The 277,351-nt window shown below is 61.6% G+C and overlaps 5 protein-coding genes and 1 long non-coding RNA gene across 13 annotated transcripts in view; 2 read left to right on the top strand and 4 right to left on the bottom strand.

The window, feature by feature from the left end:
• Positions 1–1,605: 1,605 nt before the first annotated feature.
• PRR5 (proline rich 5) lies at positions 1,606–49,961 on the bottom strand. Of its 6 annotated transcripts, none has more exons than XR_011470876.1 (9): positions 25,805–26,193; positions 17,624–17,704; positions 15,420–15,468; positions 14,174–14,231; positions 9,743–9,834; positions 9,246–9,386; positions 5,678–5,813; positions 2,917–4,228; positions 1,606–1,721 (listed from the first exon to the last, which is right to left on the bottom strand). XR_011470876.1 is itself a non-coding variant. In XM_070411278.1 (9 exons), exons 2-9 carry the CDS (start codon positions 25,912–25,914, stop codon positions 3,777–3,779), a joined length of 1,119 nt encoding a protein of 372 aa, XP_070267379.1. In that variant the 5' UTR covers positions 25,915–25,924; positions 49,916–49,961; the 3' UTR covers positions 1,606–3,776. The 6 variants fall into 6 exon arrangements, 5 of the variants coding, with proteins under 5 accessions (XP_070267379.1, XP_070267378.1, XP_070267377.1 ...); XM_070411278.1 differs by adding an exon at positions 49,916–49,961 and having other exon boundaries at positions 1,606–4,228; positions 25,805–25,924; XM_070411277.1 differs by adding an exon at positions 41,952–42,032 and having other exon boundaries at positions 1,606–4,228; positions 25,805–25,924.
• A 17,818-nt stretch (positions 49,962–67,779) lies between these two features.
• Positions 67,780–68,882, bottom strand: LOC139005813 (uncharacterized). The gene is made up of 3 exons (XR_011470707.1): positions 68,774–68,882; positions 68,407–68,547; positions 67,780–68,040 (listed from the first exon to the last, which is right to left on the bottom strand). It is a non-coding gene; the product is annotated as an uncharacterized lncRNA (long non-coding RNA).
• Positions 68,883–107,846: 38,964 nt separating this feature from the next.
• RTL6 (retrotransposon Gag like 6) lies at positions 107,847–113,050 on the top strand. The gene is made up of 3 exons (XM_070411270.1): positions 107,847–108,160; positions 108,308–108,497; positions 108,587–113,050. Exon 3 carries the CDS (start codon positions 108,604–108,606, stop codon positions 109,321–109,323), a length of 720 nt encoding a protein of 239 aa, XP_070267371.1. The 5' UTR covers positions 107,847–108,160; positions 108,308–108,497; positions 108,587–108,603; the 3' UTR covers positions 109,324–113,050.
• Positions 113,051–145,026: 31,976 nt separating this feature from the next.
• Positions 145,027–234,292, top strand: SHISAL1 (shisa like 1). Of its 2 annotated transcripts, none has more exons than XM_070408024.1 (5): positions 145,027–145,232; positions 205,484–205,579; positions 207,843–208,056; positions 214,223–214,537; positions 232,449–234,292. In XM_070408024.1, coding segments are annotated over exons 2-5 (594 nt in total). In that variant the 5' UTR covers positions 145,027–145,232; positions 205,484–205,515; the 3' UTR covers positions 232,450–234,292. The 2 variants fall into 2 exon arrangements, with proteins under 2 accessions (XP_070264125.1, XP_070264126.1); XM_070408025.1 differs by lacking the exon at positions 145,027–145,232 and adding an exon at positions 184,384–184,655.
• Positions 234,293–245,437: 11,145 nt separating this feature from the next.
• Positions 245,438–266,414, bottom strand: PARVG (parvin gamma). 2 transcript variants are annotated; one of them, XM_070408022.1, is made up of 13 exons: positions 266,084–266,414; positions 263,567–263,658; positions 260,374–260,438; positions 259,177–259,279; positions 258,352–258,486; positions 257,291–257,406; positions 256,195–256,250; positions 254,212–254,234; positions 252,004–252,062; positions 251,728–251,796; positions 250,662–250,763; positions 246,094–246,166; positions 245,438–245,658 (listed from the first exon to the last, which is right to left on the bottom strand). In XM_070408022.1, exons 2-13 carry the CDS (start codon positions 263,643–263,645, stop codon positions 245,549–245,551), a joined length of 990 nt encoding a protein of 329 aa, XP_070264123.1. In that variant the 5' UTR covers positions 263,646–263,658; positions 266,084–266,414; the 3' UTR covers positions 245,438–245,548. The 2 variants fall into 2 exon arrangements, with proteins under 2 accessions (XP_070264123.1, XP_070264124.1); XM_070408023.1 differs by lacking the exon at positions 263,567–263,658.
• Positions 266,415–269,309: 2,895 nt separating this feature from the next.
• The window catches only part of PARVB (parvin beta), a 66,021-nt gene continuing 57,979 nt past the window's right edge, over positions 269,310–277,351 (bottom strand). The window contains exons 10-13 of the mRNA XM_070411269.1: positions 277,058–277,126; positions 275,067–275,168; positions 273,161–273,233; positions 269,310–271,879 (exon numbers count right to left, since the gene is read on the bottom strand). Of these exons, the coding sequence (XP_070267370.1) occupies positions 271,803–271,879; positions 273,161–273,233; positions 275,067–275,168; positions 277,058–277,126 (321 nt within the window). The 3' untranslated portion in view covers positions 269,310–271,802. The remainder of the gene's footprint in view (positions 271,880–273,160; positions 273,234–275,066; positions 275,169–277,057; positions 277,127–277,351) is intronic.

Below are 277,351 nucleotides of genomic sequence, written 5' to 3'. Positions count from 1 at the left end.
AGGCCAGGAGGGGGGAGGGGATGCTCCCAGGGCTCCCTCAGCACCCAACTCCTCATGGTCCCAGGGAGGAGGAGAGGGTGGCCAGTGCGTGTCAGGGGCCTTTCCAGGGCCGGGCCCCGAGCACAGGGCTTCCCAGCCGCCCTCCCAGTCCGGTGAAGCCGGGCCTTATGCCCATGTCCCAGCTGAAGGGACTGGAGCCCAGATCTGCCAAGTGTCTTGACCCGATGCTCCCCATCCTGCCGGCAGGATTGGAATAGACACTCCTTTGCAATTGAGCCCCGTCTCTGCTTCAGTGGCTCCAGGAGTGACAGGCGGCCTGGACCCATTGTGTCCGGTTTCAGGGGAGGGCAGCCGAGGGCCAGGAGGCTGGGTCTGGACGGCTGGGCTCAGTGGCCAGCATCCATGGCCATTCTGGGAGCCCAGTCCCTGCCTCCAATGAGGAGCACTGCGCATGTGTGCGTGTGAGAGGGATGGGGTTACCCTCACGGCGCCCCTCTCCCTGGGCAGGGGTGCACCGTGCTGTGAGGAGCCCGGCTCGGAGGGTGTGGGTGCAGGGGGAGGCAGGGCCAGGACAGAGCACTGTGCACTCACCAGCTGGTACGGACTCCGTGTGGCTGAGCAGGGCCACCTCTGTGAGCTGGGGTGGGAGCAGCAGGGGGCCAGGGAGGGCAGAGCCGGTGGTGGGTAGCATGGACCCAGGGAAAGCCCAGGTGACCGAGGCCCTGTCTCTGTCCCTCCTGCACTGACTCACCTGCAGGCAGGTCACTGGGGCCGCGTGCAGGGGGCCCAGCCGGGCGCGGTCAGAGGCTGTGATGGCTCTGAACCCTGGGAGGGACCCGACCGCATCGGAGGAAGCCCAGGACCCGCTCACCCGGCTGGGCCCGCCTCGGAGGGGCTCCGCCTGAGACCCCGCGGGGCCCGGGGGACCGCTAAGGACCCAGTTCATCCTCAAGTCCCCTTCCCATCACCCCGCCCTCGGCCAGCCTTGCTGGTGAGGAGCCCTCCTTCCCACGAGGCAGGGCTGACTGCTAGAATGTTCCTCCCCGTCCCCTCGACTGCTGGTTCCAGCCCAGCCTTCTGAGAGCCGGAGCTGACTCGCCCCCTCTGCCTGGGGCAGCCCTGCAGAGACGGGTACCCAGGACCCCAAACAGGACCTCCTGCCACGGTGTCTCAGCCCGGGTCCCAGGTCCTCTGACCCTGGTCCCGGGGGTCGGTGGCACTCTAGATGCAAGACCCAGCACAGAAAACGCCCTCCCGGGTGGCGGCAGCTGATCGTCACCTCCTGCACTGTGGACCCTGCTCCTGGTCATGTGGCCTCGGGCGTGGGCCTTGCGGACGCCTTGTCAGGCTGAGAGCTGGCAGGCTGCTTCCAGCCCCTGAAATGCCCCGCCCCGTTCACCAAGGCTGCCTAGCGCCCGCCTGCTCCACGTCTACCAGGCACCTCCCCTCCGCCCTTCAAATGGAGAACCTCACGGTCCAATAGAAATATAAAGCAAGCCTCTACGTTACTTTTTAAATTTCCAGCCAGAAAATGAGACTATCTTCAATAATGGATTTTATCTAACTCAGTAAATCCAAAATATTACCATTATGACTTGTCATAAATATAGAAAAGTATTATAAGAGAATTTATTCTTTTCTTCCCTCCGTCTTCGAAACCTTTTGCTCTGAAAACGCATCTCAATCCAGATAATACTCGTCGGCTGAAGTGAAATGTAATCCTACCAAAACAATACACCGTGTTTACTGGGAAAGCATGGCACGTGGTTTCGGTTCGTAAATTTAGGTTTTAAAAGCGGAAAATAAAACAAATTCAGTCGCTTGGGTGCATCAGCCACAGGTGAAGTGCTCCCTGGCGATCCTGCTGGACCGGGTGTGGCTAGAACGCGAGGAGAAGCTGACGCCTCCGGCACCTCCTGCCTCCCAGGCCCCGGTGTCTCTGAGACGAGAGAGCAGGAGGCTGCCTCCAGGGAGCCCGCCGTCCAGCCCAGTGAGGGAGGCACACAGGCTGGAGCAGGCCGTGATGCAGTGAGAGTTCCTGGGGGGAGGGGGAGGCAGGCAGGTGTTCAGTGGGGACAAGACCGAGGGCCGGAGACAGCCCCACATGGTAGCTGGGCCTTGGAGGTTCAGTGAGAATTTGCCAGGAGGGAAGAGGAGAGGGGAGCAGAGGGAAGCGTCTGAGCAAAGGCACCGAGGCAGAAAGGGGTCGAAGGGTGAGAGTCCCCTGGGGCAGGCTTGGGGGAGGGGTGAAGGCCTGGGGCTGTCGGGGTTCCTGTGTATTTTGTGCATCAGGAATTGGGATTTGCAAGTTTGGGGATGGCTGTCTGAGATCTCCGGAGAAGGTTACCCCGAGGCCAGTCTGGCAGAGAAATGCATCCTGTGGAACCTGGGTTCACCCCCACAGGGCACTGGGGGCCCTGAGCTGTGAGGGGGCGGAGAGAAGGCCACTGCACAACAGGTGACAGCCAAGCTTGTTCAAGGCCCCGAGGACACTCCGCCCCACCCCGGGTCCCTCCTGCCGGCCCCATTCAGTCTCTGTCCATCTAGGAGGCGGTGACTGGGAGATGAACGGGGCTTCCTGGGGCTGGACATCGCCAGTTTGACATGATTACATCAGTAAGTTCACTTCTAAAACACTCGCCCGGGTGTTCATTCAAAACCAGCGCACTTGGCCTTGTGTATGTGCAGTTTAGCCCTGGAAGGGGTGGCTCAGTGGGTTGGGCATCACCCAGTGCCCTAAAGGTTGCCCGTTCCATGCCAGTGCAGGACACATGCTCCACTAGGGGGCGTGCATGAGGCACATGCTCCATGTTTCCCTCTCACATCCATGTTTCTCCTCTCCCTTCCTCTCTCTAGAAATCAATAAGCTCCAGAGGGCACCCCGGTCCAAGGGCATTTTGGGGTGCACATACGTACCCCCAAACAAATGTAAACTCAGCAGGTGGTCAGGATGCTCGGAAGGCTCCTGTGTTTTCCTAGATGCCACCTCTTCATGGGGGGAGGGGGAGGGGGAGCATGGGTAGGAGGCTCCAGTGACCCGGCTGGGCTCCTGCTCCACGGTGACCCTCGGCTTCCAGAACGGGCCTGGGGGTGTCGCTGTTTGAGGAATGGGCCCATCACCCACCAGAGCACCATGGAGTGAACTGTGTCCCCTGAATTCCTCCTGAAGCCCTCACCCCCGTGGAGTTGTGTTTGGAGGTGGGGTCTCTAAGGTTAAATGAGGTCACGAGGGTGGGGCCTGATGCCCAGGATTAGTGTCCGTGAGAGGGAGCTCACTCCACCACGAGCAGGGCTGACAAGTTTTATTCCTCCCTCGTCCTGCCCACGGCAAGTGAGGGTAGGCGGCGCCCAGGGTCTGGGACAGTCACCCACAGGGTGTGCTGTGGGGAGTGGGGAGGTGGCAGGTGGGTCTGAGGGTCCTTCTGGGGCCTGGCCAATGGCCAGTCACAGTCTCCGCGGGTGTGGGCACGGCGTGCTGGGTGGAGTGTGGTGATGCCCATCCTCCGCACGTGAGGGTGGCCCGTGCACCCGGTGACCTGCAGGAGGCAGGAGAAGCCCCGGGCGCAGACGCCCCAGAACAGAGTGGCACTGGGGCCGGGGGAGGGGAGCAGCGATGGTTTTTCCAACCAAGAGGGAGATGCTGCAGTGGCCGAGGCTGACCGGGGACCGGCTGGGCCGGAGTAAAAACCACACACACACACGCACACGCACACGCACACGCACACACACACACACAGGCAGGCACTCACTGGGGCTCCGTAAAAAACGCGCGGCCTTCACACGATGCTCTGCCGCCCCCGGACCCCCTCAAACTCCGAGGCGCCGGACCCGCTGCGCCGGCCAAAGTCAATGAAGATGCCTTCGGAGTCTGAGTCCACGGACTCCAGGATCCGGTCCACCAGGTGCTCGGGGCTGGAGGAGGGCGGCGAGCCGCAGGCGGGCCCGGGCTCCGGGGGCTGCGACGGGGGGTACAGTCTGCTGGGGCAGGGCCCCGACTGGGCGCCCGGGGAGGGTGGGCAGTCCCCCGCGGGGCCCTGGCCGGGCGCGTCGGGGCAGGACGTCATCTCGGAGACGGAGTGTCGGCGGATGCCCGCGCCCCCGGCCGCCGTGCCCTCGGCCTCGTGCTCGGCCACGGGGTTCAGCAGCGGCGTGTTGTAGCTCTTGGAGCGCACCACCGGGTTCTTGGCCAGGGCGTCCCCCGAGCGGGAGCGGCGCAGCAGGTGCTTCTCTGCGGACGGACAGACGGACGGACAGGGTCAGGCTGGAGGCCAGGGGAGGCGGACGGGGTGGCCACGGGGCAAACCGCGGCACCCGGGTGTCCCAGGCCCTTCCTCCTCCAGATCCCGCAGCTCCTCCTGAGCGCACAGGCCGGGCACGGGAGAGGCCGCCCGGCGAGAGGCCGGGGGCGGGAAGAGCAATGGGGCCCCCACCTCCCATCTCCTCCGAGGGGCTCCGTGGAGCTGCAGGTCCTGCGTGGGCGTGGAGACCTGCTCAGGCAGGTGGGGGCTGGGAGTTAAGACAACTGTCACGTGTCCCCCTGTGCTAGTCAACACAGCTCCGCACCAGCGCTCTCCTGGGCAGATCAGAGCCCGTCCTCAGGGCTGGAGTCTCGATGTGCGCACGGGGGAGGGCGCGGGAGAACGACAAGCCCACGGGGGGGTCCACAGGTCCGGGGGGCGTGCCACACCGGGGCAAGTAGCCAGGGCCCTTCGGCATGAGGTCAGGGCTGGGGTTTATTCCGTGTCCCAGGAGCCCTGGGGGGCCCGGGAGGTCTCCGCTCCCACTCAGGACCCGCAGTTCCACAGAGTGCCACCAGGTGGCAGGGCTGAGTGTGCGGAGCTGCTCAGAGGCCTTCCTGGACCAGAGGCAGGCTCCGCCCTCACCCTGCCCTCACCCTGCGGGTCATCCAGGGCCTCATCTCAGGGTTCCCCCCCAGCCGCTAGGGTTCCCGGAGCTGAGACGTGCCCGGCAGGTGGGGGGGGGGGGGGCGCAGGATGAGGGCGTTCCTTACACTGCTGTCCCCTCGCTGGGGCCGGGATGTCCCCCCTCCACCTCCAGGGTCAGGCTCCTCCTCCCCTGAGCTCCCAGCCCACAGCCTTCAGGTCACCGGGCACACGTCCCCTTGGGGACTTATCTGGGGACTGTGCACTCATTGGTCTGCCTTTCCTGGCGGACGAGAGCCTGAGGGTGGGGCTTGGTCTCGACTGAACCCCCAGGACCAGGACAGGCACAGGCGCACAGTAGGTGCTCAGTTCCCATTGAGGAGTAAACCCGTGGGCTGTCCGTTAAAGGAGCAATGAGCTGGTTTCTGTGGCCATGCCAGGCAGCCCAGGACGCCAGCACCCCCACCCCCACCCCCACTCCTCCCTGGGACTCCCCAGGTGAGCGCGGATTTCTGGGGCTCGGGTACGTGCTGTACACTCTGCCCGGCCAACTCCTGACTCCCAGGACTGAGCACGGATCTGACTCCTCGGGGACAGAGGACGCCGCTGGGCTCTCAGGGGAGCTGTCACACACCACTACCGTGTCTGCCCACTGCCCCCCCTCAGCCCTTGAAGGAGGGGCCCCAGGTGACCCATCTCAGAGTGACCAGGGCCAGGCACACGGCCCGGGCCTGGGCAGAGGTGGGTGGGACCAGCAGTCGCCTGCGCCCGCCCAAGGCCCCGGCGACCCCTACCCAGGATGCAGGAGTGTGTGAAGGAGCCCTCGCTGGAGTAGAGGCCGTAGGTGCCCAGGTAGGGCGACACCACCTTCTGGACCAGCGTCTCCAGGCGCAGGTAGTCCTTGGTCACGCCGCGGGACTCGTGCACGCCCTGCGAGGGGGAGAGGCAGAGGGTCACCCACAGCAGGCCCGGCCGCTCACCCAGGGCTCGGCTCACAGCCACCGCCAACACCCTGCCCTCCTCCCAGCCCCTCTGCTCTGTCCCCGGCAGCTGTGGGTCTGGGCGGCCGTGGTGCCCGGGGGAAAAGGACCCTGTGGCCGCGTGCAGTTGGGCATCCTGCAGTCCGCCCCTCGGAGGGTCCCCATCGCGGCTCCCTGGAGGCTCTGGACATCCTGCAGGAGCAAGCTCATTCCCCCGGCCGTCCTCACTCCCCGCCCGTGGGGCGCTGCAGGCGGGAAAGGCTGCCCCGTGGGCCAGGCCTGGTCCACATCCAAGGCCCGTCCACCGGACAGCTGCCCGCCCCCTCGGTGCTCCCCCTGCTCCCCCTGAGGGGTCTCAGCCAGCGCCTTCCTGGCCCCTCCTGGGTTCTCCTCCTCCTCCGGTTTCATCCGAGCCAAAGCCTGAGGAATGAGGCTGCGCACAGGACGGCCTGGGGCCTGCTGATCAGGGGCAAGCTGTGTCCCCAGGACCCCCGCAGGGGGCGGCACTCAGCTGGCATGTAGTGAGTGCTTTCTGAATGAATGATATATGAATGAATGAATGGATGGATGGATGGATGGGTGAATGGCTGAATGAATGAATGACATCACTCCTCAGGGCTGTCAGTCAGTAAGGAACAAGATACACTCAGGGTGACGATCAATGACAGTCCATGACAGCAAGAGAACCCCACTCCGCTGCCCTCAGGAAACCCACTCACACTACAAAGACACGCGTGGATGAACAGGAAGGGAGGACGCTGAGCCAGCGACCACTGACGGGAAGAAAGCAGGAGCGGTGTCAGTTTCAGACAGGGAGACTGCAGACCAAGGCACGTGACAGGGAGAAGAGGTCCGTACCTAACGGCAAAGGGGCCAGTGCTCTCAGACGCCATACAGCCCTTCACGCACATGCGCCTGACAGCAGAGCAGCAAGCGACGGAGGGAAAAGCTAACGGAAGTGCAGGGAGAAACGCGAAGCTGCCCTCCCAGCGGAGACGCTGCACCCCTCTCAGACCCATGGTCCTGCCGCAGGAATCACGGGACGCAGCTGACCCGACACCGCCAGCAACCCGCCGGGCGTAACTGACGCCCATACCCCAGCTCCTCCAGGAACGGAAGACACATCCTTCTCCAGCCCCTGGAGCATTCACCAAACAGACCCCACTCGGGACCAGAAAACACATCTTAGCACATTTTAAAAAGTATAAAGCACACAACGTCTGCTCTCAGGTCCCTGTGAAATGTCACCAGGAATCAGTAACAGAAAGAGAACTGGGAAAATCCCCAAATACATGGAGATCAAACAACTCACTTGTAAATCGTACCCGAGTCAAAGAAGAAATCGCAGGAACTATTTTAAGAGATTTTGAAATAAGCGTAGATATAACATCCAAATTGGTGAAATGCATCAAAAACAGTGTTTAGAGGGGAATTTATAGCACTGAGTGGGTATATTAGAAAAGCGAAAAATCCAAAATCAATAACCAGCTTCCACAAAGAAGAGCAGATGAAGTCTGAAGTGAGCAGAAGAAAAAAAACGTAACAATCAGAGCAGAAATCAATGAAACTGAAAACGGGAATCAACAGAGAAAAATCAACAAAATCAAAAGCTAGTCCTTTGAAAAGGTCAATAAATTTAATAATCCTCTAGCCAGGCTAACAAAGAAAGACACAAACCACTAGGTCAGAAATGAAAAAGGACATCACTACAGACCCCGCAGACCCAGCTGTGCTTGGACAAGGAGGGGGTGGGATTCATTGGATGGCCCGTCTGTCCGTCATCCGGATGAACGTAAAGGACCCCAGACTTCCCTGGTCCTTCTCCATCCCCAGCAGCAGTGCCGGGAACGAGTATGACACCACCGAGCTGTGCTGGGCTTCTCATGAACTTTATGTCATTTCATTTCCAGAACTTGTTTCTGGAGTCTGCTCTCTGTTCCCATTGCAAAGAGGAAATGGGGGCCCAGGGGCTGCATGCTTTGTGTGCACTCAGAGGCAGGGCTGCTCCCTGGCTCCTGGGATCCCCTGAGAAGGAACCGTGACTCTGCAGGTGAAGCACAGGGCGCACAGTAGGTCCTCAACACATGCTGACTAGCAGCTGTGACTTCAGATCCATCTGGAACTTGAAAGCAGTGGGGACAAGTTCACTGGGACAAGGTCATTCAAAGTGTGGGCCAAGTGGGGGTGGGGCAGCGGCAGAACCTTGTGGTTTGGGGAGGCACCCACAAGGAGCAGGAAGGACAGCCTGGGTGCCCAGGGGGCCAAGCCCAGAAAGCTGCATGAGGCACGGTGGCCACCAGGGGGCAGCACCACCCAGCTGGCCACCCACAGGAAGGGGCTCCTGGGATCAAGGTGGGACCTTATTCCTTGGCTCTAAAGCCCAGCCGTGTGGCACCTGCTCCCAGGGGCATATTGGGGGCTTTGCATCCGATTTCTCCCCGTTATCCCTGAACCTGCCTGCCAATAGGCGGCCTCACTCCACACGAGAAAAGCGGCTCGAGAGACAAAGTCCTGCCGAGGCCCCCAGCTTCCACCCGGCCAGGTCTGACCTGACACCTCGAAATCCCGCTTGGCCGGCCTGCTGCCCCCGGAGCTGCCGGGCCGCCTCAGCTGCCAGCAGTGCCGCCCGGGACGGCAGCCCCCCGTCACCAGCCCCCTTGCTCTGGGATCTTCCCGGCTGCCTGGCCGCAGGCCCACCCCACTGACCCTGCGTGAGCCGGATTCCCACGCGCAGGGGATCCAGACAGTGAGCGGGGCTTCAGAGCCGCCGGACGCGGGTGGCCGGGCTGCTGGCCTTGCTAGCTGCACGCCAGCGGCTCCCGGCGGGGACGCGGTTTCCCTGCCGGTGCCGCCCCGGTCGTGTGACACTGAGCTGAGCCAGCACAGTGCCGGCTGCCGGGCCTGCACGGGGCCCGGGGTGAGGCAGAAAGGCCGAGTGGCAGTGGAGGCTGCTGGTGGCCCGTCAGACCCCGTCTTGGGCAGGCCACTCACCCCCCAGCTGCCAGGAGTGTGGCTGCCAGCCGCTCGCAGCTGCCCCTCGGATGAAAGCCTCCCCACCAGAGATGTCGGGACTGCCGTGGGGCGTGGGGGAGGCGGCCCACAGCCCCAGGGGCTGACTGAGGAGGTGGAAGGCCCCGCCCTGCCCAGGAGGGATAACGCTGGTCCTGGTCACACTCCCCGGACCTCCCCCGAACCCCGGGCTCTGCCCAGTGCCCCGCCCCCTGGTGTGCCAGCTGCGTTCCTGCTCCCGCTCACTCCCCGCCCCAGGTTCCTCCTGACAGCATCCGGTCCGTGACTCATGTGGACCCAGGTCCTCGCCTAGGCGCTGCCGCTGGGGGTCTGGCCCGAGACACCATCTGCCCGAGCCCGGCCGGGTGCCCACCTGTAGCACCAGCAGCATCTGCACGATGGCGGGGGGCACGCGGGCGTGGGCGCGGGCCAGCGCGTCCTCCAGCTTCACGCTGAGGGTGATGGTGTTGCGGAAGTGCAGCAGGGCCAGCTGGCGCACCGATGGCTCCTTGCCCTGTGGACACAGAATGTACAACGCCCACCAGTCACGGGTGACCCCAGACACAGGGGCAGGGACCCACCGACCTGTCACACACAGAGCCCCTACTGTGCGCTGAGCACGGCCTACTATATGCTGCTCAGGCTTTGTAGGGCTCTTAGGAAGGAGCTGCCTTATTTCCATCTTGTGGGTGGGAAGCAGGTTCTGAGAGGGCCAGAGGCAGCACGCCTGGCTGTGCTACGGGTGTAGACAGCCCGCAAAGGCAGCGAGGGGCAGAAGGGTGTTCCTCCCCAGGCCAGGCCGGGCAGTCTGAGTGAGGCCAGGCTGGGCAGTCACCGTGGCCTGGGGGCCCGGGGCGTCGGGCTGCTCACCTGCACTGGGTAGAAGATGGCCTGCAGGGTGGGCAGCACGTCGCTGAAGAAGAAGTCCCACGTCTCCGCCAGCGAGTCCAGCAGCTTCTGTCCTGTGGGCACAGGAGCCGTCACTGCCCGTCCGAAAGGCGAAAGGCGCGGCACAAACTCACACCCCGGGTCGGACCGGACGGGACATCGTCTCCTGTGCTCAGGCTGGGTCCCGGGCCTGGAGGCGCCTCTGAGGCAGGGCTCAGAGCCCTTGGCAGCTCGGCGGCCCAGGGTCCACTCTAACCGTTCTGTGCCTCAGTTTCCCCATTAAGATGAATGAAACGAGCTAAACAGGGCCTGGTGCAGGGCAAGTGCTGGTGTGCGCCCGCTGCTGGTCCCCGGTCCTGCCCACACCAGGCCCACACAGGGGCCAGACCTGTACAAGTGCCCCCCCCCAACAGGAGCTTCTGCTCATGTCCTTGTCTCATTCCGGTAACCACCCGCCAAGCAGTTGAGGAACCCCCCCACCCGTGCGCCTCTCCTTCCCTCCCTCCACTCTCCCACCAGCCTGTCCATCTACAGAACATCTACACGGTGCCAGGCCCTCCCCTGGGGACCCAGAGTCCCAGCCCCATTGCATGCAGGGAAGCAGGGCACTGAACAGCAGTTATGAGGACGATGGCACGGGGTCGCCTCACTGGACAAGTGAAGAGAAAGCCTCCAAGGGGTTCAAGGTCCTTCTCAAGGGCCTGGGTCCCTGACACCCAGGCTGCCTGAGGGGGGCGCGGTCTGGGGAGCAGGGAGACCATTTCCGACCACAGCAACACGCCCCAGGCAGGAGAGGAGAGGAGGTGTGATCCAAGCTGATGCAGGGTGTTTGCTGCACTGACCGACATCCTGGGTGTGACCACAGAAGGAGACGTGCGGGAAGGAGGCGGTTGGACCAGCTTTGCAGGCACTTGTGCCTGAGGAGGAGCGGTGCCATGCTCAGGGGACCCACCCCGGGGGATGGGGCAGCTGAGGGCCCCCGGGCTGGCCCGGGACCCCCAGGAAATGCAAAGTGCGGACCCTTCGCCTTCCCACTGGGAAGAGCAGAGTTCGGATGAGGGGCTTCCGGGGTGGGAGGAGCCGACCCCCGTCTGGAAGCCAACGAGGCACCAGCAGGGGCGCGGTGGGCATCTCTGGGTGAGGAGAGGCAAGTGCCCCCAGCGGATAGGTCTCCCAGACTGCACTGCTCCTGTCTGACCGCTGGAGGTTTCCATGGGAACGAGAGTCAGACAAGAGCCTTGGTCTTTCTTCTCACTTCCTTGCGCTCTGGGCCCCACTCCCTCCGCCTGTAAAGCCCCAGGTCTGTGTCGGTGCTGGGCTCCGGGAGGGGGCCTGGCTGGGGCCGCCCAGGGAGGCCCAGTCCAGCCTGGTGGTGACGGGGGTCCGGCCTCTGTGCTCGGCCGTCTGCCGGCACTGGGGCTCCTTGCCAAGCAGCCAGTCCCCGTCCTCCCCGGGGCCCACCTGGGTCTGCGGCGGGACAGGCGGGTGCTGGCGGCCCCAGAGGCTCTGCCCGAACACAAAGGTCCCTTCAGGTCCCCGCCATCGCCAGCAAGAAGGCAGCTGTCCCTAGGCCGGAGTGGGGTGCCCGGGGCGTGGGCCAGGCCAGCGTCTGCCGGGCTCAGGACACCCTCCAGGCCCCGGAGCGGAAAGGCCATGGAAAGCAGACGTAACACACGGAGCCCAGGCTCGGCCGGAGCCATACGCTGGCCGAGGCTGGGCAGCAAGGCCTTGCCCACTGGCCAGGATCCCTGCTGGGGACCGAGGTCTGGGGGTGACAGTCAGGCAGCACGGAGCTGAAGCTTTGCTGTGGGGCCCCAGGGGAGCCCCGCACCCTGAGCCTCAGTGTGGCTCTCTGTAAAATGGGTGCAAGAGCTGTCCCACTTGCACGGGGCTACGAACAGGAGCTCAGGGGGCGTGGCTGTGGCCACAATGACCGGGTGGGCCATGTCCCTGCTGACATTCAGCAGGGCCCAGGCAGCGGCAGTGGCCCAAGCCGTTCTGTCCCGGGGGCAGGTCAGCCTTCCTTTGCCACGTGCTGAGGGCCGACCCTCAGGCCTGGATGTGGGCTCAGGTCTCAGCCCGGCTCGGGGAGTCCCCAGGGACGGTGATGACCACGGGGCTGGCTGCTGAGGGGGTCATCCTGGCTGCGGCTGGAGTCCACTCCTATCAGCCATCGCGCTGAGACCACCAAATGACAGCCTGGGACGTATCCCGGGGAGGAGCCTCCACCTCCTGGCTGGCCTCCAGGCTTTTCATTTGCAGGGATCACTCTGCTTGGGAGCCCACATTCAAGGCCTCCATGGGGGCGGCGACAGGAGCAGTGGTGAGGGTCCGGGGCCATCCCAGGGGCCACCACCCTGTCCATCAGAGCCACAGGCGAGGACATACATGGCTGGGCGCAGGCAGCCGTCTCCAGGAAGAACTCGCCCTGGGACCCAAACTGGGGTAGGAGGCTCTCGAGGCTGTTCTCAGGGTGACAGGTCAGTTGCTGTTCCCACTGCAGGGCTGAAGGGGGCCAGACGTCGTCCGGAACAGATTATATTCCGAGGCGCTCCTCAAGGGCCGCCATCTCCATGCAGCCCTCCCGGATTGCCAATGAAACCAACCCTTCACCCTGACACGCAGCACACTGGACTTCACCATCTGGCGTCCCCACATGGCTGTGAGGCCTGGGTCTCCTCCGTTTCAGGTCCCCAGGGCCACCTGGGTGCTGGCACGTGCTGAGCAGGTGGATAGAGCCCGGCCAACCCCTCAGTCTCAGACGGGAACACTGAGCCAGAAGGAAAGGCTGCGTCTCTGGCTGGATGAGAACGGGCTCTGGGCCTGTCCCTGAGGCCAGGGGGTTTGGACGGGGCTGGCACTCCTCGCTGGGCGGCCTGGTGGACACGGCCGCTGTGGGCAGGACTCCACCCAGCCACACAAAGCTCCCCTTCTCCGAGGATCCCCACTCCCCTGGGCTGGCGCTGGTGGGAGGCGCGGACTCCACGGGAATGTGCCGGAATGTGCCGAGTCAGGAGAGGGGCGTGGGCGGGCGTCTCCGCCAGGTGCCAAACCCTCACTGCCCGGCCTGCAGGCTTCGTGCTGCCTCCTCCAGGAAGCTGGCCCGGAACCTCCCGGCCCCACAGCTGAGGATCTTGTGGCCCCTCTCAGGCTCCTGCCTCAGCAGCTTCCACCCGCTGTGCCCCGGAGAGGGGGGAGGGGGATTGTGGAAGGAACGGGGCACGCAGCTCGGAGTTCACCCAGAGCTGCCAGCCCGCCAGGCCTCAGTCTCCTCCTCTGCAAAATGGAACAACACCCCTTCTCTCCAGGTCAGAGCGAGGACTCGAGGAGGCATCTGGAGCAGCGGAGAGAGGAGTGTGGGCTCAAGAGCCGTGTAGCAGCCGCGTGGCCTGGGCGTTCCTGAACCCCACTGTGACTCAGTTTCCCCCTATGATCAGGGGCTACAACAATGGTACCTCCTGCACAGGTTGCTGGGGGAAAGAGTCAGGAAAGTGTCTACAGAACAAGCATGTGCTCTGTGCCCTGCGCACAGTAGGTGCTCAATAAATGTGCATGGAACCTGAACCCAGCCCCGGCCTGGCCACAGAAGGCGCTACCCTGCAAAGGCGCATCGGGTGAGCTGGGCTCTCCCATCGCCTGACCTCTCCCTAAGGGGGCGCACCCTTCGGCTGTGGCTCCGCGGACACTGGGAGTCCGAGGGTGTGGAGTGGGCACGGCCCGCTGAGACTCGGGGCCTGGAGGAGGGTGGTCGGGCAGGACCCTCCCTACTTGCTGAGGCCTGAGCCGGGCAGAGGCCAGCTGGGACTCACGGGCTCCAGAGGGCAAAGGTGTGTGCTCTGGAGCAGGCTGGCCGGGGTTCGAATCCCGCCTCCCCTCCTTCTTGTGTGGCCAGGGACAAGCCACCCGTCATCAGTGCACTGCTCCCCAGCTGGTGATGGGAACAATGACCCAGACACAGCATGGGGAGGGTGTGGCATTAAAGAGAACACTCCCAGCATGCCCGGCAGGGAGCCCCCTCCAGCTCCCCGCAGGCGTCAGCGACCTGCTCCAGCCTCTTCCCCTCAGGCCTGTGGTTCCCAGGCTGCTGTGGGCTGGGGGTGAGGCAGGGCCGTCTCCCCGACACCTCTCACGCCTCCTTGGCCCCCACAAGTTGGGGGGCAGAGCCTCTCCCCAGTGAGGTCCCCTCCGGGGGTCAGGCCTCAGCCCTGATGCATCATTTCTGTCCCTCTGAGCCCTCCCGACCAGGAGGGCGCCGTGGCCCACCCAGAGCCCTGGAGGCCCAGGCGAGGCTGGCAGTCCATGGTTCCCACGGGCCCACCTGCTGTGCCACCTCCCTGGTGGCAGCCATGGTGCCCAGCAGCCACCCAGCCAGCAGCCTGGCCCAGCGCACGGTCCGGCCGGGCTGCCACTCACCCTCGTAGAAGCGGATCTTGTCCCGCAGGATCACCATGCCCTTCGTCAGCAGCTGGTTCTGAAAGGGACACAGAGACGCCATCACCACCTGAGGGAGCCTGGGGCTTCCTGGGGGGCAGCCGAGGCCCAGCGGGAAGGGGCTCACCGACATGCCACCTCCCACCGCCACAGCCTGATCCTCAGCTCGCCTGGGAGGACACGGACAACGGACCCACCAGGGGTTGTCACGAGACAGGAGGTGGCCGCAGGGACAACCCCAAAGACAGGTGGCGCCTGGAGCCTCCGCTGAGCGGGCAGGCAGGCTGCCTTCACCCCCACGGCCAGGGAGGGCGCTGGAGCACGCAGGGCGGCCACGAGGGTCATGGGAGGCTCACCCACAGGGGTCCTGGCCGCGCCCTGGGCACTGGCTGAGGGGTCTCAGCCCCATTCACGACAGCCAAGAGATGCACATGCCTCCGTGTCCCCCAGGGCAAGTGGACAAACGGGGGCACACAATGGGATGTTATTCGGCTGTAAAAGGGAACGAGGTGCCCACACCTGCCACAGGACACGCTGTGCTCAGCGAAGGAAGCGGACACAGAGGCACGTGTGAGATTCCATCCCCGTGACATGGGGCTACGGGGGGCGGGGCCTGGGGCTGATGATAAATTCGAGGTTTCTTTAGGGGGAGGGGTGAGGGAATGACCTGGAACTAGACAGTGCTGAAGGTCACAGGGCTGTGACTGCACTAAAACCCCGGAGCTGGGCAGCTGAATGCGTGCACGCCTGGCGTGTGAATCACGCCTTGACAGCCGTGCAACCCGGCAGGTCCCGTGTGTCAGCGGCTCTGCAGGCCCACTGCCCGGATCGGGGGCCAGGAGTGCCCAGTCCGGCAGCGCCTGGGCCAGAGGGGCCTTGGCAACACTGACATTCCGTGGCTCAGGGCACTGGGGCTGTGAGATGACGCAGACACGGACGTCAGGGGCCCGCAGTGACGGCCCAGGAGGAGGTGGGCCAGTAATAACAAAGCCCCCGAGTCCTGCCACGTGCCAGGCACCATGCTAAGACCTGACCCGAATTTATTATTTAACCTTCACACCCGTCAGCGGTGGCTACATGGGGAAACTGAGTCATGATGAGGCAGAGGCCCTGGAACCTAATGCTTCATGTGCCCACTGAGGGTGTGTGAGCCCTCTCTGGCCAGCTCAGGAAGCAATTCCATCCGGGCGGAGAGCAGGACCACCCACCAGGGAGCGAGGCCACCCACCTGCAGGTACTCTGTGAAGAAGGACCCCAGCTCTGTCTTCAGCAGCTGCCTGTGGGCAAGAGGGGAGAGGAGAGTGAGAAGAGTGGGGGTCAGAGGGCGCCCTGGGACCCCTCCTTCCTGGCCCAGGAGCAGGAATGTTCCAGGCAGGGCACAGCCTCACCGCACAAACGAGCTTCGAGAACCTCGGGGAAACCTCGGGTAATGGGGTCATGGATGGCCTGTCACAGGCTCTCATGGGATCAACGCGAATGGCCAGTCATGGATTTAACACACAATTCAACTCACTTAATTTAATGTGGCCACACGATGGGAAAGAGCTGGGGTGGGGACAGCCCTGAAGGACCCACAGGCGCTGGAGTCAGGGGCCTAAGTCCCAGCTCCAGTGATCAGTCCTCTGACCTCGAGCAACCTACGACCTCTCTGTGCCTCAGTTTCCCCATCTGTAAAATGGGATGATAAGGTGGCCATTCCTCAGGCGCTGTGGAGTGTGAGGCATGGAAAGCGAAGGGCAGGCGGCTGGCACAGAGCAAACTCTCAAAAGAAAAGCCCTGCTATCACCTGACAGTTCCCGGCACTTCGTTTTGAATCGGCTACACCAGCCGTGGGCAAACTACGGCCCGCGGGCATCCAGCCCGTTTGAAATGAATAAAACTAAAAAAAAAAAAAAAAAAAAAAAAAAAAAGACCGTACCCTTGTATGTAATGATGTTTACTTTGAATTTATATTAGTTCACACAAACACTCCATCCATGCTTTTGTTCCGGCCTCTGGTCCAGTTTAAGAACCCATTGTGGCCCTCGAGTCAAAAAGTTTGCCCACCCCTGGGCTAAACAGAAGCTGCCCAGCCCAGCGGGCGTGGCTCAGAGGTTGAGCCTCGACCTGTGAGCCAGGAGGTCACGGTTCCATGACAGTCAAGGGCACATGCCCAGGTTGTGGGCTCAATACCCAGTGTGGGGCATGCAGGAGGCAGCCGATCGATGATTCTCTCTCATCATTGATGTTTCTCTCTCTCTCTCCCCATCTCCCTTCTTCTCTTGAATCAATAAAAATATATATTTTTTAAAAGACGTACTATACTAAGTCTGGCGGTACTGTGGTAAATAAAAAGATTGTCTGAAAAAGAGAAGGAGTTGCCCCAAACAGCCTAACTGGCCCACTCACCTGACCTCTACCTGCTTCTTGGGTAAGGATCTCGGGGCTGTCCAGGGGGTCCTGGGGCCCAGGGTCCATCTCTGCCTCCCCCACCCCAGACACACACTCCGGAGGGAGCCCCTGTTCTCCTCAGTCCCGGAGGGCTGGTGTTACAGTTGCCCCCACCCCCTCCCGCCTCCCCCCTCCCCCCCTCCCCCCTCCCTGTGCTGTTTATGCCTCCGAGGGGAAGGGGTAGATGCTGCTGGAGGCCGGTGCTCTGCTCAGGAATTTGGAAATATTTCCTCTGTTCTGTTGCCTAAACACAGCAGGTTCGTCAGGCTGGCGACAAATCCTCTCCCTAAGCAGAGGCCTTAGGAACACAGGGCTGCGTGGGCCCCACCGACACCCCTGGTGGCTTCTGCCCCCCCCTCCCCCCGCCCTCCCGCCTGGGTGGCCACACGTGGGCCTGGGAGGCCACAAGCGCCTGCTCTCACGCTTCCCCGGCCCTCCCTCCCTCCCTCCCTCCCTGGGCCTGTCTGTCTATAGGGCCCTCTGAGCTCTGTCCTGCTTGGGGGGGAGGGGGGACCCCTGTCCCAATTACCCCTCTATTCCCGCCTGGAGCTCAACGGGGCGGAAGGGGACAGCACAGAGGCGGCACATGCCTCCTGGTAGCAGCTGTGTGACCCCGGGCAAGTCTCTTGACCTCTCTGAGCCTTGGCTGCCTCCACTACAACCCAGCACTATGGCAACCGCCTGGAGATTCCGGGAAGCGGCCCCTGGGGCCCCTTCCTTGGCGCTCACAGGAAATGAGGGCGACTAGGAATGCCACGCCCTCACTGGGCAGGTGGGTCCTTCCTGGGTCACAGAACCAATGCCGTTCCTGACGCTCAGCAGCGGAGGGAATGTGGGCGTTATCTTGAGCCCGAGCAGATGTCCTCGGGAGGGGCGGCGCCAGGGGCCCTCAGGGTGGAATCTGGGGTGAGGCTGGTGGACCGGGCTGGGGCCTCCCACCCTGGCACAGCCCTCCCTGCCCCTCACAGACCAGGGCCTGGGCCTGCTGGGCCAGCCACTCACCTGACGCCTTCGTTGAGGGTAAACAGCTCCTGGTCGGGCAACCCCTTGCGCTGGAAGACGGCGATCACCCCGTTGTGGATGCTGCGGTGGGAGAGAGGAACGCTGTGCCCAGCCCCCGGCCCCTCCCAGCCCCCTGGGACCCTCCCAGCCCCGCCCCCCCAGGCCCTCCCAGCCCCCCCCCCCACCTCCTTCCACCCGTCTCCATGGCAGCCTTCCTGCTGGCTCGGGGGACAGACGGGCCGGCCAGAAGCAGTGATGGACTGTCCCGGTGGGACCCCGTCCACACCCCAACCTCAATCCCAAGATCCTGTGTTTCAGCCTCCCCTGTGCGCTAGGCCCCGCCCATCACCCCTCCAGGACTCCTGTGTACCCCCACACTCCCCTTCCCTGCCCCTGCTCCTGAGCCCTCCAAGCCCGGGTCGCACTCCCCAACGTATTCAAGCTGCAACCCGCCCCCCCTGCCCCCTGCTTCTCACCCTGGGCATCAAGGTGCCTGAGCCCAAGCTACTGCCCCCGCCCTGAGCGGCAGGCCCGGGATCTGCACCAGCCCTGCCGGGCGCTGCCCACAGGGCCTGTCTGCTGCCTGGGCCGCCCGTTCCATCCCCCTGGTTCCTGCCCTCAGATCACAGGTGGCCGTCGGCTTCTGTGCACTTTCTGTGTGGAATGTGTGATTTGTTAGGGTAACTCGTTTCCCCCAGCGTTACAAAGTGTTGCTCACGTCTGTGCCCAGTGCCTGGCTCAGAGAGGCAGCCTAGTAAGTATCTGGTGAAATTCACCCCGACTCCCTCACCCTCCGAATCCAACCGATCCTCCCGCTAGGTCTCTGCTGCCCCCCTAGGTCTCTGCTGCCCCCCCACTTCCGCCCCGGGGCCCTCCTCGCTCGCCTGGACCTGCACCCCCGGCCTCCCCCTTCCTCCGCTGCGCCAGTCATTTCCCTGCCAGGCACCCACGCGCAGCAGACACAGGCCTGGAGGCGGCATTCGAGGCTCCTCGGGAGTGACCGCTCCCGAACTCCCGGGCACCCTACACGCTAATCCCGAGTGCGGGGCCTGTGGGGGTGCCACCCTCGGGGTCTTTGCATCCACTGCCTCTCCTGCCCGCAGGCAGCCTTCTCCTCCCATCCACTAGGCAAGCAGCTATTCAGATTGGAGCCTCGGCTCAGGGCCACGGCCTCCATGAAGCCCGCCCGGCTCCCTCCCCGCTCTGTGCAGACTCCCGTCCGATTCCCTTCCTGTTAGTCCCTCCCACTGGCCACCCGCTGAGCTTCACCACCCTACTGGCTGCGTGACTTGGTGAGCAGGGGTCGGCGGGACACGCTGCTGGTCACGGCATAGGGCGGGCAGGGCCCGCCAAGCTCCTGCTGCCCTCGACTGCCTTCGCCAGCCCCACCCTGCCCAGCAACACAGACTGGCTGCCCACTTTTCAGATGAGGAGACTGAGGCTCAGAGGCCAAGGCCCCTGTGGGCAGCCACAGAGCTCGCCCACCAGCTGCCGCTCTCCCCTTGCAGCCGCCGCAGGCAGCAGGTCCGGGCGGGTTCCCTGAGGCCCTGCAGGGCGGGCAGGACAGGGCCCGCATCCTGGTGGGTGGAGGGTCTGAGCGCTGTGCGCACGGTGTGGGGATGTGCCCGGTTCTACAGCTGAGCCCGGCGCCCGGATGCTCGTCACGCGATCCTCCGGGGTCTGGCGCGGGAAGGCTGCTATTCCCATGTCCAGGGACGTGCGACCTCTGCCCTGTGTCCTGTCTGTGAGATGCGGGTCTCGCGTGTGCCCGCCCCGCTGCTGCGAGGATGAAACGCCGGCCTGGCCAGGAGTCCGCCTCAGGTTCGGCCGCGGCCAGGATCTACGCACCCAGCTCCCCATCCACAGACTAAAAAAAAGGGAAAGCCCGGGGGGAGTCTAATGGCCACAAGGAAGCCAGCTGTCCTAGCGCAGCCGCCCCGAAATCCGACAGCTGGGACCTCATTCTCAGCCTGCTGGGGGCTGCTGGGGAGCTTGGGGGGGGGGGCATGGTGCAGGCGGCCCCACCCAGCCCTGTCGCCACCCGAGGAACTTGCCCTGGCCTTGCACAGTCACCTCCAGTCTGAGCAGCCCCGCCCACCGGGTCACCTGAGCTCTCACCCCACCGCCCACCTCCAGCCCCCACCCAGGCTGGCTCAGAGCGGGTGTGGTTTAAATCCCAGCTCTGGGCTTCCTGGCTGCACGCCTGGGCCACATGTCCGCCCACATGTCCGCCCACCGTGCCTCAGTGTCCCCATCCATACAATGGGACTCAGCACAGCCCCTGAGGGAGGCGATGGGGGGCCGGCGCCCTGCAGCTGTGACAGGTGAGGTGAGGGCCACAGAGGCTCTGGGGCCATCTGCTCTGTGGTTTCTCAGTCTCTCCCTCTGACCAGCACGTGAGGTGAGGACTGTCACACCCGGGGGAAACACAGTGCAGGCGGCCCCACCCAGCGTCACACCCAGCCTGGAGCCCGGCCCACAGCCCTCCACCTCCTGCCCCGCCCACACGTGGAGGTGGGGGTCAGGGTGGGGGGACAGGCAGGACCCGCTCCTTCCCTTTCTCTCCTGCTGAGGTTCCAGCTTCTCCCAAGTCCAAGTTGGGTAAACAAACCCTGCTGAGCCCCCGGAGAGGAAGGGTGGAGAGGGCGAGAGGGCCCATGTGACTTGTCCTGCCCCCAAAACAGAAGTGAAACCCCAGAGGCCCCAGCTGTGGCGGCCTTGACCAGAGGAGGGCAGGCCCAGCAGGGCAGGGGCCCCACCAGCGGCTGCCCTCACTGGGCCATCCCTCAGAGGGCCTGGCCCTCCCCACGTAGGACACGAGACAGGGCCCGTTCCCAGCCTCTTCCCGGGCACTGGATGGGCACAGGGCACAGGGCTGCTGGGACAGGCCTGCCCAGGGCTGGGGGAGGAGGTGCTAGTGGCGGGGCTCTGGGGGCACCGGCGGCACCCTGGCCTGGGTTGAGGCGAGCGTGGGACTGCGAGCGGCTGGGACCCAGCTGGGCATCGCCTCTCTGTGTTGCCCACCTGCCCGGCAGAGAGTGAGCGGGTGGGGGCCACCCAAAGCATGGCCTCTTGTGGGTCAGGGCAACGTACATCCGGGACCCCTGTCCGTCCATGGGCCCCTCCCCTGCTCTGGACCCGCCTACAAGGCCTCTGAGGATGCGTTGGGGGTGGGGGTGGGGGGAGCCCTGCCGGTGTCCTCACTCTGCTGCCCCAGAGGGCCTCCCCACCTCTCCATCCAAGGGTGACTGGAGCCCAGTGTCCTCATCGGTACCCCAGGGGGTCACACCCAGCCCTGAGGAGTGAAGTGGGGGGCTGCCCCCTCTCCACACCCAGGTGAAAGGCTCAGGGAGGCAGGTGTCGGAACCCAATCCTGCCCCCCATCCTGCCTCCATCTGACCACCTGGGAAGGGGGGTGTGAATGACCTGTGGGCAGGCTGACCTGCTCCTCAGCACACAGGTGTCACTCATACCCTGGTTTCAGTCCCCCTGGCTTAACCCTGCCCCCAGGGCTCCTGGCTGAGGGGGAGGAGGGGCGTGCCCCACGCAGGCAAAGGCTTGGAGCTCTTCTCCAGAGGCACCTGACCCGGTCCGAACCCAGTCCCACCTGGGCTCTGCCCCGTCCCGGCAGGGTCAGAGGGGAGGTGCGAGCCCATTCCTCCCAGCTGCCTGGGCCGCACCTCCCCATCTACTGGGCTGTGAGCCCTGCAGCCAGGTTCTGATGCCACAGATGGGGGAGGGGGAGGCCCAGGCACGGGGCGGGGAGGGGGGCCCAGTGTGTGGCTGTCCGGCCTGTGGTGGCAGAGGACAAGGCGGAGTTGTTTCCCTGCAGACGGAAGGCAGGGAAGTCTCCACCAGGGTCTTCGGTTTCGACCTTTCCCAGCTGGAGAGGCGCCTCAAGTCCTCAGGCCACACTCCTCCATCAGCCTCCTGCTCACCTCCTCCCGCCATCCGCAGCCTCCCGCTCACCTCCTCCCGCCATCCACAGCCTCCCCTTCCATCCTCCCTCCATCCACAGCCTCTCCTTCCATCCTCCCTCCATGCAGTGGTTCTCAACCTTCTGGCCCTTTAAATACAGTTCTTCATGTTGTGACCCAACCATAAAATTATTTTCGTTGCTACAGTTACATTCATAACTGTAATGTTGCTACTGTTATGAATCATAATGTAAATATCTGATATGCAGGATGGTCTTAGGCGACCCGTGAAAGGGTCGTTCGACCCCAAATGGGTCGCGACCCACAGGTTGAGAACCACTGATCTACAGCCTCCTGCTCACATCCTCACGGCTGCTCTCGGACCCCGGGTCTCAGAGGCCTTCACGATGACACTGGGCCCACCTGGATAACCTCCCTGCCCGAAGCGCCTTAACTGAATCACACCTGAAAAGTCCCCTCTGCCTCGCAATATAACGTGTTACCAGGTTCCGGGGAATCTCTGGGGTCACCACTCTGCTGACCCCATGCGGGCCACCTTGGAGGGGCAGGGGGCTCGGGACCTAGGGCCTGGCCCAGAGCGAGGAGGTGGGGTGGACAGGCATCTCCAGGCCTCCACCCCCCACTCAACCGACTGCTCACCTGGAGGCTTCCAACCACCTCCCCTGGCCGCCCGGAGACCCCCCTGGGGGCAGAAGCGCAGGCGTCCCGGGGCTCCCTGAGCCTCAGCTGCAAGATGGGGGTCCTGCGTCCCACCTGGAGTTATTTTGGGGGTGCAAGGAGCTCCTCCCACCCGAGTCTGGATGTTGTGGCTGCTCAGCATTGCTGAGATCGGGGTGGGAGCACTGTGGGGGTTGGGCCAGGGCCCCTCCAGGACCAGGGGGGTGCAGACCAGGGGGGCAGCTCCAGCCTCCGGGCCCTCACTGCCAAAACCCACGTCGCCAGCCCCAGTGGGACACGATCCCACACATGTCCTTGGGCAGTGGCTTCAAGTCACACCTGGGTTCAGACCCCAGGTCTTGGAGGCGGGTCTGTGGGGAGAGTGACAAGTGTCACCCACACCCCGTGGCCCACACTATCCCCTGCTCCTGTCTTGCTCGGCGCCTCCACTCTAACATCTCGGTGGGGCAGGTGCTGGGCTCTCCAAACCTTAGCACTGGGGCGAATCCAGGCCTGGCAAGGAGCAGGGTATCACAATGGTTAGCACCCTCTGCCCCAAACGCAGGTGTGGGGGACCAGTGTTGGGGTCTGGGGTGCTCCCTCCACCCTCATCTCAGAACACGACCTTCTCGGAGCTGGAGGCTCCCCCCGCCCCCCGCCCCTCAAATGGATGCTGCGGCCGCCAGTCACGGATCCCCCGGAGCTGACGGGGCAGGGAGGACCCGCCCTCCTGGGTTTTGGACCTCTGGCCCCAGAATCCCGAGAAGAAACCTGTTGTTTTCGGTCACCCAGTTTGTGGCAATGTGTGACGGTGGCCCCGGGACACCAATGCGGTCACACAGTCAAAAGGGGGTGCATCTTGGACTTGAATGAGGAGTCAACTCAGCAAGGCAGGACCCAGTGCAGGCGTCCGGCCCGCGGCTGCTGTCCTGTGGGCCCGGCAGGGAGCCATGCGAAGACCAGAGGGCCCTGCCCCCACCGGCGTCACTCAGGGACCTGGGGGGGGGGGGCACTTTGCTCCCTTCTTGGCTCGGCCCCTCCTCTGCCTGGGGAGGAGAGAGGACTCCCTCTGCCATGTCCTATGTGAGCCCGTCTCCCAGGGCACTGTGTCCCCCTCTGTGCCTCTAAACGGGGGAAGGGGGTTATCCCCCTCCCTGGGCTGTGATGGTGGCAAAGTGAGCCCAGGGCCATGAAGGGGCGGGCACACGCTAGCAGTGCAGATGGCGGGGAGCCGCCTGGGCCTGTGGGCGCTGCTATGGGGAGGGACGTTCCTCAGCAGCCCGCCAGGCCCAGCAACAGGACGGAGCTGAGGTTCCCAAGTCCCTCAAGTAACAAGCAGCGGAGGGACCAGGTGACCTCTCAGGGGAGACGCAGAGCTGACCGCAGGGTGCCCCCGCCTCTGTCCGGGGGACACCAGGCAGGACCGACCGCAACGGGTGCAGCTCACAAAGCTCGGGAACCAGCAGATTCCTGAGGAACCTCCCCAAACCCCAACCCTGCAGGCCCACCCCAACCCAGCAGTCCCACCCCAACCCTGCAGTCCCACCCCAACCCCGCAGTCCCACCCCAACCCCGCAGGCCCACCCCAACCCAGCAGTCCCACCCCAACCCCGCAGGCCCACCCCAACCCAGCAGTCCCACCCCAACCCCGCAGGCCCACCCCAACCCAGCAGTCCCACCCCAACCCCGCAGGCCCACCCCAACCCAGCAGTCCCACCCCAACCCTGCAGGCCCACCCCAACCCAGCAGTCCCACCCCAACCCTGCAGGCCCACCCCAACCCAGCAGTCCCACCCCAACCCAGCAGTCCCACCCCAACCCTGCAGGCCCACCCCAACCCAGCAGTCCCACCCCAACCCTGCAGGCCCACCCCAACCCAGCAGTCCCACCCCAACCCTGCAGGCCCACCCCAACCCCGCAGGCCCACCCCAACCCAGCAGTCCCACCCCAACCCAGCAGTCCCACCCCAACCCCGCAGGCCCACCCCAACCCAGCAGTCCCACCCCAACCCCGCAGGCCCACCCCAACCCCGCAGGCCCACCCCAACCCAGCAGTCCCACCCCAACCCCGCAGGCCCACCCCAACCCCGCAGGCCCACCCCAACCCAGCAGTCCCACCCCAACCCTGCAGGCCCACCCCAACCCTGCAGGCCCACCCCAACCCAGCAGTCCCACCCCAACCCTGCAGGCCCACCCCGACCCTGCAGGCCCACCCCAACCCAGCAGTCCCACCCCAACCCTGCAGGCCCACCCCAACCCGGCAGGCCCACCCCAACCCTGCAGGCCCACCCCGGCAGGAGTTGGGGCTTGAGGTGAGTTACAGAGGACCGGCTACATGCCGGGCACTGTGCTGAGGGCGTTAATACCCACCTTCACGTTTAATCCCTACAGCAGCCCATTTCATGGGTAAGGAAACTGAGGACCAGGGAGGTGAAGTGACTTTCTCCAGGCCACACAGCAGGGAAGAGGCAGAGCTGGGGTTTTAATTAAGGGTTGGCTCCTCCCGTTACACCACAGCAGAGATACGGAGGGGGGGGGGGGCTGTGTCTGTGACCCCGATTCTGGGAGAGGGGGACAACGCCTGTGAGGACGGTGCCCAGCCATTGGGTCAATGAGATTCCCCAGCGAGACTCCTTCTTTCACTGTCTCCACGTGGGTCCTGTAGGGACGGATGTGCATGCGGGGACAGATGGGGAAACTGAGGCAGAAACTTCCCAGCGCTCAAGCAGTTTGCCGCTTGGTAGGGGGCAGAAGACAAGGCCGTCTGGGTGGAGCGCCCTGCCTGGCGGGGGAGGAAGGTCCCACCGGGATGCTCAGGCCGCAGCCGGAGGAGCATCTGGCAAGACTTCGCCGCCAGGCGTGAGTGGCGGGTCAGCACCCACAGCCCCCTCCCCGGCCTCACGCTCCCCCCACTTTCCTTTCGGTGGGAACGTCTGTGTGAAACGCCCGCGAGCAGACACGCGGCTGAGGAATCGCCCTGACCATCCCCTTCCCGGACCCCAGCCCGGCTCTCCCAACGACGCTGGGGCGGAGGGGCTCCCACGGCCCTGCCTTCGGGGACGGGCCCTGGGGGAGGGTCGCAGGAATGCCGGCAGCTGCCGCACCCCGGCCGCCCCGCCGACAGCTGGGAGGACGGGGCCGCGCGAGGGAAAACCGCCCGCCCACCGCGATCCGCGCGCAGACAGGAAGCGGCAGCACCTCCCGCCGCGCCGCCCGCTCCTGCTCATCCGCGAGATGGGAAAAGGCTTCCTGCCCTCGCCGCCCAGGTGGCCAGGAGCTCGGCGCGGGGACCGGGAAGACCCCGGGGGAGGCGGCACGCGGCCCCGCCCACCCCGCCACCCGCGAGCCGGGCGCTCGGGGCCCGCCGGGTGCGCGGTCCGCTCCCTCCGCTCTAGGAACACGTTGCACCGAACTTCCCGGTCCGCCCCAAACTCCGGCGCCGCGAGTTCTTGCAGACTGAACTGCGCGGTGCCCGCAGCACCCGTCCTCGCGGGGGGCTCGCCCGCTCGCGCCCACGGCGGCCAGGGCTCCCCGCCTCCGGCTCTGGGGCCCCGGGCCCACGGGCGGGCCGGGAGGGCGCGGCCTTACCTGTTCCAGGTGGCGTTGGCACAGGCCCGGCGCTGCTGGGTGCCCCGCTCGTCCGCGGAGGCGGCGGCCGGCTCTCTCTTGCCCAGGTCACTGAGGCTGGGCGAACTCATGAACTTCAACCTGCGGAGAGTCCTCATCGTGACCCCGGCGGCCCGCTCCGCGCCCACGCGCGTCCGGCGCCGCGCCCTGCGCCACCCCGCGCCGCGGGCCCCGGCCGGCGCTCCGCTCTCTACGAGGAAACTTGGGAGAGAGCAGGAAGCCGAGCGGCCCTCCGGGGTCCCGCCCCGGCCCCACGCCTCCGCCCCGGGCCCGGCGCCGGCCGGCCCTCCGGGTTAATCATTGCTCCGAGCAGCGGCAGCGTGGAGCGCCCGGAGCACCGCGGACCCGGCGCAAACACAGGCCGGGGGCGGGGCCAGGCCGGGGGCGGGGCCAGGCCTGAGGGGCGGGGCTAGAGGCCGGGGCGGAGCGGGGGAGGAGGGCGGGGCTGTGCGGGGCGAGACGGGGCGGGGCCACGAGCTGCGGGCCAAGCCCGCGCCTCCGCCTCTAAGCCCCAGGTCTGTCCTATCCGGGTCGTGCCGGACCCGCTCCGCTCCTCCGAAGGCCACCCACGCCCACAGGAAACCCGCACGCGCGGTAGGAACAAACCAGCCCCAAGCGCCAGCCCCGCCCCGCCCCGCCACTGCGGACACGGCCACACGATGCTCCCAGAACTCCCCCCCACTCGGCAGGGCCTCAACCAGAGGCACCCCCCCCCCGCCCCTCCCACAAAGGCTGTGTTCACGCAGACGCCTCTGTGGTTCTCATGAAAGCAGACAAAGCCTTCAGCCCCTCGGGTGCCTCCGCGGGACCCCACCCACCCTGCTACTCCAATGGGCCTCCCCTGGCCTGGAGGAGCTGCTAATTGGGGGGCTGGGGGAATCAGGAGTGGCTTTCCCAGGGGACAGACAAGTAAAGCTGTTGCTACAGCCCCTGCCCCCCTCCCAGGTCCCTTGAGACCCCATCAAAGGGAGCTGCCGGCCAGGCGTGCACAGCGCTTTTAGATGCTTGATCAGGGCCTGTCTCCCTCTAGGAGTAGGGATTTCCCATTTCCCAGTCGAGGAAACTGAGGCTCCGACGTGAAATAACTTGCCCCATGTCATACAGTCAACAAATGACCAAACTGGGCCCAACCAGGCCTCCTGCGCACATGGCACAGGCCCCGCCCCCCAGCTTCTGGGATTCCCACAGGTTCACCCACCGCTGCCCTTGCCCCCGTCTTCAGGTGGCAGGATGGCAGTGCGGCCTGGTCGCCCTCCTGGCCCTCCTGAAGCTGTGCCTAAGCGGAGCAGGTCCTGGTGCCAGCAGAGCCCCGGCCCCACATCTTCCCCCGAACCCTTCCCGTGTGAAGCAGTGGGGAGAGGCGGGCTGATCCCAGACGCTCAGCGTGAGAAGGATGCGAAAAGCGCTCCCCCTCCCCCCCCCCTTGTATAGAAGAGGGAAACTGAGGCCCCGAGGCCACTGGGTCCCCATGAGGGTGGCACTCCACCCTCGATGGTGGAACCAAAGCACCCGGTCCCTGGGAGAGAGGTTCCGTACGACGGGGTGGAGTGAGCCACCTCAGTGTGGCACTGCACAGAGTAGGGCGACATCAGTGTGCCGGCTCAGACAGGAGCCTGCACCTCAGCGGGAAGCAGGCAGTGGGTGGAGTTCGGCAAGGCCCAGCCGAGAAGCTAAGGGCTCCTCTTGTGGCTCCGGAGCCAGGGGAGACCCATCGAGGTGAAGAAGAGCCTGGTGAGAAGACACTGTCCAGTTCAAACCCAACAGCATTTCCTGAGCACCTACTACGTGCCAGCCATTACCCTAGGGAGGCAGAGTCCCAGCTGACAAACTCCGGGGCTCTGAGCCACAATCGCGGGTGTGGACGCTGTTCCCAGAGCTGCCACCCCAGGCTGAGACCATGTGACCTCCTCACCTGCACCCACTCGCCTCCCTGGTGGTTTCTCACCCCTTTAGAAACATCTGTGGGTGCTGCTCCCTCCGCCTCCACTGTCACCGCTCCAGGCGGAGCTGATGGCATCTCTGGCCAGGATGACAGTCACCTCTGTCCCCCGCCCTCGGGGCCACACGGGGCAGTAGACCAGCCTTTCCTCCTCGGGTGATCGGAGAGAGCCTTGCTGGGCACCCCTGTGGGTCCCCATTGCCTGGCCATCAAGTCCGAAGCCTGGGATCCTAGAAAGGGCCTTCCCGCCTGCGCCCTCGCTCCCCCGCTCCAGGGTGTCTTTCAGCGAAGGCTGCCTCCCCTCCCCTGGCTGCCTTTACCCTGGAGGAGGCTCAAGGTTGCCCCCTAGTCATCCGGTGGCTTTTTGTCCTATGCCATAAGCCACACTGTGGTGACTTCTACACTCCCGCGCCCCCACGCAGTGGGCACGCAGTGGGCACACAGTAGGCACGCAGTGGGCACGCAGTGGGCACACAGTAGGCATGCAGGATTGGTTGAATGGCTGGATAAACACCTGTCTCTCAGGAGGGAGGGATTAGACCAGATTGGCGCAAACGGCTGAAGGAAGGTGGCACCCTGGCCAGACGGAGACAGAACAGGGCACTGCCCGTGGCGAGGCGCAGGGAGCCAGCCGGCTGGGACGGGGTGAGAGGCTTTCGTGAGCTGGAGGCGGGCTCAGGAGAGGCAGGCAGGCTCTGGCTTCCATCAGCCACCGGGTGGGAGGGCCGCCCGGCTGGCCTGCTGGCTGGACTGCTCAGATAAGAACTCAGGGAATGTGGGAGCAAGAGGAGGGGCGGCGGGGGTGCTGGGAGGGGGTCTTGGTGGAAAGGGGGTGGGGTGGCAGCAGGGGTCTGGGGGAGGTGGCCGCAAGGAATTCCAGAGGCAGGCATGGCCCAGGGTTTAAAAGCAGCTACAGTCAGAGTTAGGGAATTAGCTGTGACCGCCAGGCCCAGCAGTCGACACCCCGCAGCCCAGGGCTGGAGCAGCAGGGACTCAGTGTGAGGGCTGTGGCAGGCAGAGGGACACTGCGGAGGTGGGGAGCAGCCGGCCCCCAGGGCCACAGAGTCTGAGGCAGAGCCCAGGAGGGGACAACGCCATCACAAACCCCGGAGCGGGCCCTGGGAGCCGAGGGCCGAGTCCAGCCCCTGCATGGTTCTGCAGCGCCTGCAGCGTGGGGGAGGGGGCCAAACCCAGAGCTGCAGCCGCGGGCTTCACAGCGCAGAGGCTGAAAGGAAGCCCTGACTCCTGGCTTCCCGAGAAGCGTCAGATGACCGGGCCTCGGGCCCAGGCCCCACGTGATGCCCTCACTGCGCTGCTGCCCCCGCAGGCAGGCACGCGGCTCCCGGTGCCCACCGGCCCGCCACTCACCTATGGGGCCTTCCAGGCCTGGTAAGGGGTGGGGGGCTGAACAACTATATGAGGGGGGTGGCCCAGGGCAGGCCCTTCTGTGCCCGAGGCTCCGGGAGGGGACACTCTCTTAAAGGAAATGAAGGCCAGGGGGACCCATTCACGTGCCCCCAAAGCTGCCTGAGTGAGGACCTACGTCCCCGCCACCCGGTGTCAGGAGCAGGCACGGGGCCCGGTCCCCAAGGAGCACCCACTGTCCCCACAGCTTGTCCTTCTGCAGGGAGAGGGAGCCCTCAGTTAGGCGGCCAGACTTGGGGTCCACCCGGCCCTGCCGTTAGGTCAGGTGACTGCTAGGGCCTCAGTCTGCCCACCTGTAAGATGGGTGAGGCCCAGGGCTAGACTCCTGCCTTCTTCCCCATCGCTGCCACGGGGGGAGTTTGGGGGGCAGGGGGAACCCGAAAGCCCTTTAAAGGCCACGTGCGCCCCATGGACGGGCGTGGCTGAGACGGCGACCCTGCCGTCTGATGGCTGTGACGGCACCGAGGCCTGGCCCGGAGACATCACCCTCACAGGCACAGCGCCGGGGCCTGCAGAGCGGCCTGGCTCCCGTGGGAACCGGGGGGCGGGGGGGCAGGGACCTCGGGGCCCTGTGCCCTGGGCTCTGCAGACCCTGAGCCCGGTACCACCTTCCGCTGTTTTCTACAGGTGGGCAGCCTGGAGCCCGGGGCCAGGTACCCCCACCGCCTTCCCCAGCTCCGTGCCTCCAACCTGTGTGTGAGGGGCGGGGGTGGCGGTGGGGGTGGGGGTAGGAAGGCAGGGCGGAGGGAGGCCCCTCGAGTCATATGGCCTCTAGTCCTCGAGACGCTGCCAGGCAGGGGTTACAGAGAAACAGCCTGGTAGGCCATAGTCAGAGCCAGCGCAGAAGCTCGAGCCAGCAAGACTGTCCCCAGCTCCCTCACTCCTGCCAACAGCGACTTCAGCCCTGCCCACCCCTGGGCACTGCCCGCTCTGAGGGGCACTTCTGCCCCCTGGTGGTGAGGCCTGGGGCTCCCCAAGCTGATGGGAAGGCCTCCCGCTGGCTGGGGAGCCCTGGTCAGGCGACACCCAGGGAGGGGCTCAGCAGTGTGCCAGGCACGCGGGAGCCCTCTCATCCCTCCTCTGGGAAGGACAGGGATGGTACCACACCTGCCCCCGAGGGGGTGAGGTGGGGCGAGACAAGTCATGTGCTCCTGGGTGCACGCCAGCTCCCACACTGAGGACAGCTCGAGTCTGCCAGGGGCCCCGCCCACAGCGGGCCCTGAACAAACAGCAGCCGCAGTTTCTTTACTTTAATCAACATCTTGAACAGAGGCAGCGCTGGCAGGATGCAGGGTGGGGGTGGGGGGGGCAGGCCTCCACCACCAAGGGCCCCTCCAGCCTCCTGTCCAGAGAATGGCCACCCGCCTGCCTGGGCTGCCCCAACACTTGAGCTGGATGCAGAAAAGGCAACCTTGCTCTGGCCGAGTAGCTCAGTTGGTTAGAGCGCCCTCCCTCCCAATACACCAAGGTTGTGGGTTCGATCCCCGGTCAGAGCACATATAAGAATCAATCAATATACTAGTATGCATAAAAAAAAGTGGAGCAACAACCCCCCGCCCCCTCTCGCTTATCAATAAAGGGGTAAGGCAATCTGCCTGCTGGGCTGAGTCCCGGGGCTTCTACCCCTGTTGTGGGTAGAGTTGTGTTCCCCCAAAAAGACACGCTGAAGTCCTGCCCCCCATACCTGGAATGTGACCCTGTTTGTTTTTTGTTTTTTTAAAAATATATTTTTATTGATTTCAGAGAGGAAGGGAGAGGGAGAGAGAGAGAGAAACATCAATGATAGAGAATCATCGATCGGCTGCCTCCTGCATGCCCCACACTGGGGATGGAGCCCGCAACCCAGGCCTGTGCCCCACTGGAAATCGAACCGTGACCTCCTGGTTCATAGGTCGACGCTCAGCCACTGACCCTACTTGGACTTAGGTGGGACCCAGCTGAGATGAGATCACCCCGGGGTGGGGTGGGCCCTACATCCGATGACCGGAGTCCCTAGGAGAAGGCCCGTGGGGACACAGACACAGACACGGAGGGAGGACGCCACTCGCAGAGGGAGGCGGAGGCTGGAGCGATGCAGACGGAAGCCCGGGGTTGCCAGCTGCCTCCAGGGGTTGGGAGAGACAGAGAGGCGCGGCCCTGCCACCCTGGGCCTCCGGCCTCAGCCCAGGACCGTGAGGAAGGAGGCTCCAACGTGAGCCACTGCGACACCGCGACATGCTTTCCCCCGACAGGCTGCCCTCCCGGCCCTGGCTCGGACCTCGTGTCCGGGAAACCTCAGTGTGGAAAGGCCCAGCCCCGAGCTCAGGCGGCAGACACCCTCCTCCCAGCTGCTCTCTGTCCAGCGGGACATGCAGGCTACGGGAATCGGGGAGTCGGAGGGGAGCAGCCGCCCCTGCGCTGTGCCCGCTGCGCCCACACTGCCGTGCCGTGCCAGGCCGCAGCCCTGCGAGGTGGCCGTGACCATCCCACTGCGCAGACGTGCCGACAGAGGTCACCCAGGGCAGATGGTCGAACTGGGCTCGGCCTGCAGCTTTCTAGCCTCCCCGGGGCACCTTCTTGGCCAGCAGCCCTTTCTTAGAAGGATCCTTGGAAAGAGGGAGCTGCTGCGGGTCCCAGAACTCCCCCGGCACCAGGGGAGGGAGCCCCAAGTCGCGGGAGGACTCGGTGGGGCAGGGGCGGGGGAGGGCTTGTTCAGCCACTCGCCCCCTCCCTCACCCCTCCCTCACCCTCCCTCACACTCTCCCGGAGGAATTCCCGGTCCCAGCAGGACCCAGCCCCAGCCCTATAAGTAGAGCGAGGTGGGACCTCAGCTTGGTCTGCCTGTTGACTGTAAACACAGCCCAGGTGGCTGCCTGGCCTCTGCCGAGTCCAGGGCTTGGCTCATGGAGCAGGTGTCCACTCCCCATCCCTGCTTCTGCGGGAACGCGGTCCAGCCCGTGAAGGGACGGACTCACTGAGGGAGAAACCGCTCCTGAGAGTCTCCACATGTGGGTGGGGTCCCGTCTCCCCTCGGGGCGAGAGGTACGCCTTCCTGCCCAGCTGGCCCGGCCCACGTGCCCCCACTGTAACCCTGCCAGCTGGACCCTCATCCGCCTTCCAGATGAGGCGTGGAGGTTCCAGACCCTGCTGTCGCCTGCAGGGTCCCAGGCTGGTGAGGGCAGGGCCAGGGCGGATGCTGGGGTCCTATTCTAGTCCCTGGCTGCCCCCCAGGTGGGCTGTGGACCTAATCCAGGCCTCTACCTGGAGGGGCTGGGACTGTCCCACCTGAGCCTGGGCAGGGCCTGCTCAGCTGCTGTCCTCCCAGCCCCGGGGCCAGCACGCCCAGGCCTGGCCCTGCCCAGCAGCTGGCCCTCCTTTCTGGGCCCCAAGCCCCCCGAGGGCTCAGGATTCCCCCAGCAGCGCCCCTCCCAGACGGCCTCACGGAGGCCTGGCGGCTCTGGAATGCGCCCTGCTGCCAGCATCCTGGCCCCACGTGACCTGCACCATGGCCGGAGGCTTCAGTCAGGGCTTCTGCAGGCAGGAGGGACTCCAACTCTCCTAGCCTGGCGTCCAAGGCCCCCCGCAGCCTGGGCACAGCCTCCCACTCAGCCCCTCCAGCCCCTCTCTCAGGCGGGGCAGAGCCTGGGGAAGGCCCACCTCCACCCCGAGACCAAGCGACAGCTTGTGCTCTGGACTCGCCGCCTGCTTCCCCCTCGGGCCTTCCCCAGGCTCTGCCCCGCCGGCCGCCTTCCTCCCGTCCCTCCGGCGGCCGCTGCTTCAGTGACTGTAACAACAGCAAGAGGCCGCACAGTGCAGGGCCGGAGGTGGGCCGTGGGGCACACTGCCTGGGTGGGTCTGCGGCTTCGACCGGTCAGAGCGGACCACTTGGCTGTTTAACGGCTCACTGTGCCTCAGTTTCCTCTTTTGTAAAATGAGAATGTGGGGGAGGAAGAGACTTTGCCCTCAAGTTTGTTTAGCTGGTCTGATTGTCAAAGAGCCATGTTAGCAAGAGACAGTAACCAAATTTAATACATATGTACATACGTACGTGTTAGGTCGGAGAGAGCCCAGGATCGGATACATGCAGCCGTGTGATGAGATAATGGACTCCCCCTGGCATTTCTAACAGATCAGCGTGCCAGACACAGATACCGGCTTCTCCCTGAATCAACACGACCCCCACACAGATACTGACTCCTTCCTGAATACCCCTGCTGACCCCCTGCAGTGGGAACTTCCTCAGCTCATGTCCCCGCCCCTCACCCAACCGCAGTATAAAAAAAGCGCTCTCCTCCCTGTTGGCGTGAATCCACATGCCCTGTCTTTGGGGTACGGTGGGTCTCCCGGGGACGCAATAAAACTTTCCTTTTCTAATTCACTCAACTCTTTATTTCTTATGCCGCCTCCTGAGCCACCTAACCTAACAGTATGTACGATGTATGTACGTGGGAACCCCGCACGCACCGGAGGCAGAGGCCTCGCACGCAGGAGAGGCTCTGAGGCAGGAGGGACCTGGCGTACAGGGCGTCCTGCGTGCGGGATGCAGTGTGGCGCCTGGGGCTGCGGAAGGCCCTGCGGACCAGGGAAGAGCCGGCGCTCGGAGCCAGCGGTTGGCCTTGCCACGCAGGTGGGTCAGAGAAGGTGCCGCTGGTGATCTCTTAGCCTGAGCAAGACCCCCCTCCAGTTCCTCTTGGTAGTTAAGGGGCAGCTCGCACGTTTCTCTTGAACCTGCAGCTAAAGTTGCCTTTAGCTCGAAACTATTCGCATACCACAGAGGTGCCTCTTGGGGTGACTCGTGGGGAACCCCCATTGCATTGTGACGCCTTCCTCCCCGGTGATCCCAAGGCTGTAAATGTATTCACAGCTGCGGCCGCTGAGACGACGCCTGGCCCACGCTGCCTCGCTCGGCCCCACGCTGCCCCCATCCAGTGAGCAGTGCTTTCTCATGACACAACTATCAATGCCCAGGCCGCCCCTCTGCCCTGTGTCAGGGCCTCCGGACAGGGCCTGCCCGCCCTCAGCCTGGGCTGCCCTGAGGCTGGGCTCCTGCAGGCAGAGGCCCCCGGACACTGACCAAGACGGTCTTCTGGCCCCACCTCTTGTCCGGCTCCTCTGCTGGGCCAGGCCCCACTGGGGCTTCCTGCTCCCTCTTCGTCGAATCACTTTGAGCAAGAGGCCTGATGGGTGCGCTTAGCAAACCCCCACCCTGGTGTCTTATCACCAGGCCTGCCTTCAGCTCCGGGTTCTGTGGGGCTGACCTCACCCGAGCCCCTGACCCCACACGGTCCCTCTTAGTCCTCTCCTTTCCTGGGCCCCGCCCAGCCCCTGGGCAGTGAACCTCCATGTGTCCTGTTGGAGCTGAGACCAGCCCTCCCACCCCCACACTGCCCCCCACAAGACCTCCTCCACCGCTGGGAGCTGCAAGGGCTGAAAAACCTGCCCTGCCCCGAAGTGAGGCTGTTTAGGGCCTTGCCCCCACTCCCCCACACACACACTCTGTAGATGGTGCAGAAACTGTCCCCACCTGTAGCCACAACAGACTCGATTATTACAAAAATCCGACAGGAATTCCCAGGTCCCACCGGGCCCTGGGGTGTCAGATCCGGGAGAGAGGGTCTGCAGGGATGGGAGGGTGAGTCACAGAGCTGGCGGGGGCGGGGGCGGGGCCGGGTTCCCTGGACTCCTGAGACGGCCTGAATTTAGCAGGAGCGTCAGGGACAGGAGCGAGCGCGCTCTGTGCGTGCTGGGTGAGAGGTCGGCATCCGACGGGCGTGTTGGGATTCCTCTGCATCGACCACTTGAAGGCCCAGAGGCTGGGCGATCTGAGAACTACGCAACCGAGAGCTCCTTCCGACATCTCCCGGAAAGGCCGGGAACAAACATACAAACATCTTCTAAATGCACACCCAAGGCCCTGGCCGGTGTTGCTCAGTGGATAGAGCGCCGGCCTGTGGACTGAAGGGTCCCAGGTTCGATTCCGGCCCAGGGCACATGCCCAGGTAGCAGGCCTGATCCTCAGTAGGGGGCATGTAGGAGGCAGCCCATCAATGATTCTCTCTCATCATTGATGTGTCTATCTCTCTCTCCCTCTCCCATCCTCTCTGAAATCAATAAAGAAATATGTATTTTTAAAAAATGTACAACTGAGCTTACGAGAAAGTAAGGGAAGTCACGGGCCAGACTGATGGCATTAATGCCGCCACTAAGACGCTGTGCCCACGACGGCATGTGTAATATCGATCGCACTAAAGGCCAGCACAGTGCCTGAGCTATGCAGTACCACAGAGAGATGCTCGCAGTGCCTTAACGGTCCACGCCCGCCAGCCCGCGCAGCTGTGGTGAACGGGCGCTGTCGGAACTCTACGCCACAGAACCTCACGTGAGCACGGATTCCTGCGTGGGCAGGTGCTGGTGGGTCACACCTCAGGCCCGTGACTTCCCTCGTCCAGGGTTATCCTTGCCTTAGGCCAGCCCTGTCCGTGGCTTCTGTGCCTCTTTCAAACGCCGCTTTTCCGCAGAAAAACCCTCCGGCGAGCACGTAATCCTGTGAACTCTCCTGAACTATTCCTCCGTCCCTCCGCCCTTCCAGGTGCAGGGAGGAGGCTGTGGCCTGCCGTTCTTGGGAGCATTTTTCTCCATCGATTGAGATCTTGCTTCCGGACGAACCCTCTGTTTGGCTCATAAACTTTTATAAACATTCTCTAAAGGTTGGGACATTCTTACACGGGCAGAAGGCATGAGGCCAGGGGCCGGGTAGGGAGCCGGTGTGCGGGGCGTGAGTGCGGTGGCACCGGGTGCCGGGCACCCAGCCGGGTGTGCGGGGACAGGACCGGGAGAAGGGAGCGCCTGCGGTCTCCGTAGGCGCGGCCCTGCCTTCCTCGGTGTCCGCGGTCTGTGGAGAAGTCCGGAGGCCCCAAGGGCCTGGGCACGTCTGGGGGTGCCGGCACCTGTGTGGTTAAGTGGGAACACGGGTCCCTTCCCCGGCTCCAGCTCCCCTCCCGCCTGGGGGGGTAGCGCGAAGGCCACCTGTCAGCGACAGTGAGACCTTAGCAACCTGGCCAGCGGCTCCGGCTAAGAAAGGCTGCAGAGAAGCGGCGTCTAGATGGGCCGGATTGTTAGCAGCTCGTGTTTTGATCTCACAGCTTGCGCACGGCGCCCCCTCCCGGCACGCCCTGCTTCCTGCTGTTTCCTGTGCCCCATAAAACCTGCTGTGGGGAAAGTCTAGGGCAGTGATGGCGAACCTATGACACGCGAACTCATTTTTTTGGTTGATTTTTCTTTGTTAAATGGCATTTAAATATATAAAATAAATATCAAAAATAGAAGTCTTTGTTTTACTATGGTTGCAAATATCAAAAAATTTCTCCATGTGACACGGCACCAGAGTTAAGTTAGGGTTTTTCAAAATGCTGACATGCCGAGCTCAAAAGGTTCGCCATCACTGGTCTAGGCTCTAGCAGCCGTGGGCAAACTACGGCCCGCGGGCAGGATCCGGCCCGTTTGAAATGAATAAAACTAAAAAAAAAAAAAAAAAAAGACCGTACCCTTTTATGTAATGATGTTTACTTTGAATTTATATTAGTTCACACAAACACTCCATCCATGCTTTTGTTCCGGCCCTCCGGTCCAGTTTAAGAACCCATTGTGGCCCTCGAGTCAAAAAGTTTGCCCACCCCTGCCCTAGAGTCTAGGCCAGCGGTTCTCAACCTTCCTAATGCCGCGACCCTTTAATACAGTTCCTCATGTTGTGGGGACCCCCAACCATAAAATTATTTTCGTTGCTACTTCATAACTGTAATTTTGCTACTGTTATGAATCGTCATGTAAATATCTGATATGCAAGATGTATTTTCATTGTGACAAATTGAACATAATTAAAGCATAGTGATTAATCACAAAAACAATATGGAATTATATATGTGTTTTCCGATGGTCTTAGGCGACCCCTGTGAAAGGGTCGTTCGACCCCCAAAGGAGTCGCGACCCACAGGTTGAGAACCGCTGCTCCAGGTGGTGGCGAAACAAGAGCACCAGCCGGTCGGCCCTGGTGTGGCCTGTCCGCAGGCTGGATGGGACTTAGCAGGACAACTTCCCGGTGGCAGCCGGGGCGGCGGTAACGGTACACGGCACTGGTCGGCCGCCACCGCTGCGCACGTGAGTCCTAATAGATCTTTGTCTTTCACAGCCACTCCGCCGGGATGGGTCTTTGGCATCCACACACCACAGGCTGGGGTGCTCTGGGCCCTCAGCACTTTGCAAAGCAACACGCCTGCCTGGGTCCCCTCCATCACGCCTGCCTGGGTCCCCTCCATCACGCCTGCCTGGGTCCCCTCCATCACGCCTGCCTGGGTCCCCTCCATCACGCCTGCCTGGGTCCCCTCCATCACGCCTGCCTGGGTCCCCTCCATCACGCCTGCCTGGGTCCCTTCCATCACGCCTGCCTGGGTCCCCTCCATCACGCCTGCCTGGGTCCCTTCCATCACGCCTGCCTGGGTCCCTTCCATCACGCCTGCCTGGGTCACCTCCATCACGCCTGCCTGGGTCACCTCCATCACGCCTGCCTGGGTCCCCTCCATCACGCCTGCCTGAGTCCCTTCCATCACGCCTGCACAGACGCACGGCAAGGTCAACTGGGGCTCCCGCTACTCCGTGCCCAGCAGACGCCCAGCCAGAGGAATCTCGTTCGTGAACATGGCCCAGAAGATGCCCGTTCCCTGTCACCCCAGATCAGAGCCTGCCAAGCGGGGTGCCTGGAGTCCCTGCAGTTTTCAGGATCTGGGGACCCCGGATTTGTCTGCATGACCCCTGGATGTGAGGGTGCCTCCTGTTGGGAGAGGGGCGTGGCTTTCACGCCTTCCCCGAAGGGCTGAGGAATGAGCATGGCCCATCTGCACGGAGCATCCGTGGTTCCCAAAGATTTGCAGCGGCCGAGGAAAGAAAGACTGTTTTATAATAGAGCACATTCAGCTCGTTATAGATTGAGGAGAACTCTTCATGGATTTTGAAGGTAACACGAAATTTCAAGGTTATGGGGCCTCACTGGGTCCCGCAGAGACCCCCCGAGGATGCCCCACTCCCTCTCCCTGGTGGTTAGGAGAGCCTGTGGACCCTGCTCCAGGCTCCAGGTCCTTGGATCAGCCAGACCACGGAGGCACGGAGGATGCTGCTCAGCACATCACACAGGGAACCCGTGATGGGGGCTCCTGGGAGGAGCGTCCCTTGGGTCTCATCACCAGGAAAAGCTGTGTGCTCATCTGAAGGGCATTCTGAATCTAGTGACCCTCTTTCCCTTTTTGCTCTTGCTGCTAGGAAGCTCAGGCAAAAAGTCAGTCCCTATCTTGTGTGCACTGGACCTCCTGGCATATATATATATATAAATCCAGGTACATGATAGTGACTATAGCAATAACACGGCACAGGTATCACATTAAGAGCATTTTCCAATGGCCGAGCACAGGCCTGAAGGACGTACAATCAGACTACTGCTACGCCCTTGGCGGCAGGTGTTGCATTCCTGCTCTGGACCGGGCAGATGAGGCGCGGGCGGTGAGCAGGGGACGGCAGAGCAGCAGGTGGGGCACTGCGCTGGCACCCCCCACGCAGGGGAGCAGCCGCCATCACACTGCTTTCTGGGGCGGGAGGGGTGGGCGAGCAAGGAGACTGGGGGCTCTTCTCCCAGGTGCTGGGGCCCCGGAGACCCCAGCTTCCTCCGCTCTCCCCGCCTCGCACACCCGCTTCAGGGCCCCTACACGTCCCTGTCCAGAAACGCGGTCTCAGTTTGGGAACTGAAAGCATTTCAGAGGCCCCACTGCCCCCCCTTTCCGTGTCGACCCCATCAAAGCAGGACGCCAGTCTGGCCTCCCGAGGAGGGAAGTCGGGTGACCTCGTTTCCAGGCCTCCCCGCCCCGCTGGCACCCACAGGAAGCCAGGCCCCCAGCCCCTGGAGTCCATTTCACAGGTGGGAAGACGGAGGCCTCACGCCGAGCGGGACAAGCTGGGCCGCCCACCAGCACGGCTGTCGCAATGAGTGGGGGACACAGCAAGGGGGTCCCGCTGGGGAGGCCCTACCAGTCAGTATCCACTGACGGGGAAACTGAGGCCCAGGTTAGCAGAAGGGCTGAGTTCGGAACCCAGCTCGGACCGGAGCCCACAGCTCACAGCCACTCCCGCCTCTGCCCTCGAGTCCCGCGAGCGCCTGCAGGCCAGAGCCTGTCACCAGAGGCGGCCCCTCCCCTTCCCTGCGGAGCGTCCCAGTGCAGGGACGCAGGCAGTGGGGCCTCCAGGACTCCAGGGAAGGACGCCGGCTGCCCTGGGTTGTCCAGCTGCAGCCGCGACATTTCAAACCGGCCTGGAGGTGACTCTGCCCAGCAGGCCAGGGTGGGGCCCAGCCAGGTGGACAGGACGGGCCTGACCCCCGTGTGGACGAGGGCCGCCCGTGGGGAGGGTATCGAGGGGACAGTGCAGGCCACACAGGCTGCCAGGGCAGAGGCAAGAGGGTCACCCCTTGCCTCTCCATCTCCCCTGCCCGCAGTGCTCTCAGCCCCAATGCAGCTGCTGTGCCCAACCTGCACCCCGGGTGGGGGTGGGGGTACACGGCCGGGGCACGGACAGCCAGGTCTCCCTCGGGGCCAGGCCAGGAGCTGGACTTGGAATGAAGCCAAGTGAGGCTGATCCACTTGGCTTCCTGCCCAGGCCTCCCAGGGCAGGAAGGGTAGGGGGCCCACAGGCCGGGGCCATGCAGCCGACCTCAGGGAGCGAGGGGGTTTGGAAGGGAGGGCTTCAGGGAGACCACCACCTGGGTTCTGACCTCCTGACTCGCAACTCTGCTCACATGGCCATCCTCCAGCCCAGGCCTCGCCAGCCCCAGGCTCTGCCCAGCTCCAGTCTCCCACTCGCCCCCATCACAGGAGGCTGTGGCGACGGGGAAAGGACGGGGTGGGAGATCAGCGGTGGGGCCTTGGGGAGCCCCCGTCCAGCTGGATGCCGAGGTGAGGCCCGGCTCCTGGCTCAGGTGCCATGAGCGCTGGGGTGGGGGGTCCCACAAGGCCTGTTCAGCTGAGGATCCCCGGGCCCCGCTCCCAGCCTGCCCTGCACCTGCGTAAACGGGGGACCTTTGTCTGGGGGCCAGTCCGCCTCGGGTGCTTTTCATCCGTGGGGTCTGGGGGTGTGTCGGGCGGGGTGGGGGTCCTGGGGTGCAGCTGGGTGATTTGCCAGCCACACGCGGGCACGGCCCACAGAGCTAAGGCTCAGAGAGAGGAATCCTACGGCTCCACCAGCCGCCCGAGGGCAGGGGCCAGGGCTGGGCCGGTCCACAGCCGGGGTCCTGGTGCCTGCTGTCCCCCAGCCCTCCCCGGAGCTGGGCGTGGGGGGGGGGGGGTGGCCTTGCCCAGACGCTGCCCAACCCCGAGGGGCTCCTCCTCACAGCTCCTCACCAGTTTGTGGTTGTGAGTGACTGAGGGCTGGGCCTTTCTCTGTGGTTCCCAGCGTGGGTGGCGGAGAAGGGGGGGATAGAGGGGGGACGTCTGCCTGCCAGGAGGCCTCACGGCGGCTGTGACCTACATGGCTCCTCCCGCCCCGACTCGGCCCACAGGGACTCCCCCAGACTCCAGGGGCAGGTGGCACAAGAGGGTCCCCAGGGCTTTGCTGCAGGGATGAGACAAAAGGGTGAGCACGGGGTCACCGCTCCTGGGGTGTCTGGGGGAGCAGCAGGGGAGCCAGGAGCCTCCGTGAGTCTCCTGAGCAGGTTGAAGTGGAGGCCAGTATCCTCGTGAGCAGTGCTGTCCCTGGAGGCCAGACCCATCCCTGTCCACCAGCTTGCCCTCTGCTCTGCCTGGGACAACCTTCCCCTGAGCCAGGTCTGGTTGGCCAACTCCTATTCATCTTGCAAAACCCTGCTGAGGATGCCCTCACCCACCAAAGTCTTTTCCATGTGCTCTGGAGGACAGCACTGCCCAGCCACAGCTGCCGTGGGCACACTCCCACTGCGAGCCTGTCCCCATGGCGCCCCCGGTGGCCCAGGCCGCCTGCAGCCCCGTCCCCTGAGGACACGAGGTGAGGGCAGTGCGCTTGGACAAAGGCCTGGCCCTCGCCCTCCTTCCATTTAACAAGTGGTCCTTGAGAGCCTGCCACGTGCCAGATGCTGCGCTGAACACCGGGTTTGGGTCTGACCTCGGCAAACCTTCCCGGTGCCGCCCCCACGCCCCTCGGCCTCCACAGGCGCCTGTGCGGGTGGGGCGGGGTGTCTGCTTTCTACCGGCGGCGGACAGAGGCCCACACCGGGCACACCGTGGGCTCTAGAGCCCAGCATCTGACTGCATCCAGGGTGCCCAGCCCAGCCCAGCCCACCTTCTCTGCCCACCCAGCTGAAAGCCCAGAGGGGGCAGGGGACCCTCACCGCGCCTGGTGGGGCCAGGGAAGGAGGCTGCCGGGCCTGGCTGGGCCTGGGCAGGCCTCCTCCTCCTCCTCCTCCTCCTTCCCTCTCGCCCATCCACTGCCCACAGCGCCCACAGCGCTCAGACCAAGGTGACGTCCGACCTTGACCGTTAGCCCAGAGGCCTTTTCCCTCCTTTGGGCTGGTTCTTCCCACTTCAGGATAAAGCAGAGGTCGGCTCACCTGCACTGGCCCTGCCTCCTCCGGGCCTCGGCGTCCAGGCCCGGGCATCCCGAGTGGCCTCCTCTCGGACCCGCCCACTCTGCCCACTTCCCCCCTCCCCCCTCCCCCCTCCCCCCTCCCCCCAGGCTGCCCACGCTCCCTTGGGGCTGCACCTGGGGTTGCGTCTGCGATGACCTCCTTTTGGCTGCTGCTCGGGGCTCTTGTGAAATCAACGCATTTCCTGTGTCTGTGGTTGTCCTTCTCCCAGCCCTGTCCCCAGGGTGCCTCCTGCCGGTGCCCCTGACCGGCCGCCTGGGCCGGGCTCCGACCACAGGCAGCAGAGCCCAGGGCGGACTCCAGGGCGCTCATGGGTCTGTAGCGTCACATTCCAATGGCCACTCCGCCAATGACAAGGAGGCCCGGAGGCTCCGTGACGCGCAGGCTGTGGCGGAGGCCAGCTGCTCCGAGCTGGGCCCTGGGGACACACAGACCTGGATCTGAAGTGCAGCCGGCACTTGTGTTGGCGTGGCCTCAATCCCCCTCTCTGTAAAATGGGGACACGGCCAGGCCTGCCCACAGGGCTGCGTCAGGACCTCAAGGGCTGCAAATCCCCCTCACCCAGCGGCAGGCTGTGGGGGTCCCTCAGCAGATGAAGCTACTTTGGTTCTAAAAGGAGCCTCCCCCGCCCGCCCGCCCATCGCTCAGGATCCCGTCCAGCCCCTCTCCTTGCAGGTCTCTCGCCTCACCCTCCTGCAGGTCCCCAGCCACACCGCACTCACTGGCCCAGCACACCTGCCTCCCCGCACACCTGCCTCCCTAACACACCTGCCTCCCCGCACACCTGCCTCCCTAACACACCTGCCTCCCCGCACACACACCTCCCTAACACACCTGCCTCCCTAACACACCTGCCTCCCCGCACACCTGCCTCCCTAACACACCTGCCTCCCCGCACACCTGCCTCCCTAACACACCTGCCTCCCTGCACACCTGCCTCCCTAACACACCTGCCTCCCTAACACACCTGCCTCCCCGCACACCTGCCTCCCCGCACACCTGCCTCCCTAACACGCCTGCCTCCCTAACACACCTGCCTCCCCGCACACCTGCCTCCCTAACACACCTGCCTCCCTAACACACCTGCCTCCCCACACACCTGCCTCCCTAACACACCTGCCTCCCTAACACACCTGCCTCCCTGCACACCTGCCTCCCTAACACACCTGCCTCCCCACACACCTGCCTCCCTAACACACCTGCCTCCCTAACATACCTGCCTCCCTAACACACCTGCCTCCCCACACACCTGCCTCCCTAACACACCTGCCTCCCTAACACACCTGCCTCCCCGCACACCTGCCTCCCTGCACACCTGCCTCCCTAACACACCTGCCTCCCCACACACCTGCCTCCCTAACACACCTGCCTCCCTAACATACCTGCCTCCCTAACACACCTGCCTCCCTAACACACCTGCCTCCCTAACACACCTGCCTCCCCACACACCTGCCTCCCTAACACACCTGCCTCCCTAACATACCTGCCTCCCTAACACACCTGCCTCCCTAACACACCTGCCTCCCTAACACACCTGCCTCCCTAACACACCTGCCTCCCTGCACACCTGCCTCCCTAACACACCTGCCTCCCTGCACACCTGCCTCCCTAACACACCTGCCTCCCTAACACACCTGCCTCCCTAACACACCTGCCTCCCTGCACACCTGCCTCCCTAACACACCTGCCTCCCTAGCAAAGCTGCCATGTTTGCAAGCCCGCAGGCTGAGCCGGGGCCCCCTCTGGCTTCTGTCCCTGACAGCTCCATCAGCCCTGGGTCTGTGACCTTCAGTCCCTCGTCAGACTGAGTGCCCAGCGGGCAGGGCTGTCACTGGGAGGTCGCCCCAGGGTTAGCACAAGGCGCTCAGACACACTGCAGGGCCACTGAATGAACCCTGGAGCGTCTGAAGAAGACAAGGAAGGGGGGGAGGAACCGCCCACAGAAGGCATGGCCACCACTGGTCCATCTCCTGCCGGCCTTTCCCGTGCTGGGCTAGGCCGGGACCCAGCCAGCTGCCGCCCGCCCTTCCCTCCAACAAACAGATGCTGGGCGTGCGGAGCTGACCTGAGGCCTGATGGGGTGTCGCTCCTGGTCATACTGCTCCGGGAGGAGGCGCTCAGGCTGGGGCCAGCCCTCCTGACCCCCGGCTCTGCACCACGCCTCCCCCACAGCCGCCTCAGCCCCAGAAACCCTGCTTCCCCACTGAGCAGCCTAGAACCCACCGTCTGTGAGGGCCTGGAAAATGGGGGCCCTGTCCACCGACAGGTCACGTGGCCGAGGCCCTGTCTTCACCACAGGTCCCCAGACCCCGCCGCAGCCTGGATGCCATCACTCACTCCCTCCCTCACTCCTCCTTCATTTATCAGACGCCCGGTGGAGCCCTAAGCTTGACCTGGGGAGCCCCGGGCTGCAGGGAAGGAGATTGGAGAGAGATGACTCCCGCAGGAGGCTCTAGTGCCAGACCGAAGACATGAGCAAAGATCCACGTGGAGGGCATGGGACGGGCTCTGCCTGGGGTAGAAATGGGGCAGCCAGGAAGGCTTCCTGGAAGAGGAGGGCATCTGCCAGCAGGGGCTTGAAGAAACAACAAAAGCCCCCAAGTGGAAAAGGGAGGAAAAGAAGTCCAGGCAGAGCCATGGCAGGGGAGGCTCGGAGGAGGGAGGGAAAGGCGGAGGGTGAGCAGGAACATGACCTGCGTGCGTGGGCAGGCAGTGAGGGGAGCGGCAGGGACCCCCGCCCGGCCACCCACCGGGTTCCCATCCATAGCCTGTGTGTGGCCAACCAACCGGCTCCTTCTCACAGCGGCTGGCAGCCAGCGTGGCTCCAGGGACCAGTTCCCTGCAGAACTCAACCGAGAAAAAACTTCCACCTTCAACCACCAGATCCAAAGGCCCCCGGGCGCCGGCTCGAGGTCACTTCCTGGGAGAGCCGTTCGCAAAGCCTGCTGGGGCCTCGGGAAACCAGACCCGATCCAAAGGCCAATCGATGCTCATCAGACGCATGTGAGGACGCGGCAGAGCGAGGACACAGGTGCGACCCTTGCTCTCAAAGGCAGTTCACCCCCAATTCGCAAATCAGAGACAAGGCTCAGAGAGGCGGAGCAGCCGCCAGAGGCCACACAGCATGTAACTAAGCAGCGAGCAGGCCAGGCCTGCACCCAGCCCTCTCTGTTCTGTGGGCTCCCCCGCACGGGCAGGCGTCTCCCGCGGCCCTGGCCGGGCACCCAGAGTGTGTTTTATGAATGAGCGGACAAAGCGTCTGAAAGCCCGCGCCTCCCACGCCGCCTGGCGCCAGGAAGACGCCATCTGCTACTGTTTTTCTTGTTGCTGTTACTCTGGAAATCAAAACCACAAACCTGAAGTCACAGCTCGGCTTCAGGAGACACACGCAGGCCCTGATTCAGGGCAAGAATGGAGTCAGGCAGGGCCAGGGCAGGAGTCAGACAGACGGGGGGACAGATCTCCGCTCGGCCTCGAGCGGCAGAGAGACCCAGCGCACTGACCCTGCTCTGAGCCACGGTGTCCCCGCCGCTAGGGAGGTGCAAGGGGACCTACCTTGGTGGGTGCCGCGAGGACTGAGGAGGTGCGACCCTGCGGGGGTGGGTGCAGGGGGGTCCCGGCCCTCTGGCCTCCTCTGCCTGCGCCCTTGGCCGAGCCTGCGTCCTCCCGCTGGGCGAGCTCTGAAACCCTCAGCACGAACGGCACTGGATGCCCTGGCCTGTGTGCAGCCGAATGGCTTACACATTAGGAGGCATCCGCTCGGCCAAAGGGCAGAGGGGCGAGGGGGGCAGGCAGGTGGCTCCCTGGGCTCCCGGGACTCAGCGGACACGGCCGGGCTGCAGGCCTGGGGCGGGGGCTGCCCCCCAGCTGCACCCCCTGCAGGGACGCCCGAGCTTCTGATAAATATTTTATCGCTGCTCACAGAGCAGTCCCCAGGAAGGTGCCTGGGCCCGGGAGCCCACAGAGCACCCCTTCCTGCCCGGACAGAAGGAAGTGGCTGGTGCGGTGTGGGGAAGTCAGCACCCAGACAGCCAGCTCGTTTCTGTGCCGCTGTGACTTCAGGTCCGCTCAGCGCAGCAAATGCCCGTCAGCCTCACTGTACTGGGTGCTGGGTGCTGGGAGCTGGGTGCTGGGTGCTGCGCTCGGCCTGCCCCACGGACAGTTCCCATCTTCCTCTTCACCTGTCTAGAACACCAGCTCTCTGCTCCTCGGCCCAGTCAAGGCCCTCCTCTGGCCCAGTGCCACTGCCACCTCCTCCAGGAAGTATTCCTGTCTCTCCCCTTCCCACTGTGTGACCTCGGGCAAGACCATCACCCTCTCTGAGCCTGTTTCTCATATGGAACTGAGCCCCCCACTCATGGGGGACAAGGTGAGGTTGTGCAAATGTCCCAGCGCCTGGCCCACACGAGACTCCTTCTGTCTGGGGGCCTGGGACGGCAGGAATCAATCAGTAACTGGTGCTGAGCGTGTCTGGCGGGATGCAGGGTGCACGGAGCCGGCTCCTGCTTGCAGGGATCCACAATGTAAGCGGGGAGATGAGACCTAAATAACAGCAGTAACACCAGTGATCACAGCTACCGAGTTTCGAGCCCCCGTCAGATGCTAGATGTGTAATGTCACATCCCCTCACTGCTCCCCCAGCAGCCCTGTGACGTGGGGTTCTCATCCCCAATTCATAGCTGAGCAGGGACCTGAGACTCAGAGCTGGGAGGGCCCTGCTGGAGGCCACCCCCCTGGCGGGCTGACCAGCTGTCCCGCTGGGCCTCTGGGGCACGACCTTGGGGTTTTCCCATCACCGTCCATGTGGCCCAACTCGAAGGAGACACCACAGAGCAGGACGCGCAGCCACTGACCAGGTCAGCGTCGGGGGACTGCTTGGGGGCAGGGCGCATGCTCACAGTACTACATTGAGTGGAAAAAAACCAGGATCCAAAACTTCATGCGGTGTGATGGCACCCTGTAAGCATAGTTCTACGCGAAGATAGAGCCATTGAAAAGAAGACTGGAAATGACACAAAAATGATATGTTTAGGGGATGAGGTGACAGGTAGAATTGGGGTCTACTTCCCAGACTTTATACAACATGGCTTTGTCGGTTTTTAAAATGAAAAATTTTCGTATTAACAGGATGGGCCTGACTCAGGGATTCCTGGGGCACCTGCTGTCTGCCCTCCTGGGCTGAGCGCTCTCCTCTCTCGCCTCAGGCTGGGTCTCTGGGAGGGACTAGACGGACACAGCTGCCAGGGACGCAGCAGCACCGGGGCCTCCCTTCCCCCCTCCCACGGCGGGCCTCCCAGCACCTCACACCCGGCACCGCCGCCTAAACGCTTTATTCCCAATGAGAGACCTGGTGCACAGAGAGGGTGGGCAGCTTGCCCCGGGCCACACAGCGGCTCCGTGGTGCCGCCGAGATTTAAAACAGGGGACCTGACTCTGGGGTCCCCAGCACTTGCAGCCCCATCCTGGCCCTGCCGGCTCCTCCTCCGGGCCCCCCAGAGCTGAGGGTCTGAGGCCAGAGCAAGTCTACAGGAGCTCCAGCCCGGGGATCAGGGATCCCCGAGTCACTGGAACTGCGCTCACAGACTTCACAGCCCCTCCCACCAAGGGCTCCCTTGGATTCGATGTTGAGACATAAAAGAGGGATGTGGTTTGAAGAAAAGAGAGTTATATTGTCACCGGGAAGCCACCGCAGTGTTCCACTCACCAAGTCTTTACAACACGGAGCTCCCCACTCTAACCCAGGAGACGCCGTCCTCCTCAGCCCCGAGCCCCTGGGGGCCCCCCCGCTTCCTGCCCCCAAAGCAGAGTCCTGACCTGCTGGCCGACCCGAGGACGGCGGGTGGCACCGCCTCCCTGGCAGCTCCCTGTCCGGAGTGCGGCTGTGCCCCCTTTCTGCGTGGCTCTCTTGGCCTCACTGGGGATGCCCCTGCCACGGGCCAGGCGTGAGGGCCTGTGACTGAGTGAGTGACCGAGTGACGTCCCCTGTCCCCTGTCAGGTCTCTGGAGAGCTCTGGGATGTCCTGGGAGGACTTTGGTCACGTTCGAGAACACCCAGGACCAGGGGCACCTGGGCAGGGCCAGCTTTCTCCCCCGGCTCCTGGCCCGGCCCCTCCTGTGTTTCTGCTCCCCAACTGTCGGGGGTCACCTGGGACACGTGGGTGCTGTCGCCCTGCGCCTGCCTTGAGCGAGACAGCTGGCCCAGCAGCCCCCGCCGGGTCCCGCACGGCGCCACCCGACTCTGACCAGGCAGTTTGGCTCGACCAGCACCAGGCCTTTTAAGCCATCCATTAGAAACGACAAAACCCATCAGCTAACAAATACTGCTCGCCCTGCTGGTGGGAAATTCCGTCTACGAGACTGTCCCCATCCCAGGCAGTTCAAACGCCAGAGGCACAGCAGCGCCTGCCACTCCCGCCGCCGGTGCACCCACGTTCATGGCGGGCTGGTGAGGCGGCGGGCACCGTGCCTCCACTACCCAGAAGGGGTGGGTCGTGTGACTCCCAGGTTTGGGATGAGAAATGGAGGCCCAGAGAAGCAGAGTGACCTGCCCAGGGTCACACAGCCAGCCAGGGGCGGCCTGGGATGCTGGCCCAGGTCTGCCTGACTACAGGGCAACCCCCGTCCAGCCCCCAACACGCACACACTTCAAACAAAGGGCCGGAACCCCAGGCTACTTGGCAGGGCAACCCCTGGGGGATCCTAGCGCCCTCTGCCCGAGGGGACCTGTTTGCCAGGCGCCCAGCCGGCCGGGGCCCCTAGGATCAGGCCCTCCTGGGCCCCTGCTGCCTGCCAGCCAGAAGGAGCTACATGACCTTGTCCCACCGTCCAAGGCCACCCCCGGGCTCACCCCTGACTGCGCACGGCAATGGGGTGGGCGGTAAAGTGCAGGCTCCTGGCCCCCCCTCGGAGGCCAGAGGAGCCAGGAAGAGGGTAGTCAAGCCCTGACACGAGGGGCCAGCCCCGTGGTCCCGACCCCACTCCCGGGGCCCCTCGCTCACCCCTGCAGGAAGGGCTCTCGGGTGGGCCCCACGCGGGTCTGAGGGAGCCCCCCTTCAAACACCCCCCCCCACCCCCCCCCCCCCCCCCCCCCCCCGCACACAGTCCAGGGAATGGCCTCTGGGACCCCGGGGGCTTTGGGTACGGTCAGGCTCTCACCAGAGCGTCACTAACCACCTGGGCAGCCATGGCCGCCCCACGCCGTCCAGGGGCCGCCCCACGCAGCTCTCCTTGCTGCCCAGGCCACGGGGGGACGTGGAGGCCGCGGCAGGAAGTGGCCTGGCGCAGAGCTGACCACACCCTCGGGCCTGGGCCGGCGAGCGACCCCCCAGCCCAGCAGGTTCTCCCCACCTGGCTCCACTTGAGCGAATCGGAGCGAGCGGCAGGCCTGCTGCAAACAGGGCCCGGTCCAGGACTCACCTCCCAGGGGCCCACACCCCACCCACCCCCACCCACCCATCTGCCCCACGTGCATGTGGGGTGTCCCCGGCTCTGAGCGCACGGACGCCCAGGCTCCAGCCCTGGGCCTCTGCTCTCAGATGGGCCTGCTGCCCCCCAGCCCACGCCGCGCTCTGCAGGGCCAGCTCCCTGCGGGAAGGTGGCGGAGGCCCGGCCGGGCGGGAGGGGTGGGGCCCGCGCTGGGCAGGGCGACTCCGGGAGGTGTCTCCCTCCCCCCATCTCTGTTTGCTCTCGGAGGCCATGGAGAGGGAGGGCGGGCTGCGATGGGGCGCGCAGGGCCGGGCAGGAAGGTCAGGAAATGAGGCGCTGGACCAGGGCTGGATGGACAGGCGGAGACCCGCCCACGGGGACCCCGAGAAACTCAGACGCAGGTCAGAAAGGGGGCGGGGCGGGGAGACAGGGGAGAGGACGGGCTCGGGAGGTCCCGGGAGGGACCAGGTGGGAGAGGGTAGACCCCCACCCGGGGGACCCCCCACCCCACCCCAGGTCCCCGCATCCGGCGCGACACACGCGCGCGCGCGCACACGCGCCACGCCGAGCCCCCGCCTTCCACGGCCGCGCGTGTCGCCCGCGGCCCACCCTGTCCCTCCCCCGGCGGGGCCTCGGACCCGTCCCCGCCGCTCACCTGGGTCCCCGCGCCACCGCCGAGCCGCTGCCGCCGCGCAGAGCCCTGCCCCGGGCGGAGGGAGGGACCGCGGAGGCTCCGCCCGCCCCGCCCGCCCCGCCCCGGCCGCGCAGGACGCCCGCGCCGCGGCCACTACCCGGGCTGCGGGGAACCCGCGTGGCGGCCGCGGGGCTCGGACACGCCCACCGACCCAGGCCGCGGGGCAGGACCCGCCGAGCTGGGAGCGGGGCCCAGTGCCCCCCTGCACCCCTACCCGGTGCACTGCGCAGGCTGCGGTGGTGTCCGCCCAGGGAGGGGGCATCCCGGTTCCCGCGGTGCCCACTTCGGCTCTCAGGTCAGCAACGCACCCCTGGGGTGTCCTCTAAGGTCCTCTGAGCGCCCCCTCCCCAAGCCTGGCCTGTGGGGCGCTGGGAGCCAGGAGGGGACATGAGTCCCGGCGAGGGCTGGGGGACCCAGGCAGCCAGCAAGGCTTCCAGCATCGGACGGCTCACTGCTCCGCTGGCGCCGCCTGGACTGGTCAGGAATTCCAGTTCTTGGGCTCCCCCTGCCCAGACTCACAGAATCGGGGGTGGGGCCCAGGAATCTGGGTGTAACAAGCCCTCCAGGCCAGGGGATTCCCAAGCCCCTGAAGTTTGAGAAATCCCCCCACTCCCGTAAAATGCCCAGCCCCACCCCGGCGTCTAACAGGGTGTTTTCACCCTCTGTAAAAGGCTCGCCCTGTCTCCCTTGTGACCCCATATTGGGTGGGGGTGGCTCCTGGACCAGGGATTTCCTGAGGAACAGCCGGTGCCAGTGGCAGCCAGGAAGCTGGTGCTGCTGGGGCCAGGCCTGTGGCTTCGGTGATGGTGACGGGTCCTCATGTGCTCACAGGTAATGACCGAAAGGTTTGAAATGCGATTGTGCAAGTATTTTTGCCCACATTCAACACTAACCGCCCCCTCCTCCCCCACACACATCATTGTGCGTATTTGCAGGTCAGCCCTCTGACCCCGAAACTGTGAGGGTGGGGCGGGCAGGCGGCAGCCTCCTGTGACCAGAGTCCAGGAGAGGAGGTGGCCAATGGTCGTTCAGGGCCCTGGGTAGGGTAAGTCCACCTGAGCCACAGGCCACAGCGTCCCAGATATGGGAGGGCATCTGGGCAGAGGGACCAGCTGGGGCAAACACACCTGGTGTGTCCCCTGGACCACTGCCATCCCCTCCCCCACTCACGCTCTTCCTTTGCCCTGTTCTCTTTTCCTCTTTATACTTGGACTTGGCCTTCGGTATATTCCACAGTTGCTTATTTCTTCATTGTTTAGTTTGTCTGTAGGATATAAATTCCTGAAAGAGGGGACTTGTGTGATATATATATATATATATATATATACACACACACACACATATACTAGTGGCCTGGTGCACAAAATTCATGCACATTTAAAGGGAATTAATTAGAGGAAATTTATATATATATATATATATATATATATATATATATAATTGATTTTTTTACAGAGAGGAAGGGAGAGGGATAGAGAGTTAGAAACATCGATGAGAGAGAAACATTGATCAGCTGCCTCCTGCACACTCCCCACTGGGAGTGCCCTTGACCAGAATCGAACCTGGGACCCTTCAGTCCACAGGCTGACGCTCTATCCACTGAGCCAAACCGGTTAGGGCTAGAGGAAATATTTTAATAGTTCTATTTGCCCTTTCTCTATAATAGAAGTGTCAGAGATGAAAGGAAATTAGTAAAATGTATATGAAAATCTCCCTCCTGTCAGAGTCTTGTGCGCACCACAGGACCCAGAGTCGAGTCCCTGCCCACCACCTGGATGCGCTTCGAAAACGCAGGAGACCCAGACCTGGTCGGCCCCACCCGCATTGGGTGAGACCCAGACCTGGCTGGCCCCACCCCCATCAAGCCCCGCCGGGCTGGGGGCGCATCCTCAGGTCTCCTGGCCCGGTGCGGGCGGTGGAGGGGGCGGCCTGAGGTCCCTTGCCTCGACCAGGCGCCATGCAGCCTCAGGTCCCTGCTGTTTGGTTGTGACATTATGGTGTCCCAGCTAATTTGCATATTTCTTTATTATATCGATAGATATTATTGACTTCAGAGAGGAAGGGAGAGGGAGAGAGAGAAACATCAAAATGAGAGAGTATTGATTGGCTGCCTCTTGCATGCCCCCCTCCCCTTACTGGGGATCGAGCCCACAACCAGGGCATGTGCCCTTGGTCAGAATCGAACCGGGATCCTTCAGTCCACAGGCGGACGCTCTATCCTCTGAGCAAGCCGGCCAGGGCGACTTGTGTCTTTCCTTTACCCCAAGTGTGCCTGGTGGGTAGACAGTGTTTGGCACCAGCAGGTGCCCCCTAGATGTTTGTTGAAAGAAGGAGCGAGTGAGTGACCCATAGTGAGTGGTGCTGGTCACTTCCTCCGCAGCACCCCCTGCCCCCCAGGCCCCTGCGCCGCCGGGCTCTGTGCCCACCTGGTGCCTGGTTGGGGCTGGCCGATGGAAGGCAGCCGCTGGCGATCCTGTGCCACTTGGGGCAGGTTCTGCCTTCTGCTGGGACCCAGACGGAAACAGGTCGATCTTTGCCACTTTATGGAATTGGGAGCTGAGGCTCACAAAGGTTAGAACACGTGCCGAGCCGAAGACCGTCATGGACACCTCAGAGCAGACATACGCGTGGCCAGTGGTCCCGTGAGAAGACGCTCCGCCTCCGACGGCATCGGGGAAACGCACATGAAGACAGTGAGGGGCCCCGATGCTCCCATTGGGATGCGACGGCCCTGGCGACACCGAAGGCTGGCGAGGACGGGGAGCGGCAGGAACCCTCATTGGCTGCTGGTGGGAGGGCCAAAGGCCCAGCCAGCCTGGCGGCTTCTTACAAAACGAAACGTCCTGTTGCCGTCCGAGCCCGCGATCGCACTCCTTGGCGTTTACCCAGAGGAGCGGAGACTTGTTTCCGCACAAAACCCTGCCCGTGGGTATTTCTGGCACCTTCATTCATAAGCGCCGGGTGTCCGTCAGGAGGTGAGCGGATGAGCTGTGTGTTCAGACAACGGGAAGCTGTTCAGCACGTTTTTAGTCACTTTTTTAGTCATCAAACCGCGAAAAGACACAGAGGAAACTTCGCTGCATGTGACTCCGTGAGCGAAGCCCATCTGAAGGGGCTACATAGTGTATGTTTCCAACTGCACCACATCCTGGAAAAGGCCAAACGGTGGGAGACGGTGAAAAGATGAGCTGTTGCCAGGGGTTAGGGGAGGGAGGGAGGAGGAGGTGGGACGTAGAGGACTTCAGGGCAGTGACACTGTTCTTCATCGCACTGTAGTGGTGGGTACATGTCATCACACATTTGTCCCCACCCCCAGAGCGAACCGAGTGTGAACCACGGAGTCCGGGTGACAGGACGCCTCGGTGGAGGCTCATCAATGGTAACAGACTCTGCCGGGCGCTGGCCACGGGGGAGGCTGTGGGTCTGTGGGCAATCTCTGTACCTTCGCTCAGTGTACCTGTAACCGAACACCGCCCTGAAAATTAAACTCATTAAAAAAAGCCCAAGACCACGTGGCCAGCGAGGCAGGGCCGGTGCTTGAACTCAGGCCCTTCTGATCGGAAGCCCGAACGTCTGCTCTACGGGGGGCCGTGAGCTCTTCTCCGAGGGCCCAGGGCGGGGGCAGCATGAACACGGCCTGGGTGATCCAGAAGGCAGCGACCCTGGAGCCCCGGAGACTACTCCTGCTGTGCTCCCAGCATGCCCTCTGCCTCCTCCGGCCCCCGAGGGAGAGCTGGGTGTCCCCTGGCCTGGCGGGACCTGTGTGTGTGTGTGTGTGTGTGTGTGTGTGTGTGTGTGTGTGTGAGGCCCCTCCCCCGGGCACCGCTGCCTGCATTCCCATTTCCTCCCCTCGCCCTCCGAGTGAGCCCAGTGCCCCCCGTGGGGCAGGGCCCTGCAGCTGGCAGCCCCTGGTCCCGAGATGCACCCTCTGAGCCTCAGCTCCTCGCCTACGTGGGGATGTCACACCTGCTGTTTCACAGGTCTGCCTTCGTTTCTTTACTATCCATTGGCTAATGGAGTCATTACAGGTATTGAATGAGATTTCGCCCTTAAGAAAAGGCCCTGCAGAGCTAAAGCCCTGCATGAAATTTCATCCTCTGAGGGGGCGGTTCCACCTCCCCACATGGCCCCCACGGAGACGGGCCCTTCTGGGGTCTCCAGACACCCCAGTTGGCCCCGAGGGCCTCTGGGGCCGTGCAGCCCTGGGTGGAGGCCTGCACACTCGGAGGGCTCTCTGCACGGGGAGGGCTCTTGGAGACACCTACCTGGCCACGCAGACAGGGACACCGGCCAGCAATGAGCAGCGACCCGCCCTGGGTCACACCGTGGGCCAGGCTTGCAATGCACCCTCCCAGGTGCCCACGTCCTCCTCCCGGAGCCATGAATAGATGACCTTCATGGCGAGAGGAGCCTGGCAGGTGCGATGCAGGCCCTGCAGATGGAGCCATCCCGGCTCCCCAGGTGGCCCGATTGCCACGCGGATCCTTGCAAGAAGGAGGTGCAGAGAGAAAGGGCGGCGTGACAGCCGGAACAGAGAGCCTGAGGCGCTGCCCATGGCGGGGTGCGGGGTGGTGGTGGCGGGGGGCAGGTGCCTCTGGGAGCTGGAAAGGCGTGAGCTGGGTTCTCCCGGAGCCCTGGAAAGAACACAGCTGCTGACTGCGGCCTCCAGACGGGAGAGGAAAGATCTGAGTTGTTTGAAGCCCGAAGCGCTGTGGCCAGGGGTGAGGACAGACACAGGCCACCAGCATGCACAGCAGGCCAGGACTGGACGCTGCTCTCCTGCTGCTCAGCCGGCTCCTGGCCCGGACCCGTGCCTTCCACGGGAGTCTATTCATGACGCTCCTGCAAGCTCGGGGCGCATGAGGAAGAGGAGGCCCCGCCGGAGCCCAGAGCTGCCGCTGAAGGAGGCAAACATTGCCCTGGAGGCCGGCGTGGGTGACACCCTCCGGCGACTCTGTCCCCCTGGAGGCCAGCGCGGGCCTCCCCCGCCGCCACCTGGACCGCCTGCCCGCCAGCTGCCGCAGGGGCTGGACTCGCAGCGCTGGCCTGTGACCGCGGACGAAGGCAGCTGCTGTGCAGCGTTTGTGACTTGAAGGGAACACAGCACAACATGAGTAACAATAACATGGCATCTGCACTGGGGACCGGCTTCTCTTTTGTGCTGTAGCGTCTCAGACTTGACCTTGTCTCAGATGCTCTGTCAGGCGGCCCCGAGCGGGCAGGCGGCCCCTCCGCACCCGGGCAAGCAGCTGTAGTCACAGCAGGGCCTGGCCGGCCTGGAAGCCGTGACCAACAGCAGGAGCTGCTTAGGCACCCCCGTCGCCTCCTCCTTCTCGTCCCTGGACTGGGACGTGCTCGAAAGCAGGAGCCTGGCCTTCAGCTCCGGGTCCCCGGGTGCAGCCCAGGGCTTGGCCCACAGGAGGTGCTGGGTGAGTGTCCAGCAAACGGCGGACGTACCTTGTGGAGCGCCGTGTAAAGTCAGCACCCGAGAGGCGTTTTGACAAATGCATGTCTCACCTGGGCACACACCTGGGCACACACCTGGGCACACACCTGGGCACACACCTGGGCTCCAGGCTGGGCTGGAGAGGGGGGGCTCTGGCTTCCGGACTCCCCACCCGTTGGTCTGGCTCCTGCACTAGTTTTATCTGCTCAGGTCCTGTCCCAGCTGAAAACCAGGCCCTCTGTCCTCAGCACTGGCCTGGCCCCGGGCCCGCTGGCCACAGCAGGGTTGAGTCTGGGACAATTCAGGGAGCGTTCTCCACGTGCCTCATCGCACTGGGCTCTGAGGTGGGGGCTGGGGTGCAGGTAGGGGCCCCCGGGATCTCTGGGGGTGTGGGGTTGGAGTACAGAAACCATTGCCGCCACTTGGTGTGACAACGCCCCTGACACTGAAGGCCCAGAAAGGGCCCCGGGGAGCTGGACATGGAGACCGCCCAGGAGCAGCAGCTCCCCAGGGAGGGGGGCCTCTCGGGACTCCCAGACCAGTGCTCGTCCCACAGGCCCGCGCCCTCGAACACAGAGCCTCCAGGTAAGGACTCTGGGCCTGGTGCCTGCCTGTGAGGGGGGGTCGCGGCTCAGCCCCAGCTGCTGGGCCAGAGCCGGGTGCCTGACAGGGTGACCTCGCAGGACCCAGCCTGCAACCAGGCGTGAGATCCCTCTCCCAGGCCCCTCCCTCCCCTGGGATTTGACTTGGGGATGAAGGGGTCTGAGTGAGGGAGGTCTTTCCCAGGCAGGCAGCTCCCCCAGCACCCCCCCCCCCCCCCCCGCACCTAGGGCCCACGCTGCGAAGCTGGCAGCCTCTCCCTGCCCTGGGCCCAGGCATCGGAGGCCAGCGGGCCAGGCAGTCCCGCCAAGAATCTGTCTTCAATCACTGCTTCCCGATTTCCCGAACAGAACCAGCCTGGCCTCCGCAGGAAACCCAGGCCCAAGTTGCCTTAAAATAACTCGAATCCTGGGCGGCCTCCTGGGCAGGAGCAGCCCCAAGCCCTCTCCCACTCTGCATTCCGGGGGGCCTCGCTCAACGCAAGGGCCTCCCCGCTCCCGGGGCGAGTGGGGGGAGGCGGTTTATGGATGCCACAGGGCGTTCTGCGTGGGAAGGCTTGTTGCTGGCACCTAGACTCGGGTCCAGGACTCCAGGACAAGTGGGGATGGGGCAGTGGACATCCTGTCTCCTTCCTGCCCCCCTGGGAGCCCTTCAGTCTCTAGCCATTTCCTGTGATGTCAGCTGCGGGGTTTCTAGCAGTTTCCTGACCCAGTTGGTGAAGTTCCCTCCCACACCTACATTGCTGACAATGAAAATATTTTTTTTTGTCATGAATGAATTTGGTCGCATACTTTTTTGCATTTATTGAAATCATATGATTTTTAACATCTTTTTTTGTTCTGTTTATGAAAGTGAGTGCCATCGTCTGATTTTTGGATATTAAGCCAACCTTGCATTTCTGGGAAAAAGCCCACCTGGCCACAGTTCATTGTGGTCTGTCTGTGTTGACGGTTTGCTAAAAGTGTGCCCGGGAATTTACACGTGTGTTCGTGAGTGATATTGGTCTGCAATGTCCTCTCTCTCTCTCTCTCTCTCTCTCTCTCAAATATGTCCTTGCCAAGGCTCGGTGTCAGGTGATGATAACTTGTTAACATTTGGGACTCGCTCTTTCCCCTCTGGTTCCCGAAGGGGGTTTATAAGGTTGGTGTTATTATTCTTCCTTAAATGTGTGATGCTCTCTTGGTACCAGGAGGCGGTGTCTTAACAGCCGTGTTCGCCCAAGAAGGCGCCTACCTGGGTCTGCAGGGCCAACCTGCCCAACACTTCTCGTTCACCACACTCCTGAGCACCTGCCCATCGCCTGGGCGGTCACTTCTCTCGGAGACCTTGTTTATTTTGATAAAACGAAGGGAAGACTGTCTTGCTGTGAAATTCAAAAGAGAGAATATGTGAAATTGATCAGGATTATGCCAAATGCTTCAAAAAGTGCTTGTTTTATTCCTCTACACTTATGGCTTAAACCGCCACACACACACACACACACACACACACACACACACACGTATTAGCCCTGTAACTGATACATGAGAGGAAGCTTCAGGAACCGCTGGATCCAGGGGCTCCGAAGATGTCATTGGACTGTGATGGCCTCCTCTTCAGGCAGAGCTGCCCCTGTGCCGGCGAGGGGGCTGCCAGCACCTCCTGCCTCCCAGCCGAGCAACCTTACCAGAAAGAGTGGGTTCAGCAAGGACCCTGGGGCTCGCCTGTGTCGGCCTGCGGGGTCCCATAGCCATGCCCGAACGCTCACTGTGGCCCTGGGGTGTCCCATGATGCCTGACCAGGCCAGGGTGCCTGGCCCATCCCGGGAGCTGAGAGCACATGGCTATACTGGGGGAGGGTTCGCAGAAGGAGGTTGGTGCCTGCAGGAGGCCAGGGTGTCGGGCAGGACAGGCACAGGGATGTCGGCACGTCCTGGCCTCATGGCTCTACCGGGAGAACAAAGCCAGCGGAGCTCTGGGGCCCAGCCTGACCTGTGGGGCAGGGAGGGCCGACCCTCCCAGCCAGTCCTGGGACAGGCAGGTGTGCAGGCTCCGGCCTCAGGGGTGGGAAGGCCTCATCGCCTACTTCCCCAGGCCTGTCACCCCTGCTTCCCCCGTCGTCCTTGTCCTGCCCTGTGTAAGCAGCCGGCTGATGGGGGGTGCAGAGCAGATGTTTGTGGGTGACCAGCTGCTCCCCCTGCTGCCGGCAGGATGGGAATAAACGCTCATATGATTCCCCCCTGTCTCTGCTGAATTGGCTCAAGTCGTGACAGGCAGCGAGGACCCCTTGGTTGTCTGGTCACAGAACGAGTGGGTGGGTCGCTGGGCGTGGCACCAGCGCAAAAAGTCTGTGCTGCACCTGCTGGGTGTGGAGCCAGACCGGCGAGGAGGCGACCCCCTTTTAACAGGGTTTTCTAGGCCTCACGTGGGCCCCACGGCTCTAAGACTCCGAGGAAGTGGTGTGGGGGGAGAGGTGGGTGTGGCAAGTGTGGCCGGTTCTCTGTGGTCAGACAGGAGGCAGGGGAGGAGATGGTGGGAGGGTGCTGCTTGTTACAAATCCTCTTAGCCCAGCCGGCATGGCTCAGTGGTTGAGCGTTGACCTATGAACCAGGAGGTCACGGTTGGATTCCCAGCCAGGGCACCTGCCCGTGTTGCAGGCTCCATCCCCTGTGTGGGGCGTGCAGGAGGCAGCCGATCCATGATTCTCTCTCATCACTGATGTTTCTATCTCTCCCTTCCCCTCTGAAATTAATAAAAACAAAACAAAACAAACCCCAAATCTGCTTCGCCCCCCCCCCCATGTAGGCGGAGGCCTTCACCTGTCTGGTCCCCAGCAGCGCCCTGTGTCCTGCTCTGCCCACAGCTGAGCCCTCCCCCTCCGCGCCCCCCCGCCCCCCCCCCCCCCCCTGCCTCCTGGCCTTTGCTCCGACCTGACCCGGCAGGCGGGAACCAGGACTGATTCCGCCCTGAAACCGACCACCTGCTTCCGACTTTCTCTGGACTTTGGGCAAGTACTTGCCCCTCTTGAGCTGCCAGCCACAAAGGGGAGGCGCAGACGCCGGCTGTTTAAGCTTGGAAAGCCACGGGGCCCTTGTTCAGGGGGAAATCCAGCCCGCAGCCGTGATGTGATGGAAGCGTTTAAAACCATCTATCAGCCGCCACCACCATCTCCTTTACCAGGAGGGGAACTGCCACAGCGAGCGGGCGGGGCAGTGAGACCCCAGGGCGAGGACAGGCACAGAAGGTGGGTGGGTCCCAGCAGCCTTGCTGGCCTGGTCCTGATGAGTAACATCGCGGGCCGGGGTGTGTGTGTGTGTGGGGGGGCGGGGGCAGGCAGGAGGTGGGACCCCCCCCAACACACACACGTGTGTCCTGAAAGGCACTGTGGTCCTGCGTTCCTGGCCATCTTTTGGGGATTCTGCGGTGAGGCAGTCGCTGCCATGGCCGCTATAACCCATGATCACAGACTGGTGGCTACTGCCTCACAGTCTGGAAGCCACAAGTTCAAAATCAGGGTGTCCCCAGGGCCACACGCCTTCTTCTTTTTTTTATTATCGATTTCAGAGAGGAAGGGAGAGGGAGAGAGAGAGAGAAACATCAGTGATGAGAGAGAATCATTGTCTGGCTGCCTCCTGCACGCCCCACACTGGGGATGGAGCCCACAACCAGGGCATGTGCCCTGACGGGGAATCGAACTGTGACCTCCTGGTTCACAGGTGGACGCTCCACCACTGAGCCGCCTGGCCAGGCCCTCACCCCTTCTGAAGGCTCCAGGCAAGAACCCTCCCTGCCTCTTCCAGCCTCCGGGGACGGGGACGGGATGCTGGCAGTCCCTGGTGACGCTGGGCTCAGCGTAGCCCCGAGGAGGGCTGTGTGCAAAGCGAGGGGCAAGACTCAAAGAACAAAGAGAAAGAGGCAACCAGATGGGACCCTGAGGAGGAGGTGGCTGCCAGGCTGTGGGGGAGGGGCTTGGAGAGGCCCCGCCCCGTCCCCGTGGCTTGCGTGGGGCAATGCAGAGCCCTCCCTTCTCTCCCCTGGTTCTCTCTAGGGCTGTGCCCAGCTAGAGGGGGCGGGTTGGGGGAAGGGACAGGGGTGAGCAGGGAGCCTGAGAAGGGGCTGGGCTCTGCCTCCCGGTGGGCGTGGGGTGAGGCCCCATAGGCTGGCGGGAGGGGCACATCAGATGGCTCAGAGGAGCTGTTCAGGTACGAGTGAGATGGCCCTAAGCTCTGCCGGCTCCGCCCCTTTGGGACCCCAAGACGCAGCGGCCTCTGACCCTGATGTTCTGCGTTTCAGGGGAACTGTCCTGGGGCGGGAGGAGGCTGCTGTGGCGCCGGCCTTGCCCAGGCCTCCCCTCGCTCCCTCGCTGCCTCCATGTAGTTGCTGAGCTTGTCCCAGATGGGCTACTGGATGTGACCAGCAGAAGACAGAAAGCTGATGCCAGGAGGGGCCACGGCTCAGGGCAAAGAGCCAGGGCTTCGCGGTGGAAGGCCCGGGTTCTGATCCTGCGCTGTGAGCCTCAGTTACCTCGGATGAAGTGTGCCCAGCCAGGGGTGGACTGTGGGCATGTGCACGCCTCACACTCAGGGGTGGTTGTGAGGAGTCAGCAAACCAATCTAGGGAGCACCTTGCAGCAAGCCTCCCCTTCCCCTCCCCCCAGGACCGGAGGATCCGCCCCCAGGCAGCAGGGGACAGGGCGGGGCAGAGTGTCCAGACACCTGGAGGAGACAGGGGCCCTTTTGGGACCCCGCCCTCTGGCTCCCCGGACAGGTGCTGGCTATTCCCTGCTGACCCTGCGAGGCCACTGTCCGGGTCCTGAGTCCCTGCTGGGGCCTGGGTGGGAGGGAGGGGTCCGGCCCGCCATCGATGGGAGGGTCTGGGCACAGGGCCTCTGCCAATCCATGCTCCCTGCAGGTCCAGGAGCACAGCCCTGAGTCCTGGGAGGGGGTAGGGACCAGCGATGGAACCAGGGGAGCCGGCAGATGGGGTCCCCTGAGCGCGGGCTTCTCAGAGGTGGGGCGACAGTGCCTGAACTAGGAGGGCTGAACGGTGTTCTCTGGGACAGCGGTGTTCCCTGAGCCGCACTGTTCCGGGCTGTAGAATGGGATATAATCCTTCCCACGTGGGCATGGTTTGTGTGGTGCTGAGGTTTTATGAAGCTGCTGTGTGCCCAGCCTGGCACCGGCCCCAGCGGCCCCTCCAGGCTTGATTGCTTCTAGAGACGGTGGGCTCACTACCCCAGGCTGTCACCTGAGCGCTCACTGTGGGGCGCAGTTTGGAGAAAGATCTTTCTCCTCTAACTCCCCTGCTCCCCTCTCCCCTGCCTCAGCCGGACTGTCCTCCGTGGGCTGGGTTCCTGGGGCCTCAGCTTGGGACAGAGTGAAGGCAGGGAGATGGATCCAGACCACACTGCAGTGACCGAGGTAAGAAACCCGCCGTCTCTACTCCTTTTCCTTTAAAAGCTGGGCCTGTCTTTTTTTTTTTTTTTTAATATATTTTATTGATTTTTTACAGAGAGGAAGGGAGAGAGATAGAGAATCAGAAACATCGATGAGAGAGAAACATCGATCAGCTGCCTCCTGCACATCTCCCACTGGGGATGTGCCCGCAACCCAGGTACATGCCCTTGACCGGAATCGAACTCGGGACCCTCCAGTCCGCAGGCCGACGCTCTATCCACTGAGCCAAACCGGTTTCGGCGGGCCTGTCTTTTCATACCCTCCGCCCGCTCTGCCTCGAGCCCCCCCCCCCCCCTCCTCCTCCAGCACCTGCCACGGAGACACAGCGCCCCAGAGGGGACCGCCTGGGCCTCCTGCGATCACCAGCCGCCCCTCCCCGAGGCTGTGGGCTGAGAAAGAGGCAGTGGCCCAGCGAGGGGACTGTCAGGCCCTGGAGCCAGGCGTGGCCGCAGCTCCGGTTCCACATGTAGCCTGGCCCGGCTCCGTGGAAGGGGCCGTGGAGTGACTGCCTCCTCCCCACCCCCACTCCCCCAGCTGCTTCCTGGCCCAGCTGCCTGCAGGCACCCCGCCCCCCGGCTCCCCGACAGGTGCTGGCTATTCCCTGCTGACCTTGCGAGGCCACTGTCCCGGCCCTGAGTCCCTGCTGGGGCCCGGGTGGGAGGGAGGGGCCCGGCCGCCATGGACTCCTGTCTGCCTGGGCAGCAGGGCCTGGGACCCCCGGGGACCCAGCTCACGTAACCCCCCCCCCCCCCCCCCCCCCGGGGTCTCCAGGCCACAGGAACCAGGTTCCCGCAGCGCAGCCCGGGATGTGCGGGCATCTTTCCCGGCTCCTGGCAGCCGGAGAGCTGTGGTCTGGTCAGTTTCTCTGTGTCCAGCCCCCGCCCAGCCCCAGCCCAGCCCCCACGCGCAGGCACCTGGGCAAACCCCTCCCCCAGCATCGCTCCACTCCGCGTGGCTGCCGGAGGGACTTGCGGTGTAAAAAGGTTTCTCTAGTGAAACGGAAACATCTGCAGGCGCGGGGCGGGGGGAGATGAGTGGCTGAGGCCGCCGAGTGCGATCCGGGCTGTTCTGGGAAGAGGCGGGAGGGCTGGGGGCCAGGTCCCCTCCCTCCCCTCCCTCTCTCCCCTCCCCGTGCTGTCCACGCGTCTCCTCCTTCTCTCATGACCCCCCCCCCCCTTGTCCCACTTACAGGTCAGGATGCGCCTGGCCAAGGCCATGGACCTGGGTCTGTGGTTCCTCCAACCGGGCACCGTCCTCCCAGCCCCGCGCCCCCGTACCACCCCCCCTCCCCCCCCCGTCAGACGGAGGGCACGATTCCTGGGGCTCAGGACCCTCAGCAAACGCCTGTGGCAGGCGGGGGGTGAGCCCCCTCAGGGTTCAGGTCAGCAAGGGCAGAGGGGAGGGCGTAGGCGATGGGGACGCAGGCGTGGCCACGGCCGGACACCGGGGCGGAGGGGCCCGCTGGCGGGGCCCGTGTGGCTGTGCCTCTCGGGAAGGAGCCAACCCCGCGATGTCCCCCCCGGAGCCCAGGCTGAGGGACGTCCCGGACTCGGGAGCCCTCCCGGTTGTGGGCGCGCGGCTGGGGCTGGACACGGGCACCGAGTCCGTGCGCAGCGGGCGAGCCACGCGGGACCCCGCGTCCCTCCCCGGCCCGCGAGGCAGCCGCTGGCACCGGGTCCGGAGAGCTGTCAGGGCGCGGGAGAGGCTGTGCACCGCGTGGAATTACAGAATCCACGGGGCCCACGAACCACATAGGAGGGTGTCAGGGCGAGGAGCGCGCAGGCATTAGGACCGAGGGAACCGCAGCTCCCAGCGACGGCGCGGACCCGGCGGGAGGATGTTCTCGGGCCTCCTCCCCCCGCCGGCCCTGGGCTCTGAGGGCGGAGGGAGAGCAGGCAGCGCCTCTGCCGCCACCAGCACCGGCCCTCGGCTTCCGTCCGTCCGTCCGTCCGTCCGGTAGCCCATTGCACAGGTCCCGCCGTGGAGGGAAGCGCGGCATCTGGGCGGGGGGAGCAGGCGGCCAGGAAATAGCGGAGCAGCTGGTTCCTTTCCATCTGCACCCGCGTCCTCACCGCCTTCCCGCCGGCCCGCCTGAACCCCCAGCCCCGACTGGGCTCCGCTCGCTCCCTCGGCCTCCCGCCTGCAAGTGTCCAGCGGGCGCAGCGGGACAGCCCTCCCTCCGCGCCCCGCCCCGCCCTCCCCGCCCCTCCCTCCGCGCCCCGCCCTCCCCGCCCCTCCCTCCGCGCCCCGCCCCGCCCTCCCCGCCCCTCCCTCCGCCTCCCCGCCCCGCCCTCCGCCTCCCCGCCCCGCCCTCCGCCTCCCCGCCCCTCCCTCCGCCTCCCCGCCCCGCCCTCCGCGCCCCGCCCCTCCCTCCCCTCCGCGCCCCGCCCCTCCCCCTCAGCAGGTGCCTCCTCTCACCTCCAGGCTTCAGCTGAGACAACTCCGTGGGGAGCCCTCCCGCCCCGCGGAGGCGCAGCTGCGTGTCCGTGGGCTCCTCCCGTGGAGGAAGCGCCTCCTGCCGTTAAGCTCCCGCGGGCCTGTCCCCGCCCGCAGCTCCCAAGCCCTGCGGGTCCCCCTTCAAACTGAAACGGGCTTTGCACCTCTGAGGGGGGCAAGATGCCCGCGGGGTGGCCTTTGACGGGGGTCCTTGGCTTCTGTAGGTGAGCGAGTAGGAGTCCTGGCCAAGGCACCCCGTGAAAAGGAAAAGGGGGGGGGGCTTGCACCCCAGTTCGGTGTCCGGTTAAAACTGGTCTTCCTTCCCCCCTCGGACTGACCTGGGCGGAGCGGCGGGGCCCTCGGGGGCCGCCACTGGAGGAGCGAGAGGCCAGAGCCTCCCCACGAGCGCAGTTCAGGCTGTGGGTCCGAACCCCCTGACTAGCAGGTCTGCGAAATAAAGGCCCAAGCCTCCTCCCTCACTCCCTCAGCGCTGGCTGACCGTGCTCCGTGCTCTGCGACACCGCTCCAGGCCGAGCCACTCAGCGCGTGGGCCTCAGTTTGCCTCTCTGTGAAATGGGCACCACGGGCCCTGCCTCGCCTCCGCTCCTCCTCCTGCTTCTCCTTTGTCCTCACGAGCCGGCCACACTCACAGCGCTGACACCGGGCGGGCGTGCGGGGGTCCCCTCCACCCCGCAATTCGGGACGCGGGCTGGTGTCCCACAGTTGAACTCGGCGCTGACACTCTCTGCCCTGAGGTCAGGGCCTCAGTCCCACGGGATGCCAGACGCCTGTCGCCAGCACCGGTCCCCAGGCTGCCCGGAGCTTCTGTCCCACTCGGCTGCCTCGAGGCCCCCCGACCGTCCCCCTGGGATGGAATGACCGGCTGGCGGCTCGGCTCGAAGGGAAACGGCCACCAGCTTGTTAAAGGGTGTCCTTCAGAGCAAGGGCTGCAGCGGGTGAGGCCCGAGGGTCCTGCCCGGGGCTTCTGGGCCTGAGGAGTTGGGGTGCCTCACCTTCCGGGGGTGGATGTGTTCACCCCCCTCCCCCGGGAGCTCTTCGCCCCCCCCCCCCATTGGGTTTATGGAGGCTTCCTCACGGGGCACAATCCATCAACTCTCCGTCCGCGCTCCCCGCTCTGGAGGAGGGGGTGCGGCTGACCAGTCCCAGCGTCTGACCAGGGCTTGGTCGTTCTGGTGACCACGCCCCACCGGGGCCCACCCAGGGGCGGCCGCATTGGAACAGACGCTGCTCCGATCACTCAGGAATGTACAGGTCCAGCAGCTCTGTGCCAGGGACGGGGGAGGCCGCGGGTGGGGGGGAGGGGGAGGCAGGGACCCCCGGAGATTTCTACCACCTCACACCAACCTCAGGTGCGAGGGGCCCACGCACGGAGCAGGGGTGGGTGGGTGGCTGTGGTCTGAGCCAGCCAGCGTACCCGTGACTGGCTGGTGTGTGTGTATGTGTGTGTGTGTGTGTGTGTGTGAGTGTGTGCACGCGCGTGCACAGAGGGGATGCGTATCCCTGAGGATCCAGCCAGTTTAGGCCCAGTTTGGGGTGTGTCTGTCTTCTCTCTGAGTCCTCGCTTCCCCTGCTCAGTAGGGACCAGGCCCCTCCCTCCCTCCCTGTCCCCAGTCCAGGCCCCTCCCTCCATTCCTGTCCCCAACCCAGGCCCCACCCTCCATCCCTGTCCCCAGGCCAGGCCCCGCCCTCCCTCCCTGTCCCCAGACCAGGCCCCTCCCTCCATCCCTGTCCCCAGACCAGGCCCCTCCCTCCCTCCCTGTCCCCAGACCAGGCCCCTCCCTCCCTCCCTGTCCCCAGGCCAGGCCCCGCCCTCCCTCCCTGTCCCCAGACCAGGCCCCTCCCTCCATCCCTGTCCCCAGACCAGGCCCCTCCCTCCCTCCCTGTCCCCAGACCAGGCCCCTCCCTCCATCCCTGTCCCCAGACCGGGCCCCTCCCTCCCTCCCTGTCCCCAGACCAGGCCCCTCCCTCCATCCCTGTCCCCAGACCAGGCCCCTCCATCCCTCCCTCCCTCCCTGTGCCCAGGCCAGAGCCTTGGCACCACTTGGCTCAGCGCGGGGATGGCCTGTTGGCTCCCATGGGGCCTGCGCTCACTCTCGGGGAGGCTGGGCTGTGAAATCAGGGCAAAGAGCAGTGCTGACTCTTCCCCTCATAACTTCGTGAATTTGGCTGGATCATCCCCTCCCACACCCTTGTTCAGCCTGGAGCCACTGGGGCCAGCAGGGAGAGGCACACAGGCCTGAATGGTGGGCATCCCTCATCCTCATCCCAAACAGCATCACTGGATGGCCTTTCTAGGCTCCCGAAAACCACCCATCCACCCATCCATCCAAACACCCATCCATCCACCCACTCACCCACCCACCACCCATCCATCCATCCACCCACCCCTCTATCACCCATCCATCCATCCATCCATCCACCCATCCACCCACTCACCCACCCATCCATCACCCATCCATCTATCCATCCACTCACCCATCCACCCACCATCCATCCACCCATCCACCTACCCATCCATCCATCCACCCATCACCCATCCACCCATCCATCCATCCATCCATCCACCCACCCATCACCCATCCACCCATCCACCCACCCCTCTATCACCCATCCATCCATCCATCCATCCACCCATCCATCCATCTACCCACCCATCACCCATCCACCCATTCACCCACCCCTCTATCACCCATCCATCCATCCACCCATCTACCTATCCACCCATCCATTCATCCACCTACCCATCCATCCATCCACCCATCACCCATCCACCCATCACCCATCCACCCATCCATCCATCTACCCAATCCACCCACCCATCCACCCACCCATCTATCACCCATCCATCCATCCACCCATCCACCCATCCACCCATCCATCCATCCACCCATCCACCCATCCACCCATCCACCCATCCATCCATCCATCAATCCACCCATCTACCCATCCACCCATCCACCCATCCACCCACTCACCCACCCATCCACCCATCCACCCACCCACCTACCTATCCACCCATTCATCCACCCACCCATCATCCATCCATCTACCCAGTCACCCACCCATCCATTTACCCTTCCATCTATCCACCCATCCATCTATCCACCCATCACCCATCCATCCATCCATCTACCCAATCCACCCACCCACCCATCCGTCCACTCACCCACCCACCCATCCATTCACCCTTCCATCTATCCACCCACCCATCTACCCATCCACCCATTCACCCACCACCCATCCCCCCATCCACCCATCCATCCATCCATCCACCCACCCATCACCCATCTACCCACCACCCATCCACCCATCGCCCATCCATCCATCCACCCACCCATCACCCATCCACCCACCACCCACCCACCCATCCACTCATCCACCCATCTATCCATCCATCCACCCATCCACCCACCCATCCATCCATGCAATCACCCACCCACTCATCCATCCATTTATCTCTCCATCACTGCTCCTCGTCTCAGGGCTGCTCTGTGGGGCTCCTGCTGGTGCTGTAGAGACAAGCCTAACCAGTCTGGGTTTTGATCGTGGGAACTCATGGTAGGAGACAGAGGCAGGCAGGAGGCGATGGTGCTGGATGAGGGCTGCCCAGAGAGGCTGGGATGAGGCCTCCTGGGCTTTCTGGGGCGGGGGGGGGTGGTGGTGGAGGATGTGGGGGGATTTGAGTGGGAGATAACGCTGTGGGGCCTGCCTCGCAGGGTCCCAAATCCTGGCTAAGAAGTCTCAGGTGGGGCGGGGGCTTTACAAAGATCAGTTCACATGCCACACAGTTCACCCCCTTAGAGCGCACAATGTGGCTCTTAGTGTATTAGGAGGTTTGTGCAGCCACCAGCACCCCATAGTTCTAGAACGACTTTATACCCCCCCCCCCCCAAACGCTGTGCCATTGCGTAACACCCCAGCCCCTGGCAACCACCGTCTGGCTTCCTCACTGAGCATCATGGCTTCAGGGTCCTCTCGGCGGAGCAGGCGCCAGGGCTTCGCTCCTTTTTATGGCTGAACCACATCCCACCAGAGGGACGACTCCCATTGGCTCGTCCGTTCGCAGCTGAACATTTGGATGGTTTCTCCTTCTGTTGAAGGTTGGGAATAGCGCTGCTGCTAAGTGCGGTGCTTTGTATTCTTCTGAGTCTGTATTCGGGGTGGAAATGCTGGTCACACTGTGACTGCTCCAGTGTACGCCCCAGCAACGTATTAGATAGAGTTCCAACAGCCAACACTTGTTATTGTCTGTTTCCTCCCCTTTCCCTCCCTCCCTCCATCCCTCCCTCCCTCCCTCCCTCCCTCCCTCCCCCCTTCCCTCTCTCCCTCCCTCCCTCCCTCCCTCCCTTTCCCTCCCTCCCTCCCTCTTGCCTCCCTCCCTCCTTTCCTCCCTCCCTCCCTCCCCCCCTCCCTCCCTCCCCCCCTCCCTCCCTCCCCCCTTCCGTTTTGGCATAGCCATCCTAGTAGGTGTAAAGGGGCATCTCATGGCTTGGATTTCGTTCCCCAGTGACTAACAATGTCAAGCCTCTTTTCATGTGCTTATCAGCCGCCTGGATATGTCCTTCGAAGACATGTCTCCCAATTATTTGATCATTTTTAACCGGGTTATTTGTTTTCTTTAATTGAGTTGTAGCAGTTTTTTATATTCTTTGAAGCCTAAAAGGTTTTAATTAAAAAAAAAATAGTTCGTTGGTTTTGAGAGAGAGAGGGGAAGGGAGAAGAGAGAAACATCCATGTGAGAACTCAACCTAGATCGCTGCCTCCCGGACGCCCCCTCCCCCAGGGGGTCTGGGATTGAACCGCACCCCTCCCGTGTGCGGGATGACCCCATCCACCTGGGCCAACCCACTCGGGGGCCCCGGGGAGGGGGCCTGCCACTCACCAGCCGCCGGATCGAGTTCCCTTCCCTGCGGTCCCGTCCCGTCCACAGGGCGGGCAGACAGTTCCTGGAGGGGGGTGATGGGGAGGGACGGTAGTTTCCCTGTTTAAGCCTCAGGGAACTCAGGCCTGGCACCCCGGCCCTGCCCCCCCCCCCCCCCCCCCCCGCGCCGTGTCCCGGCCCCACCCCCATGACGAGGTGCCACCCTCCGCCTACTCGGTGGATGTGCCGCCTTCTCCCTACCGGCCAGCAGGTGGCGGCAGAGCCCACAGATCCCATCGCGGGCAACCCCGGGGCGGCGCAGGTTTAGGGGTAAAAGCGCACGTGCGCCCGCTCCGCACCCCCGGGCTCAGCACTCAGCGCCCCGCCGCGCGTGGGGAGCAGACGCCTGTGCACCGGGCCTGGCCCGGGGCCCGGGGCCCAGCGTGGAGGGCGGCGCGGGCGGTGCGAGGAAGGCGGGGGTGACCTAGGGGGCCGGGGCCTCCCCGGAGCGGACACAGGACCCCGGAGGCGGAGGCGGGACAGTCCCGGCTCAGCCGCCGTCACGGGTGGAGGCCCCCCCGCCACTCAGGGCTCCAAGCGGGGTTCCCACAGGCAGGGCCCGGGCGGGATTGCGGGGCGCAATGCAAAGTGAAGGCGGGGCCCTTGTTCAAACACAGCTCAAGTCAGAGATGGTGACAGCCGAGCAGAGCCAAGCGCTGGCCCTTCTGAGCTGAGCCCGTGGGCCCCCCAGGAACCCGCGGGCCTTGCGGAGCCCACGCCCTCAGCCCCTGTCCTCTGGGTGCGCACAGCGTCCCGGGTGGGAGGCGGGAAAGAGGGAGCTGCGGTCCATTTTACAGATGCAGAAACTGAGGCTCAGGAGGGACGGGACCTCCCCAGAGCCACCATCTCTGCCATCTCCCGGGCTTCCTCCCCCGGGTCCCGGGCTGGGCGGCCTCGCCCGGCAGATACCCGTTTCCTCGCGGGGGGCGGGGAGGACCCGTGAGAGAAGGCGGTCCGGTGCCCGCCCTCGGTGCTCAGCAGCCAGTGATGATGGGAAACAGCCGAGGCTGCTGGGCACATGGCAACGCGCGAGTTCGCATCCTGGCGAACAGACTTCCCCGCGGTCAGGCTCCTGGGCCTGGGAGGGCGCTGCGGCCGGCAGGGGGCGCCGTCGCCCCATCAGAGCGCGGGGAGCACCCAACCAGGCTCCAGGCCACAGTCCCTGGCGGGATGCGGAGGGGCCATGGGGGTCCCGAGCTCCAGGTGCCCTTAGAGCCCCCACATCTTACCAGGACCCCCCTTTCCCTGGGGCCAGGCCCGAAAGCGCCCTGGGAGGGGTCAGGTCTAGCTTATGTCTGCGTGTCAAGGGCCAGGCCTTCAGGGCGACACCTGGGGATGAGGGAGGGGTGAGGGAGGGGTGTGGGGGGGGGGTGAGGGAGGGGTGAGGGGGGATGAGGGAGGGGTGAGGGGGGATGAGGGAGGGTGCTGTGGGAGGAAGGCCCGGTGGTGAGGGCAGGCAATGGAGCGCATGGGAGAGCAGTGTGGGGCCCTCCTGTCCCACCCCCAGACTCGGCTGGGCCACACCCACCCCATCACCTGGCCACCATTTGCAGGGGTGGAGCTGGGGCAGTGCTGGCAAGGGGCTGCTGCCCCCCAGAGCCCGGGTCAGTGTCCTGGGGCTGGTGTAACCAACTGCCTTCCCCTTAGAAGGATAGGAATCCGTTCTCTCCCAGTCCAGAGCCGGACTCTGAAATCCCGGAGTGGGCAGGGGGCGCCCTCTGAGGCTCCGGGGAGGGTCCTTCCTGCCCCCTCCAGCCCTGGGGGCCCAGGTGCTCCTGGCTGGGGCCCCATCACCCAGGCTCTGCCTCCGTCCTCACGTGACCCCCCCCTCCCAAGGACACCTAGGCCCATCAGAGAACCCAGGATGGAACCCCTCTCCCCAGGAAGGTCACGTTCACAGCCTCCGGCGTTAGGACTTGGACACTGAAGCCACTGCAGTCCCCAAAACAGCCAGGCTGAACCACCCAAACCCAGGAACCCGGCCAGCCCTGGGCCATGCTACTCCCTCACGGCCCCACCTGCCCCCGGCGTGGTGGCCTCTGCCTGGGCCTCTTCCTTCTCCATCGGGGTTTCCCACTCCCATCAGCATTGTCAGCTGCCCATCCCAGCCTGTTCTCCAGAGGCCTCCCCCCCGCCCCTCGCCCCCAGGCCTGGAGCAGAGCTGGCGGCAGAATGCCCTGCTTAGGGAGTCCCTCCTCCCCTGCCTGTCCCCTGGGTGTCGCCAAGGCCCAGTGCACACACTGCCTCCTCCCGGAAGCCCTTTCAGGCCCCCAGGCAGGTGGGTACCCTCTGCTCCCTCTCTTCATCCCGGACTTTTCCAGGCTGTGACCTTCAGACTAGGTGCTCCCACAGGCGGGAGTCCTGAGGCCTCTGGCCCTTACAGGCAGTCGTGGCAATAGCGCCCTCTGGTGGATATACTGGTGCCATTTTGTGGGCATTCTGTTGGCAGCACCCCAGGCAGGGAATAGTTGCAATAGCGCCCTCTTGTGTGCATTTCTGGAACAGCACCCTGGAGGCCTCTAGGTCTGGCCCCCTGTGTCCTGGCCCTGGAGCGAAGTTCAGAAAATGCCAAAAGAGTTAGGGGCAAACCAAGGCCTGAGGAGGCGTGCCCACCACCTGTCCCCGCCTCCTCTCCTGGGCAGCCTGCTCCCTGCCAGGCTGACGTTCATTTTGCTGGGAGTGGAGAGGGGAGGTGGGCCCCAGTCTTCCTATTCCCCGGGGCTGCCTGTAGGGAGGTTGGCAGTCCCGCTGCCAGGAGGGAAGGGAAGGTCTCTCTGGCTGGATCAGAGACTCCCACTGAATTCTCAATCAGAGCAAGGGAGGTCTACGTACAGCGGCTGAAGGGGCTGGGCAGAGATGGTGGGTGCTGTTCTCAGAATGTCCACAAGAGGGCGCCATTGCAACTATCCCCTGACGGGGGTGCTCTTAACAGAATGCCCACAAGAGGGCGCCAGTATACCCACCAGACTCGTGACCAGAGGGCACTATTGCCACTACTGCCTGCAAGGGCCAGAGGCCCCTGGGACTGTCAATTGGGTTTTCTTTTCAGACTCCTAGAATTCATTGCTAGGGTGCTATTCTCAGCATATCCACCTGAGGGCACTATTGCATCACGTGCCTGCAAGGCCAGAGGCCTCTGGGAGGGACAATTGGGTTGTCTTAGGAAAGTTTTGCTGAATGTCTTCGGCCTCAGTTTGCTGCACTGGGGAATGGGGACGTCCAGGGCCTGTGTGCGCGGGGGTTCAGGTGTGGGGTGAGTCTGGCACTGCAGGTGCTCAGCCAACATGCCCTGTTCCCAGCTCCTCCTCCATCTCCCCCACCCTGTGTGTCCTCCCCTTCTCCTCCCCGTCCTCCCCTTCCTACAACCTCCCTCCCAGGCCCTGATGCCTCTCTCCAGCCTCTGCCTCCTGACTTCACTCAGTAGGACTCTGGTGCCAGCAGGTCCCACCTCCAGCCTGTGCCCACACGGCGTTGTCTTCTCTGTGTTCCCTTCTCCTCTCCCCACTTTCTTTATTTCCATTCCCAATCCCTCTCATCTTTCTAATCTCAGCAAAAAAATGGGCCTCCTCCAGGAAGCCCGCCCTGGTTTCCTTGAGGAGCATGCTTTACCTTCCCTTGGAACCCTGCACCCTGGAGCCTGCCCCTTCTCGTGGAGTGGGTCACTCCCTCTTGTATGTTGGGGTGATGGGTGCGAGGGTCATAGCTCTTTCTGTCCAGGCACGGATCTCAGATCTAGGGGCCCAGTGCCCAGTCTGTCCCTGAGCAGGAGTTCTGGGCATGCTCAGCGAGTCCCCCAGGCCCCCGGGCAGCGTGGACCTGGCGAGTGAAGTCACTGACCCAGAAACATGTCCACGCGATCCCTTGTTAACACATTGCGGACGGACCACGAGAATTTGCCAGCTTTGTTTAGTTCATATTACACAGTGTTTTACCAAGTATCCTACCTTAGAAAGATATTAGCTCGTAAGAACATGTAATAAATAACTTCAAAATGCAAGGGGTATTTAATTTTAAGGCGTGCCTTTAACATTTATGTGAAACGGTTTTTGTACTCGTTCAATAGAAACTTATCTGGCCACTGGGAAAGGGAGCAATAAAACCGCTGGTCGGCAGTGTGCTAAGACAGTGTCTACCGCCCCCCCTCTCCCCATACGGCGTGGGAGAGGGGGACAGCGGTGCGTCCTGCCTTCGCGGAGACACTCCCGTGTTGTAGGGGAAGCATTACCACGTCAGTTTGATTATCCCATAAATCAATAGTCAGTCCCAGTTTTGAAAAAAAGGGCAGCTTTGTGTGAGGTGGTCCCACTCCTGGTTCCGCAGACCCGGCGCGGTGTGTGGGGGGGGTCTGTGCCCGCCCCCTCCTGCCCGGCCCACTGGCTTGTCTCCAGGGAGGGCTTCCTCAGACAGGGGGCTCTGGACACCTGTCCATCCCCAGAGCCAGAGAGACAGCAGCTGTCCAGGATGATGCAGCTCGGTTGCCTGGTAACAGTGGTCACCATAGCAACGCTGCTTCCTGGGAGGGAGCGGAAGCCTCAGCACCCCACCTGCAGAAGCGGGGAGCGGGAGGCAATGGCCGGGCTCTGCCCTGACCACCTGGATGGCCACAGGCTCCTGGGACTTTTGTTCTCCCTGCTCTTCCTCCCTGAGCTGGGGCTGCGGGGGGAGGCCCAGGCTGTGGGGTGGACGGGCCTCCATGGCCCGGGGCAGGGCCCTGGGATCTGCCCCTCTCTCCTCTCCTATCTGCCCCTCTCTCCTCTCCTCTCCTTGTCCCCTGCCTTTGAGCCTCAGTTTCCCCATCTGTCAAATATGGTGACAGCTACTCGTCCTTCCCCATTTGCAAGTGTCTGCCCCGTGCCAGGCACTGCCCTTGGCCAGGCTGCCCGCGGACTGGCTCAGTGCGAGGCTCACAATCAGAACCGTCAGGAATGGTCGGGACATCGACAAGGGAGCCCGTGGAGACTCCTGGGCCAGGAGGCAGGAGCGGCCGGGCCAGTTCTGCCCTCAGCGCGGGCTGACCCGGCCAGGCCCTCAGCCTCTGCAGCCTCCTCACCTGACCCTGCGGGCTGCCTCGGACAGTGTATCGATGTCAGTCAGCGTGTTCCCATAGGGGAGACTGGGGGACACTGCCTGTACCCTGGCTTGGGTGACATTGGGGGCATTTCTACACCACAGTCTGGGGCAGCTTGGGGGTCACTGCCTGCACCCCAGCAACTGAGGCCAGGCTCTGCTCGGCTCATTTCCACTCGGCCGCCACCTCCCCCGCATCTGCTTGCTGCCGACATCGCAGGCCTATTTCCCAGGTGTTTAATTACAGGACTCATCTCCCGTCCCTGTCAGCGAGCCCGTCCCCGTCAGTCAGTGTGTCCCCGTCAGTCAGCCCGTCCCCGTCAGTCATTGTGTCCCCGTCAGTCAGCGTGTCCCCGTCAGTCAGTGTGTCCCCGTCAGTCAGTGTGTCCCCGTCAGCCAGCCCGTCCCCGTCAGTCAGCGTGTCCCCGTTAGTCAGTGTGTCCCCGTCAGTCAGTGTGTCCCCGTCAGCCAGCCCGTCCCCGTCAGTCAGCCCGTCCCCGTCAGTCAGTGTGTCCCCGTCAGCCAGCCCGTCCCCGTCAGTCAGCCCGTCCCCGTCAGTCAGTGTGTCCCCGTCAGTCAGTGTGTCCCCGTCAGTCAGCCCGTCCCCGTCAGTCAGTGTGTCCCCGTCAGTCAGCCTGTTCCCGTCAGTCATTGTGTCCCCGTCAGTCATTGTGTCCCCGTCAGTCATTGTGTCCCCGTCAGTCAGTGTGTCCCCGTCAGTCATTGTGTCTCCGTCAGTCAGTGTGTCCCCGTCAGTCATTGTGTCCCCGTCAGTCAGTGTGTCCCCCTCAGTCAGGGTGTCCCCGTCAGTCAGCGTGTCCCCGTCAGTCAGCCCGTCCCCGTCAGTCATTGTGTCTCCGTCAGTCAGTGTGTCCCCGTCAGTCATTGTGTCCCCGTCAGTCAGTGTGTCCCCCTCAGTCAGTGTGTCCCCGTCAGTCATTGTGTCCCCGTCGTCATTGTGTCCCCGTCAGTCAGTCCGTTCCCGTCAGTCAGCGTGTCCCCGTCAGTCAGTCCGTCCCCATCAGTCAGTGTGTCCCCGTCAGTCAGTCTGTCCCAATGAGTCATTGTGTCCCCATCAGTCAGCGTGTCCCTGTCAGTCAGCCCGTCCCCGTCAGTCAGCCCATCCCCATCAGTCAGTGTGTCCCCGTCAGTCAGTGTGTCCCCGTCAGTCAGCGTGTCCCCGTCAGTCAGCGTGTCCCCATCAGTCAGTGTGTCCCCGTCAGTCAGTGTGTCCCTGTCAGTCATGTGTCCCCGTCAGTCATTGTGTTTCCATCAGTCAGCGTGTCCCCGTCACGCTGTGAGGGTCAGAGCGCCTCAGCCACCGCTGCCTTTAGCGCTGATCTCGCCGTCATGTGAGCAACTCACAGCAGCAGCTCCGCCAGCGCAGCCCCAGGAACCCGACTATGCCTGCAGGCACTGGGGGCATCACGGCTTGGCCGGGGCTGCGGGCATCACTGTGGGGAGGTCGGCACTGGGGGCGCACAGCCCCGCAGGAAGCTACCCGGCCACCGGCCACAGCAGCTTTCCCTGCAGCGGCCCAGACAGGCATCAGCGCAGATGTTCTTGGAGGAGGGACGGTCAAGGTCGCTGGGCCACCACCATGTGCTGGGGCGGAGGGAAGAGACTGCCGATTCAGAACAGCCGGGCAGGCTGCCAGGGAGCTCCGGGAAGGCACACGCGTCCCCAGACTCCACACGGCGGTTCGCTGCGGGGTCTCTGCCATGACGTCATGTTGGAGGCGAGGACCCACCAGAGGCCGCGAGGGCTGAGCAACGGCAATGGGTGTGGCTGTAAAGGGGGACCCGGGACCTGTGCGGGGAGCGCCCTGGACCTCGGCTGTGGAGGTGGTGCAGGCAGCGACACAGCTGATACGATTGTGCAGAATTTACACACGCACACACGAACACACATGCACGCACACACATGCACATGCACGTGTGCACACACACACGAACACACACGCACGCACACACATGCACATGCAAGTGTGCACACGAGCACACGCGCACACACACATGAGCACACACGAGCACACACACATGAACACACACGCATGCACACACACGAGCACACACACACACGAGCACACGCACACACACGAGCATGCGCACACACACGAGCACACATGAGCACACACACACGCACACACACGAGCACACGCACACACACGAGCACACATGAGCACACGCGCACGCACACACACGAGCACACGCACACACACACGAGCACACATGAGCACACGCGCACGCACACACACGAGCACACGCACACACACACGAGCACACATGAGCACACGCGCACGCACACACACGAGTGCATGTAACACGGGGACGTTCGAGTAAGGGCCGTGGGTGGTCAGTGTGGGCTCCTCGTTCTGATACCCGACTCTTGTTTTGCAAATGTCACCATCGGGGAGACGGGCGATGTACACGGGGACGATCGCTCTGGACTGTGTCTAACAATTGCGCGCGACACTACATGACCTCAGTGTCTAAGTGACATTTAAATAACAGGCCCGAAACGCCGTCTCAGCCCAGAGGAGCCGCAGGAGGCGTGAGGCCGCATGTGCCCTGCAGGGGAGGGACTGGAACAGGAAGCCAGCTCCCGGGAGAACTCCAGAGCAGCGGCCCGGCTCCCTCCGCGCTGTGAGGACAGAGGGCGCCCGGCTGTGCTCAGTGCAGTTTGCTGAGTGGAAGGAGGAGCAGGGAAGGGGGGAAGGGAAAGCCGGTGGCAGCAGGGCTGGGGCGGGGGTTCTACCACACGGGTCCTTTCACAGGACATGGGTGCCAGCGCTTGGCTGGCAGCCCCGTCTGCAGCCCGTCCTAACGGTCCCACACCCACCACAGACCCTGGGAGCCTTGCATTCTGTCTTCAGATGCCCCTAGAGGCTCCAGAGTCAGAATAAAGTAAATGAGCCCAAACACCCAGTGCACACGGAGCACGGAGCCTGGAGCCTGGAGCCTGGAGCCTGGAGCCTGGAGCCTGGAGCACAGAGCCTGGAGACTGGAGCATGGAGCCTGGAGCACGGAGCATGGAGCATGGAGCCTGGAGCACAGAGCCTGGAGACTGGAGCACGGAGCACAGAGCACAGAGCCTGGAGACTGGAGCACGGAGCACAGAGCACAGAGCCTGGAGACTGGAGCATGGAGCCTGGAGCCTGGAGCCTGGAGCATGGAGCCTGGAGCCTGGAGCCTGGAGCCTGGAGCACAGAGCCTGGAGACTGGAGCATGGAGCCTGGAGCACGGAGCATGGAGCATGGAGCCTGGAGCACAGAGCCTGGAGACTGGAGCACGGAGCACAGAGCACAGAGCCTGGAGACTGGAGCATGGAGCCTGGAGCCTGGAGCCTGGAGCATGGAGCCTGGAGCCTGGAGCACAGAGCCTGGAGACTGGAGCCTGGAGCATGGAACCTGGAGCCTGGAGCCTGGACCACGAGTGGGGAGGCAGACTCGGGCTGTGGCAGGGAAGCAGCATACACATCACATCCTGACATTCCGCTTTAGTATTATTCAAAGTGTTCTAATTAAAGCCTCCGTGCTCACTTTGAAATAGTGGCAATTACAAAGATGAATAACTGCATAATAAATATTAATTTGCGTCATGGTAATGAGGCCCAGAAGCATCCTGCTGTTAAGTGAGAGTTTAGCTCTTTCCACTCCTGGGTGGGGGAGGGGGCGGTAGGAGGGGCCAGCAGGCTCTGACAGGTGCTGGGCTCGGGTGGGCTGGGGGCTGTGACAGGTGCTGGGCTGGGGTGGGCTGGGGGCTGTGACAGGTGCTGGGCTCGGGTGGGCTGGGGGCTGTGACAGGTGCTGGGCTGAGTGGGCTGGGGGCTGTGACAGGTGCTGGGCTCGGGTGGGCTGGGGGCTGTGACAGGTGCTGGGCTCGGGTGGGCTGGGGGCTGTGACAGGTGCTGGGCTGGGGTGGGCTGGGGGCTGTGACAGGAGCTGGGCTCGGGTGGGCTGGGCCATGACAGGTGCTGGGCTCGGGTGGGCTGGGGGCTGTGACAGGAGCTGGGCTCGGGTGGGCTGGGCCGTGACAGGTGCTGGGCTCGGGTGGGCTGGGCCATGACAGGTGCTGGGCTCGGGTGGGCTGGGGGCTGTGACAGGTGCTGGGCTCGGGTGGGCTGGGCCATGACAGGTGCTGGGCTCGGGTGGGCTGGGCCATGACAGGTGCTGGGCTCGGGTGGGCTGGGGGCTGTGACAGGTGCTGGGCTCGGGTGGGCTGGGGGCTGTGACAGGTGCTGGGCTCGGGTGGGCTGGGGGCTGTGACAGGTGCTGGGCTCGGGTGGGCTGGGCCGTGACAGGTGCTGGGCTCGGGTGGGCTGGGCTGTGACAGGTGCTGGGCTGGGGTGGGCTGGGGCTGTGACAGGTGCTGGGCTGGGGTGGGCTGGGGGCTGTGACAGGAGCTGGGCTCGGGTGGGCTGGGCCATGACAGGTGCTGGGCTCGGGTGGGCTGGGGGCTGTGACAGGAGCTGGGCTCGGGTGGGCTGGGCCGTGACAGGTGCTGGGCTGGGGTGGGCTGGGGGCTGTGACAGGTGCTGGGCTGGGGTGGGCTGGGGGCTGTGACAGGAGCTGGGCTCGGGTGGGCTGGGCCATGACAGGTGCTGGGCTCGGGTGGGCTGGGGGCTGTGACAGGTGCTGGGCTGGGGTGGGCTGGGCTGTGACAGGTGCTGGGCTCGGGTGGGCTGGGGGCTGTGACAGGTGCTGGGCCGGGTGGGCTGGGGGCTGTGACAGGTGCTGGGCTCGGGTGGGCTGGGCCGTGACAGGTGCTGGGCTCGGGTGGGCTGGGCTGTGACAGGTGCTGGGCTCGGGTGGGCTGGGGGCTGTGACAGGTGCTGGGCTCGGGTGGGCTGGGGGCTGTGACAGGTGCTGGGCTCAGGTGGGCTCGGCCGTGACAGGTGCTGGGCTCGGGTGGGCTCGGCCGTGACAGGTGCTGGGCTGGGGTGGGCTGGGCTGTGACAGGTGCTGGGCTCGGGTGGGCTGGGGGCTGTGACAGGTGCTGGGCTCGGGTGGGCTGGGGGCTGTGACAGGTGCTGGGCTCGGGTGGGCTGGGGGCTGTGACAGGTGCTGGGCTCCGATGGGCTGGGCCGTGACAGGTGCTGGGCTCGGGTGGGCTGGGGGCTGTGACAGGTGCTGGGCTCGGGTGGGCTGGGGGCTGTGACCGGTGCTGGGCTCGGGTGGGCTCGGCCGTGACAGGTGCTGGGCTCGGGTGGGCTGGGGGCTGTGACAGGTGCTGGGCTCCGATGGGCTGGGGGCTGTGACAGGTGCTGGGCTCGGGTGGGCTCGGCCGTGACAGGTGCTGGGCTCGGGTGGGCTGGGCTGTGACAGGTGCTGGGCTCGGGTGGGCTGGGCCGTGACAGGTGCTGGGCTCGGGTGGGCTGGGGGCTGTGACAGGTGCTGGGCTCGGGTGGGCTGGGGGCTGTGACAGGTGCTGGGCTGGGGTGGGCTGGGCTGTGACAGGTGCTGGGCTCGGGTGGGCTGGGCTGTGACAGGTGCTGGGCTCGGGTGGGCTGGACTGTGACAGGTGCTGGGCTCGGGTGGGCTGGGCCGTGACAGGACGCGTTGGGCGCATGTGCTGTGGGGACGGGGCGGGTGGGGTGGGAGGTGAGTGGGGTTTCAGCTGCTCAGGGAATGGGAGGCTCTGGTCTAAGGGGTGGAGGGGACAGCCATTTCCCAGGGGGCGGCGAGGGCCCGGGAGCCTGCGCCACTGGCTGCACCATCTCAGAGATGTTTGATGAGACGGGACCAGCCGCTCCCGAGGGCTGTGGCCATTTACCCGCCAAACACGGAGCGCCCGTCACCATGGCAACCACCCAGTGGCAGGAATGAGCCCCACCTCTGCCCGGCCCCTGGCATTTCTGTTGCCGCCCAGCCTCCTGACGCCCCGGAGTCGATGCTGCAGTTACCCCGTCTGCCGGGGGAAAAAGGGGCCGGGAGAGGCGAGGGCACCCAGCCAAGGTCTCAGGCCGGCATGTGGTCTCGGGCTCCCAGCAAGGAGGGTCCGCGCTGGGGGTGTCCGGGGGGAGGCCTCCCGCCCCTCGTCCCGGCTGCTTGGAGGCAGCCCACCTGGGAGCTCAGGTCCCTCTTTGTCCGCATGTCCCGGCGGCTCCGAAAGGGCTGGGTGGGACCTGCTGGGGGCTCACGATGGCCCCGTGGCCTGAGCCACAAGCACTGGACATACGGGGGTGCAGGGGCGCGTGGCCCCTCAGACCTGGGTCCAGGGCCGTGACTGTGGGCAGCCGCTCACTCTCCCACCTCAGCTTCCTCGTCTGTGAAACGGGCATCATCGCCTCAGCCTCTGAGGGCGAATGTGAAGGTTGGAGGACAGAGCAGGTGCTTCCCTCGCCTGTCACTCGGCTTCCTGTCCAATCACGCACTCCATCCCCCTCTCTCCCCCCCCTCTGTCCTCCCCCTCCCCTTCCCCCCGCCCCCTCCCCCTCCCCCTCCCCCTCCCCCCCTCCCTCAGCTTCTCCTCTGGGCCTGCCTTGCCGAGCAGCTGGCTGTGTGCCAGGGGCAGGCCCCGCCCTCCCAGGCCTGGCTGCTCCCACATCCCTGGGCGCCTGCAGAGGGCAGCCTGGCTGAGGCCTGTGAGTCCCTGTGACCTCGCCGACCCTTCTAGGTCTGGCCTCCTGGTCAGGGGATCACGGTCCAGCCCTGCCAGTGGGGCCTTCCCGCCCATGCCCTGTGCCCCCGCTCACCAGCCAGGGGTGGTCCTGGGGAGGGGTGTGGGGGTGTGGGGGGACAGCCACTACGAGATTCTCCCCTGAGCTGCCGCTGTTGGCACCCCAGAGCCACAGGTGCCACTGCTGTGGGTGCGAGGGACGCTGTCCCTGGTGCTGCCCCCCCCCCCCCGCCCCCCGCCCCCGCCCGCCCTGCGGCTGCAGGTCCTGCCGGCCAGCGGCAACTCGAGCTCAGAGCTCAGGACAGATCCCAGGATGCGGTCCCAGAGTGCGGGGGGGGCGGGGGGGGGGGCTAATGGGGGGGGGCGCCCAGGTCTCTGTCAAATGCCAGTGCCCGGTCAGTGCTGGCAGCAGAGCCGAGGCAGCACGTGCCAAGCAGGCACCTTCTGGCGTCGGGCTCCGTGCCCTCGGCTGGTTGTGGGTGGTGACGTGGGCCAAATGCACGTCTCGGTTGGCACCATTAGTGTTCATAGTTCCTGCCTCGCCCGGCGGCCGCGGCAGGTTCAGAGAAGGGGACAGCTAGCCTTAGGGGGCAACACCCCGGCCACCAGCGAGCCAGGCCGGACAGGTGCGTCCAGATGGCCCTGCCCTTCCCCACGACCCTGTAGGGAACTGCTTCCCACGTGTCTCCGTGTCTGTCATCCGCATGGAGCCCCCGGCAGGCTCCCCGCGAGCCCTCCTGACGCCCCTCCACACGCTGCTGGGATCGGGCCGGGAGAGAAGGCAGGAGCGCATTTGAAACCGCCGCTGCCGGGGAGAAGCGTGGGGTTCGGCGGTGCGGGAACTGGGACCCCGGCCGGCGCGTCCCTGGCTCTCCCAGATACCACCCACCCATTTTTTCTGGCAGGAGATGCCTGTGTGCTCAAGGGTGACGGGCGCGGACGCTGTCAGGACCCAGCTCCGAGCTCCCGGCTGCTGGGGGGCCTCACGCCTGTCAGGCTGCCGCTCAGTGTGTGTGTGTGTGTGTGTGTGGGGGGGGGGGGGGCTGCTCCATTAGGCGCCGGCATCACAGCCACAGATGAACACAAACAGCACGCGGCTGCTTCCTCCCACCAAATGGGGTGACATGTGCGTCATGGCCTGGTGGTCTCCTAGGAGAAGCTGCGTCAGCAGTGAGGACAGAAGTCTAAGCAACAGCCGGGGGCGGGGGGGGGGGGGGAGCTGCAGGGCTCCATCTGAGGCCTGGGGGGCGGGGGGGGCTGCAGGGCTCCATCTGAGGTCTGGGGGGCAGGGGGCGGGGGCTGCAGGGCTCCATCTGAGGCCTGGGGGGCGGGGGCGGGGGCTGCAGGGCTCCATCTGAGGCCTGGGGGGCGGGGGGCGGGGGCTGCAGGGCTCCATCTGAGGCCTGGGGGGCGGGGGCGGGGGCTGCAGGGCTCCATCTGAGGCCTGGGGGGCGGGGGCGGGGGCTGCAGGGCTCCATCTGAGGCCTGGGGGGCGGGGGGGGGGGGGCTGCAGGGCTCCATCTGAGGCCTGGGGGTGGGGGGGTGGCTTCAGGGCTCCATCTGAGGCCTGGGGGGCCGGGGGGGGGGGCTGCAGGACTCCATCTGAGGCCTGGGGGGGGCACAGGGTGGGGCTGGGGGCTCTGTGGTCCTTTGTCAAACTCTGTTGTTTCTTTGCCATCCACTCATTCATTATTCACAAATTCAGCCAACATTTCAGATCCTGTCTTTCCCTCGTCCCCCCCTCACCCGCCCCCCGCCCGCCCCGCCGGCCCCGCTGCTCGCCCCGCCACCCCCCTTCCCCTGGCCAACTTCTGATATTTGTTCCATTGTTATTGCTGATCTCACTCATGAGGCTGGTTCCTGATGAAATGAGGTGGTGCATGTGCCGGTGATGGCCACTGGGAGGCGGTGGTCGTCACCTCCCCTTGGCCCTGCCCAAGGGGACAGTGACCGTGTCCCGGGGTCAGACCCGGCGGCCTTTCTGGACGCCGGCCGGCCGGGACGGTCACATAATGTGCGAGTGAGAATGTGGACCCCTTGCTCTGCGATTAGGAATTGCCAGGTGGCGACCACAGAGCATGAGACCAAGCAGGGGTCCTTCTGGGTGGGTGGCCTAGGGGACCGTCCAGGCCACGGACCCAGGGAGTCCGCCCTGTGGGGTCTCAGGCCTTCGGCGGGTGGGGAGGGCAGGGGCGAGGTCAGAGAGGCAGCCTCGAGGTCGCACGTCACCTCATTTGCGCCGGACAAGAGTCCGCCTCCTCCTTTCTGGCCTATTTTAGGCTTAGCCGGGCATGAATATTTCATCGGGAAACCATTTCCCCCCATTAGTCCTGGAGGCCGAGAGCTGCTGCCGGTGGCGGGGGCTTGGGAGTCAGCCAGGCGTCCGGAGGGACAGCGGACAGGGCAGGCTGGGGCATGGGGACCTGGGTCCGAGGCCTCAGGCTCCAGCCGCAGGGGGACCCTTCCCTGCAGGGCACAGTGTGGCTCTGGGGGTGTGGCCGGGTGGGCAGTGGGGGTCAGGTCAGAGGGTGGCAGGGTGTCCAAGTGGCGGTTATGGTCCCTCCAGGCTGCCCCCCCGACACGCCCTGTGACTCCTCCCACCTCAATGTGAAAAGGCCCCCCCACCGAACACATGTTCCTAGGAGAATGCGTGTGTCAGAAGCACCTCACACGCCCACAGCCCCCTTCAGCGGGGCTCCTGCTCCGCCCTTCTCTGCACGGGGACTGGGGCGGCCCCACCGAGTGAGGCGGAAACGGAGCCCCATCCCGGCCGAGCCCATTCGGCCTCCTGGGAGGCAGGTACTGTTTTGATCCCCAATTTAGAGACAGGAGAAGGGGTGCCTGGCTGCTGTGGGCAGGTCCCTGTGCCTTCGGGGTCCCAGGCTGCCTCTCCTGCCTCCCTGCCTCACGGACAGTGGATTCTGGGGGTGAGAATTCTTGCCCCCCTCCCTGTCCTGCCTGACCCCGCCCCCCGCCCCCCCTACTGCCTGGTGCTCTCTGGCCTTTCCGGCCACAGGGCCAGTGGCCGAGGGCACAGCAGGCGATGGTCTGCGTGGGAAGCCTGGCTCCCTCGCCTCGCCCAGCGAGGCCCGGCACCGTCCCCACGCCGGGCCTCAGTTCCCTCATCTGTACAATGGAGCCAGGGACAGCACCGGCCCAGGGTCATGGTGAGGACGGGACAGGCCAGTGCGCGCCAGGGCCCGTCATGCAGGTGAAACGGAGAAGAAATGGAAGGAATAGCTGAACTTCAAGCAGCAGCGATCGATCGCTCTCTGGTGAGAAGGAGGTTCATTTACAATTTATTTTATATTTTTATTGATTTCTGAGAGGAAGGGGGAGGAGACTCTGAGAAGCCTTCAGAGGCAGAAGGTGCTGGGTGTTCCTCTGCCTCCGCTTGTGCTCGCGGTTACGCGTCCGTCAGTTCCCTGAAGGGAAGGATGGAGTCGGCCCCTCCCCTCCCGCCTCCCTCCGGCCCCCCTGCCTCCTCAGGGCCCGGGTCACGCCTGACACATCTGGGTGATGACGTCTCCCGTCCTCCGAGGCTTCAGTCTCAGAACGGTGCCCTCCCGGCTGCCTGGGCGAGTGGCTTGGCTGCCCACCAGCTCCCTCCTGCCCGGTGTCCTTGTCATTTATTTACATTGTTTTCCACGAGGCCCAGGTGGGCGCTCACGAAGCGGTTTCTGCCGGATTTGCAGACAGCGTCCTGGAGCCAGGCTTTCCCTCGGAACCGGAACCGCCGGGAGGCTGCTGTGGGGGCGTGGAGCCCGCAGAGCCGCCTCCTTGTCAACAATTTCCTTTTTCGTCCTAAATGCTCGAAGGAGCCTGTGTTCCTTGAAATGCACGACGTTGCCAAGGAAGGGTGCGGTGTTTTGCAGCAGACTTCCCTGGAGCTGGAGGGCTCATTTGAACTTTGACTCAGCTCTTCCTTCATTTCGGGGACCCCCGGGAGCCCCGTGTTTATCACCTGCGTGCAGCACCTGCCGGGGCTCCCGACCCAGCTGCGGGCGTCCAGGTCTCTCTCCTCTTCCAGCTGCAATCACCGATGATCTCCAAGTTTCCCTCTAACCACTCACCCCCCTACCCACTCCTGAGTGGGCCATGTTGTTACTGCACCATAACCTCCCTTATTCTGACTGACACAAGAAGCATGGATTGTTTTATAAAAAAAAAACCAGAGTGGCCCTGGCTGGTTTGGCTCAGTGGATAGAGCATCGGCCTGGGGACTGAAGGGTCCCAGGTTCGATTCCGGTCAAGGGCACATGCCGGGGTTGCAGGCTCGATCCCCAGTAGGGGGCGTGCAGGAGGCAGCCGATCAATGACTCGCATCATTGATGTGTCTTTCCATCTCTCTCTTCCTCTCCCTTCCTCTCTGAAATCAACAAAAATATATTACAAATAAATAAAAGACAGAGTGGTTTTTCACTGAGAAGGGAAGGAGGGAGGGAGGAGATGAGAAGCTGTGCCGGCGTCTCTGCTCACTCACTCCTTCACCGCATGCTTATCGATGGCTTACTGTCCGCCAGCCGTCTTTCTTGGTATTGGGGAGACGTCGGTGAGCAAGACAGATACACATCTCTGTCTTGGAAACTGTGGGGGGCGGGGGTTAGCCAAATAAATACATCCCAGAGCCCGTGAGAAGTTGATAAAGACCAGGAGGAAAACAGCCCTGGCTGGTGTGGCCCAGCGGTTAGGGTGTCTGGCCCCAGCACCGAAGGGTCGTGGATTTGATTCCGGGTCACGGGCATGGACCTGGGTTGCCGGTTTGATCCTCAGCCACAGTTGGGGTGCATGGGGGAGGCAACCCATCGATATGTCTCTCTCACATGGATGTTTCTCTCTTTCTCTCCCCCACTCCCGTCCACTCTCTCTCCAAAAAAAAAAAAAAAAACCAACAGAAAAAAATATCCTCAAGTAGGATTAACAACAACAAAAGGCTCAGAGGAAATGAAGTGGGGGTGGGGAGGGAGGGGTGGCCAGGAGGACCCGGGGGAGGGGACGGGGGACGGGGGGGGGGGGGGGGGGGGGCAGAGTCAGGAAGGGGCGTGGCTGCTGCTGGTCCACAGCAGGCTGGTCCTGAATTCCCTTCCTCGGGCTGAAGCCTCCCTCGCGTCTCCAGCATCGTCTCCGCTGCTGTCTTACCCTCTGAGCATCAGTCTGGTGGCTGTCACGTTCCCAGTCGGGGCCAGGCCTCCTGCTCGCGGCGATTCTGCGGGGCGCTGGGCTGCTGGTCCGGCTCCTGCAGACCCCAGGCTCCCCCTGTCTCCTGGCCCTTGTTTGCGCGGTTGCCATGGCGCCTTTTGATGTCGCTCGTGCTGGTGACCGGGCCTGACGGTCTGTTTATTCTGGAATATTGGCACATTTGCTTCAGTTTCTCGTTTTATTTCTCTCTTGTTTTCCTGTGCAGTCGCATCGCCGTGTTGGCAGAGCGATGCGCGTGGACCGTGGGTGACGCTGGGCGGCCCCCGGGAGTGGCCCCTCGCTCTGGGGGCCCGGGGGCTCCTCGGGCTCAGGCCGCGTGGCTGCCTGCAGGGGCGATGCCATCTGCCCGCTGGAAGCCTGCTGCCCCCCCCCCCCCCCCAAGGTGTTGGTGTTGAATGTCTGCCTGGGGCTCACCCACCTGGTAGGACCTGTAGGGCCCCTCACAGCGCAGGGTGCGGCTCCGGAGCCTTCACGTCCATGGAGGAGACTCAGCCCCGCCCTGCACGCCCCTGTTCTTGGTGCCCCGCCCACTGCGCTCTGGGTGCTCAGGATGAAGGGCCAGGGGACGGTGGGCATCCGGGCGCTGGAGGGGGAGTGGGCGGGGTGCGTCACACTGAGGAGGAGGGGTGGGCTGCGGTGACGGGTGGACATCGGGTGAGCCACGCCCACGGGTGGGCTACCACCTGGTCCTCGGAGGGTGTCAGGGACCTGAGACCACTGCTGACCCTGGGAGTGGGTGCCAGGGGCCTGAGCCTGGGGGCTGGGGCCTGGGGGCTGGGAGCTGGGGCGAGGCCTTGGCTGTCCCTGGGCAGACGCTGACCGGCCCGCCCAGCAGGGCTGTGGGGAGGCCAGGTGACATGTGGAAAGTTCTGCAAACGGTCGAGTGCGGTGCCCTGTGTTGTGTAAATAACAAGGGAGCCGCTCAGCCCCCTGCCGGCTAGACCAGCGCCTCTTCTCGGTCCCCGTGGTTCTCAGAGGGGGCTCCTGGGCAGCCAGCGTCAGCGGGAACTTGGTCGATATGAACTTTAGGGCCCACCCAGACCCTAAAATCAGAAACTCGGAAGTGGAGCTGCCCATCTGTGTTGTAGGATCCTCTCGGGGCTCTGATACCGGCCGAAGTGTGGGGACCCCTGTGTGTTCACAGGCTCCCCTTCCTGGCTCAGAGCCCCCGGACATGTTTGACCTTTTGCGATCTTATCCTCACCCTCCGCCGCACCAGGGGCCTGTGTGCCAACAACAGTGCCTCCGCTTACCGAGGCCTGGGGGACAGGCCAGGCCGGGACCTCTCGTGGGTCAGGATTTCCTCTCCATCTCATAGATGAGAACACAGAGGCACAGAGAGGTGGAGTGACCTGCCCAAGGTCACACAGCTGGTCCAGGGAGCAGGATCGCAGCCCGGGTCGGGTAGCTCCCCCAGTTCACTCTCTCTGGTGATGGTCTGTGCCCGGTGAGTACTCCCCTCTCCCGGCCTTGCTGAGGACCAAGGGCTGGGCTCTGAGATGCCCTGGTCAGCCGCCACCTCCTCCCCCTGCCCTCCTGCCTCCTGCCCTGCTCCCCTCCTCCCTGCCTCCTCCCACCCCATTGTCTGCATCTCCCAGCAGAGTGTGGGCTCCCTGCCAGCCTTCGCCCACCACTGCACCTTGAACCCCATCCAGGGAGGGATCGCCTGCTTTCCTGGTGGAGGTGGCACTGGCGGTCCATTCCTGCCCGGTGCCCGGCCGAGTCGTCATTAATGCGGAAAAGGAGCGTTATCGGTGCTGCCTCCAGAGCCCTCTCTTGCCCGAGTCCCTGACGCGTTAATTACACTTGATAAATGCTCTTGTCTAAAGATAACTTTTGAACAATGGGCCAGTCACTCACGTTGCCTGGGGACCTGCTCCTGCAAATTGCTGGGGTGGCATTCAGAGATCCCGGGCCTATCTCCTGCTGAGATGGTGCTGGGAGCGTGGGCAGGGCCCCTGCACGCCCAGGGCCTGGCACAGGGCTCTGGGGCTGGGGTGGAGCGGGGAGACCACAGCGTGTCTAAGCCCTGCTCGGAGCAGGCTCTGCCCTCCATCGCCGTGGTTCCCGCCACAGCCCCTTCCGGCTCAGCACCCTGTCCCGTCGCCACGGCAGCACCATCCCAGGCTGAGCACATGGGGGAGACAAGGGTGCCTCCAGAGGTGACTTTCGCTCCTGGGGTACCATCTCCCAGGCATCCTGCTCCCGGCGCCCTCCCGCTCCCGGAGGAAAAAGCCTGCGATGGTGAGGCGCTCCCGGATCAGGGCGACAGAACCCCGCCCCCCGGAGCCCAGCACCAGGAGACGCCCGGCCTGTGCCCTGACACCCAGATTCCAGCCCAGGCCCCCGCCAGGACGGCCAGAGACGTGGGGGAGCGTGGGGTGGCACTGGGGAGCCCGGCGGAGACCAGGAGAATCAGAGACAGAGCCCAGCCTGAGGGGGGGCCTGAGTGTGGGGTGGCTTGTCATGCAGCATGATTGTAGCACTGGATCGTTTTCTACCCTTATTTTAAGGTTGGGGCTGGGGCCTCCCAGCTCTCAAGGGCAGGGGCCCTGCTCGGAGGCCTGGAGCTGGCCCTGCACCGTGTCCACGGGGCTCAGAGGCCCCGGCTCGGGAGGTGGCACGGAGGCCTCACGTGGCTGCTCGCTAATCCCCTGCCGGGCTCCAGCTCAGGGCACCTTATCTCCCCGGCCCAGCCGCTCAGTCTTAATTTGGTTCAGGCTCACATCGGCAAGCACGGGGGAGCCCCACTGGGAGGCGGGGCTGCGCGGGTTGGTCTCGGGCGTTGGCGGCAGATGGCGATCACAGGCTGGAAGCCGTTCTTTACGTGCCACTTTGCCTTTTCAGAGCCTCGTCATGTCTGCTGCCCGGGGCCTGGCGCCGGGGCCCGCGAGGGGGTCGGAGCGCCTCTCCGGGCGGGCCTGCCTGGTCTCACTCCCGCGGCTGCCACCAGGAGCTCTCTGTGTCAGGAAGGGGCCCCAAGGCAGGTGGCGTGGGTTCAAATCCCGGGCTGCCTTTCACTAGCGTGTGGCCCTGGGCACAGTGCTTCCCCTCTGGCTTCGACTTTGTCACCTGCTGTCCCAGGGTTCGAAGATATCTGAGGCTGGGAGGCCCGCAGAGCAGATCCGGAGCTGGACACTGGGGACGTGGACATGAATCGGGCCTGGCCCGGAGGACACACATGCTGGTGGAGGTGACGGCTGCCCGTGTGGACAGCGGTCACACGGATTGGTCCAGGGTGGGCTCCATGCAGTGATCCAGGGATCCAGCCGGGAAGGAGGCCTGGAGCAGGGCTGTGGCCAGAGGCAGGGACATAGCCGAGTGGGTGCAAGGGCGGGGGCCCGGGTCCTCCTGGGGCCTTTTCACAGAGCGAGTCCCTCCTGCTCAGAGCCTGCGCCCCGCTGTCTGCCTCTTCCCCCCTTCCCTCCCATCGGCGTTAGCATCTCAGTTCTAACACCATCGCTCAGGGGGGGGCGGGGGAGCCGGCACCGCATGGGGCCCGGGCCCGCTGACTCCATCCACCACAGGCGAGGCCGCAAGGCCGGGAAGGATGCTGCTGGCATTTGAGAGCGGCCTCTTCGGTGCCTGGTAGATGCAGAGCAGATAATGATCTTCTATTTTTAAGAAAGGCCGACGCCGTTGGTGGTGCCTCGAGGAAGGGCAGCCCTGCATGACTCCAGCTTTGACGAATAATCTCCACTCCATCGAAATGTCCTCGCTCGCCGCGTGAGAGGCTTGTCAGTTACCCGCCGCTCCTGCCTCGGCAGGCGCCCTGGCTGCTGCCCAGCGAGGGGCCGTCCGGGAGGCCGGGCCTGGAGGGGCGGGGGGGGACAGGGGTCCGAGTTGGGCACCTTTCAATCGTTGAGCATCTCAGCCAAGGTCTCCAGCCACCTCTGGAACCCAAGCGTCTCCGCGTCACCAGCCTCGACGAATGCGGACCGTGGTGGCTGGGCCCTGCAGGGGGCACGGGGACACGCCGCCGGCTCTGTGCGCCCCGGTGGGCGAAAGGGTCGGTGCCAGGGAGAGCCAGAGCGGAGCCTGCTGGACCTGCCTCCCTGGCTGCAGCACGAGCGCCAGGGCCCTTCCTGGCAGCCGCTCCCGGTCAGCCCCCCTCCCCGTGTGAGGCCCAGCTTCCTACACAGCAAAGCGTCTGAACCTCTGCGTGCTCTCGGGCCCCAAACGCTCTGCGGTGAAGGGGTGTTTCTGTGTCCAGACTCACCGGCTTTTTTGGAGGATCGGAGGCTGCGGCTCCGGGAGCTGGCATTTCTGGGCCGATGCAGGGCACGACCCTGGACACATGGAGGTGGCGCAGGCCGGAGGGGGCTGGGCAGGGGGGACGGCACGGTGGACATGGAGGGTTGAGAGGCGGGAGCGCTGATCACCTGGGACCCCAGAAGGCAGCTCAGAAGACACCAGGTTGAGCAGAGCCCTGAGGCTGAGAGGTGGGCCTGGTGGGCGCGTGGAGAGAGCAAGGGCAGGTGCAAAGGCCCTGGGGCTCCGACACTGACTAGAAGTGCAGCCTGGGACGTGAGACCTTTCTCTGTGCCTCAGTTTCCTCCTTTGTCAGTGGAAAGAGAGCGGGGAGCAATACTACTGGCCTCCAATACTACTCAACTGTTGGGAGTTAAGTGATGTGTGTGCAGAGCTTCGAGCAGGGCCTGCCAGTGTGCGTGGAGATGAACCCTCCGTGAGCCCTCTTGTGTATTCGCCCGCTCCCCTCGGGGGAGACCAGCCGGAGGAGTAACAGCGCAAATGCGAATTCTCCACCGGCAAACACAGGCCTCGCGTCCTGCCGCGACGACCTTCTAATTGGCGGAGAAAAGGAGGCCTTTCAGCGCCCGCTCAGACTCCGCAGCGTCTGGGTGCCGAGCTGCTGTCAGACTCTCTCAACAAGGCTGGGGTTCACGGGCCGAGGGACCGGCTGGACCAGGTAGAGATAGTTGGGTCCTTCGAAAGCCTCCACCAGGGACCCTGCTGACCCTCCCCCGCCTGGAGCTCAGGCCCTGGTGGTCGTCCCCAGCGACAGGCTCCCTCCGGCATCCGGGCCCCTGCACCCCCCTCTCAGGTGACGCCACCGCCGGGCACCCCCCACCAGGGGCAGAGCTCAGCTGCCTCCCTCCCAGGAAGTCACAGGCGCCTGGAGGAGCGGGCGGCGGGCTCCGGCCGGTGGGTGACGGCCACGCTTGCCTCGGCTGCGGAGCTCAGGCACAGCTGCTGCCTCCCCAGCTCCAGATGGACCGGAGCTGCTGTCGCCCGAGGATCGCTGCTAATTAACATCAGGCTTCGGCACGTGGGGCTTTGCGCTGAAGACGGGCGATCACAGTGCTGTCAACGCGAACTGAGGCGCCAGTTCTGCTAAACGTGGGGCCCAGATGGCCGGGCGCGGGGGCCGCACACGTCTGACGCCTCTATTTACCCATCGGACGCGTCGCTGCTCTTCCCCACGCGCCAGACAGCGTCTGCCGGGCCGGAGAGCACGTCCGTCCTGATGCAGAGGGAAAAAGGAAACCCCTGCACGGCAGGCGTGTGGCCTTCGGAGTCAGAGAGGAATCCTGCTGTCGCTCTCCTGCTGTGTGTCCTCAGGCAAGTCGCTTCACCTCTCTGAGCCTCGGTTCCCTCCTCCGTACAATGGGCTCATGCAGAGTCTTCGTTGCCAGTCTCCGATGAAAACGAACTTAGATCACGAGATGGAATACCTTCACTGCTCATGGATGTGTTCAAAATAGGCTTGTTTAAGATGTTCGCAGAGTCAGAGCAGAACAAGGAGGTAGAGGACAGTGGGGGGCAGGGGTGCGGCTACTGCCCCGCCTGGGAACTGTACCCGGGCCTCCCCCACCTGGATGGGCTGTGGAAACTGCCCCCTCTGGTCCTGGGCCGACACCAGTGGTTCAGGGTTCGACACAGACAACGCGAGGGCCAGGGGGACTGAGGCCCGGCTCGGGCCTGTTGCAGCAGCTACGCCCCAGGGAGGGCGGGGAAGGGAGCCAGCCTCTGCCTGCAGGGCTCCTGAGGCTCGGACCCGCCCCGTGTGCCAATAAAAAGCCCCCATTTGGCTGTTGCTGAGTGGGGAGTGGGGGAATCTGGGCTTCTCACTGCGGCCTCAGGAATCCCGGAGCTCCCATGACAGAATGTGCCCAGGCCCAGTGCCCCCTCAGCGCCGCAGCTCCGCCCCCACTCTGAGCCCCGTTTCCCCTCCCGCAGAGGCCGGCGGGGCTTCCCACTTCTACCCCAATGCTCAGGGGCCTCCTAGCAGGTGACCCGGAAATATCTGAGTCGTCACAGAAAAGCCGAGCACAATGGCTAGAGGTTGTAGAGACCTGACTCCGTGTGTGCGACATATGTCTACACCAGTGATGGCGAACGTATGACACGCGTGTCAGAGGTGACACGCGAACTCGTTTTTTTGGTTGATTTTTCCTTGTTAAATGGCATTTAAATATATAAAATAAATATCAAAAATATAAGTCTTTGTTTTACTCTGGTTGCAAAGATCAAAAAATTTCTATATGTGACACGGCACCAGAGTTAAGTTAGGGTTTTTCAAAATGCTGACACGCCGAGCTCAGAAGGTTCGCCATCACTGGTCTACAGCAACGCTGTTTCTGCATCGTTGGAGTGTCGTACGGATGGGAAGGGGCACACACCGGAAATGCAGGGCTGGGCGTTTCCACCCGGTCCACACCCCGCACCAGCACCCAGCGCCTCCGCCTTCCCTGCCCCTCCCGTCCCGCCCTTCCCTGCGAGGGCGCTGCCCCTGGACCGGGCGCACGCAGACTGTAACGGCTCATCGCTCCCAGGCTGCTCGGCGATGTCTGCTCAGCTGCACCAGGCCCCGCATGAACCAGCTACCGCGCCCCGGGGTGCAGACTTGGTGGAGAGGCGCACAGATGGTCCCCAAAGATGCACAGAACATGCTGGAAGGTGTGTGATCGCCTCCAGCTGGAAACCACCCGTATGCCCCTGGCAGGGGATGCACACATACACTCGGATGTTCACACAGTGCCCTCCCCAGGGCAACGAGAATGAGAGTAGAGCAGACGCAGCAGCGGCAACGGTGGCTCTCCCACGGCGCAGCGTGGAGGGCGCCAGCGGGAAAGGGGCCCACCCAGGGCGACGGGCACGCGAGGGACCACGGACCAAAGAACCCAGTGGTGGCAGTTTTTAAATTTTTATTCTTTATTTCTCTCCTTCCCTCCTTCCAAATTTGGGCTCCCACTCTCTCTCTCTCCACACAGACACACACACACACACACACACACACACGCACATGCACGCGCACTCGGCCTTTTCTCTGCATCAGGAAATAACACCGTCAGAGCGATGTCCCCGCCGTCACGTGAGGGCGTTCCCTCTTCGTAAACCAGAGTGGGCTCCAGGTCACTGTCAGACACAGGAGCTCTGCGGGGCTGGAGACGGAGCGGGCAGGGGCATGCTCCTGGGACAGGAAGTACCTGCCTCGCCCCATGGCGGGGGGGGGGGGGGGGGGGGGGGGGAGGGTGCCCAGGGGCGGAGGCAAGGCCGTGCGGTCCATGTGGGGTTCCACGGAAGGAACGGGCGCGATCGGCCATCTAAGTGGTGTCCGTGTCTTTCCGGTGGCGGCCAGCAGTTGGGTGTCCGGACGGTCGATGGCTCATGTGACCAGAGCGCGGTTACCGGTGTTTAAGGTTCCACACGAGGACACGGGCCCCGCTGCGGGGTCCGACCTGGGCTCTGCCCGGAGCTAGTGATGGTTCAGGGCCAGTTACTGAGCTCTCGGGGCCTCCGTCTTCTCGTCTGTCCAACAGCTTCAGAAGGTGCACGCCCCGCCCAGGGCGGCTGGAGGAGTGCACTGCTGCCTGGGAAGCTGTGGTAAGTGCCTGGAGCTCGTGGTAAACGCCTTTCCCGTCTCATTGGTCGGCGTTGCTGTAATGACACCGCGGAACCAGCAACCCAGGCCACGCGTGGCTTGCAACAGGGTCACGTCCTCTCCTGGGCTGGGGTGGGGCTCAGGCGCGCCCATGCCTCTGTCTCGCCCCGAGGAGGGGGCAGTGCCCACCAGAGGCGTTTCCTCGAGGGGGGAGGGCTGGAGGGCAGGGCCACGGTGCCTCTAAGAGCCAGGCCTGCACCCGGCGCTGTCACCGCCGACAGCCTCGCGACCAGCCCGTGGTGGGGGCAGCAGCGACGCCGACTGCCCACAGGAAGCCGAGGTCGAAGAAGACTTGGCCGTCACCTAAAGTGCCCCGACTCCAGGCTCTGCACGTCCCCCGCCCCCTCCCCGCTGGGCGAACACTGCTTTCCTCACAGAGCCGTCTGCTCTGTGAGTATCATCTGCCGTCCCCGCTGGGAGGAAGGCCCAGGAAGGAAGGAGGATGCGCGCTCAGGTCCTGGCGGGGCGGGTGCACATGCTGGCGGGTGCACATGCTGATGGGTCTGGTCTGGCCTCCGTGGCAGCACTAACGACCCCTTGGGGGATGTCCGCCTGCCAGCTTAGGCCCACTCCCTGGGAGGGGTCCTGGACTACGAGAGGGCGAAGGCTGGGCTGAGGGACACCTTGACCCCAGTGCATGAAGGTTGTGCACCGGGCCTCTAGTTATGTGTAACAGGATATTGTAAAAATTAAGTTACGAAATTAAAAAAAAAAAATTTTTATTGATTTTTTACAGAGAGGAAGGGAGAGGGATAGAGAGTCAGAAACATCGATGAGAGAGAAACATTGACCAGCTGCCTCCTGCACACCTCCCACTGGGGATGTGCCTGCAACCCAGGTACATGCCCTTGACCGGAATCGAACCTGGGACCTTTCAGTCTGCAGGCTGACGCTCTATCCACTGAGCCAAACTGGTTACGACAAGTTACGAAATTTTTATTAAAACGTTTCTTACATGCCATTATATTGGCTGGGCTGCAAAAATATTCGTTGTGGGCCGTGAGTTTGACATGCTTGGACTAGAAGATGGTTCCAGAATCTTCCCTCCCCCCCCCCCCCGCCCCGGGTGAGCACATGTCACCTCACTGATGCCGGGTCTGATCATGGGACCTGCTTTGGCTCCGTCGTGGGTGATCCTTGACCTTGACCTTGGCCAGGTGACTTGCTTTGGCCACATGGACCCTGTGATGCAGCAAAGGCGTGAATGCGCCGGTGAAGCGGGTTGCCACTTGGGCCTCTGCCATCCCGCGAGGAGGGCTCCCTCTGGGCAGCTGCTGCCCCTTCAGCCCGCACCCCTGGGTGCGCACAGGTGAGCACACCTTCCCTCCTCCTGCGGCCTCCAGGCAAGCCTGGCCCATCCTTGTCCACCGGCCTTCAGCCCATCACAGGCTCGGGAGAGAACACGGTGATTAGTGTTTCAAGCCGCCGAGGTTTGGAGTCGTTTGTTCCGCAGCATCGTTATGCCTGGAGCTGACTGAGACAGATGCTGACCCGGTTTCACATACGAGTCTCAAAAGGCCCGGAAGAAACCCATCAAAGGGCCGCGTGGGCTTGTGATCGAGCGGTGGCCACGTGGACACCCCCGTCGGGATGTATGTCCGTGAGGATGATTTTCCCAGGTGCCCTGAGAACACAAGCAGGAGAGAACTTCCTTTTTTAAAAATTGATGTGAGAGAGAGGGAGAGGGAGAGAGAGAGAAACATCCATGATGAGAGAGAATCATTGACCGGCTGCCTCCTGCACGCCCCGCACTGGGGCTTGAGCCTGCAACCCGGGCCTGTGCCCTGACTGGGAATCAAACCCTGACCTCCAAGTTCATAGGTTGACGCTCCACCACTGAGCCACGCCAGCTGGGCAGAACTTTCAGTTTAATGCCCCATCTTCGCGTCTTATTGTAATAGGATAGTTTATAGTAAGAAGTCTAGACTTGTTCTTGTACAGAGCTCCCGGAAACCTTGGAATCTCCCAGATGACAAGAGCATAGACGGTAAAGTCGGAGGGGGTGTCTTCAATGTAAGTTAACGCGGTGACTTTTGGGAAGCCCCTCAGGGTGGGAGCTGGGAGCCAGGGAACCAACCAAGTGCTTGGAGGACTGGAGCTTCCGGCCCCTCCACCACCCCCCGCCCCCAGGGAGCGAGAGGGCTGCAGGCCGGGTCCATCCCCAGCGGCAAATGACCCCCTCAATCACTCCTCCGTCAGGAGGCCTCCAGCCCTGCCGTGCGGGTCTGAGAGCTTCCAGGTGACGGATCGCGTGAGGGCCCGGGAGATGGTGCCCGGGTGAGCCTGGGGCCCCACGCCCCTCCCCACACGTGCCCTGGGGCCTCTGCCCTCTGGCTGGTCCTGAGCTCTGTCCTTCATGAGACATCAGTGATCTAGCCAGTCAGCCGCCTTCCCGCGCTCCCAGAGCCACTGCAGCAAGTCGCTGAGCCTCGGCGGGCACGGTGGGAACCTCGGCTCGGAGCTGGTCCATCCACCACCGGGACCACCTGGGGCGTCCACTGGCTCTGAGATGAGGCCGTCTGGGCCCTGGCCCTCGGCCCTGGGGTCTGGTGCCCCCGCCCCCCCCCCCCGCCCCCGCGCAGGCGGTGTCAGAGCTGAGGCGCGCCGTGGGCCCCCGACAGTGCCCGCCGTGGACGGAGCGCCTGCCGTGGGAACAGCTCCCACACGTCGGGGGCCAGAGCCGCCAGGAGCAGAGGAAACAGCGAAACGGGCAGCGTTTCCTTTCACTTCATTGGAAAGTTCACCTGAAGCCGAGGTGCACGTTTAGTGCAGGTTTAAGGGCTTGTGGTGCTACCATCGTCCCCCCAGGCACTGAGGTGACGAGGGGGCAGGCACCCGCGGGGCTCAGGCCACCGCGCTGGCCTCTGCAGCTGGGTCACCCCAGCAGGGCCGACTCCTCCAGGTTCCCACATGGAAAGTCCCACCCCCGACTCCTCTGATCCCAGGAAGCGAGAGCTCCCCCCTCTGCCCTCCTGAGGCCTGGGCGCCCGCCAGAGCCTGGACACCAATGGTGAGAGGAATTCACTCATCTCAGGAACTTGCACTTGAAACATCGCGTGTCCTGGAACTGTGGACGCCTGTGTGCACAAACAGGATGGAATCGATGACGACGTTAGGGTGGAAGTGAGGCTGCCGAAGGCGGCTGGAGACACACTCCCTCCCTCCCCCCTTCCCGCCCACCGCGTGACATTCACAAATGTGGTTGTTAAAAAGACATCCATCCGCCAGGACCGAGACGACAGGGGAAGAGGCGGCGGCAATGAGATCCGGGAGCAGGAAGGGAGGTGGACGCTGCACATCGATCAAACCTCAGTGATGACATACGCGTCCTGGGAGGGGGAAGGGAAGCCAGTGTGTGTGTGGTGTGTGCAGTGTGCATGTGTGTGTGGTGTGTGTCACGTGTGTATGTGCAGTGTGTGAGGTGTGTGCGTGTGCATGTGGTTTGTGAGATTTGTGCGCATGTGTGTGGGGTGTGTGAGGTATGTGTACATGAGTGTGAGGTGTGTGTGTGTCCACAAGTGTGTATGTGCAGTGTGTGAGGTGTGTGTGTACATGTGAATGTGGTGTGTGAGGTATGTGTGCATGTATGTGCATGAGTGTGAGGTATGTGTGCATGAGTGTGCGGTGTGTGAGCTATGTGTGCATATATGTGCATGAGTGTGAGGTATGTGTGCAGAGTGTGCGGTGCGGTGAGAGGCTGTGTGCGATGTGTGTGTGTGCGCGTGTGTGTGAGAGGTGTGATCCCGTGGTGTTTGCAACCATGACCGGAAGGTAAACCATCACCTTGTGGACGGGAGGTTGACAGACACCTAAAGGGAAGTGGCCGGATGCTCCGTAGGTTTCCAGGGGAAGAGAGAGGCTGTTGGCAGGAGCACTTTGGGGAGTGGCGATGGAGGGGGCGGGGGGCGGGGACCGCTGTGCTCAGTGCAGAGGAACTGTCCAGGACTTGATTCTCTAAGCCAGCGGTTCTCAACCTGTGGGTCCCGACCCCTTTGGGGGTCGAACGACCCTTTCACAGGGGTCGCCTAAGACCATCCTGCACATCAGATACTTACATGACGATTCATAACAGTAGCAACATGACAGTTATGAAGTAGCAACGAAAATAATGTTATGGTTGGGTCACGGCATGAGGAACTGTATTTAAAGGGCCAGCAGGTTGAGAACCACTGCCTAAGCCGTGTTCACGTGAAACTCCGTGAAAGCAGCACTGAGTGGAGGACCACACGTGAACCACGGAGGCGGCGCGGGAACGTGGAATCCGCTGTGGACTGAGCCTGGTTTCTGGGTTGCCAGTGAAGTTGGGCTTAAAAAATCTCTTGTCCTCGCCCCTACGCACCTCTTCCCCGCTCAGCTAGTAACCTTCCCCCTACTGTGAACTGAACGTGTCCCCCGGACGGACGTCAGCAAGGTTTGTTGCGAGAGTAGAAGCAAGGAGAGCGTGGGCAGCGGCAGGAGGGCTGTGCTCCTGAGATGTTTTACGAGGCGGAGCCGTCACGCTATTTGCACTGATGCGACCAGTCCCCTGGGGACGGAACACGGATGACGTGAGAGAACGGTGGCGGACAGGACAGATGAGGACCGGGAGCTGGGCGGGGCCTCGGCAGGAGAAGGTAGAAGCCGAGGGGGAGGAGCTGGCCTCCGCAAGGGGCACCGGAGCCTGCAGCCCAGGCCCGCTCTCGCCCATCCCGTCCCCCTCCTCCCAGGCTCTCTCTCTGCCCAGGTCCTCGTCTATTTAAAAGCGTTGCATTCTGAGCTCGAACCCACACCCAGGCAGGAACACAGAACACCGGTGTGTAATTTGTTAAATGGTTGCGAAGGGGCGCGCTGTGAAATTGCCACCCAGATCATGAACTGCTCCGCTGCTGAGGTCTAGAGGCTGCAGTGTCTCTTCGTCACGATGACCCCTCTCCCTGCTCGGAGTGGTCACGCGTCTGACATTTGTAGTAACAATGGCCTTGCTTCTCTTAGCACAGTCAACGCCTCTGCACATGCCCCTAAGGAACAGTTTAGTTCCCCCTGGCCTTGGACTCTGTAAGCGACATTGCTCAGCGAGTCCTCGGAGCCTTCTTCTGTTTGTCATCCTGGAGGGCGCGACCCAGGGGGCGTAGCTCATGGGTTTTCATTGTTCTGCAGGAGCAGCTGTCAAAGCGGGTCCCCAGACCAGCAGCCCGGTGTCACCTGAGACCTTGCTAGACAGGCAAACTCTGCCCCCCCCCGCCCAGAGACCTAGGAAATGAGCCTAGCGTGGGTCCGCCTGCCCAGGTGACGGTGATGCAAGCTCAAGCTGGGAATTCCTGCGACTCACCGCGCCTTCTGCGCCGGGCGCGTGTCGTTCCCAGGGTTTCGCTGTTGGAAACGTGGCCTTTATTCTGTGAACCATGTCACACAGGTGTTCCAGGGCACGTGTGCGTGAGGTTCGGGGGGGACTCAGCCCTCCCTGCCCATTTCACCTTTCTTCACTGATGCCAAATTCTTTCCCGAAGGCTCGGCACCAGCCTGGGTCCTGGCAGAAAACAGAAGACACGCGCAGTCCCGGGGCAGGAAGGGAGCTCAGTGTCAGACAACTCACAACAGAGACCCTGGAAAAGCCACGTCCGCGCAGAAGTAAGAACCCGGCCGAGGCTGCGGCAACGCGCCCTCCGCATCGCCCTGCACGTCTTCTGTGGCGCTTTGTCAAAGCACAAGCTGTCGTCGTCAACGTGTAAAAAATATCTGGACAAAGCCTGGCTGGTGTGGCTCAGTGGTTCAGCTCCTGGTCAGGGCACAGGCCCGGGTTGTGGGCTGGATCCCTAGTGGGGGGTGTGCAGGAGGCAGCCAACCAGTGATTCTCTCTCGTCATTGATGTTTCTATCTCTCCCTTCCTCTCTGAAGTCAATACAAATATATTTTAAAAATATTTGTATATGTACGTAGTTGGAGAAATGAGGCTACAGACATGTGTGTGAGAAAGCTGATGTTGCGTACAAAAACAGACTCCAGGTTCCTGGTGTGTCCTCTGGTCTTTGCTGTAGTCATTCATTGGACCCCCCGATGCCGGGGCCCTTGAAGACCTACTGTGTACACCTACCCAATGCCCTGGCGGGGATTGAACTTTTGTAAAGGAGTCTTCTTAAGTGTTTGTTGCATTGTGTTCAAAGTCTGTTAGAAATCTTTAATCAAAGTGGTTTAAGTGAGTGCCAAGGATCCTGAGCTTTGAAGATTTAGGGAACTGTAATTATCCCACACGATCCTTGCCAACAGGGAAATGCTGAAATCCACCCCCACAAAAGCAAGGGAGGAGCAGGAACGAAGTGCCGTGGGCTCCAATGGTGTTTGAGGTCTGACATTCAAATCCCGTAATTGTCTTTGGAACAGCTCAGCATGTGGGAAGAGCTTTTTGATGAGATTCCTAGTTTAATTAGATAAAATTTATATTCTGCATTGGAATGGGAAGAAACCCAGAAGGCCCACAATTTCGCAGCATCTAAATTTGATGAAACATTCAAAACGATCAGAGACAAATTTTGAGGGGGATACGTTTTTGCTTATAAAAATATTTGTCAGAGAACAGTACCCGGAATGGAGTAGGATTGACTGACACCGTGGAGATATCTGAGCTGAAACAGTCGTATATTTCAATGCAAAAACATGGGATTGAGAAAGTGCTCCATTTACTAGTTTTTTTTTTTCCTGGTTCCTTAGTCCCTCTAGGAAGAGGATTTCTCAATTAAAATATAGAAGAGTTCATTGACGACGTCAACGGAGCCCTGGCCAGCGTGGCCCGGTTGGTTGAGTGTCATCCCGTGCACTGAGAGGTCACCAGTTCGATTCCCGGTCAGGGCACATGCCCGGATCTCGGGCTTGATCCTTGGTCGGGGTCTGTGTGGAAGGCAGCTGATTGGTGTTTCTCTCTCACATCAATGTTTCTCTCTCTCTCTCTTAAAACAAAAATCAATAAATACATATTTTTTAAAAAGAAAGAGAATGTCAACAGATTTAAATTTACAACCTCAGGATGCAAATTGGAGTAAGACTGCAAGTGATCTATAATAATAAAAGCGTAATATGCTAATTAGACTGGACGTCCTTCTGTCCTTCCGGATGTAGCCAGGGCTGCGAGGGAAGCCCGGGTCCTGGGTGCCTACCAGTGGCCAGAAGGAAGCCCGGGTCCCGGAGGGAAGCCGGTGCCGGCAGCTGGGGGGAAGGAAGACCTACTCTTGCATGAATTTCGTGCATCGGGCCTCTAGTTTTGTGATAAAGGAAGACTAAGAAGACCATATTTGAGGGGGAAAAGCATTATTTAGAAAACGCCAGCAACCCGGCCACTGTTGCAGGTCCACTGGTATGATACTCATTGCTGGCTATGAACGATGTTTCAGAGGCTGCGTTCTTGTCCTCATCGTTAGCTCCTCGCTTCGCTCTCAGAAGCATCCCGGTTTGAATGGCGACGCTGCCCGTGTGAAGACTCTCCGTGGGCAGCCACCCTCCGCCCTGGAGCCAGTTCTTCGCTTCCCAGGGTCCACAGGGTCCTTCTGCCCTTTGACTGCTCTTTAGCAGGCCCCGCCCCTCCCTACACACGATGCCTGACCCTGTCCTCTCTGGCATGCCATCTTCCTAGCTTTAAACACCACCTGCCTACTCCTGACTTTCCCATGGACCTCCCGCTGGGGCCCCAGAATCACAGCCAGAGCGAGCCGGCCACCCACCTAGCGTAACAGAAAGGCCTCGCGAATGCGACCTCAGTGACGTCCTCCCGCCAAGGCCCCTCTGCAGTTGTGACAAACAATACAGATGGACCTGCTCTACGTTTGCTCAGCTTCCCTCAGTGGTAGCATCTTGCGAAGCCATCGTGCACCCCACCACCAGGTCGCTGATGTCAGTGTAGACACAGAAGAGGCCTGTGGCCCTGTTACAGCCACACACACGCTCTCCCACCCCAGCACCCCCTTGAATCTCCATTGTGTGGGGATCAATGCAATGGTTGAGTCGCAGGCTTCGTGTTTAAGAACCTGCCAGGCTGCTTTGCGGAGCGGCTGCACCGTGTTACGCTCCCATCAGCAACGTATCCCGTTGTCTGCATCCTCACCGGTGCTGCCACTACTTTCTGTTTTAGCCACTCTGAAACGTTTCCTGATCTCTTGCGATGGTTTTAATTCCCATTCCCCTAATGGCTAATGACGGCAAACACGTTTTCATGTGCTTGCTTGCCATCTGTACGGAGGTGGGCAAAGTCGGTTTAGAGTTGTTCGTATGGAAAATAATATAATAATTAATCAATAATCTACACTAATAAAAGAGAAAGATGCAAATTGACCGTACCTTCGTGACACCCACCAGCCAATCAGGCGTGAGTATGCAAATTAACCCAACAATTTTAAATTTGCATACACAGGTGCCTAATGGCTGGGGGCGGGGCGGGGCACCTGCTTCATCACCATGGCAACACCCCAGCCACTCCGGGCGTCTGGGTAGCATGGGAAGGCAGAAAGGTGGCTCCGGGCTGGAGCAAAGGTGGAAAGGCAGCTCTGGCCGGAGTGAGGGCGGTGCCGGCAGCCAGGGGAAGGAAGGCCCATTCTTGCACGAATCTTCGTGCATCAGGCCTCCAGTACAAGAATAAACTGAGTTTCATGTTCTCACAACTGTAAGCCTACTTTTGCCCACCTCTGTACATTCTCCTGGGAGAAATATCTGTTCATGTCTTTGGCCATTTTCTCATTGGGTTGTTTGCTGTTTCACTGTTGAATTTGTTAGTACCTTTATGGATGCTCTTTATTCTTTGTATGAATCCCAGTTACTGCCTAATGCCCTTTCGTTTCACCTGAAAGATCTCTCTTGATTATGTTTTGTAGGACAGGTCTGCTAGTGATAAATGCTCTACAGCTTTATATACCTGGGAATATCCACATTTTTCTTTCACTTTTTGAAAGATAGCTTTGCTGGGTATAGAATTCTTGGTTCATCTTTTTCTTTCAGTACATTGAATCTGTCCTCCCACTGCCTTCTGACTTCTGTGGTTTCTGATGAGAAAGCAGCTACAAACTATATCGATAACACTTTACACATGATCCCTTGCTTCTCTCCTGCTGCTTTCAAGATTCTCATTGTCTCTGACTTTTCAGATGTTGCTTATGATGCATCTACATCAAGCATGTCAAACTCAAAGGCTAACACGGGCCAAATAAACAAGGTTTATTTTAAGTTTATATGGCTGCAAAAAACCAAAAGCTTCAATTTTCATAGAAACTTAGATTTATTTCGATAGAGACATGCTGAATACAAAGGGCTGAAATAAATGAGTCATCATTAACATAAAGTAATAGAACATTTTAATAAAAATTAATATTTTTTTTGAACATTAACTTACCAGACACTGAATAACTGCACAAATTAATAAGCGTAATGCAAATAAACCTATTTTTCTTGTTCTCTGAAAGCAAAATATTTCCTGTTGCGCACACCAAACAAGTCAGTCCAAGACTAATGACGTGGCAATCGGCTGCTAAAATATTCGCTGCTGGTATTAGTGGAGAGAAATGGTGCGCCTGCACATAAGGCACGTAAGGGAAATGAATGCAACACGATTATAGTCATCAGTGGTTAGCGAGCATTGTAGTTCATTATTAATAACTAGTGGCCCAGTGCACAAAATTCATGTGTGTGTGTGGGGGGGCGTATGCCTCAGCCCGGCCTGCACCCTCTCCAATCTGGGACCCCCTCGGGGGATGTCCGACTGCTGATTTAGGCCCGATTCCTGTACTGGCAGTCGGACATCCCTCTCACAATCTGGGACTGCTGGCTCCTAACTGCTCACCTGCCTGCTTGCCTGATTGCCCCTAACCACTCTGCCTGCCAGCCTGCTCACCCCCAACTGTCCCCCCTGCCAGCCTGCTCACCCCCAACTGCTCCCCCTGCCAGCCTGCTCATCCCACCTATCCTCCCCGCCAGCCTGCTCGCCCCCACCTACCCTCCCTGCTGCCTGCTCGCCCCCAACTTCCCCCTGCCAGCCTGCTCACCCACAACTGCCCCCCCTGCCGGCCTGCTAGCCCCCCTTGACTCCCACTGACGGCCTGCTTGCCCCTAGCTGGCCCCCCTGCTGGCCTGCTCACTCCCAACTGCCCCCCCCGCCAGCCTGATCACCCCCATCAGTCCCCCCCCCACCGACCAGATCACCCACAACTGCTGTCCCATCCTGGCCTGATCACCCACAACTGCCCTCCCCTCTTGACCCCTAATCGCCTCTACCTCGGCCCCGACACCATGGCTTTGTCCAGAAGAATGTCCGGAAGGTCTCCTGGAAGGTCTCTCAGTCTAATTAGCATATTACCCTTTTATTAGTATAGATTATGTATAACAGGATATTGTAAAAATTAAGTCATGAAATTTTTATTAAAATGTTTCTTGCCGAGACCGGTTTGGCTCAGTGGATAGAGCGTCGGCCTGGGGACTGAAAGGTCCCGGGTTCGATTCCGGCCAAGGGCATGTACCTGGGTTGCGGGCACATCCCCAGTAGGGGATGTGCAGGAGGCAGCTGATCGATGTTTCTCTCTCATCGATGTTCCTAACTCTCTATCTCTCTCCCTTCCTCTCTGTAAAAAATCAATAAAATATATTTAAAACAAAAACAAAAACAAAAACAAACAAAAAAAACGTTTCTTACATACCGTGGTATTGGCTGGGCCGCAGAAATATTTGTTGTGGGCCGCGAGTTTGACATGCCTGATCTACATGTTAGATGTTTACCCTACTTGGAGTGTGTGAGCCTCTTAGATGTGCAGATTAATGTATTCGATCACATTCGGGACGTGTTTGGCCTTCTCTCCTGTCACCCCAGCAGGAGCAGGGGGTGCAGCACCTCATTTTAGCTTGGCAGGGATGCAAGTGTACGTTCCCTCCTGGGCTTCTGTTGGCACGAGCGGTGGTGTTTGGCTGGAGTGGAGTGATTATTGTCTAAACGTTTTCTGTCTCAGGCTGCTCCCTTCCTGGTTCTTCGGCTTGAATAAGCAAGCTTTTTGGGGGCCTTTTTGTCTGCATTCATTGGCAATTCCAGGTTGCTCGTTTATTCAGCTGTAAGTCTGACAGACATGACACAAAAGAATACTCCAGTGACTCACCAAGGTGCCAGTCCTGGGGTACTGAGCAGCCATGCCAGTCTGCCTTCTGCTCTCCACCTTTTAGAGTCTTTTAAAAAGCCGTCTTTAATTGTGCTTTGCTGGAAGGACAGGGAAGAGCGCACCCCTCCATCCCCGCGTACTGTATCTCCTTCTAAGACATCCTATTCACAGCTGTCTTATCTGCTTACATTTCTGACCCGCCCCCATGTCTATTCTTCCCATAGGTGTTATTTCTTCATCAATCTCATGGGCGATCCTAAATCTGCTTACTTTAAAGGCTTTTATTCCTGACTGTTCTTTTCATTTCACTGGAGTCAATTCATATCACGATGATTGACTCTGGTGGCCATTCTTCTTAGCATTCGATGTCTTCACGGGCTTCAGAGTGGTGACTTTTTAGCTCATTTTTGGGTAAAAGACCGTCTTTCACATTTCTCTCTCTCTGTGTGTGTCACCACCACTCTCATCTAGTTTGGGGCTGTCCCCGCGATGCCTGGTCTGCAGGACAGAACATGCTCCCTGTTGGCACGAGGTTCACACCTCCCGGCCCCTTGGGATCTACTTGTCAAGCCGGGGCACGGGATTCATGAGGCTGTGCGTGCTCTCCCCTGTCCCAGGCCACACCTCACAGACGCTGTTGCTCCATGAAACGGGGAAACGGGTTTTCCAGACTCACTGGTGGAGGGGGAGCCCTCTCCCCTGGTTTCAATGGGAAGCCTGGCTCTGTTCCCAGCCTCATGTCCCTGTGACGCCCGGCAGGCCCGCGGCTTTGCCAATACTTGGCAGCGTGTTTCGGCCTCAGTGGGTTTATCTGGTGTTTGCACCCCGCCGGCTCTTGCCGCTGGAGCTTATCACTGCTCCACACTCGGGCGGGGGCGGGCCTCAGAGCATGAAGCATAGACCATCTGGATCAGAAGCCAAATACTCGGCTTTTTTTCTCATTAAAAAAAAAAAGCATTAATTTTTAATTTTGCTCTATTTCTACGCCGAGCCACTTGACATCCTATTTGAAACAAAATAAAGTGAAATACAAGAAATTATATATATATTTTTCAAATTCATGTTTTACCATTGCTGAAATCATGGTGCACTTTACATTCAATGCACCACGGAATTCAGGGCACGGTGTCAACCACACCTGGCATTTCAGCGGACACGTTGGTCACATGCATGGCATCTGGGCACCTGGGGAGGTGTGACTCTGGCACCGAGGGCAGAGGGACAAATGGGTGACTTACAGGACAGGGCAGGGATCCTGTGTGTTTGGAGGAAGTGGGAGGGGTAGAGGGACCCAGGCCAATTTCTTCAACCATTGATCACAGTCACGATTAATGCAGCCCCTGCCCCCACCTGATCTGAGAGATTTTTGTGGCGGTAGTTCAAGGAACAATGTCCCCTTTCTTTCCTCTCTTGCCTTAGCCCTAGAAATTGTCACTGGCCATAAAACATGCATCCACCCGGTCTGCGTGGGTCCGTGGTTGAGCATTGAACTATAAACCAGGAGGTCAAGGTTCGATTACCAGTCAGGGCACAGGCCCGGTTTGGGGGCTCAATCCCAGTAGGGGGTGTGTAGGAGGCAGCCGGTCAATGATTCTCTCACATCATTGCTGTTTCTCTCTCTCTCTCTCTCCCCCTTTCTTTCTGAAATAAATAAAAAATATATTTAAAAAACAACAAAATAGAAACACGCATCCTTTGGCACACTGGGGTACACGGAGTTGTAAGGACAGCTAGACTGCTCCCCACGTACTCACACCCTCATGCACTAATTTCCATTCTTTGGAGCAAAGGCAGAAAAGTCGTGAGTGCAGCTGACTCTGCCCTAAGCCTGTCTGAGGAGTGGTGGCTGCCAGTGGTCACCGCCTCCTTGAACTGTGTCCACAGCCGACTGGCATGGTGGTGTCTTCTCCCCCAGCCAAGCCCCAGCCTGGCGCTGACCGTGGTGAAGCAGCTCGGCAAGGTCCTGTGGCAAAGGCAGCCAGGCCCTGACTCAAACTGCTCACACTCTTTGGCCCAGTAATTTCCCCCCTTGGGGGTTACCCTGGAGAAACAGGCTGAGAAAGGGGCTGGGATTTACAGACAAGTATGGTTTATAAAACTTCCATGTGGAAATAAAGTATTCATCAAAAGGGGCCTGGGTCAATAAATCCTGGCACACACTGCCAGTGGAACACGAGGCAGTATTTGAAAGTCAGGCTTTTGAAATATCTTTAATGGGAAAATGCTCAAAATTCAGTGTGTACTTAAGGGTATAAAGCAGTTCAGAAGGTACAAAAATTAGTGCAATCGAATATATCATTTAAAAATGACTGGAGCCCAGCTGGAGTGGCCTGGTTGGCTGAGAGTCGTCCTGTGCATCCAAGGTTGCAGGTTTGACTCCTGGTCAGGGCACATATCTGGGTACGGGTTCAATCCCCGGTTGTGGCACGTAGGGAAGGCAACCAATTCATGTTTTTCTCTCACATCGACGTTTCCCTCTCTCGCTCTCCCTCCCTTCCTCTCTCTAAGCATGTTCTCGGGTGAGAATTAAAAAATAATAATAAATAAAAACGACTGGATGGAATGACAGAAATATTACTATTTGTTCTCTGCAGGCGGAGAAATTCTGGGCGATATGAAGGATTTCTTTTAGACTTTTCTGACATCAAAATTTGCTACAGTGACTAGGTCAGTGGTTCTCAATCTTGGCTGCATATTGGAATCACCTGGGAATCTCTTTAAAATCCCGATTTCTGGGCCTCATCCTCCGGAAATTCTGTTTCTTTGTTACTAATGTTGTGGCCCCACCCCATAACAAAGAAACAGAATTTCCGGAGGATGAGGCCCAGAAATGAGGATTTTAAAAAGATTCCCAGGTGATTCTAATGTGCAGCCAAGGTGGAGAACCACTGGACGAGGTAGTACATTGAATTTGCATTCAGGTTACACTATGAAAAGCAATCTTCATTAAAAAAATAATTACAACATACAAGAAGCGCTCTGCAAACAGCCCTGGGGAGAATAAAAGAGACAAGAAAGAACGCACCTTCTGTAACAAGTAACAATACTCACAGCCATCGCTGATTGGCTGCTGCGGTTCCCGGGGGCGGGACTGTGCCAGTAACTTCCGGGGCGGGGCCTCGGCCGCCGCCGCGAGCGGCGGTCTCCATGGCAACCAGTGGGGCCTAAGCGAGGCCCACTTGCCGCCGCGTCGGCCCCGCCCGCACCCAGGTCGCGCCGCGACCCGCCCTCCACTGCGACCCCGGCCCCGCGCGCGCTCCCGTCCGCCTCCCGCCGCCGCGGCCGCCCGGGCCTGACCTGACCGGGAAGCAGTTCCGGCGGCGGCCCGGCCGCCGTGACTCATCGGCCTGCCCGCGTCCCCGGATCGCGCCATCTCTGCTGCGGCCCGCGCGGCAGACTGCGCCGCGGAGGAACCGGGGAGACCCAGGGACGCGCCCGCCGCCCCGGCTCAGCGCCGCCGCAGGTGCGTCCGCCCTTTGTTCTGCCCCGGGTGGGCCCGGCCCCGCGCCCGCCCCGCCGCCGGCTCTTTGCACCTCCCACGCCGCGTCCCCTGCTCCCACCCCCTTTTCTGCGATGGAAACCTTTTTAAAAACATGTTTTCACCCTCCAGGCCCCCGAACAAGCCCAACCTCCTGTGCGGTGCGCCCGGCCTGGTGAGGTCCGAGATAACGGAGCCGACCCGGAATCGGGATCCCCGAGGCCTGCAGCGCCTGCACCTGCCCGGCCGGCCTCGGTGCGCTCACCTCGGGCTGGATCCGCCCGCCCTGCCGCCATCCCGGTGGTGAACCCCACCTGTGCCGGTATTCCTGTCCGGGTTTACCCAGTTTTAGCATCACAGGCCCCCAGGTGCCGGGTTACCCAAGCCAAGGCCCCGCTCCCACCCCTCCAGGTCGGACCTCTGCCAACATGGTCCAACCCCAGACGTCAAAAGCGGAGACCCCCGCCCCTGCAGCCGCTACCGGTGCCCAGATGGATGACGTCATCGACACCCTGACCTCCCTGCGCCTCACCAACTCGGCGCTGAGGCGGGAGGCCTCCACCCTGCGGGCCGAGAAGGCGAACCTCACCAACATGCTGGAGAGCGTGATGGCGGAGCTGACCCTGCTGCGCACCAGGGCTCGGATCCCGGGGGCGCTGCAGATCACCCCGCCCATCTCGGCCATGACCTCCAACGGCACCCGACCCATGACCACGCCGCCCACCTCTCTGCCCGAGCCTTTCTCGGGAGACCCGGGCCAGCTCGCGGGGTTCCTGATGCAGATGGACAGGTTCATGATCTTCCAGGCCTCGCGCTTCCCCGGCGAAGCCGAGCGGGTGGCGTTCCTGGTGTCGCGGCTGACGGGGGAGGCGGAGAAGTGGGCCATCCCGCACATGCAGCCCGACAGCCCCCTGCGAAACAACTACCAGGGCTTCCTGGCAGAGTTGCGGAGAACCTACAAGTCCCCGCTGCGGCACGCGCGGCGCGCGCAGATCAGGAAGACTTCCGCCTCCCATCGCGCGGTGCGGGAGCGGCAGGTGCTGTGCCGCCAGCTGGCCACCGCGGGCACGGCCCCCTGCCCCGTGCACCCCGCCTCCAATGGGACTAGTCCAGCGCCGGCCCTGCCCACCCGTGCTCGGAACCTTTAAGAGCCGCCACCGGCCTGGTTGCATCGGCAAATGCACTAGGTAGCCGCGCCCTTGGCTGCGCAGAAGTGTCCCTACAGCAGTGTCGTTCTTGTCGGAGACTCCCTGCCTGCCTCTCCAGACCTGTCCCTCTTCAGCCCCTTGGGCCCTGGCACCCCTCCCTTCCTAGTATGTGTGCTAGCGTGTCCCCAGCCTCGGTGCATGCTTCCCCTCATGCTTGCGACGCCAGCTCCTCCATGACCACAGCTCAGCTACCTGTCACAGGGCCTCCACTTCATGCTCCGGCCCACCGACCGCTCCCAGCCTGAGTGCACCGATGCTTCCGCTCCGTCCCCTGCACACCCCCCGGCCGCTCCCCACCTGGCGGCCTGTTCTCACTGACAGAAGGCACTGTGGCCAGGCTGGTGGGCACCTGGACAGGGAGTCTGGCCTCCCACCATGAGTGGCCGCAGGCCTGCCAGGGCCCGTGTAGCAGGCAGGGCTGTCCTTGGTGGCCGAGTGGTCCTTGCTGGGAGTGTGGTTCTGGCACTTCTGGGGGCACGCTTCACTTTGCACTAGAATCGCCGTCTGTATGCGCCCTTGTTGCCACTAGGACAGACCGGAAATGCAGGTGGAGGAGGAACCTGGAGGATGCCCCTCCACGAATGCCTGGCTCGGCTGCCGGTGTTCCCGTGGCACTGGGTTCCCGGGGCCTGGAAGCTGCCGGCGGAAGAAGGAGAGTGGCTCGGGCCGCTGGGCAGCTCCGTCAGCTGTCGCGCGCAGCACATCGTGCCCAGACCCCTGCAGGCTGAGGCTGGGCGCCGGGGGCTCATTCTGCCGCCCTGGACCTCCGGTGGGAATCGCCATAGCCGCTAGCGCAGTCACCCCTCCTCTGTCCCATGTCACTTGTTCCCTTCTCCACTCAGGTGACAAGTGGCCTTCAGCTCCGCCCCTCAGCTCACAGCATCTCCAGGTCTCCAGAGCCTCCCCAGGCCGGAGCTGTCCATCAGCTGTCCAGTCTTCGTCTAAGAAACCGGGCTCCTAGCTGGACCTCCTTCTTCGGGTGCATCTGGCAGGGGCCCTTGGCCCTGGTGACCCGGGCAGGGCCTTGGGGGACACCCCGTCCTCACTGACGGGCAGGCTGGCACTCATGTCGCAGTCCTGAGGGACAGCCGTGCCTGAGCGGGGGACGGCCTCGCGCTTCCTCACTGGGCGCCTGGAAATCACTTGCCAAATGGCGCTCGCCCAGGTCCTTTGGGTGGTGATGCTCCACTGTGTTTGGATGCAGATGAACTACATTGACATTCGCACGGCCACCTGGACCGTGGGGGGCCAGGGGGTGTCTTACCCTGGCTTCCTCCGCCCCTGCTCTGGCCTGGCTGCAGAACAGCCTCTGCACCCACCCAGAGACAGGTCTTGGACACCCAGGCCGGGCCCTGGGTCCCCCGTACTTCCTCCGAGTTTTGGTGACGCCGGGAAAAGTTACCGCTCCTGACGCAGCCACTGCCGTACAAGGCCAGGGCGTTCAGTGGCTGCTGATGTTCATGGTCACGGCCTCCACTCACCGTAAACTCCGTTAGCCCGTTGCCCTGCTAAACAACTGCCTGCATACAGGCCACAGGCCCCTGAGTCCGACCGCGCGGCTCAGGGGGACATGGTGCTCATTAAGCATGATGGGGGGCCGCAGTGGAGCCCCGATTCGGGGGGTGGCACCTCTGAGGGTGTGCCCGTCACTTTCTCAGTGCTCAGCTTTCTCCTGCCTGTCTGCCAGGTAGAGGTGGCCCCCGATGAGGGGGTACAGTGACACCCGGGAAAAGGAAGCCCGCAGGGGTAACACACCTTGAAGGTTCCTGTGTGCCCGGCCCAGCCGGGGTAGGAGACGCAGCAGGGGAGCAGGGCGGGAACGCTGCTCTCTCAGCAACCCCGGGTCTGCCCGAGTGGTTTGTAGAAATCCTGTTGGCATGCTGTGCAAGTGCTGTCAGTCATACTGCTCACAGCAGGACGGGCGTGGGCAGGGCCGCCACGCGGGCCGCCCCCAGCCATCACCGGGCCCTTGTATGTGGGGTGTGCCCCGCCCAGGCAGCTGCTCGGCCTCACTGGTTCCATTGCGTTGGGTCTCGGTGCTTGGGCCCGGTGCTGCCGCACCTCCGTGGCCCGGGCTGCTTCCTGCAGCCGTGGGAACGAGCAGGTGAGGGAGCTGGGGTCACGTCCCCCCCCCCCCCCCCCCCGGACTCAGAAGCAACCACACCGGGAGCCCATTGGCTCTAGGAGACACCCAGGCCCCAGCAAGAGAGGAGGGGACCCGTGCTCCAGGGGCCCAGGGCTTGGCCGCCCGCCGGCAGGTCACGTTGGAAGAAGTGGGGGGAAAGCTGCTTTGTACATGCTGTGGGTCAGACTTTCTCCAAATGGAAGGGAGCTGCACTGATTTGTTAAAGGGCCAGGCAGCTGGTGTTAGCCTGTGAGGGGCAGTGTTTTTCATGGTGACTGTTCTCTGGTCTCCGGGAGCCCCTAGGAAGTGAGCTTCGTTTCCTGCCCGCTTCCTCTAGACGGGACTCAGATGAGGGTGGCCTCCTGGCCTCAGACATGGTGTGACCTGGGGAGTAACGGAGTCCTGCAGCGTTTCAGTGACCTCCCGGACAGGCAGGGACCCGCCTCATGGTGCCAGGTGAGCACGGAGGAGGGAGCCGGGAGCAGGAGTGCAGGTAAGGCTCCTGGTACACACGCTCCGGACCGGGCAGACCACCCACCGGGGGACCAGGACCCTGACAGCCCACGGAGAGCACTGCAGGGAGGGTGGGCGTGTACCTGGGCGCAGGCCCTGGGATTGTAGGAGGGACGCGTGCTGGGGCCACCGGCCGTGAGCTGAGCTTAGAGGGGGAGAGCTCCTCGCAGGGGCCCCTCCACCCGCAGCCGCGGCTCTGAGACCGAGGCTTCTGCGTGGGAAGCGCCAGCTCAGAAGCTTAGCGATGGCGACGGGAGGCGGGGCCGGGCTCCGGGCAGGGAGGTAGGGCAGGCCGGGGAGGTGGGAGGAGGCTGGGGTCAGGGCAGGCCCATCCACCGAACAGCTGCCATCTCCGGTGCCACTCAGGTCCCAACACCCGCGTGGTGGCGGTTGGCACGGCGCAGGCGCAGGCGCAGTAGGGACGGGAGGACCCAGCTCCTCGCTTTCAGTCGCCAACTCCTCTCCACAAGCAAGTGACCCGCCAGGTCTCAGCAAGGGCACATCCTGGGGATGGGAAACGAGGGTGGAGGAAAGGAAAGTGAGATCGGGCCGTTTTGGCATTTGTCCCCCCGGCTCCCTCCCCGTTAGCACCACCTTCGCTTTGAACTGGCGGGGCCGCTCCGTCAGGGGGAGGGGCAGGGGGGCCAGTGGTGGCCACGCTGTCACTCATTTCTCATTCTCAGAAGTGGGGGAGCCTCTTCCCCAGTGTCACGTGACTTCCTTAGGAGAGCTGGGTGGGGGGGGACTAGAGTGACAGGGGGAACACCATTGGCAGGACGGCTTCCAGGAGTGTCCCCTTGGCGCTGCCACCAGCCAGGAGGATGTGCCCATCCTGCCGTCGGCTCAGTCACTGCTGACTCGATGACGAGATGGCCTGGGTTCAGTTTGCATCTCTCTGGTGTGTGGCAGCCTGACATCTTCCCACTGGGCAGGTGTGTCTCCTCTCGTGGGTTGTCGTGTCCTTCACGCTCACGCACTGGGTCTGGTGCATCTGTATGAGCTCGTTGTACATTAAAGGCATTAACCTGTCGTGTGTCCCGCGTGCTGCCCGCTTCCGGCCTTTTCCTTCCGTGGGTGTGTTTTACTGCAGTTCCAACTTCTTGTCTCTGGCCGACACACTCCCCCCCGCGCTGTGCCCCCTGCATGTAGCAGGCAGGCTGCTCACCTGTTCACGCTGTGTCACTGCTGCACCAGCGTCCTCTGGCACATGGTAGGTGCCCAGTGACCTGTCAGATTGTCGCCCAAGTGGGGGTGCTGGGTGCTGGGGATCCCTGGGTGGTAAACAGGCCGTCCTCAAGCCGGGGCCCCCGACTCCCTGAGAACCGTTAAAATCACTGAGGACCCCAAAGAGCTTTTGCTTAAGTTGATTTTGTGAATATCATCTAATAAAACGGAGGATACTTTAATATATTAAAAAAACAACTCGCTGATGCCCATGCAAATAGCACATCTCCGCAAACAAAGCATCGAGAAGAGTGGCGTTGCTTTTCATGTTTGCAAAGTAATGTCTGGCTTAGGCGACAGCTGGCGCCTCACCCGCTTCTGCAAGATCACACGTACGCAGCCTCTGAAAACCCCACTGTTCCCCGCGAGACTGGGAAGGCCAGGGTGTTCCAGTGTCACCCGAAAACCCGTCCACCCCCACCCCTCATCCCCCCTACTCCCCCACCCCCCACCCCCCCACACCCCGACATGGCTGTGCGGGCCGCTGCTGGGCGGAGGAGAGGGGACCACTGCCCAGAGCGCCCGGGGCCTGCGTGGTCATTCTTCCCTCCGAGTTCATACGCTCACTTCTGGAGCTGCTGGCTTGTGAGCAGGAGAAGCCTCTAATGGACTTTGCCTCAACTATTTCAGCAAATACCCTGAGCTCAGGGGTCCCGTCCCTTCCTGTTGGCTGTGTGCCCTTCGTCACAGCGGAGACCCCCCCCCCCCCCCTTAGAGGCCCGGCTCTGTGGGCTGTTGCTCCGCTTGTCCCCCAGTCCCTCCCTTTTGAAAGTGACGTCAGTTATAATTTGTGTTCCTGTCTAGTGGGGTCCCCTCCTGAGGGTTCTTTGCTGTTCTCACCAGATGAACTTGAAGACTTAATTCTAAGGTTTCCCGCCACCTTGGTAACAGGTGTGGGGCTGCGCAGGGTGGAGCCTGTAGGACGGGCAGCCCCTCCTTCCCACCAATGGGCTTCTCAGACTGGCTGCTCTGGGCCCCGGGGGGGCGGGGGGAGGAGGGGTGGGGGGCCATAGCCGCCCCATCTGCTGTCCTGCAGGGGAAGTCCGTGTGCACAGGGCCCTCCTGCTGGCCCAGATGGCTGCTCCTAAGAGGTTTCCAAGGGCCTGGCCCCCCTCTGCCTGAGGGTGGAGGTACAGAGCTGTGACTTCCCCACCCCCAACCAGCCCCACAGTTTGGGGCTGGAGGCCAGAAGCCTGGGCGGGACCAGGGCTTCGTCCTCAGTGGCTGCGTGGCCCCGCTCTCTCCTGAGTCCCACGCGCCCAGGCTGCTGGGAGAAGCCCCGGAGGGATCTGTGTCCCAGGCCAGGCACCCGGCTTGCCATCCTCTCCGTCCCACCTTCTCCCTGAGCGAGGCCCTGGTGCTCCGCCCACACTCGGTCCGAGCTGTTCCCACCACCACTGCCTCTGCGCTCTCCCTGCCTCCTCCCCGCTCAGCCCCGTGTCAAGACGAGGTCAGATGTTCCTCCTGTCCAGGCCCCCAACACGGGGCTGGGCTGGGGCCTCGGCTGAGCTCCCACCCGCCACGCACGCAGCTTCCTCTCGGAGAGGTCGTCACCGTCGGTTCCTACCGAGCTCCCGTGTGTGTCCTCCACCGACTGCTCCCGAGGGCAGCGCTGATGTCGGGGCCAGCGTGTCCCAGCCCGGCCCAGGGCCTGGCAGAGCAGCTGCTTGGGGAAGGCACGGTGGTGACGGGAGGGCTGAGTCCCAGGCCCGCAGCACACAGGGCCGTCACGGGGCCCCTGCTGGACCCCAGGCACTGCTCCCAGGCTCAGGCTGTGGCGGCCAGACAGACCGCCCTCGGGGACACGTCCTAGGGGAGAGCAGTGAGCCCGCCGCCCTCATAGAAGGGGAGAAGGTGGGCGAGGTGGTCGGTGGTGGCTTTGCTCCTGAGCACCCTGCTCCTGAGCACCCCTCCTAAGCACCCCTCCTAAGCACCCCCTCCTAAGCACCCGGCTCCTGAGCATCCCGCTCCTGAGCATCCCGCTCCTGAGCACCCCCTCCTAAGCACCCCCTCCTAAGCACCCCCTCCTGAGCATCTCCTAAGCACCCCGCTCCTAAGCACCCCTCCTAAGACCCCACTGCACATCACGAGCCAGACTCTGTACCGGGGGAGGGAGCTCACATGCAGTGAAACCGTCGCCTTACACACACCATTTGGTGAGTCTGAAAAGTGGGTGCGCCACGATAGCCCCAGTGAGATTCAGAACATCACCCAGAGGGTCCCCCAGAGCCCTCCCTCGGCCTAGAAACTGTCCATTCCCAAGACACAAAGATGCCCTGTCATTTCCTCTAAAAAAATAATAGTACTTAAAAAAAATTTAAAAATATGTTTTTATTGATTTTGAGAGAGAGAGGAAGGGAGAGGGATAGAGAAACACCAAGGAGAGAGAAACATCCTCGACCGGCTGGCTCCCCCCCGCGGCCCCCCCCTGACGCAACCTCCACCCACCCCCCTGCCCACTGGGGGTCGAACCGGTGACCTTTTGGCACCTGGGTTGACACTCACCCACTGAGCCACAGCGGCTGGGCCAAACTGAGAGTTCTCACTTTACTCGTAGGTCCCTAATTCGTCTCAGAGAATGACTTTGCGGGTGATACGAGGTGGGGTGGAATGCCTTTTCCCAGCGGGTGTCCACTTGCTTTAGAGCCACCACGTGGGAGGCTTCCCGTGTCTCCGCTGGGCTGCTCAGTGACTTGGCTGAAATCAAGTGACCAGATGTGGTGAGTCTGCTCCTGGCCTCTATTCCGTCCATCAGTCTACGGGGCTGTTCGCGCCGGCTCCGAGCCGTCTGTGACGGTGACTGTGCGGCCGCTTCGCACTCAGACGTGTCAATCCGCTCGCTCTCCCCCGTTCCAGCCCCTCTGGTCACCCCAGGTCCGCGCCGCCCAGGGCAGCGAGGCCCCAGACACACCGGCTGTTTACATTTATTAAAATGAAGCTGCACGAAAGATTCAGTTCCCCAGGCCCGGCCGCCGCGCTGAAAAGGCCCCGTGGAACATTTCCACGGCCACAGATCCACTTTAGGGCCTCGGCAGTTCCATCTCGGATTCAGAATCATTTTATCAATTTCTACTTAAAAAGCCTGTTGGGGCTGCGACTGGCAAGAAATTCCATCTGCAGATTCGAGGGCGGAGAACTGACAGGCTAATGAGATTGAGGCTGCTGATCCATGAACGTGCTCTCTCCCTGCTTAGGACTTCTTTAATTTTCTCAGCGGGTTCGTGGCCTCACACATCTTGTGTGGGTTCCTCCCTAAGGGTTTTGTGATACTTATTTCCCAGGTTCCTTAGGATTTTCCACACACACGACCACACGGTCTGTGGGTAGAGTTTGTGTGCGTCTTTCCGTTCAGGTGCCTTTTATTTCTCTTTCCTGCCTTTCTGAGCAGGACTTTGGTCCAATGCGGAGCAGAGGGCACGAGTGGGCAGCGTCCTCACTGTTGATCTTGGGGGAACGTGGCTGGCGTCTCACGCTGGTGTGATGCCCGTAGAAGGCTCATGCGAGCCCTTAGGACATGTGTGACGTTCCCATCTCCCCTGAATGTGTGAGAGTTTTAAAACGAAATCATACGGCCCTGACCGGTTTGGCTCAGTGGATAGAGCATCGGCCTGCGGACTGAAGGGTCCCGGGTTCGATTCCGATCAAGGCGTGTACTCTGGTTGCGGGCACATCCCCAGTAGGGGGTGTGCAGGAGGCAGCTGATCAATGTTTCTAACTCTCTACCCCTCTCCCTTCCTCTCTGTAAAAAAAAATTGTCAATAAAATATATTTAAAAAAACAACAAAAAACCTACATCATATGGATGCTGAATTTCGTTACTGCTCTTTCCACATCCATGTAAACAATCATTTTTTCTCTCGTTTACTCTGTTAACCTGGGGAATTAAACAGATTGACTTTCGAGTGGCCAGCCCTGCCCTCCGGGGGTAACAGCTGGCCCCCGAGTTCGTCCTTCCAGCTTTGTTGCCTTGGATTTGCTGGCGTTTTGCGGGGCCTCTGGGCCTGTCAGTGGGGACATTGGTCAGTAATTCTCTTTCCTGCAACATCTTCGTTACCGGGTCGAGCTCACCTCATAGAACAGGGTGGGGGCTGCTCCCCTCTCCATGTTCAGAGTGAGTTTGTAAGCCTGGCTCATTCCTTCCTAATCGTTCGATAGAAAGTCGTTTGATAGGAAACTGTTTGACGAGACCATTGGGCCTGGAGCTTTCGTCCGGGCAACAAGGTGTGCGACGGCCAATTCAGCTTCCGTGGTGGATCAACAGGACGAATCGGCCATGTTTCTCCTGTAGCGAGCTTCGGTGGTGTGTGCCTTTCAAGGAATCTGTCTGCTTTGTCAAAATTAGAAAATTTGTTTGCCAAAGACCTTCATAACATTTCTTTACTGTCTTTATGAAGCCTGAGGATCGGGAGTGTTTCTCCTCGTTCATTGTATAACATGGTTGTTTGTGTCTTCTCTAGTTTTTCTGATCATTCTAGTGAGAGGTTTATTGATCTTTGCAAAATAACATTATTTTTTAAAAATATGTTTTTATTGATTTCAGAGAGAGGAAGAAAGAGGGAGAGAGAGAGATAGAAGCATTGATGAGAGCAAATCATGGATTGGCTGCCTCCTGCACGCCCCCTACTGGGGATCAAGCCTGCAATCTGGGCGTGTGCCCTGACTGGGAATTGAACAGTGACCTCCTGGTTCATGGGTCAACACTCAACCACTGAGCCACACCGGCCAGGCCCATGGTTTTATTTCATTGATTTAGTCCATGTCATTGATTACTGCACTTGTTTCGATGATCTCTTTCCTCTGCTTACTTTGGGGTTAATTTTCTCTTTTTCAAGTTCAAGATAAAGCTGTGTTTTAAAGAGGAGGGTCTGGGACTGGGTGTGGCTTTGCATGTTTGTGTATCAAAGAAAGGGCAACATTCTCTGGCCTCTGGCCCTGTCCCCACTATTCCTGGCCACACCAAGTGAGGGCCCATGGGAACGAGCTCTCGGGTGAGCGGGCCTCCTCGGTGTCCAGGGCTCCCAGTAACCCTCCAGGGTCCCGCTGCCCCATAGTCAGCCTTGAAGAATTTAGTAACATGTTCACGTTTTCTCCCGCCTTTCCGGACACCCCTCTTTCTCTGCGCTCTGCTAAAGGGGAGCCGTCTCCTGGGTCCTGTCCCTCCTCACAGGGGCTCACCAGGGGCTGGACGTCACCTCCCTTCATTTCCCGTGACCTCAGCTGTCTCATGAGCTCAATAAAAATTCCCGTTTTGTAGATTAGCTTTCTCCTTGTTAGGTCCACAATTCAGAGGCGCCCTCATATGACCCTGGGAGGAGCACCCCCTCCGATGGGCTGAAAGGGCCCGGAATGCTCACAGCGCTCAAGGCTGCTCACATGCGTCACCCTGGCCCTTTCTGTGTCGTTTACTTGTTTATAAATATGCATTATTTTGTACGTAAGTAGTTATATTTAAAACTGAGATGAGAAGAGGAACAGATGCTAGAACTTTTCCAGTAGGTAGGTGAGAAATTCTAGGTTAATTTTATTGTTCCCATTACACTCTGTTTTCTAAGTTTTCTACAATAAACCCGCAGTTCATGTAAAACAGGAGAGTTTTATAAAACAGAACAAATCAATGAGCATTGCGAAAAGTTAAGTCCATGAGAAATGACCGGGGGGGGTGGGGGGGGTGTCTAAACAGCCAGTACGCTTTTGAAGGGGAGCAGTGATGAGGGACCAGCTGCGCTATCAACTATTCAAAATCAAAACAATATGGAGCACGAATACAAAAAGTTGTTTTCCTTTCTCTGAATTGTTTTTAAAAGGTCGATTCAGGTTTAGGTTGTAGAAAGCCAGAGAACACCACTCCCAACCTAACAAGGAGAAAAATAATCTACAAAATGAGAATTTGCCTTGAGCTCACGCTACCAGTGGTCGGCAAACTCATTAGTCAGCAGAGCCAAATATCAACAGTACGACGACTGAAATTTCTTTTGAGAGCCAAATTTTTTAAACTTAAACTATATAGGTAGGTACATTGTTATTAACTTAATTAGGGTACTCCTAAGGCTTAGGAAGAGCCACACTCAAGGGACCAAAGAACCGCATGTGGCTCACGAGCTGCAGTTTGCTGACCACGGCTCTAACCGAACAAAGGCAAAATAGCAAGAAAAAAAGCACCGGAAGATAGAAACTTCACGGTGGAAAAAGCTACAGTCCCCAGGAAAACATGACAATTCTAACTCCGTATGTACCTATTCACACAGCCTCTGCGATCCAGCTAATACGCAGACGAAGATCAGGATGGACACAGAGGAGCCGAAATCCACAATAGACTTGACCTACTTGGTGGATAAAGAAGCCACCTCCCTCGCAGAATACGTGTTGTGTTTCAGCACAGAGGAGATACGTTTTTAAAAACTGGCCATATTTTTGGCCATTAATTTATCTTAATAAATTTCAAAGGATTAAAGTCATACACAAAAAATGAAGGTATTAATCTTATAAGAAAGACAGCTCTGAATGATGAAATGCCCATCTAAGTAATCCACAAAGCGAGAAAAAAATCATGCAAATTAGAAAATTTGAATTGAGTGGAGAAAAACAACTGCAACGCACATCAGAATTCGTGGGAGGCAGGCGAGCCGGCTCGGGGAGAAGCCCTGGTCATGAATATTTACTTCAGGAAGTAACCGAGGCTGAAAATTAATGAGCCAAGCATTCATCTCAAAGAGTTTTTTTGTTTGTTTTTAAAGAATAAAACCCAAGGAAATAGGAGGAAAAAATAAAGATGAGCTCCAGAATAAAAGAAACAGAACAGCAGTAAGAGAAAATGAACAAAAACAGGTATGGATTCTCTGAAAATACTTGAGGAGCGGGGTTCACGTGTCTGAGCCCATTTCGCTGAGGACTGGCCTCTGGCCAGGTAGAGTGAGTTGCCAAGACAGGTGTGCTGGCCACGGCAAGGCCTGGACCGCAGCCCAGCCCGCCCAGAGGCGGCAGCGCCCCTCCGACCTGCACGCGGAGCTGCCAGAACTGGGCTGGCGCCGGGGTCTGCCCATCACACCCTGTGGATCCTGGCCTTTGATTCCTGGTCAAGGGCACGTGCCAGGGCAGGGCAGGTGCCCTCCTACCTGTGCAGCCTCAGGGTCCCAGCCCAGAGGCCGAGGCTCCCTGACCTGGACTCTGATGGCCTCCATGTTTGACCTCCGTGCACCTGCTCAGGATGCGCCACAGGCGAGGCGCCCGCCCGCCCTTGGCTGACAGCTCCAGCCTCTGAGCTTCCCTCTGTGCACACGGCAAGCCCGCTGGCCACGAGCCCTTGTTCACATGGCAGGACTGATGGAAGAATCCGGAGAAACTGGCTGGAACGAGAGAAAAGGCACAGATACCAAATCGGGAGTGAAAAGGCAGATCTGCAGGTCTCAAGGACGAAAATGATCGTAAGAGGCCCCTGCCAGTGTGGTTAAGTGGTTAGAGCATTGACCCACGCATCGAAGGGTTGTGGGGTTAATTCCGGGTCAAGGGCAGGTGCCTGGCTTGCAGGTTTGATCCCTGGCTCCAGTGGGATGCGTGTGGGAGGCAACCAATCAATGTCTCTCTCTCTCCCTCCCTCCCTTCCACACTCTCTAAAAATTAATAGAAAAAATCGCCTCGGATGGGGATTAACGACAACAAGAAACATCGTAGGCGTAAGCCGAATGGCCACCCCATAGCCAGCCAGGTCCTCACCGCTGGCGCCGGCTCCCTCGCAGGCCAGTGACTGCAGGCGGGGTGCAGGCAGGGATCTCCAGGTGGGAGCGTGGCCTGACTCTCTCCTGGGCCCTGATGTGACCGCGTGTCCTTGTTAGAGGGAGGCCGAGGGGCCTGGACGGTGGGAGAGGTGACCGATGGCGGAGGCGGAGCTCGGAGGGTGCACTCGGGGGACGAGGGAGGTGGACCGGGGGAGCTGGAATCGGCAAAGAAACAGACTCTTCCCTCGAGCCTCGGGGGGGCTGGTGCTCTGACCCTTGACCTCAGCCCTGAGCCCCTGTAGTCGGGAGGCCTCCCCGTCAGGAACTCGATCTGTTCTCGGCACCGCGATGGGCCCGCTGTTCTGGCAGCTGTAGGAGAGTGAACAGAGGCTGCCGGAGGAAACGGTGGCGATTGATATGACATTTTACACGGAATGGACGCATTTCTAGAAAAGTAAAAGTGCCCCCAAGTCGGCACAGACAGAAAGGGAATCTGTAACTGAAAAGCTCTCCACCAGGAGCTCTCCAGGTCCAGGCGGCCTCCCCGGAGGACTCCCCTCGCTCCCGTGGAGAAGCAGTGCCTCCCACACAGACTGCCAGGGAGAGAGAGGGAAGATTGCCCGGCGCACCCGGGAGACCAGTTCACCTGATGCAGAAAAGAGAGAAGGGTAATAGGAGGAAGAAAAACTACAGGCAACTCTCACTAGTGAATAGAGATGCAAAAATCTAAACAAAATAGTAAACATCAACCAAACCGCAAGGACTATTTAACATTATAAACTTGAGTGGCATTTGCCATATTAACAGGTTAAAGGAGAAAAATCACACACTTATTTGAACAGATGCCGAAGAAGCGTTTGGTGACATCCAATATTCATTTACAAGAAGAGGGAAGGCTTGGAAAACGGGGAGCATCAAGCAATTCCTCAATCTGATGAAAATCCGCAACAGACACACAGTTACTGGTGGGATGTTGGCAGCTGTCCTCTTGGAGCTGACAGCCAGACAGAGATGCCTGCTACCCCCTCTCACCACGGGCCCGGGGTCCCAGCCAGGGCACCAGGCAATGGAGAGGAGGAAGTCACGGGAGCTGGAAATGAAGGAACAGTTGTCATTATTCACTGAGCAGGTCATTCTGTGTGTAGTGACTTACGGAGATGCTATAGGTTAAGGTTAGAGTTGATAAGAGTTTAGCAAGTCACTAGACAACCGTCAATTGGATTTTTATATACCAGAGCAGAAAATGAAAATTTTAACAGGTGCTATTTAAATAGTATACACATCATATGCTAATAAACTAGACAACAGATGAAATGAACAAATTCACAGAAAGATACAAACTATCAACACGGACTCAAGAAGAAAGAGAAAACCTAAATAAATAGTTAAAGATATTGAATTAATAACCAAATGCCTTCCCACAAGGTCCAGATGGTGAATTCTACAAAAGCATTTAAAAAAGAATTAGAGGCAATTCTTTATAAGTGCTTCCAAAAAATATGTCAAAGAGTAGAGAATACTTCAAAAGTCATCCTGAGGCCAGTATTACCTGGATAATAACACAAGAAAAAGATATCACGGGAATATTATAGACCAGTATCTCTTGTGAGTGTGCAGGCAAAACCCTCAATAAAATGTAAAAAGGATGATCCACCCTGACCAAGTGGGACTTCTACTAATCATGCAAGCTTGGTTTAGCATCCAGGAGTTAATTATTATAATACACCATATCAATAAGATAATAAACGAGAACCACATGGTCATCTCAGTAGTTGCCGAAAAGCCTTTGATGAAATCCAACTCCTTTTCGTGTTGAAAACATTCAACAAACTAGTGAACGTCCTCAATCTGATAGAAAAACCCACAGCTGAGAGCACATGGGAAGATGAAACAGGAGGATTTCCCTCTAAGATCAGCGTTAAGACAAGAATGGTCACCCTCATGGCTTTTCTCTAACCCTGTGCTGGGGGCTTCAGCCTGGGCAGGGAAAAGAGGCATTTGGGTGGGAAAGAAAGAAGTAAAATAGTCTCTCTCTGTAGATAAATTGATCTTGTATGAAAATGCTCAGGAATCTACTACCCCCTAAACTAAGTTACCAGTTCAATCGGTTATTAGAACTAATAAATGAGTTTGAGGTACAAGATCAATATACATAAGTAAATTGTATTTCTATACACTCACAACAAACAATGTGAAAATAAAGTTAGGAAAAGGAACCCATTTACAAGGAAGAGCATCAAAAAGAATAAAATACTTAGGAATAGAGTTAACAAAATAAGTGCAAAACATGTTCTGAAAACGACAAAACATCGTTGAAAGGAATTCAGAAAGGTCTTAATAAATGGAAACACATTTCACGGTCACGGATCAGAATAATTAATATTCTGAAGTTGACAAGATATTGATCTATAGACTTAAGATTCGATGCAAACCGATCTATAGACTCAATGCAGTCCCCATCAGAAACCCAGCTGGTTTCTTTGTGCAAATCGACAGTCTGATCCAAGTTTATGTGAACATTCAAGGAACCCGACGATACTTGGAGGGCTCACACTTCATTATTTCAACACTCGCCGCGAGCTACAGTAGCGCAGACAGCGTGGTGTCGGCATAAGTGCAGGCGTGGAGAGGAATGGATCGGCACTGAGAGCCAGAGGGGCGCCTTCCGCACTCTGCCCACTGGTGATCGGCAAGGGCGCCAAGACCATCAAGTGGGGGGGGGGAAGAATAGTCTTTTCAACAAATGGTGCTGGGACAGCTGAGTCCCCACCCGCGAAAGAACGAAATCAGACCTCTCACTCACCCCTCCTAACGACAAGATTAACTCAAAATGGATCAAAGACCTCCACGTAGGAGCTAAAACTATAAAGCTCTTAGAAGAGATCTTCATGACCTTGGGCTGAGCAATGGTTTCTTAGCCATGACAGCCGCAGCACAGCAGTCAAGGAAAAAATAGCTAAATTGGACTTCATTAAGATGAAAAACGTTTGTGCTTCAAAGAATGTAGAGAAAATGAGAAGACAACCCACAGAATAGAGACAATTTTTTGCAAACCCTGTACCGAGAAGGCCTGTATGCCCCCTTGTATTGAGAAAGCACGCTTTGTTTATTCACTCATCAATTAGTGGGCATTTGGATTATTTCTACCTTAGAGTCACACTCCACACAGCGTCTTTTAGGAAGACCCAGGCCACCAATTTTATTTCCAGAAAAATTGCTGCCTCTGTAAGTGAAGTTTTGGGTAACTCCTTCGAGATGTAATTCACACACTGCACAGCTCACCGATTTTAAAAGTTCAGTGGTTTTTGTTATTGTCACAAGTTGTGCAACATCCCCACAATCAATTGAGAACATTTTCATCATCCCAGTGGAGAAACCTCACAAGCTTTAGCTATCACCTTCTAACACCGCCCCCCCCCCCCCCCAAACCAGGAAACTACTAATCTACATCCTATCCTATCTAATAATGAGGGAATATGCTAATTGACCACCACACCCTCACAAGATGGTGACACCCACAGCCAATAAAGAGGGAATATGCTAATTGACTGCCATGCCCTCAAAGATGGTGGCACCCACAGCCACAAGATAGCAGTGCCAAGTCCCCTCAGCCCCGCCGGGGGGCAGCATGTGCCACACGCCTCATCCAGCCGGAGTCCCCCAGTCCCCTCAGCCCCGCAGGGGAAGGTAGTTGGGGGCGATTGGGCTGGCAGGGGAGGGCAGTTGGGGACAATCATGCTGGCAGGGGAGCAGTTAGATGTCAATCAGGCTGGCAGGGGAGTGGTTAGGGGGCTACCAGGCTGGCATGCAGAGTGGTTAGGGGCAATCAGGCAGGCGGGCAAGTGGTTAGGAGCCAGCAGTTCTGGATTGTGAGAGGGATCCCAGATTGGAGAGGGTACAGGCTGGGCTGAGGGACACCCCCCCCCCCCCCCGCACGAATTTCGTGCACCGGGCCTCTAGTCTCTACAGATTTGCCTATCCTGGACATTTCATGTAAATGGAATCACACAGTCTGTGTATTAGCTTCTTTCATTAGCAACTGTTCACGAGAGCCTCAGCACAGGCCATTCCTCTTTATTGCCAGATAATATTCCATCGTCCGGATGGACCACACCTCATCTCTTTATCAGTTGGTGGGTGTTAGGGTTGTTGTCACTTCTTGGTGCTCACAAATAATGTTGCCGTGGACATTCACACACACTCATGTACACGTCTCTGTGTGGACCCGTTCCCATTCCTGTTGGGTACATGTCTAGGAGTGGAATTGCTGCGTCACATGGTCACTCCATGTTTAACCTTTTCGGAACCGCCAAACTGTTTGCCAGTGGCTGCCCCCTTTCCCGCCCAGCAGGGCCTGGGCGCCCACGTTCTGACCCCCTGCTCACACTTCTGTCATCTGTCCTTTGGTGACTGCTCTTCCGTCACCACATCTCACTGTGTTCCCACCCGCATCTCACGAGGGCTGATGACGTCCGGCATCTTCCCATGTGCTTCTTGGCCACCTGTGCGTCTTCTTCAGAGAAATGTTTTTTCAGATCCTTTGCATATTTTTAAAATTAGGTTGTCTTTTTACTATCGAGTTGTAAGGGTTTTTTATGTGTTTCAGATACAAGTCTCTCATTGGATATATGATTTACAAGCATTTTCTCCCATTCTGTGGGGTGTCTTTTCCACTTTTCTTTTAAAATATGTTTTAATGGATTTTTAGAGAGAGAAACATCAATGAGAGAAACATCAATCAGGTGCCTCCTGCAAACCCCTACTGAGGATTGAGCTCACAACCTGGGCCTGCGCCCTGACCAGGAATCAAACCAGTGACCTCCTGGTGCATGGCACAGCGCTCAACCACTGAGCCGCCCCAGCCAGGCTCTTTTCACTTTCTTAATGGTATCTTTAGAAGCACAGAAGTTTTAAATCTAGATGAAGTCCACTATCTTTTTTTTCTTTGATTGCTGTACTTTCGGTGTCACAGCTAAGAAACCATTGCTCAGTCCAAGGTCATGAAGATTGACACCTGATTTCTCCTGAGAGTTGTAGAGTTTTAGCTGTTACATTTAGGTCATCGATCCGCCTGGAGTTGATTTCCTATAGGGTGTGAGGTAGGGGTCCGACTTCAGGGCTTGGCCGGTGGGTGTCCAGCTGTTTGGCACCTTGACAAGACGTGTTTGTGAGCCCTTCCCCTGGGCCTGTTCTAGGTGCTGGGGCTGCTCACAAGCCCTGATCTTAGGGAGCTCATTCCCCGGGAGGGGGAGTCATTCAACAGCGAACGAAGGGAAGTGTCACTCAGGAGGAGATGAGTGCCAGGAACCCCCACAGGACGAGGGCGATGGAGCAGCGTGTGGTGGGAGCCGCAGCTTCCTGAGGGTGGGCCTGCATTAACCGAGATCTCGGGAGAGGGGAGGAGGAAGCCTGGTGGAGAGAGGGGCGAGCCCCCAGGAGGAGGAACAGCGAGTGAGAAAGCCTTGAATCAGGACTCTGCTTGGTGCATTGACGAAGGGGGCTGGGGTGGGGGCAGTGTGGAGAACAGGGAGTGGACGAGAGGTGCAGGTGCCCCAGGGCCTCCAAGCGGGGGGGGGGGGGGGGGGGGGAGGGGGGCAGGGTCCCTCTCTTAGCACATTGCTGTCTCTCCTACCAGACTTTTCCATTGCAACTACGCATGTGTATGGAGGTGATCATTTTAACAAAAACGAGGCCAGGCGTATGGCCGTGCTTTCATAACCTCTGAAAAGGCAGCACTGCAGGTGAGCAGTGCACCCTGGGAGGGGCAGCCGGCCCCTGTGGTTAGTGTCAATGGCTTAGTGCGTGGGCAGCAGCACAGGGGCAGTCGGCCCTGTGCACATGCCCTTACTGAGGAGCTCAGGGTGACGTCCTTGGAGTGACCTTCTGAGCCACAGGGCATGCGTGTTTGTGAGTTGTTGCTGTGGTTACGGCCCTCCCTGTTGGAGCTCAGGGACGGGACCTGGACACGCGGCATCTGTCCCCTTTGTCTGAGCTCTCTGAGCATCTCGGAGGGATTGTTTCTGCTCCCAGGCCGGGAGAGAAGCACCGAGAAGGATCGTGGCCACATTTCCCTGCGGCTCCCGGGACCTGCCTCCCTGCCCCACGCTCTGACCTCTGATGGTGCAGGGTCATCTGCACCGCCCAGGAGCCCAGGGGCGCAGGGGGTGCCTCCTCCCAGCCCAGCCCCTCCATGTGCAGAGGTCCTTCTCCAGGAATAGCTGTGGCTGGCGAACTCGGGCCCAAATGAATCCCTGTTGGCGGCTTTAAAAATAGACAGGCCTTCATGCAGGTAATTTGTTAACGCCGAGATTAGCACAACATGCCGATTGGCTCCAAGGCCAGAGTTCTTTCTTTGCCTTTGTGTCCTCACAGTCCTCCAACCCGCAAGTAGCTAAAGCACAGCGTTTGCCCCTGGCCAGGCCCTGCTCCAGGTGAGCTGGGGAACCCGGAGGGTGGAGGTCCAGGCACAGAGGGGAGAGTGTGGGGAGAGGAGCCGGGCTGACACACACACACACCCGGAACCGGAGCGTCAGGCGGGAGACAAATGGAAAATTTTGGAATGTAATTAACGCACCGCAGTCCTTCAGCCCCGCAGAGTTCAGTTTGCAGACGCCACGTTTCCACGCCGGCTGTGGGTCCCCGCGAGGCCGGCTCCGCAGAGATAACGGGAAGCTGCTGTGCGGGCCAGGCGCTGATTTGTCTTGGAGACAATCCCTGTGGTGCTGAGGAAGCTTCGTTACCAGGCACCACCGGTCAAGGGAAGCGGCCGTCCCCATGGGTGGGGACACCCAACACCCTCCACCCTCGTGGGCAGGAGGCGGGGCAGCTCGCCCAGAATCCCACAGCCCAGAGCTGGCGCTGGGATTTGAACCCCAGTGTCTGCCAGCCCCCACTGAAAGCCGTGGCCAGGGCACCCCCACTCCTGCCCACCGTCTCTGAGATGAGAGCATCAGAGAGCAGGGACCGCGCCTGGGACACACAGACCGCACGTCAGGAGTGGCCGGCGTGACCCGGCTGCCCTAGTGGGACTGTCAAGGCCCCGGCACTCCGTGAGGAGGCTGCTCCTCGTCTCTCCGCACCTCAGTCCACCCCTCTGTAAAGTGGGGAGAGATCCCAGGGGCGCTTGGTGCTGTGGGTTGTGGTGAGAAGTTTATCGGACGGTAGGGGGAAGCCTTTAGAACAGCGCCCACCCTGCTCTCCCGGGTTGTCCTGCCTTCACGTTTCCATAGAACTTTCTTGTCCACAAAGCTGTCCCCCGGTCCCCATGGCAGCCGTCTGCTGGGGCTGTCCTTCCCTTTATTAAGCTCAGAGCGGGGAGGGCCCTGCAACGCGGGCAGGAGAAGGGCGGCGAAGCTCTCCGTGGCCACCTCACTCTGCAGGCCAGACAGCCACGCGACCTGGATGCCTTCCACGTCCCGGGGACACGAGTCAGGTCGCCTGGGAGACGAGGAGAGAAATCAGACAGGAGCCTGTGGCCAGACAGCTCCTAGCACCGCCGCGCAAACAGACCTCACAGCACAGCGTCCTCACAAGGAGACAGGCCTCTGCGCACCCGCCTGCGGGGACGGGGAGCTCACCACCTGACAGGCCAGCTCCTCTCAGGACCCCACATCTGTCTGTGAAGTTCTTTCCTTAAAAAAAAGTTGTGTCGTGTTTGTCTTGTTTGTTTGTTTTTGTTATAAACGTGCTCCCAGAGGCAGGCTGGCACAGCCTCCGGTGCGCTCAGCAAGAGCCTCCGAGAAGGAGGAGGGGGACTCCTGGCTCCTCACACTCACCAGGCGACGCCAGGTTGCTTGCCAGGGGATCGCGCCAGGTTTCACAATTACTGTTCCATCAATTTCTCGAAATTCCGTTTGGTGCTTTTTCAAATCTGCTCAAGTCGTTTTTAGAATCTCTGTTCCTAAGTCACACGTTCAGCCCTCCCCCGTTGTGGCCCTTTGGTCACATTAAACAGCCGGCTTTCCTGGCCGTCCTCCGACTGAGTCCAGTGCAGGCCGCGCTGGGGGGCTCGGGAGGCCTCTGTGGGCTCCCCTTCCGGGCGCTCCCTCCCCGCCTCTACCCTCACGGGTGGCTCCAGGGGGATGCTTCCCGGGGACTTGCTTGTGCGCAGGAGCCTGCGGACCCCCGACAGCTGCTGTAGCTGTCGTCTAAGTGCCGGCTTTTTGCAGATGCGGCGGGAGGCTGGCTGTGGCCCCGGGTCCGGGGTCACGTCCCCTCCGCTCAGTGTCCACGGCTCGCGGCCTCCACCCTGAGCACGGCGGGCGCAGCTTTATTTTTGCTGCGATTCTTCTACTTTTCTGGCACCAGAGGCAGCAGGGACCTGCCCCGCCCCGTCCCTGCACAATTGTCCCGCCTGCCTGAGGCCCAGAGCCCCTCGGAGCGGCGTGTCCCTCGTCCTGGCGATGGGCACGGTCCATCTGCCTGTGCTGTGAGGGAGGCAGGGAAAGGCCAGGGCGGGGGATGCTCTGAGCAGAGGCCCTTCATGTCGCAGCCAGGCAGCCGCTGCCTCCAGCCAGGAGGCGCCGAGCACGGCTGGGCCGAGCTGAGAGCCACGGTGGCCTGAGGGGAAGCCGCCCTCCGGGAAGGACTGCGGGCAGCAATCCGCTCCCCGGTTCCTCCAGGGCGGCAGGTGCAGCCTGGCCTTGAGAGACGCCCCCTGCAGCCTCTCGGGGTCCAGGACGGTCACCTGCCCGGCTGCTCAGCCTGGACTCGGGGCGACATCAAGGGCGCCTCGGGGATGGCCGGTCACGGGCCTGACATGTTCCTGCGCAGCAGAGCAGCGGGGCCCCAGGACTCCCGGGCAGCTCACCCCGGAGGCAAGTGGGACCTCTGGCTATGCCGCCCCCAGGCCTCAGCCACGTGACCTGCCATCCCCCAGCCCCTCTGTGATGCCTGTGCCCAGGGCTGGTGACAATGAGGACACAGGGAGCCAGCCCAGGCCGTGCCCTGTGGCAGCTCACAGTCACTCAGCTAGAGATGTGTCCCTGAGTGTGGGGCCCAGCCGGGAGAGGCACGGAGGGCCTGCTGGAGGAAAGGTGAGTAGCATGAGTGCGTACGTCTCTTCTGAACCTGGTCAATTCCTGCTTCACCTTCAGACCTTGGCTCACATACCACTTCCTCCAGGAAGCCTTCCCTGATCTCACCCTCCTGGCAATCCCCTAGGACAGATGACCCTCCATGACCTTCTCCATCAGGTAGCCCCTGAAGCAATGGGATTACGTGATTAATATCACATCCCCCCGCCCACCCCCCCCCCCCACCCCGCCTCCCAGACCATGTCACCTTTGGCCCCTGGAGGAGCTCTAGTAGCAGCACAGGCTCCAGCATCACCTAACAGCCTGGCGGGATTGACCCCCTCTGGGCCTCGCGTCCTCATCTGTAACGGGGGTTACAGGAGGGCCCATCTCAGGCTGGCTGAGGCTTCAGTGGGGGACGGGGCACAGGCCTGAGTGGGAAGCAAGTGTTCCACACGTGTCAGCAATTCTTACTTTGTAGGTGAGTGCCTGGCACTCCATCCCTACCCCTCCACCCTCATCCCCTCACCCCTCCATCCCCATCCCCTATCCCCCACCCCTCCATTCCCCCATCCCCCACCCCTCCATTCCCCTATCCCTCCATCTTCCATGTCCCCATCCCCCATCTCCCCATCCCTCCATCCCTCCATCTACCCCTCCATCCCTCCACCCCTCCACCCCTCCACCCCTCCATCCCCCGTCCCTGCCTCTTTCATTCCTGCCTGCCCTTCACATCCCAACCCTAGATGAGGCTTCTCCCCTTGGGGTTTGCGTCCACAGGGCTTGCTAAGCCCGCCGTCTCTCTGTGACCCTGGCTCCTGGCGCTGTGGCCCCAACAGGAGCCTGAGAGACGGGGGCTGGGGGCTCATGCGGCACGTGACCCCAATGCCCTCCCAGAGCCCGTCACCTGCCTCGGCCACCTGCTCACCCGCCCTGGTTTCCGGGAGGCATGAGGAGGGAGTGCCCGCAGGTCTGGCTGGCAGGGGTGCAGACCCAGGTCTCAGCAGCGTCTGGCAGGTCGTTGAGGCTCAAGAGCAGCTGCTTGCGCGCACACCTGTCTCCCTTTGCTGTTGGCGTGGAGGCGGGGCCGAGGCGCCTGGACAGGAGGCAGCACCAGGAGAGCGAGGTTAGTGTGTCCCTGTCTGCGGGGTCTGCACAGGCGGGGTCCGGGAGGAGGGCGCGGAGCTCCCCACAGAGGCTCAGGCCGCTGCCCTGGGAGGTGAGCCTGCAGCGCCTGTGCCCCGGCGGAGGGACCACGTGGGCCAGGGAGGGAGGCGTTGGGTGCAGGACGCCATGTAACCGGGGACACCTGAGGGGGCCGAGCAGGTGAGAGTGGAGGGAAGTGGAGACTTCTGAGCGTTGAGACGGGGCTCCAAACTCGTCCTCCATCACCCGGGCCTCTCCCTGCTGTACCCCTGTCACTGGCGTTCGAATCCAGGGTGACCTCACCCTGAGACCTGTAACCTGATCACATCTGCAAAGGCCCTTTTCCCAAACAAGGTCACCGTCATAGGCTCCAGGGCTCGGATGTGACATATCTTCTGGGGCCGCCATCCCACCCACTGCAGGCACCCCCCGCCCCCCACCCCGTGTCCAGGGCACCTTTGCTCCCCGAACTCTGGCCGAAGGGGTTCAGGAGACGAGGGTCCGGCCCGACCCGGCCTGTGTGGCCGGTGAATCTGGGCAAGTCCCCTCCCCGCTCTGTGATGAGAGGGTTGTGGTGGCGGCTCCGTGGGGTGTCCCTGTGCCCCGAGGACGCTCACGCACAACACGGTCATGGTCACGCGGGTCTGGAGCAGCTCCCGGGAGCCAGACCCCCGTCCCCAGGGTGGAGAGTTGGGGAGGCCGGTGTTCCCAGGGAGCCGAGCCCGCTCCTCCCGCCCCACCAGGGCCCCAGAATAGCTCTGATGTCACTCATCATTGTCCCTTTCTCCCACACGGAAAGCCACCAAGCGAGAAAAAGGGATTCTTTTCTGAAATTGCTTTTCTGCGATCTTTGAGAGGCTGTGGTGCCCGCGTGTGGTTAATTCCCAGCCCGTGAACGGCGGGCCCGCCTCGGGCTGGGGAGAAGCGGGGATGCAGTTACAGCTGGAAATGAGATCGTCGTGAGGCGCCAGGACCTGCCGCTGCTCCAGAATCAATACAAATCCTCCTGTCGGAGGCGGCCTTGCGGGTGGCACGGGGGCGGCCCGAGGCCTCAGCCTCCTTCCCGTGCATCAGCCCGGGGCCCCAGCCGGCTTCCACTCCTCAGACCCTGGCCCCAGGCAGGGCTGCAGGCCGGGAGCTCCGAGGTCTTTTCCGGGTCTCGGAACAGAAACAGCTCAGGCGTGGAGCCCTGGTCTGCGCAGCTTTCCAGTGACCTTGAGCGAGAAATGCTGGCGATCCTTCCCTCTTCTGTGAAGTAGGATAGTGATTCCTGAGCTGCAAGTGGTTTGTAAGGAACAGATGGGCTTTGAAAACTCGGATGGTTTCTCCCCGACAATTACCCCAAGGACTGGCCCCGAGGAGTCACTGGTGACCTGTGCGGACCCCCCTGAACACGGCAGCTCTGTCCGGTGGGAGGAGAGGAGCAGCCCCGCCCCCACAGAGGCCTGGCCAGGAAAGGCCTCGCCCACCGCGGGCTGGGTGGCCACCAGCAGGAGACCCGCCTGCAGGAACACGGGTCTGCGATCACCAAGGCTCCGAGCACAGCGCCCTGTCACCAAGCCCCGGACCTGGACCAGCCGGCGCTGCCTGGGCCGGCCACCCTCAGCCCAGCCGCGCTGGCATCGCAGGCCCCTCCCGGAGCTCTTGGGGAGCCCTGAGCAGGACTCCTGTTCCCAGTGGTTTTTAGTGGCCTTATCTGAACCGGGGGTGGGGAGACCAGGCTTTTAGCAGTAACCATAGCTCAGCGCCAGGCACACTCCCAGGGCTTTCCGCACCACAGTGCAGCCACTGGACACGAGAGACACGCGTGTTTCAGGGGCCACTAAGAGTCCACAACTTCTGACAGTTAAACCTCGACACACCCTGACTGTGAGGTGCGCTGGGAGCTCAGAGGCGGCCAGGATGGGTTCCCCGGAATCAATGAGACAGCATCGATGAGCTCATCTATGCTCCCCACAGTCCTTCCAGCAGGACGCACTGCCCCATTGTCCAGACGAGAACACCGAGGCACAGAGACGTGATGTAACTAAGTTACTCCGGTGGCGGAGCTGGGACTCGACCCAGGGCCACCTGGGCCTCTGCTGTACTCGCTCCCTCACCGGGTGCCCGACCCTGGGGCCGGGGGCCGGGGGTTGAGTGGGTTACGGGGGGGGGGGGGGGTGCGGCAAGTTGGTAACCCGGAGCAGGCCGGGAGTCTGGGGGAGGCAACGCGGTCACACTGCCACCTCCGCGTCCCTCCTCTGTGCTCAGGGCTGCAGCCTTCTCCACAGGAGAGGGGCGGGGGAGGGGAGGGGGGTGCAAGGGGTCCCCTGTACACAGCCCCGGGCGGCGTCACCCCACAGCCAGCCCTTCTCTTGGATTCTTGCAGAGCTGGAAGGCGAAGGCAGGGCCGGCAAATGCCTTTCACCTTCCACACCGACCCCAGCCCAGCAGCCGAGGCTGTGGCTCTGTGCGGAGGAGGGCGGAGGCCCGTCGGGATGGGGGAAAGCTGCCGCCCTGTCTCCAAGGACAGCAGCAGGAGGGGGGAGCCCAGGGCAGGGGCTTTCCAGGCCGGGGCCGGGGAGCAGTGGACCCTTTAATGTAGGAGGACCCGAGAGCCGAGAGCCCACCACCTGCCCAGGAAGGGGAAGGGTCTCCCCAGCATCCAGCTCATGGTGGCCTCTCTAAAGTCTAGGCTTTGCCGCCAGGGGTGGGGAAGAGGAGAGGCGGGTGGGGAAGAGGAGAGGCGGGTGGGGAAGAGGAGAGGCGGGTGGGGTGGGGCGTCTGGGGTGGTGAGGGCCCTCCTGGCGCCGTCCACAGCCTGGAGTTTGTGGAACCCTGGGGCGGGGGGGGCTGCCGCGTGCCCGCTGGGCCTCCACGGGGCACCGCACAGGGTCCCTGCCCTGGCAGCTCTTTCGCTCCCATAACGGGCCGCAGTCCGGCTGCAGGGAGCGGAGGCGTGTGTGGGGTGTGGTGTAAGCGGGTGGCAGGCAGCCACGGGGGGGCTGAGGGGGGGCTCCCTCAGGTCCCGCTGAGCCGCCCGCTGTCCCACTGCGGCCGGCGGCTCCGAATCGCCCTGTCGCCAGGGCAGCAGCACCCGGTCAGCACACGGGGAGCCTCGCACATGCCTTTCCCCCGTGAACCCCACGCCGCGTGAGGTGGGTGTGACTGCCGTGTCCACACGGGCGGAGATGTCGGCCCCGGGAAGGCGGGCCGTCCGAGCAGAGGCGGGTGTGAACCCAGGACGGCCCGGCTCCCACGGCCCCCTCGTCCTCGGGGCCCCCGGACAGCGGCCGGGGGGGGGTCGCTGCAGAGGAGCCGGCTCTGGAACATTCCAGGGACAGCTCTTAGGAGGCACTCTTCATCTTTAAGGGAGAGCTGGTATTTTTTGATGGCGGCAGACCTTCCAGGGTTGGGTGAGCCAGGCCAGCACCCTCCTCCCCTCCAAGAAGGGGCCCGGCAGAGGAGGAAGAGGCAGGATGGGGGGCTGGAGGGGCCCAGAATCTGCCCCCAGAGCCAGAGGGTTCAGGCCGGATCAGGCTTAGCAGCAGGTGAGATTGCTTACTTCCCAACTGCCTCTGGGAACAGAGAAAAATGGAAATCAATTACGTGCAGAATTGTCAGTCGGAAGAAAGCTGTCGCCCTCGATTTAGAATTTACAAACAGCTCATTAAGCCGCAGCGAGGAGCTGTCGTCAGCCTGCTGGCCGGGGTGGGGGGGCCCAGGGAGCAGGCAGGGGCACTGGGGTACTCCCGGGGCCCCCACCCTGGGCAGTCCTCACCAATGCCCATGCCAGGGTGCTCAGCTTTCTCGTGATGGGTCGGGGTTGGGGGGCACGCGCACCAGCGTGGTCCTGAGTCCCCGGTGACTCCCCTGCAGCCAGGCTGGAGGGGCTAAGACCGGGCCGCTGCCCACGGCGCCAGGCCCGCCTGCTCGCTCCCCATGTGTCCTGTCTCCGGGCCCCCTGAGCCCCCGCCTCGAGGCTGCACGAGCCCTTCGCCATGGCTGCAGGGACCCAGCGCCCTGTCTGGCTTCCTGATCGCACAGCCCTGTTCCCGCAGGTCACCCAGGGCCCTGAGCCTGGACTCTCAGCCCGGCGCTGCGGGCTCCGGCGTCCATAGGGGGCTCCCGTGTTGTAGGCCTGGCTGTGGGGTCTCTGTCTCGTCCCTCTGTCCTGGGCCCAGGTGGAGCATGACTAGGGAAGGCGCATGCTTAGTTCCCCCTGGAGTAAGAGCGAGTGTGGAGGGAGGGGCCTGCGGGTGGGCGGTGGCAGCGTGGCAGGTGGCAAAGAGGCCGGAAGGCATGAGGTAGGGGGGGATCCTGCCGTCTCTTTCAAGGAACATGACTCTCTGCCCAGGGAGTGTCACCAGGAGCCTGAGGATGCTCACGGGTGGGGAGGAGTCAGTGACATGACTGACCGGAGCCAGTGTGCCCGGCCTCTGCTCGGGTCCCGGACATGACAGGGACGGAGCCAGACCTGCCCCTGCTTCCTGGGCAGGATGCTAGGAAGCATCAGGGCTTCCTGTGGACATGAGTGACAGAGAAAATCCATGGTGGAGCTGGGAGGCTGTGGGCTTCGTTACCAAGGCTGGTCAGCGGTACAGCCTCAGAAGAGGAGGGGACTCTGAGCTGAGGCCCGAGGGACAAGGAGGAACCTGCCTGCCGAGAGCAAGAACCGAGTCCCTGAGGCAGCGAAGAGCTTGAAGCACTTGAGGGACAAGAGGAAGGTCTGTGTTGGAGGTGGAGGTGGAGGAAGGTCTGTGTGTGGAGGTGGAGGTGGAGGAAGGTCTGTGTGTGGAGGTGAAGGTGGAGGAAGGTCTGTGTGTGGAGGTGGAGGTGGAGGAAGGTCTGTGTGTGGAGGTGGAGGTGGAGGAAGGTCTGTGTGGAGGTGGAGGTGGAGGAAGGTCTGTGTGGAGGTGGAGGTGGAGGAAGGTCTGTGTGTGGAGGTGGAGGTGGAGGAAGGTCTGTGTGTGGAGGTGGAGGTGGAGGAAGGTCTGTGTGTGTGGAGGTGGAGGTGGAGGAAGGTCTGTGTGTGGAGGTGGAGGTGGAGGAAGGTCTGTGTGGAGGTGGAGGTGGAGGAAGGTCTGTGTGGAGGTGGAGGTGGAGGAAGGTCTGTGTGTGTGGAGGTGGAGGTGGAGGAAGGTCTGTGTGTGGAGGTGGAGGTGGAGGAAGGTCTGTGTGGAGGTGGAGGTGGAGGAAGGTCTGTGTGTGGAGGTGGAGGTGGAGGAAGGTCTGTGTGGAGGTGGAGGTGGAGGAAGGTCTGTGTGTGGAGGTGGAGGTGGAGGAAGGTCTGTGTGTGGAGGTGGAGGTGGAGGAAGGTCTGTGTGTGGAGGTAGAGGTGGAGGAAGGTCTGTGTGTGGAGGTGGAGGTGGAGGAAGGTCTGTGTGTGGAGGTGGAGGTGGAGGAAGGTCTGTGTGGAGGTGGAGGTGGAGGAAGGTCTGTGTGTGGAGGTGGAGGTGGAGGAAGGTCTGTGTGGAGGTGGAGGTGGAGGAAGGTCTGTGTGTGGACGTGAAGGTAGAGGAAGGTCTGTGTGGAGGTGGAGGTGGAGGAAGGTCTGTGTGTGGAGGTGAAGGTGGAGGAAGGTCTGTGTGGAGGTGGAGGTGGAGGAAGGTCTGTGTGTGGAGGTGAAGGTGGAGGAAGGTCTGTGTGTGGAGGTGGAGGTGGAGGAAGGTCTGTGTGTGGAGGTGGAGGTGGAGGAAGGTCTGTGTGTTGGAGGTGGAGGTGGAGGAAGGTCTGTGTGGAGGTGGAGGTGGAGGAAGGTCTGTGTGTGGACGTGAAGGTAGAGGAAGGTCTGTGTGTGGAGGTGAAGGTAGAGGAAGGTCTGTGTGGAGGTGGAGGTGGAGGAAGGTCTGTGTGGAGGTGGAGGTGGAGGAAGGTCTGTGTGGAGGTGGAGGTGGAGGAAGGTCTGTGTGTGGACGTGAAGGTAGAGGAAGGTCTGTGTGTGGAGGTGAAGGTAGAGGAAGGTCTGTGTGGAGGTGGAGGTGGAGGAAGGTCTGTGTGTTGGAGGTGGAGGTGGAGGAAGGTCTGTGTGTGGAGGTGGAGGTGGAGGAAGGTCTGTGTGGAGGTGGAGGTGGAGGAAGGTCTGTGTGGAGGTGGAGGTGGAGGAAGGTCTGTGTGTGGAGGTGAAGGTGGAGGAAGGTCTGTGTGGAGGTGAAGGTGGAGGAAGGTCTGTGTGGAGGTGAAGGTGGAGGAAGGTCTGTGTGTGGAGGTGAAGGTGGAGGAAGGTCTGTGTGGAGGTGGAGGTGGAGGAAGGTCTGTGTGTGGAGGTGAAGGTGGAGGAAGGTCTGTGTTGAGGTGAAGGTGGAGGAAGGTCTGTGTGTGGACGTGAAGGTAGAGGAAGGTCTGTGTGGAGGTGGAGGTGGAGGAAGGTCTGTGTGGAGGTGGAGGTGGAGGAAGGTCTGTGTGTGGAGGTGGAGGTGGAGGAAGGTCTGTGTGTGGAGGTGGAGGTGGAGGAAGGTCTGTGTGTGGAGGTGGAGGTGGAGGAAGGTCTGTGTGTGGAGGTGGAGGTGGAGGAAGGTCTGTGTGGAGGTGAAGGTAGAGGAAGGTCTGTGTGGAGGTGAAGGTGGAGGAAGGTCTGTGTGTGGAGGTGAAGGTGGAGGAAGGTCTGTGTGTGGAGGTGGAGGTGGAGGAAGGTCTGTGTGTGGAGGTGGAGGTGGAGGAAGGTCTGTGTGGAGGTGAAGGTGGAGGAAGGTCTGTGTTGAGGTGAAGGTGGAGGAAGGTCTGTGTGTGGAGGTGGAGGTGGAGGTGGAGGTCGGTCTGTGTGTGGAGGTGAAGGTGGAGGAAGGTCTGTGTGTTGGAGGTGAAGGTGGAGGAAGGTCTGTGTTGAGGTGAAGGTGGAGGAAGGTCTGTGTGGAGGTGGAGGTGGAGGAAGGTCTGTGTGGAGGTGAAGGTGGAGGAAGGTCTGTGTGGAGGTGGAGGTGGAGGAAGGTCTGTGTGTGGAGGTGAAGGTGGAGGAAGGTCTGTGTTGAGGTGAAGGTGGAGGAAGGTCTGTGTTGAGGTGAAGGTGGAGGAAGGTCTGTGTGTGGACGTGAAGGTAGAGGAAGGTCTGTGTGGAGGTGGAGGTGGAGGAAGGTCTGTGTGTGGAGGTGAAGGTGGAGGAAGGTCTGTGTGTGGAGGTGGAGGTGGAGGAAGGTCTGTGTGTGGAGGTGGAGGTGGAGGAAGGTCTGTGTGTGGAGGTGGAGGTGGAGGAAGGTCTGTGTGGAGGTGAAGGTGGAGGAAGGTCTGTGTGTGGAGGTGGAGGTGGAGGAAGGTCTGTGTGTGGAGGTGGAGGTGGAGGAAGGTCTGTGTGTGGAGGTGGAGGTGGAGGAAGGTCTGTGTGTGGAGGTGGAGGTGGAGGAAGGTCTGTGTGGAGGTGAAGGTGGAGGAAGGTCTGTGTGTGGAGGTGAAGGTGGAGGAAGGTCTGTGTTGGAGGTGGAGGTGGAGGTGGAGGAAGGTCTGTGTGGAGGTGAAGGTGGAGGTGGAGGAAGGTCTGTGTGTGGAGGTGGAGGTGGAGGAAGGTCTGTGTGTGTGGAGGTGAAGGTGGAGGAAGGTCTGTGTGTGGAGGTGGAGGTGGAGGAAGGTCTGTGTGGAGGTGAAGGTAGAGGAAGGTCTGTGTGGAGGTGGAGGTGGAGGAAGGTCTGTGTGGAGGTGAAGGTGGAGGAAGGTCTGTGTGGAGGTGGAGGTGGAGGAAGGTCTGTGTGGAGGTGGAGGTGGAGGAAGGTCTGTGTGTGGAGGTGGAGGTGGAGGAAGGTCTGTGTGTGGAGGTGGAGGTGAAGGTGGAGGAAGGTCTGTGTGTGGAGGTGGAGGTGGAGGAAGGTCTGTGTGGAGGTGAAGGTGGAGGTCGGTCTGTGTGTGGAGGTGAAGGTGGAGGAAGGTCTGTGTGTTGGAGGTGAAGGTGGAGGAAGGTCTGTGTTGAGGTGAAGGTGGAGGAAGGTCTGTGTGTGGAGGTGGAGGTGGAGGTCGGTCTGTGTGTGGAGGTGAAGGTGGAGGAAGGTCTGTGTGTTGGAGGTGAAGGTGGAGGAAGGTCTGTGTTGAGGTGAAGGTGGAGGAAGGTCTGTGTGTGGAGGTGGAGGTGGAGGTCGGTCTGTGTGTGGAGGTGAAGGTGGAGGAAGGTCTGTGTGTTGGAGGTGAAGGTGGAGGAAGGTCTGTGTGGAGGTGAAGGTGGAGGAAGGTCTGTGTTGAGGTGAAGGTGGAGGAAGGTCTGTGTGTGGAGGTGAAGGTGGAGGTCGGTCTGTGTGTGGAGGTGAAGGTGGAGGAAGGTCTGTGTGGAGGTGAAGGTGGAGGAAGGTCTGTGCTGCAGGTAAAGGTGGAGGTGAGAGGTGGGTCTGGGAGAGCGCAGAGATTTAGAGACCAGACCAGTACTCTGAAGACTATTCTAAAGAGAACAGAGGCCAGGGAAGAACGCAGGACATGAAGCCCCTGGGACTTCTGCATTTGGCCCAGACAGAGCGATGGGCACTAGGCTCTCGCATAGTCAACAATGTTGAACTTGGGTTAATTAGGAGAAAGGGACAGGATTGAGGGGCCAGAGGGGAGGCCTCTGAGTCTGCCGCCCATTTCCTGGATCCAGAGAGTGTGATAGCTAGTGGTCAATGGGAAGTGCTGGGCTGTGGTCCTTGGGAGAAGGCAAGCCCACAGGAGCCTGTGATCCCCAGTCCTCTCCGGGGGCCTCCGAGCACAGCCCAGGGACCTGGGCCTGAGCAGAGGTCAGAGGTGAGTGGAGAGACAGCAATTAGCCTTCAGACCAGTAGGTAAGATATCAGAGAGGAGCTCTGCCAAGCGGGGCCCAGAGCTCATGTGGGCTCTGTTATTGGGTCTACAGCCGGGGGCTGAGCTGTATATTTGCAGAGCAAGACTGTCCAAGACTTTCAAGACGTGGACTCAATGGGACCGAGAGCAACGTCAAAACATGGGCGGGCGGAGCTGAGCTGGGGAGGAGCCGGCTGGGGAACACCGGGAGCCCAGCTTGGCCGGATGGAAGCATAGCACTTTGTTAATATTCCTGCATCCCACTGAGACCCCAGAGGCGGGTCTGAGGAACAGGGACCATGTCAGTGGAAGAGTTACACGAGACCCTCCGAACAGAGCCTGAAACCGAGAGATCTGCAGGGAAAACTAAGTTCAGGGGTGCTTCCTGTCCACCGAGGGCCCAGAAATCCACCAGCTGTCTTTTTAAAAAAATATATTTTATTGATTTTTTTACAGAGAGGAAGGGAGAGGGATAGAGACTTAGAAACATCGATGAGAGAGAAAGATCAGATCAGCTGCCTCCTGCACACTCCCCTACTGAGGATGTGCCTGCAACCAAGGTACATGCCCTTGATCGGAATCGAATCTGGACCCTTGAGTCCATAGGCCGACGCTCTATCCACTGAGCCAAACCGGTCAGGGCCCGCCGGCTGTCTTCATACCCACACAAACCACGTCCACGCCGAGTCTATGAGTACAAGGTGACGAGCTCGTCGTGTAATCGCCTGCGAAAACAGGAAGCGCCCCTTAGAGGACGATGGCAGAATCCAGCGTCTCTGCAACTGGCCACCCACAATGCCCAGCACACGATCACAAAATCACTAGACACACGAAGACACGGGAGCACGTGACTCGCAGTCGAGGAAAACAGCCAGCCAATAGCAATTACACTGAGATGGCCTTCATGTGGGGCTCCAAGGACGAAGGCTTGAAAGCAGCCGTTACAGATGTGTGCAGAGAGGACGCACCTTGAAGTAATTAAAGGGTGTGGCATTGGGGGGCGAGCAGACAGGAAATCTCCGCAGGAGAATGAAGACTGTTTCTTTCAACAAATGCAAACTCCGAGATTGAAAAGAAGGATAAGGGCAATAGAAATGCACAGAGCATTTGAGGTGACAGGGGACACAAAAAGACAGGGACCCCTAGAACAGACCAATACAAATGACCCACATTTAAGAACAGATTTTTTAAAAATAAAGTGAACAGGGCAGAGAAAGGGCACCCTTTTCAACAAATAGTGCAAGCCTGCTCTGACCTGGGCCCCATTCTGCCTGCCCCCCGGGGCCCCTGCCGAGGCTCTGCTGGGCTCCCCAGGTCCCATCGGGGCTCAGTGACCCCGACCGAGCTGGCGTGGGCTCGGGGCAGGGCCGCTGAGCCCAGGAGGAGCCGCCTGCGAGGGGCCCGTGGGACAGGGAGCCAGGAGGGCACAGGGTGGTGGGTCCCCTCCCTCCAGATCACCAGGTTGAGAGTAAATATCCTTCAGTCACTGTCCTCCTCCCCGCTGCCTTGTCCTCTCTGTTCTTCCAGGACCCAGCTGTCCCTCTCAGCGGCTCCCCGGCCACCTCGCCCTCCCCGCTCCACTCCAACCTCTCTCCCATGCTGCGCTCTATGTGTCTCTCCCATTCTCCATCTCCCACTCATCCTTTCTCTGTCTCCATCCCTCTCTGAGTGTCCCTCTCTGCCTGTGTGTTTCTGTCGGTGTGTCTCTCCTTGTCTTGCTGTGTTTCTGTCTGCCATGACCCTGCCCCTCCCCCTCCCCTGTGAGTGACAGGGCAGCAGGATGGGGCTAGAATTAGACCAGCAGCTGGGAGGCCAGCTGCCACTCTCTCTCCTCTCTGCCTGGGGTTCCCCCTTCCCCCCCGGGGCATCTGTTCTGGGGGTGGGCAGATTTTCAGGGCCCTCCAGAGAGGGGGACCCAGTCATTGAAACCCTGAATCGGGCCTGGGTCAGAGTGCTGTGGCCAACAAATCACAGGCAGGCGGGGTGTCCTGGCTGGGCTGGGGCTCCCTTGGGAGGATGCAGTGGCCCACTGGTACGCAGTGTGGGGCAGCCAGGACTCACAGGGGGCGCTCTGGGCTCTGTCCCCGGGGGCTGACCGTCCCCTGGGCTCCACAGATGCTCAGTCCAGAGCACAGAGCCCTGGACTGGCCCGAGCCTGTGAGCAGGACGGAGTCTCAGACCCCAGGGAGTGAGTGACGGGGGTGCTGCTGACCCCGGAGCTCCTCACTGTGAAAGGGGCCAAGTCCTTTTGGGGCCTTTTTGGGGAGTCCCTTCAGCCTCGCTCTATCCTCTCGTCCTTCCTGTCTCCCCTCTGGGCTCTGCTGTCATGCCCCTCCCCGGGACACCTCCCTGGCCCTCCGGCCTGATGGTTCATCACCTTCCTCGCGCTCTGTGCCCATGGTCCGCTGCTCTCTGCATTGTTCGATGCGAGCTCATGAGAGTGGGAACCTGCGCCATCTGCTTCTCCCGGACCCCAGCATCGAGAGCCTGGCACATACTAGGTGCTCAAGAGTGTTTGACTGCAGAACGAACAATGACAGATGCGCCCTGGCCGGGGTACTCAGTGGTCAGAGCACTGGCTTGTGCACCAAAGGGTCTTGGGTTCGAATTCCTGTCTGGGTTGAAGGTTTAATCCCTGGCCCCAGTTGGGGTGCATGTGGGAGGCAACCAATCTATGTCTCTCTCTCTTCTCCCCCCTCCCTTCCACTCTTTCTAAAAATCAATGTAAAAAAATAAATACCCTAGTGTGAGGATTAACACAAAGAAAGCACAATGACAGATGAGCAAACTCATACACCTTCCACCAAATGTTTCACGTCCCCCCGCCCCGTCGGCCTGTGCTGGCCCACAGGAAGCCAGGACCACAGTGCGGGCGGCCTGCAGGCCCTGGAGAAGCGCCCCCCCCCTCCAGACTTAGCTCCCCACGGGGCTCGTCAGCAAAACGAAACCTTTTGTAGTCACAGCGGCTGTCCCGGTAGCACCGGGCTGCGGACACTGCCCAGGGTGTGACATGCTATCCGGAGGCCAGTTTGACAGGCTGCACAGTGGGACCCCACGCGACACCTCGATGCACCGACTCGTTCATTTGCCCCTTGGGTAGGAACGGAGGGTCCTGGCCTGAGGACGCAGCGGCCCTGCCGCAGGGAGTGCCTACCCTCGGGGGAGACCCACACGAGCCGGGCCAGCGGCACAGAGCACAGACGCTCCTTAGAGAGCCAGGGAGCCCCACCTGGGAGGGGCGTGGGGGGTGGACATGGCAGTGGAGGGGCACGATAGGGAAGGGAGACTCCACAGGGGAGGGGACATGGCATGGGGTGCATTGTGGGGGGAGGACGTGGTAGGGGAGGGGGAGGGGGACATGGCATGGGGTGATGAAAGGGACAGAGGAGTATGATGGGGAGAGGGGACATGCAGGGAAGGGGGGACATAGGAGAGACATGGGGCATGGTAGGGGAGGGGGACATTGTGGGGGATGGGACACGGTAGGGGAGGGGGCATGGTGTGGGGGAGGGGGACATTGTGGGGGATGGGACATGGTAGGGGAGGGGGCATGGTGTGGGGGGACACTCTGGAGGAAGGGGACACGGTGGGCGGGCGGGTGGCTGCTGCAGGTGCAGTGGGGACAGATGGGGTCCCTCCCCACCTCATTGGCGTGTCTGCAGCCAGGTCCGAGTGGGCCCCGGCTGGGCCTGGTGGGCTCCCAGGCAGGTGGACGGTCCTGGCTAAGGGGTTGGAGCTGAGATCCTTCCCACTTCCGAGCAGCCCCGGCCTGGAGGCTGCCCTGGGGTGGGCTGACACTGTCTCCCGGGGGGGGGGGGGGGCACCCCACTGGCTGAGCTGCATCACAGCATCCCGGTGACCTGCCACCCATTCCCCAGGGGAGGAGTGGGGAGCGGGGGGCGGGGAGAGGGGATGGGCAGGTGGTCCAGCCCCTCAAAAACAGGAGGTGGCCTTGGGCCTGGGAGGCTGCAGAAGGAAGGGGTGTCCCAGGCACAGTGGAGAGCTCCTCCAAGGGGTCTGGGCAGGACCCCTGGGTCCTTGTGTTCATAAGGGGCTGCGCCTGCGCCGTGGGGGCTGGGCCCGAGGCTAGGCCTGCGCAGGCCCAGTGGCTCCGTGGGCTGAGGCAGGGTCAGCAAACGCACGCAGATGAGCAAACCTCTCTCCCTGCAGCTGAGGCAGAGCCGAGGAGCAAACGCTGACCTCCTACTGTGTGCCTGACGCCTTCCCCTTCTCATCACAGCAGGCCCAGCGCTAGCTTGACACAGGGAGAGCGAGACCCAGCAGCTGGAGGGTGTGCGGTGGGGAGGGGGCTCCCCTGGGTGCCGAGAGCTTCGGAAGGCGGGAAGCTCATCCCACTAGCTCATCCGTGACTGTCTTGTCTGCGGGGTGACAGTGTTGACAGTGTACCGGGCCCACAGCGAGGGAGCCGTGGGGTTATCAGGGACAGCGGCGGGGACACGCGCAGCCTGAGGTGGGAAAGGGGGCCGGTCCAGAAATGGCTGTCCAGCCAGGAGGCAGGATGGGGAGTGAGATGGTGCTACTACCTCTCTAGCCCTCAGGCTCCTGTCTAGCAAACGGGCACGCCCACTGGCCCACTGACCGCAGGTGGTTCAGATGGAAGTCCATCAAGGGGTGAGGCTTCTTCCCTGATGCGATTCACCGAGCACCTGCTACGCAATACACGGGGTCCCGATGGGGAACCAGGCGGTGGGCCCCGCCTCCTGAGACCTCAGCCCCGCTCTTCCCTGTCCCAGCCCCTTCTCTGGTCCCAGCCCCGCTCTCTTCTTCCAGAGGAGGAAACCGAGGCAGCTGACTCCCCGGCGTGGCCTGAGTCAGGAGCCGTCCCCACCGGGGGTCATGGAGACCCGGGTCCAGCCCTGCAGCTCAGGTGAGAAGCCAGGACCGCGTCCTGTCCTGCCCCCAGCGCTCTCTCTCTCTCTCTCTCTTCGGGAACATTCCCAGGAATGGGCCAGTCTGAGCCGCTGGAAATCTCAGCCGGAGCCTGGTGCCTGGGGAAGGGCCGGGCTCTAAAAATAAACCACGCGCCTCAGCCTGGGGGCGGCGGGCTGAGCAGAAGCGGCGCCTGACGCTGGCTCCCGGCAGGCGATGGCTGGCCTGTCCCGGCCGGGGCGCCCCCCTCCCAGGCAGCGGGCCCCTGGGATGGGCGGGTGGCAGGTGGCAGCCAGGAATATTTGATCCCTGGCTCCCGAGGCACCACCCCACCCCCCTCCCCCGACACACACACGTGCACACACACACACACACACACACACGCCCATGCACACCGCACATGCCCCAACCTGGGACGTGCTCACAGAGCGTGGCCGGCTGCTCCCGAGGCAGGGACGGGGCGACACCTGGGACAGCAGGAGCCCCCCTCCACGGGCTGGACAGCGACAAGCCGCACAGGTAAGGGGGTCTCCTCATGCCCCAAGGCTCTGCTCCCCAGAGGAGGTGAGACCGTGGGCCTGGGGGCAGGAGGGGGCTCAGGTGGGGGGGCTGTGTCGTCCTCAACCCCAGGGAGCCCTGTTGTGGCCGTCAGCTCTCCTTGGTGGCGGGGGGTGGGGACCTTGCCCTGCCCCCTCCATGCCCCACACTCTCCCCGCTGCCCGCTGCCAGTCCTGTGGGCTCCATGAGAAGCTTCTGGGTTTGGGGGACCTGGTTGCAGAGTTTGGGAGGCGGCGCTGGGCCTGGCCTTGGGGGGTGAGGGTGCAGAAGCGCCTCCTGTCCACCCCAGAGTGGGTGGGGCCGAGGTCCTGCCCGGACAGAGGTGGCAGCGCCTTCTGGGATGGAGCTCCGTCGGGAGAAGAGTCTCGGGAAAGACCGGGAGGAAGCCCGGAGCCACGTTCTGTGGGCGGGTCCCCGTGATCTGGGTCACACGTCCAGGTTTGCAGGAGACTATGTCGGGGGGAGGGGCTGCTCAGGGCGGGAGCCGGCCTGGTGGGACCGGGTGAGCTGTGTCCCCTGCTGTGAGGGGGGCTGTCTGCCCACTGTCTGCCATGGTGGGTGCCTGTGCCTCATGGGGCAGGACGACCCCCGCAGTCTCGGTGGTCGGTGTAACGCCACCTCCTCCTGCCCAGGACAGGAGGCGGGAGATGGGCTGGGGGAGGGGCGCCTGCTGGCTACCTCCCCGCTGTTCATCAGAGGAGGGAGGTACTGGGGGGCTGTGGGACCTGCAGAGTGGAGTCACGGGGGTGCTTCCGGGAGCCTGAGTGTGCCGCAGCTGTGCCAGGCGAGGGGTGCCTGCCAGGTCTGTGGCTGGGGTGGGCCCGTGGGGAAGGCCCGGTGGGCGGTGGAGAAATGCTGGTGCTGCCAGGGCCTCGGACTGAGCGTGTCCTTCCTGCAAACGCTTCCTAAGGCCCCTCTGTGCCCGGCCTCCCGCTGCCTCCCGCCGCCTCCCGCCGCCGCTGGCCCTCGAGGTCCTCGGAATCCCCCGGGGCTGGTGCTCTCAGCCTCCTCCACGAATGCCCAGAACCCTGCTCAGGGCTGTCCCCTCCCTGCCCCCCACCCACCCACCTCCCCAGTCCTCGCACGCGGCCGGTATCCCAGGACCAGCACCGAGGAACTGCCACCCTCGGGGCTGAAATCCCGACCCAGGCTTGCTCCTGACGCCTCTGCTCCCCAGCTGTGGCCCCTCCAAACCCCAGTCTTCTCACCAATGAAATGGGGTGGTGCTGCCTTCCATTTCAGGCTGTTGGGGGGCAGAGATGGTGGGTAGGAGCATGACCCAGAACACAGGGGACCCTCCACACCACCGTCATTTCTTCTCTGCACTAGGCTGTGCCTGGAGGCTCAGTGCTTCCCAGCACAGACCTGGTACACAGTAGGTGTGCAAAGAGTGCTTGGCGGACACACACACACACACACACACACACACACACGGGCAGGCTGCTCTGGCTTTGACATTCACACCAGCCCCCTGACTGGGACCCTGGGGACGAGGCTCACAGAGCAGCCTCTGCCCCTCCCATCACCTGGGCCTGGGCCTGGTCCCAGCTGACCGGCTGACCGGCTGACCGGCTGACCGAGGGTTGCCGGTTGAGTCCGGGGCACTTGGTCACCTTCCAGTGGGGAGGGGAGGGCAGAGGGACAGTGCAAAGCCCTAAGTGACGGCACCGCCCGCCCACGTCTGGGAACATCTGTCCCGGACAACTCGGTTCCTGTCCTAAGCCCGTGAACACACAGCCTCTCCCCAAAGCCTCCGCCGCAGGCCTGTCCCCCAGGCCTCCTCTGACTCCGACAGCCTCTGACCATCCGGGAAGGCTGGGGGTGCAGAGGCAGGGGGTGCGGAAGTGAGGGCACCTTGGGAGTCGCCAGCCTGGCCACGAGAGCATCGTAGATGCCCTGAACTCCACGCTGTGCTCCTGTGGCAGGAACCGGGACCCCCTTACCGAGCAGAGACCGAGGGGGTGGGAGGGGTGCCTGGCGAGCGCTGGTGCGCACACCCACCCGCGGAGCTCCGCTGGGAACAGGCAGCTCCGTCAAAAGACAGCCCAGCAGACAGCACCGCTCTGCACAGCACACACAGGGCGGGGCCCCGTGGGTTCACGGCAGCACGCTCTATTCTTGGTTATTTATTAATTTTGCTTTATTTTCCATATGAACAACTGTAAACCTCCTTTGCCCGTGGATGCCTGAGGCAGGGGTAGTCCTGACCCTGTATGTACTATGGTTTTTCCTTTACATACGTACCTATGCTACAGTTTAACTGACAATTTAGGCACAGTAAGAGTAACAACCATTCTATATAATAAAAGGCTAATATGCAAATTATCCCCTTGACCAGGAGTTCGACCGGGAGTTTGACCAGGGGGCGGGCCGGTGGGCCAACCACCCACGGCCCCTCCCCCTAGCTGGCCCAGGGCCCGATGGGCCCCGATTGAGATAGGCCGGCCGGACCCCGCCGTGCATGAATTCGCACACCAGGCCTCTAGTAACTAATAAAATAGAACAATTATAACAATATGATGTAATATCTTTTCACTTCCCGGCTTCTCTCTGGCACATCTGCGTTGCCAGCATCACTCTGGTGCTGGGGGCCGTCACCGAGTAGAATAGGGGGACCTGAACGCCAGCACTGCGATGCCGCCACAGTCGAACTGATAACCGAGGGGCGGGCAGCGTCCACAGCGTGGACAGGCTGGACAAAGGGATGCGTCACGGTGCAGGCGGGCCTGAGCGGGACTGCGTGATTTCATCGCATTACTCAGAGCGGTGTGCAATTTAAAACTTATGAATTGTTTATTTCTGGAATTTTCCATTTAATATTTTCGGCCTGCGGCGGACCGCAGGAGACTGAAACTGAGGAAAGGTAAACCGCCGACAGGGAGACGACTATAGAGGCTGTCCTGGAAGCCCGGTGCCTGCGCCACGCCGACAAACCCAAGCCTCCAGCACCAACGCTGTGCTGGCAGCGCCGCCCTCGGCCCCAGCCTCCAACACCCAGAGGCCCTTGCTCCCTGGCCGGCGCCCGGGACCTCTCAACACTTCTCTTGGGTGCTCTGTGGGCTTCTCATTTAGGCATTTCATCCAGATTAACCTCCCAGGTCAGAGGGTGGCATCTGTCCTGGGCTTTCTCCCTCCTGCTCCAGGCACATCTCTGCTGTATTGGTCAGCTCTAGCTGCAACAACGCTCCGTAACAAACAGTCCCCAAACCTCGGTGGCTCTCAGCAGCAAACCTATTGTTCTTGCTGCTGGGCCTGGGGTTTGGCTGATGTGGGTTGGCTCTGGTTGGGCTGAGTCGTGCAGCTGCCCTTGGCGGTAATCCTTCTGGGTCTGCTCCCCAGTCTCCTTCTGGGGCCTGTTCTCCTCTGGTTGTGGCAGAAAGGCCACGCCACGCTGCTGCGGTGCCTTAACGATCTGAGCTCACATCACCCGGCCCTCATCTCTCCTCCAAGCCCCGAGTCAGTAAGGTGAGGGCATAACTCCATCTGCTCTCCTGAGGCACTGCAAGGGCACAGGGTGGAGGGAGGGCAGAGAATGGGGGCGAGAAGCCCCGTCTTCCACATGCATAGATGCCTCCCTGTGCTCCCTGGTTTATTCACATGTGGCCCCCTCCAGCCTGGGGACTCCATGAGGGTGGCCGTGCCTGATTCTCCCTGGACCACATGGTCCTGGTGAGGGAAATATCAGAGGTTTCGTCAAGTTCAGGTCCAAGAGGGGAAGTCAGCGCCCAGATAATGGCATTCCTCCCAGCTCAGGGGGGTAGTAAGAGAATGGAGCAGAGACAAGGGAGGGGGGGGCACTTACAGTGTCACCGAGGGGTGGCGGCTCCATAAAGGAGCTCAGCAGGCAGAGGAGGGAGCAGCAGGCACCCTGGGAGGGGCACTGCCCGGGCAAAGGCCTGGGGGCAGGGGGCAGGAGCCGAGTTAGCCTGGCTGGCCCTGCTGTCTCTTGCTGAGCAGACCGCCCGCCTCTCTGGGCCTGGGTACTGCAGAGGGTGCAGCCCCGGCCGTTCAAAGGCAAGTCCCTGCCTGTGAGTCCGTCTCCCGGAGCCCCTTCAGCCTCGGCCCCCCCCCCCCCCCCGTCCCCCTCCACCCCCCCCCCCCCCCCCCCCCCCGCACCAGCTCTAAATTAAGTGGTAACTGGGAACCTCTGATCTCATTACTTGAATTACAATCGTCCTGCTCTTTAATCATGTCTGGTGGCAGAGCCCGGGGAGGCTCTGGAGAACTCCCCAGCCGCAGGGCGAAGGAGAGGCCGGGGCTGACAGGTCACTCACAGATTCTTGTTCACATTAATCCGAAAAGTAAAGAGGACGCAGCCCAAGTGCCCTTAAGCTACGAAGGCATTTAAATGCCAGGAATTCAAAACACCTGCGTGACCGGTTATTTTTTCCTCCTTAAATACTCTCTTGTCTCCTAAGATTTCAAAATCCTGGGCAGAGAGGATGTATAAGGAAATGAATCCTATACAAGAGGCATCTGTGGGAGGTGTCAACCCCCCCCCCCCCCCCGCGCCCCACTATACACATACACCCCTAGGCTGGGCACACCGGGCGACAGAAAGGCTGGATTTAAGAACAGGCTCCAATGTGTCTCAGCGCATCTCTTAGCCCCCGGAGCCTCTGTTTGTCCATCTGTAAAATGGGTGGATGGTCCCTGCTCCGGCCAATCCTCCAGGAGGCGTGGAGCGGAAAATGGTGTGAAAACCCACGGAGAGGCGCCAGCCCTGTGCACAGGGGAGCCCGGAGCGATGCAGGGCCCCGGAGGGAAACGCTGGGGAGGTGACCTGGTGAGCACAGATGTCACCTGCAGAGAGAGGACCACCTGCTCTTCCTGACCCACAAACAGTCCAGAGTGAGGCCTGTGAGGTCACAGCACCCCCAGCCATCAGGGGGCCCATGGGAGCCGCATTCGCCAGGACCCCCTGCCACTGTCCTCCGACGGAGTCCCTGGCCACCTCGCCGTCCGCTCCGGCTCAGAAAGGAGAGATCTGAGCCTGCGTTTTGAAACAAGAAGTGATTGAACAGAAGAGGAATCACATGAAAGCCAGTTTAGGAAACACGTTCACTAGCCGTCATCCCCCGACTCGTGGTGGGAGCCACTGTCCGTCCACCCATCCGTGTCCTCGTCCTGCCGCAGAGGGGCCAGCACTGAGAGCCGAGGGCACCAGGCGACCCCAGCCCTGCCCCTCGTCAGCATGAGCCCGGGGTGAGTCCCTCCGCTGCAGTGTGCCTCGGTTTCCCAGCCTGTAAATGGGGATCTCACTGTCCTATGAGGACAGAGTGAGTGGATGAGCCAGCACCCAGCACCCGGCCAGGCACCGGGCGGCTTTGGGCAGAGGCCAGCTGTTCCCCAGGCACCTGTCCATCCTGCATGAGGTGGGCAGGCACGGAGGGCAACCTGGAGGGGACTGTGGCCACGAAACTTGGAGCTTCCTTTTGCTGTTTTTTATTTTTAAATAGATTTTTATTGATTTCAGAGAGGAAGGGAGAGGGAGAGGGAGATAGAAACATCAGTGATGAGAGAGATTCATTGATCGGCTGCCTCATGCCCGCCCCTCACGGGGAATGGGACCCACAACCCGGGCATGTGCCCTGACTGGGAATCAAACCGTGACCTCCTGGTTTATAGGTTCATGCTCAACCACTGAGCCACACCAGCTGGGCTTTTGCTGGGTTTCAAATGAAATTTTTTCTAGGGGCTACTGTTTGCAGGAGATGGGAGTAGAATGAGGGAGGGGGCTGTCCTGGCATCTTGCCTGCTCCTCACAGAGGCCCCCCCGCCCCAGGAGCTCTCCCGCTCACTTGGGGGGACACAGCTCGACAAGGCCCTGCAGGGCCCATCTCCTCCAGAAACCCACCTGCACCTGGAGGCAGCCAGGCCTGCAGCCAATCCCAGGCCTGGCCATGCGCACAGCTGAGAAGGGGTGAGCGCGGGGCTGCCTTCCTCCTTCCAGCAGCCTTCCCTCTGTCTGCCCTGCCGGCTCCCATGGGGCAAGCGGACAGCGATGGATTGCGGGAGCCCAGCCTGGCCGTCAGCAAACTAAAGGGTTCATTTGTCTGCGCGCATCACAGCCAAGAAGACGGGAACAGGAGTTGGCAGCAAAGTAAGTGAGGGTTTATTTTTAGAAAGTGGCCCAGGCCGGAGACACAGGGGGGCTAGTGCCCAGAGACCTGGCTCCCGTGGCCGCCAGGGGACGGTCTGCAGGGAAGTTGTTAATGTGTGACTGAGGGAGTCAGGGCCGTGGCAGGGCCGTGGTCCCTCGGGTTGGTCGGGGCCGCTAGTCATCGCAGCGGGTCCTGAGCAGCCGTGGTGTCGTGAACCTGGCGTGGCTGCTTGTCTGGGCCGGGGCTGACCGCGGCTGCGGCCTAGCGGTTACCTCTGGTTTGGCTGAAACTCCGCCTCTGGGGTCAGCGGACCCGAGTCCGTCCCTAAGAGTGTGTGACGGGGAGCAGACCTCATGGTTCAACGCTTAAGGGCGTGGCTGCAGGGAGGAGGGGCGGTGAGCCGGGCACCGGCCGGGCCAGGGTGGTCAAACGCACAGAAAGGCGGAGAGGTCACGTGGAAGAAATGAAGTTTCCTGCTGGCAGGGCTGCTCAGTGGTTACAGTGTTGGCCCGAGGAGTGGAGGGTCGCAGGTTCGGTTCTGGTCAAGGGCACGTACCTCGGTTGCAGGCTCGATCCCCAGCCCTGGTCCCGGTGTGCCCAAGAGGCAACCAATCGATGCATCTCTCTCACATGGATGTTTCTCTCTTGCGCCCCCTCCCTTGCACTCTCCCTAAAATTCAGTGGAAGAAATGTCCTCGGCTGAGGATTAATCACCAAAATAATAAACAAGTGAAGTTTCTCCTCGTTACCGTGGGGCCACACCTCGGTCTCCTGGGAGCCGCCCCAGGTCCCCTCCAAGCCCAGGGGGTCCTCAGGGCCCGGCCTCTCAGCCTCTGCCCTGCCTGTGGCCCATCCCTCCGACGCTCATCTGCCTCTTCCTCTCCAGGCCCTGCCTCCCCCCTCCTCTCTCTCAGCCCTGAGTGGCCCCGAGATAAAGCTCAAGTGTCCTCTTCTGCGATTTAAATGCTCCGTGTTTTCCACGCTTAGTTTAAGACGCGGCGAGCGGGGCATGTCCTCGCTCTCGCTCAGGAACATCCAACAAAGGCTGCCGGATGGAGCTAATTGGTTCTCCTCTCCCGCTGTCCTCTCCCCGAGGCCGGGTCCTCCCGTCACGCCCGCTAATCCCATCGCCTTGGCAGCAGGAGGCACTTAATTTAACGCTGGGAACCTGTACTTCAGGGTCCCTGAGGCTGGGGGGGGGGGGGGGGGGTGGCAGCAGTGGCCCAGCCTGAGCCCCGCTCCACCCACCCGCCTGGGTTCCCTTGGGATCTTGTGACCCCCGGGTGAGGGCAGTGCTGGCCACAGCAGGAAGGAGCCCTCCTCTGCCCGCACATCTCTCCTCCGCACCAGGGCACGACGTCACCGTTAGATGGGACATTGGCTCTAAGGGCAAGGGAACAAGGTCAAAGCCACCTGTGAGGGGCAGCCAAGCTGGGCTGGACCCCTGCACAGAGGACTGGAGGTGGCCGGAGGCGTGAGGTCTGTGGGCCTGGACACGGGCAGACCCAGGCCCGGGCCCCCTGGCCACAGTGGCCATGGCCAAGCCACCGATGCCCTTAGCTGTACTCGGTGGTGACGCCACGCCTGGCGCAGAGGCAGGCTCGGCTCGGTACCGCGAGGTTGTCCGCTGGGGTGGCAGACCCAAGGCGACACGGACGGGTGTCGGCTTCCATAGCTCCCCGGGCGCCCCAAGGTCTTTGCACATGCTGTTCCCTCTGCCACGAACACCCTTCCCTCCTCCCCACCCGTCTATCACTCAATGCCACTTCCATGCCTCTGCCCTTCCCCCTCCCCTGGCCCCGCGCCTCGGTTCCTACTGTGCCCCTGGTTTGGAGGGTGCCCGTCTCCTTGGTGAATATCTCTTCCCCATTTAAACACCACCTCCTCCAGGAAGCCCTCCTGCCCTCCCCCCTCTCCCCACGGACCTGCACAGACTTTCAGGAAGGCACAGGTGACAGGGCCCCCGAGGACACGTGTCTGTCTCTGCCCCGAGACAGGCCTGCTGGAGGGTGTTCCGTGGGGACGCTGTCACGGGCCATGGTGTGGCCAGCTTCCCACCTCGCCCAATGGAGACGGCTGACCCCATGGGCCACCCTCGCTCAAGCCCCCGGGGAGAGTGCGGCTGGGGAGCAGCCGGTCCTGGGTGTCTGAGGCAGAATCGGGGAGAGGAGTTGAGAGAGAGAGGGCAGGAGTGGGCGCGGGGGTGGGGGTGGGGCTGCCCTTGTAGGAGGCTCTGATGGAGGGCGGGTGGAGAGGAAGCTATACCGCCCCCCGCTGAGGAGTACACGGGAGACAGTGAGCTGGGAGTAGAGGAAGGACAGACAGGAGCTACGGGCGACGGGGAAACGGGTTTGGGGTAGAACGTGGCTCTCTGCAGAGACTGGCCTCTCGGATCGTGAGATTCTCTGGGGTCACATTACGTTGTTAAAACCAGGAATTCTGCCAGGGCCGGTGTGGCTCAGTTGGTTGGGCATCTGTCCCGTGCACTGGGAGGTCACGGCTCCGTTCCCGGTCAGGGCACATGCTGGGGTGTGGGCTCGGTCCCCAGGAGGGGGCGTGCAGGAGGCAGCAGATCAGTGTTTCTCTCTCCCTCTCCCTTCAAAAATCAATACAAACATTAAAAAAAAACCCCACACAGAATCAGGAATTCTGCTTCTCGGAGGCACCCCAGCCTTCACTGTACCCCTAGAGGTCATTCTTTGGGTTGCCATGCACGCTCCCCCAGGCCTGGCCGGCTGACTGCGAGTGGAGCCCCTCCGCCCCCCCGCAGCCTCCTGGGAGGAGCAGAGGTTGACAGTCCCCTCCTTGCCTCCTCGGGGCGGGCGCCAGGCCCTCTCACAGCCACACTCAGGTTTGTGTCAAAGCCCAGCTGTCCTCCAAGCGCCACTCCCACGCTGTGACCTCTGGGTCCCTCATGTAAAGGGGCCACAGCTCCTCGAGGTTCCCGCACCCGCCTGCCAATTAGCTCTGCGGAGGCGGCCAGAACTCGGTGCGGAGATGAGAGACCTGAGGACAATGAAGGCGCGTTGTGTGTCCTCATTCAAGCAGCTTGTTAGGAGCAGAGCCGGGCGGGCGTCCTCCGGCTGCAGCCGGGAAAGCCGCTTCCCGGGACCTGCCACCCAGAGCCAAGGCACAGGGCGGGCAGGGCTGAGGGGCACGGGGTCGTCAGTCCATTTAGGGCCGCTCTCAGGGGGTGCGGGGCGCGAGCTCCGGCCTCCTGGCCCCACCAAATCGCCCTGACACCCCGGCTCCAGCACTTGGTGGCTGTGTGGCCTCGGGCAGGTGACTCAAGCTCTCTGAGCTTCAAGGCCTCGTCTGTTAATGGGATGGATGACAGAGCGAGGGAAGGGCCTGGTGCCCAGTGAGGCTCAGAGAACAGACGTTAGGAGGTGTGTCAGCCGACCTGGCCCCGCGGGAAAGGACAACAACCTCACAGTGTAGACGGAGGGCGAGGAGCACTCCCACTGAGGAGGTGACGTGTGAGCTGAGACCTGCCAGGGTTGGCCAGGCAACAGCATCCCAGGGAGAGGGAACAGCAGGTGCGAAGACCCGGGTAGGAGTGAGGTTGGCGGGTCACTGGGACCTGGAGGGAGACCTGGAAGCCGGGGGCAATCCCACGTGGCCCCGGGTCACCCAAGCTCATGGGCTCCCAGGACTCAGATGTGAGCGTCTCACAGCACCGGGAAGCCCATCTTCCGTGTTACCCCCATTTCACAGGTGAGGAGACTGAGGCTCAGAGAGACAGTGAGTCGCCAGAGGTCACGCAGCAGAGGCCACGGGCACAGGCCTCGGTGGCCCAGTGCATTCCCGCCCGAGGCTCGGCCTCCGTTTCCGCATGGAGCTGGCGAGAGGCCTGCTTTCCACCCTCGGAGGTGGGGAAGCCCTCAGGCGGGGATGGGCCCCGGGGGCACCTGGCTGCCCGGCTCAGCGGGGGCCGTGGACCCTCCTACGCCTCGGAGGGCACGGAGCTGAGCCTTTCCTCCAGGAGCCGGGCAGCCGGAGACCAGGAGGCCCATTTCTGTGCTGCTCTGGGAGGCCCTGCTTTTGCGGTCAGGAGGCTTCTGTTCTGATGATTTCTTTATGCGTTTATAACGCAACTGAATTTCAAACTCTGGGGGCACTCTGGGTGCCTCCTCACAGGAGCAGGGCCCCGCCTCTGCCTCCACCCACTGCTGGTGCGTCCCCTGGAGAGGCCAGGATTCGGGGACTCTCAGGGGACGCCCCCCGCCCCCCGCAAGAGGTGGGGAGACAGGGCAGGAGTTGGGCGGCCTGGGTTCAAACCCCAGTTCCGTGGCTCACCACCTCTCCAACTCTGGGTGAGCTAACGCACCGCCCTAACCTTCAGCCTCCTCATCTCTAACACGGGCAACATGCCGCAGGTTTGTGTGCGGAGGAAAGAAAAGAATCGCGCTGGGTGCTCGGCACGGCCTGGCAGAGGAGCTGTGCGCTGCTGCGGTGACAGTATTCTCAATTCCACGAGCAGCGCTGGACTTACCGCCATCAGAGGGCCCTCGGCCCAGGGCCAAGCCCCTCTCCAGCTGCCCACTGCCCACCCCTTCCTCCATGACCTCAGTCCTGCTCCTCGAGGGCCCCCCACCCCTTGTCCTATCCAGCCTCTACGTGTTGCACTTGCTGTTGCCTCTGTCCCTCTACCCTGCTTCTCACCCGTCACCAACTTCCAGGACTGGGGCCTCCTCATTTTCCTCCTCGTCTTCGGCACCACCTCCAGGAGGGCCTCCCTGACTACCCCCTTGCTTCTCTGCCCAGCAACCACGATGACCCCCGTCTCTTCCTTAAGCTGGGGTCTGGCTCTGCAGGAGGGCCTGGCACTTCTTCCTATTCTCTCCATGCCCCTCCCTGCCCCCTTTTTAACTTAACCAGTCACATGCACATGCTTATGTAGGATGCTCATGCAAATCTCATAGAAACGTGCAAAAGGAGGAGTAAAAGCCAGCTCAGCTCCCAGCCCCCCACCTCTCCCGTGAGCAATGCTGCTCCCCGGCTGCTCTGGGTTTTGCTTTCAGTTCTGCGTTCCCTTTATAACTTTAAATAATACACTTCCGCCTCCTATTCATCCCCGCCACACAATGTCTGCCGGCTCCGCTCTGAACCGCGGGGGCTCTGCCCGCCCACACGCAGCCCCTCTCCTGCGCCCCCTCCCCCGCCTCCGTTGGTATTTCCTTCTCACCTGAGACAACACAGAGACCACTTGCTGTCCGCTCCCCGCCCCCCGCAGCCGAGGGAGCTCCCCCCCACCCCACGGCACCTCGAGTCACGTCCAGACCCTGTTGTGGCTCCGGAGCTCGCTGGCCTGGCCCCGGGGCTCTGGAACTCACCTCCAGCCAGCCTCCCTGGCCCTCTCTCAGCCCCTCAAGCCCGCTCCCCCCACTTTCCCCTGGACAGGAAGTCTGTTCCCTGCTGGCTCCTTGCCACTCACTCGGAGCCCTGACGTCCCTCCCCACAGGGCTCCCTGTCCATTCTGAGGTCCCTGCCGGACACTCTCCACCCAGTGGCTTCCAGTTCCTGGCCGCCCTGGCTGCTCCTCCGCCCCGTCGGTAGTTTCTTCTCTGACCTTCCCAGGGGAGAGTAACCCACGCGCTCCTGGCCGTGGCCGTGGCCCAGCGCGATGGCCTTCAGTGGGCGCGGGGCAGAGAGAGCCGGAGCAGTGTCCACCCCAGGGCCTCCGTCCGCCGACTCGGGCCAGCACCGAGGGGGACGCCCGGGGCCCTCCCTCCTCCCTCCTCCCTCTGCTCCTCCGATGGGCCTGCCCCACTGTGCGCCCGGGTAGTCACGTTCCAGGCGGAACAGCCAGTAACCGTTCACTGCAGCTCCGTCCAGGGACCAAGCCCACGGGCTGGAAATTAACCAGAGGGGCGCGTGACGTTAGCATCGTCCAAATATTATTCCCCCAGGAGCCTGGGAGTGGGATTGGACCTGCTGACCGGGAGTGCGGTCCCCGGGGAGGGACCCGCCTAGTGATGAGTTCCAGTGCACGGGTGGCAGCGCTGCCACAGGCCAGAGCCCCCGTCAGCCTCCAACCCCCTCAGCGGCGAAAAGCCTGCATAACAGGCCTCATTAGACTGTGTGCCTGAGACCCTCTGAGGGAAGAGGGGGCCCCGCCCTGCTTTCCAGGGAACAGGAGAGGAAAGAGAGGGGCTGTTAGGCTGTGGTTGAGGCGGACTTCCGACCTCTGTGACCTCAGGAAGCCACTCGCCCCCTCTGAGGCTCTTGCCACCTACAGCACACACGGTGCTCCTGCGGCAGGAGCTGCGAGCCGGCAGGTGACGAATGAGCCGGGCTGGCGGCTGCAGGAGGGCTCATCATTCCTCATCCATATGGATGTCCTGCCAGGAGGGGCCGCGGCTCCAGGATCAGGCCGTCAGCTGTCTGGCGCGATCAGTTGACTTGATGAATGTGCGTTCCACTCAGCACCACTGGCGAGGGGCCTGGGGCTGCAGTGATTGCAATCAAGGTTGAGCAGAGCTGATGGTATTAATGAGAGTCATTGCCCTCCAGGCAACGGGTCCAGGTGGAGGGAGGGATTGAATCCCTCCTCCCACCGCTCTGGTTGCAATCAAGAGCACTTTCACGAGGCGAGGGGAGCTGCTGCCTGGCCCTCATCCCCGGGGTCTCCCCGCGGCCGGCAGGCAGAGGCAGCCACCTTCCTGGGGCGCTGCCCCTGCATTTCCCGTGGCCTGTCCGTCTCGGAGGGCTGATCGGGCTTTCTGATCAAAGGCCCCTGCTGGACGCCGGGGCCGACTTACCAAGACCCACACCTGTGAACGACCTCCTGCTGCTGAAAGTTCTCCCCGGCCCCCCAAACACCCACGCTCTGTGAGGGCCTGTCCCATCTGCTCCCTCACCCCGACCTCTCAGCCTGCTCCCCGAATCCCACCCTGTGCCCTGGCCTCACCCCCGACCCCCAGCACGCCCTTCATCCTCCAGGCCTTTGTCCGTGCTGCCCCTCCCCCAGGACCCCGCCCAGCCTCTCCCCTGATCACCCCCTACTTACCTCTCAGCACCCACCTCCGCAGGTTTCCGTGGGACAAACCGCCCAGTCCCCAGCCACCCCGCGGCATGAGCTCCCTTGGCCGCCTGCACCCCCTCTCCCCGCCCTCCCCAATTGTACCTCATCTTTTACCCTCGTCTGTGCGTGTGCCTGTCTCCCTCGGACGGTCACCAGCTCCCCAAGAAAGTGCCAGGCTCACTCACTCCTGGGCCCAGGTCTGGCACAAAGTAGTGAACTTTGCTGGGCAGGTCACAGCCTGCTCTGAGGAGCCCGCCTGGCCTGGCCACAGACACCGTCCCGGAGCTGGGAAGGCAGGCAGGGGGGAATGACAACCATGGTGCTCCATGTCCTGACCTCTCAACGCTGTAGCAGCTCTGAGCTTCGCCTGCCTCTCATCCTCTTGCCTCCCACCCAGGACCACCCCAAGGGGAACAGGGAAGAACATTGCAGACAGAAGGAACAGCATGTGCAAAGGCCTGAGGCAAGAAGGAGGTGGCCCAAACCTGCAGGTGGCCGTGAATGCCAGGCCAGGGGCAGGCCAAGGCCATCAAGGGTTGGGATGTGCTCAGAGCTGAGTTAGAAGCTTCCAGGTGCCATGTCAGATGACACCCCTCAATGTACCCCTCTGGGCCTGGGCCTGTGCTGGGTGCTGGGGACCCAGAGATGGGCCCTGACTTCGAGGGGCTCATCCCCTGCACAGAGGCAGGAGCATCCGTGTGGAAGCTCCGGGCCACTCTGGGTAATCAGGGAGGGCTTCCTGGAAGAGGGCTCCCTGAGAGGAGCCTTGTACACCAGCCAGTCCAGGAATGAGGTAGCCAGGCGGGGAACGAGGCACCGCCAGGTGTGCGTACAGCAAGACTGAGCCGCGAGGGAGTTGGGGGGTGGGGTGCGCAGGAGGAGACGCGGTCGCAATGGCTGGCATGGTGCCAGGCGCCGGGCTGCGCTCCCCCTCTGTGATCTCATTATTCTCTCAGCCCCGCCCGCCACGGTGCTTTTACACCATTTACAGATGAGGACTCGGGGTTCCGGGAGGTTAGGTGCCTGCTGGGAAGTGGTGGAGGGATTCCGGCCGAGGCTGCCCCACGGGGCCTTGCACTCAGACTGGGAGTCGCCAGCCGGCGCTGGCTGAGGGCACCGGGGAGCCATTGGAGATGTGAGGCAGAAGAAAGTCAAGGTCAGACTGAGAGACTGTTAAAGGCTACTCTGGGGGCGATGGATGAGCCGGAAAGAGCGGATCCAGGTGCGGCAGAGAGGTCAGGAGCGGCACCCTCTCCCCATGGGCTCACCTGGCTGCCTGTACGCACAGCCCCCGCCTGAGCCAGGCCAGGGCTGGAGGGGAGGGCTGGCCCCGCCCAGCAGTAAAGACCCGGCGATGAGGTGATTATGTCTTGAGCTTTGCTTTAAAAACCTTAATGGATTTTTCCACTCCATAAAGCCGCCCCGGGCCCAGGAATGATAATTGAGACGGGGAGCGGGACTAATGCGCTGAGGAATGAGCTCCCCACCCAGCCTCACTGCTCTGCTGCCAGCCTCAGAGGGTGCAGTGTGAGGCCTACGCCGCTGTCGCCACCCTCCACGCGTGTGACAGGAGCCCTAGCCGGGGTCCCTTCATGCCAGCGCTGTGCTCAGGCTCCGCCCAGATCACAGTCCCCGGCAGCCCTCACGGTCCCATTCTCAGGTGGAGACACCGGGGCACAGGTGCCTGCATCCAGCTCCGAGGCTTGCACGCCCCTGGGGACGGGGTGCTCACCACCACCCCTCAAGTTCTTCCTGTGATCCAGCCTCCCGCTCACCTGTCCAAGGGGAGGGGAGAAGGGACGTTCTGGGGCCACCTGGCGATTGGACTCCTCTGGCCTGGAGCCCCATCTCTTCCTAGTCCCCCACAATCCTTCTTGCTGGGAGGCCACTTTAATAATAATAACACAGCCCGGCCAGCGTGGCTCAGGGGTTCAGCGTCAACCTATGAACCAGGAGGTCACAGTTTGATTCCCAGTCAGGGCACATGCCCGGATTGCAGATCCTCAGTGCGGGGCATGCAGGAGGCAGCCAATCCATGATTCTCTCTCATCATTGATGTTTCTATCTCTCTCTCCCTCTCCCTTCCTCTCCGAAATCAATAAAAAAAATAAAGTAATAATAACAACAGCACAGTAACAAAGCAGCTAACACACGTGCAGTGTTTGCAGGAGGCAGGCCCTGTTTTACGCACCCGCTTGCCATTCTGTACAGAAGCCACTGTGGTGACGCCCTGTTACCGCCGAGGACACTGGGACCCAGAGGCCATGCAGCTTCTCAGGTGTGGGAATGGGGAGTCTGTGGGCACATGTGGCCATGAGGCCCAGGGCCTTCTGGTCACCGAGGGGACCTCTGACACCGGGGACAGTGTCCCCACAGCTCCGGGGCCATCAGCTAGCGGCACCCCGGTTCCAACGCCGTCCTCTGCACAGCAGATTCCCCTCGGATCCTGTTGCAGGACAGCCGCTTACTAAGAAGGGCCAGAGGCTCCATGCAGGGCTGTGTGATGCTGGGAACCTCTGTCCCGCAAGAATGTATGGAGTCGAGAAGGTCCTGCTCTGCTCCCTGGAGTCTGGGGTACAGGGGCTCAGGTCCCAAACTTGGTCCTAACCAACCCCGCGTGTGTGACTTGGGCAGAGGACTTCCAGGCCGCAGCCCCTCCGGCCCCACCAGCCTGTGAGGGCTGGAGCCGCTATTTTCTGTGCACCTACTATGTGCTGGGTGCCAGGAGCAGACTTCTGCCATCCTGATCGATACTGCATGAGTGGGGGCCGTGCCCACGTCATGAAGAGGAAGCTGAGACCCAGCCCTCTAGTCACTGACTCCAGCCCCCGCTCTGGGCTGGGGTCTGGGGTGAAGCCGCCCCGCTCCACACCCACAGCTACTCTTGTACCCCAGGCTCTGTGGTGCGTCCCTCCCGGGCTCCTGTGTGACCCGGGGGTGCATGGAAGGACACAGGGTTGTTTGGAGCCCACATCTGGCTCCGCCTCCCCGCAGGACTGGGCCCGGGCGGGTGAAGGAGAGCGCACCCGTGTGCTGAGAGGGATGTTTACTTTGCCTCTTGGAGCATTTGCCGAGCTTCCACCTACGGCGCAGGGTTGATTCGCTCACCAGCACGCCAGGTGCGTTAGCCCGGCCTTCCTTCTGGCCGCCCCAGTGTTGTGTGTATGCAGACAACATCTGGGCTGTGCAATCCAGCTGTAGGGACTGCAGAAGCCACAGGCTGCCAGGAGGAGAGACAGCAGCTGCCCCGGAGTTCCCCTTTGTTGGGGCACAGCCCTGCTCGAGTGCCTCCCCCCCTCCCCCATCACTCCTGGGGTCTCTTCTCTGGCCAGGGCCAGTGTCTGTTACTAGAAACATAGACTATAGAGTTGGATCTATGCTTGAATCGTGGCCCCACGTGACTTTTGGCAAGGGGCTTCATTTCTCCGAGCCTCAGCTTACTCATCTGTAAAATGGGGCAGTAACAAGAGTTCTGCAGTTGCACCGAGCGTTCAGAGAGAGAGTGCTCTCGACCCTCAGGTGTGCTCATCCTGTTGTATCGCAAACCCGCGAGCTGGACAAGACGCCTGATGAGCCAATTAGTTAGGAGTCATCTTTACTGTGTGCAGGTTCGGGGCAGATTACCTCTGTCAAATTCTGAGCAGCACATACACGAAGCCTCTTTGTTTGCAGATATTACGAAGGGCTCTGTGTGAGTTATTGTTACAGACGGTTGTAGCCTTGAATACATAATGAGGCTGGCATAAGAATATGGGAATTGTTATCAGTATTAGTCTATTACACTGGATGGCCAGCTTGCAAGGTCAGACAGTTAAGTTTATCTTTTTCTATTATTTGAACTAAAAACAAAGTCATTTTACAGAATAACAGACTGCCTTAAAGTGACAGAGTTTATAATGACAGAGCTTACAGAACAAGGGATTATCTAACAATAGCAGAGAGTTTCAAACAGCAGTTTTCTATACAAGATGGAGGTTACTCTGCTTCAATCCCACCTGAACCTGCCCCCACACCTGTGCTTCCGGAGGGAGCCCATTTTCTTCCCGAGGACACGATGCCCCCCTCCGTGAGGCTGCCACCTTTCGTGCCCTCACAGGCCTCCTCGCCGTTGCACCCGCGCCCACGTGAATGTCTGTGTTTGCCTGCTGCTAAGTCTCAAAGCCAGGGCTGACCATGAGTTCCCGCTTGGCTCTTGTTTGTTGAGATTGTTTTGAATATTATAGATCCCTTTCATTTCCACATCAATAAAAAGCGGCTTATCCATTCACACACACACACACACACACGCACATGCACACACGCACACACACACACATATATACACACACGCCTGCTGGGGTTCAGGCTGGGAGAGCGTTCGATGTGCAGGTCAATCTGTACAGCATTAAAACCGTCACGGTGCGTCTTCTCATCTGTGAGCTTGGGCTCGCTCTCCACTTTTAAAGATCTGATTCGCTTTCTCTCCAGAACGCTCTGGCTGTCCGTGGGGATGATTACCGACCACCACCAGCCGTGTCATGTGTGCACGCTGACAGCTTCATTTCTCCTTTCCCCAGGCCTCATGCAGGCCCTCCTCTTGCCTGTTTGTCCCCCTTAATCTAGAGCGAATGTGGTGGCCGTGGTCACCCCGGTGTGTTCCTGACCTCGGGGAGTGGTTTTCAATCTTCCACTGAGTGTGACCTTTGCCGGAGGCTTTGTAGGCGCCTGTCACCAGGTTACAGAAGTTTCCTCTCTTCCTGGATCACTTACACTTTCAAAACCACAAATGGGCGTCGAATTTGATCAAGGGCTTTCCTCCTGGTGAGATAAACTATGACCGTGTGTGACATTCCTCTCACGTGGTGAACCGCCTGGCTGGACCCTCCACTGTCCGAGCAATCCTGCATCCCGGCGTCAACCCACTCGGTCCCGAGGCACTGTTCTTTGTCTCTTTAGCCAGATTCTATTGTTGCTAATATTTTATTTAAGATTTTTGCATCTTTAATTTTGTCCTTTCACTTCTCTTTTCTTCATTTTTTTAATTGATTTTTTTTTAGAGAGAGAAAGAGAGAGAGAGAGAGAAACATGGATTTGTTGTTCCACTTATTGACGCATTCATTGATGGCTTCTTGTGTGTGCCCTGACTGGAGGTCGAACCCACGACGTTGGCGTATCAGACGACGCTATAACCAACTGAGCTACCTGGCCGGGCCTTCACCTCTCTTATGTGTCAGTTATTTATTTCTGCGTAAAACACTGCACCGGAGCACGCGGACCGGGACCGTCTTTCTGCTAATGGGCTCCGCGGGCCCGTCGTTCAGACCAGCACGGCCGGGACCTCTCGGCCGGGCGCTCACCGCCGCTCCCCGGGTCTGGCTCCTCTCCCTGAGGGAGATTTGAGGGGCTGTCATTTTCTCTCGGCTCTTTGGTCTTCCTCGCATGCCCCTAGCCTTCGGGACGGCTTCATCTTTGATGAGTCTGCCTGTCAGTCTCGTGGTTGCCGCACGGAAGGTAACGCAGGTGCTGTCGGATTTTGTCTGGTTTTGCTTCATCAGATTTGGAAACGTCTTAGAAAGTACTCTTTCAAACATTGCTTCCGCCTAGTTCACTTTCTCGTCCCCCTTCTGGGATGCCAATTCTGTATGTGTTGTACCTTTTAACTGACTCCGGTGTCTCATATTATCTTGCCTGTATTTTTCCTTTTGTCACTCTGTGTTTTCATCAAGACATTTCTTACTCACTTATTTTCTAGTTAAATTAACTCACTTTCTGCCTAGTCCAATGCCATCTATTGAATTCTTGTTTTCAGTTCTTGTATTTTTCATCTCTAGCTTTTCCTTTTGCTTCTTCTTCTTTTTTTTTTTTTTGTAAATTCCAACTTTGAGCTGACATTCTTCATCCCGTCACCTCTTTCCTGGAACATACAAATCGCAATCATATATATTCATGTCTGTGCCTGGTAACGCCAGTATTGGTCCCCCCCCCCCCCCCCCCCCCCACCGTGGGATGTTTATTTTACGTTTTCCCTCTTGTTCCAGTTACCGGTGCGTCTGGGGGGTTTTGGTGAGCGGTGAACATGGTGCACAACCTGCAGCGTCTCTGTATAATGTTACAGTCCCCTCCAGGGGGTTACGTTAGCTTCCGAAGGCGTTTCGATGTGGGGAGATGCCCTTTATCCGACCAGGGCCGCCGATGCTGTGTCGGCTTAGTCTTTCCTCTGGGTGCTCGTCCTCAGGTTCACCCTGTTCCTAGGACCCGGCTGCCTGCAGAGGTCCGCCCGAGACTGTGGCCTCCCCTCCTCGGTGCTCTGAACTCAGATGAGTTTTCCCCCACGTCCCATACATCTACTCGATCCCTGATGGCGAACCTTCTGAGCTCGGTGTGTCAGCGTTTTGAAAAACCCTAACTTAACTCTGGTGCCGTGTCACATATAGACATTTTTTGATATTTGCAACCAGAGTAAAACAAAGACTTATATTTTTGATATTTATTTTACATATTTAAATGCCATTTAGCAAAGAAAAGTCAACCAAAAAATGAGTTCGCGTGTCACCTCTAACACGCGTGTCATAGGTTCGCCATCACTGTCCTAGATCCTGCTTAGGTTTTCAGCCTCTTAGCAGCCACTTTCTACTTAGGATTTGGCAAGTTTCACAAAGGGGAGATGGAGGAAGAATTGGACTCACTCCCCTGTGCTCTTTGGGTTTTTTTGTGGGCTTTTTGGTGAATCCTCAGCCCAGGATATTTTTGTCATTGATTATCAGTGGGAGGGAGGGAGGGGGGAGAGAGAGAGAGAGGGAGAGAGAGAGAGAGAGAGAGAGAGAGAGAGAATGAAGAGGGAAGAGAGACACATCGACTGGCTGCTTCCTGCGCATGTCCTGACCGGGGCCGGATCCAATCTGCAACCAGGAACCGAACACAAGACCCTTTGGTGCCCGGGCTAATGCTCTAACCACCGGGCAGCACCAGCCAGGGCCTCTGCTTTTTTCCTCCTGGAATTTAGCTCTCGAGTCCTGTGTGCCCGATAGCCCTGAGCTCTGAGCGGCGTCTCCCAGCCCCATGCGGTTTCTGAGCTCCGAGGAGCTGCCGCTTCCTACTTGCTTTCTGCTCGGCTCCCAGCCTCTCCCAGCTCTCGGGGCGGCTGCTGCACATGGACGGCCGTCTCCGTCTCCGGGGGACAGCGGGGCAGGCTACCAGCCTCTTCGGCCGAGTCCCCCTTCTCTGGGGAGCTTGGGCCCTGCAGTCCCGGCTGCCTCCGTAGTGCTCCCTCACCTCAAACACATCTTCCCGGCATCTCCTCCGCCTTCCCTCCTGGCCAGGGGCTCAGGAAATGGCAGCGGGAGATAAGTGGCTGTGCCTGGCTGGTGGCGGCTTGTGGCTGGGGTGGTGGCGGCGGGGACGGCTGCAGTAGATGGATGGAGAGCCACGTGGTCCTGGTGATTTATTAGATGGGCGCGCGGGAGCCAGTGATGAATGCACTGTCCCTCTGAGGTGTCGGCACGCACTCCCCAACACCGGGCGGGTGTCAGCTCCCGCAGCCTCTCCCTGGGGCCCGGACCTCCTTCTTGTGCTCCCCTCAGAGCCCGGCCACTCTGGGGGCATCGTGTGTGTCCTGCCCCCCCTCCCCCGCAGCAGGGGCTCCATGCTCCCAGCGTCGTCCAACACTGAGATGGTCACAGGCCATCGAGGGGAGGAGCTATTCGGGCGCACTTGTCTGGCGCTGAGCTGTGGGGAGACCTGTGCCCACAGGGCTTGAGTGGGTGCTCCCCAGGCCCCAGTGCATCTGCTCCCCCACCGCTGGCATGCCAGGACTGGCTCTAACCCAGGGGTGGGCAAACCTTTTGACTCGAGGGCCACAATGGGTTCTTAACCTGGACCGGAGGGCCGGAACCAAAGCATGGATGGAGTGTTTGTGTGAACTAATATAAATTCAAAGTAAACATCATTAAATAAAAGGGTACGTTCTTTTTTTTTTTTTTTTAGTTTTATTCATTTCAAACGGGCCGGATCCGGCCCGAGGGCAGTAGTTTGCCCACAGCTGCTCTAACCCGTCGCTGGGTGAGGCTCGAAGTTGTCTGCCCCTGGGCTCCTGGCTGCCTGGCCCTTACCACCCCTCCCCTTCTGGGGGCGGGGGCATCCCAGCAGGAGGGGGAGGTGAGAGGGAGCACCTCTGTCAGGACGCCTGTCCTCCCCGCTCCTTCCCGGGCAGGATTTAGGCAAACAAGGCACCTTCTTGCTGCCTGGAGACTCTCACCCAGACCCTGTACCCCCTGCTCTGTTCCCCAGAAGAGCCGCCTGGCAAGCCGCCCCTGTGACCCCCACGCCAGGCTTTCTCTGTGCCCTGCAGGGCGGGGCCCCCTGTGACCCCACACCAGGCTTTCTCGTGCCCTGCAGGGCGGGCTGCAGGGCGGAGGGCTCCCGGGAGGGCTGGCCTCGGGCTCAGTGTGGGGGACACGCTGTCTGGGTTCAGGTGATTCTCTGGGACAGCGAGTCCCACCTACATGGCTCTTTATCACAGCAGCTGCAGGTGTCGCCTTGGGCTGGAGCCGGAGCTGGAGCCGTCAGGGCCCGGGGCCAGCACAGCAAGTGAACTCGAACAGGGACTCAAAACCACACGGACTTACAGCTCACAGTTCGGAGGCCAGAGGTCCAAGGTTAAGGTGTCGTCAGGGCTGCACGCCTGAGGGCTCCGGGGAGGGTCCCTCCTGCTTCCTCTGGCTCCGGGGGCCTCCTCCTTGAAGCCCTCACCTCTGCCTCGTTGGGCCGGGGTCTCCCTGTGAGGGCACGGGCGTCTCTCCATGACGAGGACTCTGCTGAACGTGCCTGTGGGGCTGGCAGGAAGTGCCAGGGGACGCTGGCATCATGGCGGCAGAGCCCGTCCCAACTCTGCTGTGTGACCTCGGGAGCCCTTAGCCCAGCCGTGGGCAAACTACGGCCCACGGGCCGGATCCGGCCCGTTTGAAATGAATAAAACTAAAAAAAAAAAAGACCGTACCCTTTTATGTAATGATGTTTACTTTGAATTTATATTAGTTCACACAAACACTCCATCCATGCTTTGGTTCCGGCCTCCGGTCCAGGTTAAGAACCCATTGTGGCCCTCGAGTCAAAAAGTTTGCCCACCCCTGGGTTAGCCTCTCTGTGCCTCAGTGGCCGCATCTGGAAAGTGGGACTGATGACAGGCTCCGCCCAGCGGGCCCCGTGTGGATAGGCGAGCAGCTAGCTGAGCCCTGGGCGGGCCCCGCACACCGGACGCTGGAGGGTCGCTGTATCGCTGCTCTTCCGAAAGCACCGTCCGTCTGTCCGTCTGTTCCTGTAGCGTTGCCTTCAGTTTGGCGGGAGCCCTGGGAGTCGCTGGGCCACAAGCTGATTTGGACCAGCATCTGCCCCTGAGAGTCCCCAGGACACGGCGCCGACTGAGATGCAGGGAGCAGGGTTTGGGGGACGCTGGGGCTGGAGGGGACCCGGATGAGGGTCCGCCTCTCCCCTGAGCATCAGCGAGGGCCTCCCTGGGGTCCGAGCTGCCCAAGCAGCCCCGTGTGACCCTGCGCAGGTCTCTATCCGCTCCCCCCCCGCCCCCCCCCCCCCGCCAAAGCCTCTGCTTCTGTGTGTGTGTGTCGGGGGGGGAGGGGCGGGGGGGGGGAGTAACGCATCCCTTACGTGCCGCTCCCACACCGAGGCCACGGGGCGTGGGGACAGGCAGGAATGAAGTGCTGGGGGCCTTGCAGGGGTGTCGGGGAGGCTTGAGGAGACGAGGCCCCGAGGTCCCTCTGCAAGTCTGCGACCCGCTGGGAAGGCCGGCCAAGCCCGGAGCCCTGCAGACACCCGCCTGCCAAGGCCTGGGGGCACCTGGCGGCGGCTAACGGGTGGGGGTGCAGCTCGAGGCAGGAGCACTGCTCTGCATCACTTCGTTTCCGCCAGAGCATCTCTTAGGGCCAACCCGGAGCACAGAGCAGCGGGGAGCTGATCCGTGAGGCGCCCCTCAGGCGGCTCGGGCGCCCACCCACAGGGACCAGGGTCGCAGTCTGGGAGGTGCGTGTAAGCGAGTGTCTGTGTGTGTGCGCGCGCACGTGGGTGTGTTTCAGTCGATAGGGGCTGAACTGACCCACAGGCTAAGGAACAAAAGTGCAGATTGGAAACAAAGCCCGGCTTCCGCGAGTATTGAGACGCCGGGAGAAGATGTCTTTATTCCAGAAGCTTCTGCAGCTCCCCACAGACAAAGGCCCCCCTCAGACGCGCCCTGACTCAGGTTCACGGGCCTCCTCGCAGTAGCGCAGCTCCAGGGACCGGGCCTGGCGAGGAGGGCGAAGCCGCCACTCATCGCAGGTGGGAGCAGGGCGGGGCAGGTGGTCGCTGGGCCAGGAGGTGCTGTGACAGGTGCCTGAAACCCCCTGGGCCCAGCAGGAGCCTTCCCTGCTCCCCACACCCCTCCCTGCTGGGCACCCCTCACCCTTGGAGAACAGCCTTTCCTAGGACTTCCACCCGGACTCCCCTGGGTTGGGAGCGGGGCGGCTTCATCCCTCTCACTCCCGCCCCTCCCCCCATTCCCTCATCCCCTGATACGCCCCCTCCCCCTCCCCCTCCCCCGCAGGCACCGCAGGTATTTCCCAGGCTCTTTGGGGCAACATGCAGTCCAGGTGAGTCTCACAGACTCAGACTCGCGTGGAATCTAAAGCTCCCGCCTGACCCCACTGAGCCCAGCTGTGGTCTGGGAGCCGGGGTGTGGTCAGTTCTCCCTGTCCCCTCCCTCCACCTCCTCCCTTGCTGGGCGTGGGCTTAGCTGTGACCTTGGGGAGGCCTTGGGGGGGGGGGGGGTGGTGCTGGTGCAGGGATTGATTCCCTGTGGGAAGTTCTGCTGCCTTGGGGGTGACACAGGCCCTGGCCTGCCCAGTCCTCCCTCCTCCGGCCACGGCCACCCCTAGCAGAATGCGGGCTGTGGGTGGTCCCACCCCTCTGATCACGAACAAGGTCAGGACTGGGGGTCATCTGCTTGTGAGGAGGCCAGGGTGGCATCTGGGGGACCCCTGGGCGGGGCGGGGCCCAACAGGGGCACGGCTATTCTGAGAACTGACAGACATGGAGGACGGGCTGAAAGCAGGTGGCTCCTCTTTGGGGAGACCAGGCTGGGAAGGCCCGCGGCTGCCCCAGTCACACAGGCAGCCAGGGTGGGCCAGGGCCTTGCTACAGCAGCCAGGAACGTCCCGGTCCCCAGCGCCTCCTCAGGGGCCAGGACACGGCCAATGGCTCCACATCCGGCTGCAGGCGGCAGCCAGGGGCTCAGTCCTGGAATGAGCCCGAGGGTACAGAACGACACCCATTTATCTTGGCACCCGCGTGTGGGCGCCTGCCAGGCACACGCGCTGTTCAGGAATCGTTGGACGAGGCGTGAATGACAAGGCACAGCCCGCTTTAGAGAAACACACACCAGAAGAAGGCAGCTCGCCACATGTCTGCCACCCGACGCCCAGCCAGGGCCAGGCCGCGTCTCCTGCCGGTGACGGCCGCGGGGAGCCAATCTTTGCCACGTCTCTTTGCGGCCCGTGCTAATTCCGAAGCCCCCAGCTGTCATGGAAATGGGCCATGAGGGAGATTGGGGGGGGTTCCACGGGGGGCAAATCTGGCCCCCACATGCCCCGGCCAGCTCCGCCAGTGCCCCCCGCCCACCACCACCCACCCAGCAACACCCTGCGACCCACCCTGGTGGGATGAAAAGCCCTCCCCGCCCGCCGGCCCTGAATTCCTCGCCCCCTGTGGTCCCAGCGGCTGCCAGCCTAACAGGACGGCCTGGCCAGGGAGCCGCAGCAGCAGAGGGCATGTGTCCTGGTCCCAGTTGGAATTTCCCCCCAAATTCCACTTCCATGGTGGCCGCTGAGAGAGGGATTCCACAGCCCAGGCCACAGGGTCCCGGGGACTGGGCCCCATTCATGTTCAGAGGCTGCTTCTGTGCTACTTCACCCGCCCAGAGGTCCCATTTAACAGATGGGGAAACTGAGTCAGGGGTCAACTCATGGCTGGAGGAGCCTCAGCCAGGGAAGGGCAGTGCAGGGATTTGTACCCACATCTGGGGGGGCGGGGGCGAGAGAAAGGATGGGGAGTCCCCAAGTTCCTTATGCCCAACCCTTTGTATCTAAGTCCTTGGCCCTTTAAGAATTCTATTGGGTCAGATCAGCAAGAATTGTCCTCCTCTTCTTGATGTCCAATCAGGTTCCTTCGGGTAATTTTCCCTCCACCGCCCCCTCACCCGTTCCCTGGCGCGAAATCCCCCGCTGTCTCTGCTGGATCGGGGACTGGGTTCAACCTCGTGCCCCTGTAGCAACGGTCTTGAATGAAGTCCTTGCTGTGTTTAGCAAGAATCCGGCGCAATTTTCTAACACATGCTCCTTCGCCCCGCCAGCCGCCCGCCCCCCCAAACGGCTCACCTGGAACTCTTACTCGGACTCCCCTCCCTGGTGGGCGCTCGCAGCTCCCGCACCTCAGTTCACATCTGTAAAATGGGCGCAGAGGAGCGGAGGAGCCGAGCGCCACACGGAGGCAGCTTGCGCGGAGCAGGTGCTCAGCACATGTGCGCGTTTCTTCTCTGGGTCTCACAAGCCGCCCGAGATCTGCCAGCACAGAAAGAACCCATGTTGCTGGGAGCGGCTGTCCTCCCGCCAGGAGAACGCAGTCCCAGGTGGCTAGCGAGCGGCCCCGCTCAGAAATGCGGCATCTGCCAGCTCCCGCTCCTCCATTTGTCTCTCTATTTTGGTGCTCGAAGGGACAGGCGGGTGGCCAGCCGCGGAGGAGGGGAATGAAAGGGCCCGGAGGCTATTGGGCAGTGCGGGTGCTGTAGCGGTCTGCAACGGACTGGCTCCAGCTTTCTTTCCTCCTCAGCTGGAGCTGCCGGGCGGGGAGTGGGAAATGTCTTAGACGCTCTGTAGCACTTTCTTCCCCGACCCCCAGGCACGCGGCTCTCAGAACCGGCGGGGATGCCTGGGAGCCCACCCGGGCAAGCAACTCAGCCGTGGTTGGCTTCCAGGGTCGGGCCTGGGGCCGGTCCGTGAGACCTGGCAAGGGTGGCAATTCCAGCTCCTGGGAGCCGGGCCCTGGAGGCCTGTGTTTCCTGCAGGGAGACAGACCCAGAGGAGGGGACAGCCGGCCCAGGTCACAGGCAAATGGGTGTGGGAGCCGGGAGGCTGGAGGGACCCCTCCCGTCCTTCTATGCTGTTCCCAGAGCTGCCTGATGGCGAGGCGATCCCTGCACCCGCCCCAGCCCCGGCTGCACCACGTGCCGTCTCGGGCGCCCGCAGCCACCAGGCTCTGTCATCAGAGCCCTGATCAGGCTTCGTGCAGTCACCGATGTCAGTCCCTCCGCGGGGGCAGGTGCGTCTGAGCCGGCAAAGAGGCAGCAACAAGTCGGAACGAATGTGAGTCGTGCCGCCTCCTACAGGCAGCCCGCTCCTGCACACGGGGGTGGGGTGGCAGCCGAGACCTGACCGAGAGGCTGTCATCTTCGGTGGCTCAGACCTGGCAGCGGACAGCCCATTACAATAATTCTGTTAAACCGGCAACATCGCCGCCGCCGCCAGCCCCAGTCTTACTATGAGCCAGGTGCCTTTCCTCCGTGTTTCACTGAAGGCGCGGACAGTCGTGGGAGGTGGGTATTATTATCCTAATTTTTCAAACAAGAAATCGGAGACTCAGGGAACTGATTCCTCTGAGAAACGGGGGCGTCACTCTAAAACAGATAGTTCTAACCAGGGCGGGGCTGGGAGCACGGGGGGGAGGGGCTGGGGTGGCACTACTGTCCTAGGGCAGCTAGAAGCAGGTGGCGTAACACCATAGACGTGCGTCCTCTCTCAGTCGGGGGCCAGGGGTCAGGGTGTCCCGGGGCTGGTGCCTCCTGCGGCCGTGAGGACATGCTGCCCCGGCCTCTCGCAGCCCCTGGGGTTTGCTGGTGACTGTGCTGCTCCCTGGCTTGTGGATGCGTCATCCGACCTCCGCCCCCATCTCCCAGGCTTCGCCCGTCTGCCAGTCCGGTCCAAAGCTCCCCTTTCACGAGGACGTCGGCCACGTTGGGTCAGGACACACTTTAGCATGACCTCAGCGACATCATATCTGTGACAATCCCATGTGGGGTTGGGACTTCAACACACGCATTTGAGGTTCATGATATAACCCAGGATAGCCACCCAGGCTGCCCAGGGGGCTGCAGGTGAGCCGGGCCAGCACGGAGTCAGTGAGGCGGGCTGAGCACCAGGTGGGCCTGGGACAGGCACTGGCAGCAGGGACCGCGGGATATGGGCACCACATGTGTCTGCGAAACCAGCTACTTCTCAGCGGGGTGCTGCCCTGCTTCCCCGTCAGGACAAATGCTTCCACCCCCTCCCCACCCCTCAAACCATAGGCCAGGGTGGCTCTTGGCCCTCCTTCAGCCCCCAGACCTGCCCCCTGCCCCTGAAGGACCCCTGACATCCATTCACCATTCATACATAAGCAGGTGCGTATGTAACATTGCTAATGGCAGGGGATGGCTCAGGGGGAAAGCTGGGCACGCAGGTGCAAGTGTCAGGGGGTGCGGGTGCTTCAGAGAGGCCTTCCTTCTACAAAGACCACATGTCCACCGAGGCGGCAGGAAGAAGGAGGTCGCACAGAGGTCTCTGGAGACAGCAGAGCCATCTGGGAGGCAGGAGCAGCCAGTGCAAAGGCCCTGAGGTCAGCGTGTGCTTGACATGGCCGGGAAGCAGCGAGGAGGACAGCACAGATGGAGTGGAGAGGAGGCGCAGGTGGGAAGGACGCAGGAAAGGAGGCCTCGGAGGTGGGGGGGGTGCCTCGTGTGCCCCATCCCAGGACCCCCTCTCTGACCCCGGCTTGTGCCCCTCGACCTCCCCATCTGCTGGCAGGAGAAGCCTCACCCTCGGCATCCCAAAGGCTCACGTGCAGGCCCCGGGCTGGTCCTCGCTGCACAAGCAGCCTGGCTCCCAAGCTGGCGAGAACAAGCAGCCCACGATTTTCATGATTGAAATCGCTTTATAGAACAATGTCAGGAAGCCCCGGGGAGGAGCTGGGAAGAAAGCCCCCAGAAAGAATAAAACCAAAACAGCGGACTCACTCTGAATAGAAACCCCATTTGCAAAAACCACAAAAGCGATCACAATATTTCCCAACCTTCCCGCGGCTTCGGTTTAATTGCCACAGAGCACCACGCTCTTCCTGATGCTTTAATCAACCAATTTAGATGTACTGCCGTGCTTGACACACGCTTGATTTCTGATAAATGGAACAGAAATACATTTAAAAAACCCACTTGCACAGTCGGGAGCAGCAGGCGCGGCTCCCTGCCCACACTCTGCCCCGTTTCTGCAGAGTCCCAGTTCCTTCCTTCAGCAAACTTTTTGCTGAGGGCCTACTATGCGCGCCGCTCCAGGGGACAGCAGGAAGCAGGCAGGCAGAGTCGCGGCCCTCCTGTTGGAAGGGCATTTGCAACGGGAGCAACAGACAGATGGTCAGGGGGCTGCAGCTAAGGGGGGAACCTAACACAGAACAGCACTGGAAGCAGGATCTTACAGGGGCTGGGGTGGGAGCACTGAGGCGGCTGCCACCTTGCAGAGCTGAAATCCAGGGAAGATTTGAGGTAGGCGAGCAGCTAGGTGCAGGAGTCTTAGGGCCAGAGCCGTGCAGGGAAGGGCAGCTGTGAGCCAAGCTTAGCGATGGGCGAGATGGAGCCGCTGAGGGCTGGAGCACCCAGGGACGCGGTCACTCTGACCTCCAAGGCATCACCTTAGGCTGCTCACTGAGGGTAGGCCTCTTGCCCACTGCTCCCTCCACCCCCACCTACCAGCCCACCCAGCACCCCATCCTTTTGATCAGCATCTGCTCACCTCTCCATCAGGAATCTGCCCACCTGTCTACCCACCAAGACACACATCCAAAATCCCCATCCCCAACCCATGATGCATTTCCCCCCCTCCCAGCAATAGTTATAAGCATTATATGAGTTAATTAATACATATACAATGCTTAGAGCAGTGCTTGGTACCTCAGTAAATATTGGCTATGGGTAAATTATTATTACCGTTGTTACTGTCTCTGCAGACTCACCCACTCATCATTCACCTGTTAACCCATCAGCCAAATATCCATCACCCATTCACGCATCACTCACTCACTCATCTATTCAATAAGCCATCAGTTCATTCATCTCTCCATGAAGCTCTCCATCTACCCAACCATCCATCCATCCACCCACCCACCCACCCATTCATTCATCTATCCATCTATCCATCCATTTATCCATTCATTCATCCACTCATCCACTCATCCATCCATCCATCCATCCATCCATCCATCCATCCACCCACCCACTCATCCATCCATCCACTCATCCATCCACTCATCCACTCACTTATCCACCCACCCACCCACCCATTCATCCATCCATCCATTCATTTATCCACCCATAGTCCATCCGTCTATCTGTCCACCCACCTACCTATATCTACCCATCTATTCACCCATCCTTTCATGCATTTACCCACCGTCTTTTGCTCATTTCCCATTTCTCCATGCATCCATCCACCAGTACCCATCTACCCGACTGTCCTGGCCTCTGCTCATCTCCCAGGAGGCAAAGACATGGGAACTTGAATCTGACAGAGGACTGTGAGTGTCGTTGGGAAGGACAGGCCCACACAGAAGAACTACCTGTCAGAACGAGGGGCCTCTGCTCTAAAAGCCAGCGGGAAGCAGAAAAGGCAAATCTGATCAGACTAATCAGGGGAGACTTCCTGGAAGAGGAGAGCTGTCTGAAACCGTGATTCCCAGGGACCCCAGCCCCAGTGTCCCGCCAGCTGGCACAAACCAGGCTCCAGCACCGCTCCATCCACCACTGCCCCTCTGGTTGCCTCAGTTACCTCTGCAAAAATTACCTTGTTATTTTTTTCTCGTGACAAAACCCAGCTGTGAGACAGCACGCGTGTGCCTGGTTTTATAGTGACAATAATAACGCAGCACTCCAAGCTGAAGCCTCAAGTCTACCTGTGGGCCCAGGGGAGGGGGGATGAGGAGGGGGGAGGGGCCGGGAGTGGAGCAGTGGGTCCTAATTACACCGTGGACTTCACACGTCGTTACCGGCGGTGAGGAGAGAGGCTGATTTGGGGTGTGGGGAGAATTAATTAAAGTTGGGGATGCGCTCACAGAGCTGAGGATAAAAGGTGCAAGGCAGGAGGCAAATGTGCTTATTAATAAAACATCGGTGCCACGCTGCAGGCCCGGGGGGAGCTGGGAGGGGCGCCCGCTGAGCCCAGGCCCGCCAGACCCACTTATACACAACTTCTCACCCAGGCCTGCTCCGGCTGGGGGTCCAAGCCGGGTCGGACCTAGGACAGGTTCGGGAAGCTCCTGGTGGAGACGGAAGCACAGACAGTGCCACCCCGTGTGCCCAGGCCTGTGACGGGCGGGGAGCCCAGAGGAGACAGCGATCGGCCTGAGCTCAGAGCGGCCTCCAGGAGGAAGGGACTGGCCTGGGTCCTCACTGATGGACAGGAGCCAGAGAGACGGTCCAGGACGAGAACGTGGAGAGGGCGGGGCGTGGTGCCATGCAAGGATGGCATGCTGGGGAAGACAAGAGACTGAGCAAGCCCACAGTGGCCTGTGGCAGGGAGGGGCTGGGAGCAGGGGAACCCAGACTATCCTGGAGGCAGTAGGGAGCCATAGCAGGGTTTGGAGCAGGAGAGTGGGGCTGTCGGATTTGGGTTTCACGCAGAGTCCTTGGTTCCCGTTGGGAGAATGGCCCAGTGGGCCGGAGAATGGAGTCAGGAAGCTGGCGGCTACTGCACACGTCCAGGCACACGTCCAGGCAGGAGACAGCGAGGCGCGGCAGACAGTGAGGCTAGGAGGAGTGACTGCGGGGCTGAGCCGGCGACTATAAAGATGGTGGTCAAGGGCAGAGCTTCCACACACAGTGGTCCCCCTGTGTCCATGGCACGGACCCCGCCTGCGCTGACACCTGCTCCAGGTCCTGGGGCAGCTGTGGACAAGGGCGTTCATGGGCGTCGGCCCTGTGGACTGTACCCCTGGGAGGCACCCGCAGCCCGCCACACCCTCCTCCTGCCCGGGTGCTGATGTGGACTCCCTTCCTCCTTCTCCCTTTATGTGCATGTCCCCAAGCTGGCTCAGGTGTCCCCAAGGAACCGGTCAGCCTGGGGAGCCCTGAACAGCGCCTGCGGGGTGTCCCAGCCCAGGCCACAGGCACCCCCTCACCCTCCTCATCCCAGCAGCGCCCATCTGGCCCTGAGCGGCCCTCGGCGGTTCTGACTCACCTCAGATGTTGGCCAGCGAGCAGGCTGTGGCCGGCAGGCGGCCAGACAGGCGGGGCTACCTGGCCAGGGCCCTGGGCGCCGCCCTGCTGCCCAGGCCAGGCTGGCTTCCCACAGCCAGGAGCCTCATCCGCACGGAATCCAGGCAGATGCTGGACCCCACCACCAAAGGCCGCCCTTGCCCTGGGCTCCGTGGAAACAGGAGATTTTGCAATAATAAAGGTTGCTTCGGGAGGCCAAGCCAAACAATTTACAACATTCAGAGAGGCCGCTCAGCAAAATCAAAGAAGCCTGGAATTCCAACCCCAGCCACGGGCCTGAGCTGTCGAACCCAGACAACCTGCCTCCCAGTGCCTGGCTGAACCCGCAAGAAGTCAGCGCCTCATACGGCCTGAGCCGGGGAACCAAGGCCCGGGGAGGCGGAGCTAGGACTGCTCCCATTCCAGGGCTCTCTACTCTACCTTGTTGCATCAAGGTCAAGAGCCTGGGCCCAGGGCAGGGGCAGGTTCAAATCCCCGCTCTACTGCTTCCCAGCTGTGTGGCCCTGGGCAAGTCACTTAACCACTCTGGGCCTATTTTGTCAAATAGAAATGCCTAGCCCTAGGCAGTGGTTCTCAACCTTCTGGCCCTTTAAATACAGTTCCTCATGTTGTGAGCCAACCATAAAATTATTTTCGTTGCTACTTCATAACTGTAATGTTGCTACTGTTATGAATCATAATGTAAATATCTGATATGCAGGATGGTCTTAGGTGACCCCTGTGAAAGGGTCGTTCGACCGCCAAAGGGGTTGCGACCCACAGGTTGAGAACCGCTGGCCTAGAGGCAACTCCTAGGGTGGCTGTGAGGGTCAGAGAGCCCATCCCAGTGACACTGTGGGGCACAGAGGACCATCGGGTGGAAGCCCGCATGTGCCGGGTAAACTGACATTTAATGAGCCGCTACCGGGTGCCCAGCCCAGGAGGGAGGAGAGAGAAGTCACGCTTCCTGTGCCCAGGAAGCTGTCAGATTAACGTGAAAGAAAAGGCAGGTGTTCGCCTCAGTGACTCGCCCAGGGTCACTCACTTACAAACGTGAGACTCCTCTTCCCCCCAGGCTGCCTTGCCCTGGGGTTGAATGACCAGTCCTTAGGGCAAAGCCCCACCCCAGTCCCCCAAGACAGGGCTCTGAGAAGGGGCCCCTGGGGCAGTAAAAAGAGCCCTCAGGTTTCTGTCCCCGCCTGCCCCTCACAAGCGGGGTGACCTCAGGCCGGTCCCTGCCCGCTCTGGGCCCCCTCCCTGCAGCTCCCTGCCCCTCCTCCTGCGTTTTTCCAGGTGTAAATGGGGGGAGGGGGGCGCGGGATTGAAGCGGCTGCACACCCGCCAATGATCCTGATTAGCGTTGTTGTTGTTATTACCGCGGGGCCTGGCGAGGGGCGTGCTGGGCTGCGTGGAAATTAGGCCTCTTGCTTGGGGCGCCGGGCTCAACCTACCAATTTGCATCATATTAATTCTCGTCATCTGCGCGCAGGGTTTGAGGCGCAGCGGGACGCGCAGCCAGCCCGCGAGGCCGCCAGCTGCAGCCGGATCCTCACCGGGACAGACCCGGGGAGGGATGCTGTCACCCCATATGAGCCGAGGCCAGGAGGTCCGGGTGGGGGAGTGCCCCAGGGCAGACCCAGCTGGGGTCTGGGGTACCGGTGGGGGGCTCCCCCTGACAGCCTCCCTGCCCTCCCTCGTGCTGGCCGTGCCTCTCGTGAGCCGGGCCCGAGGCTGCCGGTTCAGAAGGAGGAAACCAGTTGGCCCCAGGCCACCAGCTGGGAGCTGGAACCGGCGCCTGGGCACGTGGGGCGAAGCCAGGTCTCCCCACCGCCCTGGGGCAGGTGATGCGTGGCGCCTCCGTGCTCCTGGTCTCACCTGCGAACGTGTGCTGAGACGGGACCAGAGCCTGCCCCATGGGTTGTCATGGCGTAATCCCCACCCTGCACTGGGAAACTGAGGCCAGCCTGGCGGACCTGAGCTGCCATGACGGGTGACAGTGGGCGGAGGAGGCACCTGAGGCTGAGGAAGCCGAGGACGCACGGAGACTTGCTTCAGCGTTGGGAAGTGAACGGCCCCCAACCCTCCTGGTTCCTGCCGCTCCTCTGCGGCAGGCCCCGCCCTGCTCACCTGCAGGCTCTGAGCCTTGGCCGCCCCGAGGGGCAGGCAGGGCTGCAAGGCGACCTTCCAGAGTGTCCTCTCAGTCTCCCCAGGAGCCACGCCGGCTGCCGGAGCAGCTGCCCACGTGTGGCAGGTCCTCGCCGCCAGCTCCTCCAGACTAACGGGCCGGGTCTGTTCTCCCCCGTCCGGAAGTTCCTGCCACTGGCCAGCACATCCCCGACAGCCACACGACCAGCTCCAGGGGGCGCGTTCCCAGGAGGAGCGCCTGAGAGCGCGCAGGGGCCGTCCTGTCACCATCACACTCGTGTCTCACGAGGGACCTGCTCTCCGAGAAAAACTTCCCACAGCGCCCGTGGGCGGGGCCCCTCGGGGGGCAGGGCGGGCAGGGGCAGAACAGGGAGGGCCGTGAAGGCCACAGCAGGGTCTCAGACTCCCGCTGAAGGAGGGTCAGGGTGACGCTGTGCGAAGACCACCCCAGGGTCTGCCGTCGGGGGGGATGGGCTGTAAGGATCTCCACTCCGTAAAAGAGTAAGAGATTGGCACTCGGATATTGGCTTTTCTACCACGACCTAACAATGCAGCAGATTCCAAGAGCGGCCATTTCCTCCCTCGCAGCTCTGTGGTCAGAGGCTGGGTGGGCTCGGCAAGTTTTCAGGCATCAGCCACGCTGGGCCCTATGCCTCTCCAGGCCCCTTCGGGGTGCTGGCAGCACGCAGTTCCTGGTGGTTGCAGGACTGAGGTCCCCACTCCATCCTGGGTGTTGGTGGGGCTGCTCTGACCTGCGACCCCCGCATCTCAGCACCAGCCTGCCTCCTGGGGAATCCCTCCTCACCCTGGCCTCTCCGACCCCCTGTTCTGCTGTCCCTGGAGAAAACTCCGCTTTTGAAGGGCTCGTGCGGCGAGGTCAGGCACGTAGGGTGACCTCTTTAAGGGTCGGCTGAGAAGTCAGCTTCATTGCACCTGCAAAGGCCCTTCTGCCGCTGACCGCAGCCTCAGTGACGCCGAGGGGAAGGTCCAGGGTTGCTTGTGCACTTTGGATGCAGATGGAAGCCCTGTCTCCTCTCAGCGCCAGGTGCTTCCATGGTCCCGCCAGGCTCCTGCGGGCCGGAACAGAAACTGTTCTCACCTGTGGCCCCGAGGGAGGGAGGCGGGCGGAGCAGGGAGGAGGCGGCTCCTCGAGGCCCTGGCCGCAGGGAGAGGCTTCCGGGACCCAGCGACCAGCTCATGGCGTCGAGTCTCCCAAACCTCCAGAGCGGATTAAAAATGAGCGGCCACCGCTAGGCTTCTGCGTCCTGAGCGTCTGCGCGCCTGGCTCCGCGCAGGTAAGACCAGGCCTTACAGAGGAGCGAACAGGCTGAGAGCATGCACCAGGCCACAGCGGGGTGCGGGGACCAAGCTCACTGCTCTGGCTCCAGAGCCTTAACCACCTGCCTGCCCTGCCGCCCTGTGACCTGGCCCTGCAGCCACGGGGAGGCTCTGGCTTTGCTGTGGGAGCACAGGAGCGAGAGGGGAACAGGGTGGCCAGGACCTGACCGGCCTCACCCTCCGGGGGGCGGGCTGGGAGGGAGGCCTGGCTGCTGGCGGGCTCCTCCGCCCTCAGGGCCCTGGGCCTCTCCCGAGCTCAGGGCCTCTTTCCTGGGGTACACCAGGGGGGTCGAGTAGCTGCTGCAGGTGCTACTTCATCCCCGTTGGGTGGGTAAGGAAACAGGCTCCGACAGGTGAGCGGCTTGCCCACCACCCACCAGCCCCCTCCACGGAGGGACCAGCTACCCCTGAGGCCGGGCACAGGCCACACCCCGCTTGGCCACAGCCTCGATGGGTGTCTTGGGGAGTTTCAAACCTCAGAGTCCTGTTCCTCATGTCTTGAATTTGGGAAGTGGGGGCTTGGGGTTGGAACCCTGACTTTGAAGACGGAGAAGAAGGGACTTAGGGGTCCTGGGAGGGTGGATGGCTCCCCGAAGAAGGTGGGGGAGGGGAGAAGATGACAAGGAGGCTGGAGGCCCGCTGTTGTGACCCGTGCCCCACGGCCACCCAGGGTCTCGGCCTCCGAGTGCCTCCCTCCCACCCGCCCGCCCGCCCACAGAAGCCTGGGGCCTGGACGGTGGCAGAGTGCCGCGTGCCCCCAGCGTCTCATGAAATGGCAGTGATTTTGACGTGGCAGGTGATCTTCTCGGGAAGCCTGGGTTTAAATTTAGCTCCCTCCCCAGCCAGCGCTTTCAAAAGGCTGCTCTCCACCAGAGAGAAGGAGTGTGAGTCATCGCCAGGCCGCCCTCCCCGCCAGCCCGCCGCCCCACCCCCAACCTGGGAGCAGCGTGGATTGCGGGGGAGCAGGCCTCCCGAAGGCAGGGAATAGTAAATAGGAACGGATAAAGGCGCGTGGATAGAGCTGGTAACGGTTCCCATGGCGGGCTGTGTGATCACCTGCACCCCATCACCTCTCTCCCCACTTATCTCTTCCCCTTCTCCCACCCCTCCCCCTCTGCCCATCACTCCCCCTCCCCCAGCCCAGCCCAGCCCAGCCCAGACTGGAGACAACAAATATTTGCTGAAGGATCCATGGTGCCAGGGCCCTTGCTTGTCACCCCTGCCCCCCTCCCGTCCCCCCTCCCCGTGCCTGCCTCGTGCTGCTCCGCGCCACACAGTGCGGAGATGGAGGATACTCCCCACCGGAAAGATACCCTCCTGTCAAAATCCCTGGTACCGGGGTGCTTCCTGTGCAGCCAGAGATAAAAGGAGCTTTCCGGGTGTGGTTGAGAAGGGTCTTGAGATGGGGGATTATCCGGAATTATCGGGGTGCCCACACTGAACCACAGGTGTCCTGGGGGGGCCACGGGGGCTCTGCTCAGACAGGTGGCCACATGCAGACGGGACGGAGAGACTGGAAGGCGCCGGCCTTGAAGGCTGGAGTGACCACAAGTCAAGGATGCCCACGGCCATCGGGAGCTGGGGTTCTCCCCTCGAACCTCCAGGGGAGGCGGCCCTGCTGACAGCTCGATGTCAGCCCAGTGGGGCGGATTTGGGGGTTTCTGTAAGACACTGCCCGCGTGTGGTTTTAGCCGCCACGTTTGTGATCGTGGTTACAGCGGCCGCAGGAGACCAGAGCGCAGGGCCTGGGAGGGGCCTGAACTTGCCCCCGGTCACCCGGCTGGTGAGTGGCCAAGCTGAGGTTCAACCCAAGTCTGACCAGTTCCCAAGTCCACGCTCTCGCCTGCCCACCCCGTGACCTCCTGGAAGAACGGAAGGGACACTGATGCAGATCAAACACCTGCTCAGTGCCAGGCGTGCATTTACTTCAGGATAATCGGCAGGACGGTTTCCTGTCTGACAGCCTCTCATTTAATCCTCACGTTGACCCTTTGAGGTGGGTGGAATCATCCCCATTTTGTGGATGAGGAAACTGAGGCTCAGAGAGGCAAAGGAGCTTTGTCCAGGTGCAGGGCTGACTGCAAGGCAGGGGGAGGTGCGGGCGCTGGGAGCACAGCAAGGGCAGCCAGCCCCGCACACAGCAGGTGCGTGGTGGAGGTGTGCCGAGCCCACGGGGGTGTGCTGAGCTCAGGGCGCGTGGCTGCAGAGGAGGCTGGGAAGGCAGCTGGGTGAGCGGGCACAGGGCCTCGGACGCCAGGAGGGGTGCCTGTGTTCCAGCTTAGAGAATGGGTGTTGCCGAGGTCTGACATCCCACGTGCCACCCGCCCAGTCTGTGAGCGTCTTCCGGCGTGAGCTCTCTCATCTCTGGGTGTCCAGTGCTGCACCTGAGCCCAGGATGGACACAGAGCCCTGTTGAGCGATGTGAGGGAGGTAGGGGGGCTCTCCTCAACAGGGAGGTTTTCAACACGCCCTGAATGCACACATAGGCACACACAGGCACACACACCACACAAACAGCACACCCATCCCATGCATACACCACACACCTGCGTGCGCGCGTGCACACGTGCGCCCCCCAGCCTCAAAGACCCCAAGCATCTGCTCAAACCATATCTAAGGGAGAGCGAAGGGGCATGAATTCCTGGGCTGCAGATGGGAGACGAGGCATCCCAGAGCCGCAGGCTTCCTGCAGGGGGCACCCTGGCACTGTTCCCTCCCTCACCCTCCAGTGAGGTGCCTCAGCCACTGGCCTGGGCCCCGGCCCCTCCGCACTGGGATCTTGAAGGAGACAGGCCCGTCCTTGAAGGGCTGTCTTGGTGAGGAGGAAGGCGCTCCAGCAAAGCGCTGGCACTCGGGTGTGGGGCCTGGGCTTGAAGGTCAGCGGGGTCTGAGCTGCAGTCCTGGTTCTGCTCCTCGCTGGCTGTGTGGCTCAGGGCAGGTGTCCTAACCTCTCTGAGCCCCAGTTTCCCCATCTGTAAAATGGTGAGGAATAAATAAAACGAGGCATATAAAGGGCTCAGCCCAGCTCCTGGTGAAATGAAGCGGGTCCAGGGCAGTGAGAGACGGGGTCGAGGGCGGGGAACTGGCCTGCCCCTGAGAGCACTCAACCCCCCCTCCCGCCCCTCCCCAAAGGCGATCCCTCTGTGGGGTCCTCCAGGAGACTACCACGTGCCCCCACATGACCTTCGTTGCCACTGGAGGTCACTGGGTCAGGGACAGAGGAAGGTGGGGAAGCTGAGGCTTACTGAGGGTGAGGGAGGGAGCTGGCTTGAGGCCACACAGAGTCTAGCACAGCCTTGTCCTGCAAGTGAGGGGTGAAATGGGGGGGCGGGGCTGCCAGGAGGAGAGGCGAAAAGGAGGCGGGAACAGGAGAGGGGCCCAAGCAGTAGTCTCTGCTCTGGTCAGAGAAGCTGGGCTTTTCCTAGGAAAGTGGACAGAGGATCTGCCTGATGAGATCCTCACACCCGACCCGACCCTGACATTGGCCCCTGGCATTGACCTCCAGCAGGTCTGGCTGCAGGGAAGGGCTGGCTTGGCACTGCGGGTGGGGCCCTCCTGGCGCAGGTGCAGGAGGGGCTGGGAGAGCCTGAGCAACCAAGAGGGAGGCAGGTGAGTGTGTGGTGGGCCTGGGGGACAGAACCAGAGCCAGGTGGGGGAGAGGAGAGAAGAAGGGAGGAGAGAGGAAGAAAGGAATAAAGGAGAGAGAAAGGAGCTGAGCAGAGGAAGGAATGCGGGAGGAGAGAAGGGAAAGTAGGAAGGAAGGAGTGGAAGAAAGAGCCACAGGGCAGGGAGGAAAGAAGATGCTAAGAGGGATGGACAGAAGGAAGGAAGGAAGGGATCGCCAAAGGAACGTTAAGAGAAGCACCAGGGTGGAGCGCGCGCGAGGGGAAGAAAAGAGATTGCGAAAGGAAAAATGAGAAGAGGGGAGAGAGAGAGAGAGAGAGAGAGAGGCCGCCGAGGGCGCAGGAGAGGGGGAGCTCCGCGCGGCAGGGCGGCCGGCTGGGAGCCACGAGCTGGGAGAGGGGGCAGCAGAGAGGGCGCGAGCGAGAGAGCGACGAGCGGCAAAGAGTGAAGTGGCGGCGGCGGCGGCGGCGGCGGCGAGCGCAGGGCCCGGCGAGCATGAGCGCGGCAGCGGCGGGCGCGGCGCGGGGCGCGGGGCAGGCGGGTGGGCAGGCGGCTCGGGCCGCACTGTAGCCGCGGGCGGGCGAAGGGGCATGCGGCCGGCGGCCGGACCACCAGCCGGAGCCCCAGCCCGAGCCCGCACCCCAGCGCCGAGCCGCGCCCCGCGCGCCTAGGAGCGGGCACCTTCCCTGCGCCGGCCCGGACCCCCGCGTCCCCCCAAGCCCCTGGAGTCGGGACAACTGTTGCGGCGGCCGCGGCACCGCGGGGGCGTGGGTGGCCCCGGCCCCACAGGAGGCTGAGCCCAGCGGGCGCGGCTCCAGGCGGCGGAGCAAGGAGCGAGCGGCGGCGGGCACGAGGTGAGCCGCGCCCCGGGCGGCCGGGCGGAGGCTGCGCGGGGGGAAGGTGCGCCCGGGCCGGGGTCCCAGCGTTTGGGGAAAGGGCCCGGGGGGCGGAGCTCCTGGCGGAGGAGGGTCCCGGCGAGTTGGGGGCGGGGTCTTCGGCGCCCAGGCTCGGGAGAAGGGGTGCGGGCGCCCGCAGCCGGCGGGAGGAGAGGGCGCCCGGGGAGAGGCCGGGTCGGTGCGTTGGAGATCGGGGTGCTGTGAAAAGGAGCTGGGGACGCCCAGGGGGAGAACCTGGGGGCAGGGGCCGTGTGGGGCGGCCGGTGCCCAAGCATTGGGATCCGCGCCAGGGCTCACGAGGTCGGGGTCGCTGAACCCTGGGAGAGGACGCGCCGGGGTGGAGGAGCAGTTCGGGGCGCAGGGTGCCAGGACGCGGCTGCTGGGGCTGGGATCCGCGTCCGAGGCAGGACGGGAGTCCGAGGACCCAGTCCGGGAGCGCACCGGGAGCCCCGTGCGCGCCTGACAGGGTTCCGGAGCCTCCCTGGAGCCCCGGCCGGATCTGGGGTCCCGGCTGTGCAGCGCGGGCGACCAGGAAGGCTCTTCTAAGTGCGCGCCCCTCGCTGTCCGCCCACTGCGTGACCCCAGCGGAGCTGCCGCCGCCTCCCGGGACCGACTTGGTATTGATCCGGTGCCTGGGGCCCGGTGGCCGGCAGCGGCCTCGGAAGCTGATTAGCTCCCGCGGTTGCCATGGCAACGAGACCCCACGCGTCTTCAGGTTATATTTATTCTAATTATTATTATCATTATTCGTATTGTATTTGCTACTCAGCCAGAGGAAACAAGAGAGGAAGGGGCAAGCCAGCGCGTCCTGGCGCCTCCAACTGTCATGTCTTTGGAAAGAGCCAGCGCCAGTTGTTGGGGCCATAGTGTCCTCGGATTGGAGTCAGGTTCTCAGTGTGGGTGGCCTGGCGGCACCCCTGGGCGGTGGGGCCGGGAAGGGGGAAGGGGCGTTATGTAATGTGCCTCCGTGTCTGCCCTGCCCTGCGCTCGGCCTCTGATCCTTTGCCTTAGCCCTGGCTCCTGCCCAGGAAGCCCAGACAGAGATTCGAAGAGAAGAGCAGCCAGTGCCGGGCACCGGAGTCACAGCGGGGCCTCCAGGCCTCTCCGGGGCTGGGTGACCTTGAGCGGGGAGCTTGACCTCTCTGAGCCTCTGCTTCTCCATCTGTACAGTGGCCTGGGAGCCATCCCCGCCAGAAGGGTGCTGTGCGGTCAGAGGAAGCGCTGAGAGGTCTGTGTGCTGCTGGCCCTGTGGCCCCAGGCAGCTGCCCGAGCTGCTCTCAGCCTGGTTTCCTCGTGTTTAGAGGGAGGGTTGGACGCCAGCGTGTCTCAGGGCCCTTGGTCCCGGGTGTCCTGTGACTCTCACTGGCTGTGTGGCCAGCCCGGCAGGCCCCGCTCACACCAGGCCAGGCAGTTCCTCGTGGACCCTGGTTCCCTCCCTGACAGGAGGGCTGAGTGTGGCAGGAAATGCTACTTAAAACCTGAATCAGAATAACCCTCAAGTCCCAGTGCCAGCCCAGGACAATCCCCACGATGGCCAGGGTTGCCCAGAATTGGGGGTAACACCCCCACTGTCCCCTGGATATGCGACAGCTCAGGACGAGGCACCTCCCTGACAGCCATCCCCTCTCCAGGGATGCTGCTCGCTGTGCGTCCTGACTGTGGTGGAGTGTGGAGTAAGAAGTGCCAGAAAGTTCCATGCAGCCGGGGCACTGCCCCTCATAGCTCAGGCGGGAGCCTGGGACAGAGGGGGAGGGGGGGTCTGCCTGTTTCTTTAATGTCACCATCACACGGAATTCCTGGCTCTGCCTTAGGCATCTGGGAAGTATTGGATCACCTTCCTGGGAGGTGAGGGGAAGCAGTTTGACTTTGAGCTCTGTGTGTGTGTGTGTGTGTGAATGTGAGTGTGTGTGTGTGTGTGTGTGTGAGAATGTGAGTGTGTGTGTGTGAGAATGTGAGTGTGTGTGTGTGAGAATGTGTGTGTGTGTGAGAATGTGAGTGTGTGTGTGTGTGTGTGTGAGAATGTGTGTGTGTGTGAGAATGTGAGTGTGTGTGTGTGAGAATGTGTGTGTGTGAATGTGAGTGTGTGTGTGTGTGAAGATGCAGACCGCAGGGTGGAGGGAGGGAGGGACCTGCAGAGGGTGGGGGCTGGGAGGGGGGCAGGGGTGGGGTGGGGCTGCTGGCCCAGAGAGCAGGGGGAGATGGTGCAGCTGGAGCAGGGCCATGGCGAGGGAGCTGGACCCTTCCACCCCCGACTGTGTGAGAATGTGTGTGTGTGTGTGAGAATGTGTGTGTGAATGCATGTTCGAGAATGTGTGTGTGTGTGAGAGATGTGTGTGTGTGAGAATGTGAGTGTGTGTGTGTGTGTGTATGTGTGAGAATGTGTGTGTGTGTGAGAATGTGAGTGTGTGTGTGTGTGTGTATGTGTGTGTGAATGCATGTTCAAGAATGTGTGTGGTGTGTGTGTCCCACCCCCACTCTCTCAGGCCACCAGCCTGGAGCTCATGGGGCAGCTGGACAGGACAGGAGGAGTGGGGGCAGGGCCCGTGCTGCCCAGACCTTTATGAGTGAGAGAGAAAGGGACTGAGCCCACCCCAGGGACATCAGGAGGCCGCTGAGAGCCACCCCCTCGGTCATCCACCATCTGTCCATCCATCCCTCCCTCCCTCCCTCCCCTTCCACCAGCTCAGCAAACCCCCAAGTCGGCCACTGAGGGCATTACCTCTGCCCTCGGCAGCTCTTCAGAACACGGCCCCCAATAGGTCAGTGGGGTTGGAGCTCTGCCTCGGAGAGCCAAGGTGGTGGGGGTGCAGGTGGGGTGCACCTGCCCCAGAAAGCCTGAGGAGGGGTTGGCGGGGGCGCCTGGCCCAGAAGCAGGCATGTGTCCACCAGAAGAAGGAGGGGGGAGCAGAGTGCACTCACAGAGACCCTCTGGGCAAAGATGCAGACCGCAGGGTGGAGGGAGGGAGGGACCTGCAGAGGGTGGGGGCTGGGAGGGGGGCAGGGGTGGGGTGGGGCTGCTGGCCCAGAGAGCAGGGGGAGATGGTGCAGCTGGAGCAGGGCCATGGCGAGGGAGCTGGACCCTTCCACCCCCGACTGGTGAGGGCTCAGGCAGCAGGGGTGGGGAGGCAGGGGGGGATGGTCAGGCTTGGAGCCTGGGTGGGAGCTCATAGGTGGGCGGTAGAGGGAGGAGTAGTTTGGACAAGATGAGTCTGTTTCCAACTCTGAGACAAGCGAACTCTGGCCGGTCCCTCCTCCCTCCCCACTGGGCTGTGGGAGGCACCACCTCAGGGGCAGTCCGCGGCTTCTGGGAGGGAGGTGGCCAGTGCACCCAGATCTGGTAGCCGGCTGCCCTGACTGCACCGCCGTGGCGATAGGATTGCCCTTGACGGTAGAAGCCCGGCGCCCCACTGTGTGCCTGGCCCTGTGCTGAACAAGCACGGAGCCCACGTCTCAGTTCTCACGCTGACCCTGCCAGCTGGCCGTTATCGGTCCTGTCATACAGATGAGGAAACAGGCTCACAGAGGTGAACGGTAACCCAGCTAGGGCACACCTAATCACTGCACCACACAGGCCGGAGCCCGGCCAGTGCCTGGTGGGGGTCAGGGTGGCTCCTTAGACACAGGGCAGTGAGCCACTGCAGGTCAGGATCTTGCGTCTCACAGCCTAGTCATTGTCCTGTGTATCAGCTCCGGACGGGCCCAGGAGGCCCGTCTTACTCTTGGATGAAAGGGGTCACCTCTCTTCTTGGGGATGCTCTACCCCTTCTAACTCAGCCTCTGTTGCCTTAGCTCCTCCCTGGCTGAGTCACACAGAAGATGCGCATGGACCTTCGAGTGAACCAAGAACCCCAGCCCCAGCCCCACCCCCCCCGTGAGGCTTTTCCCAGCCTCGCTGCTCTTTCTAGAACAGCGGTTCTCAACCTGTGGGTGGCGACCCCTTTGGGGGTCGAACGACCCTTTCACAGGGGTCGCCTAAGACCATCGGAAAACACATATATAATTACATATTGTTTTTGTGATTAATCACTATGCTTTAATGATGTTCAATTTGTAACAATGAAAATACATCCTGCATATCAGGTATTTACATGACGATTCATAACAGTAGCAAAATGACAGTTATGAAGTAGCCACGAAAATAATTTTATGGTTGGGGGTCACCACACCATGAGGAATTCTATGAAAGGGTCGCGGCATTAGGAAGGTTGAGAACCACTGTTCTAGAAGTTACTGGAACAACAGTGCACCCCTAAGAACAGCGGGGTCTTGTTTCCTAAACGCCCTGCACAGGGCCTGGCCGGGAGGAAGTCCCGGCGGCTCCTCCTCACCTCCCTCTTTCCTGCGTTCCTCCAGCACATGCACTCCCGACCCCTTCTCCCTGGGTGACCCCTGCTGCCCCCGGGGAGCTCCTCGCCTAGACATGACCAGGACTTGGGCTGACGACTGACTTGGCACCCGCCTCTGACCAGCCCCTGCTTCCTGTCCTCCTTGGCTGTGACCAGGTTGGGAACTTGGGGACCCCTCTCTGAGCACCCCGACTTTGCCACTCGGCAAAGCACTTGCCCTTTGGGCCTGGGCTTCCCGTTCAGCAATGCGGGGCCATGAGTGGTGGGGGGAAGGTTAGTGGGGTTTTCAGCACGGGAGCCCCACTCTCCATAGCTTATAGTTGGGGGGGCAAAGAGAGGGACCCCAGCGTGTGAGAGGCCTGTGCGCTGTGCTGTGATGGCGGGGGGCGCGGAAGCGGCCGCTGCAAGGCCTGTGAGGGAGCCTGAAGCTTGTCTGCTCGCCCACATGCAGATGGGGACACTGAGGCCCAGAGCAGCTGAGTAGGGCGCCCTGGGAGGCCAAGGATGTGCACTGATAGGATGCCAACCCGATGGGCACTGATGGTCTGGAGGCCGCTGAGGCGGCTGCCGGGAGTGGGGGGAGGGGTGCAAACACTCCTCGGACAGTGAAATTTGCCCTAAAACTCTCCCTCCCGAAATCAGGCTTCAGAGTCGCCCCGCCCTGGCCATCCAAGTGGAAAAGCAGAAGCCAGATGAAATGCAAATGCCTCCCTTCCCAGATCTCCCCACGTCAGACATGAATGGGGCGGCCGCTGCGCCTGTTCCGACAGCCTGCCCCCCCCCGCCCCCCTCCCGTGCCGGGCGCACACTCCCCGTGCCGCCCATCTGTCCGCACGCACAGCCACCTCCGCAGACGCACGCAATCGCCTTCCAGAAATTAAGAAATAATGCACGGGTTTCCCAAATCACACCCGTTTAACACTGAATTCAGTTCTGGAAGCTCTAACGGAGCCCTGGGAGGGAAAGTAACATTTTTTTTTGGTTCACACTTCCCTGGAAAATGAGACAAACCGTGATCTTTGAAAACCCATCTGCATAATCTGATTATTCCTCCCTGGCAGGCCCCAGAGAGGTGCCCACGGAGGGGGAGGGGGAGGGGGAGGGCGAGAGGCGCAGGCTCAGCTCGGCTGTGAGATGTGCACTGGGAAGCCGGGCTGGGAAAGTTTGTCTCCTGCGCCAGATCCCCAGCGCCAAAGCCCCGAGTCGCATAATGGACTGAGAATAAAGTGCCGCTCTCGTAGATATTGGCACAAATTAAAAATAAAGGCACATTCCTTCCAGACTCCAGTGCGCGCTTCTCTTCCCGGCGCCCTGAGCGGGCACAGAATCCACCGTGATCTGCTTTCACTTTGGGCTCCTGCCCGTGGTTGGAGCATCTTCTGTGTGCAGCCGATTTACAGAGCCACCGAGACGGCATCGAGCTTTCGTCCACACTTCCGGAGCACCTACCCTGGGCAAGCCCCAGTGCTGGGCCCAGGGGACTAGAGGTGATTAGAACAGGACCCTGCCCTGGGGGTAGGGGGGGGAGTGGGCATTGCAGTGTGTTTGTTATGGGCAGGAGAACACAAGAAAACCAGACCTCTGTGAGGCCCCACCCGGCCTGAGTGGTCAGGGAGGGCTTCCTGGAGGAGGTAACTTCTGGCTTGGATCTTGAAGGGTGGATAGGAGTGTGCCAGGCAGAAGAGGCAGTGGACATGTCAAGAGCAGGAGCAGCCTGAGGAAAGTCTTGAAGTGGGTTTCAGACAGGCATGGCCCCCCCGTGGCATCTTCAGATTTCAGTGTTTGCAGGTTCCTTTGTTACAAAGCCCTTTCACATCCCTTTCCTTCCAGCACCCTCAAGCACCCCGAGGTTGGTCTCCAAGTCTCTCTTAGGAGAATGGAGCCCAAAGTGAGGGATCAGGGTCACAGCCAGACAGGGCTCTAAACCCAAGGCTATGAGCCTTGGGGTGGTGGCAAGTGTGGTAAGCCATTCTATGGAAATTCTAAAAAAGTCCAAGAACCACAGACACTGATACCAAAATCTACAACGTTCCCTTTCTCCCTCCACCTGAGCCTCGCTCCTCCTCAGGTGCCCACTCTGAGCTTCTGTCTCTGCATCCAGAAATGGGGGTGGGGGAGCCCCAGCATCCTCCCTGAGTCCCAGGGGCCGGGCCAGCGGTGTCAGCCGTCCGCTCAGCCCAGTCCAGCACCCCCTCCCCTGGGCTTGCTTCTGAAGGTCTTTGTTGTTTGATTTTCCAGGGAGCAGGTCGGGAATGTGGCGTCATCTGGGCGTAACTGTCGGGAATCTGATCCCTGGGACCTCCAGGCCTTTGGGGAATGAGCTACGCCTCTGAGCTGAGGCCCATCGTCAGGGCAACGGGCCGAGCTGGAGGCGGGCTCCTGGCACAGATCCCCCGAGAGCAGCCTGGAATCACCAAGGCCGTGCTCAGGGCTCCACCTGGGAAAGCTGCCCTCTGCTTGCTCCTCACGCTGAGACCCTGGGAAGTTACATAACGCCTGAGCCTCAGTTTCCCCATCTGCAAAACGGGTTATTGTGCGACCCAGATAAGATCCATTTGCCGAAGGTGCTTCGTTAGCACACAGGGCGGTGTTGCCACTCCATCCCTGTTGACGGGAACATCACGCTTCCTCAGTTAACATCACTCCTGCCCCTCAGTGAGGCAGCCAGGCAGGAACCGAGCCTGGTCATCGAACCCCAGAGCCGGGGATTCCACCACAGTGGTTGTTGATTGAATGAGGAAATGAACCAAGCAGGCCGAGCCATTAGACCGCGTGGTGCCTGCCCAGCGCCATGGCAACCACAGAGCTGGTGAGACAGGAGGCAGCTCCAGCGGGCTGCCTGGCTTCACACCCAGCTCCGCCTCCTACCTGTGGCCAGCGCCCAGCTGCTTTTTTCACTCTCTCAGCCTCAGTGTCCTCCTGTGCAAATCGGGGTTGGTAACGCTTACAAGGGTGGTTGTGAGGGTCAGAGGCAAGGAGTGGAGCATTCCAGGCTCCTGGATCGCTGGCCATGAACTGTTTATTCCCACCGAGTTCTGGAGGGACTGTCAGGGTTCAAATCCCAGTCTCCCACCACTAATAGCTGTGCTACCAGGGCAAGTTACATCACCTCTCTGAGCCTTAGTGTCTTTACTTAAAAATGGTGATAGCACCCCGCCCCCCCCCCCCCCCCCCCGGGTTCTCTCAAGAGTTAAATGAGTTGCTGGAGGGAGGTGCTCGGTGCAGAGACTGGCACACAGTAAGTGCTCAGTGAGTGTTGCTATTATGATGATCACCACCGCTACAGGGGGTGACTGACACCAGGACACCAGAAGCTGTGAGCTGCTCTCTGTAGCCAGCACCCAGCCCAGGTCTTTGGACTTGTCTGTGAATGAAGGGTTGGATGGACAGATGGATGGATGGATGGATGGATGGATGGATGGATGGATGGATGGATAGATGAATGGATGGATGGATGGATGGATGGATGGATGAATGAGTGGATGGATGAGTGGATGGATGGGTGGATGGGTAAGTGGATGGATGGGTGGATGGATGGATGGGTGGATGGATGGATGGGTGGATGAATGGATGGGTGGGTGGATGGATGAATGTATGGGTGGATGGGCGGATGGATAGATGGATAGGTGGGTGGGTGGATAGATGGATGGATGGGTGGGTGGGTGGGTGGGTGGATAGATGGATGGATGGGTGGGTGGGTGGGTGGATGTATGTATGTATGGATGGATAGGTGGATGGATAGATGGATGAGTGGATGGATGGGTGGATGGATAGGTGGATGGATGGATGGGTAGATGGATGGATGGATGGATGGATGGATGGATGGATAGCTGGATGGATGGATGGATGGATGGATGGATGGATGGGTGGATGGGTGGAGGGGTGGGGGATGATTGTATGGGTGGATGGATGGATGGGTGGGTGAATGTATGGGTGGATGGATGGATGGGTGGATGAATGTATGGGTGGATGGGTGGTTGGATAGATGGATAGGTGGGTGGGTGGATAGATGGATAGATGGATGAGTGGGTGGATGGGTGGATGGATAGGTGGATAGGTGGGTGGGTGGATAGATGGATAGATGGATGAGTGGGTGGATGGGTGGATGGATAGGTGGACAGATGGATGGATAGAAGATGAGTGAGTGAATGAAAGAATGATGGGTATGAAGAAACATCAGAAGTCTCAGATCAGGGCAGCACAGGCAGGGGCAAAAGCCTGGGCACAGGCTTCCCTTTAGGGCATGAACAGTGAGGAGGAATGAGTCTTGTAGCCAGACACAGTCTCTTCTCTGCAGGAACATTTGCTGTCCCCATTTCAGGGGACTGGAGATGGTGGCCTGAGTCTGGGGGCCCAGGTCACCTGTTGGCCTGGACAGTTTGGTTCTGGAGCTGACAGCTGAGTCAGACTGTGGCTTCCCCTTCTGTGTGTCTGACCCGTGGGTCCCTCCGGAACCCCGGAAGATGCTGCCTTCCTCTGGAGGCCGCCATGATGTGCAAAGATAATGCGTTTGAGTAGCCTTTGTCACCTGTAAAGATACAGCAGTCTCCCCTTCCCTGCAGTTTCGCTTTCTGCAGTCTGTTCCCGCGGTCAGCCAGAGTCTGAAGTACTAAATAGAAATTTTCAGAAATAAACAATTTATAAGTTTTAAATAGTGTGCTTTCTGGCTCCCAAGGCCGGCGTTGGTGAACTCTTGGTCCGCAGGAAGAATGGGCACAGCTGCCTCCTCTGCCCTGGGTGTGAGTCCCACGGAAGGGACTGTGCAAGTGTGGGTTCTAACAGAGGACGGGGAGCAGTTCTGCCTGGGGTGAGGGGGAGGAGCATCACGGAGGCCTTCCCAGAGGAGGCGGCACCCAAGGGGATGGCGGGTGGGGGGACATTGAGGCAGAGGAACAAGGCTCACGGAGCCCAGAGGAAGGAGCCTGGGGGATTTCCAGGACTTGGGCACGGCTGCCCTGGGGCATCTGTGGAAAGCTGAGCAGGTGAGGCTGTAGCCGTCGGCATTGGACCATCCCTGAGGACCCAGGGAAGTTAAGGAGTTTGGACTTGACTCTGTAGACCAAGGATAGCAGCTATGTGGCATAAGCACCACCACCGGCCTTTACTGTGTCTGGAGCAGACATCACTAATCAATCCATCACCTCACGGAGTTAGGATTGACCCTGGCCCAGCTGCCCCAGGCAGCCCCAAGCAGTGGATCCTGTCGGTGCCTGAGATGACCCCCATTGGCCCTGCTGCTGTGGCCCACGGGGATCACGATGGTCCCCTGAGGCTGAGGTTGAGTGGCTCAGCCGGGCACGCAGAGCACTGTCCTGGTGGGACAGGAAGGCAGCTGCAGCCCCGAACTCCACTCGGCCTGCAGGTGCCCTGCGGCCACGGTGCCCGGGAGTGCGGTCTTTGGGGGACAGCGAAGCCTGCTCTTCCGGGGAAGGGCCAGTGGGCCTGGGCATGAGCATGCCTGGGAGTGCAGGCCCCCCAGGCCCCCCAGGCCTCCCAGGCCCCCCAGGCCCCCCAGGCCAGCGGGCGAGCGCAGGGCAGCCCACGTGTCCAGGTAGGGCCTGGCCGAAGAGCAGGGCCACAGGGGGAGGGGAAGGCCCGGCAGGATTCTGGGCAGGACTCGGGAAAGATTAGGAGATTTTCTCTGAAATTCAAACAATTGGACAATCTGTTCTGGATCGATTTAGAAGCAGTGAAGTGGAAAAAAAAAAAAAAAAGAGAAAGTAGTGTGAAAGCTATTTTCTCTCCCTCACAGCAGGGAAGAGGGATGAGCGGCAGTTTATTTGCAGACTGTCCGAGGCCAGGGCTGGGCCCCTCACCTCCTCGCCGCCCCCTCCCCCACCGCCCTAACCGCTCAGTCCTCCACCCTCTGCCCTCTCCTCCTCCATGCCCGGTGCCAGGCTGGCAACCAAGGGTCTCAGAGGGGCATCAGCTCTGGGGAGCCATCAGTCTGCAGGGGCCTCAGACGGGGACGTGGCCAAGATCGGCACCCTGAGCAAGGTCCCTCCTATGCAGACAGGGGCGGGAGGCATGGAGGCCTGGCCTCTCCTTCAGCCCAGGGCATCTCCACGCCAGGGACCAGCATGTTTGTCTAGGTTGTGCCCCCAGGGTCTAGAGTTGGGACTGGCGTGTAGTAGGTGCTCATTAAAAGTTTCCTGCCTGAATGATGGCTGGAAGACAGAGAGGAAGTGGGGGGGCAGGAAGGAAACTGAGGCTTTGAATGAAGTGATCTGCTCACGGTCACACATCTGCTAGTTGCTGAGGTGGGATTGGGACTAGATCCGCCACCCCAAGACTGGATGTCCCCCAACACACCTGTCCCTGGGCCAGGAGTATGTCTGAGACCTCGAGGGGCCTCCCACGGAAACGCCCCCTCCTTTCCTAGGCGCGGTCCAGCCCACTCCTGACAACAACTCCTACGTTTCGTTTTTCCCGACCTGAGCCAAATGCTCATTGTTTTAAAATAAGCATGTTCAACGCCTGAGCTGGCGGAGGAGGGAAGGGAGGGGAGTCCTGTGTGCCCACCCTGCGTGCCCACCCTGCCGACCACCCACCCGGCACGCCCTGGTTTCACATGGCTTGTCTCATCTAATCCCCACACCACCCATGTGAGGCTGGGTCAGGACCCCACGCACAGGGAGAGGCCCCGAGAGGCCGTCACAGGTCCAGGGTCATAGGGCAACTGCGTCCGCTCCCCAGCCAGCCTGCACTCGGCCCTCTGTCCAGCCCGGCTGTGGCCCTCTGTGCCCGCCCCCCCCTCCCACCCCGGGCTCTGTGGTGAATGTTCTGTAATGCTGCCTTCGCTCCCCAGGAAATGGAGCTGGCATTCCCCACAGCGCACTGATTAGACTGAAATACTGTTTGCCTCGATGTCAACCTTTGCTGTAAACGTAGCCGTTTCTCCCCATTGTAAGCGATGTTCATTTTCGAAAAGCAGGAAGCTGATGTGGAGGGTTAGGGGGTCAGAGTCGGCCCACGGAGGACCTAAGTGGGAGGGGCTTGTCCTCCCAGTGCCCAGCTCTCCCCCGACTGACAGTGGCCTCAGCCTGAGGGCTGGGCTTCCCTCTGCATCTACACCAGTGGTTCTCAACCTTCCTAACGCCGCGACCCTGTAATACAGTTCCTCATGTTGTGGTGACCCCCAATTTCATTGTTACAAATTGAACATAATTAAAGCATAGCGATTAATCACAAAAACAATATGTGGTGATATATGTGTTTTCCGATGGTCTTAGGCGACCCCTGTGAAAGGGTCATTCAACCCCCAAAGGGGTCGCGACCCACAGGTTGAGAACCGCTGATCTACACGCTGTGACGCCCATGCTCGGGGACAGGCATGAGGACTGGGGGTGTGCGTGGCAGGTCTCCCCCTCTCCTGGCCGGCCCCTCACCCCCCAGCAGCTCACCCCTCCCTCCTCCTTGGAGACTGGCCCTGGGCTGGGCCAGCGGAGGGAGGCAGCAAAGCCAAGCAGGGGACCGCGGGCTGAGGGTGGCTGAGAAGCTCAGATAGGGGTGCAACGAATTTGGGGTGCCAGGGCCTCAGAAGTGGAGATGAGCTGAATGAGGCTGTTGTGTGTTCAGGTCTGGGCCCCGAGAGCTGGTGGGGTGAGTGAGGGTTTGCAAGCTCGCTTCCTGCCCCCGCTTCCCTTGCTGTCCGGCCATGGCCACCGGGAGTGCCGGGAAGGCCGGTCTGGCACCGTGGCCCGTGTGACCACCAACAGGGCAACTGGCACAGTTAAGACGTGCGTCCAGCCCGGCCTGGCTCTCGGCAGTCGCTGGCTCACCTCCCACTCAGCGGCTTCGGTGCCAGGTGCAGAGTGTGGGCGGGAGCTTGTTACCCCAGGAGTGGAGCCGGGTCTGAGGAGGGGTGAGCCGCGCAGGGTGGGGCCGGGCCGGTGGGGAGGGGCGGTGCCGCCATGGCCTCCACAGCCCCGTGTGCCTGTTTGAAGTGGATGGGCCTAAAGGCAGCTCCGCTTAATCACAGCTGACAAGTCTCTCGCCACAGCAGCGGCGCCCGTTAGGGGCTGCTGCCTGGTTTGCTAGAACTCGGCTGGCTCCCTCCCCCTGCTCCTCCGTGTCCAGCCCCCCATGAGACCAGGAGGACCCGCAGGCCTGCTGGTGCCCCCAGAATCTGCTGCCTGCCCGCTGGGCCGCCCCAGCCAGGGCTTCTCAAACCCGCAGGCGGCCTGCAGCGGGCAACCGGCCTCTGAGTCTGCTTCCCTCCCCTACCCTGTCCTCCCTTCCAGCCCTTTCCCAGTTCCCCCGCCTGCCCTGCCCCACCCGCCCCAGTGACCGCTGCTTGGACACAGCGCACTTTCCCATCCCCTCCTGCCCAGCTTCCGGTGGCCTTTGCATCCCCAGGCAAAGGCAGAGGATAGGCCACCCGGGGCCACCTGGGGGGGGGGGGGGGGAGGTCATGGCTGGCTGCTGAGCTCGCCAGCCACTCCCTTCTCCCCCTCCCCTCCCTCACAAGCAGGCCCAAGAATGCTCAGAAGTGAGCACACAGTAGGTACTCAATGGCTCATCCCTCCCCACATCACTTCCCTCCTCCTTTGCTCTGCTTCCTGCCCTTCCTCACTAAGAGGGCCACCACCTGAGCTAGGGGTGTCCTCATGACTCGTGGGTGCCAGGGCCAGGAGTGGCCTCATCTCCCGATGCACTGGCCCCCTTGGCCTCTGAGATGCTGGGCTCACTGGGGGTGCTCTCCCCGGCCCACACTCACCAGATCTGGATGAGGCCTGCTTACCTATCAGCTCTCAGCTCCCCTGGGGCCCCCCAACCAGACCAGGATGCCCGGGTCACGGCATGTGGGTGTCAGGCTGGCTTCCTGGGGGTGGGACGGTCTGTTCAGCCCACAAAATGTGAGGTCCCTGACCCAGTGCCACCCCGCCGCTCAGTCAGTGTGGAATGAATGAATGAGTGAATGAGTGAATGAGTGAATGCCTCCATCACCTCCTTGATCCCTGCCAGCTCCCCTTCGAGGTGGGGGTGTTATCCCCGTTTACAGACGGGAAACCGGGGCTCAGCATTCCCCCGGGAGGGAGGATCCGGGCCAGGGTCCCTCCCATGGGAAGGAGCCGCAGCCTGACAGGCCTGTGTGTGCGTTGGTCCTGTCTGCTGACACGCAAAGTGATTCATTCTTCATGTGGCGTTTCTGTGCTTCTCCAGTGGGAGAAAGTGCCGCTGGGATTTCCAGGGCTGTTTTATCTCCGTGCTGCAGCCAAGTAATTTGGGAGAACAGAGCAAGGCCGAGGGTAGCTGAGTTGCCGAGGGCCTGTGACGGTCTTGGCTGAGCCCTCCCTTCACGGGCGGGGGGAAAGGGGGGAAGGGGGGAAAGCCGGCTGGTGCAGGAGCCCCTCCTCCCACACAGACCTCTGCAGGGCAGGGATTTCCTTCGGCTGTGTGCCCTGAGCAGGCCTGTCCTCTCCCTGGGCCTCGGTTTTCTCACCTGTGAAGTGGGGTGAATAGCAGTGCCCACCTCAGAGATTCAAGAAAATAATGGACGTAGAGGACTTGCTGAAGCAGAGCTGGCCCAGGGCGAGGGCTCAAGGAAGGGAGCCATGGAATACACCCGAGGTTAGAACTTGAACCCAGATCCCAGCCTGTGGGCAGGGGGCAATGGGGGTGTCGCCGAGGGACCAAGACCCCGTCAGGGAGAAAGTTGGTGGTAACCTGCAGGCTGCCCCAGTTCTAACACCCGTGCCGACGCCCCCCCTGCCAGGGTCAGGGTGGGGCCCAGGCCCTGAGCCTCCCACCAGAGCCCGGGAGGTGGGGTTCGCTGGCTAAAGGGAGCACTTCCTCTACGAGGCTGGTGCCCAAGGTCACTCCCGGCCACGGCAGGAAAATCAGGGTTTCCCCGAGGCCTGGGTCTGAAAACGTGCTCTTTGCAACAAAGTGAACCTGGCACCCAGGCCAGGGAGTGTGGGTGGAGTTCCTGCTCTTTGGGCAGCAAACATTTATTCAGCACCTACTGTGTGCAGAGCATGGAGAGGGGACACAGCGGCACAGAGGCAGCCCCTGGAGGAGCTTGTACCGGGCAGGGGGCAGTTAGTAGCAGGCGGAGCAGAGGCTCGAGCCCCTGCAGGCCTGGTGCTCAAGCCCTTTCCTTCGCCAAAGGGCGCGTGGGGGTCTCCAGGTCCCTGCACCGTCAGCAGTGGGGCTGCAGAGGAGAGCCGCTCCAGAGCATCGGCTGGCTGCGTCGCGAACCCTGCTAGCACTTCCGGTGCTTTCCGTCTTCCTTCAGCACCCCTGCCAGGTGGGGCCTGGTGCCCATTTTCCAGGTGGGGAAACTGAGGCCAGTGAAGTAACTTGCCCAGCCAGGACCCTGGCAGGAGCCTGGTCTTCACCCCATGCCTTGTGGGAGGCCCTCGGGGGGTTCTAACAGGGCTGACGTGGTGAGCTTGTATTTTGAAAGCCTCCTCTTCAGGTGAGGGTGGGTCGAGTGGCAGGAGCAGTTCAGGGAAACCCTGAGGAGCTCGAGGACACGGGGAGGGCCAGGCTGGGCTGGCAGGTCTGCATGGCGAGAGGGAGGCCGTGGAGATGGGAGCAGCATGCACCTCAGGCCTGCACGATGCTCACTGAGAGGATGTGGGTGAGGGGCCACCACAGGGCTGGCGCCACGGGCTCGGGTCACGGTGGCCGGTGCTGCTGGCCGTGCAGCCCAGAACCCCGCTGCCCGTGAACGTGTCGCTCTCGGCCTGTGACCGTCCCCCGTGCATGCACGCGGCCACCGCGGGGCGCAGCGCCTCTGTCCGCTCTCCTGCCGCCTGCTGCTCCCTCCAGTGGCACGTGGGGTCAGGAGGACACGCTCTGCTCTTGCTTCACGCGGCTGTCATGGCTCCCAAAGTGTTCATTCCCGGACGTCGCATTTCGGAGGGAGGTTTGATCCCCTGCACGTGGAGGTCGTCCTGAAACAGATGCCCGCAGGCTCCGGATGAGGTCGGCACCGCCAGGGAACTGGGGAAGCGGCCGGAGGCTAACCCTCACCCCGGATGCCATGTGCGCTCACACGTGTGTGCATGTGTGCTGCTGGGTATGGACACACTCATCAGTCAGTGTAGACGGGGCACACGGTCTGAGGGCTGGCTCTGCCCCTCACCTCCTCCTGCACCTGGGGAGGCGACAGTGCAGCTGGGTGGCAGGAGCCAGGGGGCTCTGCTCACCTCCCGTGACCCCGCCCAGGTGGGCGCTCCGGCCTGGGCTGCTGTCTCCCAGTGGTGGTTTCGCCACCTGTCCGTTGGCACCCGCTGCCCTCAGGCCTGTTGGTGAGGCCCCAGGCCCTGCCCTTGTTCAATGACTGACTCACAGTGAGCGTCCTGGTACTAACGAGAAGAAGGACGGCCAGGCAGGAGCGGGGGGAGCCCACGCAGGTGGAGCGGCAGGTGCAAAGGCCCAGAGGAGAGGCCGGTCCCGGACGGCTGACCTGGAGGAGCAGAGAGACGAGCAGGTGGCAGCCGGGGCCAGGCCACACGGGGCGGGGGCCTCAGGAGTGAGCGAACTCGGAGCCACCGGAACTCCTAGCGGCAGGTGGGTGGTCAGAAAGCTGGCGCTGGGGTCCCCTGGGACTTGGATGGTGGGCGAGGCTTGGGCAGAGACAGCGGGCACTCACCACGGGCGTTGGGAGCACCCACTGCGCGCTGGCCTGTCCCCAGGGCTTGTATGTGTCCTTCCATTCGATCGTCACAGTGAATTAGAGACTTTTCTTGTCCCCGTTCCAGGGCCTAGGGCACTGAGGAGGCTCGTCCCAGGCACACAGGGTGTGGTTACAAAAGGTGGAGCTAGGACATGGCCTAGACCAGTGGTCGGCAAACTGTGGCTCGAAAGCCACATGCAGCTCTTTGGCCCCTTGAGTGTGGCTCTTCCACAAAATACCACGTGCGAGCGCGCACGTACAGTGTGATTGAAACTTCGGGGCCCATGCGCAGAAGTCGGTATTTTGTGGAAGAGCCACACTCAAGGGGCCAAAGAGCTGCATGTGGCTCGCAAGCCACAGTTTGCTGACCACTGGCCTAGACAGTGTGGCCCAAGCCCAGGGCCCAGCCACTAGGCAGGGCTGCCCTTGACTTGGTCCAGGCAAGAGGTGATGCGTGTGGCCAGCCCCCGGGGGAGGCATGGTGGGCCGAGAAGGGGTGGGCCAGATGTGAGAATCTCCAGGCTTTAGGGCAGGGCCCGTGGCAGGCCTGTGTGTCCACGGCAGCCCCTCCTGCACACACAGTGGCCCTGCCCCCCCCCGCCCCTCCCCAGCCTCCCCTGCCTCGCCTGCCTCCCCTGCCTCCTCTCCCTGCACCCCCCCCGCCTCTCCCTTGCCTCGCCTGCCTCCACTCCCCCCACCCCTCCCCTGCCTCGCCTGCCTGACCAACACAGATCTGCGTTCCCGCTGGGATTGAATTCATCTTCCGCGGCTCTGTCTCCCTTCATATGCCCTCCTTCCTCTCCTCTCGGCCTCACCAGATTCGATGTTTAAAAATAATCCTCAAATGTGGGAGCACAGTCCCCGGCTGACCGGGGGCAGCGCCGAGATGCCTGCCCGACGCGTGATCGCGGATGCCGTCAGAGCTCAGGAGAGTCCCGCTCACCAGAATGCCCCGGCTGTTTGAGTTTTATTGTGGGCAGTTTCCTAGTTTGCAAGGAAATAGAAGCTGGATGATAAGTCTAATCTGTCTGTGTACACGTGCTTTCTGGCGGGCCTCGCACTGTACATTGGGAGGCTGGGTTGGCCTCCTGTCTGAGTTGCTGAGTGGCTGTGTGACCTTGGGCAAGTCACTTCACCTCTCTGAGCCCAACCCAGAGACTCCCCACCTGGACCTTGTCCAGCAGCCCAAGAGTGGCCAAGGAGACTGAGCAGACCACAGGGAGTGTGCGCGTGCTGGACAGGGGATGGACACAGCCCGTGGTGGCGGGGAACACCTTCGGTGTGCAGGCCCCGCACTCCCACCAGCCAGGGTAACCTCCCACAGGCCCTGAGACCACTGTTCAGGCCCCTCAGACAGTCCCGAGGGCCCGGGGCCGGCGTTGGCGGGCTGGGATTCTCACCCGTCTGTGGCACGTGGGAGCCCACACCCTGTGGCCACAATGGCCAGCTGGCCAGGCCTTGGCAGGCCCCTCCTGGGCGGATAGAGTAGGGCATGGAGGCCAAGGCGTGGCTGGTGGGTGTCCTTGCACAGTGCCCGTTAGGGCAGTGGCTCCCGCCCTCTCAGGTCCCTTCAACAGTCAGTGGTCAGCGAGTAGATGTCGAGAGAATCAATGAATGAATTAGTGAATTAACACATTAATGAAAGAAGAGGTGGAATACGATAGGCCTCAATGGAGATGATCTCCTTCCAGCTGATGGAATCCAGGCAGTCTTGCCGGAGGAGGGGGCACTGGAGCAGCTTCTGAAGTGGTACAGGATTTACTCACAGGAACCGGGGGGAGGGGGCACCCCAGGTGTGAGTGACAGCCTCCCCCAATATATGCAGGGCTTGGTGGGAGGGGGAGCAGCAGGAGACAGGGCTGGGCACGTGGCAGAGGTGGACTCCTCTTTCCACCGGCTCTCAGATTGGAGCCTCAGCTCCAAAACTGGGGCAGCCTCCCCTGACAGGGGCCAGAGGGACCTGGGCCTCCCCGTCTGTAGATGGGGCCAACATTGGGGGGGCGTCATCCTCGAGGACCCACCTTCCCTGCGCCACCCCCCCCCCCCCAAGTGCATTGTCCAGGGCGGATCCCCAGGCTCCCCAGTGGAAATCCTTTCCTAAGCACTTTCAAATGCTTTAATCTCCTTCCTCCTCCCCGAGGGCCCTGAGGGAGGCCAGGAGGACACCCAGGCTCAGAGCAATTAAGCAGCTTACAGCCCGCGGGGCAGAGCAGGCTCTGTGCGGGGTGCGGGGTGCGGGGTGCAGGCGGGCACAGGCGGAGCAGAAGAGAGTGGAGAGGCCTGTGGCGAGACAGGAGGGCCCTCCCCCAGGAGCACTCACCGGGAGTACTCATCATGGCTCAGTATTTCAGCCTTGGGTCTGCCACCCCCTCTTCTGTTCTGGCTCACACCTCAGAAGGGCTCCTGGTACCCTTGTGCCGCCCACTGCGCACTGCCCACTGCCTGTGCTGCTGGTGAGAAGACCAAGGGCCCGAGAGCAGGGCCAGGGCCGGATGCTGCGCCTCCTGCGCTGGGCCTTGAGGCTGGGCCGGGCTCCTTGCCCTGAGGACTCCAGCTTCGGGGCTGTCCCGTGGCTCTCTGTTCTGCTGCCAGGATCCTGAGCTGCCTGCGCCTGGCTCCCGTCCCTGCGCTCCCTGCCAGGCTGCCAGCTTTTGAGAGTGAGGACAAGCCAGCTGATTGGCGGCCCCTGCAGCCCAGGCTGGGGCCGACCCGAGCCGGTGCCCCAGGACAGTCTGGGCAGCCAGAGGGGCCGCTCCTGGGGGCTGCGTGTGGCCCTGCTCAGCCTCCTCTCCCAGAGCAAACCTCACCACGAGGGCCCATCTCTGGGGCCACACAGGGGGCTGGAGGGCCTCACCAAGGCGGGGACAGGGTGGCACTGACATCAGAACCAGGATGGAGGGGGCAGGGCTCCCACAGGAACCTGCTGAGCAGATGGGGGGCAGCCTGGGCAGGCGGGTGCGGCCGGCTCTGCAGGGGTCCACCCCTCACATCACATCCTGCTCCCAGGTGAGCGGCAAGCATCCTGCGCCCTCCCTGGGGCTGCTGGTCCAAGGCTCGCACACAGAAGCAGGCGCTCGCAGCCTGCAGGCCAGAGCCCAGGGTCACCAGGGCTGGCTCCTGTGGGAGCTCTCAGGGCGACTGTCCAGGCCTCGCCCTGGCTTCTGGGAGCTTGGGGGTGATCCTTGGGGTTTGCTGGTGTGTGGGCTCGTCACCCCATCTCCGCCTCCGTCTTCACCTGGGTCCTCCCTGCGCGGGTGTCTCTATGAGGACCCGGTCATGGTGGGTGGGGCCATCCTCTCTGCTGTGACCTCGTCTTAATTGCATCTGCCTCAGCCCCAATTCCCAATAAGGGCCCATTCTGAGTTCCTGGGGTTAGGGCTTCCACATGAACTTGGGGGGACACAATTCATACACCATAACGGGGTGCCACTAGGGCCCCATTTGGCCCAGAGTCCAGCACAGAGTAGGTGCTATAAAGATGCATCCCCCTCCTGCCTCTCCCCCTCTCCCCCTGCCCACCCCCACTGGCTGCACTGGTCTCCCCGCGCTCCCACCTCAGGGCCTTTGCACTGGCTGCCACCTGGCCTGCAGCCCTCCTCCTGAGAGCCACGCCGTGAGTTCCGGCCTCGCTCATGTCTGCTCAGCTGTCACCTCCCCAGCGAGGCCGCCCAGACCACCCTAACAGCCCCCACGTCAGCACTCTACACACACACACACACACACACACACACGCACACACCTTGTTTTAGTCCCCTCCTAGCCTTTTTATTGCGATAAAATACACATGACGTAGCATTTTCCACGTCAGCCCCTTTCGGTGCACAGCTCGGCGGCAGCAAGTACCGTCGCTTTGCTGTGCAGCCTCCACCGCCATCGTCTCTAGAACTTTTGCCTCTTCCCCGACGGAAGCTGTTCATTAAACACCAACCCCACCCCTCCTCCCCCAGCCCCTGGCGGCCACCAGCGACTCAGTGTCTATGAATTGGACTCCTCCAGGGACCTCATGTAAGTGGAATCCCACGGAATGTGTCCCTTGGTGACGGGCTCATTTCGCTCAGCGCAGTGTCCTTGAGGTTCACCGTGTGGCAGTGCCAGCATTTCCTTCCTTTTTGTGGCTGAATCCTAGGCCGTGGTCCGGAGGGACCACACTGTGGCTTTTCCAGTCACCCGTCCACGGACACCTGGGTTGTTTGCCCCTCTGGGCTCCTGTGACTTGTGCTCCTGTGAACACCGTGGACAGGGGTCTGCTCTTGGCCTCAGGGTGTGTCCCCTCGGAGTATTTTAAATGCTGATCCGTTTCGGTGCTGTCGGTACAGTGCCGGCCGGGGCAGGGACTGCCTGTGTTCAGTGCTAATGCGTCTGTTTCGTTCACTGCTGTGTCCCTGATGCCGGGTCGGGGCCCGCCTGGTGCACACTGTGGCCGGGTTCCTGGAAGTCACGGTTCGAGACACGGCAGGAGGCCAGGGTCCTGCGCACCCGGAGGTGCAGGCGCGGTCCTCCATCCCCCAGCAGCCAGCCCTCATCCCCGCGCCCGCCCCGCCCGCCGCCTCGCCCGCCCCACGGTTATTTCCGCCACCTGAGCCCCCGCCTTTGATTAAGTCTCCTTTTCTGTGAAAAGAAAAGGAGGTGACAGTTGACTGGTGGGGGAAGGTCATTCATTCCAGAAAGGAAATTGGATGGCGCGTTTCCATCCTGCACGGCCCAGCCCCTGCGCCCGGCAGACGCGCCCCCCTGCCCGCCACGTCCCCCGCTGTGGCCGCGCGCGTGTCTGTCCCCGCCGCCCACACAGCCTCTCCGCTCTCGCTCCGCAGGCAGCTCCGGACGGCCCCATGCAAGCCAAACGATGACCAGTTGTGGCCAGCGGTCCCTGAACGTGCTCACCGTCCTCTCGCTGCTGGTTCCGGCAGGTAGCGCCCCGGGGTGCTCCGGGGGAGGGGGAGGCCTGGGGCAGGAGTCCCTTCCGGGGCCATGGCCAGCCCAGCCAGGGTTCCGGGTGCTGACTGGGGTGCCCACGGGCACCCCCGCTGGGGAGCTGCTGCTTGGTGCCACGCCGCACACGCCTGTCCTGGCGCTCGGCGAGATGTTCTCTTGGGCGCGGGGGGCACGGTGGCTGCCAGTGGCCTGGGAGAGGCCTTCCTAGGATTCTCTCCGCTCCTCACCCCTGCAGGTCCAAGCGAGGGGAGGTCGTAGGCACCCCATTGGGTACAGAGGACACTGAGGCCTGGAGAGGGCACGGGCTGGCCCGAGACAGCACAGCTAGTGAGGGGCAGCCTCTGAACCCCGGCAGGTGACCCCGGGCCCCACCCCCGGTGCCCCGGCCTCCTGGGTGGCAGGTGGGCTCTCCCTCCTGTTTCCGGGGTGGGGGGGGACCCGGGCCTCACCTTCCAGACAGAGTGCTGACCCCAGCAGCGCCCTGACCCCCAGCAAGACTGGCCCCTCAGTGGCCCTGACCGAGTCCCGACCTGAGCCAGGCACCGACTCTCTCTCTCTTTCTCTCTCTCTCTCTCTCTCTCTGCTGTCTCTCCATCTCTCTCTCTTTCTCTCTCTGCTGTCTCTCCATCTCTCTCTCTCTCTCTGCTGTCTCTCCATCTCTCTCTCTTTCTCTCTCTGCTGTCTCTCCATCTCTCTCTCTTTCTCTCTCTGCTGTCTCTCCATCTCTATCTCTCTCTCTGCTGTCACTCCATCTCTCTCTCTGTCTCTGTCTCGGTTCCCCCCATGCCCCCCGCTCACTCCCCCCTGCGGCATGGCATCCCCTAGGCCAGGGCTCCCACACCCAAGCCCGTCAGCATCTCCTGCAGGGCTGCCCACCCCTCCCCCGCCCGGCGCCTCTGATTCAGGAGGCCGGCCGAGGGGCGCCCCCGAGAGCCTGCAGTTCCGAGTCCTTAGCAGATGCAAACTTTGAGCCCTGCTCTGAGCCTCGGTTTCCCCCTGTGCAGCGGGAGCCATGGGTTAAAGGAGAAGGTGCATCCTCCTGGCCCACCCAGTGACCCCCGCACCCCAGGGCGGAGGCTGAGAGGGGGCCTGGAGCCCCCTGACTCCTGAGACCTGGGACCCTTCCGCAGGGGCCCTGCCCATCTCCGTGGAAGAGGGTGCTGGACGTGGGGCGGGGCCCAGACCTCACAAGGCTGCCTAGGCCACCCACGGGCCAGCGCGCCCAGCAGGGACCCCCTGCAGGGACCCCGGAGCTGTGTGGGCTACAGGCTCGGCCGCCTAGGGAGACGGCTCTGGAGGGGCTGTCGCCCAGAGCAGGCCTGGGTGCTTGGAGAGATGCATTCAGCCAACGGGGGCCCTTCTCAGGGTATAAATTAGATCCAGCCACCCCTGGTATGAAGATACCAATTGGGCCGGACAGCGCTCCAGGGTTTTCCCGTTGTGTCTGCTCAGGCCTCCTCCCCTGTTTATCTCCAGGGCACAGCTGGCAACGGGGCCCCCTCCTAGGCCGGGGCAGCTGGCACTGGGACAGGTGGGGGCGGGGGGCGGGGGGCAGGCTCCTGGGGACCTTCAGGTGGAGGGCGCTGCTTTGGTAGAGACCCAGGTGTGAAGGGGGTGCCCTTTCTCCACAAGGGGGGCCGTTCTTGCCCACCTGCTCCTCACCCCTCAGGCCACCTGGGCCTGTCAGCAGGTCCCCCAGACCTCACTGCAGCAGAGCGCAGGCGTGGAGAGGGCTCAGCCGGGGCAGGCCTGGGTGGCTTCCACGGCACCACCACCACCAGCTCAGGCAGGTCACTGGAGGCCTCTGAGCCTCAGTTTCTGCGTCTGTGGAGTGGGGTCTCAGACCCACCTGACGGAGTAGCAGGTGGATTAAATGAGACAGAGCCGGTGAGGCCACAGTTAACACATGAAGCGCCCAGTCCGTCACCGGTGACTGACACTGTACTTTCCTTCCGGAAGACAAAACAGGCTGGCGCTTAACGTGTTAAGGTTTCCTCCTCACGTGCCTGCTGTGTGCGGAGCGGCCGGAGAGGGTCCCAGGAGGCTTCAGATGTAGCCCCGCTCTCGGGAGCCCCGGTCTGGGGACACAGTGTGAGCAGGGCTGTCGTGGAGGGCGGGGGGCCTTCCTGCCAGAGGTGAGGCTTGCCCTGGACCCCCTAGGACAGACCCACCAGGCCCCGCCCCTGGTGCTCAGGCCTTGGTGGGGATCCCACCGAGCCTGGCGACTCTGTTTTGCAGTCTTGTCTGCGCATTTCCGGGTCTGTGAGCCGTACACGGACCACAAAGGCCACTACCACTTTGGCTTCCACTGCCCCCGGCTCTCGGACAACAAAACCTTCATCCTCTGCTGTCACCATAACAACACGGTGTTTAAATACTGCTGCAACGAGACGGAGTTCCAGGCGGTGATGCAGGCGAACCTCACGGCCAGCTCCGAGGGCTACGCGCACAAGTAAGTGCCACTCGGGCCACGCACGCCCTGCCTGTGGCCCGTCGAGGCAGGATGCGGACCAAACACCCCACCCCCTCGGGTGGCTGTTGGGTCGCCACTGCCAGGATGGCTGGGCCTGGAAGGAACCTGGGAGAGTTCAGGAGACCCAGCTTTCTGGCCTGTTCTATCCTCTGAGCTTTAGCCTTTCCATCTGAGAAATGGGTACACCATGCCTACCTTCCAGGTCTGCTACAAATTAGAGGAAGGCAAGTAGGTGGAAGGCTTTTAGGCCGAAAGTACTTGGGCCTGGAATCCACAGGACCCAAGTTCCTTCCTTCCTTCCTTATTTGTTCAACAAATATCGATTGGTCTCTTGACCCAGAGATTAAGCCCCTTTCCTTAAGGTGATTAAAACACACCAGACCAGGGCCCTGATGGAGGGGACCATGATGAGTGTAAAGAAAGAGGAGGAGTTCCCAGCCGAGCAGCAGTGGGAATATGACGGAAACAGCATGTCTTTCTCTTATTGTGAGTGAAGCTGAGCATTGCTTCACATGTTTGAGAGCCATTTGTATTTCTTTTACCGTGAGCTAGCTGTTTATGTCCTTTCTCATTTTCTTATTGGATTTTTGGCCATCTTCTTATTTATTTACAGGAACTCTTTATATACGAAGGAAATATGCATTACAAATATTTTCCCAATGTGTCTGAGTTTGTGATGTTTTTTTTTCCTCATGACTGATTTTTAATTGTTATGTAATCAAATTGTATCTAATTTTGTTTTCTTTCTTTTATGTCTTCTGGGTTTTATGTTATACTGAGAAAGGCTTTCTCTACTCTGAGATTATTAAAATTTTTCTTTTTTGTTTCTTTCATGTTTTAATTTTTGGCCTTCACATCTTTTTTTTCTGTTCGTTTTGTTAATCCTCGCCAGAGGATATTTTTTTCCATTGCTTTTCAGAGAAAGTGGAAGGGAGGGAGGGACAGAGAGAGAGAGAGAGAAACATCGATGTGAGAGACACATTGACTGGTTGCCTCCCGCACACACTCCAACTGGGACTTGAACCTGCAATGTAGGCATGTGCCCTGACCGGGAATTGAACTCGCAGCCTTTTGGTGTGTGGGCTGATGCTCCAACCAACTGAGCCACCCAGCCAGGGCCCATCAATACGTTTTAAAGTCTTCTTGGTTTACTTCCCATGGCTCTTTTGTTACAGGAACTCTGGGATTAGCTTGTGTAGTACCCCTGACCCCCCAAAAAAAATTCAGTTGGTATTTTTTACTGAGATTGTGTTGAATTCATAGATTAATTCAAGGAGAATTGACTTTTCATGATGCTGAATATTCTTATCCAAGAACATGGTATGTTTCCCCATTTGTTCAAATTTTCTTTCATAGTGTTTTGGAATTTTCTTCATAGATATATCTTTTGCATTTATTCCTACATATTTCTTCTTATGCTGTTATAAATGGGGTCTTTGCTTCCACGACATCTTCTAAGCGACTGCTGTTTCGCTGAAAAGACCTAAGGATTACATATGTGAGCTTCATACTCAGCCACCTTACTAAAATTCCTTGACTTGTAATACGTTTTCAGTTCTTTCTCTGAGGTTTAACTATGCCGTTTACAAACAATGGTAACTGTTCCCTGCGTGCCCATTTTTGTGCCTCACTTCTTTTTTTCTTGTTCAATCGTGTTGGCGAGTATCTCTAAAACAGTCTTTGAAATTGTCAGGCATTTGTATCATCTTTCTCAGTTTAATGGGGATGCTTCACATACTTTCCTAATAACGCTGAGGCTGATTCTTGGGGTGGGTCTGTATGTTTTCATGGTAAGGGAACATCCACTTGGAAGGAGTGTTCACTGAGGGACCCGTGAAGAGATTAGTGGCTCCACTGGGAGGCGGTGGGAGGGAGGTGGGAGTCCCACTCTCTGTGTGATGTTGGGGCCTGAAGGCTTTGCCACCACGCCGTGTCCCCTTTGGTCAGGCAGGAGATTTAACGCTCGTCCATCCTCCCCTCCTCCCACGGCGGCCAGCTCCCCAGCCCTCCTTCCTCGAATGCAGGGTGAATACCTTCCCACCTGCTCAGGCCTTAGAATAATCCCGTGTGTGACGTCACTCAGCGAGGCCTGCCTGTCCCTGGGGCTGGAATCAGGCCGGGAATCTGGCCCGAGCCTTTTGTACGAGCAACGGCTGAGTCCCTGAGGGAAGAGGCCCGCCAGGATAGCGGTGAGGACCCCGAAGTGTTGCAGTTGTCGGCCACCCGCCAGACAGAGGACAGGCGCCTGGCCGGGCAGACAGACTGCTCCGAGGCTCTGGCGACCGGCCTGGGATCCGCTGCGAAGCCGCCGGGTCCCTGTAATCTGCGCATTCACGCGGGTGGGCTGCACCCGGAGCACTTCGTCGTCTCGGCACAGGGGGCCCTGGCTGCCCCGATGCAGAGCTGACCACAAACCTCAGCCTTCCCCCGGGGGAACGGCAATGCCAAGGGCAGAAGTTGAGCTCGGTTCTTAGGCTTGACGTGCGGCCGGCATTGTGGAGCGTGCATCGAGGAGGAGGCGAGGAGAGGCTGAGTAACTTGCCTGATGGAGGCAGCCGGTCAGTGGGGGTCCAGGAGCCAGCCCAGGTCTGGAGGAGGCGGGTTTGAGCAGGAGAGGCCAAGGGCGGGGATCCCCACCGCAGCCGCATAGACGCCTGGGCCGAGCCTCGCCTGGGGGCTGCCTGTGCATTCCGGGCCCGCCCGCACCCTGTGTGACAACCAACCGTGTTTCCTGGTGATGCCAAGTGTGGGTGCAGGATCACCCCAGGGGGAGGGCCTGCGCTCTGGAGGGACTCCTCCTTCCTGGTGCTCCACCGAGCCCCCCGCCACCCCCCTCACCACGGAGGATGGAGGCCCAGTGGCGTGGCACTGCCCCGTGGTGTGGTGAGTCCACTCCTCACCCGCTCATCCTGTCACCAGGGCCCTCGAGCCCCAGGAGGGAGGCGTGTGCCGACCCCATGCACGTGGGAGTGGCCCCAGGCTGAGCATGGCCAGGCGGAGAGGGTGAGGGGCTATGGGGACAGGCAGCGGGGTCTGGGAGGGAGTGGGCCAGGCTGGGCCGGACGCTTGGACTTTCTATAGCGGGTGGCAAGGGGGCCCGAGGGCACAGGAGCCCCGAGGGCTTTAGGCTGGGATTGTGTCCGTGAACGGTGCATGGGACAAGGGCCTAGGACACCGCAGAAGCCATGATGGTGTCTTGGGCAAGACGGGGCCCCTCTGAGCGGGGCAGGCTCACCCCGGAGACGACCGGTCCAGATCCGGCCCTGGAAGCTCCCATGAGTTCGCCTGTCATCTCTGACACGCGTGTCACAGGTTCTCCATCACTGCGCTAGGCCCGCCACGCCGGGGCTGAGGCTCAGAGAGGGCGAGAGCCTGCGTGTGCTCACACCGCGCACAGCGGCAGAGCCGGGCTGGAGCCGGGCCGGTGCGACTGCTCTGGCCTCAGTGCTCCGCCTGTAGCTGGGAGGGTGAGGGGCATGGGAGTGGGTGGGGGGGCCATGGCAGTACAGCCCCTCGTGGCCTGAGCGTTGAGATGTGTGAGCCTTCAGAGCAGTGCCCACCCGCGGCTGCTTTCATTCCTGTCACTGCTTCTCGGTCCTGGTCCTGGAGGCTCCAGGCCCAGCATGGCCCAGCGCCCCTCTGACCCCTCCCCGCCCCCCACCGGTGTCACAGACTCCTCTCTGTAGGGCCTGTCTGCAAACAGCTGCTCCTGCCTCCCCTCCTGCTCGCCTCCCTCGGCCCCCGGGCTGCTGCCATGGGAACCGCTGAGGAAAGCTTGATGCTGAGAGCAACTCTGGGGGCCCACGGGGAGCTGGGAGAGGGTGCTGGCAGAGCAGTGGTGCCAGGCGGCGGCAGGCCCCCTCTGTCCTCGGACGTCCGCCCCAGGAACCTGCCTCAGCGGCCAGGGCTACAGCCTGTGCCCTGGAGGAATTCCACACCCAGGTGCCAGCGCGTGGAGCTTCCCCGTGAAATCAGGCTGCTGGGCGTTCACACTTCTGCCGGAACCAGCCCTGGGACCTGTGCCGGCCTCATGGAGGTGGTGGCTGCAGGCGGGGCGCAGGAGGGCGGCTGTGAGAGAGGCTGCCTGGCTGCTCCGTCCTCAGGCAGAGGCCCAGCCCCGAGCACGGGCAGTGCCCGCCCCACACTGAGCGCCCCGCACATGCAGAGGCCGCTCCTCCAGCCTGGGCCACCAGGGAGGGGGAGGAAGGCACTCCGGGCTGAGGGCAGTGAACCACAGAGCAACCCCGGCCGGGGCCCCACCCCTGCAGGGGCCGGAGGAGGCAGAGGGGAGCAGCCCACGTCAGGGCCGAGGCTGAGGCTGGGAAGATCCGAGTCTGGAAACGGAGCCCAGGACGGGCTTCCCATCATCTCTAGGCCCAGAGACGTGCAGGGATTCTCCCAGGCCACACAGCAAAGCCGGCCAGCAAGGAACCAGAGCCAGGCCTCCTGGCTGCAGGCCTGGCTCCCGGGCTCCAGGGGGACCTGCTGTGGGGACCCAGGGCACGGAGGGTCCCCTCTGGGCGAGAGCTGGGGCAGGTCCCTCCCTGTGGGGTGCGGGGCCGCGAGGCCTCTTCTCTGTCACCCGCCAGCGCGCACTCACCTGGACGGAGGCCGCGGCAGGAGCAGGTGGGGGCAGCATTTGAGTGACCGGTACATCGGTTCCTTTAAACAGCGTGGCCCTGGCCAGCTCTGCCCGGCACAGCAGCCGAGCCGCAGCGGCAAGCCCGGCACCGGCCCTCCGGGCACAGGGACCCTGGCCTGGCCTGGGCGGGAGGACAGACTCCACAGTCGGGCAGTGGGGGCTGGGCTCGAGGCCGGAGGAGGGGCCGACCCACCCCTGTAGGGGGAGCAGCAGGTTCGGTCTCAAAGAGAAGGTAGGAGCCAGGCAGGGGAGGAAGGAGGTGGGACAGAAGGCACAGCCCGTGCAAAGGCCGTGTTGGAGCGAGCAGGGCCGCTCCGCGGTGAGGGGGAGCCAGGCTGCACAGAGGGGCTGTGCGCACCTGCAGTGGAAAACCTCCCGCCGCCCTGGCCCGCGGGGCTCAGTCAGTGGAGTGTCACCCCGGGCACCGAAGGGTTCTGGCTGGATCCCCGGGAGGGGGCTTGTGGGAGGCCGTCAGTGTTTCTCTCTCATTGATGTTTCTCTCTCTCTCTTCCCTCCCTTCCTCTCTCTCTCTAAAATCAATAAAAACACATATATTTTAAAAACCCAAACAAACAAAAACTTTGAGGAGATAAACTTCCTTTCTACAATAAGAGTAGCATCTGTGCCACTTTCCTTCTTAAAAACAAACCAACACCCTCCATCATTTCTGCTTCTGGAGGGCGGAGCAGCCCTGGGGCGGGGGGGGGGGGGGGGCGGGGTGTTGGTGAATAAATAAGAAAAATGATGGAGGGACTCTGAGACCCGGGCAGAACACAGTCTGGAGTTGCCTGGTGACAGGGGCCGAGTGAGGAGGGAATAGAGGGAGGGTCTGAGGGGCAGGTGCCAGGGAACAGCCAGGACCCGTGGCTACCGCGTGGGCCATGGGGCGGTGGGGGGCGGGGGGATGTGGTGGGGCGTGAGACATGGAGCGTGGGGAGGGCGGCAGAGCTGATGCCCTGTTTCCTGGGCTTCTGAGAAGCGGGGAGACCTGGGGCAGGCTGGAAGGGGGCTGGCCCAGGTGGGTGCCCGGCGAGTTCCACGGCACGTGGGGGCGTGAGGTGGCCCAGTGTGGGTGCTGAGGGGCAGGGGGCACAGCTCTGGAACTTGGGTCGGTTTGTCCTAAGACAACAGACTTCCTGCACTTACCCTGGGCCCAGTAAGATGGGGAGGAGCTGGTATCCCAGGTGGCGGGGATGGCATGAGCCAAGGCCCTGGGGTGGGCAAGCAGGGGGCACCCACAGAGACCGCTGGCAGGTCTGTGAGTGGCACCCATGTGGGGGCATGAGGGTGAAGGCAGGGTCCACCCCATCCTGGGAGCCCAAATGGCAACTGAGGACTCCTTCCAAAAGGGAAAATTGGACGGCTTCCCAGGTTTCCACACTCTGGTCAAAGGCTTCACAATGCCTCCCCGCCCCACCCACCCCGCTAAGGACTTGGGGTAGGGGGGGCTGTTCTGGCTGTGACAGCATGCTCCCCTCTCAGTCTCTCTCCGTCTCTCCCCAGCAACTACACCGCCTTGCTGGGCGTGTGGATCTACGGCTTCTTTGTGCTGATGCTGCTGGTCCTGGATCTCCTGTATTACTCGGCGATGAACTACGACATTTGCAAGGTTTACCTGATGCGGTGGGGCGTCCACGGACGGTGGATGAAACAGGACCCGCAGCGGTGGGGGAACCCTGCCCCGCCCCGGCCAGGGCAGCCGGCCCCGCAGCCCCCGCCTCCCCCCGGCCCCCTGCCACCAGCCCCCCAGGCCGTGCACACGCTGCAGGGAGACCCCCACAGCCCGCCGCTGGTGACCTTCCAGAGTTCGTCTGCCTGGTGAGTGCTTGCGATCGGGTCCCAGGCTGCCCTGGGTCACTTGTCTTTGGCCAGCGAGCTTGGGAAATGCCAGATCGGTGTTGCCGCGGTGTTTGCCTTGTCAATTACCTGATTATTTGCCAGGAAAGAGTTGAGGTTGTTCATGGCAGCCAGGTGTGCCCGGGCGGGAGAGTCGACATGAGAGGTGGAGACGGAGTTTAGAAGCATCGTTTGCAGGTTTATCGCACTGAGAGCTGGTGTGAGATTCATTGCCGCTGAGCACTAAATGGCGTGGTGAGCTTCCTGGCTGCCAAGGCAAAAGGGGAAATTGGGTGGCTTTCCAACTTTTCACCCTCTGGTCGAAGGAAGCAGATCAGTGTGTGATGGGCCAGTGGGGTTTCTCAGAATGAAGTTGGACAGTGAGCCTATCAGGGGCTCTGTGGTGCGCACGCTGAGTCAGAGAGACGTCTGAGGCAGGCCGAGCAGGCGGCTGCGCAGTGACGCACAGGAGGGAAGGGAGCCAGCAGGAGGGGGGTCCCACGGATCGGCCTTGTGGGGCGGCTGCCCCTGCAGCACCTGTTCATCCCGCCGAGCAGTGTGTTCCCATCCATCACCGCCACTGCGACTCTTGTGTCTGTGCAGCCCAGCGGGTGGAGGTGGGGAGTGAGCTCGCCGGGCCCCGGGCAGTGCAGGGTTGGGAGGAGGGCGGAGGTCTGTGCCTTTTGGAGCAGGGAGCCACCGCGCAGCTGGCTGGAGCCAGGCTGCGTGCAGGAGCCCCAGTTCAGGGGTGGTGCCCCAGTTTAGTATCCCAGGACATCACCGTGCTGAACCCCGGGTGCAAGATTGAGGTGCAGCCCTGGCCGGCGTCATCCCAGGACTGGAGGTTGCTGGTCTGATTCCCAGTCGGGACACATTCTGGGTTGCGGGCTTGATCCCCGGCGGGGAGCATGCAGGAGGCAACTGATCGGTGTTGCTCTCTTTCCAAAACATCAATAAAAATGTGAAAAACATTGAGGCGCAAAAACATACAGCACAGTGGTCACTGCCAAGTCCATACGTTTTCCAAGCAACCCGCCCTGGGTTCAAGGCCCAGCTCTGCCGTTTCCCAGCCGGAAACTTCAGGCAGGTCACTTCCCCCCCTGACCTCCCCATCCCTCGGCCCCGGGCTTGTTCTCAGGGTTAAGCGCCCGGCACATAGTAGGTACTCAGTTCACCGTGGCTGCGTCCTCACAGGAGATGCCACCGAGCTAGTAGTGACCATTTAAGTGGTTAACCGGTAGCGACCTTTCAATAAGGAGTGACTTAAATAATTAATAAGGTGCAACTTAAATCAGCTTGTGCTTATTGATCCAATAATGGCCCCATCGATCACGCAGGAGACAAAGACCCGGCCTTGCTCAGCCAAGTCCGACAAATGTCCGCGGAGCAGGGCCCCTGGGTGGGGGTCCCCTGCCGGCTCCCGGGGACGCGGAGATGGTCGCGGGAAGACGCACAGCCGGCCCAAAGCTGCAGACAACGAGAGGCCTGCTGCCTGGCCCCGGGGGCGGGGGGTGGGGGGGTGTCTGAAACGTGGGCCTGAGGCAGCAACACGCTGGGCTGTTGGTCACCGAGAGTGAGCGTGTCACAGCCTGACGGTCAGGCCGGGAAAGGCCAGGGCGTGTGTGTGAGGCCAGGACGCTCACCAGGCACCGCGACGGGCTTCTGTCCCCCTGTGTCCCTTCAGGAGCCTCCCCCCACGGCGCTGCGCCCGAGGTCCCCTCTCTCACTTCCCGCTTCAGCCTCGCGGCCTCTCTTTCTTCCCTCCCGTCCTGCCCTGCTCCGTGGTATGTGGGTGAGCCCAGCTTGTCCAGCTCCTGGAGGCCTCCCACCCCCCACCCCACCCCCGTACCCCGATTCCCTGCACACAGGGAGCAGGGCACGAGAAAAGACCACGTGACCCTTGAAGTCACATGACCCTTGCAGATTTCATGAGGCCCAAGGAAGAACCAGGCCTCGGCCGGCTGTTCACGCCCCCACCCCCCCCCCCCTTGTGGAGAACACCCTCCAGCTCTTTGCAGAACTCACCCGTGCCTCCCGAGGGCGCCTGAGTTCACCCCAGAACCCTCCTCCTGGTGGAACGCGGGCCCCTGTCTCCCCGGCAGTGGGCCAGGCCGGGGTCTGCTTTCTGCAGGGGGACACCCGCCAACGGCGTGGGAGTTCGGGGAGTTAGCAGACGTGCCCCCCAGAGAGTCTCCAGGTTAAAGCCTTCTCTCCTTTCTGCTCTGTCCCTGCCCCGAGGGCCCCCCTACACCGGACAGAGACCCCCTTTCCTTAGGGCTGGGTGCCCAGGACACGCCCGTCCCCGGGTCCAAAGGAAAGGACCAGGTGCCCCCGGCCGTGTTCTCCGTTGTTAGAGGTCGGCCTGGAATGAAGGGTTTGCGGGTTCCATGCTGGTCCAGGGCACGCTCCTCATCGCAGGCTCCATCCCCTGCCCGGTCAGGGCACATGCGGGAGGGAAACCAATCGGTATGTCCCTGTCACATCTCTCTCTCTCTCTCTCTCTCTCTCTGTCTCTCCCTCCCTTCCACTCGCTCTAAAAATCAATGGGGAATATCCTCGGGGGAGGATTAACCAAAAACAGGCAGGGCCCGGTGACTTCCGGGGTGACCCAGGTCTGTGCCCGTGGATGTGCCCACTTGTGCCGCGGAGTGAAGGAGACCCTGGCAGAGGGAGCCCCGGGCACCCGGAGTTCGAATCCCGCCAGAGTCCTTTGACCCGGGCAGGCCCTGCAGTGCCTCGCCCCTCCCCGTCCCAGAGGTTCAGGGTTCGGCGGGAGGGGCCGGGAGAGGCCCGGCGCCTGGCGCCCCAGCTCAGAGGTCCTGATCGCTCGTCTTAATTACTCTCTCCCCGTCTTAGCTGCCTCCTCCCCTCAGCCGTCGACCAAGGAACAGTCGCCGTTCCTTCTTCTTATGCCCAATTGTTCACCACAAAGTGCCCGGCTCGCCGAGGACAGGAGAGCGGACGCAGGCGGCCTCAGCCGAGCGCAGCCCCTGTCCTCCAGCTTCGCGCCGCCGGCTCCTTCCTTCACGTACAGCTGTTCCATCCGCACATAAATCGTGTGTCTGGCCTTTTAATTCAACATCACATCTTGGCGAGCTTCCGCATGACCGAGACGCTCCTGTGACCACTGCTCTCCTGGCTGGCTGCTATCCCGGGGAGATGATGGACGGGCGTCCCTCGGTGACCCAGTGTCCTGGCTCGGCCACCTGGAGGCCTCTGCTCCCACCTGCCCTGGTCCCCCTTCCGCCTCTCAGAGCATTGCCGGGTCCGGGACGGGAGGGTTTCCAGCTATCGGCCTTGAAACCCCCATCCCTGCCCAGGCCAGGGCCGCCCAGTGGCCCCCCTCGTCTCCCCCGAAGCCGAGCACCCACCCTGGGACCACCCCGCCTGCCCCGTAGCTCTATTTGTTCACAGGCAGGAAGCAGAGGGGCAGGTGCAAAGGCTCTCAGAGGCTGAGCGGCCAGGTTCAAGCCGCTCCCCTGGGTCTGGCAGCCAGAGGACCTCCAGCAGGCGGCTGAGCCAACCCCTCCCCCGGGGCGGGAGGCGGGAGGTGCTGTCTGGTTAGAGGAGAGGAGACGTGGGAAGACCTCGCACGTGGGAACGGCTCCGCAGATGTCCCTCATCTCCCCGGCGTCCCTCGGGGGTGGCGGGCTTTCTGGGGCGTTGAAGACAGCAGTCAGCTGTGCCCTCTGGGCCGAGTGCTGTCTGGCCGGGCAACAGTCAGCGCCTGAAAAGGGTTTCCATGGGTGAGTAGGAGTTTTCTGGAAGCGGAGAACGGGCAGTCTAGGCCGAGAGCAGCTCCGGCTCCCTCCTTCCAGCCCCCGCGGTGCCGGCCCGGGGATCAGCGGATCAGAGGAGCCTTCCCGCCGAGGCTGATAAAGTAGCAACAGCCCCCCACGCCCACCCCGCCCACTCCCCGCATTCCCTGGTTTCCTCACGTGCTCACCGCCTGCAGTTGCATTCACTCTGTGGTCTGCTGTCTTCTCTGGAGGCACCGGAGAGAGGGGTGGGTCTGTCTGTGCTCCCCCTAACCCCCCAGCACGGGGAGTAGGCGCTCAGTGATGGTGTGTGGAGTGACCATGTCCTCATGTGCCCCGTGCCTGGCGCCTGTCAGCTTTAGGTCAGTTGCTTCCCCCCGACACACACACACCCACCCCCCCACCCTCCCCAGGGAAGTACTCATACAGCTGCCGGTTTGTTACGATGACAAACGATTTGCAGGGACACACTGGGGCGGCCACCAGCACCTGTACTGTGGCTGGGTGTCCTGGGCCAGTGGTTGCCTGGATAGATCCCAGGTGGGGGATTGTGAGTCAAGGGGCGGACAGCTTTGTGGTTCTGTACGTCAGCACCGCAGGGCTGTGCGCAGCAGCGGCTTGGGGGGGGCGGGGGGGGGTGCTCACTTTGCAGCCTGCCGCCAGCACCGCCCTGCGATCACGCTTCCTCTAACTGTCGCACCCCTTCCCTTCCATCTGGTAACTCCCGTGTCTCCTCTCCTGTGCGCTGCCCATTCATCTCACTGTGCCCCTGAGACAGGCGGGAATGAAGCCATTTCCGCACAGCCACGCGCACTTCCCGGACTCCGCTCCCGGCGCTCCTCTCGGCTGCACAGCTCTCGCCCCCGCCGTTTGCTTAATACATTTTTAATGGACTTTCAGTCACGTCTCCTTCCGCCTTCGCTTCTCGGGTTGGAGAGTTAAACGCTCCCAATGCCCGTGGAAACGGGGCCAGGAGCGGACCCGAGGGGTGCGGGGGCCACCTCGCCCCGGCCCCCAGGACCTGCGGGCTGGATTTGCAGGAATTGGGGGAGCCCGTTGTTAAACACAGCACCGACAAAAATGAAATGACACCAACTTACCGTTAAATAAACTGTACAAACACACAAGTAATAGACACCGAAACCCTTCCCTTCCTCAGGATGTTGCCACCTTTGCTACTCTCTCTGCTCCTGAGTGTGGACAACTGTTATATCAGCGCAGTGGCTACCCCGCATCCCCTCCCAACTCCCAGTCCAGTGACATCGCGGTGGCAGCATTTACACCAGGGAAATGGGCAGCAAGTGCTACAGATTAGGGCTTGTTTCCGCTGGAGAACTGGTCGTCAAATGTTTGCCGCCACCCAACTGCCCGTTCCGGCCCCAGCGCTCACATATTCAGCCCCGTGCGCGTGCAGGAGCGCGCGTGCTTCATGCCCCTGTGAGAGCAGGAGCTAGTGTTCCAGGGACACCCACAGGCGGGCAGCGGGCAGCGGGCAACGGGAGCCGGGACAGTGGGCAAGGTGGTTCTGGAAGGGAGGGTCGTCCACCCTGTGCAGCTCTGGGTCCTTCCGAGCAAAGAGAGCAGGGGAGACAGAACGCGTGGCCAGACCTCCCTGCCACACCCCTGCCCGGGCCCCGTGGGCACGGCCGGCGTCAGCCCCTCTGCACACCTCCAGCTCCATCTTGCTTCTCCTCCTCAGAAACTGTCCATTGCGAGGAAGCAGCCGGGCCGGCTGCGAATTCGCTGTCTTCACCAAGCACTTAGCGAGCATTGGCCATATCGTGTGGTAAATGCTGAGAATAAAAGATAAGAAAAAATCAATGTATCAGCCATGGCGAATCGATGTACCTTAGAGAAGGTGTTGGAAAAGTCGCTTCGAAGATGCACTTCCAGGATCAACTAGACTGAGCGTGGCCGTCCCAGCCCCTTCTAGCCCAGGTGCCATCCTATCTGGGCTGGGGGGGGGGGGGGGGGCGAGGGGGGAGAGCCAGGCCAGGGCCTGGGTCCCGCCAGCCAGATCCACAGGCCCTGTGACTGCGGGCGCGTCATTCACTCCTCTGAAGCCTGTTTGCTTGTCTGTGAAATGGGGGGTGAGGGAAGGTGGATCAAGAGGATAGAGTGTGCCTGTTAGGAGCCTGTCACAGAGTAGGGGCGCAGCCACGTGGCACCCCTATTCCCAGGGACACGTGCCATCCTGCCCTCGCACCTGCCCACCCAGCCCCGGGGGAGACCCCCACCGCCCACCCCGAGCGCCAGCGTGGAACTTAGTGAAGATTTCCTAACCGGGCGACTGCAGCCGGGTTCGTGTACACCAAGGCGCCAGCTGGCCCAGCAGTTAGAGGGGCTGTTTCCGGAAGGCCTGGCGACTCGGGCTCACGCGAGGAAGGGAGGCTGCTCCTCGCTCCCATTGGACGGGGGTTCCGTGTCATCGCCCGGGGCTGCGGCCAGGGGACCGTGGGAAAGCGGGGTCACCGTGAAGGGGCATCGTGGCTGGGCGGTGGCTGTTATGTCCCCCAAACCGTGTAGTTCAGAGACTTACAAGGCCAGCTGGCAGCCCGGGCGCCGTGGGGCGGGAGGAATTTCTCCCCTCCTCGTGGGTCAGGAGGACACGGCATCTTGCCTTCATTATTCGCCCGTCATTCGAGCTCTGGCCTTAACTGCTGAAATATTTGCTTCTAAGAATAGATGCTTGTTGCGCAGCAAATGTGTCCCACCGTGGGCTTCGCTGCTGTCAGGGTGATGGAAACCAGCGCTCGCCCGGGGCCGAGAGGGCCGCTGCTCATAGCGCCCTCCGGACGGCCCGCCTGTTTCCCAGGTGCCCAGAGGTGCTGGGGGGAGGGGGTGTGGGTCCAGGCGGCTTTGGCCTGGAACTCCATCTGGCCTGCCCGTCGCTGGACGCTGCAGCCCATGCGTGGCAAGAATAAGGGCTCGGGGCCCCCCTGGGCTGCTCGCCAGGCTCCGTGCTGCCCAGCTGTGTGTCCTTGGGCAAGCTGCTTGCCCTCTCTGAGCTGGACATGGGTGGGAGCAAGTCGTCCTGCAGATGGACCACGGGGATGGAGTCTGAGACCCACTCACAGGAAGGACCCCCAAGCCCCCCCTCCCCGCCTGTCCGCTCTGTCAGTGGGGAGAGGGACCCCGGCCAGCGCTTGCTCTCCCCTCCCCCCTCGCCCAGTGTGTTTGCTGAGGCCTCACGCCATAGCTCCCCCCACCAGACAGGAAAAGGGGGCTATTGTCCTCCTGTCAGTTTGGTTCCCCCGGGGCCTCCCTGTCCCAGAATCCACTTCCTGGTGAGGCTGCAGGTGTCTGGGATCCATGGGCTCTGGTCCCTGAGCCGGGGAGGCTCGGCCGCAGAGACCAGGGCCCAGGAGTTACGCTCTCCTTCCTCACTGGGCCCCCTGACCGTCCCAGGCAAGAGCCTTCCTGGACGCCAGCCTCCTCCCCCACCTCTGCGGCCAGACCCTGCCCCTCCGGCAAACAGCCCCCCCCCCCCCCGCCCTCCCGCCCAGGCCGCCCCTCCTCGGGACCTCTGACACCCCTTCCTGGACCTTCCCGAGTTCCTAGAATAAATGCCGCCCAGCGCTGTGTCCCCGCCTGGACCCTGGTGGACACACCACCTACATGATCCTCAGGGGTGTCTGTGTCCCCACCAAGGCCTCTGACACCAGGTGTGTCTCCGACCGTGCACGAGTGACGGAGGGCTGCTTGCTTGTCCCGAAAGCCATAGCTCAGGCCGCGGCGCACCCCACGGCTGGTGACCCGGGGAAGGGGACACAGCTTCATGAAGCGGCCGTCCGATGGGGACAGTGCCCACTAGTTTAAGGAGCGCGTGGGGCTGGCCAGCGCTCTGAGCAGCCTGTGAGTTGGTTGGTGGGAGTTTTGGTGGGAGCTCCGTGAGCCCAGAGGGGCCCTGGGAGGAGGTGGGAGGCCTTGCTGGGCCCCAGGGAAGAAGCTGTAGGCTGTTGGGGGAGGATAATGGGAGGAAATGATTTGCAAAGATTTCGGAAGTGGAGGAGGCAAGACCTACAGAGGGATGGATGGATGTGGGGGTGAAGGGCGCTCCGAGGCCGACCGTAGGGTGACGTGCGGTGTTACCACCGGCCGGAAGGATCAGGCTGGAGGAGAGATGGGCAGGGGTGTGGGCAGAGCACGGTGGGTGCACTAGCACCAACTTGGGGCGGGGGGCGGGGGGCGGTGTTGGGCTGTGGCACAGGGAGGGGAGGTGTAAAGCGAAGATGTGTATCCTGAGGGCTAGGGAGGTCCCCGGTGAGGGGAGATGGAGAGATGCCCGAAGGGACAGGTGTGTGTCGGGTGGGCAGAGGGGGCCCAGGAGGGGTGGGGGGGGACATAGTGCCCATGGTGGACGGCCGCCTTCCGTCCATGGTGCCAGCCAGGATAGGCAAAGACTAGGTGTGTGTGTGTGTGTGTGTGTGTGTGTGTAGCCTTGTGTGCGTGGTGGTTGCGTGCACGAATGTGTGCCGTGTGCACACTCACATGCTGGGCTGTCCTGGCTTAAGGCTCGCCTCGCCTCGCCTGCTGCCCCTGTCCTGACCTGAGGGCCCTGCGATGTGTGGGGAGGGCCAGGGCATCTGAGGCCGACCAGGCTGCAGGAACTCTGTCAGGACCAGGGGACAGAGGTCTGGACGGCACTGGGCCAGGAGAGCAGGGGCGTGGCGGGGCCAGGGTAGGTGCACCCCCCCAGAGCAAGGAGGCACGTCAGTGTCAGAGTTTACAAGACACGGACCCGATCCTGGGCCCCGCCTGAGGCTGGGGACACAATGGACCAGGCCCAGTCTCTGTCCTGGAGAGGCTCACGCAAGCCTGGTCTCCGAAGTGGGCTCCCCACCCCAGCGCCCCATGGGCTCCTACTCATCCATCAGAACCCCACTCAGGTCACTCTGCTCCCCCAGGCCTCACTCCTGCCCCTGGAGGACTCCGCTCCCTGCTCCCCACGCCAGCGAGGCCTGCTGTCACCTCTGGGTGCGGCAGGGACAGTCTGAGAGCCCCCAGGGTCCCAGTGCTGCAGCAGAGCCCTGGGCGGGGTCACGCCTGCTTGTGGACGCCTCCCCCGCTGGCTTTGCTGCATGACTGAGGTGGAGGGAAGGGGCTCGATGCGTCCACAGGCCTTTCAGCCTGACCCTCTGCTGGCTGTGGCGGAGGGGAGCCCAAGGGGCCAGAATGGATGTGGAAAGTGCTTTGAAAACTCACAGTGGGAGGCGAGGACAGAGCGTCCGGAGCCCGGGGGGCTGTGGACAGAGGCTGCGAGGAAAAGGGCAGGGCCTAGCACTTTGTGCCATTTACTGTCGACTGGCGGCTCCCGGAAAGGCCAGGGCATCAAATATTTACCAACGCGGCAGGAAACATTAACCTTCAGGCGCACATGCTTAATGACCTGAGCGCCCGGGAGGTGTCCCGGAGTCAGGAGGGGAGACGGGGGAAGGAGGCTACATGCAGGGCTCGAAGAATGGAGCCCCAGCGCCAGGGACAGCTCCCCCGCTCCAGCCCCTCCCCCTGCCAGAGCCAGAGACCCCCCTCCCCCCGGCCCCTGCTGTGCTCTCCTGCCTCACTGCCACGGCCCCTCCCCTCTCCCTCACTCAACCCTGTCTGCCTTCCCACCCGCTGGTGCGTCCCCAGGGCAGGGCTCTGTGGGGGGGGGGGGGGGGGGGGGGCTTTTGCTGCTCTATCCCGGCCCTGAGAACTTGGGGGGCATGCGCCTTCTCTGACTGAGCCTGCTGACCGTCTTGTAAGGACCCCTGTGATTACACTCGGCCCATCCGGCTAAGCCAGGACAGTCTCTCCCCTCCAGCCCACCCCAAGGCCCACAGATTCACACCACACAATCTCTTCTGCCATCTGAGGTCACATTCAAGGTTCCGGGACCAGGACAGGGACCTGGCTGGGGGCCTTAATCGTGCCCACATGGAGGGCCACGGGATAGGCCCTTTAGTGCGTGCAGCCAGCCAGTTCCCACAGTGGCCAAACGTTCTGCACGCCCCAGGAATCTGAGAGTTCCCATGGCCCCTGACCCTCCCAGCGTGTGGTGTGGTCAGTCTTTGTCATCTCAGCCCTTTCAGGGGGCCTGTAGGAGCAGCTTATCGTAGTTGTATGAGCCTTTTACCCAATGCGTGCGTTTCACTTTCTGTCATCATTACGCAAGCCCACCTCCTCCATGCAGCCTCCCGGGACTGCACCTTTTGTAGCTAAGAGCTCTGTCTGGGGGATTCCGATGGGATTGCCATCTTCTTCGCCCCGACATTCTCTCATCCCTGTGCTGGCTGCTCCTTTGTAAGACGTGGGAATCGCGCCTCCTCTCAGTGTTGCTGTGAGGTGCTGTAAGCGCTAAATAGCTGCCAGCTGCCATCATCGCCGGGCGCCTGGCCTGCCTTCCCCTGGCAGTCAGGCCTGTGGTGCCCGTGACTCTGTGCTTGTCCCGTGTCAGGGACTCTCAGCTGGGAGCGATCACTGCTATTCAGACTGCCAGGTGCTCTCTGAACGCCCCTCCCCGCCCCCACCCAGGCTGCTGCCCTGCCTCAGGGGGGGCCTTGCGGCCCCTGCAGCTGGCAGCCCAGGCTGGACTCCCAGCCCCACCACCAACTCGGCACCGCGTGACCCTGGGAAGGTGGCATTGATCCTGAACCTCAGTTTCCTCATCTGTAAGTGGGGGAGCGCTGCGAGCGACCACGCACGGGAGAAGCGCCCAGTACAGGCAGCCCCCACTCTGCCTCCGTTAGAATCAGGAAGGACCCTCGGCGTCCGCTCCCCAGAGCCCTCGGTCGTCCGATGCTCTCACCTGCAGCGGAAGCGCCCGGTGGCCGCCTCTCCCGGCTCCGCCCTGCCCGGAGCACCGGGTGTGCCCGCTGGGCTCCTCCGAACCGCCTGGCTCAGACTGCGCCCTCCTCCTGGGGTGCCTTCCCAGCTCTCTGACTCACTCTGCTCGTGAATGGGGGTGTCTGAGGAAGGCACCCCGGGACAGCCGACAGACGGGCCCCGGGACGGTTGCCCGGCCCTTTCGGACGTCGGCAGCGTTTGGACCAGTGCCCTGCTGACGGGCATCTCGCTGATCCGAATCTCCATCTCACCCACGTGGCAGCAATAAGTGGGCTCGACCATATGGCCCTGGGGACCCCATTAGTAGGCTGACCGCTGAGTGGGATTGCTGGGTCAGAGGCCGTGCGCATCTGTTGCTTTGCTCCGCGTCACACTGCCTTCCACAGAAGTGACCCCCGCGTCCCTCCCACCAGCCCAGCGGCCGGCAGCCCAGGCTTCCCCCGCAGCACACGGCGCAGGCTGTTTGATCTTTGCCGAGGGAAGAGTGGGAGCATGGGAGTCCCCCCCCACACCCCCGCCCCCGGCGCCCGGACTGTCTCGTTACAGCTTTCATGTGCACGTCTCTTATTTCAGACTTTGAATGTGCAATTTGCCAGTTTCTCTCTTTCTTCTTGGCAGTTACTCTGTGTCGCTTCTCGGGTCCCCTGAGTCATTCCCTTTCCCTGGAAATCCACCCATTTCATCGAGGCTCTGATCTGGTTGGACAGAGTTGAGTGGTAGGCCCCTGGGTCCTCTCGTTAACGTCTATTCTCTCTTTACTGCTCGGCGGCTCTGCCGGCACCATCACAGCCCTGGGGACAGAGCAGGGGCCCAAACCGATGGGAGCCCCATGTTTCTGGAGCCTGCGGACAATTGGAAAAGGACCTGCGTAAAATAAACGGACCGCTGGGTGGGGATCGTGCTGGGGAGAGAGACAGGGTGTGGGCAGCAGCGAGTTACAGGCGGCTGCGTCCTGAGTAGGGCGCTCAGAGCGGGTCTCCGGGCCGGGTGACTTGGAGATGAGGGGACGCTGGTGTGCATCTGGAAGCGGAGCGGGAGCTGCCGCTGCAGGCTGTGGGCCGGCCCAGCTTCTCTGGGGAACCAGAACCGGTCAGATGGAAGCGTGTAAGGGGTTTGCTGTGAGGACCCGGCTCCTGCAGGGATGGGGGCGGGACGTGCCAAGGGCTGCCGTTGGCCCACCCCAGGCCCAGGAGAGCCACGGCGTAGGTTCCGGTTGGAGTGCGAAGGCCCGAGAACCAGGGGAAACCATCGTGTAAGCTCCAGCCCAAGTCCAAGTGTGAAGGCAGGAGAGACCGACGGCCCGGCTCCAAGACAGTCATGCAGCCCGGCCGGCGTGGCTCCGTGGTTGCGCATCGACCTATGAACCAGGAGATCATGGTTGCGGGCTCAGTCGCCGGCAGAAGACATGCAGGAAGCAGCCGATTAATGACTCTCTCTCTCTCTCTCTCTCTCTCTCTCTCTCTCTCTCCCCGTCCCTCCCTCCTTCCCTCCCTGTCTCTCTAAAAAAAATCATAAAAATATTTAAAAAGAAAAAGACAGTCATGCAGAGGGCACATGCAGAGGGCACACTCCTCCTTCCGCCTACTAGTCCTCTTCCATCCGCCCTCGGTGGACGGGAGGCGGCCCACCCACATGGGGAGTCCGTCTGCTGGACCCAGTCTACCTCTTCAAATAGGAACCCATCCAGAAACGCCCTCCCGGGCCCAGGAACAACGTTTAGCCAGATATCTGGGCACCTGTGTCCCGGTCAAGTTGACCTGTGAAATGAGGAGAGGAAGGGTTTGGCTTCTCCTCTGCGTGAGCTGGGAGCCTCTGAGGCAGGTTTTCACAGGGTGTGGGCAGCAGCGAGTTACAGGCGGCTGCGTCAAGTTGCATGGAGAGTGGATGGAGGGGCTGCTGCGTGGAGAGTGGATGGAGGGGCTGCCGTGAGGAGCCGGGTGAGAATCCTGCTGGCTTGGCCCACGGAGGCCAACGCGGTAGCAGGAAGTGCAGGGTTTATGGGTTTATCTGAAGGGATGGGGGCAACGGGATTTGCTAACAGATCTGGTGTGGGGTGTGAGGGAGAGAGAGGGGCCCCAGTTGCTCTGGGACTCCCCTGTGAGCCCCTGGCAGGAGGGAGTGGCACTTGCTGAGGTCCGGAAAACTGCGGGAAAAGCGGGTCTGGGGAGAACAGTCTGGGTTGTAGTTTGGGGCGTGTCCAGTTTGGGGATGTCCAGTAGGGGACGTCAGGTAGACAGGACAGAGCCTGGAGCCCAGGTGGGAGCTTGAGACCCGAGAGCCTCAGTGTGCAGTGCTTAGATCCTGGGGACGAGATGACGGCCTCAGGAGAGAGGCTGGAGCGTCCCGGACACAGGAGGAGTGAGCAGCCGGGCCAGTTCTGCCAAAAGGAGGACCGAGAAAATGGCCACTGGATGCAGCGACACGGAGGCCTTTGGGACCGTGCAGCACAGCTGGGACAGAGGCCCCTCTGGGGAGGCTAGGGGGCAGTGGGGGAGCGGAATTGCGCAGCTCCCTCTGCTTTAGTAGGTTCTCCAACAGTAAGTTTCATTGGTTTTCAAGAAGAACCAGACACTGGATTTATATCTTCCTTCCTTTTACTGTTTTTACCTTCATTTCCGTCTTAACTTATAATTTTGCTCGTTGATGCCTTCTTTGGGTTTATCTTGCCTTTCTTTTCAAACTCTTGGAGTGGGCTGGCTAATTCCTGTTTCCTTGTTTATTGATAGCGATGTTTAAAGCTGTCGATTTTCCTCTGAGCATTGCCTTGGCTGCATCCCCCAAGTTCTGAACCCTAATGCTTTTATTTTTATAATTGTCTAGATAGCCTTGATTTTTTTTTTCTTTCTTTCTTTCTTTCTTTCTTTCTTTCTTTTTTTTTTTTTTTTTTGCTCTCTCTTTGACTCAAGCGTTAGTTTTAAAGAGTTTTTAAACTGAGTGGTAGAGTTTTTTGGTTTGTGGTTTTGTTATTAGATATTTTCAAAATTGTGATCAGAGAATGTTGGCTTTTTGGAATTTACTTTCTTTTTGGCCTAATTGTCATTTTATATGTATGCATTTTTAAGGGTATTTGAACAGAAGGTAGATTCTGTCTCTCTCTCTCTCTCTCTCTCTCTCTCCCTCTCTCCCTCTCTCTCTCACACACACACACACACACACACACACACACACCCATCATTAATTTGACTATTTGGCTCCATATATCCTTACGCATGTTTTTGCCACCTTTATCTGTAATGGACTGAGAAAGGTGGATTAAAATGCACAGATACTAGGATATTCTGTCTTTTTATTTCTGCGTTTCCATTAGTGCTTGCTTCATGGCCGTTGAGGCTATGTTACTTGGTACGCAGACACTCATTACTTTAGATCCTTGATCCCCGCACAGCGCCCCCTTTTTTCCTCATCAGCATTTGTTGCCCTGACTTCAGCTTTCTCTACTGCTCAGATGAAGACCCCCAGCTTCTCGTGGTTGCATTTGTTTGTTATGTTCCTGCCCATCCTTCTCCCCCCCGCCCCGCCCCCGCCCCCAACGGTGTTTCTCAGTTGTTTATTTACCAAGAGAAACTATTCCTCGGCTCAAATATTCAGGAACACGGGTCAGTGACAAACGTCCATGGAATTCAACCCAAAGACATTCTTTTTTTAAAAAATATATTTTATTGATGTTTTACAGAGAGGAAGGGAGAGGGATAGAGAGCTAGAAACATCGATCAGCTGCCTCCTGCACGCCCCCCACTGGGGATGTGCCCGCAACCCAGGCACATGCCCTTGACTGGAATCGAACCTGGGACCCTTCAGTCCGCAGGCCGACGCTCTATCCACTGAGCCAAACCGGTTAGGGCCCAAAGACATTCTTAACATCCCAAGGTCACTCTGCCCTCGGAGAGAGCCCCCCCTCCTCGGCGCCTCAACCTCCATGGGATCTACTCGCTGTGGATCCTGCGACACCTCCTCTCGAGGCTCAGCCACAGCAGACGAGAGGCAGCTGCAACCCCCGGGACATGACGATGGCCCCAACCACACGCAATCCGGATGGAGGACTGGGCAGCCCCATTTTTTAAATTTCATAAAATACATAACATAAGTTTACCATTGAGCCGTTCGCGTGCACTGTTCAGTGGCCTTCAGCCCGTGCACTTGTGGCGCAGCCATCGCCAGAACTCCCTGTCCTCTGGCCATTCTTTTAGAGCAGTGGTTCTCAACCTTGGCTGCACATTAGAATCACCTGGGAATCTTGTTAAAATCCTGATTTCTGGGCCTCATCATCAGTAACAAGGAAACAGAATTTCCGGAGGTTGAGGCCCAGAAATCAGGATTTTAACAAGATTCCCAGGTGATTCTAACGTGCAGCCAAGGTTGAGAACCACTGTTTCAGAGCAAACCTTTCGGAATCCTTCTACCTTCCCTGGGTTTTGTTTGGAATCTGGTCTAAGAGTCTTTTTTTTTTTTTTCCTTCAGCCAGTGTGTGTGGCTCATTCCCATTCCCCGAGATGGCAGGCACAGTTGGTCTCGGCTCTGTCACCATAGTTTTGATACGCTTTCTGCTTTTATAGTTTTTGTGGGGGTTGTCAATTTTCACCATATGGTCTCTGTTTTCTTTTTTATGTATATGTCTTCTGACAATATGGAAAGCTGTGTTTTTATCCCCTGGATATCTTCATAATTATACTGTGATATTCTGCCCTTAATCATCTATTTCTAGACAATGTTTATTTTCTCCCTATTATGAACAGCGTCCAGATAAAGATATTCTACTTTCCCTTTCTTCCTCCAAATGGTATTAGTTGATTATATTATTTTCCTACTTGCCTTTGTACCTCTAATGTTACTTACACATCTAAAGGATGCTTTAGGCCCAGCCAGTGTGGCTCAGTGGTTGAGCATTGAGCTATGAACCAGGAGGTCATGGTTTGATTCCTGGTCAGGGCACATGTCTGGGTTGTGGGCTGGCTCGCCAGTAGGGGGCGTGCAGGAGGCAACTGATGAATGATTCTCATCATTGAGGTTTCTATCTCTCTCTCCCTCTCCCTTCCTCTCTGAAAGCAATAAAAATATATTTAAATGAGTCTTTAGACCCCCAACTATAAATGAATAAGACATAGTTTATCTCTCCTTCTCGCCTCTACATTTCTTATTTATATCAGTTCTCTGTTTTCTCTTTCATTCTTTTCCGTCACAGTCACAGCCCTTACGTTGGATTCAGACATAGATTCTTCCTGCGGGTGCTCTTGCCAGAGTTACTCCCTCTACCCTAAGTCTGTTCTCTAGCAGTTATATAAGAAGGGACCATGGGAACTATAATTCACAAATATTGTTCAAAAAGTTTTTCTGTTGACTTTATACGTAAAGGATGGTTCATCTGGGCTTTAGCTTCTGCGTTCATTCATTCATCCATCCATTAAATATTGATTAAGCCTCTACTAGATGCCAGTTACTGTTCTAAACCCTGGCAACACAAAAATAACACAGCACACAGACACCTTGGACTCCCTGTGGCTGGTAAGGGAGGGGTGAGCAGTCCCCTAGGCCCGTCAGTAAAGCAGCAGGCGTGCTGGACAGACGTGCTGGGAGGAGGAGAAGGAGAAAGCCGGGGGCACTGGGACCGGCTGCGCTCTGTGCAGCAGAGGGGAGGCTCCCTGGAATCTTCTCCCCTGCGTTGTGCACAGAGTTGGGGGTTGGCTCAGCCCCGTGAAGTAGGACTCACTCCAGAAAGATGGGCTGCGTGGCCTGTCGGAGCCCCTCCCTCCGCCTCCCCCTTGCGGATAGCGTGCACTGGTGCTCGGAGCAAGACGGGTCATCGGTGAAGAGCTTGAGTAAGATGCAAGTGGCCCTCCCCGGCCAGGGCGGCTCGGTGGGCGGGACGACGTCCTGTGCACCAGAAGGTGCCAGTTCAACCCCCAGTCAGGGCACATGGCCGGGCGGCCGCCCGATCCCCCGTAGCGAGTGTGCAGGAGGCAGCCGATCAATGCTTCGCTCTCATATCAGTGTTTCTCCCTCTCCCTTCCTCTCTCTCTAAAAATTAATAAGAAATTCTTTTTTAAAAAAGAAAACATATGCAAGTAGCCGCAAACCAGCTGCCCTGGTGTGGAGCTGGGGGGCCCGTGGGCACCACCGGAACCAGGCGTCTCCCTGCTTTCAGGTCCACTTGCGTTAGTGAGGGCCCCTCATTCTCCTGCTCGTCTAGGTTAGTGTCCCCTTCCCAGGAGACTTCCACTTACATGGCATTGGCCAGGCTGGGTCACGTGATCACCCCTATCTGCAAGGGAGTCTGGGAAGGTGAGTGTTCTCGACTGGGTAGTTGCCCCACATGGATATAAGACGGGGAATTCGCAGTGCCTCCCGCAGATGGAGTCTGTGCTCCTGTTCCTCGCTGCCCGGGTGTGGAGGTCATTTTGACGGGGAGAAAGGACTAAAGCCGCTCAGCTCTGCCAATCAAAGCTGTAATTGCCCGTCCCTGTGCCAGGAGTCCCTGGCTGCCTCTCCATGACTTCGTGTGATGTGGTCCTATCCAGTGGCGTGATTGCACGATTCATAATGGTTGTTACTATAATTCTGAATGATATCAGGATCTGTCCTTAATAATTTTTAGTTTGTTACAGCAAAGGTGACCATGTAGCTTATCATCAGAATCAGAAAACTGTTGCGTGTGAAAGGGGAGCAATATTAAAAATTATTTTAATATACAACAGCCGCTAACTGGGACTGTCCCAAGCCAGGACGTATTGTTGAGGTAGATGAACACTGTTGGCGTTGTAAGTTGGCCTGAAGTCTCACAGATTGAAAATGTCTCTGCTCTCTAATCTAATCATTAGCCTGTTGATTCCTTGGATTTTCTATGTGTATTACTTGCAAATAGTTGGTTTTGGGAATCTCTGACATGCTATGCTTTTTTCTTGTCTTATTGCATGGGACAGGGTTGCTAGTACTATATGGAACCACTAGAGGCCTGGTGCACAAATTCGTACATGGGTGGGATCCGGCCAGCCTGCCCCTGATTGGGATGGGGGGGGGCAATCGGGGGTGGGGAAGGGGCAACGGGTGGTTGGCCAGCCAGCCCCTCCCCCTGGTTGAACTCCCGGTAGAGGGGACAATTTGCATATTAGCATTTTATTACATAGGATCCTCAACAGGCTTGCTTGTCTTGCTTCCAGTCTTTAAGTCAAACATTTCTCAATTCCCGGAAGACAAAGGCAGGACACGGGCTTAGAGAAAAACTGGCTCCTCCTGGCACTGAGGCCTGAGAGAAAGGTCCCCAGTGTGTCCCCATGGAGGAGGCACCCCTGACACTTTGTTTCCTTCTGCTCCCCCAGAAAACCCTTTCGCCGTGCCTCAGGACTGGGAGCTGAGACCGAAGTGCCCGGCGCAGCCTCCACGGAGAACAACTTCCACAGAGACGCCAGGGAGGGCGGAGGCGGCCGCGGCAGTGGCAGAGGAGAGAGGACCGCCTGTACCCCGCACCTGCTCTGCAGACTTCTAGGACTAGGAGCAAACTCAGGAGTGGGGGTCCTGGGGTGCGGGGAGGGGGTTCTGAGCCACCCGTCCACAAGCAATAGTCCCATTTTGGGCTGGTGGCTTCTGAGAGGTGATGCCACCGTGGACTCGAGATGACCAGCGCAGAGCTGCCCTGGCCAACTCCGGCCGGAAGGATGGAGGCCTGTGCGCCATGTCCACGGTCCCCTCGCCTCCGTTCCCTCAATAGCGGCTCGTGGGCCTGTGCCTGTCAGAATACTGAGTGTGTGCGCGTGTGTGTGTGCGTGTGTGCGCATGTGTGACTTGGGTGTTCTTTTTGTTTGTTTGGTTTTTACTGGGTCCCTCCACATCCTCGGGTGGGCACGTGCCGCCATGTGGGGGGGTCCTCGCCGGCACCCGGGTCCCAGGGTTTTGCTGCAACTGGCAGCTGTGAGCCGGGCGGCGTCGGCAAGCTCAGGGCCCGGCCCTGCTGTGTCTTGGGGGGACGCCGGGACTTGAACCCTCCAGGGAGGGTTCATTGTCACAGGAGTCGGTCCCATAACAACAGTGACAACAAGGGACGTGTCTCCGACTGTCCGAGGGGCAGGCACCAGGTCGGGTGTGTGCACAGCTTCTCCCTCCACCCGTGAGGGAGTGCAGGGAGCCGCCTGCAGAAACCGCTCCGGGCAAGGAGGGTGCCAGGGTCACACACACAGTGAAGGGGCCAGCCCCTCGGTTTGATGTCGGGGGTGTAGGAACCCAGAGTCCAAGCTTCCAGCCCAGAGCACCCCCAGCATAGTCCAGGGACACCTCCCGGTCGCTTCCCAGTGGACGGGCCACCCCCCAAGTTCTCTACCACCATGGCCCAGACCCCGGTTCACGCAGCACGCTCTGTGAGCACCTGCTGTGCCAGGCCCACGCTGGGCGGTGCTGGGGCGAGAGAGGAGTCCGGCGGTCCTCGCCCCTGCCCCGGGGAGCTGTCACCGGGAGACGGCGGGGGGTTGGGGGGGAGACAGACACACAGCTCTTTTCCAGACGGGGTGGCGAGCAGTATGGAAACCCAGAGGGGAAGGTTCTAGAAACCCTTCCATTTTCAGGTGGGACTGTCACACAGTCCTGGATGCCCATAACATTTACCCACAGAGCCCACCACGGCCACTGCCCACCTGTGCCCCGGGCACACAGGCAGGTGTCACCCGGGAAGGATCACGTCAGCCCCGAGGGCCACGCTGCCAGTGTAGACACACTCGCCCACGGGTGTCAGGGATGCTGACATCGCCCCCGGGGCCTGCTCAGTCAACCGCGTTCCCCTCGATCGCGTGTCCTCGCTCAGCCAGACCCAGTGTTCCCGCACCAGACTGCCCGTCACACAGCGTGAGCGGGCGGGGCCCTGCCAGCCGGGCAGAGGGGACAGAGCAGAAGAAGGACCACGCGGCGGGGGGGGGGGGGGAGCCGCTGTGCCGGGAATCCTGTCACAATACGTGCGTGGGGGCCGCGTGGAGCCGGGGCCACTGGGAAGGCCTTTCTAAGCGGGTGCCAGTCAAGCCCAGGTCTGAACGCTAAGCAAGAGCCAGCCATGGGGCAGGCGACGAGCATCGCAGCCGAGGGAATCGCCAGAGCCAGGCCCTGAGGCAGCAGCAGGCTCCGGTTCAGGGAATCGGAAGAAATCTGGGGGCTGGGCCCCGCGGGAGTGCGGGGCGGTGAGGGTGAGGGTGCAGGTGAGGGTGAGGGTGAGGGTGAGGGTGAGGGTGCGAGAGCCCAGGCCGGTTTGCTGCGCCTCAGCCCCATGCAGGGACGAAGCAGAAAGAACTTGCCGGGTGCAAAGTGTTTAACCTATAGCCTGGCTTTTCAGCCCCTCAACAGCCCCATGGAGAAGGGACTCTCCCCATCTTATGGACTAGGAAGCTGAGGCTCAGGGGGTCACGTGGCTTGCCCAAGGTCCCACGGGCAGGCTGTGGCAGACCCAGGCCGTGGCTCCAGCCCCGTCTCCTCCAGCCTGTGGCGCCAGGGCCCAGGTGGACCACTCAGCGGAGGCAAAGTGGGGGAACCTGCGCTTGGGGTCTTGACTTAGGGGTGGGCACGGCTTCCTTTCCCTCGGATGCCAGTCATGCCAGGACATGGGCCGGGCCTTGTCCAGGTGGAGAAGCGATGGCTGGGGGAGGGGCGTGCTCAGCAGCCATTCAGCCCAGCTGGATCAGCCCCCACCTGCATCCCTTGTGCGGAGCCTTGGACAGCAGAGGAACCTATCCCCGGGGCTCAGGGGAGGAGGGCACAGGACCCACATCCTGACATCGGCTCTGTGTTAAGAGCAGTGTGACCCCGGGCACGTCCCGTGCCCTCTCTGCCCTCCGTCTCCCTGTGGGTAAGAGGACGGATGGAGCCAGACCAGGCACGCAGGGGGCTGGCATGGTTAGCTTCCTGTGGTTCTGGGTGAGGCTCACGCAGCTGCTCATGCCCTTTCTCTGCCAAAAAGGAGCTGCTGGCCTTGCCTCCCTGCCCGGAGGCCTGGAGCCAGAGGTCACTGTCCCGTGGACCCGCTGGGGCTGGAGTCCCGGCTCTGCAGCCCGAGATTGACAGCCTGCAGGAGGCGGGACAGACCCCGGGCAGCTGGAGGTACAGGCGCAGCCCCGCCCCGTCCCCGCGGTGGCCTTGGGCAGGCCCCCTCTCTCTGAGCCTCAGTTTCTCACCTGGCAAGTGTGCGGGGCGGGGCGCGGGGGGAAGGCCACAGCTCTCGCTGCCACGTGCTGAGGTGAGGGGGTGAGGGCCGTGTGGGGGGGTGAGGACAGTGTGTGGGGGGTGAGGGCAGTGTCGGGGGGGGGTGAGGAGCCGTGGAGAAGGTCGCTCAGGCCCCGCAGCTGTCGAGGGTTCCCCCAAACCCTGTGGGACCCCGGTCATCCCCACAAAAACCTGTCCCCATCCTACTGTGGCGGGCGGACATGCCCGTTAGCAGGGTCCTGAGGAGACGGTGCGGGGTAGTGACAAGTTGGAGAAGAGATGGCGAGGGCTAGCGGTTTTCAGCGACTCCAGACCTGACTGTTCAAGTTGCCTCTGTTTCCTTCTTATGTGAGCTTCTGGCCGTCAGCACGTCATCTGTGAAAGTAACAACAATGATGACACAGAAGGAAAAAAGCAGAGGACGGACACCCGCCCAGGAGCGGGTCCCCGGCTTTGTGTGACTCCCGTGTCCGCAAGCACTTCTCCCGCGGGAGCCGTCAGTCCCGAGCGCCCTGCTTCCCTCGCGTCCGGATCGGGGGTCTCTGTGTGCGCTCTGCACGCGGGCCTCGCCCTCCCCTCGCTCTGAGCTCGGGCTGCCCCCCGCAGCCGGGCCCCGGGACATGCCTGAGCTCCGGCCGCTCAGAGCTGAGCAGGACCAATATGAAACAGGCCTTAACTGAAAACACACACATGCACACGCACACGTGCGCGCACACACACACGGGCGCTGTGCACACACACACGCATGCACGGGTCACACTCTCGATTCTGCAGGTAGATCCCGTCTCCCTCTCGGTCTCTGTTGCTTTAGGAAAACAGCAGGCGGGCAGCTAGCGGGCCGGGTGGCATTTCCTCTCACCATACGGACAGCTCTGCAGGCCATTGTGGGCCCCAGGACCGGGAAGGAGGACTTGGGGGGGTTGGGGGAACGTGGCCAGAAATGGAGGTGCAGACTCTGCTGAGATGCTTGCGGCTCCCCAGCAGGTCCAAGCTCCACGTAGGTCCCTTCAGGCATGAGGCTGTGGGGGTGGCCGTGCCCAGCACTGTCCCCGATTCCCTCAGCAGAACCCACAAACCCCCGTCCATGCCAGGAAGGTGTCCCGGCCCCTGGCCCAGTGCCTCCCCGTCCCCATGTCTACAGGAATTTGTGCCGTAAGACATGCTCCCCAGGGCCACAGACTTAAAAACCGTGTTTGGCTTTTGTTAATGTTTTTCAACCCGGCTGGCTGGTCCCGAGGTAGGAAGGGAGCCCTGGGCGCCTGCAGGGTGGCGTGGCGAGGACTCAGCACGAGCCCCACGCGGAGGTCGGGGCATTGCCTGTGGGCTGAGAGGCAGCCAGGTCATCGCTGAGCCACCTCTGGGCCCTCACCCGCCACGCCCGTCGGGTTGGAATAGTGGCGGCGACTCCCGGGGGTTCTTGGTCTGACTGCTCACCTGGCGGGCGTCAGAGGGGGTCTGCCTGGTCCCACGGACATCTGAAAGGTCAGGGGCAGCCAAGCCCCAGGGAGGGGGTGGCACTGTGGCCACTGCCATCTGCAGCCCTGGAACGTCACCAGGCGGGGTGATGCCTGTGCCCCACAGACAGCAGATGCTGACCACCTCCTGCAGCCACGCAGGCTCCCAGCCCCTCCTCAGCGCAGGTGCCGGTGACAGGATGTTCGAAACTCGGGGTCAGAGCCTGAACACTCACACGCTGGAGGGCCGCCAGGGGAGATGCCAGGTCCCGGAAACCATGGTTCACCCGCATTCCTTCATCCGTTCAACAGGCCCCTGCCCCACCCGCCCCAGCGCTCACTGCTCACCGGGAGCAGGTCCTGCCTTAGGCGGAGGCATCAGGACACACCCTGTCAGGGTGAGGCTGGGGTCACCTGTGCCGGGACTAGCTGTGCCTAGGGGTTAGGAATGCTTAGATTCACACAGCGAGCAGGGAGCACTTACCTCGCTGTCCACGGGAGTGACCTTGGAGGTGTCCTCGTACCCCCCCCCCCCCCGCCCCCGGTCTCTAGTCCAACACCCTGCCAGGCGGCTGGTGCTAGAATGATGCGTGTGAGTGAGTGGCTGTGGCCATTAGTCCACGTACCTAAAACTCCTATCTTCACGTCAGAGCCCGGCCCCATTTGCCCTCGACAGACTGAAATCCAGGGTTTCGGTGCCCGCCTCGGGGCACCATTCCCAGGCTGTCGCATCAGTGGGCTGGGCTCCCCCCGCACCGTTTCTGTAGGCGGTGCCGGGAGCAGTGGCTCCTGGGCTTGTGCAGTGAGGGGCCCACCCCCCCCCGACCGCCCCCCGACCGCCCCCTCAATGCACGGGATCCAGACGCACCGAGGCAGGCTGGCCCGAGCGCGTGGTGGAAAGTCACAGGTTGTGCGGCTGCCGCAGGCACGCAGTGTGGCCACGCTGGGACCAAACCGGCGGCTCGAGAGGACCCCTTCTCGGAGCCGCACCTGTTTCTCACGTGCGGTTTCCCCCCGTCCTTTCCCCGTTTTCTGTGTCGGAGCTGGTGGGAGCCGCGCCGTCAAGCAAACGAAGGGGCAGGGCCTGGGGCTGTGCAATAACTCAGTGGGGACCCCGAGGGGGGCTCGGTCACCCGAGCAAGGCAGGACCTCCAGGGTCAGCGGGACAGGGGCCCGCGGCTCCGGGTGGGGCAGACACGTTCCTCTCCCCCCTGAACCCCGGCTCCACGTGAACAGGCAGGGGGGCTCTGAGAGTCCATAACCGGGAAAACCAAAAACCAATACTATTCCTGATACTATTACCAATACTCTGATGTACCACTATGCCGTGTTTTACACTGACCGCTGTTGCACTGCTTTTGTCTTTCTATACAGTAGTTTTTATAAAATGTCCTTCGGTTTTAATAAAGGAGTGTTATGTCCGCTGGGCCCCGCTTGGACATTTGCTCTCCTGGTGCCGCACGCGCTCCGGGCAGGGAACCTGCGCCCTGTTCTCGGTCACTGTCGGGGAGGGGAGGGCACGTCGCCATCCCACGCGGGCCTCGCCCTGGGGCTGGTGCGGGTGAGCCCTCCCCCAGGGGGCGGGGGCGGGTATACTAGTATTTCAGGAGTTGGCTCAGAACATGGCTGGGTGCCAACTCCAGCCGGTGAGGTTGCAGGGAGGACCGGGCCCCCAGCATCCAAGGGGAACAAGCATTGGGCAAATGGGGTCTTGTGCCTCCAAGAACTGCCACCCACCGGGCCTTCGTCGGGTCCACATGGGGCCCACTTGCTCCCCAGGCCTCAGCCTCCAACAGTTCGGCCCGAGCTGTCACTCCAACAGCAAAGGGGCCAGGCCCAGTTCCCTGCAGTTTCAGCATCACATGCTGTTCACAGCTCTCCTCCCTCCCAGTGGACTCGAGCCCCCCCTGATGGCCTAGTGGGTGGCGGGGGGGGGGGGGCTCAACCACGGAGTCACACCGGCCGGGCAATGCTCATGTTTCTTCAGTCCAGACAACCGACAAAACCAGGTCCCTGGTCGTCATGTGTGCCAGTGTTCGTGGCGTGGACACTCTAGCCACGGCCACCTGCCCCGGGACGTGTGTGTGACACTCCGGTCACAGACCCTGGAGGAGATGCGGAGGCCATTGCACAGCACGTTGGGGGGCGCCTTACCCCGTTTTTAATGCACTTAGTTACCTGTTTATAGGATTTCAGTCTTCACGGCTGCATTTCGTAACTGGCTCACAAAATTAACACAGGCTGTCACAACCCCATGCACGCTGCCTCCAGCAGGCCCCTGGGAACAGACGGCCAGCGGGAAATGCCGCTGTGGGAATATATGCAGCCATTCAGAAGAATGAATTGGAGCTCTGCAGGGGATCTGGAGGGATTGTCAAATCAGAAACGCACAGCATAGGCAAGAGAATATAGTTTTGATCTCATTTTTATGACATAATGGCCCCTCCCCCAACAAAACCTCTCTGTGTACAGTAATCCACCGTCTCATGAATGTTCAGAACAATCAGGTGACATGATCTGGGGGTGTAGGGTGTGTGTGTGGGAAGGAGAAAAGATAGACAAGCAAAAGAGGAAAACGGAACACAAGAACGCCAACAGCCCCTATGCGAACACAGTCTGTCATTCGTGTACACGTCTGTGCCTGTGTATCTTCATGTCATTAGAATATATTTTAAATATACTTTTATTGATTTCAGAGAGGAAGGGAGAGGGAGAGATAGAAACATCCATGATGAGAGATAATCATGGATCGGCTGCCTCCTGCATGACCCACACTGGGGATTGAGCCCACAACCCGGGCATGTGCCCTGACCGGGAATCAAACCCTGACTCCTGATTCATACATAGGCCAGCGCTCAACCACTGAGCCACACCAGCCAGGCTAAAATACATTTTAAAGCAAGTCCTCAGTTGGACAGTTGTTTAGGTTACTTATTGTTGTATAACAAACCACCCCCAAAACTTAGCAGCTTAGAACAGCCGCAGCTAAGAGAATTCTGTGGGGTGACCGTCTGGGTTCTCCACTTCACGGGGTGTGGGCGGGGCACTGGGATGGCTGGGGGTTCGCATGACCTGCCTCACACGGCTGGCGGTTGATGCTGGCGACGAGCTGGGAGCTCAGCGGGGCTCTGGGGTGGGGACCTCGGTTCTCCCCCGAGTGGGCCTCTCCACAGAGTTGCTTGGGTTTCCTCACAGCATGGCCACTGGGGTGAGCAAGGGGGTGGGCAGAGGGGGTGATAGGAGAGGAGGTACAAGAGTCAAATTGTAATGGGCCTTGTAGACCCCGGTAGGACCGTGGCTGGTATTCCGGAGAAGCGTGGGAGCCTTTGCAAGGTTTTGAGCAGAGGAGCCACGGAACCTGGCTTGGTGTTACTAAAGGCTCATGCTGGTGGCTGTGCGGAGAACAGACTTTAGGGCAAGGATGAAGGGGCTTCTTCCCCGGCAGAAGCGGTGGGGCGGGGGGCGGGAGTGGGGATGAGACGACGTTGGAGTCTGGAATCATTTTGCAGGTAGAGCCGACTTTATTTCCTGACAGATCTGACGGGGGAGGGGGAGACAGAGGGGCACCACGGGTGAACCCAGGCCCTGGGCGGAACACGTGGAAGACCAGGCTGCGGCCAGTGGGATGGGGAGGCTTGGAGGCAGTCGGGGGCTCAGTGTGGACACAGAGCTTCAGAAGACGCAGATTTGACGCCCCAGGGGACTGTCATGGAGGTCCCTGGCTGGGAATAAGAACAGATGCCCAGGCTAGAGGTATGACGGGGGCGTCACTGGCATCTCCACAGTGTTTAAAGCCTCCAGACAGGATCACTAAGGGAGCGAGTGGTTAATGGAAGGAGACACAGAACAGATATGGGTTCTCCTTAACCCTAACCCTGATCCTGACCCTAAACCTAACCCTGACCCTAACCCTAACCCTAACCCTAGCTCTAACCCTAACCCTAACCCTAACCCTAACCCTAAACCTAACCCTGACCCTGACCCTAAAGCTAACCCTAACCCTAACCCTAACCCTAACCCTAAACCTAACCCTGACCCTGACCTTAACGCTAACCCTAAACATAACTCTAAATCTAACCCTATCACAAACCCTAAAGCTAAACATTAACCCTAACCCCTAAAGGCTAAACCATAACCCTAATACTAACCCTAACACTAATCCTGAACATGACCCAAACCCTAACTCTAGCCCTAACCCTAAACTTACCCATAATCATAACACTAGACATAACCCTAACCCTAGCTCTGAACCCTAAACCTAAGCCAAAGTCTAGCTCAAACCCTAACCCTAACCCTAGCTCTAACCCTAACCCTAGCTCTAACCCTAACCCTAACCCTAACCATAGCCCTAGCCGTAGCCCTAGCCCTAGCCCTCCAACACGTTCAAGGTCAAGGGGATAGGCAGAACCAGCGGGAGTAGGAGGCACTGGCAGATGGGCGCAGGGTCCTGGGCGCAGGTGAGGCGAGGGTGGCCAGGAGGGCTGGGCCGAGTGGCATTCTGCTGACGCCGGGAGGCCAGGCAGCTGGGCTCTGGCCGAGGACTGTGCGTTTCAGGTTGGGGGCCAGTCTTCATTCGGAGCAGTGTTAGGGAATCCATGGGGCAAAGAACTTGCTTGGGGGTCAGGAGAAGTAAAAAAATGGGGAGTTTTGCTTTTTCAAGAGGGGAAAGGGACAGGGCCAGAGGGCCAAAGAAGTGGGAGACGAAGGCTTTCGTGGCAAGGGGAGAACTACTGGACGCGCAACGCCGTGCTAAGAGCTGCCGACAGGGGAGCTGGCCGAACACCTATCCTGAGCCTGCGTGATGGGCGGGGCCAGGCGCCCAACAGGCCCCAAACAGACTGCCCCGCCCCAGCCGCCTGGGCTCTGATGGGCATCACCCACGTGCCCTGGCTCTGCCCTGCACCCCCACCTTCGAGAGGAGTGGGAGCCCCTGAGCCCCGCGCTCTGATGGGCGTGGTCTGGGGCAGCAGGCACCCTTCTAAAGGAGCACCCTGATGCTGTCAGTCACCCCTTTTCCTGAACTGCCTCAGAAAATAACCGAGCAGCTGGCAGATATTCAAGCCAAACCCCAGAGCGGGAGGGGCGGCAGCGACCTGACTGTGGGAACTTGCAGCCTGAGTGAGCAGGGATGTCTGTCTGTGGCTCCGACTGGTTTCTGAACATGACAGTGAATAAATATTGGTCTCCCTTCCGCAGCCTTTTCCATCTGGGGGTTCAACCAAGCAGGTGCTGCTGCCTCTGGTTTTCTAGAACCGGGGAGAGGGGCCCCGAGAGGGAGGGCGGCACCGGTGTGTTCAGAGGCTGCTGTTTCTTAGACGTCATTGTATTCTTATCAGAAGCAGCGAGTGCAGTGTGTGCTAAGTGAGCTGAAAGGGTTTGATGTTCATGTAACATTCTTCCTAAACACACAGCCACACATGGGGGCGGGGCAGGGGGGGGGAATGTCTTCGTCAGACCAGGTCCTGGCAGGGCAGCCCCAGTTCCTCGCCCGCACACCTGCCAGCTGTGCCCGGAGGAGGAGGAGCCCAGAGCTCCACCAGCCAGCACCTGGCCGTCTCCCTTTCTGGCTCCACTCCACCTGCCAAGTTGGCCCTGGAAGCCGTGCTGTCAAGGGAAGATGCGTTCAAAACTTTGTCTGCACCAGGAGGGGCCTGGGGCGCCCACCCCCGGGGAGCAGCCTGACTGGCCACTGTCCGCGGGGCCTGCGGGCTCCTTCTCCTGCTGGGCTGCCCGGCCTGTGCGTCTGGGCAGGACCCTCCTGTGGCCTCAGTGGCCCAGCTCCTCGGGGCCTGGCTCTGGTCTCCTAGAGGCAGCGCCTGCTCCTTGCCTCTCCGGCTCTCCAAGGCCAAGTCCGCACCTCCTGCGACTGCCAGCACGGAGCCCCGTGAAGCCCTGCCCTGTGACTTCCGGTTTGGGTCACCAAAGGCCAGCAGCTTCCTCCGGGGACACTCAGAGCCCGGTTGTCCTGCTGGGAGAAGCTCGAGGGCGCAGAGCAGCCTGGGCACCCGGCATCAGCAGGGCCAAGCCCAGCGTGGACCAGACGGATGTGTAAGCCGAGCTGCCTCAGGGGGACCCCCATTACCAGGAGGAAGCACCGACTCGGGAAGTCCAGTCCCCCCAGAAAGTCCCAGCAGACAAAGGGCCTCGTGGGGATTTGAACCCGGATGCCCCGTCTTCAACGCCAGTTCCCCCTGTGCTAGAGGCGGGGGGGGGGGGAGGGACAAGAGGGGAGGCAGGGAGTGATGGGCGTGATTCATGACTCGCTGTGCGGGACCCGGGCTGGGAAGGCTGGGAAAGGTCAGAAGAGGGAAGAGGAAGCCAAGGGGCTCCACGGGGAGGAAGTTGCAGCCCAGCAGGCGTGGCTCAGTGGTTGAGCATTGACCTAGGAACCAGGAGGTCACAGTTTGATTCCGGTCGGGGCACAGGCCCGGGTTGTGGGCTCGATCCCCAGTGTGGGGCGTGCAGGAGGCCGCGGAGCCATGATTCTCTCCCAGCACTGATGTTTCTATCTCTCTCCCTCTCCCGTCCTCTCTGAAATCAATAAAAATAAATTTAAAAAAAGAAGTTGAAGAATGTTCCAGCCCTGGGGTCCCAAGACTTGGCTTCCTGCACAGCCTCGCTTTACTCACTCTGGTTCTGGTGTTTCGGGCCCAAAGCTTCTCCGGCTTCTACACCTGGACCAGGCCCCAGGCGCTGGGCGGGCGCAGGCCCATCGTGTACCGCGCTCTGGGGACCAGCACACTCGCTCTCAGGGAAGGGCTGCGACTCGCCCAGGACCGTGCAGCTGCGAGGGGGCCCCGTGGGCTTGGAGCGCAGGCCTTCCGGCGAGGCCACACGGCTCCTGCGGCTCCAGACGGCGAGGGAAGGAGGGCCCAGCGCTACGGGTCCTCCCTTGGCCTCTGTGTTTTCAGCGGAGCTGCTGACCCGCTGGCCTTGCTCCGTGGCCGAGGGCACCGGCCAGAGGTCAGAGCAGCGAGCCCGGAGTTGAGCGCAGCCTTAACGCTGGTGTTCGGGGTGTGGGGGGGCGGGGGGGGGGTTTCAGCCCGCTGGTGGGCTCAAGTCCCTGAGAGGCTCGTGCGCAGGGCTTATGTGGAGGTAAAGCCCGCCTGTGCGTTGATGCCCTACTGGGCGCTAATGTGCCAGCTGATCTGAAACACTTGCAGACAAGTGAACGAAGTTGTGCACTGTTGGTCTGCCCGGGTCACGTGGCCGCTCTCTCTGGAAGAATCATTTCTGGAACATCCCACTGTTCCTTTCCCACCACCCAGGCCCCAGAGTCTGCTGCTCAGCTCAGCCCGGAACCCAGGAACCGAGGGGCCCGGGTGCCCCTGGGGCACACCGGCCAGTGGTGAGGGCCGTGAGCTCTGAGGTGAGAGAGGCTGGGGTGCCCTCTGCCCGGCCACCCAAGTCTCACCAGGAGGAGCCGTGGGGGCAGGACCTGGGGGGAGGCGGGGGCTTTGAACTATAACCACAGAGAGGGGGGAGGCACACGTCTGCAGACAAGCTGTTCGCTCCCAGCTGACTTTGGTGAAAGAAAAAATATTCCTCGTGCCATCTGTTCCCAGAGCGGCGCTGGTGCGGCCCGGGGCTCCGCAGCCCAGCCCAGCAGCCAGACCCAGTTTCAGGCCCAGACAGCTGCCCTGGGGTTATTTTGGGAAGCAGCTCAACTCCTGCAGCTCAACTCCTGCACCTCCGCCTTCGAGGCATTTCCCGTCACTCGGTCCGAGCGGCTGCACACCCAGCCCAGCCGGTGCTCCTCCCGCCCTGGGCGCGTCCTGCGGCCCCTTGAAGACCCCGCTTCCAACTTCCGCGGTGACGTTGGCTGGAGTCCGATTTCTTGGGATGGAGGGGAGGGAGGCAGGGAGAGCCAGGGTGCCGGGTGGTGGGCTACACAAGGGAGGGGCTCTGTGGGAGCCACTCCTTCTACCCACCCCCAGGCACCGGACCCCCCAGGCGTCCACCCTGTCCCAGGGCCCATCCCTCCTCCATTCTCTCCTCAAGGATGTCCCCCTCCTCTTATGAGTGACAGGGGCTGGGTGGCTGGGATGAGGGCATCTCAGGCAGGGCTGACAGCGTTCAGCGTGGAGAGGCTGGGGTGGGCAGGGGACAGACGGGGGCCAGCGGGGGGGTCAGAAGCCAGCAGTGCCAGGAGGACCCAGAGCCCCCGGCACCTCCTGGGGACAGACTGGGAGACTCTGAGCCCCCGTCCACCGCAAGGACTTCTTCCCTGTGATGTGGGCATGGCTCATGATTTTAGCCACGGGGTGGGCCTGGGCCTCGGTGCCTCGGGCAATAACTGGTTAACTTTCCCCGAGTGGCTCAGGAATGTGGGTTTGGAGTCACGTGGGGCTCCTGCCGCTGGATGGGACCGTCACCCCGGGCAGCAGCGGCTGCGCGAGGGCAGGCCGAGGCCCCTGGCCATCAGCCCTGACCCCTGAGAGCCCCTGCTGCCCTCCCAGCCAGACCTCAAGCCCGAGTGCAGGTCACATGGCCGGGCTCCAGCTGCCCCGGGGGGCCCTCCGAGGGGACAGGCGCACCTCCATACCAGCCCTGTGGGGAGCAAGGCTGCGCCTGGGTCACCTCATGTTTATGCATATTTAACGCCCTCCCAGGGCCCTGGCAGGCTCCCCAAATCCCTCCCAGAAACATTTCTGTTAAAATAAACTGAGCGAGGCCAAAGGTTGGCTCAAAACGGATCCATGTCTAGTGGCTCAGAGGTTCTCAAGCAGATGGAAACGAGCGGGTGGGGTCTGGGCCGGGGAGGCGGCCAGCAGCAGCTGGGGCGGTGACAGTTAACTCGGGGGTCCCCGGGGCCCCCTGTCCGGGCCGTCCTTCAGCTTGTGCTTGCAGAAGAGGCTGTAGAGGACCCTCAGCGTGCTCTTGCTGTCCTTGTTCACAATGTCTGTGCCAGGGAGAGCAGGGCGGCCGGTCAGGCCGGGCCGGGGGTGAAAGTCCCAGTGCGGGGACCCAGGGGTGTCCTGGGACTTGGGGCTTCAGTGCTAACTCCCCAAACCCCGGGCACGCCAGGCAGCTGGGCACGCCCAGCCTGAGTCCCAGGCAGGACCCGTCGCACGGCCCTGCCCCTCCTCCCACCCGTCCTCCCCGGCTCCCCTCTTCTGGTGCAGAAAGTCCTCAGGGCCTTACCTCTCCGACAGCCCATCACCAGGGACTCGTCCCCCATCTCCTCTCCCCGGGACCCTCCCCCTCGGGGTGAAGCCACAGTGTCCCCCACAGCAGCAAGAGGCTGGAGCACACCTATAGGCACTGCCCCCCCCCGCCTCCGTACCCCGCTCTGCGTACCCCGCCCGAGGCTGAGGCCCCCATGGCCGCCGCTCACCTTCAGGGCTGACAGGGTAGTCGAGCAGGCCTTCGTCCTTCAGCAGCTCTAGGGCCAGGGTGACATTGTGCAGCTACAACAACAAGACCCCCCAGACGTTGGCAAAACCAGGCAGCCCCAACCCAGGCCCCGGGCCCCCGTGGCAGGCCCACCCTCATCCATGACGTCCAACGTGCACCAAGGAGGCCACCTCTAGTGGGAATGCAGCCACTGAGGAGAGCACCCAGCCCGCCAGTCAGGGAAGGCTTCCTGGTGGAGGCGGCCTGGAGGTAAGGCCGCCAGGGGAGGGGACTTAGGGGTAGGAGCACAGGTCCCTCCTGGCCTCTTCTGAGGTGGCCCCTGACCCTGTGGGTGACAGATGCCCTCAGAACCAGCTGTGTTCCATAGGCAAAGCATAGATGCGGAGACCGGGGCTCCCAGTGGCCATGGGGATTATCTAAACTCACAAGATGGGAAGGACTGGAACCAGGTCTGTCTCGCTCTGACGCCCGTGCAAGGCAGGCTGGAGGCTGGCAGAGCCGCCCCCCCCCCCCCGACCCTCCGGGGCCCTAATTCCGGCTTGGTCACTGGATGACCTGGAGCCGGGGAGCAGGTCACTTGGTCCCAGGCCTCCCCTTGTTCACCTGCGGGGTGGGGTCACCACCCCTTCCCCGTGCCTTGATAGGGGATACCGGGTGGGGAGCCCTGTCAGCCCGGGGCTCAGAGCAGACCCTGGGTTGGGGGTCACCTCCCTTTCACATCTAGTCTCACCCCTGGGCCTCAGGTCCAATCCGATAGAGCCTACCCTTCTGTGTGGCAGCAGAGAGAGGGGTGGGGTGAAGTGGACAGCGAGCCCTAGAGCTGGCTGAACCCCTGATTCCCTGGGACCTCCAGCAGGTCCTTCCTTCATGGTCTCAGGCACCCAACGGTCCACTGGGGGCTGGACATCCCAGACTGGTGGCCAGCCTTCCCAGCCCTGCCCACAGCGGGCATCACACATGCCAGGCAGTTCCCATGGCAACCCAGCCAGGGCCTGGAGGCAGGGCTGGGCGGGAGGGGGTCCAGCCTTGCCCAGGCTGCCTCCTGTCACCTGGGAGTCTGGACAGGTCGAGTCTTGAGATCTAGGCTGTGTGTCTGTGCGTCACCCCACCAGGTCAAAGGTCACAGGCAGACAAGTCACGGGGCCTGGCTGGGCTCAGGCCCTCATTGGTGCCGTGGAAAAGCCCCCCTTCCCGCCTGCCGCTCCCAGGCTGCCGCGCTGGGACACGTAGGAGGGCTGCAAGGCCCCTGAGAAAGGACTCTCCCCGAGGGAGGAGGGGTGTGGTTCGCAGTCCTGGCCCAAGGTCACTGGGCAGGGTCGGGGGAGTGTCTTCTGCCTGCCCCCATGGACTCCTGCTGTGCCTGGGGGCCAGAGGCAGGTGTCCTCCGGGCAGCTGGCTCCCGGGGGCTGCGAGGGGCCACGGGCCCTGCCTTGGGGTCTGAAAGGTGGGTGAGGATTTGGTGTTGGAGCATCAGATGGACAGAGGGGTTGAGCCAGCGCAGGTCCAGGATGCAAGAGAGAGTGGGAATAGGGCCGGCGGCCCGCAGGGCTGTGCCCTCTCCGTCAGCCAAGGCGAAGAAACAAGAGCCGCCCCCGGCCCCCAGCAGGCCACACCTCAGGGGCCGGACGGCACCTTGAAGGGAGCAGGTCCGAGTCCACCACGCGTCCCGTCACTGTGTCCCCAAGTCTTCTCCCCAGACTGGAATATTCTGGAACATGAGGGTTGGATGGCTGCTGTTGTCCACATTCTCAGGAACACGATTCCCGGGCTGCACAGAGTCACCTTGGGAGCGAGGAGCCCCACGCTCCTGCCTCTGACCCGGGGAAGAGATGGAGGCGAGTCCGTGACCAAACCGTCTGGGGAAATGCCGGTTGAGCACAGTGATAAGAAACCCTTTGCTGCCCTGACCGGTTTGGCTCAGTGGATAGAGCATCGGCCTGTGGACTGAAGGGTCCCAGGTTCGATTCCAGTCAAGGGCATGTACCTTGGTTGCGGGCATGTACCCAGTGGGGAGTGTGCAGGAGGCGACTGACCGATGTTTCTTTCTCATCAATGTTTCTAACTCTCTATCCCTCTCCCTTTCTCTGTGTAAAAAATCAATCAAATATATTTTTTTAAAAATAAAAAGAAGAAGCCCTTTGCTGAGTGTGTCCTGGTGTCGTGAACCTGAAGACTATGCGTGTTTTCCCCAGTGATTTGACCACAGGGTCCCTGAGACCAGTGTTTTGGAACAATTCCTTCGTTCACTTATTTCTCGCTCTGAGCCAGGAGCTGCCCGGCCCCAGACGCCTCTCCACGCTCTGCTCAGGGCACCACGTTCCTTCCGCGCGGGTTGGCCACGATGAAGGTGAAAACTCGGTTTTCCGCGGAGCCGAGGGGAGGTTGCGACCAGGAGGATGCATTCAGACCCTCCGAGGAGCCGTGTTGAATGTGGGTGGTAGGACGGTGCTGTCCCCGGGCTGTGAGTCCCAGGACAGATGATCTCTCCCACCATCTCTACGGCAATCGGCAATCTCGCGCAAACAGCGCTGGCGAGGAAGGTCGGGTCGCTCTGCCAGGGTGGCCAGTCCCGGGCCCCACCTCCGAAAGGACTGCTGTTCTGTCCTCGCTGGTTAATGGCCCTCGGTGTGTCCTGCATCCGTTCCTGCAGCCGAGGGTTCAGTCACGGCCCATACAACTCACTCCCGGGCCGAGCAAGGAGGCTGCCTCTCCCCACATTCCGGTGGCTGGTCCTCAGCAGCCGGCTCTCAGATGGGTGGTGCGGGCGTGTGTCCCTGGCTTGTCACCGGGGTTTGGAAGTGAGCCAGATAATGAGCGTGAGCCACGACGTCCCACCAGCACCGAGTCACAGAGGGGTTGTGCTGCTCTGGGGCCCCGCCTGCGTGCGTCCCGCCCGCGCCTCCCCCTCACTGTTCACATGTCAGAGTCCTGTCTCCGGGACACGGGCAGCACCCCGGCCTCGGCCCCAGCCCTGACCCTCCGGAGCCTGGTGCCGTCCCAGCAGCTTGGGGCCAGCCTCCTTCTGGTCGTCTCCCTCGGGGCTCACAGTGACTCCCCAGGAAGGAAGGAAGCGAACGGGGAGGCAGCACTGGCTTTGGAGACAGACAAGCCTGCTGCCTAGTGACTGGTAAGAACCGGGCGTGTGTTGCCCTAGTTCCCACCGCTGCTGGGATCATCCTTGGAGTGGGGATCAGCCCTGTTCCTGGGATGGTGGAGACCATGCCCACTAAAGGCAGAGACCCACTGGGGGCAGAGACCCACACGCGCCAGGAACTGCGAAGGCGCGTGTGACGGGGGCCTGGGCGGCTGGGGGCGGCCGCGGGGCAGGGGTGCGGAGCAGGGGCCCACGAGTCACCAAGGCTGTGGGGCTGTTTTCTGCGGTTCCCCCTGTCACTTCCCCAGCAGCATCATTCTGTCCATCCGCCCCCAGGCCAGGCCACAGACCCCTGCCCGGACTAAGGCGGCCATCTCCTAGCCGGCCTCCAGGGCCCACGGGGGACCCCTGACACCCACGGGGCCAGGCCCCCACCGCCCTGGCAGCCCCTGCTGCAGGAGCGAAGCCCTGAAATCTCTGTGCTGTGTCCACAGCGGAGCCTCTGTTGGCACCGCTCCCCACTGGTTAGGGTTTGACTCCGCAGACCAAGCTCTAACCAACTTCACGGTCCCCTCTAGGCAAGGTCTCTCCTGATTTCTTCCGGTTCTACTGACCACTCGCTCCTTCAGACCCCCCGACCCACCCACAGGAGCCCTGGAAGACTGCATTGCTGAGAGCACGGGGGGCAGGGGGAGGGGGGGGACTGGGGGCTCCCAAAGCAGGAGCTGTGCTGGGCTATCTTTCTGGCCCACACGGCACAGGGCCTGTCACCAAGCAGGGCCTCAGGAATGAGGGGCCAGGTGCACAGTGGATGGGCAGGTGGGTGGATGGGTGGCTGGGTGGACAGGCAGATGAGTGGGTGGATGGATGGATGGATGGATGGATGGGCAGCTGGGTGGATGGGTGGGTGGGTGGATGGGTGGACGGGAAGATGAATGAATAGATGGATGGGTGGATGGGTGGATGGGTGGATGGGTGGATGGGTGGGTGGGTGGATGGGTGGACGGGAAGATGAATGAATAGATGGATGGGTGGATGGGTGGATGGGTGGGTGGGTGGGTGGGTGGGTGGGTGGATGGGTGGATGGGAAGATGAATGAATAGATGGATGGGTGGGTGGGTGGGTGGGTGGGTGGATGGGTGGATGGGCAGCTGGGTGGATGGGTGGACAGGCAGATGAATGAATGGATGGATGGATGGATGGATGGATGGATGGATGGATGGATGGGCAGCAAGTGAAGGGTTTAAGTAATTGGGTGAATGAGTGAATGGGCAAATCAACAGATAGATGTGCGGGTGGGTGGGAGGGTGGGTGGATGAGAGGACATACGGGCAAACAAACGTTCTCTTCACCCTTCACGTCACTGGAGGTGAGTAAGTAAAGATGGGCCGTGCCGATTGCACAGACCGGTCCACTCAGAGGCAGACCCTCGGGGAATGTCCCTGGAGACTCACCATCTCCGCGGGGGAGTTGGGCGTGAGGTAGAATTCCTTCAGGTGCAGGAAGAAGCCCTCCAGTTGTCCAATCAGCAGGAGTAAGATGACGCCATCTGCAAACTACAGAGGGGGGCGCTGGGCACAGGGCCTGGGCGCTGGGGGCACATGGCCTGGGAGCTGGGGGCACATGGCCTGGCACTGGGCACATGGCCTGGGCACTGGGGGCACATGGCCTGGGAGCTGGGGGCACATGGCCTGGGTGCTGGGGGCACATGGCCTGAGAGCTGGGGGCACATGGCCTGGGAGCTGGGGGCACATGGCCTGGGCGCTGGGGCACATGGCCTCGGCACTGGGGCACATGGCCTTGCCCTGGGGCACAGGCCCTGGGGGTCCCACTCTCCTTTCCCAGGGCGAGGGGCCCTGCCGAGGTCACACAGCCTCTCTGGGACTCAGCTTCCCTGTCTGAGACATGGGCCGGCGTCCCTGGCCTTGACGCGTTGCTGTAAACGCAGCCACAGCAGGTACAGAGCGGCTGCTGGCTGCCAGCACCTCGCACGTGCTGAGAGAAGGCGCTGTCCTACATTTCCAGGGAAAGACCTCATCGTTCTTTAAACCACACACTGTCCAGGAGCTCCAGGAGCACAGGAGGGAACGGAGCTAAGAGGAAAATTATTCCATCGGGAAAAGGCAGCGACCAGCGCACGGCTCCCTGGGCCGGCGGCTGCATTAATATTTCTGCCAGTTCCGCCTGTGTGCACAGAGATAAAGCCGTCGTCCTGGTACCAGTGCAGCGTATGCTAATACAACCCAATTCTGCCTCCTCAAAGAGACAAAACACAAGTCTGAGGAAAACCACCCTCCACAGACCTTCATGCAGATGCCCCGTGTTAGGCCTCTCTGAGCGACTGGCTCGGCCTGGACTCTCTCCTGCTGGCATATCCTGGTGATAGCACCCAGGCCTCCAGGACCCCCTCTGCCACCCGCCTCTAGCACCGGCCTCGTCCAGGCCGTCACTCTCCGGACACCGTCGCGTTCCCAGGGGAGAGAGGGAGCAGGTGGGATGCGAACCCGAGAAACCGCCTACCTGGGTGTCCAGGTTCTGCACAGACAGGCCCAGGCGCTCCACCTTCTGGTTGACGAAGGTCACGATGGCCTATCCAGGGAAGAGCAAGGACCCAGCGGGGGCTCAGGGTGCCACCTTCCCCCTCGGGGGGACAGACAGCCCCCCTCTGCCCCACAGCACCCGGTGTACAGCCCCCCTTTGTCCCCCAGGCCTGGCCCAGGCGGGCGGGGGTGAAGTGGGGGGTGGGAGGGTGGGGGGGGGGCGGGGGCCAGAGCTGCGTGGACTCGGGTCTCTCACCTCCTTCACGGCGCCCACCTTCTCAGGAGCCAGACTGAATAACTCATCGAAGACGTCCTCTGCAGACAGACCCACAAACTGCTCGTCACAAGCCAAACAGGGACTTCCTCCCACCCGTTTCTCAGCGTAACCAGACCAGGGGGAGCTGGCGTTTTAGCTCGAGCTCCTGGAATTTAAAATCGGGCCTGGGGCCAAGCCACTGCCTCCCTGGCTGTATGGCTCGGGGGGCTGGCCGCCCCTCTCTGTGCCTTGGTTTCCTCGCCTGTAAGGTATGGCTGATAATACCTTCCAGCTAGGGTCATTGCAAAGATTGAATTTGGTAGCAAAGATCAAATTTGGCATGCTGGCTGGGCCACCATGAACTTCAGTAAACGTCATCCCTCTGCAGGGGACACCGGGGATGGTATCTGTCCCTCCCCCCCCCCCCCCGCCCCCCCAGCCCCATCCCTTCCTCTGGAAACTTGCCCGTCTCCCCCAGTTCCCTGCTCCACCCACAGGCCCACGGAGCTGCCGCAGGTGGCTGAGCAGGGGGCCAGCCCGGACGGACACGGGCCCCAGGTCCCCTCGCGGGCCTTTGTGGACTGGCAGAATGAGGGCATCGAGCCCTCCCAGAGGCCTGAGCCTGAGTGTGCACACGGCGGAGGCAGCTGAGCCATGCCCATGGGGTCTGGGGACAGAGCATCTCAGCAGCTCAGGCTCCTGGTCCAGCCTCAGACACCGAGTCCTCAGACTGACGCCCTTTGTCCACAGCCTGCATTTTCACTCTCGGCAGCTAACACCCTCCCCCAGGGAGACTGGTCCTCGGCTCTGAGTATACAGACTGAGTAGAAGTGACCTTCGGATTCTGCCACTCAGCCGCTGTGTGACCCCAGGCAAGTCACTTGGCCTCTCTGTGCCTGTGGTTCCTTCATTAGTGAAGGGGAAGAGCAGCACCAGATAGCGCCGTGCGCATCGAAAAGCCCCGTAAGCCAATGACCACAGTGCAGACACCGGGTCCCTACCAGGCCTCCTGGCCAGTGGTCAGGGAAGTGTCCCTGGAGGAGCCAGGAATAGAGATAGACGTGTGCTCAGCTGACGAGACCAGCGCAGCATGAATGTGCTAGAAACGGGGTGAGGAGGCCCTGCCCCTTCCTGTGTGACCCATCCTCATGCTGCCCCCGAACAAACACTGCTTTCTGGGCAACCCCAGGGTCCTCATGCCGGCCCCCCCCACACACACACTCTCTCTCATCCGGCCTTGCACCTCCCTCTCCTCCCTGCCCCAGTCAGCCTCCCTCCGCCCCTCTTCCTAGAAGCCCCTGCCCATATAGCTCTGTGTTCTGTACGGGTGGGAAAAAATGTTAGGATGATGGATGGATGGATGGATGGATGGATGGATGGATGGATTGGTAGATTGATGAGTGGATGGTGAATTAATAGATTGGTGGTTGATGGATGGATGGATGATGGATAGATAGGTTGGTAGATGGATGGATGACAGATGGATGGGTGGATGGATTGGTGGGTGGATGGATGATGGATGGGTGGTGGATGAATGGATTGGTGTGTGGGTGGATGGATGGATTGGTAGATAGATGGGTGGGTAAGTGAATGGATGAATAGATGAACAGCTGGCCAGTCCAGTTGCCCGAGGAACGAATGAGTGAGTGAGTGAATAAATGAATGAATGGATGGAGGAAGGAATGGCTGGGCCAGTCAATCGACTGGTGAGGAGCCCTGCACAAAAGCAGCAGCCACATGATTGAACAAGCACTATTAAGCACCCACTATGTGCTGAGCACATTTACAAATCCTCTTTTAACCTCATCACCAGCCTGAGAGGTGTGTGCCATTATTAATCCCATTTTACAGATGAGGAAACTGAGGCACCGGTGGGTTGAGAGACTTTCCCAAACTCATGTGACTAATACATGGGAGGTTTTGCGTGTGAACCCAGGCCACCTGGCTCCCGAGCCCACACACTTAGCAGCTCCGCCCTCACCACCATGGGGATGAAACATCGTTCCCCCCACGTGAGCCATAGCGTGAGAAGCAACAGCCATGCCAGGCAAGGACAGACAGAAAGGGACAAACGGAGCAGAAGAAAGCTCGAGTACACAGGCAGGCCACAAAGGGAGGGGGCACCAGAAGCCAGCCCTCCGTGGCTGCACGGCCGCTGCCACACGCGCGCGACAGAAGCAGACTCCCTCGCGGTCCGACAGTACTCACTTGCAGCTCGGTCCTTGTCTGCGCTAAGGGGGGATAGGGGGAGAAAATGCAGATAAATGGTTAAAAACCTTGAGACCGACAGCTTTTCACTATGACAAGGCTTGGCCCCGGCAAGGCTGGCAAAGAAGCCGGCGTCTTTTATCCCTGGCAGCTTCGTACGGGGCAGGGCCCTGTGGACTGACAGCAAGAGAGCTCAGGCCCCGCCCTGGAGGTTTCCACACCCGCAGATGCCCGGATCTTGTTTTGGGGGTTGCTCTTTTGGTTCAGGGGAGGGAAGTGTATTATACAGACAATAAAATGCACCAATCCTTCGTTTATAGCTTCCAGATTTTTACGCACTTGTGTGATCCCCACCCTCATCAAGGTATGGAACCGTCCCAGCGCCCATAGCGTGCCCTCCCGCCCCCCACACTGCCCCACAGCTGGTACCCCTGCTTTGGTTCCTCCTGCCCGTCCTTGACTTCTGCCTGTTCTAGAAGTTCATGGAAATGAGATCACACAGGAGGCCCACCTCTGGCTTCTTTCACTCCATTTTTACTGTTTTGAATTTTTTTTTCACTTTCTTGTTAAATTTTCCACCCCACCCCTGTCCCCTAGAAGCAAGGCTCTGGGCCCAAAGTAGGCCACGCTCTGGGAGGCCAGGGGCCCCCTCTGCAGGGAGCCGGGTCGGGGTTCGCGGGCAGCACAAAGGCAGAGGCGCCCCGTGGGGTCCAGGACACAGCTGGGGCCAGAGGTGGCCCTCGCGCGGTACCTGAACTCACAGGCAGAGAGGGGCGGTTTGCGGGTCACGAAGGGTGAAGGAACCTGGTGTCATGGGCTCCAACGGCACCTGCCCACTCCAGGTCCCCACATCATTCTACCCTGGAACTCAGGCCTGGCTCACGGGAGGTCGCTCGGCCTCACTGAGTCGAGGGGACAGCCCCCCCCCCCCCCCAAGGTGTCCTGGGGACGGTTAAATGGGCCACAGAACCTGCTGGCAGGAAGGGCCTTGGCCTCACTCCGCTCACAGGCTTGGGGCCCGGCCATCCCCTACCCTGCGGCTTTTGGAACCCCCCTACACCGCCCCCCCACACTCCACAGGAAACCAGGAGCCACAGGCTGGAGGGACCTCAGGATCGGGGGGTACAGGGGTGGAGGAAGGTCGCCTCACATACTTCATCTATGACCCTCACCACAGCCCCAACAGGGAGGAACGCATCCCCACTCTTCAGAGGAGATAGAGGCTCAGAGAGGGGAGGCGACTAGCCCAGGGTCACACAGCGTACACGGCAGAGCCAGGGTGAAGGCCGGGTGGAGCTGACTGCCAGGCCTCTGGGCCGAAGTGGACTGAACGCTCCCAGCCGGGCTTCACAGGGGCCATGGGCCAGGCGCCCTGTGTGGAGCGGGCCTCCAGCAAACGTTAACGGAAGAGGGAGCCGAGGACGCTTCTGCAAGCAGCCGCCTCCCAGACCCACCCAGAGAGGCCCGCCAGGATCAGCGGCGGCCCTGCCTCTAGGAGGACAGAGCTCGCTGGGCCTGCTGCTCGCTGGACAGACAACAGACTGAGCCAGTTGAGCTGGGCACTCAGGACAGAGCTCCCGCCCTGCGTGCAGAAGGCGCTCCGTAAGTGCTGGTGGTGTGAGTGAGCGCTTGGTGCCCTTGCCTCCCTGCAGCAGGAGGCCCGCGGGCTCTGCCATCGATGTCAGGGTCACTCAGTGGCAGTACCTCCCGCCCCGTGGTGGCTTCCAGGGAGGGCCGGGGCCCCAAAGTCCTCCTGGCCCCGTGGCTGTGGGTGACCTCAGGACTGAGGGCCAGGGCCCCTCTGATCCCAGCTCGGCCTGCTGCTGGTGGTAGAGGGTGAAGTGTGCTGCAGGAGGCGGGCATGTCTGGGAGGCCAGCAAGATGGAGGGGCCCCGGGTGTCCCCACAGGCCTGAGAGGACGGCAGAGTGTGAGGGCTCCTCCAATCCCACCAAACCCCGGCCCGGTCCTGCTCCCTCCCTCACCGGCACTCGGTGAGCTGCTCCACGGACTTCTCCGACTTCAGGCCGCTCTTGGTGCTCTGAGAAAGGAGAGGGAGGGACTGCGTCACCCCAGCGAACGCAGGGACCAGGCCTGCTGCTCGGTCTAGAGGCCAAAGCAGCCCCACGGAGCCCAGTCCTCCTCAGGGTGGCCTCCTGGCGGCCTCATCACTTGGTCCCCTAATTGTCCTTCCTATGAGCTTTGAGACCCACGAGGAGTAGGACCAAGTCGGCCTCGTTCCCCAGGAACCCCAGAGTCTCACCAGAGCCTGGTTCACTGAGGTCAGTAATGAATGAATGGTGAGTGGATGGATGGATGACTGGATGGATGAATGGATGGATGGATAGATGAATGAGTGGGTGGGTGGGTGGGTGGATGGATGGATGGATGGATCAATGAATGGATGGGTGGATGGGTGGATGGGTGGATGGATAAATGGATAGATGGATGGAGGGGTCGATGAATGGATGGATAAGTGAATGAGTGAAGAAATGGAGTCCCTCTGATTTATATAAGAAGTATAAACAAAAGCCATGAAACTGCTCAGTGGGTAAGTTTAAGTAATGGTTTTGAGACAGTAAGAATAATTCACCTGAGTTAGGCTGGGCTTTGCCTACTCTGTTGGGTCAAGTTAAAGGTGAGCCCCAGGATGGGACACCCACTACTCACGGGTACCCAGAAGCCGGGGAACAAGGGGAAGCAGGCGGGGCCCCATCTGTGGTGCTGAGTGTAAGAGCGAGTACCCCTCGGGGTGAGAAAACTGGGGTCATAGCTGTCGGCTAGGGAGTGAGAGACAGCACCCAGGACAGGCCGTGACTCAGGAGTGGGACATGGTCCATCAGCAGGACCTGCCTAACACCCAGGCAGGTCCCCACCTCCAGGTGGCCTCGCTGGGTCCCTGCTGCTCCGCCACAGCTCGAGCCCCACACCCACCGCTGTCCGGGCAGGATCTCCCATTTCTCACGGCTCCCAGGAGCACACTGGGCTCGGCCCCGCCCCCTGCAGCACCCGCCAATCCAGGGCGTGAATGTGGACCCAAGACGCTCACCCCATGCGTTGGAGCCCAGGCCCAGCCCTCACCTCCATGGTGATCACCTCCACCTGCACGTTGCGGGGGAGGGGCAGGTCGGCCTGGAAGCGCCGGGCCAGGGCCAGGAGGAGGTGCAAGGTGGCCAGCAGGTCCTTGTTAAAGATGGCTGCGGGGAGGGACACAGGTCAGAGTGGGGCCTCCTTATCCTCACAACAACCCTCTTAGACCGGCGAGACCTGTGTCCACCCCTGGGAAGCAGAGGCCTGGAGATCTGCATTCAGACCTAACCACAGGCTCCCACCTCTGCGAACGCGGCCCAGGGCACAGCCCGCGTGGGGCCGGGGACTGGACGCGGGGATGTTCTCTGAGGCGCTGTCTGCACCTGAAACCACCACGTGTCCTGTCCTAGCGTCGGTCACTGGTTGGACAAGTTGTCAGGTTTAAGCTGAATGTGACTTAAGTCAGGGCCAACGTCAACATTATCAACACCAGCTGCTGGACGTGAGGCAGGAAGCAGAGCGGTGAAGGCGGTGGCGGGCGGCCCAGCCAACACAAAGTGGGTTTGAAAACGTACATCATTGCCACACAACCTCGTTACCTCCTCCCAGCCTCAGTTTTCTCATCTGAGAAGTGGGGAGGCCGTAGAGCTTGGAGTGACGGGACGTTCATGGCAAACTGTTACCCAGGAGGGCAGACCGGCTGCTTTGCACACCGTCATTTCTGACGAGCAGGCGCCGCAGATAAAATAGAAATAAACTCATAGGCCGGGCCGCCGGGCCCCCTGACGGGTAGGTGGGTGCGTCCCGGCACTTGGCACCCAGTCAGCAGAGGCTGCGCTGTGGCCAGGACTGTGTGCATCGTCCTCGGGCGGGGCTTCCCTGCAGTGACACCTCGGGTACAGGAGTGCCCAGCGCTGTTTGCTCCTCGCTGACCGGGCCTTTGTGCCCACTCTGCACCTGCCTGAGGCTTCTGCCTCCTCCCAAGCCCCCAGGTTGTGCCCAGATCCGAGGCGACCGAGCCGTGCCCCGTGCGTGAGGGAAGCCGTCCCCATGCAAAGGGCCCCAGGCTCCGGGCCCCGCCCCGGACACCAGCCCGGCTGAGGCCCGCGTACCGTCCACGCTCCACTTGGGCTCCTCCACCTGCAGGCAGCGGTCGGTGGCCTCCAGGACCACCTCGAGCTTGCGCCTCTGGCTCATGGCGGTCAAGGCGATCTCCTCCACGTCCAGCTTGGTCCCCGCCAGCTTCTCTGGGTTTGGGAGCAGGCAGGGGAGGGCAGGAGCGGGGGGGAGAAAGGAGAGGGTGACACAGTGAGGGCTCCTGCCGCGGACCCACGGCCAGCGCACTTCCCCCAGGAGGCTGAGCCAGGCCAGCATTCAGGTAGTAAGAGCGCCCGCCCCTCGCCCCTCCGCAGTGGGGCAGGCGGGCTGTGGGGCTGAGCAAGCCCGCCCCTCACCGGGACCCCCGCTGTGCCCACCTTGCCCCATCCCCACTCTCTGTGATCCTTTTTGCAGGGCAGTGTGGTCAGCGGTTAAAGCCCCACTCCCCCACTTTCTTCACTGTGAGACCCTGGACAAGTTACCAGGCCCCGCAGTGCCTCAGTGTGCTCATCTGTGAAATGGGGTGGGAGCAGCACGGAGCTGGTCTGGGGTGGGCTCAGGAAGCCTCCGTGAAGCTGGGGCTGTGCTAGAGCCCTTGGTACAGGTGCCGACCCAGGACCAGAACCAGACCCACCCGCCCCGCGGGGCCTCCCAGCTGAGTGCAGAGACAGACCTTAGACCAGGCCGAGCTCGCACCAGCAGAGGGAGAGGGTGGGGAAGGCCGAGGGCCCGGTGGCAACCCTGAGGGGGCTTTGTGGGCTGAGAAGGGAGCACTGGGGAGCAGCACCCCTCCACGCCTGCTTCCTGCAGCAGCGGGAGCCCCCGGCGGGCGGGCTTACGGAAAAGGTGGTGCAGAATGAGCCCGTCGAACATGTCCTCCTCCAGGCTCCGGACCACAATGTGCTCAGGGAGGAGCTCGGCGTTGATCCACTCCATCAGCACCTGTCGGGCCCAGAGGACGGCTGACCCAGGCCATTTCTCGCCTGGCCCCTCACCGGGCTCAGTGCTGCCCCGCATCCCGGAGTGCCCCCTCCCACCTGCCAACTCCCGCCCATCCTTCAAAGCCAGGTCACACACCACCTCCTCCAGGAAGCCCTCCCTGATCTCTCAGACTGAGTTAGGGGCCTGGTCTCGGCTCCCGAAGACCCTCTGCCTCTCTCCACCACAGACCTGGGCCCTGGGAGGCTGTGGTTTGTCCAGTGCAAGGGGCTGCTGGTGTCCCGTCCCAAACCCTAAACTTGACCAAGTGCTGCATAAAGGCTGCTCCCTCTGCAGCTCTGCTGGAGGCGGGGCTGCCCACCCTGCCTGTGCTCCAGAGGCCAGAAGCAGCGGAGAATTACTGCCTGGTCTCTTTAAGGAAGAAGCCCGAGCCAACCAGGACTTGGTGTATAAACCAGGCTTTCCCGAAGGGACCATGCTGGGTTCCTCTGTGTGCCAGGGTCCGAAGGTGGGAAAGGTGGGTGGAGGGAGCAAGAGAACGGGAGGGAGAGAGGGGAGGAGGGACACTGGGCCACAGGTCTCTGGGAGCGGAAGGTGGTGCAGCCAGGAAGCCCCTGGGAGGAGTCAGCAGAAAGGCCACGTGGAGACCAGAGGAAGGTGGAGGCCCTGAGCCTGTGCCCCGCGGGGCCTGCAGCCAAGGACAGGCTGTGACCTGGGAGACATGCCCACTCCCACCCCCCTCACAGCTGCCCGTGGCCCTGGGCCGCCGAGCGCGTGAAGGAGTGTGGGCTTCGGGGCTGATGCCTGGGTCAAACCCCGGCTCTGTCACTGCCAGCCCTGTGCCCCGACAGGCCAGGCCATCTCTCTCAGCATCGCCATGCCCTCCCTGGGGTGCAGGGGACAATGGGTCCCTCTCGATCTGCTGAGGCTTGCTGGGAGCATGCATAGAAAGGCATACAGTCAGTGCTCAATCAATGCTCCTTCACGCAGCCACTCAACGGGTGTCCGGGGGCCTGTGGAGTCGCCCCCTGCCAGCCTGAGGTCAGGGAGACGGGGAGCTGCCTCCGGAGAAGTCAGGGTGGGAGAAGCTGCCTCACCTTCTGCAATTCTTCAAATTTGGGGTCCTTCCGGGACGTGGGGGGCAGGAACTTCTTCTTTTCCCCTGGAAGCAGAGGCGAGCATGACACGCGCCTGGGGACACTGCAGGGCCCTGGTCACCTAGAGAGCTGTCACCGTGGCCGCAAGGGGAAGTTGGCCTTGCTGCTTCACACACACACACCTACGCACACATGCACACACACAAACACAAATGTACTCACACACAGTCACACACACACACAGATGCACAGGCACCTACAGACACACACACACAAACACATCAACACAGACTTGCACACATATGCACACACAGACACACACACTCTCAGATGCACAGGCATATGCACTCACACATGTAGACACACACAGACTCAGACACACACTTGCACACACAGATACACAGACACATACCTGCGCACACAGGCACGTAGTCATAGACACAGACACAGAAACAGACGCCCCTGAGCACCGAACACCCAGAGTGCCGGGTTTTCACTCGTGCCCGGTCCTCCCCCCCCCCCCCCCTTCCTTTGCCGCTGTTTTCCCCAAACCCCAAGCTCTTCCCAGGACGGCCCTCGTGAGCGCCGGCTCGTTCCCAGGCTCGGCGCGCTGTGTGTGGGGAACACACTCAAAGGACTGCGTGTCTCTGAAGCTCGAATTGAACTGGGTGCCTGTCCCATCGGACGTCTGCCTGTCTCCCTGGTGTGGACACGGCCACTTGGTCACTCTCTGAGCCTCGGGACCCTGGTCCGCAGCTTCCCCACGTTCTAGACTCACGGGACATACAGCGTGTCAGGGCTGCAGGGACCCCAGTGGTCAGCTAGCCCTAATGGACACGGGGAAACTGAGTCACCAGGCAGGGATGGCCTCACCCAAGGCAACTAAGTGCATCTCCTGAGTCTTCACGTGACCCGGCCAAGATGACCCCCAGATGCTCCAAAACCCGCTAGTATCACCCGCCCGCATCTCCTAGGACAGGGGCTGCCACGGTGCGGGCGCTGGGCGGGTCTCAGCAAACGTGGGTCGCGGCTACAGTGTCTTGGCCAGGTTCAAGCCTCGGACTAATGAAAGGACAGGGTCCTCTCATTGCCACGTGCAAGTCCCAGCTGGAGGGCAGGGCCCTCCCAGCACAATCATACCCAACGGCTGTGGTTGTGAGCTTGAACCTATGGTCCGAACACGTGGCCCCACGTGCCTTGTGATAGATTTCAGGTGCATGCAGTTGAGTGAGGATGAAACTCACGAGAATGCTGTAAACAACGTGATCACGCCCCTACTTTGCCTCGTGGCATCTGCTATCAAATAAAGACACGGCTTGTGGCGCTGGCGCTGTCTCCTCATCAGGGAGCAGCGTCCCACCGAGACCCAGCTTTCATTCTCTTGTCTGTCTTTCCTTAATCCTTTCACACACACACACCCCCACTCAGGATCACCTTTGGCCGTAACAAGTGGCGTCTGAGCAGGCCCCTTTGGCCGTAACAAGCAAACACTGGGAGTGGGCGGCCAGCGAGAGAGGGACCAATGAATGGCTGCAGTGACACAGTCCCGGTCCCTCCGGGCCAGGTCTTGGGCCACTCGGCCATCCTGGTCCCGCTCTGCTTTCCCTGTCCCTAAATCGGCCATAGAACAAGAACAAATAGTTTTTCTAACCGCGGAGCCTTCCGCTGAGAGCAGCTTTCCTGGCGGTGCTTCCAACCCCAAACCAGCGATGAGCAGAGTCCGCTGTGCACGCAGCCGGCCCGAGACCCTGCACCCGGCAACAGTCCCCGTCACTCACCCAGGGGCTCGGGTCCCCAAGTGTGTTTAAAGGCTAGCCAGTGGTCGGCAAACTGCGGCTCACGAGGCACATGTGGCTCTTTGGCCCCTTGAGTGTGGCTCTTCCACAAAATACCACGTGCTGGCGCACATGTACAGTGCGATTGAAACTTCGTGGCCCATGAGCAGAAATCGGTATTTTGTGGAAGAGCCACACTCAAGGGGCCAAAGAGCCGCATGTGGCTCGCAAGCCGCAGTTTGCCGACCACTGGGCTAGACTCACAGGGCCGGGCAAAGCCAATTCTGCTCTTTCGCTTTAATGATGTCACCTGTTTCTCTGTCATTACACAGACAGTCCTCGGGTTACATCGGACTCGACTTACGTCGTTTCCGTTTCGTGGTTGCGTTGCCATCTCCCATTTATTTATAAAAAAAAAAATTCTGTCATTTCGATGTATGTACATATGTGCTTTATGTTTTTTATTATTTATTTACCACAAGTAAAGGTCAGGAATTGTTATCTTTCTTTTAAATTCTTGCACTGTTTCACGTCATTACTGCTGTGTGTGCGCGCCATGTGAGTGACTAGGTGCTTATGTAGGAACGGATCTCCGACGTAACCGAGGACCTACTGTAATGGTGCTCATGTGGCATGAATTCCAGGGAGCCCCGAACGCCCTGGCCTGGGGACTTGGGGTGTCTCTCGGGGTGTTTTCGGTCCCAGGAAGAGGCCAGCTTGGAGCACAGGCCGTCCCCCTCCTCCTTCCAGCCCTCTCCTCAGAGAGAAGTCGGGGCAGTGATGTCAGGGCCACAAACCCCCACGCTCAGAACACAGACAGGCTGATGGGCCCGCCCTCGCTGAGTGGCTCCGAGCCTGCCCCGCCCCTGCCCCCGCCCCTGCCCTAAAGAGACCAGCCCCCCCAGATGTCAGGTCTACGCAGAACCGCCTGGACCGCCTGGGGGGTGTGCAGCCCGAGTCCTGGAGCCGCCCCCTCGGGCTCAGCTCACTCACGGAGTTACCCTCCAGCCCGCGAGGGGGCCTCTGTGCCTCAGTGTCCCCGTTTAACCAAAGGCGGTAAGAGCACCTCCCCTCAGAGCCACGAATGAGATGCTGTGGACAGAGGTGCTGAGCTCCGCACAGCACATAGTAGGCACGCATGGCAAGTGGCATCCTCCCTCTCACCGTCACCATTAACCCCGGAGAGTGGGCTTCGAGGGGCATGGGGATAACTGCGGAAGGTTCCAGAAGCGGGAGGGGGTGTCGGGTACAAAGCCGAAGGCGGACGTTCTGAACAGAATTGGTGCCCAGTGGCAACCTGTACGGATGCATGTTCCCGGGCGCAGTCCATTTGGCTCTGGGATGCAGACCCCCCTTCACCCCCACCCCCATCCCTACCCTCACCCCCACCCCCACCCCACCCCGCTAGGTCCCAGCACCTTGTGGGAGCTCCTCCTCCGCCGGCGGGCCCGCCGGCCTGGGCGCCTGCAGCAGGTTGTAGAGGGACTCGGGCTCCATCCTCCCGCCAGCCCTGGGGTGCAGGGGACAGAGGGCGTCATTTCTTCCAGGCCAGGAGGTGCGGGGACAGGGTGGGAGCTGGCTCTGGGGGGGTGAGCCACTTGCTGTCTAGGCAGGGGGCAGGGTCCCTGACGGAGGCCACAGGCAGCGCTCCTGGACTCCGGGTGGAGCAGGGCACAGGGCTGGGGAACAGGGTGAGGGCACAGGGCTGGGGCACAGGGTGGGGGCACAAGGCCAGGGGACCGTCTGCACACAGGCTCCACAGGAGCGGGGCATCCCCAGCCGGGCACAGAGTGTCCAGCCCACCAGGTTCCTGTAGCACAGGAAGCCCCCCACACATACCCCACCCCCACTGCACCCAGGACAGGAAGTCCCCACACATACCCCCCCACACACATACCCCACCCCACACATACCCCACCCCACACATACCCCCCCACACACATACCCCCCCACACGCATACCCCACCCCACACACACCCCACCCCACACATACCCCACCCCCACACATACCCCACCCCACACATACCCCCCCACACACATACCCCACCCCACACACACCCCACCCCACACATACCCCACCCCCACACATACCCCACCCCACACATACCCCCCCACACACATACCCCACCCCACACACACCCCACCCCACACATACCCCACCCCCACACATACCCCACCCCACACATACCCCCCCACACACATACCCCACCCCACACACACCCCACCCCACACATACCCCACCCCCACACATACCCCACCCCACACATACCCCCCCACACACATACCCCACCCCACACACACCCCACCCCACACATACCCCCTCCACACATACCCCCCACACACATACCCCACCCCCACTGCACCCAGGACAGGAAGTCCCCACACATACCCCACCCCACACACACCCCACCCCACACATACCCCCTCCACACATACCCCACCCCCACACATACCCCACCCCACACATACCCCACCCCCCACACATACCCCCCCACACACATACCCCACCCCCACACATACCCCACCCCCACACATACCCCCCCACTGCACCCCAGGAAAGGAAGCCCCACACATACCCCACCCCCACTGCACCCAGGACAGGAAGCCCCACACATACCCCACTGCACCCCATAGTCAGGACAAGGGGGTGGCCACTCCTCAGAGCTTCCTCCATCCAAAAGCCCTGAGCTCAAGGGGAATCGGGGGACTGATGTGTGTTATCTACAGGCCCTGAGCTCCTGCGGGGGGTGGGGGGGCGGGGGGGGCTGGGCCCTGAGCCTCGTCAGCTGGGCGCAGAGCACCTCCAGCCTTTGAGTGAGGGACCGGAGCTGGGGGGCCACTGTCACCTGGACTGGCCCCCACTCCCTGGCTTGGCTCTCAGGGGTGGCCTGGCCCTGCTGGCCCCCAATCCTGGACAGGGCTCTCTGCAGGGGGCTGTCTCGGGGGGGGGGCGGGGGTTGGGGGCCTCGCGCTCCTCAGCATGGGAAAGGCCGCACCCACGGGTGTACAGGAACTCACTGTGGGGGTACCCAGCTTGCCCCCCGCCTGCGACGGACCAGCTGAGCCTCCTTCCTGTTCCCCTGACGACTTCCTCTCCTGCTCGCGGGCAGCCGTGCCCCGAGTTTCTCTCCGCAGCCCCTGCCCTCCCAGCGGCGCCAGCCCTAACGACACCTGGGGCCCAGTGTCGGCAGCATAAACCCTCCGGGGTCAGCCCCACGGCAGGGCCAGAGCTGCACTGAGCAGAGGCCTGCACGGCCCGAGCCCCCTTCACACCGGCACCAGCCGGGGACACGCAGGACCGTCCTGTCCTGAAGTGGGGGTGGGGGGAGCCGGGGGGGCACAGCGGCCGGGCTTCCCGAGTCCCCAGCCTCCTCTTGGACACGAATTCACTGAATCTGTGTCCAGAGAGGAGGGCAGGGCCTGGCCTGGGCGTCACAAGCCTCGGTTCCGGCGGCTCTTCCTCATTCTGGCTGTGTGACTTCGGCCGACCCCCGGCCCTCTCTGGTCCTGCCGCTTCTCAGCACAGAGGCTGGACTTCAGGCTGCCAAGGCGGCTGCCTCGAGCCACAGCAGCCGGGCAGGCCCTCCTCGGCCCCAGGCCTCAGTGTCTCCCTCTGACGACTGGGGGTGGCCTTTCTCAGGGGAGATGACGTGGAGCCGGAACCTGCTCACCTGGCTCCCCAGAGGCAGGGCCGGGCCCTCTGCCGGCGGGGCCGCGGGGGCCGCCGGGGCCGCCTCTCGGCAGGGGACAGGGGACAGGAGCTAAGGGGCCACTAGGCCCAGCCCCTCAGCTAAGACTGCGCCCTCTGCCCTCAGTTTCCCTGCCCCTCAGAGCCCTCCGCATGTGAGCTGGGACTCGCAAGACTGAGGACAGACAGACAGACGACAGCCCTGCAGCCCAGGCCTCCCTCGGGCTGGGATGCCAGGAGGACTCACCCGGCGCTTCCTCCACGTGAGAAAACGAGGGTCACAGAGCTCCAATGGTGGCCCCCGCTTCACCCAGACGCAGGTTCCGGGCTCCCCAGGTCAAAGGGGCTGCAGGGCCCGGGAGGCAGGGGCCAGCCGCTGACTTCCTCCGCTGGGGGCTGGGGGCTGGGGCTGGGCGCGGGCTGAGGTTAGGTCTGCAGGCTGCGCCCTCCCCCGCGCGGAGGCCTGATGCTCCCAGATGCCACCACAGTCCCACCGGAAAGCTCTGCCTGGGGCCCCGACCCAGCCCCACCTCCCGGCCCGATGCCTCGCAGGCAACTCGAGTTTAATATTTCGACTTCCTCTCCTCTCCCTCCCACTGAGCAAACCCGGCCAGTTCCTCCCCGTTTCTAGTCGCCACATGGCAGCACCGGCCACCAGCCACCGAGGCTACAGGGGGAAGTCGGCTTCCCCTGAGGCCCCCGCCCCACCGGCCAGGCCCCCTCCCTCTTGCCTGGACCACACAGAGCCTCCTGCTGACCCCCATCCTGGCGGCCGGCTTCTCCCAACTCCAACCGCCCCTGGCTCTCTCCACAAGCACCCAGAGGCCCCGCTTCACACCCCCACTCACTCACAGCCCATCGATGGTGCCCAGTCGCGCTGTCTCAGCACAACGGACATACATCGGGGCCGGGACTCGGCTGGGGGGAGAGGAACGTGCCTGTGGGTTGTAGGATGCTCATCAGCAGCCCAGGGACACCCCCTCCCCCAGCGCAACACCCCACTGACTCCAGACATCGCCAACCACCCTGGTTTAAGGGAGGGGGCGCCAGGGAGGGCCCCTCTGGAGAGAGTGGGTTCCCTTAGGCACCAGCGGGTCCTCCGGGAGCAGAGCCTGGGTCCTCCCAGCAGGTTGTAATTTAGTATTTTTTTAGCTGCCTAGCTCCCAGGCGGCCATTCTCCATGGTTACAGTTCTAACATCCCAGGGACAGTGATGCCTCCGTGACTTCCGCTGGGGACGGTGGCAGCAGGACCAGGTGAGTGTGAAGGTGTGGCCGCCATCAGGGTCACCTCGGCGTCCCCTGCCCTCCTCCCCGCAGCTGCCTCTCCCCGGCCTGTGACACTGGCCGCCAGCCACTCCTGTCCTGGTTTGGAACTGGGGATGGGGGTTGGGGGTGGGATGTCGGGGGGCCCACCCTCCTCTGTTCCTCACGATTACTCATCCACAGCTGTGACTGCCCCGTTCCCAGTGGCTCCCGCCCATGAAACCCCGGGCCTCAGTCCATGGGGGCCCCAGCCCCACACAGCGCTGTGCGGGCTCCTCACCGCTGCCTATCCCACTGCGGCTGCCAGGTGCCAGGTGAGCAGCGCTGGGTGGGGATCGTGCGGCCGGTGCCAGCATTGCCGCCCACCAGAGGCAGCGACAGCCGTGGTAGGGTTCTTTCTTGGAAAAAATCCCAGCGGCCTGTTCCCACCACACGGCGTTCTCCTAGAATCCCAGCGGCCTGTTCCCACCACACGGCGTTCTCCTAGAATCCCAGGCCTGTTCCCACCATGGGGCATTCTCCTAGAATCCCAGCGGCCTGTTCCCACCACAAGACTTTCTCCTAGAATCCCAGCGGCCTGTTCCCACCACAGAGCATTCTCCTAGAATCCCAGCGGCCTGTTCCCACCACAGGGCATTCTCCTAGAATCCCAGCGGCCTGTTCCCACCACAGGGCGTTCTCCTAGAATCCCAGCGGCCTGTTCCCACCGCAGGGCGTTCTCCTAGAATCCCAGCGGCCTGTTCCCACCGCAGGGCGTTCTCCTAGAATCCCAGCGGCCTGTTCCCACCGCAGGGCGTTCTCCTAGAATCCCAGCGGCCTGTTCCCACCACAGGGCATTCTCCTAGAATCCCAGCGGCCTGTTCCCACCACAGGACGTTCTCCTAGAATCCCAGCGGCCTGTTCCCACCACAGGGCGTTCTCCTAGAATCCCAGCGGCCTGTTCCCACCGCAGGGCGTTCTCCTAGAATCCCAGCGGCCTGTTCCCACCGCAGGGCGTTGTCCTAGAATCCCAGCGCCTGTTCCCACCACACGGCGTTGTCCTGGAATCCCAGCGGCCTGTTCCCACCATGGGGCATTCTCCTAGAATCCCAGCGGCCTGTTCCCACCACAGGGCATTGTCCTAGAATCCCAGCGGCCTGTTCCCACCGCAGGACGTTCTCCTAGAATCCCAGCGGCCTGTTCCCACCACAGGGCACTGTCCTAGAATCCCAGGCCTGTTCCCACCACGGGGCGTTCTCCTAGAATCCCAGCGGCCTGTTCCCACCGCAGGGCGTTCTCCTAGAATCCCAGTGGCCTGTTCCCACCACAGGGCGTTGTCCTAGAATCCCAGGCCTGTTCCCACCACAGGGCGTTCTCCTAGAATCCCAGCGGCCTGTTCCCACCGCAGGGCGTTCTCCTAGAATCCCAGCGGCCTGTTCCCACCACAGGGCGTTGTCCTAGAATCCCAGGCCTGTTCCCACCACAGGGCGTTCTCCTAGAATCCCAGCGGCCTGTTCCCACCGCAGGGCGTTCTCCTAGAATCCCAGCGGCCTGTTCCCACCACAGGGCGTTGTCCTAGAATCCCAGGCCTGTTCCCACCATGGGGCATTCTCCTAGAATCCCAGCGCCTGTTCCCACCACAGGGCGTTGTCCTGGAATCCCAGGCCTGTTCCCACCATGGGGCATTCTCCTAGAATCCCAGCAGCCTGTTCCCACCGCAGGGCATTCTCCTAGAATCCCAGCGGCCTGTTCCCACCACAGGACGTTCTCCTAGAATCCCAGCGGCCTGTTCCCACCGCAGGGCGTTCTCCTAGAATCCCAGCGGCCTGTTCCCACCACAGGGCACTGTCCTAGAATCCCAGCGGCCTGTTCCCACCACAGGGCGTTGTCCTAGAATCCCAGCGGCCTGTTCCCACCACAGGGCGTTGTCCTAGAATCCCAGCGGCCTGTTCCCACCACAGGACATTCTCCTAGAATCCCAGCGGCCTGTTCCCACCACAGGGCGTTCTCCTATAATCCCAGCGGACTGTTCCCACCACAGGACGTTCTCCTAGAATCCCAGAAGGCTGTTCCCACCACAGGGCATTCTCCTAGAATCCCAGCGGCCTATTCCCACCACACGGCGTTCTCCTAACGGCCTGGGCTTCGGAGCCTTGGGGCACGCGGGCCCCAGCACACACGGATGGTGTCGGCTTCCAGCGGTCGCGGGCAGGCAGGTCAACAACACAGCTGGGGTTTGAGTAGCTTTTATTTAATATCCAGAAACCCAAAGTAAACAGTGCTTGAAACGGTTATAAACACAATAAAACACTGGCCCGCAGAGGGGAGGAGGAAGGATCCCGTTGCTTTAGAACAGCACAGCTCTTCGTCACATCCAATTGAAACGCGGGGCAGGCGCTGGCTGGCGCTTGCATAATCCCTGTGGTTGTTAAAGGGGAAACGGAGCCTCAGGCAGGCGCCCGAGGTCGGGGGGTGGGGGGAGGGACAAAGACGCATCCCCTGGGCCTGGAGAGCCGGCCTGGCGCTCACTGGGTTCCTGTGCTGAGGGCCCCTCGACAGAGAAACGCCGCTCCCTGGGCATGTGCAACCCCGAAGACGCCCAGCTTCCCTGGCCTGAACTCACGCCCGGACAACTACGTCCCCAGGCCAACGAGACGATGGACTCATTCCCCAAGCAGAGCTCACCCTTCTTATTTTGATTGATTTTTAGGGAGAGGAAGGAAGAGGGAGAGAAACATCAATGTGAGAACAACACATCCATCAGCTGCCTCCTGCACGCCCCCTACTGGGGACTGCACCCTGACGGGGAATCAAACCTGGGACCTTTGGGTGCACGGGACGATGCCCAAACAACCGAGCCACACGGGCCAGGGCCACCGACTTCCGCCTGGGACAGGCCCCCAGTGCACCCGTCCAGGCCACACTGTGAGTTTGGACTCACACTGGAAAGAGGAACAAGGAAAAATGAAACGGTGCAGCCGAAGGGGGCCTTGGCAGGCGTGAGGCACTCCCACACCTTTGAACCAACTCGGAAAAGTAATTCAGTGAAATATCACACCCTCCCGGGAACCATGGGCTCAGTCAGCGCTGCGAGGCCATCGCCGGGGAGTCCGTTCCCCATCTCACTGTTCCTTTCCCTCTCCCACCGGCCTCCACGTGGGCCAAGGAACCCGCACAGCTGCCCACCGGGCAGGCCGCCCAAGGCTGCCTCCTCCCCGCATGGCCCCAGGGACGGGTGAGCACGCCAGGTGGGTGGGCCTCCCGCCCCAGGGGCTGTGATGAAGGCGGCACTGACTGTCCCAGCTCAGCCACGTGCCCGTACCGCCCTGCCATGCCATGCACCCCACCGGAGACCACCTTACTTATTCCTGTCCCCCCTGACAGCCACCTCCATGAACAGGCCCTGAGCCCACCCAGCCTGCATGCGGCCGGCCGAGATGGGATGCTGCCCCTTTCCCAAATCTCCAGCAGCGACAGCCCACTGAACAGCAGCCACTTCTCCACAGCCTGTGCCCTGCGGAAGGCGAACCTCAAAGAGAAAGGGGGGAGGAGGCTGATTGCAGGGGCCGCCCCGGGGTTCGCACGCACATCATAAACCCCAGCTGGGGCGCTGGGGCAGAGTTTGGGGGCTGAGCCCCAGCACACAGCCACCGGAGCCCCAGCGGAGCCGCCCCATCTCTCCCCTGTGCCACGGTGAGCAAGGGGTGAGCAGCACGGAGGCGGGTGAGCAGTATCTCCTGCAGGTGCCCCAGGGGAGGTGCCAAGACTCGGGGATCGAGAGGAAAGCCTCGCTCCCTCGAGGAGGGGCTGCCGTGGCCCCCGGACTCACGGGCTGGAGCCCTAACCCCCAGGGCCTCCGACAGGGCAGCCTGAGGCGATGCCGGTGAAACTAGGTCACATGGCTGGGGGTGGCCCAGCATGACTAGGGTCCTTATAAGAAGGAATCAGGGCACACACACACACACACACACACACACAGAGGGACACCGGGAGGACTGGGGAGGACAGGTGTCTGCAGGCCAAGGAGGGAGGCTCCGAAGGAACCGACGCTGCCCGCCTGGCGCTCGGGCTCCCGGGCCAGGGCTGAGGGAATAAACTCTGTCGGCGGAGCTGCCCAGTCTGCGGCTCTGTCGCGGCCGGAGCGAAGGGATACACCTGCTTTTGACGTTTCTAAACTGCATCCCACGGCCCCGCTCCCACCGGCCCACCGGCAGCAGAAGCAGATGCGTCCCCTGGGCAGGTCCCCCTCCCTGGGCGGCGGGCGGCGGGGCCTCTGGGCCTCAGAAGTTTGTGCAAACACGAGATGAACACAACACGGAGCGGCCACGAAGCAGGAACGTGAGGGGTCATTCCTGCCACAGCAAAGGCTTCTGGGACCTGAGTGGAGTTTTTAAAACTGCAAAACGCTCTTTACTAAGAAGTGCGCTCCCAGGAGGTCCCGCCAAGATGGGACCCCTTGGCGGGCGACGCCTGGGACCCCTAATTGTGCCGTCAGATGGAACGCGGGCGCCCCTCCCGGGGCTGACGGGCCTGGGTTCCGGCATTTTTCCTTTCATCGTCTGATCCAGGCCGACAGCCGCTGACTCAGCCGGGAGCCCAGAGAAGCGAGGCCTCAGAACCCTGCAGCTCACAGACACGGGCAGGAGGTCAGGGCGACAACCCCGGAAGGTGGGGGGAGCAGGGAGAGGGCGGGCTGCTGGGGAGCGCAGGGCGTCGCCGCGCGTCACTCTGCGTTCTTGTACTTGTTGAACAGGTTGTAGAGGACCCGCAGGGTGGACTTGAGGTCCAGGCTCACCACGTCTGCAGAGGAAGCAGGGAGGAGCGTTAGGGAGACGCACCTGGGGCCTGGCTGGCGCTGGGGCCTGGGCCTGGCGTGGCTGCAGCGGAGCACCACCCGGGCCGCTCTGGGCAGCGCATCCCAGACACAGGCCTCCCACGAGCCCCCGGCCGCCACCTGTGCGATGAGCCCTGGGGTGGCCAGCACAGGTGCCCTTCCGTCCCCTTGGGACTCGCATGGGGACTAGTGTGACGACCGGCGACGTCTGCGTGGAGTGGGGTCTACAGCAGCCGAGGACATTCGCTGGGGACCACACACCACGGGCTCACCTGCGCCAGGACCACGGGTGCCGGGGCCGGCCTCCTGGGGCGGGCAGGTGGCAGCTGCCATCCGCCCCTGAAGTTGGGCACGTGGTGTGGCCTGCCCAGGACACTGGGGCATGTCAGCTCCCTCTGGGGCCCAGCAAGTGCGGGCGCCTGCGGTGGTGGGAAGGGCACCGGTCCTGGGACTCGGGCACCGGGTTCTGGTCCTCGCATACCCTGTGACCTCAGACAGGTGCCCTGGCCCAGGGGGCGGGGGGGCTGTGGTTCATGGGTCACGGGATGGCTTTTCTGTCCCTGATGGGCATCGGGAGAGGAATGAACACATCCCGCCAGAGCTCACGCTGGGCTGAGGACAGCGATTCTCAAAGTGGGTTCCCCGGACCCGGGGCATTGGCGTCACCTGGAAACTTGTTACAAATGGGACTTGTCGGGCCCATCCCTCAGCCCTGAATCGGGATCTGTCCTTGGAGAAGCCCTTCTGGGATTCAGACGCCCCTCGAGTCAGACAACCCTGGAGTGGGCCACTGAGCACAGCGGCCGGGAAGGGGCGGCGAGGGGGCCTCACCGGGCCCTGGCCTCAGCCCCTCGTGGGGCGTGAACGCCCGCCTCCCTGCTCACGAGCATCGCCGTTCGCTGGCCATGGGGACACCGCCCGACAGCCTCTGAGGCAGCAAAGCCAGCCTCTGCCGTCCTTCAGGCCATGACGCAATCCCCGCCCCAGCACCGGCCCCGAGACACCATAAACCCCGAGGCCCGTGGCAGAGGCCACGGCTCTGGGTCACGTGGTTACTAAAGACCGGGCACTGGTGGCTCCGTCAGCGCAGCCCGCCTGGTTCCCAAAGCCGGGAGCACGGGCCACGGGGCATGGACACCCGGGTCAGCACAGCCGGCCTGTGAGCCACCAGCTCAGAGTCTGCCCTCAGGGGGCCCCCAGCCACCCTCCCTGCCGCCCGCCTCCCCAGGGCACCGGATGGGCCTTACCTTCTGGCCGGGCCTTGGGCTTCTGGAGCCCCCCGTCCAGCATCAGCTCAAAGGCGAAGGACACGTTGTGGACCTGCAAGGGAGCTGGGTTAACGCCAGGGCCACGCTGCCCAGCCCGCCCGCTCCCCCCACGCTCCTCTGAAAGGACAGAGGGAGCCAGCGTGGACAGAGTGGTCTCTAATGACCAAGGCCCCAGGGCACCCGGCCCAGGGCACGGCGGGCAGACGTCTGTTGAGGCAGCACAGACTCACTTAGTGGTCCTTCCTCCCCTCACCAGTGATCAGGGGCGGCTGGGAGACGCAGGGGTGAAGGCAGGGAGCCTGTCCCTGGGGGCTCGGGGTCCCTGTGTGTCTGCCCCAGGCCCTGGCACATCCACAGGATGAGAAGTGACAGTGGCCCCATTTTACAGATGAGGAAACCGAGGCTCGGAGGAGACAAGTCACTTCCCAGAGGTGCCGGGCCCTGGGCCCTGTCCTCAGCGCAGAGCAGCCCTTCACCTCCCCCCGCCCCCAACCATCAGCTGACCACCATCCAGATCGGCTCATCAGCACACGCACAGCGGACCATGGGTCCAGGCGGAGACAGGACGGGGAGAGGGAGAGTCAGGTAAGGTACCAGCCTGACTTGGGAACCGAAAGCAGCCTTCCCCGCCAGCTCCCACGCACAGGCGAAGGCGAACGGGATGGGAATGAGCGGCCTCCTCCTCCAGCCAGGGCAGCAAAGGTGTCGGAGGGGAAGGCGGGCAGGGGGACGGCACCCAGCTGCTGGCACAGGGCCTCGCCCAGGCCGCCTGCTAGCCTCGCCATTCTCCCCAGCGGTCTCATTCCTCTGAACCAAGAAAAACTCTCTCCCCAGCAATGCTTCTGCCACCAGCCAAGCTGGGCCCGCAGGGCACGAGCCTCGTCTCCAGCGGTGCCCTTGTGGCCGGGACGTCACACGGCACCGTTTCCTGCCGGTTCCGCAGCTCGGCTGGGTCCCCTGCCTTCTCCCTCACACTCCCATTCACATGGCCTCACTGCTCCATCTCGGGGCGGGGCCGGCTGGGTCCCCTGCCCTCTCCCTCACACTCCCATTCACGTGGACTCACTGCTCCATCTCGGGGCGGGGCCGGATGGTGCTGGGCCGCGCCAGCAGCCCACCAGGTGCGGCGGGCAGACTGATATGCACTAGCTCAACTTCGAAGGTTCCCCTGGCTGCCCGCCTCTCTGACTCGTGGGCCTAGCACTTTGGGGAAATGACATGACAGATGCCCACGCGTCCAAAGCAATATGGTCAGTCCATTTGCCAAGTTTCCAAGGCGGCTAAATGCTGCGGCGGCTGGACTTCAGGAAGCCCAGGCGGGAGGCGAACGGCCCGGCCCCCCAGCGCGGGGCACGGACGGAGAGCCAGCAACCCAAACGTCAAGGTTAGGCCCTTGAACCAAACAATCCTATTCAGGGAATTTTGCGAGACACAATCCACAGGAATGAAAATATATATATATAGCTGTATATATACTCAAAGAAGATGCCTTGTTTTCATAGGGATAAAACAGGACTGCGTTGGTTGGGCAAGAGCGGGGGACAGGAGGCCGCGGCCCCATGGCCACGCCACGGGCTCGGCACCACCCTAAGCACGGCTCCTGGGAGCTGGGGGAGCAGCAGGGGACCCAGCTGTGACGCCCGCGTGGCACGTACAGGGGACGGGCGGGCAATTGCACCAACACTGACCACGATTACTAAGGACGATCTTGTCGGGAGGGAAATACCCGGGAGAGAACAAGGCACCGGCCCCGAGTTGGGTTTCCTTCTTTCACGTGGGCCCCGTGGAACCGCGAGCCCACCCGTGGTGCAGCTTCATGTCTGCAGAGCACCCGGCCCCAGAGAGGGCTGCGGGGCCCCTGACCGTGTGGCGGAGACGCGCGTACCTTCTGGTCGAAGCTGTCTGGGGTCAGGTAGAAGTTGTGCAGGGGCACGAAGTAGTCCTCCAGCAGGCCCATGAGCAGAACCAGGTACACGCCGTCTGCAAACTACAGGAAACACGTGGTGACGCTGTGGCTCACGCACAGAGTGGCACGGCTACATGTCCACTCAAGAGGAGGAACCAGGCCTGGCCGGCGTGTCTCAGTGGGTCAGCACTGACCCATGAACCAGGAGGTCAGGGTTCAATTCCCGGTCAGGGCACATGCCCGGGCTGCGGGCTGGATCCACAGTGTGGGGCGTGCAGGAGGCAGCTGATCAATGATTCTCTCTCATCATTGATGTTTCTCTCTCTCTCTTTCCCTCTCCCTTCCTCTCCGAAATCAATAGAAATATATCGAAAGGGAAAACAAACAGCTGTGCAGTGTGATCCAGTGCCATCTAGGAAATACATTTATGGACATAAAATACCTAGAAAAATGTCCATTGCACCGTGAACTACAGTGACCCCTGGAGAGGACGATGGAGGGACAGGGGGGAGGGAGGAGGGAGGGTTTCTGCCTGTCAGTTGGTATACTTCCGCACTGTTAACCTATCAGACAGCAGGTAAGCGGCGGCCGTGTGTGCACGTTAGCAAGGCGCTGAAATAATCAACGCATTCGCGCACAACCCACACGCAAACCGGGCGCTCGCTTCCCCACACAGACCCGCTGCCCGCGAGGACGGCCCGCGAGGAGGGAGGTCTGGAAGGAGCCCTGGCACAGATGGCATTGCGGGCGTTTTCTTTGTTCTGCTTATCTGCCGCCTCAGACTTCCCGACAATGAACCTGAATTACTTTTTTAATTAGAAAAGCAAATGAGAAACTAGCGAGAGCGGAGTGAATGCAATCAGCCGGCTTCAGCGGGTCAGCTGCGCGAGGAGCCGGAGCCAGGCCTCGCGGCTCCAGACTCCGGCGCTAATCCCGGGGAAATGAGATTTTGTCTTGACGCCCGCCGACCGCTGGGAACTCATCCCACGGTGCTATTTGCGTTTTGAGTGGGAGTTGGGGGGGGGGGGCCTTGACCAATTCAGAGGCGAGCGATGCTGCCCCCCTCACAGCCTAAAGCCCCCGTGTTCTATGCTGCGTTCTGACATCAAGGAAGCCAGTCCAGAGATGTCATTCAGCCGGCCCCGCGGAAGAGAGGACACACGTAGGGTCTGCACTGTGTGCAGCGGTGCGGTGCGTGCACGTTGCCTGTTTGCGAGATGAGTCCTCTCTCTACCGGTATCCATGTTGCCTTATCGGATCCAAAACCCTGCAGATGTCACACGCATCACTAACACGAGACATCAAACGTGAAAAGAGCCCTGGCCCGTGGCTCCGTGTTTAGAGCAACAGCCCAGGCACCGAACGGTCTTGGGTTCAATTCCCAGTGAAGAGCAGGCACCTGGGTTGCAGGTTCGACCCCAGGCCCCGGCCAGGGCGTGCGCAGGAGGCAACCAATCAACGTGTCTCTCCCACATCAACGTTTCTCTCTCGGTGTCTCTCCCTCTCCCTTCCACTATCTCTAAAAAAAACCAATGGAAAACTATCCTCGGGTGAGGATTAATAACAACAATAGATATATATATACTGTCGAGCCCTCCCACCCCGAACACGGCTTGGGTCAGTACTAAAAAATGTTTGCAGGGGTCACCAGCCCTGCCTCTGCTGGGACTTTCGCCTCCGGAACTGGGAGAGGCTAGATGTCTGTTGTCTAAACCAGCGGTCGCCCACCTTTCTGACCTCACGGACCACCAGGGGTCCGCGGACCACCGGTTGGTGACCGCTGGTCTAAGCCACTCAGTTTGTGAGCTTTGCTCTGACGGCCCCAGGAAAGAAAGACGGAGGGTCTGAGACGGCGGGGGTGGCTGGGCTGGAGCTGCAGGGGGGGCGTTCCTGCCGGACGAACACGATGGCACCTGGTTTGCTCACGGGGCCCCCTAGGATCGGAGCCCTCCCACCCAGAACACACTCACCTGGGTCTCCAGTTCTGTCACCTCCAAATTCAGCTTGTTTAGGTGCTTGTTCACGAAGGTGATGAGAGACTGCGGAGCAAAGGGACAGGGGCTGAGGCCAGCTCCCCCCGCGACAAAGGGACAGGGGCTGAGACCAGCTCCCCCCGCGGCAAAGGGACAGGGCCTGAGACCAGCTCCCTCCGGGAAAGGGACAGGGGCTGAGACCAGCTCCCCCCGCGGCAAAGGGACAGGGCCTGAGACCAGCTCCCTCCGGGAAAGGGACAGGGGCTGAGACCAGCTCCCTCCGGGAAAGGG

This window comes from Myotis yumanensis, unplaced genomic scaffold (assembly GCF_028538775.1).
Source record: "Myotis yumanensis isolate MYYU_CA2020_CCGP unplaced genomic scaffold, mMyoYum1.0.hap1 SCAF_3, whole genome shotgun sequence".
Taxonomy (NCBI): domain Eukaryota; kingdom Metazoa; phylum Chordata; class Mammalia; order Chiroptera; family Vespertilionidae; genus Myotis; species Myotis yumanensis.
This window is presented reverse-complemented; position numbering and strand designations above follow the sequence as displayed.

Coding starts and splice junctions, on each gene's coding strand:
- RTL6 (XM_070411270.1), top strand. CDS start 108,604: ATGGTCCAACCCCAGACGTCAAAAGCGGAGACCCCCGCCCCTGCAGCC.
- PRR5 (XM_070411275.1), bottom strand. CDS start 25,941: ATGAGGACTCTCCGCAGGTTGAAGTTCATGAGTTCGCCCAGCCTCAGT. Junction 15,469..17,623: donor ACCCTCAACGAAGGCGTCAG/GTGAGTGGCTGG, acceptor TCTTGCCCACAG/GCAGCTGCTGAAGACAGAGC. Junction 5,814..9,245: donor AGATGCTGCTGGTGCTACAG/GTGGGCACCCGG, acceptor TCCCCCTCGCAG/GGCGTGCACGAGTCCCGCGG.
- PARVG (XM_070408022.1), bottom strand. CDS start 263,645: ATGGAGCCCGAGTCCCTCTACAACCTGCTGCAGGCGCCCAGGCCGGCG. Junction 257,407..258,351: donor GCCCAAGTGGAGCGTGGACG/GTACGCGGGCCT, acceptor CCCTCCCCGCAG/CCATCTTTAACAAGGACCTG. Junction 250,764..251,727: donor TGCAGAACCTGGACACCCAG/GTAGGCGGTTTC, acceptor CCCCCTCTGTAG/TTTGCAGATGGCGTCATCTT.
- SHISAL1 (XM_070408024.1), top strand. CDS start 205,516: ATGACCAGTTGTGGCCAGCGGTCCCTGAACGTGCTCACCGTCCTCTCG. Junction 205,580..207,842: donor CTCGCTGCTGGTTCCGGCAG/GTAGCGCCCCGG, acceptor TCTGTTTTGCAG/TCTTGTCTGCGCATTTCCGG. Junction 208,057..214,222: donor TCCGAGGGCTACGCGCACAA/GTAAGTGCCACT, acceptor GTCTCTCCCCAG/CAACTACACCGCCTTGCTGG.